The 243793-nt window shown below is 40.6% G+C and overlaps 3 protein-coding genes and 1 non-coding gene across 6 annotated transcripts; 3 read left to right on the plus strand and 1 right to left on the minus strand.

Moving 5' to 3' along the window:
• The first annotated feature begins 5976 nt into the window (after positions 1 to 5976).
• On the plus strand, positions 5977 to 9215 carry SRP14 (signal recognition particle 14). Its single transcript, XM_061157612.1, has 5 exons — positions 5977 to 6080; positions 6230 to 6302; positions 6800 to 6912; positions 8132 to 8164; positions 8665 to 9215. The coding sequence occupies exons 1-5, from the start codon at positions 6057 to 6059 to the stop codon at positions 8752 to 8754; spliced, it is 333 nt and encodes a 110-aa protein (XP_061013595.1). The 5' UTR covers positions 5977 to 6056; the 3' UTR covers positions 8755 to 9215.
• A 291-nt stretch (positions 9216 to 9506) lies between these two features.
• Positions 9507 to 110453, minus strand: EIF2AK4 (eukaryotic translation initiation factor 2 alpha kinase 4). Of its 2 annotated transcripts, XM_061157608.1 has the most exons (39): positions 110240 to 110453; positions 96231 to 96343; positions 93028 to 93130; positions 85705 to 85857; positions 83457 to 83537; positions 81848 to 81996; positions 76074 to 76189; positions 72824 to 72981; positions 71402 to 71937; positions 66391 to 66497; positions 65637 to 65794; positions 61590 to 62020; positions 60980 to 61049; positions 58788 to 58871; positions 56729 to 56851; positions 54782 to 54886; positions 52603 to 52660; positions 51812 to 51891; positions 48010 to 48111; positions 46757 to 46810; positions 43758 to 43994; positions 41832 to 41907; positions 41174 to 41295; positions 37698 to 37747; positions 36598 to 36766; positions 35186 to 35302; positions 33405 to 33470; positions 29608 to 29778; positions 29064 to 29198; positions 25715 to 25822; positions 25018 to 25146; positions 23415 to 23501; positions 17647 to 17759; positions 14649 to 14707; positions 13660 to 13757; positions 12396 to 12464; positions 11669 to 11713; positions 10223 to 10341; positions 9507 to 9745 (listed from the first exon to the last, which is right to left on the minus strand). In XM_061157608.1, the coding sequence occupies exons 1-39, from the start codon at positions 110381 to 110383 to the stop codon at positions 9688 to 9690; spliced, it is 4953 nt and encodes a 1650-aa protein (XP_061013591.1). In that variant the 5' UTR covers positions 110384 to 110453; the 3' UTR covers positions 9507 to 9687. The 2 variants fall into 2 exon arrangements, with proteins under 2 accessions (XP_061013591.1, XP_061013592.1); XM_061157609.1 differs by lacking the exon at positions 85705 to 85857.
• On the plus strand, positions 90295 to 90399 carry LOC133067501 (U6 spliceosomal RNA). The gene has a single exon (XR_009695293.1). It is a non-coding gene; the product is annotated as a U6 spliceosomal RNA (small nuclear RNA).
• GPR176 (G protein-coupled receptor 176) lies at positions 109219 to 233912 on the plus strand. Of its 2 annotated transcripts, none has more exons than XM_061157611.1 (3): positions 109219 to 109937; positions 226113 to 226365; positions 231067 to 233912. In XM_061157611.1, the coding sequence occupies exons 1-3, from the start codon at positions 109877 to 109879 to the stop codon at positions 232187 to 232189; spliced, it is 1437 nt and encodes a 478-aa protein (XP_061013594.1). In that variant the 5' UTR covers positions 109219 to 109876; the 3' UTR covers positions 232190 to 233912. The 2 variants fall into 2 exon arrangements, with proteins under 2 accessions (XP_061013594.1, XP_061013593.1); XM_061157610.1 differs by lacking the exon at positions 109219 to 109937 and adding an exon at positions 120846 to 121393.
• The last annotated feature ends 9881 nt before the right edge of the window (positions 233913 to 243793 follow it).

Raw genomic sequence — 243793 nt, forward strand, 5'->3', positions numbered from 1 at the left:
GACCTTAAGTGGTATAAGCAGGACACTCTTCCAGGCCCTACGGCTGAGGAGCACTGGGTCTTTCCTGCCAGATTTTCTGGTAGTGGCCTTGCCCTTGACCTCAAGGAGATGGTGGAGTTCCAGGCTGATCTGTGTGCAGGCCTTTGCTGAAGACCAGGATGTGGGAGGGGATTTGGGAACAAGTTTTCATTCCCCAGGTCTCCTTGGGTGAGGGAAAAGGGCCAGAAGCTGTCTGGGTTGTACAGCTGGGAGACAGTGACCGAGCTTCCTGCCACATATGCTCCAAAAGCCAAAAGTCATCGACCTGATTGCAAGGTAGGATTTCAGGTGCTTGACAACATTAGAATTTAACCATGCCTTATTGACAGAGACTTTCAATATTTTTGTTCACTGAGCAATCTTTACTCCTAACTGGATCATAAACGATTCCATTTTTTCTCATTGGAGAGTTTATTTTCAGGTGTTTGTTTTTACAAATTGATTCATTTCCTTCTTGTTTTTATTATTTTTACTTTTTGTAAGTTTTAAAATTTAGCCACATTATCTTGTTTCATAGTACTTGCTTTTATCATCTTTTATTTATGGCAAAAATACATGGTTTCCATTTACAATAATGATTTTTTTTTTTAACTTTTCTATTTATTTTTAATTGGAGGATAATTGCTTTACAATATTTTGTTGGTTTCTGCCATACATCAACATGGATCAGCCACAGGTGTACATGTCCCCTCCTTCTTGGACCTCCCTCCCACCTCCCACCCGATCCCACCCCTCTAGGTGGTCACAGAGCACCGAGTTGAGCTTCCTGAGTTGTACATCAAATTCCCACTGGCTATCTACTTTATATATGGTAATATATATGTTTCCCTGCTGCTTTCTCAATTCATCCAACCTTCTCCTTCACCGATTGTGTCCACAAGTCTGTTCTCTATGTCTGCGTCTCCATTGCTCCCCTGAAAATAGGTTCATCGGTATCATCTTTCTAGATTCCATATATATTCATTAATATTCAATTTTGTTTTTCTCTTTCTGACTTACTTAACTCTGTATAATAGGCTCTAGGTTCATCCACCTCTTTAGAACTGACTCAAATGCATTCCTTTTAACGACTGAGTAGTATTCCATCATATGTATATACCACTGTTTTTTAATCCATTCATCTGTTGATGGGCATCTAGGTTGTTTCCATGTCCTAGCTATTGTAAATAGTGCTGCAGTATACACTGTGGTACATGTATCTTTTTCAATTATGGTTCTTTCAGAGTATTTGCCCAGTAGAGGGAGTGTTGGGCCACATGGTAGTTTTATGATAGTGATATTAAATAAACTTTATATATAAAATGAGTCAACTTAAAAGTGTTAACTAATAATGCAGGAGGTAATTGGATAATGGCAGAAATCAAGATGGTGGTATCCAAATGATGGAAGGTGCCTGCGTGTGTGTTCAGTCATGTCTGACTCTTTGTGACCCCATGGACTGTAGCCTGCCAGGCTCCCCTGTCCATGGGATTTTCCAGGCAACAATCCTGGAGTGGGTTGCTATTTCCTCCTCCAGGGGATCTTCCCAACCCAGGGATTGAATCCTAGTCTCCTATATCTCCTGCATCTCCTGCATTGGCAGGCAGATCCTTTACCACTGCCCCACCTATGAAGCCTGGGTAGGAAGGTGGCTGGGCTATAAATTATAGCAGTGCTTATTACTCTTTACTGGGCATTCATTGCATGCCAGCCTCACTGTTATCCACAGCGGCACTGTCCGACAGAATCTGTGCTAATGGAAATGCTAATCTATACCTGCACTATCCAAGCTACATGGGGATATTGAGTCCTTGAAATGTGGCTAGTGAAACGAAAGAACTGAATTTTTTCTTTCAATTTTTTTTGGCTGAACCACATGAGCTTGTGGGATATTAGATCCCTGACCAGGGATTGAACCTGGGCCCACAGCAGTGAAAGCACTGAGTCCTAACCATTGGACTGCCAATGCCTGATATTAATTTAAATGCAAATATCCATGTTTACTATATTAGAGCAAGCTGAAGGGTCAATGGACATGAGTTTGAGTAAACTCTGGGAGTTGGTGATGGACAGGGAGGCCTGGCGTGCTGCGGTCCATGGGGTCGCAAAGAGTCAGACACGACTGAGCAGCTGAAGTGAACTGAACTGAAGGGTCTTAAATATAGTATTTTACAAACTCTTTATAACATCTATGAACTGAGTGTCATTATCACTACTTTGCTGATGAAGAGATTTAGACTTGAGAGGTTGCCTGAGGTCACATAATTAATAAGTAGCAGAGATGGCCATTGAACCCAGACCCATTGAACTACAGAACAGGTGCTGTTAATCACTTCCCACAGAAAAAGCCCAAAGAACATTTTGTTGGTAGTTGAATTGTACTGGGCCACATGTGATGCAAAGCTGGCAGACTATGGTATTTCTTTTACTAAGAGTGGCTTGTCCTGTCACAGGATGGCCTTGGGGTGTCACACAGGATGGCTTGCATGACTGTTGATTCTCGAGTGGAACTGAGGTGTGACTGAGCCCATGGGAAGCAGTGAGATGTGTCTACCTTGATGGCTAATCCTGAGAAGGCCCCAGATGGATCATGGCCTCTAGGCTCTGTGCTCCTTGAGCACAGGGTTCTTTGCTTCACCCTGGTATCCGCAGCACCAAGCCCATACCTCTAAAATACATTTCTCAATGTCCAATGAATAATAGAGGGTCAAAGCACAAGGGTCATCATTTAAGCCAACCTTTGGATCACACAAGTCTGTAACTAGTTTCATGACCATAATTAGATTCATGACCACAAATATCAAGTGAGCCCTCACATTCCCTGGCAGTCTACAGCACAAATATGTTCAGTCTCTGATGATTTCACAGTTTCTTCCAAATATCCAGCACCTTGAAGATCTTGTGTAGCAGATATATGCTGGTTTTCAGGTCTCCAGGATCTGAACCTATTTGTAATCCTCCATTGTGTGGGTCTTGGTGAAAGGCAAGGAAGATAAAAGGGTCAGAGAGTCACTCCCTCATCCACCCGAGAACTAGGGCTCAAGTATTGTTGTTGTTTAGTTGTTAGGTCATGTCCAACTCTCTTGTGACCCCAAGGATTGTAGTGCGCCAAGCTCTTGTGTCCATGGGGTTTCCCATGCAAAAATACTTGAAGTTGCCATTTCCTTCTCTTGGGGACCTTCCAGACACAGAGGTTGAACCCAAGTCCCCTGTATTGGCAGGCGGGTTCTTTACCACTGAGCCAGCAGGGAAGCCTGGGCTCAAGCATACAATCTATAATTGGCCAATCTGGTGCTTACAACCAGGACTCTGATTTCTGAGCTAGTGACAGCAAGGCCCAGGGATCTTTAGAGGCTATTTATAGTGGTGGGCATTGCAGAGTGGTCTTGTGCTGGCAGCTTTATAGGAGGGTTTTTCACCAGACTGTTCTAGTGCCATGGGCCTATGAAGATGCCTTCCCAGTTTTCAGTTATAACTTTTACCTTTTCACTGACTCCAAACTTGTGTATGTAGCTGCTTACTTAATAGTTCCACTTGGATATGTAATAGGAATCTCAGATATTACAAGACTAAAATAACCCCTTTCTTCTTCTCACAAAACTTTTTACCTCTCACACTTTTCCTGTCTTAGTAAATGGCATCACCATCACCTAGTTGCTCAAATCAAAAGCCTACAAGTCATCCTTGATTCCTCTTCTCTTCTTAATGTTCACAGCCAATTGTGTATGAGTCCTATTGACTCTACTTTTGAAGTATACACTAATCTGATTGCAAATGTTGCAAGCACCTAGAGTTTTGTAATAACCTCTAGGGTCACCCCCATCGCTCCCCCAAGTTATTTATGTCCCAATACTGGGAACTTGTGAATATGTTATCTTGCATGTTTAAAGGACTTTGTGATTAAATTAAAGATCTCTTGACATGGGGAGATTATCCTGGATTATCTAGGACAGCCTAATATAACCACAGGGTCTTTATAAAAGGGAGGCAAAAGGATCAAAGTCAGTAGTAGGAGACGTGACAATAGAAATAAGGGGTTATAAAGAAGCGAGGAAGGGATGCCATGAGCCAAGGAATGCAAGTGGCTTCTAGAAAGGCAAGGAAACAGATTTTTCCCCTGAAGCTTCCAGATGGAATGTAGCCCTGCAGACACATTGATTTTAGACTTCTGACCCCCAGACCAGTAAAACACTAAGTTGTGCTCCAACTCCAACCACAGTGCCTGGCACAGGCTAAGAGACCCTCAGTGAAAACCCATTGCATGATTTCATACTTGACTTTATTAAGGGCTTAAGGTTCAACTTGGCAACAGCAGGGCTGGACCTAGACCCCAGGTCTCCTGACTGAACTGAGGCGAAACTAAGACCTGGCTCCGAGCCTTCCTGCTAGAGCTGGGGCCACCAAGCCCCTGGTCAAAGAGGAATAGTTCAGAGGTAATACAATGGCAATTTGATCTCTGGTTCCTCTGCCTTTTCTAAAACCAGCTTGAACATCTGGAAGTTCATGGTTCACGTATTGCTGAAGCCTGGCTTGGAGAATTTTGAGTATTATTTTACTAGTGTGTGAGATGAGTGCAATTGTGCGGTAGTTTGAGCATTCTTTGGAATTGCCTTTCTTTGGGACTGGAATGAAAACTGACCTTTTCCAGTCCTGTGGCCACTGCTGAGTTTTCAAAATTTGCTGGCATATTGAGTGCAGCACTTTCACAGCATCATCTTTTAGGATTTGAAATAGCTCAACTGGAATTCCATCACCTCCATTAGCTTCATTCGTAGTGATGCTTTCTAAGGCCCACTTGACTTCACATTCCAGCCATGAAATTAAAAGATGCTTACTCCTTGGAAGGAAAGTTATGACCAACGTAGACAGCATATTCAAAAGCAGAGACATTACTTTGCCAACAAAGATCCGTCTAATCAAGGCTATGGTTTTTCCAGTGGTCATTTATGGATGTGAGAGTTGGACCGTGAAGAAAGCTGAGTGCTGAGGAATTGATGCTTTTGAACTGTGGTGTTGGAGAAGACTCTTGAGAGTCCCTTGGACTGCAAGGAGATCCAACCAGTCCATCCTAAAGGAGATCAGTTCTGGGTGTTCATTGGAAGGACTGATGTTGAAACTGAAACTTCAATACTTTGGCCACCTCATGCGAAGTGTTGACTCATTGGAAAAGACCCTGATGCTGGGAGGGATTGGGGGCAGGACGAGAAGGGGATGACAGAGGATGAGATGGCTGGATGGCATCACCAACTCGATGGACATGAGTTTGAGTAAACTCTGGGAGTTGGTGATGGACAGGGAGACCTGGCGTGCTGCGACTCATGGGGTAGCAAAGAGTAGGACACGACTGAGCGACTGAACTGAACTGAACTGAATACAATGGCAATGATAAAAACGACAAGAGCTAACGATTATTGAGCAGGCTCTATGAGCCGTGCACTATTGTGTTTAATATTAGCTCATTTACTCTTCAAAGCCACACTGTGAAGTGGAAACTATTATTATAGGTTGAGGAAACTGAAGCACTGAACTGCTAGGTAACTTGCCCAACACACAGCTGAATGTACACAGCTATAAAGGGAAAGTCACTCTATCGTGTCTGACTCCTCGCGACCCCATGGACTTGCCCATGGAATTCTCCATTACTGGAGTGGGTAGCTTTTCCCTTCTCCAGGGGATCTTCCCAACCCAGGGATCGAACCCAGGTCTCACGCATTGCGGGCGGATTCTCTACCAGCTGAGCCACAACTATACGTTTCCATTAAATCCTTCCGCGCTCTCACTCCCTTCCGCTGCTTGGATGAGGAGACTGCTTCTATGTGAAATCTCGCACACTCCAAAGGCCCTCGGGGTCGTTGCTCTCCCGGAACAGATGGGGGCGTCCCTGAGCGCGGGCGCGAGGTGGCGGTGAAACGGTGGAAGCAGGGATTGGGTGAAAGAAATAAGAAACCTAATGGCGGAAGTCCCGCCCAGGCCGGGTGAAACTTCCGGCTCCAACGGCTTGGGGCTTGTGCTGACCGAGCGGAGCCAGCAGCGCCAGGATGGTGCTGCTGGAGAGTGAACAGGTATAGCCAGAGCTGGCCGGCTGAGGGACCGATGCTGTTTGGGGCTTAGGTCGGGACCTCTGTCTCGTTCTTCGGGAGGGACAGGGACTTTGACGAGGCGGGAAGGGGGTTTGTGGTTGCCTAACGGGGCCGGGCTTGTTGTGTTCCAGTTCCTGACGGAGCTGACTAGGCTCTTCCAGAAGTGTCGGTTGTCGGGCAGCGTGTTCATCACCCTGAAGAAGTGTAAGCAGCTGTGGACGCGGCAAGGCCGGAAGGGGGCTGGGAGGCCCAGTGACTGGGAGCCTCAGGCAGAATCTTTCTGCTGCCCATCCTCTGCTTCCCCTACCTTCCTCCACCTTCTACTGGGCCCATTCAGAGCTGAGGGGCCAGAGAGTATTAGGGATTGGGGCTGGTGCGGCCCCCAGCACTTAGCCACCTAAGTCAGTTCCGGTTTCAGTGGGCCCCAGTCATGTCAGGGCTGTCCTTGTCAAGGATTCCAAGCCGCGCCATGATTAGTGAGATTTAATGTGCTTTGGTATTACAATGTGCCCATCGTGGGAGTAGCAGGTAGGTTTCCCAAGGTGTGATCAAGCCATCTATGATAGCAGATAATGTGGTTAACAGAACTAGATCAGTGGAGGTGGATTAGGTATCCTCTTTGTATGCCTTCCCGACTTATTAACTTTTTGTCTACCTGTTAAGCCTGTGACTGTGTTCACCAGGATGTGTTTTTCATGCAGATGATGGCCGAACTAAACCCATTCCAAGGAAGGGTTCTGTGGAGGGCTTTGAGCCCTCAGACAACAAATGTCTCTTAAGAGCTACTGATGGGAAAAAGAAGATCAGCACTGTGGTAAGTTGGATTCCTAATACTCCTGTTTTGGAGTTTAAAGACTTGAACTTAACTGAGGATGGGTTATATTTGTACCCGGTTTTGTGGGGTTGTTTTTTTTTTGTAAGTTACTGAATAAAGCCTAGTGTGTAGTTCCCCAGCTGTTTTGAAATTAAGATCTTCTTTTACTACCTTGGTAATAGAAAGGCCAAGAGCAAAATTAAAATGAAGAAGGTAGAAGTCAAACACTTGTTAGAAAAAAATATTAGCATATCAGTCCTTACTCAGAGTAGCACTGTAAGGAGCAGCTGGCAGTTGATTCCTTATTCTCTTACTGTGCTGGGGCTTCAGTGAACAGTTTCTTGGTACCAGATGCTTTTAAGCTGATTATTCCTTTATGGTTGTGGTTCAGGTGCCAAACATGTATTGTATCAGGTTTTGAATTTGAGTATGTAGCCTGGCATGCTACAGGCCATGGGGTTGCAAAGAGTCAGACACTGCTGAGCATATGGCACATTGAATAAGAGCTCCCTTTCAAAGTGGAAGTTGAATATGGCAAAGCAAGAGGCTCCTTGGATCAAATGAATACTTCTTTATTCTACTGGGACAGAACCAGACTGCCCTCTAATCAGTATAGGATATCCACAAAAATGTGGGCCATAATTAGTTGATTAATGTTCCATTACTAGGTATCTTGAGAAGATTTTTACAATAAAGCAAGCATTTATGTGGCTTAAAAAAAAAAATAAAGTTGGGTGTCATGAAATACGGAAAACTAAGGAATCTTCAGACATAAAATTTCTCTTGTGGTAGCTTGCAGTTTGCTTAAATGGGCCTGAATTAATGGAAGGTAGGTTTAAAATAAGATGGGGAGGGTGTAATTTAAATGTATCTTGCACAAAAGGTTAAGTTCTTTGACATCTCTTAGACTCCTTAGAAAAAATCAGTGCGATGTGTTTAAGAGATTTCAACAGAGGCGAGAAGCATAGCTTCTTAAGCAGCCCATCTTTCCCATCTTGGTACAATTCTAAAAGTGCACAGCTACTTTACTTGTTCCTCAGGCAGAGGAAAGTGGAGTAGAAAAATAGCTTTTAGTAGAAAAATAGCTTTCCCATTCCTGCAGTGGGGAAGAAATATTTTTAAAGATTAGGATGTCTTCATGAGGTTTTTGAGTTTTACTGGGTGAGGCAGATGATTTTTTTGTGGTAACAGGGGTGATCTTTTCCCCCTTATTTTCCAGGTGAGCTCCAAAGAAGTGAATAAGTTTCAGATGGTGAGTTTCTGGTGTTCTCTGTGTCCCATTTCTTGAGTCAAGAGTCAGCCTAATGTTTAACACTGGGTTGGGTTAAGATTGTGATTTAAGTTCACTGCTCTCCTGTGATACTGTATTTTACCAATCGTTTACAAGTAAAAGCTGCCAAGCCACAAATTTTACTTCAACACTGACATTGTCTTTTTAGCTAAATTTTGTTGTCTTAGGCTTCATATATGCCATACTTACAGTACAGTTACGTAAGTTGCCTGCAGTCTTCCATTTTTGCTTAAAAGAAAAGTAAAAAATGTGCAACTCACTAGTTGGTGTTGCAGAAGCTGCTATAATGTGAGGGTGTTTCCCTTACACCATGTTGCTTAGAACACAAGTGTCCCATAGTATTCTACACTTTATGAGTTAGGCTTTCTGATTTTGGCAACCCTAAATCCATTATGGAAGTAGGGCAGATGCTGCACCAATTTGCAACTTTTCCCACTAAGGTCACGTTCTGTGTCTTTTAGGCTTATTCAAACCTATTGCGAGCTAACATGGATGGGCTGAAGAAGAGGGACAAAAAGAGCAAGAGTAAGAAGAGCAAAGCAGCACAGTGAAGGGCACCAGCTTTCCCACTTTCACCAACTAACCACTGAATTGCTATTTTTCCTTTGGTTTTTATTTTTGGCCACAAAGCTGAGTTTCTGACTCCCTTATAATGACTGTTTTCATGTGAGATTAGGGTCATTTTTGGATGGAAGAAGGGCTGCAGTGTTTACAGGGTAGTTACAAGAAGCCAGTTTATCTTAGATCTGGCTAAGTGGTTTGTGTTGGACGGTTGTATATTCCTGGATAATAGTTTACAGACTCTGTAGCCATCTGTAAAGAGCAGTGTATTATTTAACCTGTATTTATCAGCACTGACCAACTTTTATTCTTTTTCCTGCCCCATAAAAAGTTTCTGGCCACAGCTCCTCGTTCTGGAATGATGTGACTATGAATAGGCTTGAGGCCCTGTCTTTTGGTTTACTGGAACTGAAACCTGACACTTTTATTAAAAGTTGTGTTATTTCATGGATTTCCCAGCTGGCTGTGTAATTTTATCATCTTAGTGCCTTTAGCAAATTTGAATGAGTTTCATAGCCAAATAAGAGTTTGCTTAACCAGACTAAGGATAAGCTTATTAGAGAATCATCAAGAATAAAGATTCCAAGTTAATGATGATACTTGATTTCTTTATGCCCTTTACTTTAAAGGACATTTTCATATGCTTGGTATATAGGTCTAAGAGAAGAACAAAGCTGTTTTCTTGTGTTCTAGCTCCATAAACCCTGCAGTGTTAATAGATTTGCAATTAAAAAGCAACACATATATGAAAACATTTATTCAAAAGATAAATTTATAATATATTACACATGAAAAACCTACAAAGCTCAGCTTTGTAGGACAGCTTTTAGAATGTAAAGCTAATTTAAAATTACAATGAATGTACAATATTTTGTAATATAAGCTCCTGTCTGTTTGAACAATGTAATGATAGTTCTTTAGGATTAAAATAAGATTCTGTAGTAGTCATCTCTGTAGCTGTACAGGAAGAGCACAGACACCCTGCAAGAGGAGGGAGAAGACAGGATCAGTGTAACGGGTAGAGAATGGGGCTGATAATTTATTTTTAGAACACTTAACTGTAGGAGTTCTGTGTAATCAAAAACAAGATGGAAGGCTGGTCACTAAAAACATTTTAGTGTTTGAAAACATGAACAACGCATTCTGACAAGGGGACATAAAACATAGGAGTTACCTGGGTGATTAAAATGATAACTGGGATAGCTGCTACTGAGATCACTGTGTTGTTATTGATAAGATCATGACTATGATTCACAGTCCTGACATGTATTTACTGGTCACCAACTGCAGTTCTAACATAGCAACTTCTTAGTCATCTAACCTCAACAAGACAATAACATATTTGTCACTCCAAAACCCCTTCTTGGGGAAAAACTCCTAAAAACAAACAACACCCCCCCAGCCCCAGCTTGAGTTTTAACCTATATTGAAACCTGCAATACCTAAGTGATAACTTACTTTTTTTCTACTTTGATGTTATAAATCTCATCACAGACTAATTTGAGGTATCTCTGCTTTGGCAGGCGTGACAGCAGCTGCTTCACAGTTGTGTTAAATGCCTGTTCATCAGCATCCCACTAGGAAAAAATATAGATAAAACTTAACACAGCAGGTACTAGGGTTTATTAATTGGCTTTTCCTGGGTCACTAATGAGGTGTCAATGCCATGCCCCCTCTATGTACACTGAAGAAATCAGTTACAGGGGGGAGAAAACTAGTGGGGAGACTGCCAGGGTTCTTCCTTTGAAGAACTGAATTTCTTTATAAAACCAGCTTACTAGATCCTGCCTAAGAATGATGCAGCCCCAGTGTGTTAATGTGACTACACCAGTTATTTCTGCCAACTGTTGACTTTAGGTGAGATGGAGATGCCACTTCTGATGTGCACCTGTTTGAGTGGCTCATGAAGCAGTAAATTACCAGTATCATGCTATATGCTTATTTACCAGATGGGAGAATACCAGTGGGGACGGAGGACGGGGTGGGGGGGAGTCAGCTTATAAGAGAAGCTACAAGATATATTGTACAGCACAAGGAATATAACCAATATTTTATATAAATGGAGAATAACCTTGAAATATAGCATGAAATGTCAATTCTGGGGCAGAGTTCATTTTTCATCTAACTTAATCTGACTAAACACTCTGGATAGACAAAAGTATTCTTTGGTTAGATATGCTGCAAAAATCACATGTAGTTATTCTTACAGTTAAATATTCTTATAGCAAAGGTAAGTATTAAATTTTTTTAAAAGTTCAGTTAGGCTATTTGATAATAAAGGTATGTACCTACTAAAAAAAAGCATATAAAAAAGGACCTACATTCAGTTTTTACAGAAAGAGCTTCCATATAGTTTTAGTTCTGCAGATGAGCTTTCCTGGTTGGAATGAAGGTTTGAAGCAGCACAGTATAGTGGGTGAGAGTGTAGATTCCACTAGTTTGCCTAGGTTCAAATCCTGGCTCTGCAACTCCCTAGTTGGGTGACTTTGAGTAAGATGTTTAACCTCTCTGCTTCCATTCTCCATAAAATGGAAAATAAGGATCTGTAAAAAGGTAACAGTATGTATCCCTTGGGGTTGTTATGATTAAACGAGTTAACATTCCTAAAGTGCTTAGAACAAAGCCTGCTAGAGCTCGACACACAGAAAAAACCCTAGGTGTTTGTTAAAAACATCTCTGAAACGTTAAAAAAAACCCCAGAACACTAGAAAAGTGTGATTCCCTCAAAATCTGATTTAGTAATACATGTCACATAAAAGAAACAATGCTCCTAAATTCCTGGGACTGCTAGAAAAATACCTCATATCAAAGAAAATAATGCCACTTTCAACTTTCTTTTAGCAAATCAACAGCAAACTTTGGGATTTTAAAGACTAGTAGTGCAGAGGAGTTCATCTTGCTTACCTCTAATGACAGAAACTGTAAGATTGTTTCTTTGGGTAGATCCACCTGTTGATACACAAAAATGTACATCATGTCAGGGATCCTAAGCAGCACATACTGACTTGTGACTGTGGTGTCACTTTGGATGGAGCAGCATGAATGGGATGCTTCCATGCTGCTTATTGAATTTGGCAGTGATGTGATCTCAGCACTCAGAACTAACACATCACACCACAAAGCTTTGGCAGCACTACCTGCAAAGGCCTGCAAAGTGAAGAGTGAAAGTTGCTCAGTCGTATCTGACTCTTTGCAACCCCATGGAATATACAGTCCATGGAATTCCCCGGGCCAGATGACTGGAGTGGGTAGCCATTCCCTTCTCCAGGGGATCTTCCCAACCCAAGGATCAAACCCAGGTCTCCCACATTGCGGGTGAGTTCTTTACCAGCTGAGCCATGAGGGAACCCCAAGAATACTGGAGTGGGTAGCCTATCCCTTCTTCAGTGGATCTTCCCAACCCAGGAATCGAACCAGGGTCTCCACTGCAGGCAAAGTCTTTACCAACTGAACTATCAGGGAAGCCTGAAACATTTAGAAAAATGATTTTCATTTTCAGTCCCCCTCCTCCCAATCTTTCAGAGGAAGAAACTAGGAGAAACAAGCCAGTATCCCAATTCTGTTGACAATGAGCAAAAATTTGACAGTGTGGACAAAAGCCATCCTCAGAAAGTTAAAGAAAGTGACTTACAGCCAAAATTTCAATTTCGCTGCTTTTCTGATGTAAGTTAGCAAGGGAGGTCTGAAGTCGGGTTTGTACCTAACAAGAAGGAAAGTGTGTTAGAGTTCAGAACCTGTCCCATCAAGCCATCTTTCTTGCCATTTCAGTTCTTATTCTAGGAAACAATCACAGGTGACAAACCAAATATTATATAAGAACTTGCTCTTCATCCACCTCAGTAAGATGAGTGTCTAGTGTATTACAACCTCAGGGAAAATGAGATTTTATAGCCTACCTTGATCATTTGTTTACTAAGCTGCTTATTTCTTTATAATTTTGAACTGACATGTAATAAAAGCTCAGTACTGTAAAACAGTGCATGCGGAAGCAGGGAGATTTTAGTATTAAGCTAAATTTAAGAAGGGGACAGTGACAGCATTGAGAACATGGAACTGAAATATCGTAGATATGAAAAGTGAGTTTCCACCCAACACACTGAGAAACAGCCAGGAAAGCTAACAAAATGAGGTAACTTGATCTTTTGTGTTTCAGTCTAATTACACTCCTAATAATGGCTACCCTCTCATACCCTACTCCCAGATGAGGCCTGTGTCCTAACTCTGCTCATTAGCTTTGTTTACACTGTCCTTCCCTCTGTCCCTTCCATTTGGAACACCCTCATCTTCCCTCTCTGCCTACTGAAATCCTTCAGGGATCACCTCCACGAAGCCTATCTTGATCATCCATACAAACACTGATCTTTCTCTCTCCCCCATGTCTGTAGCATACTCTAACCCTTATTTTAATTCAGCATCCTATTACTGATTTTCTTCTATTCTCCAACTATATATATGCTTCTAAGGTTATAAAGTCTTTGAGGACGGGGCCATGTCACGTGTTTTCCATTTTACCTGGCACTTAGCACAGAACCAGGCAAATAAGATACCAGAAACATGTATGCAGTGAGAAACCTGCTACATGTCTTGTGGTAGATCTCTTCTGCTTTGTTATATACAACAAGACCAAATGGGATCAGAAACTTTTTGCCTGGACTCAGTAATTTTGACAACACTGCTTCTGGGTGCCCACAGTGTACACGGAGGCCTCTTTGGAGGACAAACGGGGCAGAATCTTGGCACCTGTGATGCTTTGTGCTAGTGAGATTTTTAGAAGTCACCAAGTTCAGGAATTGGGAAGAAAAACATTTCCAGGAAACTGTTCCTTCGTTCCCTTTCTTGTTTTCTTCCTCCTTTGTGGCTCATGTTAGAAAGCCGAGAACACTCTGACCATGTACCTGAGTCTCATACCGCCTTCTGGTGCTGGCTGACAGCTTTTCGGGGGCAACCACACTCACAATGGGAACAACCGTTGCTCCATGGATTTCAAACAAACCTGAAACAGAGTTTTTGCAGTTATGGCCTTATCTGGTCCCACTTTCTATCACACACCACAGAGCTGGCAGAGATGATTAGGATCCACTTGGGGGTGATTCTGTGGACTGGATTATGTCTAAGCCTTGTTTTCTGTCTCTGCAACTGTCTGCACTTGACCAGAAACCCAGGACCCCACTTATCCCCTAGTAGTTCTGACACTTCTGTCAGGATCACCAGCCTTCCCTCCTTCAGTGGGAGGTGACAAAGGCACAGGAAGGCAATATGACTCAAACCTCATGAACGTAAGGAAAAAAAAGGCAAGCTTAACATTTCCCAAACTATAATTCTTTAAATTCCTCTAAGTATTTGAAATCTGATGGTGGCAGAAAGCCTGCTAACAGAAATGAACCCAAAAAGCTTAATTCTGTTAAAAGTCAAGTAATGTGTTCTCGTGGACTTCACTGGGACGTTTCTTTTTCACTTGGGTTGACAAATGTAGTAAAACTAAAGGTGTAACTATCACCACTGTTTCCTCTTGGCTTTCATGAAAACAAATGTACAGAATGTCTCCAGGGCACTAAAAAATACTTTTCTTCAATCTTCTATATGGGAAAAATTTATCCACATTTGATCTACATAATAAACTGAATCAAAGGAAGATTAAACCACTTGTAAAAATCAGACAGACATATCAGGACCAGAAGAGTCACCAAACTCCCAGTAGTTTTATCATTTTCTAGAATGTAAGTTTCATAGGGATTAATTCTTTTTGGTATAACTAATTGTACATATGTTACTTTAAGAGGATATTACTGATGCAGTGAGTTAGCCACAGTTCTAAGTATTTAAAGCAAACATGTACACACACACACAAGCATTATTATGTTTAAATTACAATTAGTAATTATACCTGAAGCATTAGAAAATGATCCCTTCAGATTTTGTACTGTAAGATTATCGGAAGCTTCTCTAAAAACAAGCAAACAAAAACAGTTAGAATAAACAGTCGCTAACACAAAAGCAACACATAATTTATAGTGAGCTACACTTAGAGGCTTTCTATTAAATATAAAATACTGATATTTAATAAATATTGATTAGCGGAGGAAAACAAAATTTGCCCTTAATTATGCTTTTGATTAAGAGCAAATAAAAATTATAAAGGATGTCACTTCAAATTAACAGTCTTAGAGACAACATTCTGATTTATTCAGCTGGGTTTGGATTACTGGCTCAACATAAGAAGCTAATTTCAATGAAATACAATGGGTGTTCTTTCTGCTCTCCTCACAATACAAGGAAACATTAGCAATGCCCCACTTTCATTATGGATGCAACCTTGGTGATCACCCACAAGAGAACATTTAGTAAATGAGATTCTTTCAGAAGCTGTGAATGGATGTTCTTTCAAACACTGAATTAATTTATAGCCTTTGAGAGACATAATAGCACTCTATCTTGGGAAAACAGGGAAATAATCATTCACATGGAAGAAAGATTTTAAGCCCTTCCCTGCTTAAACTAAATCCCATCTGGCCTGTTAAGTGTCTTAATAATGTTTGCCTGTACTATTACTAATAGTTGCTATTAATTAGTTAACTACTTTTTGCTTTCTCTTCTAAAGCTCTGCCTTTGATTTGGATTCTTAATCCTAATATCTAGAGACTTCAAGAACATTATATATATATATACACACACATATATACTCTTAGAAAAAGCCTGACAGTGAATTTATTCAAGCTAGGTGGAGATGGGTGGGGCCGGGGGTGGGGCCAGGGAAGGCCATGCAAGCAAGAACATTGATTTTATATAAGTCAGGATTTCTCAGCCTGACATTTGGGCCAGATGATTCTTTGTTGGGGTGGAGGTGGGGAGTCAGTCCTCTTAATTATAGGATGTTTAACAGCAGCCCTGATGATTACTGGGCTTCCCTGGTGGCTCAGGTGGTAAAGAATCCACCTGCAATGCAGGAGACGGGGTTCAATCCCTGCACTGGGAAGAGATCGCCTGGAGAAGAAAATGGCAATTCACTCCAATATTCCTGCCTGGCAAATCCCATGGACAGAGGAGTCTGGCTACAGTCCATGGGGTCACACAAGTCAGACATGACTTAGTGACTAAACCACCACCAGCCTCGTGCTTACTAGATAACAGTAGTAGATAACAACCAAAAATGTCTGCAAATATTGCCAAATGTCCCCTGAAGGGCAAAATTGCTGACTGAGAATTTACTGATGTAAGTAAAAAAAGGTATTTAAAAAAAAAAAATTTATTTATTTATGGCTTTAGATCTTAGTTGCAGGCTCCAGAGCACGTGGGCTCTGTAGTTGTGGCAGATGGACTTAGTTGCCCTGTGGCATGTAGGCTCTTAGTTCCCTGACCAGGGATAGAACCAGTGTCCCCTGCACTGCAAGGATTCTCAACCACTGGACCACCAGGGAAGTCCCCCAGTAGAGTACTTTTTTTCTAAGCATAAATAAAAGGCTTACAAAAATATAGAAAAGCAAGGGAAATGATCCTTTGTAATCCCACTAATCAGAAATAACTGTAATGAAAAATTTGGTTCATCATTCCAGACATTTTTCTGTGTATGAGCTATATATTTTGGTTGCAGCAAAAATGGGATCATATCTTATTTGTGGACATCCTTCCTTATAATAAACTCAGCTTTATTAGAAAAATAATTTTTAAAGGCTGCACAGTATTTCACTGTATTTACTATAATTTGAGCAATCTTCTATCACTGAATTACTGTGAATATTATAAGTGAGGTTCCCAAAAAAAAAAAAGAAAAAAATAGGTGAGGTTCCCAGGGACCCTGGAGGTCCCTGAGATCCTTTCACAGGGTATTTGCAAAGTCAAGAGTATTTTCACAATAATCCTAACATGTTAATTATCCTTTTATTTGTATCCTTTCATTAATGTGTAATGGAATTTTCCAGAGACTACATGATGTATATCATAAGAGACTGAATGCAGAAACAGACAACATAAGACAGTAATAGTAATAAAACAATATAGTTTCTTCTACTTATGATTAGAGATTACAAAAATTAAAACAACAATATCTGCAAAAATTTAAAACAATGCTACCTTTCCTACTAAATTTATTTTGTTTTGGAAAATAGTTATTTCCATTAAAAATGTTATTTAGGTTTGCATGTCATGAGTTTATTATTGTTATTTTAGAATAAGCATTTTTAAAATGTTTACATTTTAGTTTCTAACATAGAAATATTGATAGATATAAGCTACATAAACGAAGCTCTTAGGGGGTCCTCAAATAATTTTTAAGGGTATGAAGTGGTTCTGAGACCAAAATTTTTGAGAACTGCTGTTAGAAATAATGTGTGTTGATAGACATCTTTGTACTATCCCTATGGAATAATTTTACTGTAAATTTCTGAAGTGGAATTACTGGGTCTTTTTTTTTTTTTTAGTTTTAAGGCTTTTAACTGTTAAATTCCTATGCAGACAGTTGAACCAATTTGCATTGATATGATGAGTGAGAACTTTTCCCAGAACATTATTATTTCCCAGAATATTAGATCTTTCAAAACCAGTGACAAAACACTACTGCGGGTCACTGATTAACAGACCAAATGAGATAACGGCAGCTAGACTGTGGTTCCTCAGGCTTTTCAAAATGATAAAATAATCTTTGACGTGTTATGAAGGACGAATGCTGAGAGTAAGTTATGACTAGTTTTACATGGAGTCATAGAATTAAACTACTGAGTTATTCAGAAGCTGTACTATGGTTCATTAAAAGTTACCCTGGGAAAAAAAAAGTTATCCTGACTGGTCTTTATCTCCCCAAAGGATCAAATTGATATTTAAAATAAATGTATGAAAATTCTATGTAGGCAGTTGCAGCTGGTTTTCTGGTCTTTTGTTTACTAAGTTACCTGGTAGTCCTCTCATCACTGACTTTAGTCCTCAGTTTCTGTACAACGTGGTCCACAAGATCAGACTCCAGCACACGTTTCTCTGTTTGCCTGTCCTTCTCAAAAGACTTAACCTTAAAAAGAATGAAACAGATCCATCATTTCTGAAGGCAACAGGCTGAAGGGTACCATAGTAAGACTCCTCAGTCAACAGTTCAGGTTGGTGGCTCTTACCCGGGGGTGATTTTGCTCCCCACAGGGCATCCGGCAATGATCAGAGACATCTGTGGTTGTGACAGCTGTGGGGGGTGATACTGGCATCTGGTGGGTCGACGCTAGGGATGCAGCTCAACATCCTACAACAGCCCCACAAGGGAGCATCTGGCCAACAATGTCAAAATGTGGCTGCTGAGAAACCCTGTCTAGATTTGAACAGCTTATTATAAACAACAGAATTTAAAAACAAAAAAAAGGCCAAGACAAACCAGCTCCTATTTCATTTGATTCTTTCACATGTTTTCCCCTTTAAACATCCTCGGGTCAGTCACCAAGATTTCTACAACTCCTCCCCCTCCTTTCCAAACCCTAGTCCTGTCATCCCACTTTTACGGCGCCCGTCTGTTCATCTTCACTCCCATGGCCAGTGCCCTGCCTTGGCTTGGGATGGTCTGATATTCTGCCTTCAGCCATCCCCAGCTTCAGTTATCCCTCACTCCGTGACATCTCCCTGCAGGTTAACTTTTCTTATATACTCTGATGTTCCCTACTGTCCAAAAACATCCACCGGCTCCCCACTAGCTGCTAAATCAGGTTTGAATTCCCTAGTTGGGCATTTTGGCTTTGTATGATCCAGCTAGAACCATTCTCTCCTGCTCAAGTGCCCCTCTGCACAATTCTGCTTCACTCCAAATGGACTAATTGGGGTAATACTGGAATAGTTTTCTGCTGGCCTGCCTCTATCTTTGGGACCACCTACTGAAAGAACTGCCATTACCGTTGTTATTCCTTTGCTTAAAAAGCCTTTTTGGTATCCTGCCCATCCATGGGGGTCTGGCATTAACTGCACCTCCACTCTGAAGACTTCCCTGCTACCTCTGTAGTAATCTCAGGTTGAGGAATCCTCAAAGAATTTTCTTATAGGACTCTCACGGCATTGAGCATTTTCTAGCTCATAATCATGCATGAATGTCTTCTGTTCCCCACCAGATTATAGGATCCTTGACAGCAGGACCTGTGGCTTATATGTCCCTGCATCTCTCATGGCCCTAAATTCAATCCCTTCCACACTGTGAATGCTTAATATGCACTTGCTGAATGGGTGAACATAGTGATGTCTTGCCCTTCAAATATAAAGATGATGCTATTTTATATTTATAAATATACATATATATATATGCTGCCACTAACAGAGGCAAAAGAGTCAAAAGAGCTGGATGAGCTGGAACAATGTACTGAAGTGAACAAGATCACATTTAACAGAGACAAATACGAGGTCCTGTCGTCAAGCCCTCACTGCAGAAGACCGGTCAGATGTGGTGACAGCTGTGGGAAGGCCAACGGGTTTCAGCTGATGATGAATTCAGGAGGACCAAAAGAACTACGTGGTAGATAAAGTTAGTTTACTTGTAGGCTATATTAGAAGAAATATGTTATCTGGATTGAGGGAGTTTACAGACCCTTCTTGTTTAGTCAGAATATGCTTAGAGCACTTGTAGAATTCCAGTATCTCATTTAAGGACAGACACTGACAAAGTTAAATGTGTCTAGAGGAGGTTAACTAGGAGGGTGAAGGATTTGGAAAATCACTTTATGAGGAATGGCTTAAGTAACTGGAATGATTAAACCAGAAAAGAGGACACTTAAAGTGGTCCACTGCATGGCAGTGGTATCCTAAAATTCATGCGAAGGTAGTTAAGAGAAAGAGGAAGAATTAGACTTGGTATTTTGACCATTCTAGAGGCAGAACTAGGACCAATGAATGTAAATTTGGGGAAGCAGATTTTTATTCAAGATTTTAAAATTTGCTGATCATTATAGCAGTGGGTTATGATGCTGTAATTATCCAGCAGAGGCTAGACAGTCATCTCTTGGTAATATTACAGGAGCAGTCACTGCTCTGGAAGAGGTGTGATCAATAGGACTAGGGTCATTTATGATTTTGTGACTTATCAAGCAGGCTAGCAGTGGAGATTTACAAACATTCCCATAAAGAATTAACTTCTGTAAGAACTACCTTCCTGCCTTAAACGACTAGAAAGCCAGACAAAATATATAAATACTGTTTTTCAGACAATGGACAACAAGCAGTGGAGGACTGTTATCCTGAGAGGAGGGGAATGAAGTGAGCCTTTGAGTGCCCTAGGTAACTGTGCTGAGGAAGTCTGCAGACTGCTGTGCAGAGAGAAGGAACCTAACCAGAGGCCAGGAGTCTTGCTGAGCTGGGGAGACAGACTAGAGCTTAGGTAGGCCAGGATAGCTAGAAACTGTGGCAGAGGACCGAAAAGAAGAGAGTTACAGCCAGAGAAAGAAAGATCTCTAAAGCTCTGCAGAGAAGTCCACTCACATCTTTGGCAGAGAACTGATCTGTGCCTGGGAGAGAGGGAACTATCCAAGGCTGGGGAGACAACCAGCAGAAATGAGTGGGCATAATAATTCCTGAAATCCACAGGGATGGGAATAGTTCTTGTTCTTACAGAGTGGAGAGACCTCATAATACATGGAACTTAAGGCAGAATCCTCCAAAGGGCATTGCCTTAGGAGTGGGGCTAAATTAGATCTAGACTAAAGGCTGCCCTAACAAAACTTAAAGGCTGGAAAGGATGAAGCAAAAGTCAAGGAAATTAAGTACATCCCAGAACAAAGTCCAGCAGTATGTAAAGAACAGAAGGGTAATTCCCTGGCTGTCTAGTGGTTAGGACTGGGAGCTTTCACTGCCGTGGCCCAGGGTTCAATCCCCATTCAGGAACTAAGATCCTGAAAGCTGTGCAGTACAGCCAAAAAAATGGGGACATAATAAAACACAGTACAAAAAAAATGTAAACTTCACAATGTCTAATAACTACTCACAAGTTAACAGGCCTAAAAAGAGGAAGGAAAATATGATTCATAACCAGGGAAAATTCAGACCAAAAATGTCAAGATGACGGAATTAAAAATGACTATTATAAAGAATATAAAGGAAACAAGGACTATGATGAGGGAAGAAATGGAAGGCATTTTTTAAAAAAGACACAAATGTAACTTATACAGATGAAAAAACTTCAGTACCTGAAATAGGAAATGCACTGGATGGGATTAATAGCAGATAAGATATTGCAGAGAAGATCAGTGAATGATCCAGAATAAAGCACATACAGAGAGAAAAAGCAAACAAAACCCACAAAAGAACAGCCTCAATGAGCTGTGCTGCTGCTGCCAAGTCACGTCAGTCGTGTCCGACTCTGTGCAGCCCCATAGACGGCAGCCCACCAGGCTCCCCCGTCCCTGGGATTCTCCAGGCAAGAACAGTGGAGTGGGTTGCCATTTCCTTCTCCAATGCGTGAAAGTGAAGTCGCTTGGTTGTGTCCAACTCTTAGCGACCCCATGGACTGCAGCGCACCAGGCTCCTCCATCCAAGGGATTTTCCAGGCAAGAGTACTGGAGTGGGCTGCCATTGCTGTGGGACAGTATCAAATGATTAACCTTCTGTAATCAGAGTCCCAGAAGAAAAAGGGACAGAAAAATATTTGAGGAAATAATATCTGAATAATTTCCAATTTTATGAAAACTGTAAGTCTACAGTTCAAAGAAGCTCTATGAATACCAACCATTAGAACATACAGCATGACACCAAGGCACATCATATTCAAGTTGCAGAAAACTAGTGACAGAAGAAAATTTTAAAAAGGTGCCAGAAGATAAAAAGGTAAATTACAGAGGATCAAAGCAGACTTTTAAACAGAAACTATCAGATCAGAAGACAATAAAACAAGACAATGTTCAAAGTGCAAAAGGAAAAACATAAATCATGAATCATATATCCAGCAAAAATATCTCTCAAAAACAAAGGTGAAGTGAAGACTTTCTTAGACTAGTAACAGTTGAGAGAATTCATCACTTGCAGACCTGCACTAATCAGAAATAATAAGAAATTCTTCAGGCAGAAGGAAAATAAAATCAGAATGCTATCTGGCTGAACACAAAGGAATAAACAGTTCCAGGAATGGTAAATATATGGGTAAACATAAAGGACGTGCACGCATGCTCAGTCATGTCTGACTCTTTGCGACCTATGAACTGTAGCCTGCCAGGCTCCTTGGTCCATGAATTTTCCAGGCAAGAGTACTGGGGTAGGCTGCTATTTCCTCCTCCAGGGAATCTTCCTGACCCAGGGATTGAACCCACATCTCCTGCATTGCAGGTGAATTTTTTTTTTAACTGCTTAGCTATAGAGGAAGACCTATAAAGGACATTCCCTCTTTATTTCAAAAACCTCTGTAAAAGGTAATTGATTAATTAAAACCAAAATACAATGTATTATGAAGTTAGTAACATATTTAGAAAACAAATTGGCAGCAATAGCACAAAGGATGGTGGGGGAAATGCAAGCATTTGGTTGTAAGGTTCTTAATACTACATGTGAAGGCATATAGTAGTTTTTGAAGGCAGAATGTGAAAGTTGTATACTACAAACCCTAGAGAAGTCACTAAAATATACCAGTAAAAATAAGAGTTATAGTCAGTAAACCAGTGATAGAGATAAATGGAATAAAAACTATTTGATCTAAAAACAAAGCATGAGAAGAGAAAAAAAAATGGGAGAAAAAAGAACAGATGGAACAAACAAAACAAATAGTAAAATGGTAGATTTAAGCCCAACCATTTCAATAACTGCATAACATATCAATTATTTAACCATTTCAATAAAAGGCAGGGACTGTCAAAGAATGGATAAGAAAAGCAAACCTCAACTTAGTGACTGTCTCTAAATCCAAATTTAGTAGAATGAAGAAAAAAAAAGGAAATCAATAAAACAGAACACAATTGAACAAAAAATAGAGAAAAATCAATGACATAAAAAGCTGGTTTTCTATAGACAAAACTGATAAACCTCTAGCTAGGGTGATCAGGAAAAAAAAAGGAGGGGGGGAGATATAAACTACCATATCAGGAATGAAAGGGAATATCACTATAGATAGTAAAGGTCCCAGTGTTTTTACTGGTGAATTTTAGCAAATATTTAAGAATGAAATAATACCAATTCTACAACATTATCCAGAGAACAGAGGATCCAACTCATTTACGAAGCTGAAATCACTCTGCTATCAAAACCAGACAAAGATATTAAAAGGAAAAAACAAAGGGAAATATATTGATTTTTCTCCCTTTAAAAACGGAAATAAAGGTTATGAGGTAATCTATTTATGAACTTTTTTGTTTAAATACAACATAGTAAAATTGGTTAAGAAGTTAACCAGAGATATGTCTGCCAGGAGATATTAGCTATAGTTATTATTTTTATTTCCTTAGATGGAGAAAGGGAACAAGGGGGAAAAAAGTAGAGAAAAAACCTAGTCATAGCTTTTTAATTTTTTTTCTAAGTTCAAAGAAAAGTGTTCAGATTCAGATTCTCTCTTCTTTATTTCATACACTTTCTCCAAAACACAGGCCTAGCAATTCAAAAGGAGAATGAAATAATGGGTTTCCCAGGCCCAAGGCTAGGACCTCAGTGGGAAGGTTGGGCATTCCATGGTTAATACAGTTTGGGAAATCTAATTGTTGAATTGTGAAAGACATCCTCTGGTCTTTACCTTGACATGGCTTCCTTCTTTATCCGAGACCAGGGCCACATAGGTGATTTCATGATGTCTGCAGTACTCTTGTAATTCCTCTTGGGACTGAAACAAATAAACACAAAGCACTTGGAAAAGCTTCAAGTAGTTAAGGAGAATGAAAACACTATGTTCAGTGTGTCCTCAAAGTGAGTAACTAAACATGTTGATCTAATGGTTCATATAAATAAATATTAAGCAAGAAGAGTACAGAATTCAAAGGAAGAATAAGATTTCTTTTGTTTTCTGTGTTTTCACTATTGTTCTAAGGGGCCATATCACTCAGTGTGGTCAGGATATAGTAAGAAGTTTTCAAAAACTTCACATCTTGATTGTTGCTAAATATTCACACACACACAGGGAAAAGGCCTTCGGGGAAAACAAAGGCAACAAAAGAAACAGTAGAAGGTGAAAAGCAGAACTAAAGCATAAAGCAAAGAAGTATCAGAGCAGAGAAGCCTGCAGGGGACACCCCTGTGCTGGGCTGAAGTCACCATTAACTGAGCTTATAATTTTACTTTAAGACAGAACACTGCTCTAACAATTTATGAAACAAGTAAATGGAAGAGGATACTGCTCTGTTCAAGGATTATAATTTATTGCTCAGCATACTTCTAACATGAATTTTTATATAATACACACAGAAATGGACAGCAGCAGCTCCTGGCAGGTGATGTGGCATAAACAGGTGAGAGGGTCGGGTTCTGTTTCCCTGGGCATCTCTTCATGCTCTGGGGCCCTCTGAGTGAGGGTGAATGTGTGTACACCTTGGAGGACCGGCTGGGATTGCAGCCCCTTCTGATCTGCTTGTAGAGAAGTCAGTCATCTGAAGGCCCCCCATCTAAAGGGGAGGCCGGGTGCTCAGTGGTGCCATTCTTCTCATCTCCACACCCAGAGCAGGTGTTAGGCCAGCTGTGAGAGGCCTGAGGATACAGAGCTAAAAACGCGAGACACAGAATGCCTCTGGGAAGTGTGCTGGGCTGGATAGTGGCCCTGCAAAGATGTCCACATCCTCACCCCTGGGAACCTATGACTATGGCATCTTATAAGGTAAAAGGGATTTTGCAGATTGATTAAAGATCTTGAGATGGGGAGATTATCCTGGGTTATCAGGATGGGCCCAGTATAATCACAACGGTCCTGGTAAAAAGGGACAGGAGGGTCAATTAGAGATGGAAGGACAGAAACGTAGTGCAGAGGAAAGAAGATGCTACCCTACTGAGTCTGAAGACAGACGAAAGAGCCACAAGCAGGCATGCAGGAGGCTTCTAGGTGCTGGAAAAGGCAAGGAAGTGGATTCTCCTCCTAAAACCTTCAGAAGGAACCAGCCTTACCAGACACCATGATTTTAGCCCAGTGAAACTGATTTCAGGCTTCTGAATTCCAGAAGTGTAAGATAGTAAATAAGTGTTGTTTTAAACCATTTAGTTTGGTAACTTGTTACTCCAACAATCAGAAACTCCTACAGGAAGCAAATGAAATCATAGAGACAGTTTGGCAGAAACTAAAGCCATAGACGCTGATTTGCTGTTGAAGCCGTGACTAGGCGCCCTCCACTCACAGGTGCTTTTTGTCTCCTTACCTGTGACCAGTCATACATGATTTCTGCTGTGATTCCAGCTGACCAGAGTTTCTGGGTTAGGTTGATGGCCCTGGACATGGACATCTGACCAACACTTACAACCAGGAGGTCACAAGAGCTTACTGTAACCTGGATCAGAAACATTGATTACATTTAGAGGAGGGAGATTCCGGGCATGTATGTGAGACCATGGAGGCAGCACTCATATGAAAACAGGCATCTTAAAATCACATACGGCAACATAAATGCACAAGTCTTTGCTTCAAAATGACATAGTAAAAAAAATGACACAGGAAATTTTTATATTAGTCTTTTAAGATAAAAGACTTGAAATTATTTCTAAGTCATTAGGAAGATATTCTTTTTCTCTGGGAAACTAATCTTGCCTGAAACACAGAGGAAAAAACCATTTCTTTGTAGAATTATGACCAGAGGGCTTTGATATGAGTCTGTTAACAAGTGTAATCTCTCACATTTACATAGCATATTACAGATAAGAAGAGTCAGGCTACTAGACTAAGGTCCCCTAGCTAGAAAGCAGAGGCTAAGTATCGACACCAAGATTTAGGCTTGTCCCTCATAGCAAAGACAGTCTCCCTAAACCTCAGTCTACAGCTACCACATTTGGGGCTCCATGTGAATGACTGCAAAAGGAGAGCCATCTCAGAGCATGCTGGAAAGCAGAGCTAGTACTTACAGGCTCTTCCATGTTGAGGACAGCTGTGGTTATCTTGTCTATGGCTATGCTGACCCCGATGGCAGTAGGAACTGGCCCCAGAGCCTGTGGTCCTCTAAACTGGGGAATCTGTGGAGAGACAGACAGCTCTGGTTATGAAATGGAGAAGAAAGTGTGATGATAGGAAAAGCAATGATTTGGGGGCATGCACTCTAATAGCAACTTATCAAAGGGTTCAACAAAATAAAGTGTGTAAGAGTGTGTGTGTGTGTGTGTAGCACGAGAGAGAAGCAAGCATACCTGCAAATTCAGGAAATGTTAACGAATGCTGCACCGAGCCCTGCACTGTTCAATTTGGCAGCCACTAGCCACACGGGGCTTGAGCATGTGAAATGTCTAATCCAGACTGATGTTTGCTGTATATGTAAAACACACTGGCTGCAAAGACTCAGAATGGAAAAGAATGTAAAATAGCTCCTTAATAATTTTTAGATATTCAATTACATGTTGAAATACTATTTGGGTATACTGGGTTAAACAATGCTAACTGTAAAGACTTAGAAAAAATTAAATAGCTCCTTAATAATTAAAAAAAAATTGATTACATGCTTACATATTATTTTAGATATATTGGGTTAAATAAAATACATTATTAAAATTAATGCCACCTTTTTCTTTTTACTTACTTTATGTTGCTAGATAATTTAAAGTGGCATACATAGGTTCTGGACCAAGATGGGTAGATACACTTCTCCCTGTTCCTCTAAGTATAGCTAAAACCCCTGGACACTAAGGGTAAAACAAACATAAGACGACTCTGAGAGTGGAGAGAAGATGGCAGGGACCATGGGATCCGAGGAACCACATGTGGTGAGTTCCCTGGGTTTGGTTTTTGCCTCTTATACCCAAGGACTGAGTGCTGCAGAAACTGTCATCCCAGAAATGCCAAGGAGAACAAACAAAAAAGCCCCAAGGAAAATCTGATCTCTCTGGTCAAAAAAAATCAAAAAGGGGCAACCCAGCAAGACAAAAAATTTGTAGACAATACTAGCCCCGGTCGGCCAAACGTCTCAGAAGAAGCATAGACACTCCCACTCAGGATGGCTGAGTGGGGTCAAAACACTCCCCCTCACCCAGAGAGGCCCCACCAAGCCCCAGGAGGGTGGTATCTGAGAACACTGGGGGGAGCCGGTACTTTCTATCTGTCTGGGAGTAATGCTTCCCCCAGTGGTGTCCGTGGAGACCAGGAGCCCCAACTTCCACCCCACCCAAGTGGTAACAAGGTGCCCCTCCCCTCCTGGGTGGTGCCAGAGGACGCTGAATGGAAGCTGGAACTTTCACTGCTTTCCGGCAGTAACAAGGCCACCTGCCAACTCCCCAGCCCCCAACCCCTCCACTATACTACCAGTGGAGGCCTGTGGGAAGCAGTAACAAGGCACCCCTCCCACCCTGGGGATGTAGAAGGAGGCCAAGTAAGGAACCTGATCTTCACCCCCAACTGACAGCAGGAAAGTGGTACCCCCCTGCCCGCTCCACCCCACCTCCACTATGCAGTATCAGAGGAGGCCTAAACCGGAAGGTCTAGGTAAGTTCTAGAGTCTAGTCACGTAAGACTCAAAATGTCCAGCATACAACTGAAAATCAGGCATCGTAACAAGATCCAGGATCTCAAAGTGAATGAGAAAAGGCAAATTGACAGACACCAACAAAAATGCTACAACAGGAATCATAAATGGGCTTCAAACAAATAAAAAAAGGTAAAGTCTCAGCAAAGAAGTGGAAGACAAAAAACTCACTGGAAAATTAAAGCACTACAATCCAAAACCTACGGGATTCAGTAAAACCATGCTAAGAGGGAGAGTCATAGCAATACAAAGCTACATCTAGGGACAAGGGAAGCATCAAATAAAAAACCTACGTTTACATCTAAATATAGTTAGGAAAAAAAAACAGAAAAAAAAAAAAAAGATCCCAAAATTAGTTGACGGGAAGAAATCAGCAGAAATAAGTATGCTAGGCCCAACAGCATAAATGGAGATAACAGGAAAAACAATCAGAGAAACTGAAGATAAAATCACCGTAAACAACAGAGAAAGGAGACTGTAAAGAAAGATGTCCCAGGACCATAGAAGTGTAACAAAAGATGTAACATTGTGTTATCAGAGTTCTAGAAAGAGAGAAAAAAGAAAGTAAAGCTGAAAAAATTGTGGAAAAAATAATGCCTCATACTATGCTGGATAGTGGTCAAAGTTCCAGCTTCCCATTCAGCCTCCTCCGGAACACCACAGAGGGGAGGAGGGCCTTGTTACTGCTTCAGTGAGGGTGGAAGTCAGGGGTCCTGGCCTCCACTGACTCTGCTGGTGCGGGGCGCACTACCCCGAGGCAGATATGGAGGTCCTGGCTCCCTACTGAACCCGCTCTGAGGCCTGCTGGTGCCTGGTAGGAGGCTCGTTAGCAAAAGACAAACCTACAGATTCAAGAAGCTGGGAAAAATCAATAACAGGACAAATGCAAAGAAAGTCCTGCCAAGATATATAACTGAACTTCAAACTAAAAACAAACAAACAAAAAATCTTAAAAGTATCGACAGTCATCTTTCCTATAGGGGAAAAATAATTCAAATAACCCAGATTTCTCATCAGAATCCAGAAGTTTTGGGTAAATACAGTAAACTTCCTTCTTTTCTTGAGTTTTTCAGAGTTCAACACTGGACGCAAAGAGCACAACACCGTCTGACGTGGCCTCAATGTGCGCTGAGGAAATGTTTACGACAATCACACACAGGGGATGGGGCAGAGGACATGAGGAGTTAAGACTCTATTAATACATCCCACTGCATCTCAACCGTGGTGGCAATTACAGGAGCCTACACATGATAAAAACGGCCCAGGGTCAGACACACACAGTATGTGGAGGTCCGTGTCCTGGGTTTAGTGTTCTATTACGGTTATACCAGCTTCAACCACTGAAAGAAACTGGGTAAAAAGTACACAAGACCTCTCTGTACTATCTGGGCAATAGTCTGTCAACCTATTAGCTATTTACACAAAAGTTAAAAGTAGTACAAATGCATTTCATAAGACATATCTATTCCCAGTTGAAATATATATAGGTGCTCAATAATACCAGTGATTCAATTTTTCTGTAGTTTCAAACGATTTCTTCCCTGGTGGTCCAGTGGCTGAGATGCAAAGCTCCCAAGGCACAGGGTCTAAGTTCGATCCCTGGTTTGGGAACTAGAGTCCATATGCCACAGCTAAGAGTTTGCATGCCACAACGAAGATCAAAGCTCCTGCGTGTGGCAGCTAAGACCTGGTGCAGCCAAATAAGTAAATATTAAAGTAACAAGCTGAGGAAGAAATGCCCTCACCAGCAGGTCATATCTACCACCAGCTGCAAGGATTTCAGATATAGCCCTTTGCCTCCGTCTGATGAACGCCACAAACTGGAAGATGATTCCGCTGTGCTGCTGCACCTTGTAAACCAAGCCCAAATTGATCAGGACCTGTCAAGGGAAATGCCACACGGGTGTGTCAAGGGCTTGAAATGTAAAGAGTGCGCAATGCTGAAGACCCCATTTTCCATCATGAGCATCAGAACAATCTATTTAGTATAAACAAAATATTCAGTATGATTTGGTACATGATCTGTTGGACTACAGCCCACCAAGAAAGAGGAGCTCTGTTCTCTTCAAGAATAACCACCTCTCTTGAGGTCGACATAGTAAGAATTATCACACAATAGGAATTGTGATGCTCGCAAAGAAATTCTGATACAAGCCAAAATTATTACTAGGTATCAAATGTTCCAAAATGTAGAAAGCAGCATTCTTCTGGAAAAATAAAACCCATTTCCTCCTTGTGCTATTATTAATGCTACAAATTGGTGCTGCCAGAATCAAACAATTGCCAAACCTGTAACTTTATGCCAAGTTTCTTCAACAGTCCAACGACCTCCTCCAGATCTTTTAAGCCGTACTTCACCAACTGGGCGACACCTGTTTTCTGTTTTATTAATGAATTTATGGTTGGGGTTAGATCTTGTAGCTCTCCCTTCTGCTCAATGAATTTGTAGAGTCGACACAGCTGGAAAGCAAGGAGGCACAGTTAGCTTCCAAAATCCATGGCAGCGAAGACTTACTTTGCTGCATGTTTCCTATATACAGGGGGAAGTGGCAGAGCTTTTGCACCTCCAAGAGGGTGGAGTTTGTGGTCAAGGCTAATTTTAGTCCCCACTAAGGATTATTGTTTTCCAACAACTCTAAGGCACCTTGCAGAAGTGCTCCAGGTTCCTACTCACAGTTCATTTTTAGTCCCACACACAGTGAATGCTGACCCCGGCAGAGCAGACCCTGACACTGGCAGCACCTCCATTATATATATTTTCCGGCCAGTATTGTTCCTCTTTGCCTTCCTTATGCTCGTAAATTTCCATGACTCCAGGCACGTCAATGAGGGACAGGAAGGCAAAGTCTGACTTGTTCTAACACTACACTGAGTTAGCCAGGACAGGAGTTCCCTGTCCTCCCTTGAATAATTCCTACTTGTAGCCTTGAGATGCTTTTTGGATACCACCTCCTACAGGCAGCCCCCGCTGCCTTCTCTTCTGGCTCAGACTTTGTGCCAGATCCCAGCTCTCAGCAGCTGTACTCACTGTCTCCGCCAGGAGGGGGCAGCAGCTAACAGTGATCTATCTGTGGACCGGGCACAGGCCCTGGCCCAGTGTGCCTTGAAGAGGAAATAACTATGATCATAAAACCAGGAAAAAAGACTCCAGGGGCCAGAGTGGAAACTAAGAAACAAAACTATAGCTACTTTGAGACTATAGGCAGATACAACCTGGTTCATCTATAAACAGGCATATGGAATTGAAGAGCTGAATGAAGACTTATGAATGAAGCTTAAGGTAGTTTCATAATCATAAATCACTTGTATTTTTAAAAAATCTCAAAGTGTTACTAATTTCTTTAGTATCTTAAAGATAACATTTTAAAATTTTATGTCTTTGATTTTATTTTCTTAATAAAAAAATCTTTTAAACATTATCAGTTCAGTTCAGTCGCTTAGTCGTGTCTGACTCTTTACGACCCCGTGAATCGCAGCACACCAGGTCTCCCTGTCCATCACCAACTCCCCGAGTTTACTCAAACTCATGCCCATCGAGTCGGAGATGCCATCCAGTCATCTCATCCCCTGTCATCCCCTTCTCCTCCTGCCCCCAATCCCTCCCAGCATCAGGGTCTTTTCCAATGAGTCTTTAAACATTATACTACCCCATTAATTGGAGAAGGAAATGGCAACCCACTCCAGTGTTCTTGCCTGGAGAATCCCATGGACAGAGGAGCCTGGCAGGCCCCAGTCCATGGGGTCGCACGAGTCGGACACGACTTAGTGACTAAACCACCACCACCACCCCATTAATAAACTGCCCGAAGCATCAGAGTTTACACCCCCAGATTCTGGTCCTCAACCTATCACCAACTAACTCCATGTAACCTGGGATAAGTCATGCATCTCTTTGGGCTTTAGGTGCCTCATCTGTAAAATATGAACACTGGGCCAGATATTTGAAACTTTCCTGCAGCATTTCTACTCCCTCTTCTAATACTCTTAGGGTTCCCTTTTAAAATAATCAAAGTACTAAATGCCTATGTGTGCTAAGTCAGTTGTGTCCGACTTTTTGAAACCCTATAGCCCATCAGGCTCCTCTGTCCATGAGAATTCTTTAGGTAAGAATACTGGAGTGGGTGACCATGCCCTCCTCCAGGGGATCTTCCCGACCTAGGGACTGAACCCACATCTCTTATGTCTCCTGTGTTGGCAGGTGGGTTCTTTACTACTGAGCCACCTGGAAAGCCCACCAATGCCTATATTAGATACTAATTTTTCCATTTTGAACTAATCAAACACACAACTTTGAATTAATGCTTAATAGCAAATGACTGGGCTTCCCAAGTGGCCCTAGCAGTAAAGAATTTGCCTGCCAATGAAGGGACGTAAGAGATGCAGGTTCGATCCCTGGGTCGGGAATATCCCCTGGAGGAGGGCATGGCAACCCACTCCAGTACTCTTGCCTGGAAAATCCCATGGACAGAGGAGCCTGGTGGGCTAGGGTCCATGGTGTTGTGGAGTCAGACACTTCTGAAGTGACTTGAGCATATACACACATCAAATGACTAATGGATAGAAATTTAGCAAAAAGCAAAGAAGCTGACATTTTAGCAACCAATGTGGCTATCTTCTGCAAGCGTTAAGTATTTTGAAATGTATTAGTTCAGGGAACCTTTTGGGCTTGAACCATTTTAAGGAGTCACTGAACTGGGCAGTTTCTTGGACAGATTCTTTGTGTCTTTAATACACAGGACTATTTCTGCACATGGCTATGTGCTGTGTACATATCTAGGGTATTTCATAAAAAAAACTGTTATTTGTACTAGAATATTATTCCACTGAGTCACTTTATAATTATTAATACCTCCTATAATAGTTAACATTTAAAATGTAATCTGATTTAATTTCCAGAGTTCCTAGCGCTATGTATCTGGTTTACTTTCCCAACCTGCAAACTATTAATATTTGAGTGAGTTCTTTAAACTGTGACGCCCAGTGAAAGTTGTGAGCTGAGGGTAGACACGTACTGGACGGATCCCCTCATGGCTTTTAACGGCCAGTATGAAAGAAGAAGTTGAAAGCAGGCTGTGGACTCTTCCACTGACATCTCTTTACGTCCTGAACGCTGTGCCTGACACATGGTAGGTGTCCTAGAATCTGAATAACTCTGCCTGGCCTGTGTATGATCATATTTTATCCCATAGGTGAATTTTGCTCATCACCATAGGGTTCCCAAGGTTGGCTCAGTGGTAAAGAATCTGCCTGCCAAGCAGGAGACACGGGTTCTATCCCTGGGTGGGACGATCCCCTGGAAGAGGAAATGGCAACCCACTTCAGTATTCTTGCCTGGGAAATCCCATGGACAGAGGAGCCTGGTGGGACATAGTCCATGGGGTTGCAGGAGACTTAGTGGCTAAATGACAAGAGGATTATGTAATTGAGTGTCAGACCAGGTCTAGAAAGGCTCTGGGAAAGTTCAAAAAAAAAAAAATCTTCCCTTAAACTTCTCTTGAATAAATATTCAGGAAAATGTAAGAAATCCCTGTTGTCTTTTGCTTTTCAGGGACTCAGTTAAGTGTGGGTGACTGGTAAAGATCTGGGCCCAACCTGATGCTCAAAGAGAGAACTAACAAACCTATTTACTGTGAGATTTCCTCACTGCCAGTGAGATTTTAGGAGTAGGTAATGCCCCAGAAAAGCCAGAGCTATAATGCAGCTCTCAGGTGCTGGAAGACCATGAGGTGGGGGAGGCCCGTGAGGTGGAGCTCTGGGCCGCAGACGATCCTGCAGAATCTACTTCAGCAGAGGCCAAGCAGCGTGAGGTATGCTCGGCAGGAGGCTCCACCGAGCACAGCCTTGGCAAGGAGTGTGAAGAGAAGGATATGGTGTTAGGAAAATAGCATGGAGACGCATTCTTTGATCATGGCCCTGATTTCTCTTCCGCTAACTCCAGACGTTGCCATGGCACCTATTAACACTTGAGGGAAAAACTGTCTGAGGTGGCGTGAAGCGCCGCTGCCTGACTGCAGTGAGAATTTGGCATCTTCTGGAATTACAGCATTACAGAGAGAGCCATAATCACACCATTGAAAGATACTTACACTATTTGACGACAAGGATAGATTACAAAATTTAGCTTCCACTTCTCTCCTCGTCAGCTTTTCTGTCTAATGGAGAAGAAGAAGGTAACAATGAGAGTCACCACATTTGGCTGTGAACAAGATACAGTTTCCAGGCTAATTCTGACTGGCGGATCCTTCATTTTGGACAAACTGCTCCTCATCATGAAAGATGGATTAACTGATTAAAAGGCTTTTTTTCCCTCCACAATTCACATAAGCTATAACTAACATGGTTTTAAAATGTGGGAAAGATTGAAGGCAAGAGAAGGGGGCAAAGAGGATGAGATAGTTGGATGGCATCACTGACTCAATGGACATGAGTTTGAGCAAACTCTGGGAGATAGTGAAAGACAGGGAAGCCTGGTGTGGTGTAGTCCATGGGGTTGCAAAGAGTTAGACACGACTGAGCGACTGAACAACAATTCCTGACATAAAGGAATTAACCAGGGGAGAGCTGTACTTGCTGAATGGTGAGGTGACCCAAGGCAGAGAGGCTTACCCAGGGGTGCTTATGCTAGAGTCAACTGACCATATCCCCTAATGAAAGCCACATGTGGACAGGCTCCGAGTGCCACCCCATGCTGCCAGGCAGCCGACAGGATATGAACAAAAGTGATGGGAAGCTCTCTGCACCATCCCTGGGCTTTCTGCCAGCCTCTCACTGACACTCTGTTCTATCTGTCCCTGCCAAACAGCAGCAGCACTTTGGGAGGAGAAAAGAAACATGAAGAAGCAAACACTAAAGTTAGGACCCTTGACGTGTCCCTGGCAGATGAAATAAAAGCTAGTTGAGCTTTTTAGTGTACAAAAAACAGTCAACCATTAGGAACTTCCCCAGCTTATCCTGTCTTAATCATAGGCTATCTGGCACAGCTAGTGACTGTATCTTCTTGATGTTCTTATTTATTATAAAAATAATATTTAACATGAAAAGAAATTAGAAAAGATAAGGAAGGATTCACCTCCACCCCAGCACCGTAATATTTAAGATCTTCACTGTCCCCGCTTCAGGCTTTGCACAAATACCAGAGAGTAATAAATCAACTATGTGGCTAAATTCAGAAGGGCAATGGGAGGTGATGCTGCCCCAGTCTTACATAATGAGGTGGTAAATGAGGCCCCAAGAGAAGTCTAAACCAGTCTCCCCCAGTCTGTAAATGACTTCACTGATAAGATCAGACAGGCTGGAAGAATTAAGGGCAGGACGTAAGTCTTTTACTATCAAAACTAATACTCCCTTTCTTGGCCTCTCTAAAGGACAATAACAGTGCTTGGGAGATTAACTTAGGCAAGTTACTCTCCATAAAGGGTTTAGAACAATGCTTGGCACATATATTCTGAGCACAGTGCATGCTTAGTAAAGGCTGACTATTTTTAAACTTATTACAGGCAAGTATCAGGACCAACTACTTAGTGACTTTTTTGCCTTAAGAAGCAAGTGAGTGAAGAAGTTTATTATCTTATAAATTAAATAAGATAATTCAATCTTCAGAAGTTACCCTTGCAAACACACCATGGAGGTCACTAGCAGCACAAGGCTTAGTACAGAATAAAAGCTCAGCCAATACTTGTCAACTATGGATAGAAAAACAAAACCAAAACTGTTGGTGGAATCAAAGCCAATTGGTTCTTTTACCTTAGAGCAATGAGGGGAAGGAGATAAAATTCCCAATTCAGTTTCATGGTTACATCACTAAGAAAATTCTCATCAGCTATTATTATTATCCTTCAATATCAACTCAAAGGAATTAAAGGCTTACCACAGCATCATACAAAATAACATAGACTTGGCTGAGTTTATCTTCTGGGATCCCACAGTGTAAGAGTATTGCTTTCAGTAACATGGTATGGTTCAAGTAAATACTGTAATTTCTTTCCTAGGATAGAGAAATTATTATTTTCATTATAAAAGCAACACAGGCACCTGATGAAATCTAGAATCTTATCCCCAGTTTACCAACCTGACACAATGGAAGAAATGAATTTTAGCACATTGCCTTCTAGTTTACTTTTTCATATACATTCTTCTTACACTGTTGTGGTCAGAGTATAATATATTAATAATTTCATCTTTATTGTACACATCAGAAATACTTTCACCTCCAGCTACATTCAAAAGCCTGAGCAAGGTGACACAGATTTCGAAGAGAGAGAAGACCTGGTTCGATACTGCCTGACCCATAAGCCCAGCTGGTGGAGTATAAGCACACAATCAAGGAGCACTCACAGGCTGGTGAGCTGTGTGCTGAGCCAGGCGCAGTGGGCTGCAGACAGTGCGCCCTGAAAGAGCATGCTCTGCCTGGAGGAAACAGCTGGCCACTAGGATGGGGTTCTCATCTCACGTGCTGTGAGAGCTGAGAAGGAAAGCTGGCTGGCCAATCAGGGAGGCTGCAGGCAGGCTCCCGGGCCCCCACTGCAGCTGGGTAGAGGCCTGTCTGGACAGGGGCGCACGGTGACTGATGGGAGGTCACTGTGGTGAGGTAAGAGGGGCGTGTAGCGGGGATGGGGAGGGAAGGCCGAGGAGAGCAACCAGTGTGCGCACAGGAGCCTCCACTAGATGCAGGGGGTCCCACAGAGATCACACAATGTGAGGCCAGTCATTAAGAGCCTGGGTGGGGACTTCCCTGGCAGTCCAGTGGTTAAGACTCTGGGCTTCTAATGGTGGAGGCATGGGTTTGATCCCTGGTTGGGGAACTAAGATCCCATATGCCATGCAGTGTGGCTAAAAATGTTTTAAATTAAAAACTGTTGCAAATCAACTAAACTTCAATTTAAAAAAAGAGAGAAAATGCATTCCATGTATTCTAAAGCAATAAAATAATTAGTACATATTTTTAAAAAAAGAGCCTGGGTGTAGGAGCGAGCTAAGGGTTCCCAACATGCTCAAAGTATACTAGGATTCTTAGCTGAATTCCTCAAATTTTGGAAGAATGAATGGAGAAACTATAGCTTCCCCGCAACCAAAGAAACAAAAACAAAATTCATTCCTCTCTAGGCAGAGGTAAAGAGCATGAGACCGTCTCAAAGGCTACATCAAACTTTCCTAGGGACTTGAGTAACAACGTGATTCATGGCCAGCACCATCTGAGAAGCAGTTCTGTGGTCCCACGGAATCTGGTGAAGGACTCTGTCTAGCAGGATAACCTTGGGATGTTAGGGTATGGGAAGGAACCTGAAGTGCTGGAAACTCCTGGATGATTTCGTAGATGGTGTAGATGACTTCAGCGGTGGGCAGGGAGCTGTTGGTAGTAGAGGTAACAATATCAAATGCACACTCCAGAAGTTCTTTGGGATGAAATCGGTCCAATTTTCGAGGTCTGAACACACGTTCTATGCAATATCTATGGAGAGAAGCCCGAATTTCTAAGGTCATTGCTTGCTGGAATTACATATGTATAAGAGATTGTTGAATAAAAGAAATAATATGGAAAAATCAATCAGTAGTACGATCAAGAGAACGTAAAGACAGATTTGCCCAGAATAATCATGCCTTGTATCTAGGTTTTAATTCCCAGTGTTGCCACTATTAAGCAATGAGGTTTATTTACTTTTTAAAGTCTGAAATAGACATGAAATAACACAGAAAAATAATTTTATCATAAGTGCTTGCTTTCTACATAGTGATACCCACACTTTATGATTAGGAATTATTTACTTGGAATTGAGAATAAAGTCATGTAAAGAGCTTTGACTTTGTTTAGGAGAGGAGCTGCAAAGTCAGATGCCTTGCTGACAACGACATTGCTCCAATTTATGAAGATCTTGGTGTTTGACCCTGCGGCATTTGAATGAAAACCTTTTCCCAGAGGTAAGTGCCTGGAAGTCCTTGGTATTCAGCACTCCTGCTGGGTTTCCTCCACTTCTCCACAAGCTGTTTTTATTCAGTTACCTGTGCAGGCAGTTTTCACACAGAGACCACTGGCCACTTGTCCTTTCAATTAAATTTTAAAAGGGGCCATCTGTGATCAAGAACAGCCAGATGTTTTTCCAAGCAACCATTTGTGAAAGTAATTAGTCAAGTGGCTTGGGGACATTTAGAAGGCACAGAAAAGACTGGGAGTTTCAGGTTGCTACCCAAATGCAACATTCCTACAAACAGGAGGACGCCAGTCTTGATCATACAAAGGGGTACTAGGGCTGGGCTTTGTGACCATTGTCCAAGCTCAGTACTTTAAACTCCAAATACCTGACTGTGTAACGATCACAGTAGATGAAATGCTCTTTTTGGGTTTCTTTCCCACGTGCACCAAATGAACCCCCATTTTTTCTTACCGCTTTAAATTCAATATATTATTTCTCGCCACATATCTTGCAAAAGGAACCTGAAAAATAAAGTTTCAAAGGTCAGTATCAAGACGTGCCAACCACTACTCCTTTTGTTTTTTTAACCTTTGAGTTGTAAGTCACACACCACAGAGTTCACCTTTTAAAGTTTACAATTCAGAATGTTCACAAAGCTGTGCACTGCTCGCCACTCACACTCCTTGGAATGTTTCTGAGTTGGTCAGTTAGCAGCCGATCTCACTGCTGGATGTAACACCAACCTTATTCGCTGTGGCATTTCTTGGGTTTTTAGGTTTGAGAAAAAAAATCACTTTCGGTGAAATATACTCTGCCAAATTTTATTCTGTGCAAGTTATATGATGACCTGTGAATTTTTTTTAAGTGCCACATAATATTGCAGTCAAAATGGGTATTACCTCTTACGAATTTCCCGACTTTCCCATAGATCTTATAAAACCCACAGCTTATAAAACCATTATCAGATTGCCCCAAGATATCTGATATGGTATCACTAACTAATAGGTCAAATTCCCAAAGGGCAATTATTTTTTATTTGGGGGGATTTAATATATTTGCTCACAGAAAGAAAGCTAATGTTTAACAATCTGCATTTTAGTGTCCTAATGTCTAGACAATAAGGAGCCAGTTTTAAATATAGCTATGTAAATGTTTGCCCTTCTGTACTTTCTCTAACAGAGCCCAAATCTGATATGCTACCTACTCACCTCTCACTCAAAATAATCCCAAACCACCTGACTTACTGCAAAAGAAAAACTAAATCCAAGGGCATAGAAGGAATTTCCTCTTAAACCATAAAAGCAAAACATGTTCTTGCAATACGCTGCAAAACATAGATATGAGAAAAGACAATGTCCTGATTCCAGACCTCCCTCCAGAAAAATACAGTCAAAAGTTCAAGTTTTTGACACTTCAGTCTGGGGATACAAACAAGCTGATATGTGTCATTATTCACACCCATGTGGGAGCACTATATATATCTCAAACATACCAGGTGCATTCAAACACACATCTTTGTGCACATGCTCAGCTGTTTTTTTAAACTTTTTCTTTCTCTGTATAATAAAAATGGAATTGTTCAGTTCAGTTCAGTTCAGTCCCTCAGTCGTGTCTGACTCTTTGCGACCCCATGAACCGCAGCACGCCAGGCCTCCCTGTCCATCACCAACTCCCGGAGTTTATGCAAACCCATGCCCATCGAGTCGGTGATGCCGTCCAGCCATCTCATCCTCTGTTGTCCCCTTCTCCTCCTGCCCTCAATCTTTCCCAGCATCAGGGTCTTTTCTAATGAGTCAGCTCTTCGCATGAGGTGGCCAAAGTATTGGAGTTTCAGCTTCAACATCAGTCCTTCCAATGAACACCCAGGACTGATCTCCTTTAGGATGGACTGGTTGGATCTCCTTGCAGTCCAAGGGACTCTCAAGAGTCTTCTCCAACACCACAGTTCAAAAGCATCAATTCTTCCACCCTCAGCTTTCTTTATAGTCCAACTCTCACATCCATACATGACCACTGGAAAAACCATAGCCTTGACTAGATGGACCTTTGTTGACAAAGTAATGTCTCTGCTTTTTAATATGCTGTCTAGGTTGGTCATAACTTTCCTTCCAAAGAGTAAGCGTCTTCTAATTTCACGGCTGCAATCACCACCTGCAGTGATTTTGGAGCCCAGAAAAATAAAGTCAGCCACTGTTTCCCCATCTATTTGCCATGAAGTGATGGGATCAGATACCATGATCTTAGTTTTCTGAATGGTGAGCTTTAAGCCAACTTTTTCACTCTCCTCTTTCACTTTCATCAAGAGGCTCTTTAGTTCTTCTTCACTTTCTGCCATAAGGAATTGTTAGGTAGTTAGATTAGGAAAAAGGAGTCCAGAATGAAGTGGCTAAAACATAAAGAAGGGAAAAGCCCATGAAAATAGAACAAAGGAAGGTGTGAGGACCGAAGTGAGAATCTCAGGTGAAACAAAGAACCCTCCTGGCTAGCCCAGTTTACATAGGGCAGGCTCAGGGGGAGGAGAAAAAACATATAAAAAGAGGAGCCAAAATTGAGCCTTTGGCTTCTCTTCTCTTTGTGTCTTTTGGGTCAGCCCGCCCTCATGCCATGAGGGTGTATTTTCCTTTCCTTGTCAAATAAAACTGAGTTGTAACACTGAACTATAACACTGATCTGTCCATCACTTCAAAATTTTGCTGCGGTGAGACAGAACTGAGGAAATTACACATTCTCCTGACATAAACTGAGCTGTAACACCAAGCTATGACACTGGTCCATCCATCACTTCAAATTTTTGCTGCAGTGAGACAGAACTGAGGAAATCACAACCTCCCCCGAAAGAATCATATTAGAGTTCCTTTGAAACGTACATTTTTTTCCAGCTAATAGGATACCATGGACATTCCTACAGATGAAATATAGATATGGATCTATGTAAATATATATGCATTTTGATATTTTACCTCTTTAATATTCCATAATAAATTATTCAACCATTTTGCTACTGATAAATATGCAGTTTTCAGTTTTTGACCACCATGATAAATTGGCAATGGATGTCTTTTTAATATTTGTATACCAATGTGTTATTTCTTTAAATAAATCCCTCAAAGTGGGATTGCTAGCTCAAAGGGTGTAGTATATGCATTTACTTTATTAAATACGTTCAGATTACTTTTCAAAAGGTTCAGCAACTTACATTGTCATCAGCAATATATTAAAGTACCTATTTTCCTAAACCCTAGTCATCTGTGGGCATTAAAGATTTTTGCCAGTCTGAGAGGTGAAGTTCGGATACCTTTGCTTAGTGTTTCCTTATTAGTGAGGTTGAGTATCTGTGAGATTATTAGCCCAATGCATCTTCTCTTCAGAGAACTGCCTGGTTACAGCCTTTGCTCTTCTCTCTACTTCTAAGTGCTTTCTGTACAAGAGGAATATTAACCTCTTGTCTGTCACATGCACGTACAGTACAGATGGGCTTGTTAGCAGCCAGCACCATGTGAGTGATCAACCAGTAAGCGTGCTGCTATCAAAGGGAACCCTGGGGATAAGAAAACAAGCATGAGCAGACTTCAGCACACACACTTAGCAGTGACACTTGCTGTTACAAGAATTCAACTGTTCTAGACATTAACGTATGGGAAATGTCTGGGTTGGCCAAGTTGGCCTGCTATGATCACCTGGCGGAGCTCAACACTGATGTGCAGACATGGCACCTGCAATGCAGGGGTCAGGCTTCTACATAAGCACTAAGGTGGATGCACACGTGGTCAAAGGTTTACCATGATGCTCTCACCCTGATAACTCTCTTAACATTATGTTTCCTAGAGGTGACATTAAGAAAATAAGCCTGGGGGGAAGAATGATTGGTGGGGGTATTCCTTTAATATGATACCAGCCCTGGGACCAGGCATGGCACCCACACTGTCAGCAAAGCCTCCCAGCCTCACCCGCAGGTCAAAAGGCAGCATCACCAGCATCCCGCTGTGGTCCATGAATAAAGCAGCTTCGTTGTGCTCATATATTTGTCTGTTTCGGGGAAGCAGCAGTGGGGTACACAACTGGACAGCTCCTACACCAAATGAGAAAAAATAACTAGTCACTGTTTCTCATGCTTTCCAGATACAAATTAAAACAAACACAAATGTGACAGTTAAGAATCTGCCACTGGGACTGCTGAAATCACTTTATCTTCAATCCTCTAAGTTTACTAATGGAAAGCTCACCTAAGGTTAAGTTTGTTAATTTAGTCACATTTCCTTTTTTTGGCTGCACCACACAGCTTCAGGAATCTTAGTTCCCTGACCAGGGATCGAACCCAGGCCCATGGCAGTGAAGGCACTAGGTCCTAATCGCTGGACTGCCAGGAAATTCCCTAGTCATATTTCTGACTCCACAAACCAACTGTATTTTAGCAACAAGGTTATAATACTCAAATCTGTCTCCCCTCCACAAGCTGAATTATGAAAATAAGCTTAAATGTCATGGGTGTCAAGTGAGTGTAACTGAATTTAAAAGCATGGCTGCACCCAAGTCCATTAACATGACTTTCTGAAGAGGAAACAAAATGTCTTTTGAGAAGGCCCATGTTTTTAAAAGAGAACATACCGTGTCTTTTGAAGATGCGGATGATGGTTTCACACACGTGCTGCTGTATCTTGGCTGTGCGGATGGAGAAGCTGCCCTAAAACAAGACCAATTCAACTGTCATTAAAGCCTGATCAAAGGGATTGCCCAAAATATCTTTCTGTGGGTGGTCATATGCATTATATTGCTTATTCCCAAGATCACAAAAGAGATCTCAACCTCTTTTGAACATATTTAGGAAAGGAGAAAGCTACATGTCTTGCAACATGTCCTATTTTGGGAAGGCTTCCTCAGTTCAAAGTCCAAGCTCTCAGCAACAGTGATGTGTGCCTTTCAGAGACAGCTAGTCCTACACACAACTCTCCAAAAGGACTTTCAGAGATACTGTGGCAGTCAAACATCTAACAGCAATCAAACCCCCTCCCACAGACTACAATATTTCATAGTGGGCCTCTTGAAAGCTACATGGCATTTACATATTTTGTAAATAACTTTCTTTTTCATTTTTTCTTGTAATACAAGTAGCACTATTTCACTACAGAAAATTTATTAAAGACAATAGAGAAGCAAAAAACCAACAATTAAAAAGTCAACCACAATCCTGTAGATATCTAATATACCAGTGAAGAAAAACCACTTAGTCCCTGAAATCTATACTGATCTTCCACAAACCTTACCAGGACTTTCTCTGCTACTCTTCAAATTCTATTTTAAGTATATGGAAATGTATAGAGAATATAATAAATATCTATTATTAACTCACCCAACTTTCTAAAATTTTAACATTTTGCTATACTGTTTCAGACTGTTTTTGCTTTTAAGAAAACGTTGAAGTCTCCCAAACCTGCTTGTGCTTCAGAAACTACCTGAAGAGCTTTTAAACTGAGATTCTTTTTGTTTATTTATTTATTTGGCTGCAGTGGGTCTTAGTTGCAGCACTCGGGATCTTAGTTCCCTGACCAGGGACTAAACCTGGAGCCCCTGCCCTGGGAGCATGGAGTCTTAAACACTGACCACCAAGGAAGTCCCTGAAGAGATTCTTAAAGTGCCTCACACTTATACTCCAAGTCTCTGTATTGGATGTAGGGCCTGAGCCTCTGTGTTATCAAAGGGCCTCACAGGTGACTTTAATGTGCAGCCAGTATTGGGAGCTACTGGCTATTTGACCTGGATCTGCACTGGTTTTTCCAGCACTGGGCAGCTGGGCCAGGGCTTGGTCTCTAAAAGCACCCCTTCTTACTCTCTTTGGTTAGGGGGTGGGTCAGGAACTCCTACAAGTAAGTGATTAAAAGTGTGACTCTTCCTAGAATAATGCACATGCACACATTTTGCATATACAGATCTCAAACTAAGAGCTTATGTAGGACCAGGACCTATGGTATAGCACAGGGAACTACAGTCAATATCTTGTAATTATTGTTGATCGGTGGCTAAGTTCTGTCTGACTCTTTGTGACCCCATGGACTGCAGCACACCAGGCTCCTTTGTCCTGTGCCATCTCCTGGAGTTTACTCAAATTCATGTCCATTAAGTCAGTGATGCTATTTAGCTATCTCATCCTCTGCCATCCCCTTCTCCTTTTACTTTCAATCTTTTCCCAGCATCAGGGTCTTTTCCAATAAGTTGGCTGTGCATATCAGGTGGCCAAAGAACTGGAACTTCAGCTTCAGCAACAGTCCTTCCAGTGAATATTCAGGGTTGATTTCCTTTAGGAAAAAACCTATAATAAAACCTATAATAACCTATAATAAAAAAGAATCTGAAAAAGAATAGGTATATATAACTGAATCACTTTGTTGTATACCTGAAACGATTACAATACTGTAAATCAACTATGCTTCAATCAAAAAAAAAAAAAAAAGAGAATTTATGTTGGAGGCATTAAAGGAACCCAGGAAAATTCAGGAATGAGACTCGATCCTTTTGTCAAGCCATGGCTTACCCCACCTTCAGTATGTCACTGTCGTAGGTGTAGTCGATGGCGGGGGAGATGCGCTGGGCGAAGATCTGGCCCATCATGGTGCGGTAGGCCTTCCCGTCCACGTTGGCCAGGGTGTGGTGCAGCACCTCGTGCAGCTCCGACTCCTCCATCTGGGGCGGGGGCAGCAGCTCGCTCTTGAGCAGTTCTGTGGCCGTGGGCCGCTTCGCCGGATCGTGGTTCAACAGCCAGGAGATGACAGATTTCTACAACACAATACTGGGAATGGGATGCGATGGACGGTGCTCAGGAATTCTCCCAGCAAGCTGGTGGTTGGTTCAGGTCCCAAAGGACACACTTCTTCCCCGTAGAGGGTGCATTTTAGTTGGTATTTCTGAAATTTCTGAATTTGTCATTTCCCTGCAATAGTTCATTATGGTCACAGGATTGTGCAACAAGGTAGTATTAATATAATATCTTTCATAAAAGGTAGAGGCCCATTTTGTACTTCACTGTTACAAAGGACCAAAAAAACCTTCAACAACGGCATAGAAGCAAAAGTTAGGCTTTCTAAACACTGTATCTAAAATACAGCTTTTTTGGTACAGTTCTTAAACCAGACAAGATACAAGAACATAAAACAAGCTATTTTTAGGTGCCTAATTTTAGTAGAAAATATAATGCTTAAGAGCTGCTGGAATCCCTAAATCAGTAGAAAACATCTTGTTTTTATGTTATCTGTATCAATACCATCCCCTTGAATTCTCTTCTGTTACTCATTTATTAAACCTTCATAGCTATTACCTGATTAAGCAGGGAACTATTTGAAGATACTATAGTTCCCTGCTTAAATCTTTGAAAGGCCCCAGAATGATTTTGTAATTCTCTTGTTTATAAGGAGTTAGAGGAATATTTGAGATCAGAAAACCTCAATATAGATGAATCTCATTAAGCACCTTTAATTACAAATCTTTAAAATACCCTCCCCCACAATCCTTAATCCTGGTTGAGGCTAGAATTAAAAACACAGGTAATTTATTTTTCATATAAAGAAACGAACTGACATGATATAACTTTATGAATATATATGTTAAACTGGTAAAAATAATACCCTATTCAGCAAAATCAATAGTAATACTTAATTTCTGTATGTGGCAATAACTGTTATACTCAGTCAATAAGCATTTTCTATGCTGCCTTCTTGCAGATAAAAAGCAACAATGTGACATGGGAGGCAGCAGTGGCAGTGGCTGCTGTGGTTAAGTTCATACAGTTTATATAAGGTTAAGTTTATACACGGTTTATACATGGTTATATATGGTTAAGTTTATCCAGCCCCAGTGCAAATGCTCCAGGGTGCCCAGTAAGCCCTTGTGCTAGGAGGATAATCACTGTCTTGAGAAATGGTCTGTATAGCTGAGCTGTGTCTGCAGTTTAACTACAACACCACAGGAGCCACCATGTGGGAATACTGAATAAGACTGACCTCATTACAGGGAAATGCTGTGATTTGAGTATTTACTTATGACACCCTAAAAAACACAGGGAACAGCTCAGTTCAGATCAATGATAATAGCTAGTAAAAGAAGGAGAAACACGACTCAATGTATTTTTTAATGTATGCTCAGTCGCTCAGTCATATCCAACTCTTTGCAACCCCATGGACTGTAGCCTACCAGGCTCCTCTGTCCATGGGATTTACTAGGCAAGAAAACTGGAGTGGGTGGCTGCTTCCTACTCTAGGGGATCTTCTTGATGCAGGAATCAACACTTGTGTCTTCTACATTGGCAGGCAGTTTCTTTACCACTGAGCCACCTGGGAAGCCACTTTCTAATGGTTCTTCACTAATTCAACATTTGAGGCAGAATGGGTCCCTTGAACCATAAACAAATGTCATATGTTAAATGCTACCAAATTATAGGATATTAGTGCTAATATAAAATAAAGGATATTTAATATCTCTATTTTACAGGGGAGGAAAATGAGTCTAAAAAAGTTAAGTGACTTGTCCATCCAGATACAAAACTAATAATCAAAAAATAGCAAGTTAATGCAATATTCTAGCTAGGTTTCTCTTCTCAACATTAAAATTTAAATAAGGGATTCTGCCTTGATTATAATTGTTAAGAAATCAGTTTAAGGAATAAACTTCTGCATGTCAAGAGTATTAACCATGGAAGGTTCCTCTAAGGCAAACAGCCAGCACTAAGAAGAAAGGCACATCAGAAGCACTATAATAAATTCACTAATAATTATTCCTTCATATTAGCCAGATGCTAATAATTTACTATGACATACATATACTACAGGGGTTTCCCAGGTTGTGCTAGTGGTAAATAACCTGACTGCCAATGCAAGAGATCTAAGAGATATAGGTTTGATCCCTGGGTCGGGAAGATTCTTTGGAGGAGGGCATGGCAATCCACTCCAGTGTTCTTGCCTGGAAAACCCACAGAGAAGCCTGGCGGGCTACAGTCTATAACATAGCAAAGAGTCAGACACAGCTGAAGCCAACTTAGCAGGCATGCACGTGTATATACACACACACACACACACACGTATTTATAGTATGGAGAAAAAATTATTTTGTTTAATACTGTACCATCTGACTATCTAGTCTTCCCCTTTACAATATGAGCTACTTTAACCAACATAAGAGAGGACAAAATTACAGTTTCAAAATGTATTTTCTTTTTCTTAAAGTTTCAAGCTTTATCTCAAACAACAAGTTGTAAGAGTGTTCTCTTTCTTCAATAGCTAAGCCAAAGGTCCAAACAGTACTTCAAAAGCATGATGAATCACAAAAAAGAACCCTGTAGTTTGTTAATTTTCTATGCCAGCCCTTGGCATTTTCACAGTGTATTTCAAGTCTAAATACATTTTAAGTACTCCATCTTTTGATATTTTCCCCCCACGTTGTTCCCTCGACACAAGAGAATGAGTGGCAGAAGATTACTAATTGAAGAAGAAAAATAGTAATTAAAACTCCAGAGTGAGAACACAGTAATTAAAATATCAGAAAATTACCTGCTTTGCATGCTCTCCATCATCGAAGTCTTCTGGAAACTTAGGCGAAGTGGGCTAAAAAAAATATTATATTCAAGTCAGCAAGTGCTTGGCAGACTGCCACATTTTCACAATAAAATGTGAAAGCATTTTATTCACCAGAGGTAAGAAAATCAAATAGAGAAATGAAAATTTGCTACCACGGGAAGATGGACAAGAAACTCATCTTGAAACCCAATGTCCATCCTTTCAAGGACATACGTATTATTTTAACACTAACTACACCCAAATAACAGCCTAGGTGACGGAAAGCACCTTGTTTGAGAACAAAGTATTTTAACATCTAATGGCTTCAGAGAAAGACAAGAGTAGCTTTATTAAACAAACAAGGGTAAAAACACAAAATGGTCAACACAGAGTAAGAGAAAACCAACAAGAAAATCTCTACCCACCCCCTCGAATTTCTCACCTTTCTGGTAAGTAAGACCTCAATCATAACATTAACCTGGCAGTTAAACTATCACACTCCTTCCTGAGATACCTCACGGGGTATTCTTAGTCACACTGTGTGTGATTAACACCAACAGACATGCATACTTGGTACTGCTCTGGGAAGGAGGAGGAAGATTCTCCATCTCTTTTACACAGGAATATGTGAATCTAAATCTTCCTCACGCTAACCTTATTCTCCCCTCATCTTAATGCTGATGCCCATGGGCACCCTTGACCTCACACACTCCAACATTAGTCCTTTTTAGTTTGGGAAGAGGCAGGGATCAAACCCAAGAAGACTGAAGGAGATTTCATTGTGAAAAAAATTCAAGTGGCTGATTTTCACCCCAGATCCCATTTACCTTCTGGTCATAGTGGTATTCTTTAGGCATTACTATTCCGGTCCATTCAGCTGGAACCTTTTAATTTCTAGATCTAAATATTTGCTCTCCTTATAACCCCTTCCCACTGCTATAACTGTATTGATATTATGCAAAATTTTAAAATTCCTTTGTTTTAAAATCAAGAGGAAATCTCAAAATATTTTAAAAAAGGATAATCTAGCAATATCTCCAAAAATAAATCAATTTGGGGTAAGTTTCTTATCACAGTAAGTGCATAAGCTGAGATGAATTTCCATTTACTAGAAAATATAGAAAATTACAGCAGGACCACCTCTTTCTACATTATAAATAACAGATAAATACCCGGCACTGAATTCTAATGTCCATACTAAGATTCAGGTTATTGGAAATGGAGGCACTAAAACATCTGATACATACATCTCTGAGTTGGTTGAGAACAAAGATTCTTTCTGAGGCTGTGACCATGGGGTGATAGGACATCTCAAAGAAGATAATCCCCAGGCTGAAGAGATCCACTTTCTGAGGAGGAAAAAGAATTACATTTAGAGCCTGGATATGAAAGCATAATCCAAAAGGAAATTAGAGGATGAGCACTGTTAGATGGGATAATGTTCACCTAAGTGAAAAATAAGCCACATGAGAAAAAATTCACTGTCCTAAAAAAAAACCCTGTAAGTATAAAATAAAGATGAGGTTTTTATATTTAGATGATAAAATATTTGGCATGACTTCAACATTTTTCTTAAAAATTGATTGTAACTGGTTCAGCCCTACCCACAGACATAGATAACCCTTGGCCATACACTTGAGAATAATTATTATAGAGCAAGGACAACTGAGATCTTTCAAAGAGTTAGCTTTGTATCTTTACAGGGCTTCCACAGTGGTTCAGTGATAAAGGATACACCTGCAATGCTGCAGATATGGAGACACAGATGCGATCCTTAGGTCGGAAAGATTCCCTGGAGTAGGAAATGGCAACCCACTCCAGTATTCTTGCCTGTAAAATCCCATGGACAGAGAAGCCTGGTGGGCTACAATCTATGGGGACACAAAGAGTTACAACTGAGCAACTAAACAACACAACAACAAAACTGCATTTTTACTGATCATCTCAAAAGGGAAACACAGCACAATCTGCATCTGACAGCAAATATCAGCTACTGATTGCAAAGCCATACTGATGAGCACAGAAGCACAGCACAACAGAAAGATCATGTGACAAATCCTCACAAAACATGGAAATACAGTAAAGAGGGTAAAAGGCAAGTCAGTGCAGAGTCTCAGGTAGGGAGTTGCCAAGGGGAAGAGGATGTACAGAAGGTCCTGTGCCTGTGGCAGCCGAGCACAACCAGGCCAAGGGTGAGACTGCTCATGGTACACTGCACACAGGCACAGAAGCCGTTTGCAAGGAAAACTTGAATGCATTTGGACTCAAGCATTAGTAGGAGAGCCTCTCTAACCAGTGACCGCCAAAGTCTTAAAAACAAACATTCATCATGTCATTTCCTACACGTTAGCTGTATAAAAATGTGGAATATACAGAAAAGCACCAAGAATAAAATAGCAACCATCTATAACTCCACTGCCTAAAGATATTTACTACTGATGGCCAAGATATGCCCATTTTGTGCCTTTTAAAAAATATCTACACACACACACACAAAAACTAGAATAACAGTGTCATCTGTAACTTTTACTCTCCTAACACAAAAGAATATTTTAATACTATGATGTCATTTTTCTAAACATGATTTTCATGACATATTCAATTACATAGAAGCCCCATAATTTAACCAGTTCCCTACTTTTAAACACTTACTATTCCGCACTGTTATAAACAATGCTATGACAGACCCCTTTCACACCAAACTTTTTGGATGTCCCAGGTTGTTTCCTTAGGATACATTTCAAAAGGTGGAAACTCCATTACCCTCTTGCAAGCTAAACTGGAATGGTGACACTAAAGGTGCCTCCCCTCCCTCAGGGTGGGCATGCCCATCTCTATACCCTCATCCTTGCCTGGTGTTTGGAGGTCTCCTTCAATTCTGTCACTGCTTGGTGCTCCCCTGTCAGAATCAAAACACACACTAGAGTTGCCACCACAAGCTTGAAAATATGCTTTGATGCAGACTGCCTGCCTCATGTATTTTAAAAATTTACCCCTATGGGTCTTGCTCTAAGTGATCTCATCTGGGCTCAAGCTTTTAAACCACCATCTGTGTGCTGGTGACTCTCAAATTTATACCTCTGACTTTGACCTTTCTTCTGAACTTGAGTCTTTAGCAGCAGACTGGACCTCTCCAGTCAGACTTCTCATCTGGCATATCCTTCTTAACATGTCCCAGACAGGGTTTTCTTTGCCATCCTCTCCTCCACCTCCCAGGTCTTTCTTCAGGGTTCCTTGGCTCAGTCAACCACCCTTCCCCTAGCCGCTCCAGGCAGAAAGCTGAGTACTGTCCCATTTCCCTTCCTTTTCCTCACCCAACACCCACTCCATTAGGAAAACTTGTCACTTCCCCTCCAACGTGTATCTCGTATCTGCACACTTCAGAGATATCACTTGGCGACAAAGGTCCAGATAGTCAAAGTTATGGTTTTTCCTATAGTCAGGTACAGATGTGAGAGCTGGACCAGAAAGAAGGCTGAGTGCCAAAGAATTGATGCTTTCGAACTGTGGTGCTCGAATAGACTCTTGAGAGTCCCTTGGACAGCAAGGACATCAAACCAGTCAATCCTAAGGGGAATCAACCCTGAATACTCATTGGAATGACTGATGCTGAAGCTGAAGTTCTAATACTTTGGCCACCTGATGCAAAGAGCTTATTCACTGGAAAAGATACTGATGCTGAGAAAGACTGAGGGGAGGAGGAAAAGTGGGTGACAGAGGATGAGAGGGTTGGATGGCATCATTGACTCAATCGACATGAGTTTGAGCAAGCTCCAGAGATAGTGAAGGACAGTGAAGCCTGGCGTGCTGCAGTCCATGGGGTCCCAAAAAGTCAGACATGACTGAGCGACCAAACAAACCCGGTCTCTATTGCCACCATTCCAGTCCTAGCTCAGCTGCGCCATTTGGATTTCTCCAAGGCGTCCGGCAGCTGGTGGAATGAACTCTCTCACTCAAGATCCTTCAGGGGCTGCCGGTGCTCACTCCTCATCACGGCCACGCTGGCCCTGCATCACTGACCCTGGCATTCCTCCCAGTTTTGCTCCGTGCCTCGTGACCCCATGGCTTACCTCACTGTAGCCAGTCTGACCTTCTTTGTGACTGTCCTAAGTGCACCACACCATGCCAGCTTAAACCCATGCTAACACACTTCTCTCTGAGGTGCTATTTCCTCTGCTTACCCCTCTCCCCTCCCAGCCAAGCTCCAGGCCCCAATTCTTGTGACTTCTCCCTCTTTTCCTCTTTTATCAGGACAGCCGTCCTCTCAGGGAGGCTTTCTATAGTCAGTCAACCTAAAGATGATGCTCTTTATTGTCCTCTGGTCACTGGATCCCACTTCTTTTCTTCTTGGTTCTTACAGTTTGTGATTTAAGAATTTTTACTTGTTTGGTTCATCCATCAGTGGACAAGCCCCCTGAAGGCTAGAATAAGATGTCTTATTAGTTGATTGCCTTGTTCCCTGTGGTCCCAGGGCCATTAGTTCAAATCTTCTTTAGATGGACAGAAGGACTGTAAGCTTCTCGGCAGCAAGAGTGCCAGCTTCCGTCACTGTCTTTGGACATCACGTGTCCTACCTGGAACAGTCACTCAATACACACATGATACAGACTTGGACTTCAAGGAGATCAAATCAGTCCATCCTAAAGGAAATCAGTCCCGAATATTCACCGGAAGGACTGATGTTGAAGCTGTAACTCCAATACTTTGGCCACCCGATATGAAGATCTGACTCACTGGAAAAGACCCTGATGCTGGGAAAGACTGAAGGCAGGAGAAGAAGGGGACAACAGAGGATGAGATGGTTGGATGGCATCACTGACTCAATGGACATGAGTCTGAGCAAGCTCTGGGAGTTGGTGATGGACAGGGAAGGCTGGCGTGCTGCAGTCCATGGGGTCACAAAGAGTCGGACACGACTGAGTGACTGAACTGAACTGACAGACTGCGTAAACGAATGTTTCCCGCTATCTCAGCTGGTAACTGAATCCCGAGTGCTGTGATCTTCATCTCTCGAGATCTTTCCTTTTCCCCCCACAGCTTCTTTTTTACCTGGTTGTAAGCAGATTTGGTGCTTCCTTGGACCTCAGGGCTTACATATAAAGCAGTGCCAACCATCCCAGTCAAATGACCTACATGGAAGAAGGCAGGGAAAAGGTGTCTAATAACAGGACTTAGAGATAAGGCAAATTTTTATTTAAAAAAAAAAAGTTTCTTAAGAGTGAGACACAGTCTGTTGACACTATTCACAGGAAGAAGCAGCATACATTTCACCAAGCTGTCAACCCTAAATCATGGCTGGCTGGCCACATACCTTGGCTCTGCTGTGGTAAGAGCAGATCTCAGGCAGGGAGAGCTCAGACAGGCCAGGTCACGAAGTGACTCCCATTACCACCTGGGGTCACAGCGTAACTGCCTGCCCACAGAACCGAATTATTCTAAGTGAAGATCTAATTTCTTAAGAGTCCTCAAGAATAATCAATATAGTGAAAAGGGGGAAAAAATTAAAAGAATGTTCATAATTTTGTTAACTTAATGAATAATTATAATTTGCTTTAGAATAAAATCTTTACGAATGAAAAACAGGTTTCAAATTGAGAAATTTTATACTGTATTGCATATTTAAAATTGTCCTGTTCTTAAGTAAGAGGGCAGGGAGAAACTTGGAGGTGATGGATATGATTATGGTGATGTTTTCTTAAGTGTGTATGTACCTCGAAAGGCCTCAAGTGGTATACATTACATACGTACAGCTTTTTGTATGTTTAAAAAAAAGATAAAAAAGGAAATTTTGTGGACTGCTTATTAACACACGAATTAAATACACAGTCTTCTGGATTTACCTGAAGGGTCTGATTTAATCAAGTGATCTCCTGATGTATCATCTTGTTTGCCATCAGCCTAAAAATATAAGTAAGCCAAATATCAAATTAAAATATTATTCCACAGGAATGGATTATCACTTCCAAATGAAGACTGAATAAAAAATACTACAAAGAATTCAGGACAACTACAATAATGCTTTTCTGAGCTATAAATTTTTTTAGTTCAGTTAGCCTACTAACGTAGGGTTCACTGGAAACCCAATGAAGTCAAGGAGAGGGGCAATTCACCACAGACCTCCTTCATGGCAGCAACCCCTTAAAGTTTACCAAACTAATTTATTTTCATATTTCAAATCAGAATCTATTTACTGGAAAGAGTAAAAGAAGACTAATAACAACAAACTCACTTAACTTTCCCACTGCTATTATCTGGATCAATTTTCACTCTTCTCTCCCAGAGGCTGGTCACCAAATGTATCCCTCCAGAGCTGCTAATATCTCTTAGGGAGCCTTGCCTCCTCCACACATCTGTGACAGTGCTGTCTTGCATTAACCCGAATCACTATTTTTCTGACATCACTCCATGGATTCCTGTTATAAGCACTGCCACAGATAACAACAGCTGTAACATTCTCAGAGCTGGGCACTGTTCCAGGGCTCACCTAAATTCTTATTTTATTGTGGTGACAACTCTGAATTCGGTACTTATATTAGGCATATGTTTTAGAAAAGAGACTATGAGGTTAAATAACTTACCCAAGGTTTCTGACCCAGGGCAGTGGGCATCCAGAACTTGAGCTCTTATCTACTTCATGCGCATGTGATCAGTCGCTCAGTTGTGTTTGACTCTTTGCAACCCCATGAACTGTAGCCTGGCAGGCTCCTTTGCCCATGGAATTTCCCAGGCAAGACACTGGGGTGAGTTGCCATCTCCTTCTCCAGGGGATCTTCCCGACCCAGGGATCGAACTTGCATCTCCCGCATTTTCTGCATTGGCAGGCAGATTCTTTACCACTGTGCCACCTGGGAAGTCCCCCTTATAGGGGGAGGACCCTATATACTAAAGGCCGACAGACATAGACTGAATGTCTGTTTATAGACTAAAGCCAACAGACATAGACTGTCTATAGACTAAAGCTGACAGACACTGGCTATAGACTAAAGCCAAGACATCAAATTAAATTTGTTCGTTTGGTCTTAGCACTCTTTGAATTCCCCGCCATTCTGGTCAGGATCACGTCCTTACTGTCCCCCTTTCACTCCCTCCCTCTCTGTTCCTTCTAATGTCACCTTCTAATTTAGCTCCTTTGGTGCTTCTCACCATTAATTTCTTCCTCTGACCACCCTTAGAATTAACTGTGTTTACCACAGACTTTGGTGCCTTAAGCTCTGGCTCATGATGTTAAGTAAAATTCTCCCCCTAGTATTTAATCACCTCCAAGAATCCCTAACCTTAAGCCATCTTCTTTCATGGCTCCCCTACACACTCATAGTTTCAACCAACCAGACAACAGGTTGGCCTTCGACAGTCATGTCTGCTTACCCCAGGGCCTTTGCTTATTATATTCTTTCTCTTGGAACCCCTGACTCCGGTGTCACCAGGCCCTGCCCTCGGTCCCAGCCTACTGGACTCCCATCTGTCCTTTCAGGCCCATCTGAAATGCTGTTTTCTCTATACAGTCTATCTTTATCCTCATAACCATATGTAAATCTTCACTGTCTTTTAATCTTATATGACTATTTCTCTCACATTATTTTAGCTTTGTTTATTAAACTACAATGTTGTGAATAACATTAATACTTTCTGACTTATGCTGTCTAGAACTCATTCTCCTGATGTTTCATGGTTTTTGAATCTTATTTCCTTAAGTTAAAAGTCCCTAGAGTGTAAAACATCTTGCCCAGTGTCTGGCATGGTAGACAAAAATACCAAATCATTTCATAAAGTATTATATGCCTTTGCCCTAAACATCACCCACAAACTAATAACTGTATGTCTCTCAAGTGGAATGCACTCACTAAAACATATTCACAATCTTAAAGTCTGCAAGATAATTTGCAGCCACCCGTTCAGACTTGTAAACTTCCTGGGGATCACACAGCAGAGTTCAGGGAACTCATGAGAATGTTAGAAGACAGGATAATCAAGGTACATGTGTCCGTTTTTAGGCACACTTGAATAAAAAAAAATACTCACAGCAAAGGCTAGATGGTCGGTTGCCAAACCAAAATCACCTATTTTGACGTGGTCATCAGAATCCAAAAAAATGTTGACAGGCTTCAAATCTCGGTGAATCATTCCCTGATGGAAGAGAGCAAAGAAATCAACAATATTTTTTCCTAAGAACAGCTTATATTATTCCTGTTTCCTCGTTTAAAAGGACAACCTAGTGATAAACATTGGATGAGGCCATATCCTGCAGACCATGCTAGTCTAGGCTGTCTGGCCTCTGTAATGTCTCCCGACTGCCTTTGCCACCCTCTCCCAGTCGACCTGCTGGTGGTCCTGATCAGGTCTGATCCAAATGGTTCCCTTTGGCATCCTTCTATCAGACTTTCAATGATCTTTCTCTCTACTGCATCATATCTCCCTGTTCTGGTCAGGGAGACAAACACCATTTTCATTTCTTCCTCTATATATAAACTCAGTTCAGTTCAGTTCAGTTGCTCAGTCGTGTCCGACTCTTTGCGAACCCATGAATCACAGCATGCCAGGCCTCCCTGTCCATCACCAACTCCCAGAATCTACTCAAACTCATGTCCATTGAGTTGGTGATGCCATCCAGCCATCTCATCCTCTGTCATCCCCTTCTCCTCCTGCCCCCAATCCCTCCCAGCATAAGGGTCTTTTCTAATGAGTCAAGTCTTTGCATGAGGTGGCCAAAGTATTGGAGTTTCAGCTTCAGCATCAGTCCTTCCAATGAACACCCAGGACTGATCTCCTTTAGGATGGACTGGTTGGATCTCCTTGCAATCCAAAGGACTCTCAAGAGTCTTCTCCAACACCACAGTTCAAAAGCATCAATTTTTCGGCACTCAGCTTTCTTCACAGTCCACCTCTCACATCCATACATGACCACTGGAAAAACCATAGCCTTGACCTGACGGACCTTTGCTGGCAAAGCAATGTCTCTGATTTTTAATATGCTATCTAGGTTGGTCACAACTTTCTAAACTAGACATCTGTAAATTATAGTCCTGGTCTTTTAGTATAAATATAGTACAGTATAAACATTTTAAGGTTAAAGAAACTTGAGGCACAGGGAAAAAAAAAACATATTTATGCTAATGCATTAGACAAGCTCATGTTTAAAATGTAAGCTGCGTCTCATCCTGAAGCTAGGTCCATCAGCATTTACACCATGATGACAATTTCTAGTTTTAAAGTGACATTTGATACACATGGCAAGCTATGTTACTCAGTCTCATCTCTGCTCTTGCTAGATGACTTTCTGGTTTTCCATGTTCCTAGGAAGGGCAGCACTGAGTCAGAATCACATACCTTGGCGTGAATCAATTATACTCTCACTTTACCTAAACCACTCAGGGAATCACCCTCACCTTCCATACTTGTTCAATTATTCCACCTAACCCAGAGGCTGGCAGACCTTTTCTGTAAAGGGTCAGATAGTAAATCTTTGAGGTTTTACGGGCCACACAGGCTCTGTCACAACTACTTAACTATACAGCAGCAGCACAAGCATAGCCACGGGCCACACATAAACTGTCACGGACAACGTGACTGATGGACACACACAAACTGTCAGGACAACGTGACTAATGGACACGCACTTGAATTTCACAGAATTTTCAGGTGTCATGAAATATTACCCTTCTTTCAATTTTTTTTACAACCACTTAAAAATGTAAAAGCCAGCCTTAGCTCACAGGCTGAACAGAAGTGGGCAGGGATCCTGTGGGTGCCATAGTTTACTGACCCCGTCCTATCCTTCAATGTTTTCTTTGAACTGTGAGGTTTTATGCTATTTTCTTATCTTTTGATATGTTCTATTTCCTGTAAAAATAGATTATTTCATAATACCCATAATTTTCCCCTCTATTTCAGTTTTTCTCAAGTCTCACATTTACTTTTGTTATAAATTTTATGTGAAATATCTCAGATGTGAAATGTTGCCAAGCTTACTTTCTCATGGATATAAGCCAATCCATCCAGAATCTCTCGGAAAAGCCTCCAGAGCCTGACAGTGTCTCGATACAGTCCCTGGTCAATGGTGTCTCGTAAAGTGCTCTTCTCACAGTACTCCATCTATAGATAAGAACGAACCAGGCAGGATTTGATGACAGAGTTTCAGTCAAGGAGAACAATGGCAATTACTGTAATTCTGTATTTTAAAACATGTACCACAGATTTTAAGTACTTACAAGAAAGGCTTATCTTTTTTTAATTAAAAAAAGAAAACAATAGTATTAAAAAAAAAAAACTGGGGGGAAGAAGCATAATCTTAGCACTCCAACAAAATCATTCTTATTTTTCATATTATTGTTCATTAAAAAATAAGACTTTAAAAGCCTTGTCACAAGTAATACAAAAACAGAATTAAATAAAATTTTATTTAGTTTTATAAGATCATTTCCAAGCCCACATTTTCAGGAAGGGCTAATTAGTAATTACATGATGTCACTAGCTTCTCTCATCTGTACGTTAAATTAATGACAATGGCCTTCAAGTCTAGAGTGAAAGGCTGTAAATATCAAAATATTCAAGAAAGGGCTCTGTCTCATCCTGTTTGACTGTATTAACCTATCAGAAAACAATGCAATGTCATTTAAGTCTTAGATCAACATATAGCATTTGATTTATGAAACCAGACTGTATGTTTCAAACTAGCATCAAAGTTGAGATTTCTCATGGAGGATTTTTTTGTTATTGCTTTTAAAGAGAGGAACATGTCATTTTAAAAGAGAGAAATACCCTCTCAGGCTCAGAATGACATCTACAAATTCTGACTTGTCTTCCAGAGGGCCTCTGCCTCCCACACCATGCTGGTACCCACACTTCACACACCTCCCTTACGTACTTCCGCCTCACTGTAACTGTTCAGAGAGTCCTGGAATGGAGAAGCTACTCAATAGTTAGCAGTTTGGGGGACAAACACTTTACCATGAGTGTGAGTGGTTTATGTTAGGAAAAACCTAAAACCAGCTGCAGCTTCTGTAAGGTAGCCACCTAACTAACTTCTTTTGAAACATTACACTTGTCTGAGGGTTCCTTCTTTGGCATAGTACTGAATCCCACATTTAAAGATCTGCCTCCTTGCAGATGTGATTGAAAGCACTAATAATGACCCATAGTCCTGTTCTCTTGGGCAAGAGGCACGTTTTCCTCTTTGGTTTGCGGCTGTCCCTCTGCTGACAGGCTCCCAACTGTCCAGAATGTGCCCCTTGGGAGAGGGAGCAGGACAAAGGCTTCCCTTTAGCAATGCCTCATTGGAGCTGCTTCCCCTCTCCCTCAGGGGTTCCAGGACAAGCCACTTTCCTAAAGCCAGGCTGGTGTGTCTTCTGTGCACATGAGGATGCTATATGCCTCGTAACTTACTTGCCCAGATTTAACTTGTTAGACAAAATACAATTTCTGTACATGTACATTCTAGCGCCTGTGGCCTTGGGTATGGTTCTAATTACTTTACACACATTACTGTGTTTATTCCTCACAAGTCATTAAAGTTTAGAAAGTGAAAGTTTAGTCGCTCAGTCGTGTCCGACTCTTTGGGACCCCATGGACTAGCCTACCAGGCTCCTCCATCCACGGGATTTTCTAGGCAAGAATACTGGAGTGGGTTGCCATTGCCTTCTCCAGAGGATCTTGGTACCTGCTATTGTTTAATTTACAGGTGATTAAATTAAATTACAGGTGATTAAATGTCCCAGAACCCTGGCACACAGGATGCTGAAGAACTTTGCCTGAGCTCACATAGCTGTGACTGGTGGATCCAGGAAGTGAACTTCCACAATTCAGGTGAGCTTAGAACTGGAAACCACTGCCTTATGCTGTCTGTTGCTCTGGTACCAGAGAGCTCGGGTTCAAGGCTGAGGGAAAGGGCCTCCATTCTGCAATCCTCTCTGGCCAATTCATCCCTGGCAGTGCTGCTGAGCCCTCTTCTGCTCGCTCTCATCTCTCAAAACCTATTCGGCAGCGACTGCTGGGAGTTGCTGAGTCACTGAGCTGTGTGCCAGGGCCTCACCTGGATGTACAGGTAGTGCACAGCCTCGGTGGTGGCTGGTGGCTCACTTTCATGACAACTGTTCTTTCCATTGCAATCTTCATCCTAACCCAAGAGGAACACAAGAGAGCTCAAAATGAGGCTGAAATGAAACAAGGTCATTACTGTCACCAAGTCGTTTATGCCCGCCCTACCGCATACACAGCCATCATGCTGCCTTGGAGGGTAGGTCTGTGAGCAGAACAACCACTGTCCTTTTTGACGCTCACTGCACTTAAAAGGCAACTTTGCCAATACCAGAATCTAACGCATAGTTTATAGGTCTCTTACTGTATAGAACAATGAAAGGGACAACAGGAAACAGGTATTAAAGGTGCACGATCCACAGAAAGATTCGAAGTCAATTCCTTCTTACCACTGATATCTTCCTACGGGTAAGAAGGGGTAGAATGTATACAGGTTTATATTTTAAGGCTGCAGTTTTACTGGAATGTCACCTTTGATGGTGGGCTTCCTTTGGAAACAGAAGATGAGAAATCCATCTTTAACTAAAACAATTTAAACATGATCATGTTACCAAATGGCACACTGCCCTTGGCTACAGCACTAAAGAACCACCACCCAGTTGCCACTTAGGGTGACCAATCCCCTACATCACTTTTCCACACGGCTGTCCCCTATAGCTATTTTTCTAACTCATGTCCCTTCAAAAAAATTCTTTCTTCTAAAAGACACATTACTCTTTCCTACCCACAAGTATGAAAAAATATTAGGTAGTATTTGACTGTTTCTGATTTGCATTTTTTTGTGCGGAAACATTTTTCAATGTTTTATTTATTAAAGGAAAAATAACTCATTATGGAAACAATCAAGTTCTACTTTTTGTGTGGGGGGGGGGGGGGGGGAGTGGGTAGAGGTGGATCTTAGTTTCCTGACCAGTGATCGAACACTGGGCCCTCAGCAGTGAAAGCTCAGAGTTCTAACCACTGAATCACAAGGGAATTCTCCAAATTCTACTCTTGAATTATTTATTCATTCTAGGGATTATCTGTAGAAAATTGTTAATCTCTTAGAGGCTTCTACCCATCAATGAGAGTGCCCCATAAGATATCTCACTTACTTGAGCAAAGCCAGAATTGTAAATTTGGTGCCCCCTTAATAATTAAATGCATAACTAATGCTAAAACCAAAGCAGCTAGCTTAGACTACTTATGCTATTATTCCTTAAACTTCCTCAGGGGTTTAAGGGAGATTTTAATAGAAAAGAGAAGTACTTACAAAAAATGCTGGCTAATGCATTCAAACCTCATTCAGACCAATTTAACTGCTTATCTAAGAGAGTCTATGTGTAGACTTACCTTTATCTACTGTGAATGCACCCTGCTTGTAACTCTATTTTTGGTAATAAAGTCATGTATCCAGTCCCCAGCTACAGAAGCTTTCTCTAGCAACTACCGACAGCCCTAGAGATCACAAAGCCTCACCCTGAACTCCAAGTCATCAGCACTGAGGGGCTCTGCTGGCCTGGGTGAAGGAAGATACAGAACTGAGTGGGGTCCAAGGCTTAAAGCGGTGCTTTCAAATCTTTCAGACCATGTTATATTTTACAATACCATACTCATAAGAGACAAGTCCTGTGAGCAGTTTACCTTTAGTAGTGTTATGCATTTTGCATTCTATACTTCTCTCTATAGCACTGAAAATAAAATGAAGCTGGTTGTAACCCTTGAAACTGATTTTATAACCTGTTACAGGATCATGACCTACAGTGTTAAAACACTGTTCTAGAGGATGGTTTATGAGAGTAAGTCATCAAGATTATAACTGATGTGAGAGAGACCCACATAACTCCACAATTAGGCTGTTTATCTCCCCAAATAATTTGCATTCAACCTTCATTCCCAACCACATGTTTCCCCAAGTCCTCTAGGAAATGGTTTTCACTAAAAGCAAAGCAAAACAAAAAACCCAGCATGTCAATTTATTCCTTTCTTCTAAAAGCAGGCATGTTTTATTTTGTGGATAAATTAAGACATATAAGTAATCACCTGGCTAGTCTATTTTAAATAATCATGCTTTTTAAATTGACAGTTTCTATATTTGCATATCAGATTAAGGCTTTACTATTTTACCTGAGGTGTATAACATCAAACATTTGCTATGTCCCCATCCCATGAAGAATAAAATGGTATCATTTCCATTTATATATTTACCTGATTCTGGCTTTTACTGTTCTCATCTTCATTGTCAAAGATGATATCACTGTCAGAATCTGAAGCAGGTCTTAAAAAGAGAATTAGAGAAAGACTAAAGAAACCAAATTCCCTGTTATATATATAAATCAATAGCTAGGGGTCATAATAAACTGCATCCAATCAGATACAATGAAATAAAACCATGAATGTAAATAACTAGGATGGATTCTGAGATGAATTAAACTTTATTTTAGGACCATTAATTATTGGTTCTGTAACCCTTTTTAGAACTGCAGTAGGCCCCATGTCAAGACTTTAAATTAGTTCCTTTATTTCCAGAGTTAGAAGCTCTTATCTAAAAAGAATACTCTTTAAAAAGTCCTATTAAATGTATTAACAGGAAGAATTGGAAGAAGTTTCTACTTTTCCTTCCTCCAGGACTTGGATTTTGGAGATCTCTTGAAGATAGCAAGAGGTAAAAAAAAATCTTTGGACTGAATTTGGTTCCTCTCTAAAATAAGTTCCATGTACAGGTATTCCCACTCGGTCTACAGGCCTGGATTTCTAACCTAGTCCCCTTCGCCTGCCCGGGCCTGGCAGGGAGGCAGGATGCGCCCGGGGCTCTTACAGGAAGGACTGTGAGAAGACGCCCTGCTCCTCGTCATCGTCCTCGTCGCTGCTGGAGTCTGGGCCTGCGGCGGGGAAGCGGGTGCTGGCCGAGCGCTCCCCGGACGTGCTCCACTCCACCGAGCTGCTGAGGATGGGCGGCGGCGCGGCCGCCTCCACGCTGCCCGGGCCGTCAGGGTCGCTGTCGCCCGCTGGCTGGGTTAAGGCTTGCCCGTCCTGGGCCTGGGGCCCCGAACAGTTCGGGGGCGGGGTCGCCGGGCCCGCCGGCCGCTCGTGTCTCTCGATCCAGGCATTGTAGTAACGCACGATGTTCTCATGGTGGAGGCGCGACAGCAGCGTCACCTCGCCCTTGATCCTGCGGAAGTGCCTGCTGGCCGGGTTGATGGGGATGCGCTTCACCGCGTAGCAGCAGCCGTCCAGCTTGTTCTGCACCTGCCCCGCGAAAGGGAAGGAAGAGGGGTCCAGCGGGTCAGCCACTCGGAACTGCACAAGGATTGGCATTCCTACTGCGCCAGCCCGCCCCTCCCAGGGGAACCCCTTAGCCGGAATCCACAGCTACAGTCGAGGACCACACATCTGAAGCTCTTAGGCTGAACAAAGTTGTGACTGCCAAAAACTTAGAAAACATCTCACCCCAAGCTAGATACATTTAGCTTGCTAGGAGACTCGGAGGAAAAACATAATATCCATTTTACTATAAGCCTTTTGGAGAGGAGGTGGCACACCATGGCAGGCAGGATTCATGGCACTGGGGATGGAACACAAACCCCCTGCAGCAGAGGCACGGAGTCCTAACCACTGTACCACTAGGGAATTCATAAGCTCCATTTTAATTTACTCACAATTATATCCCTGCCTTTCCAATATCACATCTGCTATCTAAATTTCCAAGTAAGCCTTGTTGCTTTTCCAACTTTGTTTTTAAAAAATTATTTATAAACTCAGTATAAAGTTTTAGAAGGTGATTTTAGTTTCTTTCCAATATTTTTTTTACACTTAAAGTCACTAAACACAAACTGAACTCCAATAGTTTTAACAGACCTGCATGCAAATTCTAAACATCAGCTTATAAAGAATTTGGGCAAATGACAATTGCCTTGAAACTCATTTTTTTAAACTATAAAATGGAACTTATACCACTGTCCTTACCTCAAAGGTGACTGAAGATTAAATGAAGTGATGTGAGTGAAGCACCTGTATCAAGGCCTCACAGAGAAAAGTGCTCAGTAAATGTTAATAAAAGTAACTGGCAATAACACATTTACTGCCCATTGATTTTTATTACTAAGATTGAATATTTACAATCGATGTTATGTAAGGAAACTAGAACAATACAATTAAGAATAAAAGAAAAATACAAGAAAACATTTCAAAGGCAAATCTCCATATATTACATAGAGGCATCCTTACCCTGGGCAGTTTCACTACACAATTGAATTGACTGAAGAATTTTATTTAAAATTTTGTTTTCTGAACATTCCAATCCCAATCATGCAGGTCAACTGAAGTGATAAAAACTAACAACTTGCCCAAAGCAGAGGGAGAAACCAGTTGGTTACAAAAGATAGCATCATTTTCTTGCTTGGCTCATGGGCTTCAATTTGTATACCAAAACTACTTTTAGGAATGAGAAAGGAATACTATAAAAATGAGTTTCAGATTATCTTTTTTGGGGGTATAAAAACAGTGGTACAAAAGATGTTTTTGAGTAAAACAGGTCAGTCTGAATGCTTGTTGATATTTCTTAGTGATGCATGCAACCTCAGGCAAATGAAATAACTTCTCTGAGCCTCAGTTCCCTCATCTGGAAAATGGGATAATACCTATTCTATAAGAATATCACAAGATTAAAAGACAAGGTTTGTGAGCCACCTAGCACAAGCCTCAAATAGGGCATGTGCACTCCAAAAATGACAGCCCTTTAACTGCCCTGTTAATAGAGTGGAGGATGGTGGGAAGTTTTGGCACTGTCTTTCAACCTTACGTCTCCGTATACATCACACATATCACATATATAACCAAGCAGGGCTCCATAGGGCCTTCCCAGGATAAATCAGCCATGAAGTCCCCAGCCTGCCTCTTGTTTGTAGAAAAGCTTGAGTCACAAAAGGCTGCTCAATAAAGAATGTGAACACAGAGTGACCAAAAAATAGTAGTTGGGCCAGGAGAACTGGGATGAAAGTGAATCAGCCAAAGAGCAGTCACAGACTCTTTAGTTCTTTCCTGAAGGACATAGATAACAGTGTCTGAAGCACATTCTTGAATTGTTTTACAGATACTACAGATACCCCCACCAGATGGAAGAAACTAACTGCATGATGAGCACGAGCATGTAGCCCCCCAGACCAGGTGGAGTCCAAGGACTTAAGATGTTAAGTCCTGTGACACCACCCTGTTACCATGTCATCAACCAATCAGAGAACTGTTCATGAACTGATCACTCACCCTGTGGTTCTTTCACCTTGCCATTAGAAAACTGCTTCCCTGGAATTGATTGGGGAGTTTGGGTCTCTTGGGCATTAGCTACCCTTACTCTTTGCTTGGCGCCTGCACTTTCCCTCACTAAATCCTGGTGTCAGTAGATTGGCTCTACTGAGAGTGGGTAAGCTGACCCAAGTTTGGTCTGGAAACAACTGTGAGTCACTGGCTGTGGTGTGGGGCCTGGTACACTGGAACTCTTAGGAATTCATTTATTAAAATGCAAAGGTGCATGAACAGTAACAGTTCCAATTGCTAATGAAATGCCAGACCTCTGAGCAGAAAGCCCTACCTTAATATGAAAATAGAGATGGGGTGTGAGGGCTGTGAACCACAGGAAAAACACAGGGGCTTAAATTACTAAAATGTTTTTGTTATATGAGTTTACTAATCACTCCAGAAGGCAGTGAAGGACAGGAAAGCCTGGCGTGCTACAGTCCATGGGGTTGCAAAAAGTCGGACACAAATTTACCAATTGAACAACAATATTCATCATTTTTAAGTACTTATAAGGAAGTGAAGTTTGATTGTGTTTTGCATTGAAGAATCTAAACATAAAGAAGTTAAAGAAGTAGATCAAAATTATGATGTGAGTTAAAGGGGTAATATATATTTCAATCATCTACTCCTCTTAAAGATAACTGTGATTACCTGATCAGAATATGTCTGCCCAAAGCAGATTTATTTAGTCATCTAATGTCTACACTTTCAAAAAAGTTGAAAATTTTCCATGATATTATGACTTTGTTTTTTGGAAAACTTGCTGAAGTTTGTCTTTCTGTCCCTACTACAGAAAAACTCATTTGCTTCTTTTTTCAGTGTAAAAGGCCTTCCACAGTGAGACAGGCAAAGCTTTTTAATAATACTCTCAGAATCCTAAACAGACATTTGCTCTATTGATGGTGGGCTACCTTCTTATGGGTAAGATGACATATTTCTCATATGGATTTGATAACGGTAATCTGGGCCTGTTAAATTCTAACAAAATAGTTAAATTACACAAAAAAGAACTGAACTCTCTCTCTCAAGGGGAAGATGATAATAAAAGTTGCCCAAATAGCCTGGAATGAGGAAGGCAAGACCTAACAGCAGCATACCTTAATAACGTATCACTAGTTTTCCATCTCGGTAAGAGCTGGAAAATAAAAGCCATTAAGACCATCTGGGCCATTTCCCAGTTTGAATTCCATCTCAGTTCTAACCTTGTAACTCTCTTAGCTACAGCGACTCTAAAAGCAAATGGGAGAAAAAGAGAACAATCTTCTTTCTGAAGCAAAGCACACAAAAACATTCTTCATGCAGAGGTCTTGACTCCACTTGAGGGACTGTTATAATCATGTGGTTATCATGTTAATACACTGCATCAAGCAAGGGAAGAGGAACGATGCATTCTTTATGTGTCTAGTGTAACTTTAAATAAAGCCTTTAACTACATTAAGGGGAAGATGATCATTGTCTCAAATAGTTGTATTCACTTTCCTCCCTACCCTCAAAATATAAATCCCTACCTCTACAGAGATGGAACAGGGAAGGAGCATTAAAAGGGGCTGGGGACAACTCTATATCACACCTTGATGACGGCTCCAAAAGCTCCTTTGCCGAGAAGCTGTAATTCTTCAAACTCAATGAAATAGCGGGAAAACTGTCTCTGGGTCTCACTGAAGAACGCAGCACTGGGTAGCTGGTTGCTAGGAATGACAGTCTCCACGTAATCTTGTCCTCCAGAATCTGAGATAAAACAAGAGAGGCAACTGAATAATTGAAAATAGAGAAGAGCTGCAACATCCAACCACGATACAGGCGTGGGAGAAAGGGGCCCCAACCAAGGAGCTTTAAAAAGTACCTCTTACCTGGCTGACCCTTTAATACTTTCCTCACCTCGTATGCCTTAAAGTAGGTAGAAATATTTAATTAGCCCAAGTCTACAGGGAGGGTAACTGAGGGTAAAGAAATGACTGAGCAACAGAGCCAGGAGCCAGATCCAGGTCTCTTGATCATCCCAGTCTCTACTGAGGCTCCTTCATCTGCTACTTGAGTAACAGCAGGGAAAACTAGTTCCAAGGCAGTGAGGGTGACATGATAAGGGTGAATCCACATGAAGAGGCTGCACCGCCAGACATTCCATCAGAGGAGCTATGAAAAACCAGGATGGCCAAACACCTCCACGTACACAAGACACAATCAATGAATGGATTTATGTATAGCTCAGCATAAGATAGATAAAATAAATGATCCATGCAGTCCTTTGCAGTCTTAGGTTTATGTAGACTTTCAAAATAATTTATGTTAAATAGGCTATCAGAAAAGAATGGTAACAGACTCACCTTCCGGACTTTGTTCCAGTAAAGGTATTTTAGGCTGAGGATTTATAAAGCTGTGTTTTAACAACTGCTGAGGACTCCATCTTTCCTTGTCATCTAAGCAGACACACCTCAGTGAGAGGGAAAAAAGAATCTCAGCAATGCACAAAATAAATGCTAAATAAAGTAATCCAAGGCTTTTAATTATGGGTTTATCTTTCGAAGATACACATTAGAGAAATCAAGTTACTTGCGGACCAAAATGTGCCCCTAGGTGAATTTAATTTAATAAACATTCTTGCAGGATTTATATGCCAAGCACCAGGCTGCATAAGTGGGAGAATAAAAAAAGTATAGTTTCCAGAGGCCAGAAGACTGACTCAGTTTTTAATATTTTTAAAAGCCTAGGATAAGATAGCACAAGTAGGTCATGAATTTTCACTTCCACTAATAGCTTAATGACCTGCCATGCTACCCTAAGCCTTTCTGGGGACCAGTCGTAAGAGTTTCCAAAGGAAAAGCAAATCAGACAGCTAGCTGATGCAGGGCTGGGGCCCAAGGTGACAAACTTTAGATGCAGCCTGTTCATCATAGTTTGAAGTATGCTGGTAACAATTAAGAACAACTTCTCAAAAGTCCCACATTTTATCACCTGCGTATGTGCTCAGTCACTTCAGTTGTGCCTGACTCTTTTCGACCCTACTGACTACAGCCCGCCAGGCTCCCCTGTCCATGGGATTCTCCAGGCAAGAGTGCTGGAGTGAGCTGCCCTCCTCCAGGGGATCTTCCCTACACTGTGTCTCCTACATTGCAGGCAGATTCTTTACCTACTGAGCCGCCTGGGAAGCCCATATTACCACCCAGTTTCTTTTAATTATCATTCCTTGAGCCTTTCTGTTTAATGTTTAATGTTCTAACAAACAATTTGTTTAATAATGAAAACAAGACATACCTTTAAGCTAGTGTTTTTCAAAGTGGGGGCCCTTGAGCAGCAGCATCAGTATCACCTGGGAAATTTGTTAGAACTACCCATTTTCTACCCTAGTCCTAGTAAATCAGCAACTATGGGGAGTTGGGCTGTAATCTGCACTTTAACAAGCTCTCCAGTTGGATTCAATCCAAGAGAAAGTCTGAGAATCACTGTTCTAACTAATCCAATAAGCTGCTTGGCTTTCATAACAATGACCCAAGTAGCACTGCTTGGTAGCACGTGGCCCTAATTATAAAAAGGTATTTAAAACAATCAATCATCATTGTGAATTATGGACTTAAATCTACACCTATAAAGTGGTGACAGCAACTACCATAAAAGGTAATATTTAATTTTCTCATGGCACAGTACTGAAAAGTAAAGCACTCCTAATTTCATACCTTGAGAGGAAAGAAAAGATTGCAATAAAAGCATTTGTAAAAGATATTGTATTGTCCCCTAAATTAAAAATTAACTTTTAATTACATCACTAACATGTGAATACTTTCTCCTTGCAAATATTAAAACATTACTGATAAGGATAAAGTCTTGGACAACCACTCAAGCAAAAGATATAGTTTTAATTTGTGAACAAAGAGTTAAAAAAGACATCATCCTGTACATATTTTTCATCAACTGCTTTCTTCATTTGACTACATAAAAGGTTCTGCACCCAATTTTACTGAGGCGAGGGTGTATCCCCACACCAAGAAGCAATTTCCCAATACCAATTGAGTGTCATACAGCTCAACTCAATTCTGACACTATCTACCTGGAGACAGCATCAGATCCCAGAGGTTAGGGGCTCAGTCCAATGAGACTTCCCTCCCTACCCTGACTAGAGACACCGATAACAAGTCCATGTTGTCACCTGTGCTTCTGACCAATGGGCTACCAATGGAATGGAGATTCCAATGACCTCCTCCTTGGGTTCAATTACCTTGCTAGAGCAGCTCAAAGAACTCAGAAACATTTTACTTACTAGTTTATCAGCTTAATGTAAAAGGCTATATAACTCAGGACCAGTCAGCTGGAAGAGATGCAGAGGGCAAGGTATATGGGAAGGGGCGTGGAACTTCCCTGCCCTCTCTGGGCCACCACCCACCCATCACCTCCATGTGTTCACCAACCTGGAAGCTCTCTGAATCCTGTCTTTTTGGTTTTTAACAAAGGCATCACTACACAGGTGTGAACAATTAAATCACTGGCCATTGGTGATCCATTCAACTTCTAGCCCCTTCCCTCTCCATGGAGGGTGGGGGTAGGACTGAAACTTTCAAACCCTAAATCAAGTGGTTGGTTCTCCTGGCAACCAGTCCCCATCCTTAGGTGCTTTCCATCCTTAGGTGTCTTGTTATGTTATTTGCTATTATCCCTGTCTTTTGGAGGAAAAGACTCAGAGTAGGGAGTTTAAGTCACTCAACCAGTGAGGGATAAAGGTAGAATATGAACTGAGCTGTCTGGCTTTGACTCTGGACTCTATCCTATCACAGAGACTGATGTGAAACCAAACCTTTCTTCAAAGGATGTTCACCAATAAGTAAAAATGTAACTACAAATGAAATGCTACTACACTTGTCTGGGAATGATTTTTTGTTGTTGTTGTTAACTGGGGTTAGACAGCAAAGGTAGTAAAACAATACTATACATCTGCTTCTTAAATAAGCGGTCTATCAAACCACTTTAGGAAGACAGAGAAATATATGACTCAATCTAAAGGACAACCATATTATTAATAGAATAAGAAATGGTGCTGATCTCAAGTTCAAAACTGACAGAGCATAGAGCTGTTCTCTAAGAGGAGAACTAGGAAAGTTTTGGCTATCTTCCTAGTTCCTAAAATAAAGTCCTTCATTTTACTATTAAATATGAAAGATATGTTCTACTTAAACTTCCCAGTGTTTATTTATATTACTAACCTTTACTCAATTATTCTTGACCAAGGAGGAAGGGCAGAAAGCTACAGGTGACATTCTGAAGGAGAAAATGAATCTTTCCATGAGTGGTTCTATCCCCATTTTCCCTCTGATGCCCTTTTAGTCAACTTCATCTCAGGGTGCTTTTATAAATAGTTTAAAAGTTCTACTGCATTAAAGAGAAATCATAAAAGATTTCTTTAGAAATTTTAGATGTTTATATACATTGAGAGAACACAGCATCAAGAATCGTTAGCCACTTTCTACAACTTTGTGTATTGTGTCTCTTCTATTTATTTATTTCTTAATTAAATTACAGGTGATTTACAATGTTGTGCCAATCTCTGCTATATAGCAAAGTAATTCAGTTTTGCATACATATACATCTTTTTAAAAAATATTCTTTTCCACTATGGTTTATCCTCGGAGATTAGATATTGTTCCCTGTGCTATACAGTAGGACCTTGGTTTTATCCACTCTATACATAATAGTTTGCATCTACCAACCCCAAACTCCCACTCCATCCCTGACCCTGGCTATCACAGTCTGATCTCTATGTCTGTGAGGTACATCTACTTCTATTTAATGGTACACACAAACTATCTATCTAAATATAAGTGCAGCTACTTTCACTTCTGTAATGGGTAAGAACAACTGAGTGACAGGAAATAGTAATATTATAGATCAGGCCAAATGGCAGCTGGAATAGATGAGAAGAGAAGAAACGTAAAGGGTAAAAGAAATGTAGGGAATGATCAAGTGAGTAAAAGTGAATGGTTGGGGGAGAAAAAAAGGTGGAAAATATGATAGTGTCAGAAAGGGAAGAAACCAGTCCAGGTTCACTTCTGCAGGACCAGAAGAATGTCTAGAAAAACCCAGACTAAGGGATCTTATTTTATAGAGAAACTGAGAGAACCAAGGTGTAGCTTAGACAGAGGCAGAGCAAAATAAGGAATCACTAAATCGAAGGACCAGGACAAAGACTTTTGGCCAAAGGAAAACCTCAGTAAGGACTATCTCAAAGTAGATAAAACAGACAAATTAGAGGTATGGTTTTAAAGATACAAACTACTATATATAAAACAGATAAGCAACAGATTTGCAACAGATAAACAAAACAGATAAGCAACAAGGTCGTACTATGTACCACAGGGAATTATAGCCATTTTCTTGTAATAACCTACCATGGAGTATAATCTGCAAACATCCTGAATTACTCTGCTGTAGACCTGAAACTGGGCTTCCCTTGTGGCTCAGCTGGTAAAGAATCCACCTCAATGTAGGAGATGTGGGTTGGATTCCTGGGTCGGGAAGATCTGCTAGAGAAGGGATAGGCTACCCACTCCAGTATTCTTGAGCTTCCCTGGTGGCTCAGCTGGAGAAGAATCTACCTGCATACGGGAGACCTGGGTTTGGAAGATCCCTTGGAGAAGGAAAAGGCTACCTGCTCCAGTATTCTGGCCTGGAGAATTCCATGGACTGTATAGTCCATGGGGTCACAGAGAGTCAGACACAACTGAGTGACTTTCACTCACCATACCTGAAACTAACACACTGTAAATCAACTATATCTTAATTAAAAAAAAACAAAAACACTTGGCTCTGTAATTAAATCTGTACCTGTAATTTATGGATGTTGAGACTCCTCTGACTAGGGCAAGGAAGTCATTTGCTTTCTACAACTTGGCTGAATGGGACACTGCTAATGAAGGAGAATGGTTAAGAAAAACTAGGGGCAGAATCATACTCCTAAAGCTGTTTCATAAATGGGAGGTGTTGTCTTTGACCCCTTAGGAGCCAGCAGTAAAGGTGGCCTTTACCATTTGGAATACCTGGGGCATTTCTCCCCCTAGCAGCAGTCCCTACTGACTTCTTAGCGTATACCAGGCAGTCCCCAAAAAGTAGTTTGAAAGTCTATTCTTAAGTCCAACTGAATGTAAAAGAACATAGGAGTTATGAGAACAATAAACCTAAGTGAGAAAATAGAACATATGTGGCTGGGAAAGGACTGGGAGAACAAAGACGTAAGTTGAAACCTGTTCTTCACTTTTCAGATTATACACATGACTTAGATGTTAAGCACATTCAAGCACAATCAAAAGGAAAGGAGTAAAATGCAGTTAAGAGAAAAATCTCAATGACACTCACTTCTTTAGAAAATCTTGAAAATCAGCTGGTAAGTCCCTAGGGATGGTCACAGGATACTCTTCACACTCTTGTCCTTGGCTGAGGGAGAGCAGCAGAAGGCCGAGACGCCAAATATCCCCTTTCTTCCCGGTCTTATAAGGCAGGGCACTGTCACTGAAACGAACCCGGGTCTGCTCAAACACGTCCTCCTTGCAAATGTCTGCCAGGCGCTTAGAAATGCTGTAGTCCGTAATCTTGACGGTGCCCTCTGCATCCACCAGGACATTCGATGCGCTCAGAACCTTGTGCACAACGGAATTACTATGCAAGTAACCGAGGCCTGACAAGAGCTGAGCTGCATACTTGCGAAGCTGGTGTACCGGGATGGGGCCAGAGTGGCCCAGGTGGGCTGCGAGGGAGATCCCGCTCGTGTGCTCCACTAAAATATCCACCACGATGCAATCGTCTTGCTCTTTGAGGTTCATCGCAAAGTAGCGTACTATGTTTGGATGGCTCAGTTTCACCAGGGAGCTGAATTCCGTTTCTGCCCCTTGAATCTGGAATGGATAAAAACAGGAAGATGATGATAGCTGGGTTGGTCAGCATTAACTAGTGTTTCACCACAAAAGTGAAATATCTGAAAAGAATATGTACATTCTGACAGCAAGGAGAAGGAATATGCCCTGAATTGAGTCCTCCCCTAAACCACATGGTCAACTTAATAGTTCTTAAAGATGGACAAGTTTCAAAAGCAGTTTCTTTTGCAATATGGCCACCAGAAAAAAGAAACATTAATTTTAAAATAAGTTTTCCTGATTATAAATATTAACTGTCAAAATTTTAATAGATACTAATACAAAAGAAAAATCCCACAATTTATCTTTATGGTCACCACTCAAAGACAACTGTTATGATTTTGGTGTATTTACTTTCAGTTTTTCTTTTTCTAAGAAATACACATACATTTCCAAACATGATGCTTCACCTATTGTTTTATAACCTCTTTATTTATTATGTAGTAATGCAATATTAAATGTTCTCCTTAAGCTAAGTATCATGAATGAATTATACAATTCTCCAGTCCCCTAAAATGCAGTTGTGAATATTTCAAGAGACTGAGAAAATGCAAATGATTGCAAATAGCACAGTTATGAAGTGCTCTTTAGTCCCTGTTGGAGAGAGCGAGCTATTAATGGAATAATAAGAGCTAAGAAAGGAGGTTGAGAGGCAGCTGCAGGAGTTTGGACCATGCTCTGCAAGTTCTGAAAGAGGCAGCAGGGTCTGGGAACACTTATGATCCTCCACCATCCCCTCTGGCTGAACAGATCTCATCGCATTCTGGGTCTTCTTTGCTGGCCAGTCAAATGCTGAGTTACTTGGTCTTGTCATTGTCTTAAACTCCAGGTTAGTCCTTTTGCTCAGTGAACCATCCTGGATGCCTACCTGCTTTTTGCACTTATCAATCTTCTCTTTTTCTTGATTGGTAAGGAATGGACCCATTTTTTTGTGCCACTGAAGGACCCACTCATACAACAAGACAAAGTTGCCAGTAGCTGTTTCCAAAGCATTGTAAACTAATTTTCCAAGCTGCTCATCACTGCCTGCACATTGAAAGAAAATATAATTAAGTATCATTGGTACATTTTCTGTGGGCATAAAAAAAAAACCAGGGAATAGTCATTTGTTCAACAATGGATACCATGTACTAAGAAAAATGTGATTTCATATAATACATGCTCTTTTGTAACCAATCTTTGGTGTTTTAACAATATACTCTGAACTTTAAAATGTTAAATTTTATAAAGGGACAATATTTGACAGTGAGATCTTAGTATCAGATCAATGTTTTCTTCCACTAGCTGGTATTCATAATGTTATTTTCATAACTACCTCTGACAACTGTGCCTGCTGGTGTGGTAGTGTAACCTTCATATAGCTAAATACCAACTAACATTGACAGAAGGAGTTTGGAACCAGGAATGCTCCATCAATGAAGATCAGCATGCATTGTGAAAACAGGTTTTAGTAACTCAGAAATTTGAATACATCAATGACCTTCTAAACACAAAATCTGAATATGCTCAGTAAATACAGAGTGGCCAATGGCTTTGAGGGAAGGAACAAGTCACAACAGTTTAAATTTGAAGTGCTTGAGAGACACATTTATTTCGTGATAGGCATATGGTGTCCACCTATGCCTGGGAGAGCTAAATTTTTGTAATGCCCCAAAATTTTTTATAAAAATCTAAATTTTTATTAAAGACTGTAATAGAAAATCACCAAAAAATTGGAAGTGGAGAAAAATATCACCCACAATATCACCAATTTGTCTTTTTCTTCTAGAACCCTCTACCTTTTTTCCCTTAATTTACCAAACTGTAGCATATATAACAGGGTTTCTCACCCTCGACACTACTGACATTTGGAACCAGAAAACCCTTTGTTGAAGGGGGCTGTCGTGTGTACTGTAAGATGTTTAGCAGCAGCCCTCTCCTCTATCCATGAGATGCCAGTAGCACCTCCATCCTAGTGTTAATCATCAAAATATCCAAATATCAACTAACGTCCCCTAGGGAACAAAAGCACCCCAAATGAAAACTACTGATCTATTCTTTTTCTCTTACTATGTAAATAATAGTTTTCCATGATGCTACATTATCTTCATAATGAAAAGTAAAGTAACCTGTATACACAAGACAAAGTAGTTTTTGCAAAAACAGTCTAGAGAAATGTGGCTGAACTAACTCACCAAGAGAGGCAGTGATCCTTCATAAATATGGGGACAATTTAAGAGATTTTTAATTTTAATTGAAATGATCTGTTACACTAGTTATAAATAATTCTGGACATTCTTAGCTAAGGGAAAATAAAAATAAAAACCCCTGGTGTTTGAAAATCTGTCAACCAAAGTAAGCAACCTGTGGAATGCAGGATCCATGCAGCACATGTTGGAGATACAGGATAGTAAATATTAACGGGATGGAATGTGATGTGATGTACAGAAAGCCTAATTAAATTTGTGAATTATATGGCACAATGTCTTGCAATATATATATCCCCAGCTGGGATTAAGTGGGTATTTCGTAATTGCTGGCTGCATTTTTTTTTGTATTATATTTCTATTATTGCCACCCACCTTTTGCCACTTCTGTGTTGTGGGGACAATAAAAAGGACAAAAGAACACACTGAAACAAGTCTGAAGGAAAATGCTACCATAAGAGCTCAGATCGATACTCCACTGTGTGATCATTTATATAGAAGTCTTTCCAGTGCTTTAATATTAATATATAGGGAATAATATCTGGGGAAATTCTTGATTCCCTCTAGGTCCAACAGCTTTAAATTGAAAAGCAAATGTTAGTTGATCTTTCACAAAACCATTTCTTAAAAAATTAGGACCCATTTTAGAAACTAAACCCATTGTGAGAAAACAAAATAAATAATTTACTTGGTGGTTTTACATTAAAAAAAGTTCAGATTGCAAATGTGTCTCCTAATGAGAGTATTAACAAAGGTGAATCTGTCTAATGAGTACCAAGGAGACTAGGAGGCCAAGGTAAGGTAATACACAGTTGGATTGATTTGCCTTCCTGATTTCCCCAGACCATTAAAAGTAGTGAGTTTTATGTTGCCAATTCATGAGTCAGAAATGCCTTAGAGTCAAGGACAGCCTCAAGACCAAAGCAAATCATCTCTAGCAAGGTCTTAAACCTTCCCAAACGGTGGCTGTGTCTGAGGAGGACAGGCTCTGCCTATGCGCAGAATCCTGCACAGTCCATGCCGCCTCCATCAGCCCAGGTTACACGTTCAGATCACGGACTCTTCAGATGCTTGGTTTCTTTTCTCTCTACCTGCTGCCCTCTCCCTGGCAACTTCCCTTTCTGTGTACATCTCCTCAAAGAGGAAGAGAAAAAAGATACCTTTAAAAGAAAGCAAACTTGATTTAGGTAATTTAGCTGCCTATTAGCTCTGGTAAGAATACTCATGGGATTGAAAATGAAACTTAACTGTCAAATTCACCATATTCAAGTGATCCCTACACCAATTAGTGGCTGTATCTGTATGACTGATAAAAGATGATGTACATTTAGAGCAAAGGAAGTAGACACGGAAAACTTGATTCTAATATAAACAATTCAAATAAATTTTTAAACAAGACTCACTACAAATAGCCATCTGCTAAATAAGATGGCTAAACTGATAAATAAAACAAATAGAAAATAAAGTGAATTTCCTGGTCTGGTACAGGATGCCAAGCAAGAAAAGCTAAGCAGGTGGACAGCAAATTAAGAAAATGAGACTTAACCCTCAAAGATCACAGGCATTAGAACTCATTTTTCTAGACATATTTCTTCAGTAACAGATGTACATGATGCAAAATTACAGATTCATAATATTTCATTCAACTTGGTTTTGAAAAGTTTGGCTAATTCTAATGAAAAAGTGACAAATTTTGTCTTTCTGCTAACAATATTTCCAACATCCTGGGGTTTTATTTCTATCTTACAGAAATGGAAAGCTGAGTGACTTCTACTTTTGGTCATCAGTAACAGGAGCTAGAATGATTGTCAGCTTACAGAGTTTTTCTGCAACCACGCTGGTCTAGACGACGTAGTGTCTATTCTCCCCTGTTCCTTCATGACTAACTTGCGTAATTAGAATAATTTAAACGAGTTTAGCTAGTTTACTCACCAATACATTTCCCTTTGTGCACCATGAGCTGATCAGGACTACCCACAGAGAAATACAGGATTTCACAAGAGCCAGGAGAATCTTCACTACTACACATAGAATACTGACGTTCTCGCCTTCAAAATAAATTTGGACAATGATTTTTTTTAAGATTAACACAGGAAATTTGTGCCCCTCCATTTTCTCCTGCTTACTAGTCAATTCACTGTCCAACAGCAGTCTCTGCTGGGAATTGAGCTGAAGGTGCTAATGGGAAAGCTGTCCAAGCCCCCACTCGCCAGGGAGCCTTCCCCACGTGAATTCTACAAACCCTGTTCTAGATGGGTGCTGCCCTGTATGGTAGCCACACGTGGCTACTTAAATTCAATCACAACTAAATTAAATTAAAATTCAGTTCTTCAACTTGAGTAGGCATATTTAAGTGCAGGGATTCCTCATTGTATTGTGATATTGTGCTCCACTTTAATGAACTTCACAGATACTATGGCTGCTTTTTTTTTTTTTTAAAACAAATTGAAGGTTTGTGTCAACCTTGTGTTAATAAGCAAGTCTATCAGCACCATTTTTCCAATAGCATTTGCTCACTTCATGTGTCTGTGTCACACTTTTGTAATTCTTGCAATAGTTAAAACTTTTTCATTATTATTATGTATTTGTTGCGGTGATCTGTGCTCAGTTACTACCATGACTCACTGAAGGCTCAGATGTTTAACATTTTTTTAGTAATACTTTTAAATTAAGGTATGTAAACTGTTTTTTTTTTTTTTTTTTTTTTTAAAGATACAGTGCTATCACCAACTTAACAGACTCCAGCATAGTGTAAGCATGACTTTTACATGCACTGGGAATCCAAACATTCAAGTGACTCACTACACAGTGATACTCATTTCATTGTGGTGGTCTGCTCCTCCAACATCTCTGAGGTATGTCGGTACTCAACAGCCCCAAGTGACTAGTGGCTACCACAGCGGGCAGCACTGATCGAGAACATTTCCATCATCACAGAAGTTCTACGGAAGTGATTTAACACAAGTCCATGTTGACCCCACATCCTGTGTACATGCACATCTGGAGAAAGCTGCAAAACTGGGGCTTAAGAGCACTACAGATTCCTAGTCACTCTAACTGGGCCCCATACTACAGAATGCCCAACCCCCACACTGAAAGTCTAACCCTTCTTTTTCTCTTCCCCTTTTTTTCTGAGTGGAAAGCCAGATTACAATGCAAAAATTACAACTAAATTGGGAGAGCTCTGCAGGGACGAGGCAAGGAAGAATGCCCTTCATGGTCAGGATAGGACACTTGTTAGAAATGCTATGATGAGGCACAAATCTCTAGGAAGCAGTCCTCTCATTGTGAGTGTGATTCTGACCTCCACGTTCACTGAGACCATGAAGCAATGAGCAGTGAAACCCACACTTTCTGCGGGTCCACCTAGAAAGTTACTTGGCACCTGAGCCATTTTTTCTTTTTCTCAGACTCAGAGGAAGGACAGCTACCCTGTCCTCAGTTCCACCCCTGAAGTCTCCTCTGGGACCCTGATCCATCAGTTAGTCCCTCTCTTCTTTATGTTCAATCTGTCCCTCTCCATTGGCTCCTTATCTTCAGCCCATAAATCTCTCCCATGTCCATCCTCCTCTCCCTCAATCTCCTGCACCATCTTGTTTTTCATTTTCTAACTTCTACACTTGCTGTCTCCATGACTGTCCCTTCCATTCACTCTTCATGCTACTGCAAAGTCAATGAAACTGCCACGTACCCCTACTCACTCTCAATTGGATGTTTCTCCTGGGCTCTTCTTTTGGTTGGTGGCATAGTCATCCATTCTGTCTCACTAGTCAAAATGTGCACGTCTCCCTGAGCTCCTAGATCTCCTGCAACTAACTGATTCCTAAGTATGAGCTTTCTTCTCCAATTTCCCTGCCTTGTTCAGGTCATCACCAAATTTCTCCCCATTATTAACTAGTCTTGCCACTTTTGATTCCCTCCCCTAAAACCCTCCCACACTGCTGAGAAAACCTATTATGATTTGAGTCTCTTGTACTACATGTGTGTCCACAAATTCTTAAGGCCAGGGAATGATTAAGGACATAGAAAGTGAAGTTGCTCAACAAAGGCAAAAGTGCATCAGTGAAAAGCTGGGCCAAGGGGCCAGGTACTTGAGAATCAAGCCTTTAAGCTCTTTCCACTAGAATAGTCAGGGGTTTTCTGTTCTCTTTCTCTTGTTTTACACAGTGGAGACTTTTCATTACATAAAGACTTACTGGTTTTTGATGTATCCCACACAAAAAAGAAGAGCAGAGCTGCCCTGGTTAAAGAGACTGCAGACCCTACCAGGGCCAAAAAGACAATCTGTCCCTTTCTATCATCCTTCCTGCCTCCCTCCCTCCCTTCATCAGATGTTTACTGAGCACCTACCCTGTCCCTGCCAGGCACTGTGCCAGGCCCTGGAGAAAACACAGAGGCAAGAACCCCATACTTTCACAAAAGGAGAAGACAATTAAAAAGCAAACAAATGAATATGAAGTTTAGCTAGCAGTAACTGCTATGGAGAAATTTAATAAAGCAGGAAATTGGAGAACAAGTAGCTAAGGTGTGGGGTGCTCAGGGAAGGCATCGGAGATCATGTGTGAGGGGAGAACTGAGTGATGAGGAGTCGGCCACGCAAAGTAAACTGAAGGAGAGCATCGCAGGTAGAGAGACTGGCAGAGGCCATGAGATGGGAAGGAGCTTGGTGTGTGTGAAGGACTGGGTGATGAGCGTGGCCACCGTGCAGAGGGTGAGGGAGAGGGAGAGTGGTATGACATGAGACGCATGAGCCATTCCTCTACCGTTCGCCCCCGCTCTCCGTTTCTCCACTAGCAGCCAGGAAGAACTTCACTCAGCATGGATCAGGTGATACTGTATTCCTTTTTAAAACCTCAAACGGCTTTTCAGTACACCTGAACTCCTGATTCTACCAACAAGGACCTCACTTGTGATCTGCTCCTGCTGCCCCCTTGAACCACTGTCTCCATAACTGGTCATTCTAGCCATGCTGCCCTGGTTGATGAGCTCTGGGCAGGACCAGCCTAGGCCAGCCTGCGGTCTTCTATACCGGCTGTTCTTTTCAGCTGAGCAGCTGGCTCCTTCCCTTCATCCAGATCCAGTATATGTGCCCCTCAGTTTAAAGCCACTGTCCTTTAGTCACTCAGGATCCAGTTCTTGGACTCTTTCCTCCAAACACCCAATCTAAAGTAACAATTCAGTCTTTCTTCAAGACAGCCAATTAAATTCTCTGCAGAGCACTAGTCATTATCTGACAACTTCTGGTTTGCTTGTGGACAGTCTCTTCCAACTAGAATACAAGCTCCATAAAACCAGAGTCTATCTTGATCTTATTTACTGAATCCCTAGGACTCAGAACAGTGTCTGGCCTTTAGCAAATAAGTTCTCATCAGGTATCTCATTATAGATTGTATTGCTTTGAGTCATAGCCAATTCAAATACTGACTGCTGACAATGTTCATGACAAGGTCATGTCTACTAACTCTACTGAAAGTATCTTCTAGTTGAAAGAATAAAATGGAACACTGCTCATTTCCTTTGGCTTTCCAACTTAAAGACTAGTGAATGGCAAGGAAGAAAAAGAATAAAGAGTATGTATGAGATACTTCAGTATATCAAGGAATTTTTATTTCTTAACCAAAGAAGCAAAGTAAACTATAAGAAAGATTCATTCTTTTCTAGTCTGTAGGTGACAGAGTGCCAGAGTTCCATACAGGTTTGTACAACAATCTTGGTGAACGATACATGAAAATGATTTCTTGGATTCTCGTGGAAATGTCATTCTATCCAAGACATATTAATGTCCCTTTATAAGTGCTACATAAAATCTGTTCTACCTGTGTCAAGGAAACAGAGAATTTCCCACCCTTCCTTCAATAAACTTGCTAATAATTATTGATCTCAAAAGCAAATCTAATCTTGGACCCACTGTTTACAGTTAGCCATAAAAATGGAAATAATTAGACTAAAAAAAATTGCCTTTTATACAGCCTTATTCACGGCATTGATTTATTTCCACCATTTCTAACACAGTAGGAATTTGTTAGATAGTTCCTAGTGGAATACTCTGACAGCTTCAAACTATGTTGCCTAATGGAAGCCCAGTTGCAAAAAATAATCTAAATTGGTATAAGGAGTTATAATCTTAAAAAGAAATCATTACCAGAAACTGCATTCAAGAAAACATTTCGTTCACCTTAACAGTAAGTGGTTAAATGTTAGTATCAAAACATGATTTCTGAGCTGATTTTTTTTTCAAAGTAGATAATTAGGGAAAGAACTGAAATGACTCCTCCTTATAAACAACCTATAACCCAAAAGATTATATAAGCTTTTAGTTTGGTACCTAAAATGTTGGTTTTAAGTGGTGTTTAGATTATCACAAGAGATAGTTTAAATACATATAGAAGCTGAATGATAATACCTGCTCTATTTAATCACCCACCTAATCACAGAAAGGAATTCTGTACTAAAATTCCTTTCTGGTCTACTGTGGGAGTCACAGCAAACACAGAAAGTCCCCTTCATACAAACAAGTTCCATTCTGATAGAGTGTTCATAAGTCCTACAAAATTAGCCTGGGTATCCAACTAACAAAACTGGCTATATAGTGCCATACTATAGTAGATTTATAATACCTTTTGCACAAGTAATATATAAAAAACAAATAAAAAAACCAACATTTTTAATCTTACAGTACAGTACCTTGAAAAGCAAGTACAGTACAACATCTGGCGTACAGGGGCTGGCACTGAGTGAACAGTTGAGAAGAGTTACCGACTGGAGGAAGGAGTAGAGATGGGAGACGGGAGAGCTAAGGATCGTCAGCGCCAGGAGAGGGAGGGCAAGCTGCAATTTCGCTCATGCCTGACACTGCCGGAGTGCATGTCTGCATCTTTCAAAGTTCGAAACTTGAAGGTTTGTATGTAGGGGACTTACTTCACAGGGAAGCCTCAATTCTTTAGTGGAAAAGGATGTGGAGGAAGAGACAGTATCTTTCATGTGACCTTTGGTGACAGGGACAACCCAGGAGCCCACCTGTCGCGACGGGGAAGCCCAGTGTCCTCAGCAGCAAGGGGAGGGGGGCCCTGGCAGCAAACTGGGGCTCCTGTCCTCACGTAAAGGATCTCCTACACCTGTGCCCACGGTGGCGCCCTCCCCACACCTGTGGTGAGACCTAAGGTGTTACAGACTGAAAACAGTGTGAATCTGACTGGATGATGATTCTGATGGAAGAAAAGCTTTTAAATCACTTACTGAATAACTGGGCTTCCCTGATGTCTCAGACGGTAAAAAATCTGCCTGCAATGCTGGAGACCCAGGTTCAATTCCTGGGTTGGGAAGATCCCCTGGTGAAGAAAATGGCAACCCACTCTAGTATCCTTGCCTGCAGGATTCCATGGACAAAGAAGCCTGGTGGCCTACAGTTCATGGGGTCACAAAGGGTTGGACACAACTGACCAACTAACATTGAATATTTAGATCATCAAAAGTCAGATCAAACTGCACTGGAGGCAAGACTGTTAAGGTTAATAACTGTTATATAAAGGGAAATAAAACTGGCTTCGTGAAAGATACGTGGAAAGTATTAAAGCAAATGAAAAATTTTATATTACTAATATATTAAGATACACAGGCTTTGAAAAAGTTATTAAAATTGTCATGTGACAACTCAACCAAATTTCACTAGAAGTTGTTTTAAGGGACTGGAAATCTCAGGGACTTACCTAGACCTTCCAGAGGAGTTGGTCCGATGTTTACCATTTCCTACAAAGTCAGGAGAGCCTCCATGTAGAATGGCAGCTGTTCTGAGTCCTCCTGGGTCTTTTCTAGAGGTATGATCTTGGTTTGACAAACTAGCTATTTCTAAACGTTCCTTAAAAAAAGAAAAGTAAAACCTACTTTAGACCTAAGTCATAATGGAAGACAATCATGGTAATCATAAATATGTAGAGCGTGCAAATTTCATTTAAGCTGAAGATTTTCAAGTGTAATAAAGTTGAACTCAACTTTTTAAAATTAGTGTCCAAATATATACTGTTTCAAGAACTGAAGGTCAAGGTTACAGTTTTAAGAGAATGTGAATTTTATAAATACTTAGAATTGTGGAATATGCATGAAAAGTTAGGGAGAAGAGCAAGAGATGAACAGAAGGAGGAATTCAAACAGAGCATACTCAATATCCTGTAATAAACCATAATGGAAAAGAAAAGAAATGTTCTAGTACCATTTGCAAAAAGGGCTATCCTTTCTCCAGAATTATCTTTGTACCTTGCTCAAAAAATCAGTTATATATAAATATATGGGGTGGGGGTCTATGCTTAGATTATCTCTTCTATTGATAGAATTAGTATTGTTTTATTATCTATCTTGATTCCAATATTAAACTATTTTGAACACCGTTTAAAAAAAAAAGAAAAAACAGAGAGCAGAGTGGCTGTCAGGAAGGCAGATTAGATGTAAGACAGGTGAACAGTCATATCACCTTAAATTTGTATATAGCTTTGTACATTCACAACGGGTGGGACATTTTTCTGTAGGAATGGTTACATAAGACAGACAGGAAAGCACTATCTGTGCCACATTAAGGGGTGAAGAAAACAAGTTCAGAGTGTCACCTGTCAAGGTCACCAAGCCAAGGCAGTAAAAAGCCTAAGCTTTCAGCCAGGTTCTCTTTACTCGTACATCAGTACCTCCTCCCACTGCACCTCACTGTTTCCCTTAGGGGAAATGCCATTTCTTTAAAGGAGAATGAGCAAAATTCTCTCTGGATTTCTGCAAACATGTGTAACTGGTTTTCTGATTGAGCTGGACTCAGGAAAAATACAGGACAAAGGACTATATCCTTTTTCCACCACTGCTTTTTAAATCTGTTTTCCATCACTCAATGAAATCTCAGGCAGATCCATCTGGTTTCCATTCACTCTTCAGTATGAACAAATAGTTTTGTTTTCCAAGTAATAATTCCAGTCTGGGTTGATTATCAAAGCTTCAATCTCCCCTCTCCTTCAACTCTGTTGATAAACTACTCTAGTTACATAAGCCTAAGTCTTCTACAGATAATATACAACTCAAAGTTTGGTAACTATCTGGAGAATATAAAATACACAATGAATGATATCTGGTAGACTTTTAAGTGCCTCATTTTAAACTTTACTACTGATAGCAACAAAGGAGGGAAAAAGGAATAAAGAAGAATGAAGGACAGAGGTCCTGACTTCTGAGATATTCAAATATTATGAAGATACAGTAATTCGAATACCATCAATGGAAAGAAAAACACTGTATATTTAGCAAAATGTAAACTATTCGACTATGGTAGAAATTCTAGAGTACCTGCTTAGCCATTTCTTTCCTTTTTTTCTCCTCTTTTATCTCTTCTTTCCTTTTCTGAATCTCATGAAGGATTTCACGTTGCTGAAATAAATCATACTGCCATCAAATGCTAATCTCTGAAACCCACACAACACACAAATTCTGAAATCACAAAAAGTCTTTTGAATTTCAGTCCTAAGAGTATGTAAAAGCTTAGTACATACTATAGTTTCAGCAGTTTTATCAGAGTTCTTATGCAGTAGGCTTCCCACTTAAATGGGTGTCAAGACTGTGTGGAGAGGGACACTTCCTCCCCACTTTTATGTGGAGGGACTTGTGGAAGTTCAGAGTCCTAACGATTGGACCACCAGGAGATTCCCAAAGTGGAGGGATTTTCACTGTGGCAACACCACTGGCCTCTCACTTCACCCCACTCTTGACTGAACCCCTCCCTTTTGGTATCTGCCTGTCTGCAGAAAACATACACTTGCACCTACTCTTTGCCCAGGTGGAGGTGGACTGAGCCGGCACCACACCCATAAGTCACAGACCTTCAGCTGCACTCCCCAACCAGCTTTCTCATTATTAAAAGTGGCATTTTGATCTATTCATTTGACCCATGTATCTATTACCCAAATGATTCTGAATTTACATAAAGTAGTGTTTTTATGAGCCTCCTAAAGTTCTAGGTGATAAACCATTGAGAGATTAACCAAAAACAATTACAGCAATAATATAAAATGTAAAAACATACCCAAAACTTACAGGTAGCTCCAGCAGCACACTGAAACAAGACTGTTAATTAAATCTCTTTATCTTCTAATTAAAATGTCTCTGCCTAAGAGGTAAGGAACTTTAAACTTTAAATGATAACTAGGCTACGCAATTAAATAGGAGATAAACAGTAACAAAATGAATGGAACTCACAAAGACAGTGCTAACATAAGCAAAGGATGAACAAAATGAAGTAGGAAAAAAAGAGCAAGGAATATAACATAAGAAAAGTAGGAATAACAAAATCCTAGAAGTGAACTGTAATGTCTAAGGGGAGAAAACTAAAAAGCCTCACTGAGAGATAAAAATATATGGAAAAACTATTCCTGGATCGGAAGTCTGAACATTGCCATGATGTAAATTCTGCCCAAATGGATATATAAGTACAATTTTACTGAAAATTCCAGAGGCGTTGTTTTGATCTTGAGAAAGCAATCCTATAATTTCTCTGTAAGAATAAATGTGTGAGGATAGCTGAGAGAAAAAAAAGAACAATGAAAGATGAAGGGACAGGGGTCCTGACTCCTCAGATAGTCTAATGTTACAAAAGATACAATAATTCAAAGATTGTGGTATAGACCTGAGAAAAAAACAGATGAATTGAACAAAAGAGATAATTCACAAATAGAACTTAGTACAAATAAGTAGGTAAAATACCCTTTAAAGGAAGTATTACAAATCACCTAAGAATGATTATTTAATAAATGTGTTAGGAAAATGTCTGGGGGGGGGCACTCAGACCCTTATTTTCACAACCTACACCAAAATAAGTTCTAGATAAGTAAGTTTATTAAAAGACTAAATAGAAGAAAAAGAACAAAAATCAAGAAGGAAATTTAGATACAAGTATTATGTTTGATGAAAGCATTTTTAAAATAACACAGGAGTGTACATCCTTATGCAGACTAAAGAAAAAATACAAATGGTGAGTGAACAAAAAAAGAAACGTTCGGTCTCTGGCTTTGGCGACTCGTTTGGGCATGAGATGCTTGTCCTACAGAGGGAAGAAGGTAATAGCCTCTGAACACTGCACAGCTTTACAAGCACACAAAGAAGTTTGCTTAAACTGACTTTTTTCTTTCATTTAAAGACCAGGACTAAGGGTTCTAGGGGCAGCACTGATACTTGTTGGGAGGGACGCACTCATAGTATTTATTTCTTGGTTACTCCTAGGGCCTCCTTTCACATGAATTCATGGTTTTTGCACAGCTTCACAAGCACACAAAGAAGTTTGCTTAAACTGACTTTTTTCTTTCATTTAAAGACCAGAACTAAGGGTTCTAGGGGTAGCACTGATACTTGTTGGGAGGGACTCACTCATAGTATTTATTTCTTGGTTACTCCTAGGGCCTCCTTTCACACGAATTCATGGTTCTTGGATCAAATGCTGAGCAAAACTTAATAAATATGGATAAGTATGTAGGCAGAGACAGAGATTAAAAACCTATAGGGGCTCTCAGTCCTCTGGCTGGCCCCGTGGTGACATGGGTCTCACCTCCTCTTCCTCTTTCCGCTTGGCCTCTAACTGCCTCCGCTGCTCCTCCTGAGCTCGCCTTTCCAGCATTTCTTCATGAAAAGACTTGGGAGGGGGCTTGTTGTGTTCGCAGAGAAATGACTGCACATGGTAAGCCAGTTCAAATATCATCACCTAAACACGTGGATGGAAATCAACCACAAATGATCAAGTGATGCGAAGACAGGGTCCAACGGCGAGACTACAGAAAAACATGTAGATCATCCGAGACCATTCACAATGATGATATACATTTTGATGCGACACATTCTAAATTAGTTATAGGAGGTAATCACGGCAGGAAAAAGCTTTTCAGCACTCATCTCATTGTGTTGCTATCAAGACAAATCACTAAATAAATAAAAAGCATCACTTTTCTTTTGTAGTCCTATTCAATTTATTGGCATTTTCTATATAAATAAATCTGATAATATACTTAAGATTTTTAAGATTGCATAGAAGTAAAAAGTTTTTACTTCTTAAGGTTTTCCTTAAAAGGTTTCCCTAACTGGAAAACCTGCCTATATAAGGACAATTGAGCAGAGAATAATCATTGCTAACATGAGTGCTTACACCTATTCATGAAGCCTACTGAAAACATTCTAGTGAAGTACACATGCGAATATTTAACGGCCTCACTCTCTACCTGCTAGCAATGGGCCAGCAGAAGGAGGATCAATACTTGGAAAGCATTTCATTTCCACTTAGGGAAGCATTCACAGTATCAGAAGGAGAAAGCCTCCCCTCTTAGACATCAGATGTGAATGTAGGAAGCCACTCTCCTCAGCCCCATGGAGTCATAAATTGTAGTTTGGTTGGTAAATCAACAGAACACATGTTTCTGGACCCACACTGAACAACTATCCCAACCCCAAAGAGGTCAAGACTGCCAAGCGCCTTCTGCAGACGAAGACCGCCACTCTGAAATTTCTTTTTCTTCAATGACAATGAAGCAGATGGAAAGTTCTTGTTTCTAAAAGGACTTAACAGGGTGGTCGAAAGTAATAGATGTCACTGTACACAAAAATATACAGTTCTCCTGCTGTTCACCTTTCTCTTTTTGAGAGAAATTACAGAGATCGTTGGCAGCACGTATGTACAGCAATGATTGGAGGAAGTTGTATTTTTTCATTGTACTAGAAGCTGTGGCTTTCATTGGATATATTTCTGTTTACAGTTGAGAAACACCAGTCTGGAATCTAAGAGGCAAACTATTGTATGACAAGCTCTCTTACAGAAAGCTGGTGAAAGAAGGCAGTCTCTATTACAAAACCATTTCTACACCAGAAAGAAGCCAGGAGCCAGGTAGTGGAGGACTTTTCTTTTGCTAATCTATATAATTCACTAGCATTTTCTATACAAATCTGACAAATCATATAAGACTGGATGTAAATAAGAGCTACTCACCATACTGACTCTTGTCCTCCTCTTCCCCACATCTATACAGTTCACTGGCTTGCTTCTCTCAGGCCTCTGCTCAAATGTCACCTTATCAGGGGTGCCCCTGACCTCCTTATCTACAGCAGCTACACTGCTTCATGGCATAGTACACATCTCTATTAGTCAGGGTTCTCCAGAGAAACATAACCAAATAGAAGGGGTGCATATGTGTGTGTGTGTGAGTGTTGTGTGTGTATGTGTATATGCACACACAAAGTCGTCCCTTGGTATCCACAGATGCTCAAGTCCCTTATACAAAATGATGCAGTATTTGCATATCCCCTACACCCACCCTCCCATATACTTTAAATCATCTCTACACTACTTACAACACCTTCTAGAATGAAAATACTACGTAAATGCTATGTAAATAGTTGTTGGCATGCAGCAAACTCAAGTTTTGCTTTTTAGAACTTCCTGGATTTTTTTTTTTTCCATGAATATTTTCCATCTGTGGTTGCCTGAATCCAACCGCTGATGGGTGCTGATGGAACACCCACAGATACAGGGAGCTGATTACAAGTTGTAGAGAAAAAAAGAGAAGAGAAAAGGAGAGGAGAAGAGGAGAGGGAGAAGGGAGAGGGAAAAATCGATTGAGATTAATTTTAAGGAATTGGTTCACAAGATTATAGAAGCTGCTAAGTCCAAATTCTGCAGGGTAGGCCAGCAGGCTGGTGACTCAGGGCTGAGCTGATGTTGCAATTCAAGTCCAAAGGCCATCTCCTGGCAATGCCCTCTTCTTCCAAGGAGGCCAGTATTTTTCTTTTAAAGCCCTCAACTGATTGGGTGAGGCCCACCCACATTATGTAAATTGCTTAACTAAAAGTCTGCTGATTTAAATGTTAATTTCATCTAAAAAATACCTTCACAGAAACATACAGAATGTTTGGTCAAATATCTGGGTACCATGGCCTAGCCAACTGACACATAAAATTAACCATCACAACTTCTATCAAAAGAGCTAAAATAAAAAAGTCACCACATTAAATGCTGGCAAGAATGTGGAGAAACTGAATCACCTACATATTGCTGGTAGAAATGGAAAATGGTCAGTCAATCTGGAAAATCTCAGCGGTTTCTTAAAAAACTGAACACAGAGTACCATACACCTACAACTGCACACCTGAGCATTTATTCCAGAGAAATGAAAACATGTTCACACAAAAATCTGACAGAAATGTTTAGAGCAGCTTTATTTTTAACACACCCAAACTGGAAACAATTCAGATGTCTTTCACTGGTGTATCACAAAACAAACATCTTATATAGACATAAGATGGAATACTACTCAGCAATAAAAAGTAACAACTATTGACACATGTGACAATCTGGATGAGCTTCCAGAGAATGATGATGAAAGTGGGGAGCCAATCCCAAAGGTTACGTACTAAGATGCTACTTATATAACATTCTTGAAGTGAGAAAGTTATAGAAATGGAGAACAGATTAATGGTTGCCAGGTATCAAGAAGGGCGTGGGGATATAAGGAAAGAAAGTGAAAGTCGCTCAGTCGTGTCTGACTCTTTGCGCCCACAGACTATATAGTCCATGGAATTCTCCAGGCCAGAATACTGGAGTGGGTAGCCTTTCCCTTCTCCAGGGGATCTTCCCAATCCAGGGAAAGAACTGAGGTCTTCCATATTGCAGGCAGATTCTTTACCAGATGAGGCACAAGAGAAGCCCAAGAATACTGGAGTGGGTAGCCTATCCCTTCTCCAGCAGATCTTCCCAAACCAGGAATCGAACTGGAGTCTCCTGCATTGCAGGCAGATTCTTTACCAACTTAGCTATCAGGGAAGTGGGGATAAAAGGAGGTGGCAACAAAAGGGATCTTGTGGTGATGAAACTATCCTGTATCTTGACTGTATCAATGTCAATATCCTGTTTATGATATTATAATACAGTTTTGCAAAATGTTACCATTGGGGCAACCTGAGTAAAGAGTACATGGCCTCTCTTAGTATTATTTCTTAGAAGTGCATGTGAATCTACAGTTATCTCAATATTAAAAGTATGTTTTAGGAGAAGGAGGCAAAGGGAGGAGAAGGGGACAACAGAGGATGAGATGGTTGGATGGCATCTCCGATTCAAAGGACATGAGTTTGAGTAAACTCTGGGAGTTGGTGATGGACAGGGAGGCCTGGTGTGCTGCAGTCCATGGGGTTGCAAAGAGTTGGACACGACTGAGCGACTGAACTGACTGAAGAAGTATAATTTATTTATTTTTATTGGAGTATCATTTCTTTACAATGCTAAGTTTCTGCTGTGCAGCAAAGTGAATTAGCTCTATGCATACATGTATCCCCTCTTTTTTGGGACTTCCTTCCCATTTAGGTCACTGGAGAACATTGAATAGAGTTCCCCATGCTATACAGTAGGTTCTCATTAGTTATCCATTTATACACAGTAGTGTATATGCCAACTCCAATCTCACAATTCATCCCACCGCTCCCCTTCCCCTCCTGGTATCCATGTTTATTCTCTGCATTTGTGTCTCTATTTTTGCTTTGCAACTGAGTTCATCTGTAACATTTTTCTAGATTTCAAATATATGCGTTCATATACTAGATTTGTTTTTCTCTTTCTGACTTATTTAACTCTGTATGACAGTCCCTAGGTCCATCCACGTCTCTGCAAATGGCACACTTTATTCCTTTTATGGCTGAGTAATGGTCCATTGCATATATGTACCACATCTTCTTTAGCCATTCCTCAGCTTATGGACATTTAGGTTGCTTCCATGTGAAGGCTATTGTAAATAGTTCTACATTGAGCACTGGGATGCATGTACCTTTTGGAATTTTGGTTTTCTCCAGGTATATGCCCACAAGTGGGATTGTTGTGTCATAGGTAGTTCTATTTTTAGTTTTTTAAGGAACTTCCATACTGGTCTCCATCATGGCTGTACCAATTTACATTCCCACCAATAGTATAGGAGGGTTCCCTTTCCTCCACACCTTCTCCCAGAATTTATTGTTCATAGATTTTTTGATGATGGCCCTTCTGACCTGTATGAGGTGATACCTCATTGTAGTTTTGATTTGCACTTCACTAATAATTAGTGATGCTGAGCATCTTTTCGTGTGTTTGTTGGCCATTTGTAAAAAGTATAATCTAAAATAAAACCAATGTGCTCTCTTCAGCAGAACATATGCTAAAACTGGAGAGATACAGAGAAGATTAGTATGGCCCCTGTGCAAGGATGACATGTAAATCTGTGAAGCATTCCATGTTTTTTTGGTTACTAAGGGAGAAAGAGAGGGGGGAAGGAGGGATAGAGAGGCTGAGATTGACAGGTTCACACTATTACATATAACACAGATAACTAGTAAGGACTGACTGTACAGCACAGGGAACTCTTCTTAAAAGGCAGTAATGACCTGTAGGGAAAACGAATCCAACAAATAGTGGATACTATATAAGTAGCTATACACTGGAAATCAGTACAACATTGTAAATCAAATAAACTATACCATAATAAAAATTTGAATAAATAAATAAAATAAAGTCAAAAAAAGGTGGAGCTGGGGTGAGTGGGACAACAAAAGCAGAAATAAACAAGTGGGACTAAATCAAACATTTCTGCACAGCAAAAAAAAAAAAAAAGATTCTGCACAGCAAAGGAAACCATCAAGAAAGTGAAAAGTCAAACTACAGAATGCAAGAAGATATCTACAAATCATATATCTGATAAGGGGTCAATACTTAAATATATAAAGAACTAATACAACTCAGCAGCAAAAATAAAAAAGAAACCCCAAACAATCCAATTAAAAAATGGACAGAGGAACACAACAGACATTTTTCCAAAGAAGACATACAAATGGCCAACAGGCACATGAAAAGATATATAACATCACTGATCATGAGGGAAACACAAATCAAAACCACAATGAGCTATCACATCACACATCAAAAAGACAGCAAACAACAAGTGTTGGTGAGGATGTGAAGAAAAGGGAACCCCGGTACACTTTTGGTGAGAATGTAAATTGTTGCAGCCACTCTGGAAAACAGTATGGAGGTTCCTCAAAAAATTAAAAACAGAACTACATATGATCTAGCAATCCTACTTCTGAGTATATATTCAAGGGAATGAAAACAAAGGATCTTGAAAAGATATCTATACTCCCATGTTATTGCAGCATTATTCACGATAGCCAAGCTAAGTGTCAATGAAAAAGTGAATAAAGATGTGATAGAAGTATACATACACAATCAAATAGTCAACCATGAAAAAGAACATCCTCCTGCTTGCAGGAACACAAATGAAACTTGAGGCATTATATTAAGTGAAATAAATTGAATAAAGATGTGATATAAGTATACATACACAATGAAATATTCAACCAAGAAAAAGAACATCCTCCTGCTTGCAGAACACAAATGGAACTTGAGGCATATATTAAGTGAAATAAATCAAAGACAAATATTGCATGATATCATTTACATGTAGAATCTAAAAAAGCTGAAACAGGGGCTAGAATGGTGGTTACCAAGGGACTGGTGGGTGACAGTAAAACGGAGATATGTAGGTCTGAGTATACATACTTTCAGTTATGAAATAAGTAAGTTCTGGGGATCTAATGTATGGCATGATGATTACATTGCTGTTGTTCAGTCGCTAAGTCATGTCCAACTCTTTACAACCCCATAGACTGTAGCACGCCAGGCTTTCCTGTCCTTCACTATCTCCTGGAGTTTGCATGATGATTATGTAACAGTTGTATTATATAATACTGCACTATAAAAATCAAATCAAACACAGCAAAGAATTTTACAAAAAATGACAAATCATGAATCCAAGAAACCAGAGGATTCTGTAGCTGAATTTTCAATATAACTCTGTATTATTTTTCAGTTAGACATTAGACTATATTAGAAAGAACTTAAAACTAGAAAGAACTCTGGAGTAATTCCCAAGGCCTATTTTTTTGTCCAAGCTGTTCTACAATCACTTTATCTACCACAACAATCACTGAAGTTCTTGGAAACACAACTTAGGTGGGCAAAGGTTTTAGGGGCAAAAAGCACTGCAGAGGGCACACTGTAACTCACTGTGGAATGGGATGCAAGTGAAAAACTACCCAGTCACTTTCCTAGTGACATAGAGGCCTAGGGCTAGTCCTTACTTAACTCTTCTCAGTTTTTATAGGATGGGATAAGTTAAAAGTGATGTACATAAGCAAAAACACTGCATAATCTTACGCAAAAGTGAGAAGACAATTATACCTAGGATACTCAGTGGGCTTAAGGAACAGACCATAATACTTGCCCTAAGAGGTCACCCAGCCTGGCCTTCCAGAGAGAGTTCTTACCCAAGGAGGAGCTCATGCAGACCGTAATGTCATAGGATTAAAAAAGCATCAGTATTGAATTAGGTATAAATGCTCAGGTATAAAAGGGACATTGATGGAGCAGAGTGAGTCCCTAATTATTGAGAAGTAAACAATTAGTTCTTCTGATATGAAAAGGGGAGATGTGGCATAGTTTGGTCAGAAATTACTTGTTTGTAAACATTTCCAACATAAATGTTCAAGTCAAGATGAGGTCATGATGCCAGGCTCAAAGTGTGCAAAAAGTCTGGTCAGTTTCATACGGAGTGTTTCCAGAAGAATTAAGTATCAACAGTACTGTCTATATACACTCTACAATTCATAATTCATAAGTACTGTTAATTAAAGCAATACAAACAGCAATATTCCCCTTTGTAGATACCAACAAAAAACAGAACATTCTGGTGAAAGTTAGATCTGAGATGCAATGGGAAAGCCTTTAAGTCAAAGAAAAGACTGGAAGGCAAACACTAGTGAACATGATGAGATTTTTATCATTCTGTCATAATCCCAGTTTTACAAATCATACCTCGCCACAGTGTTTTTTGGCCATTTCTTCTAGGCGGGACTTTAACAAATTAACACTTTCATTTGACAGACCTTTGGCATTCTTTAATTCTATTTCAGGGACTCTGGAAAAGAAAACAAAAAAGAGTTACTCTAAAAAGTACAGATTGTTTGCATTAATATTTGCTAATTTTCAAGCTTGGAGCCTGGGGTTTCCGTAAGGGCCTCACTTGTGGACTTCTCTGTACCCCAAAAACATTTCCTTTCATCTCAAAAGGATTTCAACTTTACCCCAGCAACTCTGTTGACACAGCACTCAACATGGAGTTGCCGGCAGTCTGTAGGGCAGAAAGGGGCTGGCCAGGCATCAGGATGGGCTTCCGAGTGCCCTGCTCCCCAAGAGGACCAGACTTAAGTGGGGCTCGATCAGGTGTCTCTCCAGCTCCTCTGTCTCTGGTTTCAGCTTTACAACATGATTCAAATTTCTAACATCAACTACTATTTACTGCCTTTTAACAAATGACTCCACCTCTGTGTGTGATTCTAGCCTAGGAACTTCACCATGCACTCCCTTTTATGGTAATGCTCGATCCTGGCTTGCCCCCTAACATCAGCGAACTCTGACAGCTCAGCCACAAGGGTCTAAGCACTCTGTGATCATCTGTCTGCTCCTAGCATAAAGCAGGATAAGAATAACTATGTGTGAGATGGAGGCACAGTGTTCTATCTAGTACTCCTACAACTGGCTGTGTCCCAGGAACTCATTCTGCTATAAATGAGCTCACTCACTCATGTCATGCACACCCTGCAAACTCTGCTATTCCAAGGATGCCTACCACATGCTCTTCTTCATCTCTATAGGGCACAACTAACAGTCAACACCTTCTACCCAAGGAAAATACCATCAGCCCTCCCTTGGGGTTCCTCTTATTTCCAATCACAACACATTCAATAACAACTCTTGAGATTAAGTAGGCTTTATTTAATTTTACAGATAAGAAAATGATTCATCACTTCCCACCAAGCATTTCTGAGTAATTCATGGCATTTTACCTTGATGAAGCCTTTACTATTCACTTATCTATGCATTCTCTCAATGCTTCATTATGACAGATTACTACAGTCATCATCTACCTGGATAGATGGAAATCTTAGAGAAAGTCTACGTAAGGTCCATTTAATCCAGGATTCTCTTTCTCATATAAAGGACTCATTTAAAGGTATAAAGGACTATTTTGCAGAAAAGGAAAGTTTTCCTGCATGATGTTATCTCAAAAGATAGGAATGTTTTCCCAAGACTTACATAATTAAAAAAAAAAAAAATCAAGCAGTCATTATATAGCAATATTAACTATTAAGCAATATTAAGAATAGTGAAAAATTTGTCTGCAACACTAATTAAACACTGTAAAATTTCCAATGTTCTCTTCATGCCCTTGGTACATAATTCATAAGTTTATGTAGCTGATATTACAATGTTTACTTTTTAACTTTTGTAAACACTTGCACGCTGTTTCTTAAATGATATTTTTATCAAGGGGACATGTCAAGATTTACCTGATGAGTTCTCTAACATAGTGGTTCTCAAACAGGGGTAATTATGTCCCTCCTCCAAGGTGACATCAGTCAATGTCAAGAAGGCAAAGAAGCTCTGTGCCCCTCTACATATTTCTTGCCTAAGCATCTCTTCCATCTGGCCAGTCCTGAGTTGTATCTTTGATAACAAACCAGTAGTAGTAAGTGAAGTGCTTTCCTGAGTTCTGTAAACTGTTCTAGCAAATTATCAAACCTGGGGCGGGGGCGGGGGGGGTGTCATAGGAATGTGCAAATTTATAGCCAGTTCATCAGAAGTACTGGGACTTGCAACTGGCATCCACGTCTCGTTATGGGACTGAGCCCCCAACTCAGCTATCAAGAACTATGGACAGTTAGTGTCATAACTGAACTGAATTGTTTAGACACCCAGTTGGTGTCAGAAAAGACACCACCTATTTGGTGTCAGAAAAGACACCACCTATTTGGTGTCAGGAAAAATAAGACCGAGAGAGGCACTGTCTTATTTTTCTTTCATAAAATTAATTACTTTTCAATTAATGCATAAATTAACTTTCTGAATGTCTACTATATTCTACTCTAGGCACAGAGGTTGGGCTGTATTTTCATAAACTCCATCACCTCTTAAGGTAACAAATTCCATATATTTATCACCCCCTGGGTAAGGCAGTACATCCTTTTATTCATCACTTTCCTTCACTGGCTTCCTGCACAACAAGCTCAATTAAAAAAAACATCATGCAGGCCAAATCTGCTTTTCTGCATGGAATGTCTGGGAAAAGATTGCATGGAATATGCACGGTACTTGAAATGAAGAATATTTGAGCCTTGACAGCTAATGCTTTTGTTTTACTAGTGGATCTGAACCCGAGGGGGTGTTACCTTCATGGGGTGTTTAGAAATACACGAGGTTTTTGGCTGTCTCACTGACTGGAAAACTCTTTAGGCATTTAATGGGTGGAGGCCAGCGATGTTACATGATCTTTCATCTTCCTGACCCTGAAAGAGGGCGAGTAAATCCTTCTCTACTTTAGGAAGTCAAGGTCCCACTAGGCTCGGAAGTCTACTCTAAGTCCTAATGTAAACTGTACTTTAAAACTAAGTACACAAGGCTTTTATAATCACTGCACCTTTATCTTTTCTCCCCTAAATTGTTCCTCTTCCTAGTTTGTGAAAAAATTAAACAAAAGTTAACACAACAGAAGAAGCAAACATTAGTCATGGAGCAAACATAACCACCCATAGAGACTATTAACTAGAAGCCAACCTAACAGGAGACAGGCTTCATGAAAACATCTATTGCTGATGTAGTTCTGATGAATTGCAGGTGATAGGAAATAAAATTTTAAATGGAATGGGGGCCAGAAGGAGAAAATACCATTAACTTCAACCTGGTCCTACATTTTCAAAACTGAGAACTGAAATCACATCAAAGCTATTTATAAACAGACTTCCCTGGTGACTCAGACGGTAAAGTCTGCCTGCGGTGCAGGAGACCTGGGTTTGATCCCTGGGTTGGGAAGATACCCTAGAGAAAAGAATGGCTACCCACTCCAGTATTCTTGCCTCGGGAATTCCACGGACAGAAGAGCCTGGTGGGCTACAGTCCATGGGGTTGCAAGAGTTGGACATGACTGAGAGACTAACACACACATTTATAAGTGAACTCACACATCTGGATAGGTGGGTGGGCATTTCACTCTCAAATCCACTTTTACGTACACTTCTTCACCAGTCAGGCCTCGAGGGTACAGAACTAAATTGATTTCAGGAGGCTCTTTGACCTAAAAGAGAAAAAGAAAATCTTTTTTTTCTCTAGACAGCCAGTCATTTACGATTAAGATAATAATTATTTCAGCTCAAAAGTTCTACTTTTTAAATATTACACATAGTTTTACTTTATACAGTTGCTTTGGTCACATTTTCCTAAAGCATGGTTTAAAAATAAAACTTGTGCCAGAGAGAGTACATTTTCCTTTTCAGTTTTCTAAGGAGTGACCTGAAATGTCCCACGCAGCCTCCATTTATTCAAGTAAGCAGGTGTTGCCCTAGAGACTGAGAGTGCAGGAGCAAATCTCCACAGACAGGGAGCCGACTAGCTGACACAAAGCAGAAGACATACAAATATTTTCAAATAGTGACCAGTGTTGTGAAGAAAGCAAAGCTGAGTCATGGAGCAGGCTGGTGGAGGAGGAGAAGGTACTCAGACAGGTGGGTCAGAGAAGGCCTCCTGGACAGGGGCTACTTCAAATACTGAGACAACACGTGAAAATCTTGACAAGCAGAAATCTGATAGCTCTTCTAAAACTGTGTATGCTTTCAACCAACTGTTTTTCCCCGAATAACTACATATTCCATTATCCTTTATTTATATATGCTCTTCCCAAAAAGGATTTGAGGCAGTTTAGATAATTTATAAATATAAACCTACCAACTCTGTGAGGTAGGTGTCATCTCCACTTTATAGACAAGGCGGTTCAGGCTCAAAGTTTCTTCCCCACGAACACAGAGAGGCAAGGCTGGACTTCAAATCCAACTAAGACAACTAAACCTGTGTCTTTCCCATCAGCCCTCCCTTGTTAACACCAATCCTGAGTTGCTGGGTTGCTAGACTAAGGAGCTGAAAGGAGCTGAAGCTTGCCTTTGCCTTGGAATGTCCAGGCAGCCAGAGCAAAAAGAGAAATGTGGCCTTATCAGAAAAGAGAAAGCATAAAAATTCTTCCAAGAGCGACAAAGTATTGAGAAACATTAAATTCTGACAGAACATGAAGCTTACTTGTGGCGCTCTGAAGTATACAGTCAGCTGTGTATATAAAATACATAAGCTCGGTTTTCATTTATAATAATCCTTGATTTTTTTAAAAAAGCTACTGTAAAAACTCAGTCTGTGTTGGTGGCAAAGGAGAGAGAAGAAGGTGGATTTGAGATAAAGCGGACAGAGAGACTGGGCCCTGAGAGAGGAAACCAGAAGGCTAGTGTCTTGTAGATCTCTAGCTCCTTGAAGCAGAGTTGGATGAGGAAAGAGGACATCCACTGAGAGGAAACACGAGGACTGCAGGTGGCCATGCCAAGAGCAGACCCTGGTATGAGAGGAGTGGATGTTGGGTGAGGATGAGACCACAGCAAGTCTATGACAACCCTTTCAAGGAGGTGTCGGTTTGAGTTAAATTAAAGGAGACAGGAAGTGGGGCCATAGACTGGAGGTGCAGGTGAAATCAAGGGATAATTTTATTTTGTTCTGTTTTAAAGAAGAGAGATACTACAGAGTATGAGGATGTTGATGGAAATATTATGGAAGAGCGGGAAGGAGACCAAATTAGGATCTGAAGTTGATGGATCCTGGGCAGAACAGAAACAGGCTAAACTGACTGGAGGAGGGGCTCTCCTAGAATGACAGGAAGATGTGAGGGGAAAAAAAAAGCAGGTAGAGGAGGCTTTCCTCTGAAGATCCCCACAGGAGTGAGAATGAAACTGAACCTGTTAGATTCCCAGTTTCCTGTTTCCTCTTCAATCAAGACAGGCTGGCTGTTATCTGCTTTACATATCAGACAGAATTTAACAGGGCAAGCATTTATTTGCTAAAAGCAGCAAAAATACCAATTCTCACTTGCTAAGAAGGAAAGGACAAACTATTACTTTGACCAGTCTCCTAAACAGCCTCACTTCTGGAAAAGCTTTTCAGTATGGAAATTTTCAAACAAAGCTGATAATGATATAATGAACTCCATGTGCTTACCAGCCAGTTTCAATAATGACCCAATCGCAGCCAGTCTTGTGTATCTATGTGTGTCCTATCCCCACGTGCCATGTTAAGTCATTTTGAAGTAAATCCTATCAACCAGTCTTTGCCTGTGTTATTATTATTCACTTCCCAACATCAATCCAATGAAGTAGAAAAAGGTATATGTCTCCATTTTAGAGATGTAAAAACTAAGAGAAAGGCTAATTAGACAGACTCAAAATTTCCCCAATGCTTTCTCCACCAGGTCAAATCTTTAGAGATTTCTCATCTCATAGGCCTCAAATTTTAGAGAGACACTACAGTCACCAACTTACACTTTTGTCAAGAAAATACTTTTTTGCTCCCTCTCTACTGTAGATATCACTTTAGAAAATAGAGAATATTTTAGTACCAAAAGTAGGAGAAAAGTACAAAAACAGAATAAAGTGTAGTCAATTTAGCTTATATTACTATATCTTCACATATACATTATTCTGCCTTTCGTTTTCTAATTTGGCTGAAGACCAACGAAAACTGTATTTTAGAATGCAGATGGAGATACTGCTATAAGTCCATACTGACCCACATAGCTTAAAAAGTCAAAATAAATATGAAAGTAAGAATACACACACACACACACATATATATATCTGTAACTGAGTCACTTTGCTGTGAGGCAGAAATTAACACAACATTGCTAATCAACTATACTTTAATAAATTAAAAAAAAAAAAAAAACGGGAAATGCCATAGAGATAATGTTCTTGAAGTAAAATATCCAAGACCCTGCAGCCCCAAGGTGAAAGAGGTGGAAGCCAAGGTGTTAAAACACAAGCACAGTATCTAGGAGCAACAGCAGATTTTCTGTTTTGAAGCAACAACACTGCAGTAGTCTTCTATAAATGAAAGGAGCAAGAGTCACTAACTACTAATATATAAGTAAGTTGTGTGAGTAGAAACTACGAATGCAACCAAGGGATGGACTTTCCTGGGCTCGGTATAGAGATAAACTTGTAACAGACAACATATGCCACAGGAAGGGGGTTATCTCCGCACACATAAGATAACAAATTTGGTTTAGCATTCCCTTTTCTCTTTATGCAGGAAGTGCAGTGTGTACCTGAATGTAACTGACCTTCTCAGCAAACAGTACAGGGAGGTCCGCATTTCATGTCTGGAATCACTAGAACAGAAGCCAGCTTCAGAAAAGAGAGGCCCCTGGGAGACTACACATTTTGAAGATATTCTTTACAAAGTGAAAGCAAAAGTCGCTCAGTCGTGTCTGACTCTTTGTGATCCCATGGACCATACAGTATACGGATTCTCCAGGCCAGAATACTAGAGTGGGTAGCCTTTCCCTTCTCCAGGGGATCCTCCCAACCTAGGTCTCCCACACTGCAGGTGGATTCTTTACCAGCTGAGCTACAAGGGAAGCCCAAGAATACTGGAGTGGGAAGCCTATCTCTTTCTAGGAGATCTTCAGGACCCAGGAATTAAACCAGGGTCTCCTGCATTGCAGGCAGATTCTTTACCAACTGAGCTATCAGGGAAGCCCATACCATTCTTTAATAAAGGGGATGCTTAAGGTGATGCTTAAGAAGGAACAATGAATCAAGGTAAAGATTCCTGGAAAGCATCAGGGAAGGAGGTCTCTCTCAGTCACTAGGGGACCACCAGGCAGAACATCAGTATATAAAACAATGGCCTAAAAAAGTGGTTGCTGCTGCTAAGTCACTTCAGTCGTGTCCAACTCTGTGCGACCCCATAGACGGCAGCTCACCAGGCTCCCCCGTCCCTGGGATTCTCCAGGCAAGAACACTGGAGTGGGTTGCCATTTCCTTCTCCAAAAAAAGTGGTTAGGATCCTGCAAACATTCCTGGGCTGACCCAGCCTTAGGACAAATGCAAATCTAGTGTTCTAGTTACTTCTACCGCACAGCAACACTAGCAGGACTGTGGTGATAATAGTGGTGAGCTCAGATAATGCCAAAGCAAACCCTGAGGAAAGAGGAAAAAGTTCGGATACAAAGTGAAGACATTCCTGGACGCCTAAAGGTTTCAGCTTTAGGAAATGCATGAGTCCAGTTATGGTGGTTTGGATGAAGGAACAGACCCAGGGATGCTGATGAATGACCTATGTTGGACAAAAATCTAACAACTTGTCTGGTTCTGAGTGCCAAGTGAGACCAACCCAAAGAGCAGGACATTGAAGCTACCAGGTGACTAGCTACTTCTAAAGCTTTCGTCTTTGGCTGACAGCTTGACTGGGCCAGAATGATATTCCTCCTCATGAAGCACAGACTTTGGAGTACTGTTTCCCCAATATCCACTCTCCTTTTATTTCTTTGTAATAGAATCCTCAATTTTTTTAGCTAAATACATTTCCCCAACTCGTCTGCAGCTCAGTGTAGCTACTGGATTAATTTAAAGACAGTAATATGAAAGACTCATTTGAAAAGACCCTGATGCTGGGAAGGACTGAAGGCAGGAGGAGAAGGGGACGACAGAGGATGAGATGGTTGGATAGCATCATCGACTCAATGGACATGAGTTTGGGTGAACTCTGGGAGTTGGTGATGGACAGGGAGGCCTGGCGTGCTGCAGTCCATGGGATCACAAAGAGTCGGATACGCCTGAGTGACTGAACTGAACTGAATATGAAAGAACGGTAAGATACAATTTCAAGGAAGTGACCTTTATTAAAAGAAAGGCATGAAGCTTTTTCATCCCTCTCTCCTTCCAGCTGGCTGGATTGCAGACATGATGACTGGAAGCTAGACAGCCATTTCAGACCATGTAGGGGGCAGTAAGGTTGGTAGAACAGTAATTCAGAAAAAGCCCTCAGCTCGACTTTTACATATAAAAAAATAGACTTTGTTATTTAAAGTTTTCTGTCATATGTACCTAAACTTAATTTTAACCAGCACAGGCTCACTGGGAAAAAAAAATGACAGTCAGGGAACAGTGCTTTCAGAGGTAAGAACAGAAAATTCAGCAAGCTTTTCTGAAGCAACCTGAGAGGCTCCCCTATATGTAAAGAGGCTCTTATGCAAAACATGTTTAGGATACCAAGCATTAGCTCATATTAGGACATTCAGAGATTCCTGGAACTGAACAGGATTTCATTAAAAAGTTCAACAACCAAGATATATAAAAGATTAAGACTGGGTAGGGCATCTTCCATGCCTTTAGAAGATAAACTGTCATTAGAATTTAATATTGATAAAATCTTTGATCTAACCTGCACAAGGAAATAATGAATTCCTGGAAAAAATATTTGTAGACAGAAAAATACATAGTAAGGGGTAAACAAAACTTTTTGAGAGCATGTAATGAGAGGAAAGCAATGCAGAACATATTGCTACAAAATATACAAAATTCTACATGAGGAAAAAGATTTGTTTTGAAGATTGAAAATATAAGTGACAAGAAGCAGTCATGGAAAGAAGGCCACACTATAATGAAATATGAGTAAAACACTTTTCAATGAGATCATGAAGTTGGATACTCGTCTGAAGTATAATACTGTCTACGGCCATACCACTCTGAACGCGCCCGATCTCGTCTGAAGTATACTACTATACATGTACTCAGTTGCTCAGTTGTGTTTGACTCTTTGCAACTCCTGGTACTGTAGTCCACCAGGTTCTTCTGTTGATGGAATTTTCCAGGCAAGAATACTTGAGTGGGTTGCCATTTCCTTCTCCAGGAGTTCTTCTTGACCCAGGGATCAAACACACATCTCCTGCACTGGCAGGCAGATTCTTTACCACTGGGCTACATGGGAAGCCCTTTAATACTACAAAACAGTGAGGAAAAAAAAAAAAAAAAAACAGTGAGGAAAAAAAAAATCCTCAAGGTATAAAATGTGAATGAGTAATACAAACTCAGTCCTAAAATATCAAAGGTAATACTTTAGACTAATTCCCACTGGAATTAAAAAAAAGACATTAGCTCTTCAAGAAATAAACCCCAAGTACATTACTACACCCACAGGACTAGCAACGCTGACCTGGGAACCCTCTTTTCAGCAGACTACATACCACCTAGAGGAGTGCCGAGCCAACGCCAGCAGAAACACCAGCTTCTCAGTCTCAATACGCTTCTCTTGGGTACCTCCTCACACTCACCCCAAAATAAACTGGTATAAGCATGTGTCTATTTCTGCTAAAAGTACCGAAATGAAGGAAGAGTGTGTGCTCAGTCGTGTCTGACTCTTGGCAACCCCATAGACTATAGCCCAACAGGCTCCTCTGTCCATGGGATTTTTTAAGCAAGAATACTGGAGAGTGTTGCCATTTCTTCCTCTAGGGGATCTTCCTGACCCAGGGATCAAACCCTCGTCTTCTGGGTCTCCTGCATTGCTGGTAGATTCTTTACCTGCTGAGCCATAAGACTGTTAAAAAGAATTTTATCGGCCATTCCACATAGGAGCACAACTTTTGGTTCCAAGGCATGAGGGTTAATGACAGCCTGTGATTAAAAGTCACTGGTTTACAAGATGAGTAGCAGAGTGAAGACAAGGTTTGGGAAATTAATTAAAAATACTAACACAAGAGGGAGAAGGATGGACCGGGAATTTGGGGTTAGTAGATACAAACTATTACGTAAAAAAGACGGTCCTACTGTCTAGCACAATGAACTAGATCCAATTTCCTAGGATAAAGCATAATGGCAAAGAATATTGAAAGAAGAATGTATCTACGTGTAAAACTGAGTCACTCTGGTGCACAGCAGAGACTGGCACAACATTATAAACCAACAATACTTAAAAAAAGAAAACCTAACACAATCTGCAAGTAACCACATAAACACACTAGACTATACACTTAAAAACTAAGTTAGCGTATTTTATGTTATGTATTTTCATCCACAAGCATATAAAACAAGCTACACAATTCAAACCACTTTCAGGTGTTTGGTCTAGAATTGTTATCTAGACTCTGCTAGTCAAATCCCCCTTAAATTTTGATGACAAGACTCCGTTCAGCATGGCCCCATGTTTATTACTTGCTTCTGTTCTCATATCCCATAATGTGGGAAAGAAATTAGTCTGTGTAAAAAAACAACAAATCTAGAAATAAAGTAATATGTGAAAGCTAGATAATCTGGGCAAGTCTTTAGTTTTAAGTCTGTAAAGATGCCCCAAACAAAACAATAATGATAGTAAAAGCTCTCAGTTACTTTCTGTAACTGACCTTATAAAAATCACCAAGCTCATTCATTCATCTTCTGTTCTCAAGCATCTGCCTATTTGTCAAATGGCCAGGAACAAAAAAAAAAAAAACAGCAAACTGCTAGATTCCTTAAAGTTTAATAATTATGACTCCATTTTAAATAAACATTAAAATACTCAAATCTGAGTTCTCCCCAAATTAAATACAAGTAATATAAGCGGAGGTGACGAATAGATTCAAGGGACTAGATCTGGTAGACAGAGTGCCTGAAGAACTACGGACAGAGGTTTGTAAAGTTGTATAGGAGATGATGACCAAAATCATTCCCAAGATAAAGAAATGCAAGAAGGCAAAGTGGTTGTCTGAGAAGGCCTTACAAGTTGCTGAGAAAAGAAGAAAGTGAAAGGCAAAGGAGAAAGGGAAAGATATTCCCAACTGAAGCAGAGTTCGAGAGAACAGCAAAGAGAGAGAGATAAGAAAGCCTTCTTAACTGACTAATGCAAAAAAAGAGAGGAAAACAATAGAATGGGAAAGACTAGAGATCTCTGAGAAAATTGGAGATACCAAGGGAACACTTCACGCAAAGATAGGCACAAGAAAGGACAAAAAGGATAAGAACGTAACAGAAGCAGAAGAGATTAAGAAAAGGTGGCAAGAATACACAGAAGAACTGTACGAAAAAGATCTTCACGACCCAGATAACTATGATGGTGTGTTTACTCACCTAGAGCCAGACATCCTGGAGTGTGAAGTCAAGTGGGCCTTAGGAAGCATTACTACAAACAAAGCTACTGGAAGTGACAGAATTCCAGCTGAGCTATTTCAAATCCTAAAAGATGATGCTGTTAACGTGCCGCATTCATTATGCCAACACACTTGGGAAATTCAGCAGTGGCCACAGGACTGGAAAAGGTCAGTTTTCATTCCAATCCCAAAGAAAGGGACTGCTGAAGAATGTTCAAATTACCATACAACTGCACTCATTTCACATGCCAGCAAGATCATGCTCAAAAATCCTTCTAGCGAGGCTTCAGCAGTACATGAACCGGGAACTTCCAGATGTATAAGTGGATTTGGAAAAGGCAGAAGAATCAGAGATCAAATTGCCAACATATGCTGGACATAGAAGAAGCAAGAGAATTCCAGAAGAAGCAAGAGAATTCCAAATAAACATGTACTTCTGCTTCATTGACTATGCTAAAGCCTTTGACTGTGTGGATCACAACAAACTGTGGAATATTCTTAACGAGATGGGAATATCCCTGAGGAACCTGTCTGTAGGACAAAAAGCAATAGTTAGAACTGGACATGGAACAACAGACTGGTTCAAAATTGGGAAAGAAGAACATCAAGGCTGTATATTGTTACCCTGCTTATTTAACTTGTATGCGGAGTACATCATGCAAAATGCCAGGTTGGAAGAAGCACAAGCTGGAATCAAGACTGCCAGCAGAGGCAGAAATACCAACAACCTCACATATGCAGATGACACCCCTTTAATGGCAGGAAGTGAAGAGGAACTACAGAGCCTCTTGATGAAGGTGAAAAAGGAGACTGAAAAATCTGGCTTAAAACTCAACATCCACAAAACCACGATCATGCCATTTGGTCCTATCTCTTCATGGCAAATAGATGAGGAAAATGTGGAAACAGTGTCAGATTTCATTTTCTTGGGCTCCAAAATCACTGCAGATGGTGACTGCAGCCATGAAATTAAAAGACGCCGGCTCCTTGGAAGAATAGCTATGACAAACCTAGACAGTGTATTAAAAAGCAGAGACATCACTTTGCCAACAAAGTTCCGTCTAGTCAAAACTATGGTTTTTCCAGCAGTCATATATGGATGTGAGTGCTAGACAATAAAAAAGGCTGATCACCTAACAATTGTTGCTTTCTAACTGTGGTGCTGGAGAACTCTTGAGAGTCCCTTGAACCGCAAGGAGATTAAACCAGTCAATCCTTAAGGAAATCAACCCTGAATATTCATTGAAAGGACTGATGCTAAAGCTGAAGCTCCAATACTTTGGCCACCTGATGCAAAGAAGTGACTCACCAGAAAAGACCCTGATGCTGGGAAAGAATGAAGGCGGGAGAAGGGGGCGACAAAGGACGAAATGGTTGGATGACATCACTGACTCAACGGACATGAGTTTGAGCAAACTCAGGGAAACAGTGAAGGACAGAGAAGCCTGGCATGCTGCAGTTCATGGAGTCTCAAAGAGTCGGACAGGACTTAATGACTGCACAACAATAACAACATTATTACAGTAAAAATGCCAGTGTAATTTTTTAACCAGGCAAGTTGACTCTAAAGTTCATAATGAAAAACCAAAGTAAAATTAGTCATGAATACTCTGTAAATGATGACTACATTAAATACTAAAGCTGGTTATAAATCTACAGTAATGAAAGTAATATGGTCACAGAACCTAAACAGATTTCTGGGATAGAGTGTCAAGAAATACACCCAAATACAGTTGGGAATGGAAGTGGGGTCCCCTGCATTGCAGGCAGACTCTTTACCAGCTGAGCAACTAGGGAAGCACATATCAAGCAAACAACCAAACAAAAAGTGAGAGCTGTTTACCAGGCAGTAGGCATGTAGGTGTGAACAACAGTGAAAGACTTTATTTTTTGGGGCTCCAAAATCACTGCAGATGGTGACTGCAGCCATGAAATTAAAAGACGTTTGCTCCTTGGAAGAAAAACTATGACCAAACCAGACAGCATATTAAAAGGCAAAGACATTACTTTGCCAACACAGGTCCGTCTAGTCAAAGCTATGGTATTTCCAGTAGTCATGTATGGATGTGAGAGCTGGACTATAAAGAAAGCTGAGTGCCGAAAAATTGATGCTTTTGAACTATGGTGTTGGAGAAGACTCCTGAGAGTCCCTTGGACTGCAAGGAGATCCAACCAGTCCATCCTAAAGGAAATCAGTCCTGAATATTCACTGGAAGGACTAAATGCTGAAGCTGAAACTCCAATACTGTGGCCAACTGATGCAAAGAACCAACTCATTGGAAAAGACCCTGATGCTGGGAAAGATTGAAAGTGGGAGGAGAAGGGGAGGACAGAGGATGAGATGGCTGGATGGCATCACTAACGTGATGGACATGAATTTGAGTAGGCTCCAGGAGTTGGTGATGGACAGGGAAGCCTGGTGTGCTGCAGTCCACGGGGGTCACAGAGTCGGACACGACTGAGTGACTGAACTGAACTGAATTGATCCTTATGAAGCCAGTCTACTCTTATGCAATGTAAAGGTGGCATTTCACATTAGTGGAAAAGATTCATTCTCAGAGGTAAGAACTTAAAAAAAAAAAAAATTGAAGGAAGCTTTTTAAAAACTTATGAAAGATTTAAAAGAAAGCCTTGAAGAATTCATTTTTGGTAACACTGGAGCAGGGAAAAAACCACCACAGGGACCATGTAACAACAATAAAGAAAAAAAGATCATTTTGACTATATTGACTATAAGTTTTTAAAAACTGCATAAATTACCTAAATATCAAAATGCATAATCGTTAGGGAAAAATATTTTCAATATAATAACCTAAAATGTTAATTTTCTTAACACATAAATTAACATATAAATGGTATGCCTCAAGATATAAATAGCTCTGACAAATGAATGAGAAAATAGACAGCAGAGTGTAAAAATAAACTAAACAACATCAAAAAGTTCACAGAAAAAAACCATGGCTTACAGACAAAGGTGGTCCTAATAACTTATAACTAAAGAAGTAAACATGTTTCATCTAGTTAAAGATGAAAAAGTCAGACACCTACAATGTTGGTGAATATGTAGGTAAAGAAGTACTTATACACCATTGTATAAGTGGGCCCAGAAACGGAAGCAAGGTTTTAGGAGGGAGGTTTGTAATAGCTATCAAATTATAAATGAGCAGGCCTTTGGCTGACAGAAAATTAGCCAAGATAATTAAGTTAACAATACATTGATAACTTCAGAGGATATTCTATTTTAAACTAGCAGTGTCCAAACTTTAGTATGTAAAACAATTTTTAGCATGTATTCCCAAAGTGTTTATTTATTAATGATATATATATATATATATATATATATGCTACTAAACCAAACTCTACATTATAATACATCTCACAAAAAGAAGTTTATAAAACTTCAGATGTTTACAAAATTAAAGTTTACTCAGGTCAATAATCCTGAGGCTGAATTTACTGGCAGCAAATTTGGCCTGAACTGACATGAGGCTATTAATAGTCTTTACACATCCCACTGAGGGTGAACGCTTGAATATTCACACGTTTCACTGCTCTTGATTCTGGATGCTGCTCCAGACATTGAGGGAAAGAAAGTGAAGTTGCTCAGTGGTGTCTGACTCTTTGCAACCCCATGAACTGTAGCCTACCACGCTCCTCCGTCCATGGAATTTTCCAGGAAAGAGTACTGGAGTGGGTTGCCATTTCCTTCCCCAGGGGATCTTCCCAACCCAGGGATCGAACCCAGGTCTTCCGCATTGCAGGCAGACATTTTACCATCTTTACCATCAGGGAAGCCATTGAGGGAGGTACTAGATAAGTATGGAATGTGCACACATGGCCATGAACACAAACACTTCGGAATTCTGAAACCTATCAAGCCTCAGGGTTTGGATAAAGGACTGTGGACTTGAATAATCTTCCTCTAAAGACTGGCAAGTAAAAAGTACCTGTTGAATGATTACATTTTTTTTTTTTTGGAAGGAGGAGGAGCTAAGATGGCGGAGGAATAAAATGGGGAGACCACTTTTTCCCCCACAAATTCATGGAAAGATCATATGAATGCTGAGCAAACTCCACAAAACAACTTCTGATCGCTAGCAGAGGACATCAGGAGCCCAGAAAAGCAGCCCACTGTCTTCGAAAGGAGGTAGGACAAAATATAAAAGATAAAAAGAGAGACAATAGAGTTAGGGACAGAGATCCGTCCAGGGAAGGGAGTCTTAATAGAGGAAGTTTCCAAACACCAGGAAACCCTCTCACTGGCGGGTGTGGGGGAAGTTTTCGAATCTTGGAGGGCAACCTAACTGGGAGGAAAAATTAACTTTTTTTTAAATTGAAGTATAGTTGATTTACAATGTTGTGTTAATTTCTGCTGCACAGCCGAGTGACTCAGTTATACACATATATACACTCTTTATATTCTTTTCCATTATGTTTTATCCCAGGATACTGAATAGAGTTCCCTGTGCTATACAGGAGGATTTTGTTGTTTATCCATTCTATATGTAATAGTTTGCATCTACTAACCCCAGACTCCTAGTTTACCCCTTCCCCATCCCCTCCCTCTTGGCAGCACAAGTCTGTTCTCTATGTTGAATGACTACCTTCTGATTCATCCTTATGATTACCAATTAGCTGCTTGTGGGGCCTAGCAAAGTGTTAAGGATATTTGCCCATGTACCTCAGGGTACAGCTATCTGAATTCTTCTACCTGCCTCTTACAGTCTTGGTTTTTATTTACTATACTATCTTGTTATAAAGGCCACCAGCCATAAATTGAGATTATCAGTATCCCCACAAGCAGTTCCTTGTTCTCTTCTGTTTTCTTGCAGTCTTAGGACCAGATAATTAAGCTGTGTAAACTAAATACACTATCTCTGAATGAAGTCTTAGGAGCTTTGTATTGAGTACCAATGTACACTTTGTAACACATATTTTAGTTACACTTCCTGGTTCTCAAGGGAACTGAGGAGTTACCAGATCACCAGAAAGTTACGTTATTATTTTAAGTATGTATAAGGGGAATATTAGCGTTTCTACTATTTCAGTCTTAAAATAACTCTTGAAATTAAGTACTAGGAAAGTAAGCTCCCTGAAGGATGAGGGTTTGGTTTGGTTTGTGCCAGACTATATTCCAAATACCTAGAACAATAAATAGTTAAGGAAGGAACACATGGGGTGAGAGGGAGAATGTTTGGCCCTGACAGCTCCAGGAGATCCCAGATCTTCAGCAAATCCTGCATGTGCTGAAAAAGTGCATGTGGTAAAATGCCAAGACTTAAAGGCAGATGAAGAAAGGTACTACTTTTTGAAAAATACTGTAGATAACAATAGTTTGGTAGATAATGCTTCAAGGATGAGAGAAAAACTGTATCAGCAGCTTAAAATGTGTCATATTTCCAGACAAAAAGGAAACTATTTTAGCCAAATGCCGTTTTAAAAGGTTTGGACTCAGCACACTCCCTCTTCATTACAGCTAAGAAGAATATATTCCACACTCTTGAAGGAAGGCACAGAGGAAAGTTCCTCCACACCGCAAAACACAGTGAGGATGCCTGAGGAGTACAGGGTAATTACACGGCTAACAGTTCTGAACACATACCGGAGGGTGAGACTTCTGATTAAGGACATCAGTAAGATCTGTGCAAGAGCCCTCAAAGCGTTCCCAAAGTTGCAATGGGTCCCCATGAATGCGCTGTGGTATCAAATCCAAAGAGACAAGCCAGTAAGGAGGCAGGTATGTTATGGAATGTTAGGGGGGATAAGAAGCAAGGCCAGGTAAGACGAGAGCCGATTTAGGGGAAAGGCTGTAAGAGAACTTGTCCCAGGCAGGGGTTCCGGAGACCCGCCGTGCGGCTGCGGGTGCAAGGACACGAAGTGAGAGCGGGTGGGTCGCGAGGGATTAAAGAACTCCAGAATCCGAAGTGGGGGTCGGGTGTTCGCTTCCGGCAAGGCCGGGCGGGCCTAGCCGCGGTAGACCGCGCCAAGGGAGGCTGGGCCGCAGCACGCCAGCCCCGACCAGACACGCCAAGTTCCTACCCGTCCGCGCGCGTCCGGCCGCAGGTCCTGGAAGTCGGCGCCATAGATGGCCTCCAGGGCCTGCAGCTCGTGGTCCTGTCGTTGCGGGTAGCTCTCCGGCGGCTCGTCCCGGCCACGCCCGGGGGCCCCGCGGCCCCCGGCCATAGCAGTGCGCTGAGCCAGGCAGAACGGCCTGGCGGTAGCGGGTGGGCCCCAGGCTCCACTCCGGGGGCGGGATCGCGGGCGGGGCTTCTAGACGGGGCGGGCCTTCTAGCCGGGGCGGGCCTGGGGCGAGGCTCCGAACCGGAGGCGGGGTCAGGGATGAGGTTAGGGGCTCTACGCTAGCGGGAAGGATCCCAGCAGGAGCTCCACGCCCGCAGTGGGCGTGTTGGCGGGGCGCTGAGTCGGGGGCCCGGTCAGAGTTGAGGTGGGTCCCTCCGGCACGAAGACTAATCTAGTACGGCTGTGTGCTCAGTCCTGTCCGACTCTTTGCGACCCCATGGACTGTAGCCCATCAGGTTCCTCTGTCCGTGGGACGTTGCAGACGAGAATACTGGAGTGGGTTGCCATCTCCTTCTCCAAGCTAGTACTGTTAGCGCGCTAACAGCTGTGGTGTGTGAGCGAACCTGCGGGAGTTTGGCCTACATTTTTCCGGGGGAACCTGAGCGGAGGAACTTGCAGAAACAAGAGAGATCAGATTAATCAGAATGGAATGATAATGCCAAAGGGTATGGTTTTCACGAAATAAGTCTCTAACAAGTGGCTGTTGGAACTCCTTTACTCTTGAAAGGGTAAGAGACGAAACAACAGTCAGACTTTGATGGATTTTCCAGCCGCTTTGACTCACCTTAAGCCTTCCCAGAAGACGACCACGAGTAAAAATTGTGACCAATACTCCTTCGTCCCTGTTTTATACCCTCACACTCGTCCCCTTAATCATAGATTCAACATCGTAGTGCATGTTCTTTGTCCCTGTCTGCCCACCCTGTACCACCATGCAGTTTCAAGTGAAAACGTTGTTCTACTCAGACATCTTATGAGCAACATTCCCAGGAAGAGAATTCCATTGCTTGCCCAGTTTGCTTGATGTAAATTTAAGAGGTCTCTCTGCTGTGTCCTGTCTCCAATCATATTTTTTCAAGTTTATATAATAACCTATCTACCTGGACCTTGTCATTGCATTTCATCTTCAGTTGGCTACTAATGCTGCATATTGATTTAGAATAATCATATCGTTACCTCAAGTTAGAGTTAAGTGACATTTCTTTCTGTCTACCTTGCTTACCCATATGTGTGTTGTATTAAGGCGCTTCAGTCCTGTCCGACTCTTTGTGACCCTACGGGCTGTAGCCCACCAGGCTCCTCTGTCCATGGGAATCTCCAGGCAAGAATATTGAAGTGGGTGGCCATTTACTCCTCCAGGGAATCTTCCCTACCCAGGGATTGAACCCACGTCTCTTATGGCTCTTGCATTGGCAGGCGCGTTTTTTAACGGTAGCGCTACCTGGGCTTACCACTATGTTTCTGTTGTTGTTGTCGTGCCCGACCCTTTGCAACCCCATGGACTGAAGCCCACCAGGCTCCTCTGTCTATGGGACTTTCCAAGCAAGGATACCGGAGTGGGTTGCCATTTCCTTCTCCATATACTGTTTGCTAAATAATGATTATTTAATTTTCTTGCTGTCATCTATATACTCAATTTGGGCCAGATAATACAAGGCACTAGTCTGACCGAAGGACCCTTCAACTCTTCCCTCCCTGGGGGACCTGTTTGTTTTTCTTCCAGTGATGCCTTTCTAGGTAAATAGCACCACCGCCTCCCCAACCCAACCCAAGTAAGAGTAATCCTGGATATCGAGAGAGTTGTCATTTCTTTCATTCATCCACTTCACTCTATCCCAATGATACTAACTTGGTTCGGTCATCATAATCTCTTCCCTGGATGACTTCAGCAGTTGGGAAACTAGTCAGTGCTTTCATTCTTGCCCCACTTTAAGCCATTCGTCCTATTGCAGCCAAAGTAATGTCTCTAAGTAAAAAATATGGTCATATCCCTCCAATCCCTAAAATCCTTCCATTTCTCCATTTAAAAAAATTACAGTACTCTAATTATGGAAATTTTCACACATACATTAAAAGCAGAGGAAATATTATCACCTGCCCGTACTCGTCACCCAGTTTCAACAAATTTAGATATCTTGCCAATCTTATTTAATTTCTCCCCTCTTCTCAGCCCCTAACACACACACACACACACACACACACACACACACACATACACCTTCCTAGGAATGAATCTCAAAGAAAATTTCAGATATCATTCTTTCTATAAACACTTAGGTACATATCTCTAACAGATAAGGATATTTTACAAAGACAACATAATACTATCCTTACACCCTAAAAAATAAAAATTGCTTAGCATAATTTAATATCCAATTTATGTTCAAAATTCTCCATCTGTCTAAAATTAGAATCTGTACTGGATGCTGGACCTATAAACATATTTTCAGAACAATCAGCAAAATTTGAAGAGGGTCTTGTGGATTAGACAGCAGTATTATATCAGTGTTAATTTCCTGACTTTAATGGTTGTCCTGTGGTCAAATAGAAAATGTCCTTGTTATTAGGAAATTTCCACTCAAACCTTAAGGGGTTATTACATTTCCAATTATCTCTCAAGTGATAGAAAATAGAGGCATGATAAATCAAGCGTAGCTGTCGACCACTGGGGGATTTAGGTGGAGGATATATGAGAATTCTTCAAATAATTCTTATTTTTTATGTAAGTTTGAAATTATTTCAAAGTCAAAATTTCACAACAACAGCAACAACAAAAAACTTGGCAAGCTGTTTTCCAAAGTGGGCATTCCCACCACTTTATGAGAATTCTTGTTAGTCTACATCTTTGCCAATAATTGTTAAATTTAAAAAATTGTAATTAAAAAAAAATTGTAATTAGTGTGTAGTAATATCTCATTGTGCCTTAATTTACATTTTCCTGATGATAAATAATGTTTGTCAGCTTTTCATGTGCTTATTTATCATTCATATATCTTGCCTGTTCATACCTTTTGCTCATTTTACAAATTAGGTTGTTTGTTTTCTTGTTATTGAGTTTTGAGAATCCTTTATATATTCTGAAGTAAGTCCATTATCAGATATGTAATTTGCAAAGATTTTCTTCCAGTCTGTGGCTTGCCTTTTTATTTTCTCAACAATGTTTTACAAAGAGAATAGTTCTTACTTTTGAGGGAGTTCGGTTTATCAGTTTTTATCTTTCATGAATCGTGTTTTATCATCCTATCCAAGACATTTTTGCCTAACTCGAAGTCACAAATATTTTCCTCCATGTATTCATCTAGAACTTTTGTTGTTTTTGGTTTTTCATTTAGGCCTATCATGAGTTTTAGTTAAAGTGTTAAACATATACCGACCATATGACTAGGGATTTATTTATCAAAGAGAAATGAGAGCACATGTCCATATAAAGACTTGTAATTGAATGTTCATAGCCGTTAATCACCAAACTGAAAACAAAAAGTGATGGACAAATTGAGGTAAAAACAAACTGAGATGTATCAATAAAATCAACAGAACACTATTCAGCAATAAAAAGAAGTATGCTATGTATAGTAATAACATGGATGAATCTCAAATAATTTTGCTGAGAGAATCCAGACAAAAGAGTACATACTGTATGATCCCACTTACACAAAATTCTAAGAACAGATAAACTTAGAGATAGAAAGAAAGTAAGCGATTGCCCGGGGTTAGGATGACAGAGGTGAGCCACAGGAAGGGATTCCAGAAGAATGGAGTAATGGATATATTCATTATCTTAATTATGATGATAATTTCACAGGTGTTTGCATATATCAAAACTGATCAAACTGTACAATATGTGCAATTTATTGTATGTCAGTTTTACCCTTCCCAGGAGTGTTAGTGGTAAAGAACCCACCTCCCAGTTCAGGAGATGCAAGAGACTCGGGTTCCATCCCTGGGTCGGGAAGATCCCCTGGAGACGGCATGGCAACTCACTCCAGTATTCATGCCTGGAGACTCCCATGGACAGAGGAACCTGGTGGGGTACAGTCCAAGGGATCACAAAGAGTCAGACACAACTGAACAACTAAAACTATTGTATGTCAGTTATACCCTAATAGTCTGTTGAAGAGATTTGTTCTGTTTTGTTTTGTTTTACAGTGCTTTGTATTAGATTCCAAACAAGGTCCACACATTGTATTTGGTTGCCTTGCGTGAAATATCAGCAGGCTTTGGAACATTCAAAAGTAAAGACTGGCCCTTTGCCTGGCTTCCAGCAAATAACCTCTAAACTCTTGGAGCATTCAGCCTGCTAAGAGTGGGCTTCACATACAATTTTCAGGACACCCCAAGATTTCCTTATTCTCTAGCCCTTCCTTAAATCCTTAGATCAGTTCTCCAAGGAAGAGTCTGTATTTACCTGTGCCCTCCCTGTTTCTCCAAAGTATCAATACATCTCCTGGACTTGCTGTTTACCCTCAGTTTTCCAAGGGAAAACTCCCAGATTATTGGTCATTGTCCCAAATTTTAAAATTATAATCTCATTCATTCCTAAAGGATATTTTCACTGGATATATATAGAATTTGGGGTCAGTGGTTCTTTCCTTTCAGCACTGTAAAATGTTATGCCACTTCTTTCTGGCCTATGTAGTTTGAATTCAGTTCAGTTCAGTTGCTCAGTTGTGTCCGACTCTTTGTGACCCCATGAACCATAGCACGCCAGGCCTCCCTGTCCATCACCAACTCCCAGAGTCCACCCACGTCCATTGAGTCGGTGATGCCATCCAACCATCTCATCCTCTGTCGTCCCCTTCTCCTCCTGCCCTCAATCTCTCCCAGCATCAGGGTCTTTTCCTATGAGTCAGCTCTTTGCATCAGGTGGCCGAAGTACTGGAGTTTCAGCTTCAACATCAGTCCTTCCAATGAACACCCAGGACTTATCTCCTTTAGGATGGACTGGTTGGATCTCCTTGCGGTCCAAGGGACTCTCAAGAGTCTTCTCCAATACCACAGTTTAAAAGCATCAATTCTTCAGAGCTCAGCTTTCTTTGTAGTCCAATTCTCACATGCATACATGACCACTGGAAAAACCATAGCCTTGACTGGATGGACCTTTGTTGACAAAGTAATGTCTTTGCTTTTTAATATGCTCTCTAGGTTGGTCATAACCTTCCTTCCAAGGAGTAAGCGTCTTTTAATTTCATGGCTGCAATCACCATCTGCAGTGATTTGGGAGCCCAGAAAAATAAAGTCAGCCACTCTACTATCATTCACATTGTTTTTCCCTATAGATAAAGTGGCATTTCACTATGGGTACTTTTAAAGATTTTTTTCTTTGTTTTTGTGTCCAGAAGTTTGATTATAATGTGTCTTGGTATAGATTTCTTTGAGTTTATCCTGCTTAGAGCTCACTTAGCTTCTTGAATCTGTAGGCTTATGATTTTTGCCAAATATGGGAAATCTTCATATTCAAATCACCTCTTTGAATACTTTTTCTGCCCTGTTCTCTTTAGGTTTTCCTTACAGGAAGTAAAAGCATTTACCTGTTCTCATAGCTGTCTCTGGCCTGGCAGGAGTAGGAGAGGCAATGTGGCTCCTGCTGCTCAAGAAAGTGTGAAATAAAAACTGCCCTTTTTTGGCATCACTTTGTGGGTATTTGTATGCAGCTACATATTTATATACCCAAATGAATCCTGTCCTTTAAATTATGGAATAAATTAACTATATATTTTTAATCCAAAACTGTGCCACTGCTTCCCAGTTATACTATTTTATAATCATATCTCCTTTTTTAGCAAAGAAGATACTGTCTTCACCTTTTAATTCACCAGAATCGATCTTTGATAATTTTTGGCTCTTTCAAAAAATTTCAAATTTATTCTTAAAGAGCATATTTGTCACCATCAGTGAAAAAATGTTTCTTTTTATGATACGGGAAAGAATAGTCCAGCTTCTGAAGTTAATTATAAAAGAGAGTCCCCCAAAGTATTGAGAAATCATACTGTTCTTCGACAGTTAAACAGTTTCCCAAGGTGACTTTTTTAAAGGTGATAGATAATATTTATGGATATTTTATTTTTGGCATACTTGCTATTAAAAAATTAGGTTGCTTTATAATCACTAAGTGTATATGTGTGTGTGAAATTACGGAGGCTTTCTGGGGGAAGAGGTATTCAGTCCTTCACTTTCTAGGTATTCTGGATGAATTTAATAGCAATCTATAGGTACAATGACTATTACAGATCGAGAAATTGCATTAGGAATTATAGATGCATATCAGTAGAAAACCATTTCCTAGTCCACATATTGATAATTTGGAATACGAAAAGGACTGTCTTAGGATCTTTTAAACAAATAATTGCTTTGATGATAATTTAACTTACCCCAGACTAAAAACCATAAAGTAAATGTATTTGACCCAATAGTGTAAAAGCTAAATTCTGGACTTCTAAATCTTCAAACAAAATTTCTCTGAAAGCCAATTGTGTCCTTTGTTAGTAACAAAGTAAGTGGTTCTTACATTATTTTAAAATACAAGACTTGTTCAGCAGTATTTTATTCATATCTGCAAAGAGAGAATTGTTTAAAATGTTGACAGATAATGCTTTTTTTCTTTTGATATTTGTCATCTTTAAACATCAACAAACAGGATTCAATCTTATATAGTTATACTTTATTGATTTCCTATGATGTGCAAAGTACTGTTAAGAGATTTTCATTAATTTAGTATTTTATTGTCCTCTAAACAGCCTTGCAAAATAGGCATTTTTTTATCCCTATTTGATAGAGGAGGAAACTGAACTTAGAGAGGTCATGTAACTGCCCAGTGTCACAGGTAGAAATGGGACAATAGGCATTAAAACCCAGGTCCAACTGACACCATTATGTCTCTCCTCCTTGCCCCCTCCCCCATATACTCTTTACCTTGAGGGAGTTGGTGGGTTTGCCTGTGTAAAGAGACTATTTGAGTATGCTAAGCTTAAATACTCCCCAAAGAAGCTATTTAAATGACAAATGTATCAGAGACCAGTAGGTTTTTGGACATGAAAAATCCAATAATTTAATTCAGAGATGCCCAGGGGCTTTATTATGAGCTACCACTTCATCTTACAAGCACCTAGGATATCCTTATTGCCACCAATATACACAGATTTTTTTTTTAAAGCCCTGACTCGCCTTCTATTCTCCAGAAATAAAGTCTATGCTCCCTGAAATATGCAGGCCCCAGTTTTCAGGATTCTATCTGCCAGGATAGCCTGGTTTATGCCCTGATAACGAGCAGCTCCAAAAATCTTGGTTGTTTAGTATAATAAGTGTGAGGCTGCGCCATGACAGGCAGCCTAGATTAGGAGTAGGCCTGGTTTTCCAGGGTAACATGATTATCAGGCCACCTGGAGCCAGCCAATCAATATGCACCCAGTAAGGAAAAGGGATCCTATCAGGGGAAAGCTGAAAAGCCCGCGAACGCCCAAGTTTGAAAAAAGCCCGCGAAGGTTTGAGCCAATAAGATTACTTTGCAAACATGTAACCAATCTGCTTAAGCCAGCTACCAATTGCTTATGCACACCTTATAAATTGGGTAACAGCTTGGGCTCAGCGCTCTTCTGACCCTGCACCACTGCGTTGGTTGCGGCAGTGAGCCCTGACTCGAGTCAGCAATAAACTTCCCTTTTTTTGCGAGTTGCATTGTCTTGGAAGCCTTCTCTCTTCCCGCTCGGGGATTCGGACATCGGGCATAACAATAAGTATTTATTTCTTGCTTATATAAAATTTTATGTTATGTCTGGGTGGATCTTGAGGGCATCTGCAACACCCGCCCTCCCAATATGGTGACTCAGAAGCACAGGCTGCTTCAGTATTTCAGCTCTTCCAGTTCAACACAAATCCCCTTCCACAATCACAATGGAAGGCAGCAGAGAGACTTGAGAATCACAACCAGCTTTTCACTACCGTAGGCAAGAAATGATTTGTCACTTCTGCTTACCTATCATTAGTTATTGTAGTCACATGACCTTGCCCATTTGCAGGGGCAGATGAGAAAAATAGTTTTCTGTGTGACGATAAGGCTTGGACAGTCTAGAATCTGCCTGCAATGCAGGAGACCTGGGTTCTATCCCTGAGTCAGGAAGAGCCCCTGGAGAAGGAAATGGCAACCTGCTCCAGTATTCTTGCCTGGGAAATTCCATGGACAGAGAAACCTGGTGGGCTGCAGTCCATGGGGTCACAAAAGAGTTGGACATGACTTAGTGACTAAACAACAGCTACAAATGCCGAAAAGGAGAATGAGATACCACTGAACACTAGTAATGTTTGCATAATAACCTGCAGTTGTCTATGTCTGTTGTATAGGTATAGAAATAGCCATTTGGAAATAGAACTACTTAGTCCAGATGAGTGGCCAGCAGCCATAAGGATCCCTCTTTCATTAGCACACTGCTGCTTGGGTTTACTGATGCAAAACACTGCCAGCTTTTTTCTTCTCTCCACCTTTAGTGAGAGGCCATGCAGGGACATGTGACAGTGTAGTGTCGGGAACACGAGGGAGGAGGAATAGACAGTCAATGATGAAAGGGAAGAAGGAAGGGGGCAATAAAACTCATAAGCTCCTCACTTCCCCCCCAACCTTCCCCTGGGTCTTTGCAGTTATCTCCAGTCCTATTCCATCTCTTCTTTCCCCTATCCAAGTCCCTTCCTGCTCTTTGATACATAGCCAAGAAAGCTGGAATCCAGGAATTTTTTTGAACATAAATGGATCCTGTATCTTTCTGTAGATATGGAAATACTTATCAGCACCCATATGCTAACACTGGGAAGACTGAAGAAGGTTGGTCTTTGGAGAGCCCTTCCAAGAAAAGTAATTAGGTGCAGAGGGAGGTGGGAGGGAGGTTCAAGAGGAAGGGGACACATGTATGCCTGAGGCTGATTCATGTTGATGTATGGCAAAATCCATCACAATATTGTAACATCCCCGATTTAAATAAGAAAAAAAAGTAATTAGGGTTACCAGGGAAAGAGAAGTAGCCCTATGGTGGCATGATGAGCCTTGAGACAACCAAGAAATAACTGTAATTTTAATCAATTCGTAACTTATTGTCCTGGGACCTAGTCCTACCCATCACTATGTCAAAGCCCTCTACTGTGTCCTTCACTTATTTAAAAAAAAAAAAAAAAAAAAAGGTCAAAATAGGCAAATTTTTAGTTGTCTTTTCATCTCATTTCTCCTTTTCTCTTTCCTCCCCATCCTCTGTTTGGATGCCATACCTGTTTCTTTTACCATTAGGCTTCTTTGTGCCATTTTTTTCTCGTTTACTTGGTCATCCCAGCTTCCCAATTGTTTCCATCAGCGGGCAGAAAGTTGCTCACTCCTCAATCCCAGAATCCACCCTGTCGGGGTTGGGGTGTGTGTGTGTGTGTCCCTATGGACTGTATCATATGTGTGAGTGTGAGTGAGTGTGTGTGTGTGTGTGTGTGTCCCTATGCGTGTGTGACCCATAGACTGTAGACCTCCAGGCTCCTCTGCCCATGGAATTTTCCAGGCAAGAATAACGGAGCAGGTTGCCATTTACAACTACCCAGGATCTTCCCCACCCAGAGATGGAACTCTAGTCTCTTATGCCTCTTGCATTGGCAAACGGATTCTTTACCACTGCACCACGAAATGGGACTAAATGAAAAAGGCCCAGGAAACTAGTGCACTGGATTTCTAAATCCCATCTTTCTTAAATAACTTCAGCTACACCCAAGGCCTGACGGACGAGACTGGGCTCCGTGCCCAGGTGGCAGCGACTACGTGGAATTATCAGTCTCAGGCAGCCCCAGCTGAAGAGATAAGGAGTAGTTAACGACAGCATTAAAAGATGAGAAGCCCCGGAGGAGCACCGGGCTTGTCCACCGGAGACCTCAGTGCTGTCAGGATCGTTGATGGGGAGGGGGGGCAAGATGGCGCCATCCTTCCCCTCTCCCAGGCTGAGCGTAGGGCGGGGCCGCGCGCGTCACGTGACAGCGCTCGCGGGCCGCGCGCTCCCCATTGCCCCAGGCGCACGGCAGGAGTCCGGTGCCATCGCAGACGGTGGCTCTTCACTCCTCCTAGGGATGTCTTCTCGTGTCCCCGCAAAGTCTGAAGGCTCTCTCGCTGCAGCTGAGAGCCGGAGCGGGTCCAGGAAACGGGGCACTGGGCCGCGCAGAAGCAAAGGGGCTGCAGAACAAGATCCTTGCAGCCCGCGCCGAGGCGGGAGGTCCGAGCACTCAGCGAGGGGCTGGGCAGGAGACCTCGCGGGCATTCTGAGGGACAGCGGGGCCGGGCGTTGAGGGCGAGGCTGTTGGGGAGGTTCAGAGCTTTCCACCCCGACCATGAGCGCTGTGAGGGGCTCCAGGGTCCCCTCGGGACGCCAAGCATTTGACTTGGCCATTTTCCGGGTTTCCCATGGCCATCTAGCCTCGAAGCCAGCAGGACTGAAAAAGGGCTTCAGCCAAATGTTTTCTGCCCTCTGAGGAGAGGGCCTGAGTCTGTCAGTCTGAGGAGACTCGAGAGGGCTGTCCTGGCCTTCGGTGGTAGGAGCTGAGGTTGAAGAGGGCGGCGGGAGCGAAGAGCGCCCTCCTTGACTATCAGAAACCTCCTGTGTTTCCGTCTCTGCTAAGTGGGCTTGGCCGAGCTGACCACCCAGGAGGGACGGACGACGCTCGGCGGGCTCTGACCGTGCCGCCTTCATGTGGCTGCTGACGGGGACCCGGGAGGGAGCGGGCATGGGGCGAAGCCTCGCCCTCTCAGCTCCCCGCCTCCTAGGAGCCGGGGCTGGCGATGTGGAGACCTGAGGGGATCCGCGGCTGCCCGGGGTTCTCCAGGACTCCACCAGGCACCCGCGCGTTCCTCCGCGCCCGGGGCTGGAGAAGGTGGCGCCGGGGTCCGAGGCGAGCGCACGGGCGGGCGACGATTGAGCGGGAGCCCCAGCCTCGCCATGGGGCATAACGGTAGCTGGATTTCCCGAAATGCCAGCGAGCCGCGCAACGTGTCCAGCGCCGAGGCGGCGGGCGCCAACCGCAGCGCGCTCGGGGAGTTTGGCGAGGCGCAGCTGTACCGCCAGTTCACCACCACCGTTCAGGTCGTCATCTTCATAGGCTCGCTGCTCGGTAAGCCGGCCGCCGGGGTACCTCCCAGGTGGGCTTCCCCGAGAGCTCAGGCTCGGAGAGCCGGGATCGGGGGTCGCTGGCGCCTCCTTGGGTTTCGGGATGCCTGGAAAAAGTGCAGATAGTTGAAGGAGGTTTAAGAATGCCAGGGTGACTGAAGGGAAGTTAAGCAGGGATGGTCGACCGCAGCGCCCAAGCTGGAAACAGAAGAGTTCCGGTAGGGTTTGGTCCCGAGTGGAGGTCAACCTGGAGCCTTCTGGAGAGGCGGCTCTTTGCGGACCGCTTTGGGATGGGCACGGGGTTGTGCTCATCATACTTAACATCCTGGGTACCATGGCGGGGCGCTGGCCCCGACCTTTTGTTTACAAATACAGAGCCACAAAGCTTCAGTTTTGTTGCCGATGACTGATGTGTTTTGCGCTCCTATCTATTCTTTGTATACATTTCTGGTATTTTCCCCAAGAACCTTATTTTCCGCGCTTTTAAAAAAATGGCTTGCTTCTTCGGAACACCGACCTCCGAGTAAAAAACCTTGTGGAGTTAAGCTCTGTGTTGCCTTAAGATATTTTTAAACCCCGAAACGAAATAAATCCCAATACACTTTTCTCCCCAGCTTTTTTTGTTTGTTTGTTTTTAAAGTACGGGATAAAGGTAGGAGAAAAAACACAAAACACTACACACAACAAATTTAGGAATACTTGTTGGGGGACAAAAAGACCAACGAAATGAAATGAGTGGTTAGTAAAAATGTTAGTGCACTAATGTGAGAATTACCTGAACTTCTGGTAGCTACTCTTTAAATGATAAATGATACAATGAATATTCATTTTTGTTGAGATTTGTTGCATGTTGCATATTATTTGTAAATATGTGGCTTCCTTTCAAATATAAATTCTCTGATAATGACACTTATAAGGTTGTGAAAAGATTGTTTATAATTATGTGTGATATTATGGCCAAGAGCAGTCTTAAAGTTTCAAAGTAGGAATAGATTACTTTTTTGTAGACACTTGTGAATTTCCATGGAAACCAAGATAATTGACATCAAAAAGACCATGAAACATCAACTATACCCTAATTTAAAAGAAAAAGAAAGAATAACACACTGTAGTAAATAAAAAAAGACTATGAAAGAATTGTTTTTAATTTCCTTATGTAACTTCTCTAATTGTCATCATCCTGTCCCATTCTGGCATATTTATCTTTCACTTTTTGTCATGAGGACATTTTCAGGAGCTGACACTAATGGGCTATATGTAGATTTATGTGTGTATGTTATGTGTTTTTATGAGTGGAATATATATGCACAATAACAAAGCAAAAGCTTGTGTCCCAAATATTTTCAATATTCACTTAACAAACAGTAAACACTGAACACCACCTGGGTATCAGGCACAATGCACTAGAGATTTTTGAGAGTTAAATTCTAGTATTGCCACATTTACTTAAAGAGTAGATTATTATTGGGGAGGCAGTAGAGGTGGCTGCATTTTTATTTCTGCATTTATTCTGCATATATCTGCATATACATATATATGAGAGAGAGAAGGAGAGAATGTTTTGTTTTTTTCATTGGTAACTTTAACCCTGAAGAAAGATGGTACCTAGAGAAATTTTCTCATAGGTTGAATCTAAAAACTTTAGTACTATTGAAATAGAAAACAGAGCATGTACATAAAGGACAGAACAAACAATACACAGTTAACTAATGCTTTGCTTCCCATGTACTTTCAGTTCTGGTAACTTGCATTGGATTTAGGAATTCCTAGGTAAATATGCCCTTAATTGAACTTTTTCCACACAGCACTTTAATTGCCACGCAAAAACTGCTTTTATGGATATCTTAAAAGAGAAGACTGATTTTGCTCCTGATCTTTGGTTATACTTGACTTGACCTAGTCAGGATTCCCCCTTACACATGACTTAAGCCATTCTAAGAAAGAATTCCATTTGCTCCTTTTCATTTTTTCTAAGAAGTATAAATATGGTTAAATTTCTAGAAATTAAAAGTCAGAGAACTTGTGCAAACATGAAAGGCATTTCTGGTTTTCATAAAAGCTTAGCTGCATAGCATTGCCCTGTGCACTTGTTACAGGTATTATTGGTTCATTGTTCTCTGAAGATCTGACCCATACAAACATGTCTATGTCATTAAATCCTGGTAAATGCCAGTTGAGGCTCTCAGAGCTTAAGTTCCAGAGCCATGTGTCGTCAGTTGCATGGCAAGTAAACTTGGGAAGCCTGGTTTCGTGAAGCCCCAAAAGAGAGAAAAATTATCCCAGAAGAATCTAGGATAAAAAGTAAACAGAAGAGTGAATAGTATCTGGAGTAGCATATGACACTGATTTAATCTGCTTGTTCCCCTGTCTCTAAACATGGGAGAATGAATTTTTCCCTTTAAGTAAATTCAAATATACTTCCCATATTGTCAACATTGATTTTCGTTGGGATTTCCAGAAACCTGCTATATATATGAAAATTTCTTTGTACTGTTGACATCTTATAGCTTCTTTTGAAAACTGTTTTAGTGCCGTGTATGAGAAAAAATAACATCAAGGAATAGCTATAATATTTCAACACAAGGGAACATTATTTGCTGTGTTGAAAATGAACTCGAGAATTGCATATATTATTCTTCAAATAATGCCTTTTGAAGGTTTGTGTGAGTTAGTGTCTCTCAGCTTTTTTGTGCAACATCTTGGGATATACAGGTAGATGTTGAAAGAGAGTCAAATAGTTCAGAATGCCCTTTGATAAATATATAGCATTAGTAGTGAGCAATGTGAAATCAAAGACTAAAAAAGAATTGAAACCATCGTTTCCAGTAAATGTGTTGGATCTAACTCCTCAGAGTTGAACTTTTTCTTTTCCCTTATTCTCTTTGGATTCACAATCCAAGGACCTGGAGAGTGGGACCCATTCTGGTGCTTTGACTTGAAAAAGGTCAGTGGCTGTGACCTAGTGTATTACCTCTCAGCTGCTTCTGGACAGATTGTCTCTTACCTGTTATTATCATCATTGGAGGCATTTATATTTTTATAAGTGAAATTTCTCTTATTTAAAGAAAATTAGCACTGTAGACAATAGCCAACAAGTGTGTATCCTACCCTGAAATTTATTTTAAAATAGAGAAATCAGCCTGCCGTCCTCTTGCCAAACCATCATGTGTACAGTTCTTAATTTTAACCTATCTCTGTTTTCCTTAGCAATAGTCTACAGTAAACAGACTATACCTATATGAAGTTGATGACCTCAAATAAAGGTTCAAGTTGTCTGTTGCGTGATTTCTTGAGATGGTCATTGAAGTAATAATTTCAAAGGAAAGAGGGAGGGAAATTATATGTTGAATTGATTTGACAGATATGGAGGAACACTATTTTTGTTCATGATTGTCTGTAATCACTCAACAAAATTATATTGAGTATCAGCAGTATTCATGGCACTTGTTTGACAGAGAAATATATTTGTGCTTTTGATACTAGTTGAAATTAACCAGTTAATAGCTGGATAGTTCTTGGAGCTTGTTAATTAAATTTTTGAGAGAAACAATGTTACTGCTAGTTTGTGTTCATAAGGCATACTTACAAGAATGATTTTTTGTAATTATATACAATATAGTATGTTGGCTGTAATTATAGCCAATAACAATGTAATATCAACAGTCTGTATACATACATACATACACATACATATATATATATATGGCTTCCCTGGTGACTCAGTGGTAAAGAATTCGCTTGCCAATGCAGGAGATGCAAGAGATGTGGGTTCAATCCCTAGGTCAGGAAGATCTCTTGGAGTAGGAAATGGCAACCTACTCCAGTATTCTTGCCTGGAAAATTCCCTGGACGGAGGAGCCTGGCGATCCACAGTCCATGAGGCCACCAAGAGTCAGACACAACTTAGCATGCACACACACATACACATGATATATATGATAGTAAATATGATTATATTATACTATAATATAATAAATATATTGTTGTTGTTCAGTTGCTCAGTCATGTCCAACTCTTGGCAACTCCATGAACTGCAGCATGCCAGGCTTCCCTGTCCTTCACCATCTCCAGAGCTTGCTTAAACTCATTTCCATTGAGTCGGTGGTGCCATCCAATCATCTTGTTTTTTGTCATCCCCTTCTCTTCCTGCCTTCAATCTTTGCCAGCATCAGGGTCTTTTCTAATGAGTCAGTTTTTTGCATCAGGTGGCCAAAGTATTGGAGCTTCAGCTTCAGCATCAGTCCTTCCAATGAATATTCAGGACTGATTTCCTTTAGGATTGACTGGTTTGATTTCCTTGAAGTCCAAGGGGCTCTCAAGATCTTGTCTTCTCCAACCCCCACAGTTCAAAAGCATCAATCCTTCAGCGCTTAGCCTCCTTTATGGTCCAACTCTCACATCCATACATGACTGCTGGAAAAGCCATAGCTTTGACTAGATGGACCTTTGTTGGCAAAGTAGTGTCTCTGCTTTTTAATATGCTGTCTAGGTTGGTCATAGCTTTTTTTCCAAGGAGCAAACATATTTTAATTTCATGGTTGCAGTCACTGTTTGAAGTGGTTTTGAAGCCCAAAAAAATAAAGTTTTTCACTGTTTTCGTTGTTTCCCCATCTATTTGTCATGGAGTAATGGGACTGGGTGCCATGGTTATAGTTATTTGAATGTTGATAGTTATTTGAATGTTATTTGAATAGTTATTTGAATGGTAAGCCAACTTTTTCACTCTCTTCTTTCACTTTCATCAAGAGGCTCTTTAGTTACTCTTCATTTTCTGCTATTAAGGTGGTATCATCTGCATATCTGAGGTTATTGATATTTCTCCCAGCAGTCTTGATTCCAGTCTGAGCTTCATCCAGCCCGGCATTTCTCATGATGTACTCAGCATGTAAGTTAAATAGGCAGGGTGACAATATACATCCTTGATGTACGCCTTTCGTGATTTGGAACCAGTCCGTTATTCCATGTCTAGTTCTAATTGTTGCTTCTTGACCTGCATACAGATTTCTCAGGAGGCAGGTAAAGTGGTCTGGAATTCCTATCTCTTTAAGAATTTTCCAGAGTTTGTTGTGGTCCATGCTGTCAAAGTCTTTGGCATAGTCAATAAAGCAGAAGTAGATATTTTTCTGGAACTCTCTTGCTTTTTTGATGATCTAGTGGATGTTGGCAATTTGATCTCTGGTCCTTCTGCTTTTTCTGAATCCATCTTGAACATCTGGAAGTTCTTGGTTCACGTTCTATTGAAGCCTTGCTTGGAAAATTTTAATCATTACTTTGCTCGTACGTGAAATGAGCTCAATTGCCCGGTAGTTTGAACATTCTTTGCCATTGCCTTTCTTTGGGATTGGAATGAAAACTGACCTTTTCCAGTCCTGTGACCACTGCTGAGTTTTCCAGATTTGCTAGCGCATTGAGTGCAGCACTTTGACAGCATCATCTTTTAGGATTTGAAATAGCTCAACTGGAATTCCATCACTTCCACTAGCTTTGTTTGTAGTGAGGCTTCCTAAAGCCCACTTGACTTCCCACTCCAAGATGCCTGACTCTAGGTGAGTGACCACACCATTGTGGTTATCTGAGTCAGTAAGATCTTTTCTGTATAGTTCTGCGTATTCTTGCCACCTCTTCTTAATATCTTCTGCTTCTGTTAGGTCTATACCATTTTTGTCCTTTATTCTGCCCATCTTTGCATAAAATGTTCTTTTCATGGTATAAATATATATATCATGATAAATATCTTTACCGTAATTATAGCCAGTAATAATGTGATATCATCAGCTGCCTTATACCTGCTTTTTTCTGTTTTTGGTATGTCTAGAAACCTAGTAGACTACTTCAAGAATAAGGTGTCCTGAATTGACCTAAGGAGTTTGAAGTGGTGAGGTCAATAGTTATCAGCCTGGGTAGATGAACTCCTAATATACTGACTCAAGCTTCCTCATGTTTCCTTTGATTTCCATATGCTATATGCATTTCACCACCCCATTCTCTTATAATGTTATCTGTAATATGCAGGAAAGCAGTCTGACTTCCATCTGAATGAAATGCTTTTGATAATCCTTTGTTTTTCCTTTCTAGACCTTGAATTTACCAATTCTTCTGGAAATTCTACTGTGAAAAACATAAAAAAAAACTTTATTAAAATTAAAATTCATGTATTACACATTTCACCCAATTTTAGTATACAGTTCAATGGGTTTTAGTATATTCATGGAATTATGCAGCCATCACCACTATTGAGTTTCAGGAAACTTTTTAATACCCACCCCCCAAAGAAATCACACATCCATAGTAGTTGCTTCTCATTTCCTCTATAAATACTCTGAGCCCTAGCTATCCACTGTACTATACAGCCATTCCTATCTGTTCCCTTCCCCTTTCATCTCTGTATTCTCTGAGACACAACAGTATTGAAATTAGGCCAGTTAATAATCCTGCACTGGCCTCTAAGTGTTCAAGTGAAGGGAAGAATTGCATGTATCTCACTTTACATCAAAAGCTACAATGATTAAGGTTAGTGAGGAAGGTATGCTGAAAGCTAAAATAGGGTGAAAGTAAGGCTTCTTGTGCTAAACAGTTAGCCAAGTTGTAAATGCAAAGAAAAATTTTTGAAGGAAATTAAAAATGCTACTCCAGTGAATACATAAATAGTAAGAAAGTGAAACAGCCTAATTGCTGATATGGAGAAAGTTCAGTGATTTGGGTGGAAGATCAAACCAGCCACAACATTCTCTTAAGCCAAAGCCTAATCCAGAGCAAAGCCCTAACTTTATTCAATTTTGTAAAGGCTGAGAGAGGTAAGGTAGCTTCAGAGGAAAAGTTTGAAGTTAGCAGAGGTTGATTCATGAGGTTTAAGGAAAGAAGCCATCTCCGTAACATAAAAGTGCAAGGTGCACCAACAATTGCTGATATAGAAACTGCAGTAAGTTATCCAGAAGATCTAGCTAAGATAATCAGTAAAAGTGGCTACATTTGTAGACAAAACAACTTTGTATTGGAAGAAGATGCCATCTAGGACTTTCATAACTAGAAATAAGTCAGTGCTGGGCTTCAAGCTTCAAACAGGCTGACTCTTATTAGGGTTTAATGCAGCTGGTGACTTGAAGTTGAAGCTGATACTCATCATTCTGAAAATCCTAGAGCCCTTAAGAATTATTCCAGATCTACTCTGCCTGTGCTCTGTAAATGGAACCCAAAGCCTGAATCACTGCACATCTACTTACATGGTTTACTGAATATTTTAAGCTTACTGTTGAGACCTACTGCTCAGAGGAAAAGATTCCTTTTAAAATATTACTGCTCATTGACAATGAGCTCTTGGGCACCTAGTCACCCAAGAGCTCTGATGAAGATGTGCAATGAGATTCATGTTGTTTTCATGCTTGCTAACGCAGTACCCATTCTGCAGCCCGTATATCAAGATGTACTTTATAGACTTTCAGGTCCTATTCTTTAAGAAATATGTTTTTTAAGGTTATAGCTGCCAGGATAATGATTCCTTTGATAGATCTGGGTGAAGTAAATTGAAAACTTTCTGGAAAGGATACACCATTCTAGACGCCATTAAGAACACTTGTGATTCATGAGAAGAGGTCAAAATATCAGCAACAACAGAGGTTTAGAAGGAATTGATTCCAAGCCTCATGGATGACTTTGAAGAGTTCAAGACTTCAGTGGCAGAAGTAATTGCAGATGTGGTAGAAACAGCTAGAGAGCTAAGAATTAGAAATGGAGCCTGAAGATGTGACTAAATTGCTGCAATCTTATGATAAAACTTGAACAGATGAGAACTTACATCTTATGAATGAGCAGGGAAAGTAGTTTTCTTGAGATGAAATCTCCTGGTAAAGATGCTGTGGAGACTGCTGAAATGATAGTAAAGGATTTAGAATATGACATAAATGTAGTTGATAAAGCAGTGACAGGGTTTGAAAGGATTGACTACAACTTCAAAAGAAGTTCTACTGTGGGTAAAATCCTATCAAACCGTATTGTATGCTACAGAGAAGTCATTCGTGAAAGGAGAAGTCAATCAATGAGGCAGACTTCGTTGTCTTATTTTTAGAAATTGCCAAAGCCACCTCAGCCTTAAGCAGCAACCACCCTGATCAGTCAGCAGCCATCAGCATGGAGGCAAGATCCCTCATCAGCAAAAATATTATGGCTTGTTGAAGGTTCAGATAATCATTAGCATTTTTTTAGCAATACGGTTTTTTTTTTTTTTTGGTTTATCTGAACATCTATTAAATAGACTTTCTCTTGTAGACACTTTATTTTATAAATAGCAGTATATATAATTAGTAGTATTAAAGTAGTGTGACCTATGAAGTTTGTAGACATTTTTAAAAAGAGTTTGGAGTAAATTATATAGATTAAAAAATTTGAAATATAGCAATAAAGTATTTTTTAATTGAGGTATGTACATTGTGTTTGTAGACATGCTATTGCACATTTAATAGACTTACAGTATAGTATAAACATAACTTTCATATCCACTAGAAAACTAAAAAATTCATGTGACTCGCTTTACTGCAGTATTCCCTTGTTTGCATTGGTCTAGAATTTTGGGGGTATGCCTGCATATGTTGAGAGTTAAAGTATAGTAGGGCTTCCTAGGTGGTGCTAATTGTAAAAGAACCCACCTGCCAATGCAGGAGACATAAGAGACGTGGGTTTGATCCCTGGGTTTGGAAGATCCCCTGGAGAAGGGCATGACAACCCACACCAGTATTCTTGCCTGGAAAATCCCATGGACAGAGGAGACTGGCAGGCCACAGTTCACAGGGTTGCACAGAGTCAGACACGGCTTAAGTGACTTAGCACAGCAGAGCTAATGCTGGTAGACAAAGCAACTGACTAATTTATTGTCTGCAATTTTCACCTTTAATTATTATTATTTTTGATCCCCGAGTCTCAACTCCAAATATTCATGCTTCTGCAAGAAATATCCTTTTACTTTATCGGAATTTTGTAGAAAGGGAGGAAATTTGTCTCAAAATGAGAACAAACAGATAGGGCTTTGCTTTTCTCTGGGGTGTCCAAGTCTCTGAAATTATCTCTTCCATCGAGTTTGCTCAAGGGTTTCTCTACATGTAATTATTCTGAATAAGTCATTTAGATTGGTTGTGACTGGAAGCTGTTGTGAAAACTGTTTTATTGTCAAGGAACTTCCAGATTGGCTGGGTGGGAAATCTTTGTTAGCAATAAAATCTGAGAGGGGTTTTTGACTAGGCTGAAAGACATGAGTAACTCTAGGTGAAATCTAAGAAGTAAGTATTTACCCTAGGCAAAACTGAAAAGTAAGAAAACTGTCTTTGAAAAATCAACACCCATTTTCAGAGTTTTTATGTTCTCATATTCACTCCATTTCTTTCAGACACCTCTTGTTTTCTTCTTGTCCTTTTGGATGCCCAGTGACCTTGTTCTGAATTGCTTACTTGTCTTCCTTCTTTCAAACTTAAAGGCAACTGAATTCCATTCCCTCATGGTGGCGTGCTAAATAAATAAACCACTTCAGATGTCGATGTTTGCAGATATTATTACATTAATACATTGACCTTAAGAGTACTTTTTAAAAAATTCAGTATCTTAAGCAAAAAGGGTGACTACATTGAGCATTTCATATATTGACAGGAGTTGAGAAGAAATGGATGGAGTGGATCTTTTTGGAACTTCTAGTGACATCATCATGTAGGCAAGACTGTGGTTGCATGTAGGGCATTTAGAAAAGTTGAGGGTATAAGCGCACACCTGGCATGTAGAGGAGCGGGAGGGTATCCGTTTGTACTAGTGTCTTGCTCTCTTTTTCATGGTTTTATTTCCCTCTTGTATAATTTCAGACGTATTGTGTCAGATTGTTATCTTGGGATGTTGATCGTGTCTGCTGATTGTTTCTTGGGGTGTATCATTTCCTTGAATGCTTGTAAGTTTTTAATTGTGAGTCCATCTCCTTTTTCTGAAGGATTCTGTGAGGTCTGGGCTGTACAAGTGACCTTCAGTTTCACATTTGTTTCTGCCAGGTATCATAGGGCCATCACTAGCCCAAGACCTCACCTGCAGGAAAAGGTTCATTTCTTTGTCATCTCTTTGAGGTAGAGGATGCAGTTTTTTACCCTCTCTTTCACTGAGGTGGCCACTCTTGGAGGATTCTGGCTTCATGCAGGGATTTCATTCCAACTACCTGCTTCAAGGAGTGTCCAGCCTCATTCAGTTTGTGTGTAGCTGTAGACACTCAAAGTTAACTGTTAGAGCCTATTTCCTGATCTGAAAATTGCCCCTCAATGCAAGCTCTTTGGTCTCTGTTTTAGGCAATGGGGGATTTCCCTTTTATTTCTTATGAGGTTTGCAATGAATTTAAAGATCTCTTTTGTTTTATCCAACATTTTAGGTGTTTGTAGCAGTGTTCTAAGTTCTGCCATGGAGCCAGAACTGGAAGTTGGAGAATTGTTGTATTGTTCAGTCACTCAAGTCATGTCTGACTCTTTGTGAACCCATGGACTGCAGCACGCCAGGCTTCCCTGTCCTTCACCATCTCCAGAGCTTGCTCAAACTTGTATCCATTGAGTCAGTGATGCCATCCAACTATCTCATCCTCTGTTGTCCCCTTTTCTTCCTGCCTCCAATCTTTCCCAGCATCACGGTCTTTTCCAATGAGTCAACTCTTCAGATGAGGTGGCCAAAATATTGGAGCTTCAGCCTCAGCATCAGTCCCTCCAATGAATGTTCAGGATTGATTTCTTTTCGGATTGACTGGTTTGATCTTACAGTCAAAGGGACTCTCAAAAGTCTTCTCCAACACCATAGTTCAAAAGCATCAATTCTTCAGCAGTCAGCGTTCTTTATGGTCTAACTCTTACATCCATACATGACTGCTGAAAAAACCATAGAGACCTTTGTTGGCAAAGTAATGTCTCGACTTTTTAATATGCTGTCTACATTTGTCATAGAGCTTTTCTTCCAAGGAGCAAGTGTCTTAGTTGGAGAATAAGCAAAACATATTAAAATAGAAGCTGGAATGATTGCTAGATTTGATTTTAGGAGATATGCTACCTTAAAATGGGGTGATGGCATTAGCTCAGAATAGGGAAAATAAAGTGGATGAAGAAAGAGAGCTTAAGAAAGTTGAGGAATCTAATCTAAAGAATATTAAGAGTACATATGTTGTGTGTTTAGTTGCTAAGTCATGTCTGGCTCTTCTGTGACCCCATGGACTATAGTCACCAAGCTCTTCTGTGCGATACTAGTTATAGTATAGTGCTATACCTAGTATAGCTTCCCTGGTTGCTCAGTCAGTAAAGAAACTGCAGTGAAGGAGACCAGGGTTCAGTCCCTGGGTCAGGAAGATCCTCTGGAGAAGGAAATGGCAACCCACTCCAGTATTCTTGCCTGGAGAACCCCTTGGACAGAGGAGCCTGGCGGGTTACAGTCCATGGGGTCACAAAAGTTGGATGTGGCTTAGTGACTAAACCACCACCACCAGTGCTATACCTATTGTATAACTGACTATCTCCTAGCCAACTCCTTTTCCTAGACTCAGGTCAATTAATATATTACAGGACTTAATTATGCGATCTTGATTTGTGTTAGTTTAATTCTCCTAAAATTCTACCATGAAGCTAGGGTATTATAAAGCATTACTGCCAAAAGGAAAATAAGTGTAAATAAAGCTTGCTTTAACACACTGTAAGGCACGGCCAAGATTCAGTAAGCCAAAAGTGTAGCCCTGAACCCTGTCAATTAACATCTCCTTCCCCAGAGTATGTACTCACACTCACACTCACACACACACACACACACACACACACACAAAGGATTTCTTTCAGGAGGCCTCTAGGAACAAAAACACTCAGGAATTTTGTTGTTTTCTTTTGCTTTTGCATTTACAAGCAATTTCCAGGGAAATGCATTCAAATGACCTCAAGCAATATTTCGATTGGTGACCACACTTGATTCTGAAGAATGTTGGCAAACTTCTTTTTTGGCCTGCCCTGCATACTTGCTTCACCAAATCTGAGACACTCTGAAAAACTTCTAGTTTAATCGTAACCACTGATGTCTAGGCACCTTCCCATTTAAAATAAATTTCTAACAATGGTTTAACATCAATTTTAGAATTCAGTTTGTTTTTTTTTTAATTACTATTTTTTCTGATGAAAGTTGCTCCTGAGGAGCAAAATTACAGTGATAGAGGCAAAGCATGAAACGTATATACACTTTCTGTTTCTGGCTGCCTCATTTTTTTGTCTTTTGAGAAGCTTTAAAAATACAGAAAAATATTAACAAATTACAAGCCCACTATTCAGAAAAAAACAAATGGTAACATTTTGTCATACTTGTTTTCTGTACATTAAAATGTTACAGATAACAGGAATCTACCCTTGTGCCTCTTTCTAACCCACTACCCCCTCTTCCCCTTCTCTTCAGTGCTGATGGCTACATTGAATCAGGTGTCCAGAATAATCTTCCTCCCTGTCTGTGTCCTGGTGTTGCTGCTTGATGCTGGCCTGTGATCATGTTTTGTCAGTTGATGCTTAGTTGATACCTATTACATGGATAGTTGACTCCATGTGCAATGTTAATTGCCATAGGATGGTCACATTATCTAGGAAGACAATATACATGGGCAGTTTAGGAACTTCCCAAAGGGTCTTCAAAAGACAAGCAGAGTTTAGTTAATGGGAGATGGATGCTACCCATACAATGTAGGTGCCCTTGACTCACCTGCCAAATGGTAGCTGCCAATCAAGAATACTGCTTTAGCCTTATATGTACACTGGATTTTGTAGTTTACAACAATACCACATTATTCAAATCATAATATGAATTATGAAACATTGTAGGGACAGTTTTCTGTTTTCATTTTCTCAGCTCATCCCATCCCTCTAACAGTACTGCTCTCCCTTAACAACACATGAGCATCCACTGGTGAACTTCCCTTCCAGTATTTATGAGGGCTTTTAACTGCAAATAACAGAGCTTATTGTCAAAAGAAGACACAGCTATAAAAGCATTCTAGAAAGAAAAACATTTTATTTACAAAGGTGGATTGCAAGGGAGTTCAGGTTTTTGAAGGACTGGCTTCCCAAATGAAATACACAACAAACAGTTATTTTTTAAAAACCAACCACAAGATTGGGCTTCCCTGGTGGCTCAGTGGTGAAGAATCTACCCGCCAATGCAGGAGATGCAGGTTCAATCCCTGGGTCGGGGAGGTACCGTGGAGAAGGAAATGGCAACCCACTCCAATATTCTTGCCTGGGAAATCCCATGGAGAGAGGAGCCTGGTGAGGTACAGTCCATGGGATTGCAGGAGAGTCAGACACGACTTAGCGACTAAACAACAAATACAGGATTATGATGTTTACAGTTACTCTGCTCACTGTGGGGAAAAAGGCAGTTATCTCACATGAGTGTTGTAACCTCAGAGATTGTGTCATATCTTCAGATATGTCATATGTGTGTCATGTCTTCCTGGGATCCTATTTCCCTGTCTTCAGTGATTAGTCCAGGAATGGGTCATGGGGTCTACGGTTGGTCAATGCCGTTGGGGTAGAGAACCCCTCTTTTCCAAAGGGATTGCTGAGCAAAGATAAAGGAAGCTGACCCATAGAGAAGGAGGGTAGAGTTGAGGGTGAAAGTAAAAGAGGTGACTGTAAAAGTCAATAAAGTTGCAAAACAATTAAGTTGTCTTTATTCAGTCGGTAATTTACAGGAAAGAGTCACAATTTCAATTGTTTTGGGGACCAGAGCTAGACAGTGTGATCCTGTATCTTTTTATTGTCTTTAGTTTAGGGGTGTGGTGGGACTCAGAGAACAGACATATGTTTGTTTACTCCTGATCAGGTGATATAATATGCACATTTTGGCATAATGCAACAGCGCAAGGTGTGTGTTTTTCTTCTACATCAAACTAGCCTGCTGATAATGAGGAAAGAAATTTCCTTCAGGATATTAAGTTGCTTATAAAATGTATGGGATTCAGGGAACCAAACCTGAATGCTACAGGGCTGAGACCTTGTCAGGAAATATGCACAGCGTACCACTAGTTCTAGCAGAAAGGAAGCTGTTGTGGTGTACCACCAGTGATGTAGAGATTAGACTCTAGAACCCTGCGACGTACCTGGCTGTGAAGGACTAAAGGCATCTGTCATTCTTCTGTACTTACGAGAAAATCTGATGACTGCACCAGCCACCACCTCATGTTAATAATCATGTCTGCTTTTCTTGGGAACATCTGCTGGCCAGAACTTGGATATAAGCCTGTGCTGTAACTGCAAGTCTGTCTGAAAAAGTAGTATTTTTAGCTTTCCAGCCTTTGTTGCAGAGAGTAGCAGATGGTTGGAAGATTATGGAATGAATATTTAGTGAACCAAACTGTAGTATCTACCACTTTCTACTTTGTGCGGTTCCTTACATGATAGCCTCTCACAGTACTCTGCTTGACTCCATGCAATCTGGGAGATAGTGGAGGGCACGTGACCCAGGCCTTGCTGGTCCCGGGATCCTATTTCCCTGTCTTCAGTGATTAGTCCAGGAATGGGTCATGGGATCTAAGCTTGGTCAATGCCATTGGTGTAGAGAACCCCTCTTTTCCAAAGGGACTGCTGAGCAGAGATAAAGCAAGCTGATCAGTCGAGAATGAGGGTAGAGGTAAGGGTGAAAGGAAGGAGAAGGGTGACATAAAAGATATCCTGGTGATACTGTGTGAGTCCCTGGAGGTTCAGAAATTGTGTTCTCCAACTACATGAACCCAAAACACCCAGCATCTCCCTTTTTGCATCAACTTCTGTGGGTTGGCTTTTTGTCATGCATGACAGAAACATCCTGCTTGATATGTATAGTATTGCCTTCACCGTTCATACCCTGCATTTGTGTAAACAAGTTCAGAGGGGGAGTGACATACACCTGAGCGTATTCTCACAACCAGGTAGGGCCTGATGCCATTAACGTCTGATGCCCAGGAAAGAAGAGCAGCTGAGACCCAGGGCCCTGCGTTGAATAAGAGCCAAAGATGGGCTGGCAGCTGGAGAGATGCTCACATACACTGAGGGTGATTCTAAGTCTAGCAGTGCCAGAGGTCAGGAGTGGAAAATAAGCCCAGGAATGTAAAAGAGGCTGAAAGCTGCCTGTGCGTGTACAGGGGCAGAAGCCCAGAGGAGATTCTACTGGACCAGAAAATACAGTGACATTGGTTCTGAATCAGCACAGAACTTCTGTTGCTTTTTCTCTGTCAGTTAAACATTGTTTTAAAAAATCAAGTTACTTACACATAAATAGTTGTTAATAGTTAATTAACATAAAAATTTAATTCCTAATATAAAAATTTAGAAGCTAGGAAAAAAAAAGTCTGTGTTAGAAGAGGGAAAATTTGCCGTTGTTAGATGGAGCCTCCCAGGAGATGATGAGCTCACCAGGTTCTGGGTCATAAACTGGCTTCTGCTTCCTGAGTGTTTACAGAGCTTCTGGGGAGGTCAGAGGGCAAGGCTATGGCTGAGTCCCGGGGAACACCACCCTCACCACAGTTAGCTGTGGCGTGTAGTTAGGGTCCTGGACACTTGACAGGTATATAGTTGGGGAAATGAGCTGCTCCATGTTTTCACTTTAAATTTCACCATGGCCAGTGTCCATCTCTGATGACTCTTGAAGCCGATCAGTTCTGTAAGGGGTGAAATAAATGTGCTCCATTGATCCAAGCCCAGGGCATGGGTGGGACAGTGGGAGGTTTGTCAGCACAAAGTCCAAGCATTCAAGTGCAGGGAGGAACCCGGGCCAGACCCATGTGGGCATTGTCAAGCTAAACAGATAATACATAAGTTCGTTTTCTAAGTCTGTGAGTCTGTTTCTGTTTTGTAAATAAACTCATTTGTATCATTTTTTAAGACTCTGTATATAAGCTATATCATATATTTGTCTTTCTCTGTCTGACTTACTTCACTTCATATGATAATTTCCAAGTCCACCCATGTTGCCACAAATAGCATTATTTCATTCTTTTTAATGGTTGAGTAAAAGAAATGCAAAAAACCAAAATGGCTGTCTGAGGAGGCCTTACAAATAGCTATGAAAAGAAGGGAAGTGAAAAGCAAAGGAGAAAAGGAAAGATATACCCAATTGAATGCAGAGTTCCAAAGAATAGCAAGGAGAGATAAGAAGGCCCTCCTCAGCAATCAATGCAAAGAAATAGAGGAAAACAACAGAATGGGAAAGACTAGAGATCTCTTCAAGAAAATTAGAGATACCAAGGGAATATTTCATGCAAAGATGGGCTCAATAAAGGACAGAAATGGTATGGACCTAACAGAAGCAGAAGATATTAAAAAGAGGTGGCAAGAATACACAGAAGAACTGTACAAAAAAGATCTTCACGACCCAGATAATCACTCTGGTGTGAGTGTGATCACTCACACTCACCTAGTGCCAGACATCCTGGAATGTGAAGTCAAGTGGGCCTTAGGACGCATCACTAGAAAAACAGCTAGTGGAGAAGATGGAATTTCAGTTGAGCTATTTCAAATCCTGAAAGATGATGCTGTGAAAGTGCTGCCCTCAATATGTCAGCAAATTTGAAAACTCAGCAGTGGCCACAGGACTGGAAAAGGTCAGTTTTCATTCCAATCCCAAAGAAAGGCAGTGCCAAAGAATGTTCAAACAACTGCACAATTGCACTCATCTCACATGCTAGTAAAGTAATGCTCAAAATTCTCCAAACCAGGCTTCAGCAATATGTGAACCTTGAACTTCCAGATATTCAAGCTGGTTTTAGAAAGGCAGAGGAACCAGAGATCAAATTGCCAACATCATTGGGTCATCGAAAAAGCAAGAGAGTTCCAGAAAAACATCTATTTCTGCTTTATTGACTATGCCAAAGCCTTTGACTGTGTGGATCACAACAAACTGTGGAAAATTATGAAAGAAATGGGAATACCAGACCACCTGACCTGCGTCTTGAGAAACCTGTGTGCAGGTCAGGAAGCAACAATTAGAACTGGACATGGAACAACAGACTGGTTCCAAATAGGGACAGGAGTACGTCAAGGCTATATATGATCACCCTGCTTATTTAACTTATATGCAGGGTACATCATGAGAAATGCTGGGTTAGAAGAAGCACAAGCTGGGATCAAGATTTCTGGGAGAAATATCAATAACCTCAGATATGCAGATGACACCACCCTTATGGCAGAAAGTGAAGAAGAACTAAAGAGCCTCTTGATGAAAGTGAAAGAAGAGAGTGAAAAAGTTGGCTTAAAGCTCAACATTCAGAAAACTAAGATCATAGCATCCGGTCCCATCACTTCATGGCAAATAGATGGGGAAACAGTGGCTGACTATTTTTCTGGGCTCCAAAATCACTGCAGATGGTGATTGCAGCCATGAAATTAAAAGACGCTTACTCCTTGGAAGGAAAGTTATGACCAACTTAACATATTAAAAAGCAGAGACATTACTTTGTCCACAAAGGTCCATCTAGTCAAAGCTATGGTTTTTCCAGTGGTCATGTATGGATGTGAGAGTTGGACTATAAAGAAAGCTGATGGTGGAAGAATTGATGCTTTTGAACTGTGGTATTGGAGAAGACTCTTGAGAGTCTCTTGGACTGCAAGGAGATCCAACCAGTCCATCCTAAAGGAGATAAGTCCTGGGTGTTCATTGGAAGGACTGATGTTGAAGCTGAAACTCCAGTACTTCGGCCACCTGATGTGAAGAGCTGACTCATTTGAAAAGACCGTGATGCTGGGAGAGATTGAGGGCAGGAGGAGAAGGGGACGACAGAGGATGAGATGGTTGGATGGCATCACCGACTCAATGGACATGGGTTTGGGTGGACTCTGGGAGTTGGTAATGGACAGGGAGTCCTGGTGTGCTGCGGTTCATGGGGTTGCTGAGAGTCGGACACGACTGAGCGACTGAACTGAACTAAATACTCCTTTGCTTATATGTACCACATCTTCTTTATCCATTCATCTGTTGATGGATATTTAGGTTGCTTCTATGTCTTGGCTATTGTAAATAGAGCTACAGTGAACATTGGGATGCATGCCTCCTTTCAAACTATTTTTTCCTCCAGATATATGCCCAGGACTGGGATGACAGTATCACATGGTAGCTCTATTTTCAGTTTTTTAAGGAACTCCATCCTGTTCTCCATAGTAGCTGTACCAATTTACATTCCTGCCAACAGTATAGGAAGGTTTCCTTTTGTCCACACTCTTTCCAGCATTTATTGTTTGTAGATTTTTTTTTGATGGCCATTCTGACAGGTGTGAGGCTATATCACTTTGTAGTTTTGGTTTGCATTTTTCTAATAATCAGTGATGTTGAGTATCTTTTCATAGTTGAGGGGGAGGGATGTGGGAGATATAAATTGGGAATTTGGGATTGACATATACACACTACTATATTTAAAATATATAACTAACAAGGACCTACTGTATATCACAAGGAACTCCGCTCAATATTCTGTAATAAGCTAAATGGGAAAAGAATTTAAAAAAGATGGAGAAGGAAATGGCAACCCACTCCAGTATTCTTGCCTGGAGAATTCCACGGACAGAGGAGCCTGGTGGGTATAGTCCATGGGGTCACAAGAGTTGGACACAACTGAGCAACTATCACTCATCACTCATACGTATTACATTCATATAAAATTTCATATTGATAGTTCCCATCTCCTAAAAAAAAAAAGAAAAGAATATATACATATATATGTATAGCTGAATCATTTTGCTGAAACTAACACAGCATTGTTAATCAACTAAGCTTCAGTATAAAATAAAAATTTTAAAAAAGACAATACAGAGGCAGAAGGTATGCAACAAGTGGCAGAAAGTTGAAAGGAGCAGAGCAGAGATGTCCCACATAAGTTTCTGAACCACCTTTAAATTTAACATTGTTTTTGCTGTTCTCTTTGCTTTGGAATGTTCTTCCCTAGACACATCCTGTGGCTGACTTGTGTTCATCCTTTAAATTGCAGCTCAAATATCCCCTCTCCACTTCTATCACATCATCCTGTTTATTTCCTCTATAGCAGTTACAACCCCTGAAATTGTCTTGTTTGTTCAGCATTCTATCTCTCTCCACTGGGATGCACAACTACAAGGAGAGAGTTTAATGTACCACTGTGTCCCCAGCATCTGAAACAGTGTCTGGTGTATAGTTGATGCTCAGTAAGTATTTATTGAGTGAGATGTTTGGGGGTAACTAAACACAACAATTAATTAAATAGCCACTATCCTGATTTGCATGAGGCTTAGGAGCTTTCTGACCATGAATTTTGCCCACAGCCAGGACTCAAATACAGTCATATCCAGTAGCCTGGAGTGATGCTCATAAAAGCCAGATATCATGAGGGACAGCAGGTCCCTTGATAGGAGGTCCACAAGGACAGAAGTTATAGCCTGATTTAATTTAGAGGGAGCCTGAGAAGTAAGACAGGCAGCATTTTGAACCTAGCAGCATAATGTGTATGAGGATGTCACTATAGCTTTTACAGGCTTTTGGATCCTAGACAAAATAAAAGTGATTGCTGAAACAGCTTAGGGACAGGATGCTCCCTGTGGGAGGGTGGCTAAGAGGCTGTGTTGCCATCATGGAGCTGCAGGTGGCATTTGACTGTCTATACTGAGACAGGTGGCTCCTAGGTATGTGAAATCAGAGTGGTGCCCTGGAGTTTCTGTCAATTGTTAGGGAACCACTGTCTGTTCATCTAGCTCTGTGGTGGGAATGGGGATGTGAATAAAATATGAAAAGAAACAATATTTTTACCCTAGCCAAGTATTATAGGTTGTATACACCTACTCCCCTTGAAAGATATGTAGAAGTCCTGACCCCTAGTACCTTATGTGACAGTAAGGTTATTGTAGATGTAATTACTTTCAGTAAGGTCATACGGGAGTAGGGTGGGCCTTTAATCTAACATTAAAGGAGGTGTCCTTCTCACAAGGACATGTCCTTAAAAGAAGTCTAAGTGAAGTCTAGGTGAAGAACCCAGGGGAACAGAGAAAGAAGTAACCAAGGAACACCAAAGATTTCTGGCAAGCCCCCAGAAGTTAGGAATAGACAAGGAAGGGTTCCCCTACAGGTTTCAGAGGGAACATGGCCCTACCAACACCTTGATATCAGACTTCTAGCTTCCGTAACTGTGAGACAATAAATTTCTGTTGGTTTAAGCCTCTCGTTGCCCCTTTGTAACCACATCCACTTTCCTCTTGCTCCTACCCTTTCTTACTCTGCAACCACTAATTTGACCTCAGTTTCTATAATTTTGTCATTTCAAGATGATTATATAAATAGGATAATATTGTGTGGAACCTTTTGGGATTGGTTTCTTCACTCAATATAATTCCCTGAAGATTCATCCTAATTGTGTGTTTCAGTGTTTTGTTCCTTTTAATTTCGATTCCATTTATATGACTTCTTAAATGAAAGCATGAGAAACTCTGCAACTTTTCTGGTTATTCTTAAGTCTTAAAACACTCCCAATTTAGTACATAGTGTGTGCCTCTGATGAAAGAGGCAAAACACCAAACTTGATTGAAAATGAAAACTTCTCCCTTTCCCACAACCCCCAGTTCATGTCTGTTGCCTGGGAGAAGCTTGAAGTTGGGTAAAGCTGTCTGGTTGGCTTCCTTCCCTATCTTGAGCTCTGGCCAAGGTTTCTTGACTTTTTGGATTGAAGCCAAAGTTGTGCCTGATAGTATAGGGGTGAAGGGGGGAAATGTAGGAGGGACAGAAAAGATCAGAAAGACTCATCCTGTTGTAATTGGCGTCATGCTGTCTGGACTATCCCCTATCCCTTGATGGTGGTGGTGTCTTCCCATATTCTTGTTTGGTAGCCCACTCTGTCCTCAGCTTCTGTGAATGCTGCTGGACCTCCAGCTTCTTTCTGCTGAGGACTGTTTATCCTTGCAGGTGACCCTCTTGGAGAAGTCATGACCTGACCCCATGCCATTGCTTTTAAACCATAGCCCACATCTGAGCCAAGGAAACTCACATGCATCCTTGGCCCCCAAAATTCTGGGAGTGCAGGCTGCCCACTTTAGCCTCTTCTTTAAGCAGCCCATCAACCCATCTCTTGCCCTGTAAGTTTCTCAGATGGGAACCAGTCGCCATTCACTGTGAACTTCAGTTGTAAGGGACACACACCAAGCTGTCTGCATGGGTTTGTTGAAGCTTCTTTCTAGGCTTGAGGGGAGAGATGGGCAGCCCCTCCCTTCTCACCTGGGTGGGTGGGACTCAGTGGTGGGCACAGCTCTCCATCTATTCTTGCAGGTGAGTGAGGAATCAAGTGTTAAAACCATTTGGACATTGAAAAATGTGTTTCTTGATCTGACTTCCTTACTTTGATATACTTTAATGTGTCTTGATGCCTTGGTCAGTCAGTCAGTCAGTTCACTTGTGTCCGACTCTTTGTGACCCCATGGACTGCAGCATGCTAGGCTTCCCTGCCCATCACCAACTCCTGAGCTTGCTCAAATTCATGTCCATCGAGTCGGTGATGCCATCCAACCATCTCCTGCCTTCAATCTTTCCCAGCATCAGGGTCTTTTCAAATGAGTCAGTTTTTTGCGTTAGGTGACCAAAGTATTGGAGCTTCAGCTTCAGCATCAGTCCTTCCGATGAATATCCAGGGTTGATTTCCTTTAGGATTGACTGATTTGATCTCCTTGCAGTCCATGAGACTCTCAACAGTCTTCTCCAGTATCACAGTTCAAAAGCATCAATTCTCTGGCACTCAGCTTTCCTTATGGTCCAGCTCTCTGATCCATACATGACTACTGGAAAAACCATAGCACTCATTAGATGGACCTTTGTCAGTAAAGTAATGTCTCTGCTTTTTAATATACTGTCTAGGTTGGTCATAGCTTTTCTTCCAAGGAGCAAGTGTCTTTTAATTTCATGGCTGCAATCACCATCTGCAGTGATTTTGGAGCCCCCCAAAATAAAGTCTGTCACTGTTTCCATTGTTTCCCCATCAATTTGCCATGAAGTGATGGGGCAGGCAAATTTGGCCTTGGAATACAGAATGAAGCAGTTGGCAAAGGCGAATAGAGTTTTGCCAAGAGAATGCACTGGTCATAGGAAACATCCTCTTCCAACAACACAAGAGATGACTCTACACATGGACATCACCAGATGGTCAATTCAAAAATGAGATTGATTATATTCTTTGCAGCCAAAGATGGAGAAGCTCTATACAATCAGCAAAAACAAGCATGGGAGCGGACTGTGGCTCGGATCATGAACTCCTTATTGCCAAATTCAGACTTAAATTGAAAAAAGTAGGGAAAACCACTAGATCATTCAGATATGACCTAAATCAAACCCCTTACCATTATAAAGTGGAAGTGAGAAATAGATTCAAGGGATTAGATTTGATAGACAGAGTGCCTGAAGAACTATGGATGGAGGTTCATGACATTGCGTAGGAGACAGGGATCAAGACCATCCCAAAGAAAAAGAAATGCAAAAAAGAAAAATGGCTGTCTGAGGATGCCTTACAAATAGCTAAGAAGAGAAGTGAAAAGCAAAGGAGAAAAGGAAAGATATACCCATCTGAATGCAGAGTTCCAAAAATAGCAAGGAGAGATAAGAAAACCTTCCTCAGTGATCAGTGCAAAGAAATAGAGGAAAACAATAGAATGCAAAAGACTAAAGATCTCTTCAAGAAAATTAGAGATACCAAGGGAACATTTCATGCAAACATAGGCACAAGAGAGGACAGAAATGGTATGGACCTAACAGAAGCAGAAGATATTAAAAAGAGGTGGCAAGAATACACAGAAAAACTATATAAACAAAGATCTTCATGACTCAGATAATCATGATGGTATGATCACTCACCTAGTGCCAGACATCCTGGAATGCGAAATCAAGTGGGTCTTAGAAAGCATCATTACGAACAAAGCTAGTGGAGGTGATGGAATTCCAGTTGAGCTATTTCAAGTCCTGAAAGATGATGCTGTGAAAGTGCTGCACTCAATATGTCAGCAAATTTGGAAAACGCAGCAGTGGCACAGGACTGGAAAAGGTCAGTTTTCATTCCAATCCCAAAGAAAGGCAATGTCAAAGAATGCTCAAACTACTGCACAATTGCACTCATCTCACACGCTAGTAAAGTAAGTCTTAAAATCTCCAAGCCAGGCTTCAGCAGTATGTGAACCAAGAACTTCCAGATGTTCAAGCTGAATTTAGAAAAGGCAGAGGAACCAGAGATCAAATTGCCAACATCCGTTGGATCATCGAAAAAGCAAGAGAGTTCTGGAAAAATATCTATTTCTGCTTTATTGACTATGCCAAAGCCTTTGACTGTGTGGATCACAACAAACTGTGGAAAATTCTGAAAGAAATGGGAATACCAGACCATCTGACCTGCCTCTTGTGAAACCTGTATGCAGGTCAAGAAGCAGCAGTTAGGCTGGCCATGGAAAAACAGACTGGTTCCAAATAGGGACAGGAGTATGTCAAGGCTGTATATGGTCACCCTGCTTATTTAACTTATATGCAGAATACATCATGAGAAATGCTGGGCTGGAGGAAGCACAAGCTGGAATCAAGATTGCTGGGAGAAATATCAAATAACCTCAGATATGCAGATGACACCACCCTTATGGCAGAAAGCAAAGAAGAACTAAAGAGCCTCTTGATGAAAGTGAAAGAGGAGACTGAAAAAACTGGCTTAAAGCTCAACATTCATAAACTAAGATTATGGCATCCAGTCCCATCACTTCATGGCAAATAGATGGGGAAACAATGGAAACAGTGACAGACTTTTTTGGGAGGCTCCAAAATCACTGCTGATGGTGACTGTGGCTATGAAATTAAAAGACTCTTACTCCTTGGATGAAAAGTTATGACCAACCTAGACAGCATATTTAAAAGCAGAGACATTACTTTGCTGACAAAGTTCGTCTAGTGAATGCTGTGGTTTTTACAGTAGTCATGTATGGATGTGAGAGTTGGCCTATGAAGAAAGCTGAGTACCGAAGAATTGATGCTTTTGAACTGTGGTGTTGGAGAAGACCAGTCCATCCTAAAGGAAATCAGTCCTGAATATTCATTGGAAGGACTGATGCTGAAGCTGAAGCTCCAATACTTTGGCCACTTGATGTGAAAAACTGACTCATTTGAAAAGACCCTGATGCTGGGAACTATTGAGGGCAGGAGGAGAAGGGGACGACAGAGGATGAGATGGTTGGATGGCATCACCAACTCAATGGACATGAGTTTGAGTAAACCCCAGGAGTTGGGATGGACAGGGAGGCCTGGTGTGCTCCAGTCCATGGGGTTCCAAAGTGTCGGACACGACTGAGTGAGTGAACTGAACTGAACTGATGGGACCAGATGCCATGATCTTTATTTTTTGAAGGTTGAGTTTTAAGCCAGGTTTTTCACTCTCCCCTTTCACTTTCATCAAGAGGCTCTTTAGTTCCTCCCTGCTTTCTGCCATTTGGGTGGTATCATCTGCATATCTGAGGTTATTGATATTTCTCCTAGAAATCTTGATTCCAGCTTGTGCTTCCTCTAATCCAGCATTTCTCATGATGTACTCTGCATGTAAGTTAAATAAGCAGGGTGACCATATACAGCCTTGACATACTCCTCTCTCAATTTGGAACCAGTCTGTTGTTTCATGTCTGATTCTAACTGTTGCTTCTTGATCTGCATACAGATTTTACAGGAGGCAGGTAAAGTGGTCTGGCATTCCCATCTCTTTAAGAGTTTTCCACAGTTTGTTGTGATCCACACAATCAAAGGCTTTGGCATAGTCAATAAAATAGATGTTTTTCTGTAATTCTCTTGCTTTTTTAATGATCCAGTGGATGTTGGCAATTGATCTCTGGTTCTTCTGCCTTTTCTAAATCCAGCTTGAACATCTGGAAGTTCTTGGTTTACATACTGCTGAAGCCTGGCTTGGAGAATTTTGAGCATTACTTTGCTAGCATGTGAGATGAGTGCAATTGTGCGGTAGTTTGAATGTTCTTTGGCATTGCCTTGTGTGCTAAATTGTTTCAGTTGTGTCTGACTCTTTGCAACCCTGTGGACTGTAGTCCACCAGGCTCCTCTGTCCGTGGAGATTCTCCAGGCAAGAATACTGGAGTGGGTTGCTGTACCCTCCTCCAGAGGATCTTCCCGACCCAGGGATTGAATCCGAGTCTCTTCCATCTCCTGCATTGTCAGACAGATTCTTTACCACTAGGGCCACCTGGGGAGCCCTGATGCCTTGGTGAAATTTTCCAGTTCCAATGACAAATAGTAGGTTAATTAATTAATTAATTTTTTGACAAATAGTAGGTTAATTTAGAACTGCCTTTTTTCCTACTTAAAATTGATGAAATGAGTTTTTTCAAATTTTATACATATCTCTTTCATATCAGCAACTGCTTTTGCCAAAAGCATTTTAGAGCCACTTTTATAGAGTTTTTATTTGGTTTCACTGGTGGCTCAGACAGTAAAGAATCTGCCTCCAATGTGGGAGACCCAGGTTCAATCCCTGGGTTAGGAAGATCCTCTGGAGAAGGGAATGGAAATCCACTCCAGTATTCTTGCCTGGAGAAGTCTGTGGATAGAGGGGCCTGGCAGACTACAGTTCATGGTGTTTCAAAGAGTTGGACAAGTTCGGGCGACTACACTTTCATGTTTTATAGTTTTAAGGCCCATCATCACTTCCAAGCTTGGTAAGAGAGACACTGCTTTTATTTTATTTTTTTTAAACTTACACTGAAATTTCAACCTACGCCACAAGTAAGCATTCTGATTCCTTTAGGACATTTTTTGGTCTCCATATTTATCTGGTTGCCATTCACAAACTCTATGACATTATCATGTATGGCTTATTAATGAGAGCTGATAAAACTTGCAGTTGTGAGTTCACATGCCCATGAAACATGAATGATACTGTTGCCTCCTATTAAAATTACTGATATTTCATCAGATAACCTTTATAAGAAGGCTAAAATAATATTGAATATGATAATTTTAGGTCGTTATGCCTTCTGCAGACAAAATTCTAAATTAAGTAATTTATTACTTGTTCCAAATAAAGTAGTTGAGAGTGTCTTGTATTAAGAGTGACTTTGTATTTTCTGAGTAAGAATGTCTGAGGATACCTCTGCCTCATGTTAGAGGGTTTGTGATGTTTATTCCCTGGCTCCCTGAGCATCCCTGTGTATGCTCATTTACACCTTTAATTACAGCTTCTTTTTGTGGGGGCTTCCTGTGCAGTGTCTTAGGACAAAAAGCACTTCCAAATGCTGTTAAATGGAAAAGAAAGAATAACTCTCTGAAGTCAACCTGAGTGTGAATGTAATTTCCAGGAACATAAAGTTCAAGCGCGACTCAAGCTGAGACAAAATAATCAAATTTCGGTTTCTAGACCCTCTCACTGATTGATGAAAATAGCACCTTTTGTATTTGTCCTGTTGTTTCCATGGCCTTCTCCCAAGGCTGTGAATCTTTAGCAGTGGTAATTCTACAAATTATCAGAAGCCCTAAAATGAAGCCTTCTGCCTCTGCCACGTGAAAGGCAGGATTGAGGACTAGATGGCTATTTCTCTGTGGGATGCCATTATTGTTAAGACTGGATGGGACTTTTCTCTGTAGAGCGCCAAATCATTTCTTCTATTTGGTACCAAGTCCTTGGGCTCTAGCTGGTGAAGTTCATACCAGATGCTCAGGAATGGTGGATTCTAGCCTTGGCCCTGCTGTTGAGTGATGGGTTGACATGGTAAATCACTTCGTCTCTTTGTGATTGTCATTGAGAGGTGGAGATTCTTAAAGGTAGTCTGCATAAAAATCACTCGTTAAAAAGTACAGGTTCCTGAGTTCCACCATCAGAAATTCTGTTTCAGTGGGTTTGGCCTGGGGTCTTTTTTTAATATAATTTTATTTATTTATTTTTGACTGTGGTGGGTCTTTGTTGCTTCACATGAGCTTTCTCTAGTTGTGGCAAGCAGGGGCTACTCTTCACTGGGGTGGGTGGGCTTCTCATTGCGGTGGCTTCTCTTGTTGCAGAGCGCAGGCTCTAGAGCCCGCGGGCTTCGGTAGTTGTGGCACAGGCTCAGTAGTTGTGCTGTGTGGGCTTAATTGCCACATGGCTTGTGGGATCTTCCTGGACCAGGGATCTAACCCGTGTCTCCTGCACTGGCAGGCAGATCATTGGCAGGCAGGTTCTTTACTACTGAGCCACCATAGGTTCCAAGACCCCTGGCCTGGGATCTTGCAGCCCATATTTTTAATGAATGCTCTATGTGATTTTGATGCAGGTGCTTCACACTTTAACATTCATCTGAGGGATGCCCAGTCAACTTCTTAGTGTCTTCTTAGGTGGGCATCATGCAGGTTAACTCCCAAGTTATAGCCCCAGGGGCCAAGCAGTGAGGGTAGATGTTAGGGGAGTGAAAGGAAAGACTGGTTATTTAAGTGTCTGGGTCATTAGAAGATGTGTTTTTTTCCTCCTACGGGAGTAGTAGCATTAAGTTAAAGAAAGTGAAGTTGCTCAGTCATGTCTGACTCTTTGAGACCCCATGGACTGTCCTACCAGGCTCCTCCATCCATGGGATGTTCCAGGCAAGAATACTCGAGTGGGTTGCCATTTCCTTCTCCAGGAAATCTTTCCGACCCAGGGATTGAACCCAAGTCTTCTGCATTGTAGGCAGATGCTTTACTGTCTGAGCCACCTGGGAAATAGCTTTTAGTTAACTCATATTTGCAAAGAGCGGTTGGGATGGGGAGAAAGTAGTAATTTAAGTTTGGGGTTATTGGCACCAGTTCTACCCCTCTTTGAATAGCTGCTGCTGCTGCTAAGTCGCTTTAGTCGTGTACGACTCTGTGCGACCCCATAGACGGCAGTCCACCAGGCTCCGCCATCCCTGGGATTCTCCAGGCAAGAACACTGGAGTGGGTTGCCATTTCCTTCTCCAATGCATGAAAGTGAAAAGTGCAAGTGAAGTCGCTCAGTCGTGTCCGACTCTTTGCGACCCCATGGACTGCAGTCTACTAGGCTCCTCTGTCCGTGGCATTTTCCAGGCAAGAGTACTGGAGTGGGCTGCCATTGCCTTCTCCACTGCATGAAAGTGAAAAGTGCAAATGAAGTCGCTCAGTCGTGTCCAACTCTTTGTGACCCCATGGACTGCAGTCTACTAGGCTCCTTTGTCCATGGGATTTTCCAGGCAAGAGTACTGGAGTGGTCTGCCATTGGCTTCTCCATTTGAATAGCTAGTGTTACTTAATATCTGAAGGTAATATGGAAAAGATAGATACTCAAGATTTGAATAAGCAGGGCCCCTTCTCAAATCTGACTTAGATAATGAAACTTACCTCAAAATTTTATGAGTGAGATTAATTTCCTAATTCTGCCTCTGCTAACCATCTCCATCTCAGCCCATATTCTATAAGTAATAACTAAATTATTTATTCAAAAGACAGGAGGTTGGTTGCCTTTTGAGGTATATCCTTTATAAAAGTAGTGGTGGGGTAACTTGAGTACTTCATCTTATTTTCAGGTGCTCCGTCTCTGTCTCACAACCTCTTATCTCCATGTGGAATTTCAACTGGAATAGTTAGCAGTCAGAAACATGATAGAACTGTCTGAAGTTACCTAAATTGGAAAACACTAAATCATCCTTCCATTTGTACTATGCAGAATTTATTTTTTACTGACAAAACTTTGAGAGTGAAATAAAATTTTAGACAGTATGCATCATCTTATGGGTACGTGTCATATGCCATCCCTAGTATTTTGGGCTTCTTTTGCCTTCATTCCTTTCATTCATACTGGGCTCCACCTTCTTGGGGCTTCTTAATACTTCAGTAATTAAGGCCTTGAAGTTCCACCCATCTGTCACTAGTCTGGATTTCCCAGGCCAACAGTATCCCTGAGATGCTTTAAGCCTAAATGTGCCCTCTAAATATCCAATATGTATGCAGTAACGATCCCAGACTGGGAAGTTAAATCTTTATAAAAAAAGCCACAAGCAGTGTAGTTATGGGAACACACATAATATAGTCAAGGGTCATGTTAAGTTTGGCACAAAGGAGAACAGAGAAGCAAGTAGGTGATCAGAAGGACCAATTAAAGGCTATTTGACTTTGGGGAGAATTATGACTGATTTAGCATGCAAATCTCTTGTTAGACTGTGAACAACAAGGGAGTATGTGGGCATCTCTAAAGTACACTTCAATTTGGTCTACTTATTAGGACTTCTTATTGTTAATATCAGGCATCTTTAATTTTTACTATGGGATCTTTGTGTACTATCTCAAGTTACAGAATGCAAAAGGTAATTTAAATTTCTGCTGCCCTCTTTTATTTTTATTATTTATTCATTTTTTTTGCTGCCCTCTTTTAATCTAACATGAGTCTTGTTAGGGAGTTTGGCAGGTAGGTTGAACTGAACTCACATCCTGTTGACTTCATGTTAATGTCTCATATTGAATATTGACTCATATTGAATTTAGCATCTCTCAAATGCCCAAGCCTTTATTTTGCTGCTGTTATGCTTCTTTTTCATCAACCTGTCTTTATTGTTTAGGAGCCCAGGTTAGTTTCATCATTTAAATTCATCTAAATGTAACTAAGATGCTTTAATTCTTTGTATCAACCTGTTAATTTTGTGGGGGAGGGGAGTGGATCTTGATGATGCCAAGTAACATTTTTGCTTTCAGTGATAACCAGCTGTGTATCTTTGGTTGTTGTTGTTGAGTTGCTAAGTTGTGTTCAATTCTTCCTGAGCCCATGGACTGTAGCCTGCCAGGCTCCTCTGTCCTTGGGATTTCCCAGGAAAGAATGCTGGAATGGGTTGCCATTTTCTTCTCCAGGGGATCTTCCTGACCAAGGGATCAAACCTGCATCTCCTGCATTGCAGGTGGATTCTTTACCACTGAGCTACCAGAGAAGTGTATCTTTGGTGTCTCCTAAATTATCAAAATTTTCAAAAGTGTTGAATGATCTAGGGAGAGAAAGTTGGAAGTCTTGTCATTAGAGATCTGGTATATAAATTTTAAAAAGCATCGAATGGTTCGGGAGAGAAGGTTGGAAGTCTTGTCATTAGAGATCTGGTAAAATCCAGTCTACTTTTAATTTGCTAGTTAAAACCCTTTTGAAATAATTAGTAAACCAATTATGAATGGATTGAATAGAACTATTACACAGTCCATACATATCTTACCAAAGTATTTTGAGACATTTTATCAGATGCTTTGTTGAAAACCAGATAGGTCTGTTGTATCTCCTAGGCTTACTGATAGAAAATAAAGAGAATCTGGCATGATTTATTCTTTTTCCAAATTGAAGTATAGTTGATTTATAGTTCTGTGTTAATTTCTGCTTTATAGCAGTGACTCAGTTTTATATATTCTATTTTGGTATTTTTTTCCCACCATGGTAGTTTATCATGGGATATTGAGTATAGTTCCCTGTGATACACAGTAGGACCTTGTTTGTCCATTCCATATATAATAGCTTACATCTGCTAACCCCAACCTCCCACTCTATCACTCCCCCACCCACCCCCCTTTGGCAACCATAAATCTGTTCTCTGGGGCATGACTGATACTTAGTGCATCTGTGCTGGCCCTAGTGATTACTTCTGGTCATCCTGTCACTAGTGTCAGGTTGACCAATATGAATTTTGCTGTATATTTTCTCCTCTTTTTCCTGTCTCTAGTCTTCTGGTTCCTTTCCTATTCTTCATAATTCCTTAAAGGTCTCCAGAGTTAGTCTGTAGTTGTGCTTCTCAAACTTCAGTGTGTAAGTGAATCTGCCAGAGATCTTGTTACAGTAGAGGTTCTGATTCTGGAGGTCTGGGATGGAGCCTGAGATTCTGCATTTCTAACAAGCTTCTAGATGCTGTTGATGCTATTGGTCCTCAGACCACAGTCTGTGTAGCTTGAAACCAGAAGACTTGGCGTTCTGGATGAGAAATCTAGATTTGAATGTTCCTTTAGAACAGGAAGGAGGTCTCTGGTGAGTAAAGCTTTCAAGTTCTTATGTCAATACTTACAAGCTCATTAGTATCCATATCCTCCAACAGTCTTCGGTCTCATTCCTTTACCTTTATTGTCTCTTACTCCACCTGGCTCTTATGCCAGTCCCTTTTGCATTTCTCCCCCTTTAGTGTCTTTCTTCTTCTGTTCACAGTTAGGCTTCTTGGGAGAACGAACATGTTTTATACTTCCATTTTCACCTGTCCTGATTATCCTTCAGTTAACGACTCTGATCATGTCACTCTCCTGTCTGGAACCTTTCCCTGACCTCCTATTCCCTCTGTTTCCTTATAGTGACATTCTGCAGCCTGGCCCCTGTTTCCCTCTCCAGCTCACCTCTTCCACTCCAGGAATTCCAAACCACCCATGGTTCCCAGGGCACATTGTTTTCTTCCCAGTCTCCTCGCCTTATCTTCTATTGTTCCTTTATCCATAAAATCTCTTCCTTGGCTAACTGCTCTCATTCTTCAGATATTCCGTTCACTCTCTGTCTCCTCTTAGAAACATAAGCTCACATCTCTGCTTATAGTTATTGTTTACATAATTCAAGAATGATTGAAAAGAGAGGTACTTGTACCTTTCCATTCTGACTTGCACCTGTAACTGTGGAACTGGTGTAAGGAGGTGTTATCTTGCCATGATGGTGATCATTCTTACTGAAAGATTTTAAGGATAGCAAGTCACTTGGTAAAATCACCATAATCTTTTTAAAAAGGGAAGATTTAACTATAAATGAAGAGGAAGAAGAATATTTTAAATTAGTTTTCATTGTGTGAATTAGTCTACCTGACCTATGTAATATTTATTGACCTTATAACTTCAAATTGTTCACATATTTTATATTCGCTCCACACACATTTACAGAATACCTATTGTGTACAAAGGATTAAGATTTATCTCTGAAACACACACATTAAGACCATTGACGTTAAGACGATTAAGACCATATTGACATTATAACTTTGTAGGAATGAAGCAATAAAATAAAAATATTTTATCAGATTAAAATATTGTCACTAATGTGGCCCACAGAGACAGTGATGAATGATAAGGTTTTCAGATGATAATTCAGAACTTTAACAACATCTTACATTGGCCACCCTTGGGAGCAGAGTGACAGAGTCTCTTGCTGGCTTAGAGTGGCCTCATGCAAATCACGGAATGAATCGGGGTTTCTTGATAGTAACAGGGAATAGAGATGGAAAGCTGCCTGAAAAGATGCAGACACTGAGGATGGATTATTAGCTGATTATTCAAGCTCTAGATGCTCTGAACTTGAAATAAATTAAGTCCAAAAGAAACGAGGCTATGACCAGATAAAATTTTTTAATAAAATTTTAAAATGTTTTCCATAACTATGGCCATGATCTCACAGGCAACAAATGCAATTTGCTATCAGATGCATTATTGCCATGGCACTTGCAGATATGAGAAGGGATGGGGAAAGGTGGAAGTCGAAGAGCTAATAGACTTAAAACTTTATTTGCAAAATGGTCTTAATGTGTGTGTTTCAGAGATAAATCTTAATCCTTTGTACACAATAGGTATTCTGTAAGTGTGTGTGGAGTGAATATAAAATATGTGAACTACTTGAAATTAACTGAAGGGTTTTTATTAGGGAACTGTTCATGGTAGTGTGTTGGGTTTCTCTGGTGGCTCAGATGGTAAAGAATCTGCCTGCAGTGCAGGAGACCAAGGTTCAGTTCCTGGGTTGGGAAGATCCCCTGGAGAAGGAAATGGCAACCCACTCCAGTACTCTTGCCTGGAGAATTCCATGGGCAGAGGAGCCTGACAGGTTGCAGTTGATGGGGTTGCAAAGAGTCAGACACAGCTGAGCGACTAACACACTAACACACTTGGTAGTGTAGTTTTCTGCCTGCTGGATCATGTTCTGTCCTAGAGTCCCAAGGAAACGTAGAGGAAGACATGCAAAAGAGAATAGGGATGGTCAGCTTCATTAAGAATAGAACATCTGCTGGTATAATTTCCTTTTCACTAGGGATATGGAACTGTTGATGAATTACTTTCCAGCCGAAATGCCTGGAGTGGGAGCTCTGGTCTCCATTCTTTGCATTGGTTTCCTGGCCAGTCTATCTCTGGGCAAATGACTCACTTGGTTTATGTTGCCTTTTGGTATAATAACATTTATTCACACTGAACTCTGCCTCTGGTACGTTGCACCAGAAAACTAAGAAAAAAAAAAACAAAAACCAGAACTAGAAGCAATATTTTGAATTATGAAAGCTCAGTCATAATAATCTATTTTGTGAAAAAGTAGGTCATGCCAAACTTACTCCTTTTTTGAGGATAATGTTCTTTGGATAAAAATAGGACTTGTGGCTCAGGTGGTAAAGAATCTGCCTGCAGTGCAGGAGACCTGGGTTCAATTCCTGGGTCAGAAAGATGACCTGGAGAAGGAAATGGCTACCCACTCCAGTATTCTTGCCTGGAGAATTCACTCCATGGACAGAGGAACCTGGTAGGGTACAGTCCATGGGTCTGCAAAGAGTCAGACATGACTGAGCGACTAACACTTTAGATAGGATCAGTGTTGGGTAAATGGGCCAAAGGGCTCTAGAATTAGATAGTTCTGGGTGTTCTGGTTCTGGCACTTGTTAGCATTTTGTCCTTGTTCTAACTGCTATTATTTTTAAGGTAATGTTTGTCTCACTGTAAAATAGTAGAGAATTTAGAAAACACAGAAAGTTGTGAAGAAGAGAAGAGTAAATATTCATGAGCATTTTCTTATATCATTAAACATTTGTTAAAAGCACCATTTCATACATTTGTGTGGAAATATTTAGATATTTAATCATTTAACCATTCTTATATTTTTGGACATGGAAGATGTTTCTTTTTTTAAACCATGAAGAGTAGTGCTGTGATGAGTATCTTTTAATTAAAAAAAAAGTATTTGTTCAAGTTTTTTTCTCAATGGGGTAATTTCCTAGAAAGGGTGTTATGGAGTTTTATTTGTACATTTTTTTTAAAATTAAATTTTTGTTTCTCTCCGACTGCCGGTGACGGCCAGGTATGGGCCCAATGCTCCAGCGCCATCCGTTTTCAGGGCTAGTTGATTCGGCAGGTGAGTTGTTACACACTCCTTAGCAGATTCCGACTTCCATGGCCACCGTCCTGTATTTGTACATTTTTAATATTTGCTTTTGAAGTTCTTGATAACTGAAAGCAGAGTAAAGGATAAATAATTATGCTGAGCACCAGTTTTCTTATTTATCTGTATCATAATCCTGGGAGGCTATACGCTAATATCTGCAGAGCACTAGCACGATGACTGGCAAATACGCAAATATTGTCAGTGTTTCTAGTCTTTGCCTTAATATCGCTATTGTCCATACTGTCAGTCTCTGTAATATAACAGCCAGATATTTTACCAATAAAAGCAAGGTTATTTAAGAACAGCCAGAGGAATTGCAACTTAGGGTATGTGAACTATGGAAGACTATAGGCAAATCCAGAGAACAAGGCAGGGGAACTTGCTATTATCGGGAAGAGGAGGGAAAGGGCAGGGGCTGTAATAACCAAAGAGTCCACTGGAGGAAGCTGTGAGTCCAAAGTATGGAGGTTCTCGCCATACTTAGAAGAGTCAACCAGTTCATTGGTTGGATTACTACAGTCTCTGATCAGAGTGTATGTATGTGTGTGGGAGGTGGGAGGGAGGATTTTCTTCTTCCTGCTGGATAGTAGAGTTGTTGTTTAGACTCTAAGTTGGATTCTTTTCAACCCCATATACTGAAACCCACTTCGCTTCTCTGCCAATGGGATTTCCCAGGCAGGAATACTGGAGTGGGTTGCCAGTTTCTTTCTCCAGGGGATCTTCCTGACCCAGGGATTGAACCTGAACCTGTGTCCCCTGCATTGGCAGACAGGTTTTTTTTTTTTTTTTTTTTTTTTTTTTTTTTTACCACTGAGCCACCTGGGAAGGGCAGTAGGGTAGTAGGTAAGCCTGGATAGTAAAGTAGGCATCACCTTTCTGCTACAGATGTAGGTGTACATCGCCTTTTCGGAGTAATTGACTATCGCCGTGAGGCATGAGAGCTCCCCCTACAGGCCTATCCTCACTCCAATTTTAGTTGAGATTTCTTTAATTCCACCATACCAAATCATTAAGTGCTCAACCACCACAGTCATCTGTTGTTTAAAAGAGAAAATAAACTGTAACTGAATTGTACGTCTTTGTTGTGATAGAGAATTTGTCTGTGTGAAAATCTATCCCAGTGTTCTTTTTTGAAAACTGCCTTTAAAAATGTGTGTGAAGGTGGAAGGTTGAGGGGAAAGACAGTGTTGGGCTTATTTAAAGTATTTCTTTTGAGTTAAAAAACAAACAGAAAATTGTTGCAGTCCATTGAAAGATTGGCACAACTGGCTTCTATATCTATCTTGGTTTTAATATGTCAAAGCTTGTAGTTCACAACTGTGTGAATTTAATGTGCATTTCGGTTATGTGTGTTGGCTAGTGGGAAAAGCAAGAGGGGGGAATCAATGTTCTTGAAACCCCAAGTTGCCAGTGTAAATTAATATAATTTGAGAGCTGTGAGTCACTTCAAAAGATGTCATAAAATGGTAATTATAATAAATGAATCAGGAAATAATGAAACTTCATATCTGATTTCCAAAATTCTAGTTGTTTGAGAATGGGTCCATCTTGATAGCTTAAATTATTCAGGTAGACTATTGTTTTCTCTTTGATTTAAAATTTCTATTTAGAGCATCAGTATTGTATTTTAGTCTCATTCTGGGGTTCTAGCCTATTTAGGCTCAAAAATAGCATAAGCAGATTCTCCTGGCATATCATTTACTGTTTAAGGAGATTTTGTTATTTATTGTCAATACTCTTCTGGGTCTGAGAAATGATTTCATATTGGGGTGTAATATCTGAACAGGTAAATAGAACCAGCTTTAGAGTTTGTTTTGTCTTTATTATCATCATTGTTACATAGCTGGAAAAGATTTAAGAGGCTTCCTAATCTAGTCTTCCACCTTTTCAAAAAGGAGAAGGCCTCTGGCAATGCTGACTGCTTCCTTCTCCTTGGCTTCTGTCTTTTTCCACTAAACTCCACAGCAGACATATACCATGGTGCTAAATTTAGTCTGTGGCCCCTAAAGAGATCTAGTCAAGTCCAGCTCATCCGTGGTCAGGTGGACCTCAGCTTCAGTTTTCTCACCAAGTCCAGAGTCATTAAACGGGTGATAGGCAGATTTGTGTTTCTGCTTTTTTTGTGAGCCAAAGGGTAAAAGTCAAAATGGTTTCTTTAGTTTGGGTAATACTGGACACTTGTATGGAACTTGCAGCTAAAATAATGAGTAAACATTTGTTAGGCAAATTGACTATTGCTTGTCACATAGTAAATGCTGTAAACATGTTTGAAAATACAATAGAAAGTGTAATTTATAGTTAAAATCATTGTCTATGATTCCATACTGCCCAGCTCAGAAGAGCTTTACATTTGGCGGCTCCCTAGGCTTTTAGTGGCCTGGGCCTGAGGCTCATCTCCTCAGGCTTTCCTTCATCCTTGTTATTGTCTTTGCTCAGTTACCTCTCATTAACTGTAACCTTCTGCAGATGGGAAACATCCTCACAGTGGAGCCCATTCAGATTTCTTTGCAGTCTCTTGTATAGAGCTGTGCAGGGAACCCGAATCAGGGACTGGGGTGAATTGATTCTTTTAAAAAATAAATAAGAGATTCTTTTACATAATACTGCATTGTTTTTTTTAGATTGGAGCTGCCAAAAACTGAACTTCATTTTTTCCGGCCTTTGTATTCACTGAAAGGAGATGTTGTAGGTCTTAAGTGCAGTGGTATATTGGCAAATGGTATGTTGGTAAATGTTTAACAACCAGCTCTTTCTTGGAAAAAAGCCTTGAATTGATGTGTTTGCCAATTTTGATGGTGTAGATATTCCCACCACGAATTTCCAGCTACCCATGTGACCTCAGTGAAGTGGAGCTGGGAAGAGATATGTTCGTTCAGCTTTCCTGAGCTGGGAGCAGGTTCCTGCTTGCCACTGTAAATACAGGACTGAGGGGATGTGCCTTAGGTCCAGCCATGGAAGGTCTGTGGAGATGCTGAGTGTGAATCTTCCTAGTGTTATTTGTCCACCTGCTGTATGTCATGCACTGCTCTAGGTACCAGGGGTGTAAGAATGAACAAACTGAAGTCCCTGCCTTTGTGGCATTTATATCCCAGCAAGAGGTTTCAGAAATTTCCAATTTCAACTTTTTGAGATGCTAGCATTCTCATATTTGGGGACAGTTTGAGTCAAGGTCCCATAACACTTTATTCAGTGAGGAAAATAGAATGGGCTCATTTAATTTTTCCTGGGCTTAAAGCAGGGATTGTGAGGGAGAAGGTAGCATTGCTCTCTGAATTGTCCCCACCTTGAAGTGGCAGAGACCCTAAACCTTACAACACCAGGAGCATTAGCAGTATGCCACAAGGGGTGGGAACTAAAATGGCAGAGAAGATAAGGGTCTTGCTTGGAGTTTTAGTTCCCTAACTAATCCAGAGAAGGCAATGGCAACCTTCTCCAGTACTCTTGCCTGGAAAATCCCATGGACAGAGGAGCCTGGTAGGCTGCAGTCCATGGGGTCACGAAGAGTTGGACACGACTTCACTTTCACTTGCACGCATTGGAGAAGGAAATGGCAACCCACTCCAGTGTTCTTGCCTGGAGAATCCCAGGGACAGGGGAGCCTGGTGGGCTGCCGTCTATGGGGTCACACAGAGTCGGGCATGACTGATGCGACTTAGCAGCAACTAATCCAGAGGAGGTGACTTAATTGCAAGCCATTAGTCTTCCTCATTAAAAGTTAATGAACTGGAAGTGTATAAAGTGGACAAGATTCTGGTAACTGAAATCTTATCAAAGAATTGCAAAGGTCTACATCTTCAAGAAGGGTAAGAAAGGCATTGGAGAAGCTACTGGCAGAGCTCAGGGAGAAGGATAACAATACATGCTCCTTTGGAAGAGAAGTTAGGATTCTTTATGAAGAACCTCAAATCAAGTGAAATTTTTGTCTAGGAATGTAGGTCGTTAGGAAACTCAAAAGCTTTAGATAAGCAAAAGCAGAAACAGTTAATTTCCAACAACAAACTTTATTGGAAATTAACTGTTTGATGCTTTGGAAGTCCTGCTTGGGTTGCAGGGCTCTCCAGGACCTCTGCCCTTGCTGCTTTTCACCTGTCAAATGAATGATTCATTCATCAGTTCAGTTCAGTTTAGTTGCTCAGTCGTGTCCGACTTTGCGACCCCATGAATCGCAGCATGCCAGGCCTCGCTGTCCATCACCAACTCCTGGAGATTACTCAAACTCATGTCCATCGAGTTAGTGATGCCATCCAGCCATCTCATCCTCTGTCGTCCCCTTCTCCTCCTGCTCCCAATCCCTCCCAGCATCAGGGTCTTTTCCAATGAGTCAACTCTTCGCATGAGGTGGCCAAAGTATTGGAGTTTCAACTTCATCATCAGTCCTTCCAATGAACACCCAGGACTGGTCTCCTTTAGGATAGACTGGTTGTATCTCCTTCATACATAGTGTCTAATGATACTGCTGCCTTATTCAGTGTCATCATTCCAGCGGATGTAGATTGTAGACCATTCATGTCTCTGTTTATCTGGAATATGCATTGCTCATTCATGCCCAGGCCATCTCCATCTTCCTTAGAAGCAAGGTTCTTCATGCTGGTTTGGAATTTAATTCTTGACTATGCAATTTTTAGCCAAACAAAGGAAACCCAGGCCCTTTTCTAGTACAAGGGCCCCTTTCAACTATTTTGGAATGACCGATGTGTCTTCCTGGATGACTCAGCAGTAAAAGAATCTGCCTGGAAAGCAGGAGACGCAGGAGATGAGGGTTCGATCCCTGGGTCGGGAATATCCCCTGGAGGAGGAAATGGCAACCCATTCCAGTATTCTTACCTAGGAAATCCCATGGACAGAGGAGCCTGGTGGGATACAGTGCATGGGGTTGCAAAGTTGTACTTGACTGAGTACCCATGTAGAGTCTGTGTCTTCAGCTATGGGTTTGGGATTACCTATATCACAGTTGCCTTCTGGTACATCTCTAAAATACCCATTCCTGTGATGATGTGTGCCAAACCTACTGAACCAGAGTCTCTAGAGTGTGGTTTAGTAATTTGCATTTTTAATAAGTTTCTCAGGTGATTCATGGGTACACTAAAGTTTGACAACCCCTGGGTTAGACTCAGACTGTTAGGAATTAGCGTCAGAGTTTCCCTGGGGTCCAACCTGAATCACATTGGAACAAAAGCTGCCTACCTGTCCCTGCAGGTAAGCCTGGGAAAGGGTTGGAGCCTTATTTTTCTGTTTAAATTAGGATACCTGCACCATTTGTTAGGCCAGTAGGGACAAGTCCCCTTCCCAAAGGTCACTATTATGTGACACACTGGTGCTAACAGGCCCAGGTCAATTAACCGTTACAGCTGAAGGTGAACATAATCAATTGTTTTGTTTTTAGCTGCTAAAATGTAATTCTGCTATTATCATGTTATGGACATTTGCATGATGGTTGACAAAAAGGAAATCAGTGTGAGTTAATACATTTTGTGCCCTTTACCTGTTCTCTGACATTCTAGTATTCGTGTACCAAGTGTTGTTTCTTTCAAATCAGTAACACTTTAAAAATCATTCAGTCCCACACTTTGATGCCTCTGACCCTTTGGCCTGCTGCTGAGGCGAAACAGCACAGCTATCTTTAGTGTGTCCAATGCCATCATTTTATAGATGTGAAAATCAAGGTTGGGGGAGAGGAGGCGACTTATCTGGGTGTGTGGGGGTGCAGCAGGCCCCAGGTCTCGCCTCTTCTAGGTGAGTGTTCTTTCCTTCCCTGGGCTGCTTCCCAGCAAGAGGGAAGTGTTCCTGACAAGTTCTTTGATGAGTCTCACAGTTCTTGGCAGACAAATCCAAGATTCCCATTTCTAAAGACACAGTATTTGGCATTCCCCTGTGAAAGCAGGGACATTGTGTTGAATTATAGATTTAGTCTAAGATTTGGAGAAATTGTGTCTTTCTGCGTCTCGTTCCACATCACTGAGCACTGAGTTTCTGGAAGGGAGGAACAGTGCTTCCCTGATTATATGGGCCAGGGGACTGTCTTCAGTGCCTAGGAGGGCAAGTATGTTGTGATTACCAAGTCTGGTGATAGTTGTGCCATTATTAATGTATCCGAAGCCTTGTCTCTAATTTACTTTGGAGACTGATAGGTGATTCGGAAAATGGGCAGGAGAGGCTGCTTGGAGCGAGAAGGTGGGGGAAGCTTTCTTTTGTTTTGCATTTCACATTCCTCCCTCTTTACCTGACTTGCTTTGGAGACCATTCTGGCTTTACAGGGGGGCACAGACACATCTGAAGGTGGAATCAGCAAGAATACACATTCAACAAACAGAGCAAAGCTAGAGAGTTTGGCTCAGTTCCCTCAGGTAGTGCTGATGAGCCAGTGAATCTTGGTTACTAACATGATGTTTTCTAGAGTCTGGTCAATCTTTTTGGGGGAGTAGGGTAACATAAATCAGTCATGCACAGTAAGTTTGATAGAAAATGATCAAGAACTATTTCTTAGGAGAAAAAAACCTCTGTAGTTAGTAAAGGTCTGAATCAATGACTTCTGACCTGTTAAACTTGAGCAAAACCCAGTGTTCTTTATCATGTGGCTGTCACAGCTTGTTCCCCATTCAGTGTCTATCCTCTTATTATTTATTCATTTCTTAAAAGATTCTGATTTTGTTTAGGGTAACAGAGTGCCTAGATAGAAGTACCTTCCAGATTCCTTTGCAGATAGGGGTGCCCAGGTCACCCAGGTCTGGCCAGTTAGTAGTAAGTGGAAGTTTACTGGATAGAGCTCTGGAAATATCTTCCTTTTTTTCTGGTGGTAAGGGACAGGTCAAGCTGGGACATGCCTTTGTCTTTAGCCTAGGCCTTTTCTGCTTTCTGTCTAGCATATCCTTGACCATTAAAAAATGATGAGAAGACCTGAAGAGACATTTTTCCAAAGAGGACATTCAGATGACCAACAGGTACATAACAAAAAAGAAACAGGCTCACAGATTTAAAGAACAAACTACAGGTTGCCAGTGGGGAGAGCAAAGGTAGAAGGGGCAAGGCAGAGTAGGGGATTAAAAAGTACAAACTGTTATGTAGAAAATAGATATGCTATGGAGGTATATTGTACAACACAGGGAATATAAACAATATTTTATAATAGCTATAAAGAGTGTATAATCTTTAAAAATTGTGAATCACTATTTTATACACCTGTAACATATAATATTGTACGTCAACTATATTTCAATTAAAAAAAGAAATCCCTTTCAATTAAAAAAAAGAAAAAAGAGCAACAATAAAAAAAAATCCCATGTTTATCAGCAGTTTGGTAATAAATGTCTATTAAGCTGGCAAAAAAGCTTGAAAAATTAATAGTAAATGCTTCCCTTATATAAGTGAAAGCTATTATTTGCAATTTAATACCTAATGTTTAGCAAGATGATCAATTTCATACCCAGTGATTTTTTCTTTCTCCTTATTTTACTAAAATAGAAAATACTTCATAATTTTTGTCAGGAGTGGCAGCAAGCATATGATAACTCTGTCAGTTTAAGAAATTGGATAATTCAAATTGAACTTGTGTCCAGAAATGATAATGTGACTTTTCACATGAAGAGTAGTCAGTGTTTCATCAGATGATAAATCTGTAAGTCTGCAAGAACATCTCCTTCAAACTTGCCCTTCAGTCTTCTCAAAGAACCTCTATAGTTTATTCTCAATGTTCAAAATAAACATGTTGTATTCCTGAATGAGAAGATCAGGAAAATCAAATGACCAACTGTACTGCTGACATTTGCCACCTGAAACCACGGAGCTGCTTCTTCCTGATGTTATCTGTGTAGAACAGGAATGCTTTAGCCTCATCCCTTGGTTCAAAAGTTGGCATCAGTGCCCTTGACAGTAAGAGCACTTCTGTCGGGAACAACCAATCTAGGACACTCTGTCCATTTTGTTGCAGAGCATGCTGAGAAGACAAATGCACAGTGGCTGTCATTTGATTATACTCATGTTTTAAACTATTTCCTACACCCAGGTTAAGATCAGGAGGCATATAGTTGTGTGTTATCCATTGTAGTGAACAAAGCGGTGGGTGTTTTGCATAAAGATAAAGCTTCTTTTATTTGTGTAGCACTCTTCTCCCTCACTGGAAACATAGCTGATTATTCCATCATTATTAATTCTAAGGCACCTTTTCCAATGAAAAATGTCTTTTGTTGATGAGTTTTTTGGTGACAGACAGAAGCAAGAGTTTTAAAGTACTCCCTCAGATATGTACTATTGTTGTTAAGTGGCCCAGTTGTGTCAGACTCTTTGTGACCCTATGGACTGCAGCACACCAGGCATCCCTGTCCCTCACCATCTCCCAAAGTTTGCCCAAGTTCATGTCCATTGCATCAGTGATGCCATCCAGCCACCTCATCCTCTGATGCCCTCTTCTCCTTTTGCCCTCAGTCTTTCCCAGCATCAGGGACTTTCCCAATGAGTCAGCTTTTCACATCTGTTTACCTAAATACTGATGCTTCAGCTTCAGCATCATCAGTCCTTCCAAATGAATATTCAGGGTTGTTTTCCCTTAAGATTGACTAGTTTGCCACAGCAAGCATTATCCTCAATGGCGAAAAACTGAAAGCATTTCCTCTAAAATCAGGAACAAGACAAGGGTGCCCACTCTCACTACTACTATTCAACATAGTTGTGGAAGTCCTAGTCACGGCAATCGGAGAAGAAAAAGAAAGAAAAGGAATTCATATTGGAAAAGAAGAAGTAAAACTCTCACTGTTTGCAGATGACATGATCCTCTACATAGAAAACCCTAAAGAAATGACCAGAAAATGACTAGAGCTAATCAATGAATATAGTAAAGTTGCAATATATAAAATTAATACACAAAAATCCCTCACATTCGTATACACTAACAATGAAAAAAACAGAGAAATAAAGGAAACAATCCCATTGACCATTGCAACAAAAAGAATAAAATATTTAGGAATAAATTTACCTGAGAACAAAAGACCTGCACATAGAAAACTATAAAACACTGAAGAAAGAAATCAAAGAATACACAAATAGATGGAGAAATATACCATGTTCATGAATTGGAAGTCTCAATATAGTGAAAATGAGTATCCTACCCAAAGCAATCCATAGATTCAATGGAATCGCTATCAAGCTACCAACAGTATTTTTCAGAGACCTAGAACAAATAATTTCACAATTTGTATGGAAACAAAAAAAAACCTCACATAGCCAAAGTAAACTTGAGAAAGAAGAATGGAACTGGAGGAATCAACCTTCCTGACTACAGACTATACTACAATACTACAGTCATCAAGACAGTATGGTACTGGCAAAAAGACAGAAATATAGATGAATAGAACAAAATAGACAGCCCAGAGATAAATCCACGCACCTATGAACACCTTTTCTTTGACAAAGGAGGCAAAAATATACAATGGAGAAAAGACAATATCTTTAACAAGTGATACTGGGAAAACTGATCAACCACCTGTAAAAGAATGAAACTAGAATACTTTCTAACACCATACCCAAAAATAAACTCAAAATAGATTAAAGATCTAAATATAAGACCAGAAACTGTTAAACTGTTAGAGGAAAACATAAGCAGGACTCTCTCTGACATAAATCACAGCAAGATTCTCTATGACCCACCTTCCAGAGCAATGGAAATAAAAGCAAAAATAAACAAGTGGGACCTAATTAAACTTAAAAGCTTTTGCACAACAAAGGATGCTATAAGCAAGGTGAGAAGGCAGCATTCAGAATGGGAGAAAATAATAGCAAATGAAACAACTGACAAAGAATTAGTCTCCAGAATATACAAGCAGCTCATGCAGTTCAATACCAGAAAAATAACCAACACAATCAAAAAGTGGGCCAAAGAACTAAACAGACATTTCTCCAAAGAAGACATACACATGGCTAATAAATACATGAAAAGGTGCTCAACATCACTCATTATCAGAGAAATGCAAATCACATCTCACACCAGTCAGAATGGCTGCCATCAAAAAGTGTACAAACAACAAATGCTGGAGGGGATGTGGAGAAAAGGGAACCCTGTTACACTGTTGGTGGGAATGAAAACTAGTACAGCCACTATGGAGAACAGTGTGGAGATTCCTTAAAAAACTGGAAATAGAACTGCCATATGACCCAGCAATCCCACTGCTGGGCATACACACTGAGGAAACCAGAATTGAAAGAGACACATGTACCCCAGTGTTCATTGCTGCACTGTTTACAATAGCTAGGACATGGAAGCAACCTGGATGTCCATTGGCAGATGAATGGATAAGGAAGTTGTGTTAATATACACAATGAAATATTATCCAGCTATAAAATAGAATGACTTTGAGTCAGTTCCGATAAGGTGGATGAGACTGGAGCCTATTATACAGAGTGAAGTAAATCAGAAAGAGAAACACCAATACAGTATATTAATGCACATGTATGGAATTTAGAAAGACAGTAACAATGACCCTATATGCAAGACAGCAAAAGAGATACTGATGTAAAGAACAGACTTTTGGGCTATGTGGGAGAAGGTGAGGGTGGGATGATGTGATAGAATAGCACTGAAACATGTATATTACCATATGTAAAACAGATGACCAGTGCAAGTTCAATGCGTGAAGCAGGGCACCCAAAGCTGGTGCTCTGGGACAACCCAGAGGGATGGGATGGGGAGGGAGGTGGGAGAGGGGTTCAGGATGAGGGGGCACATGTACACCTATGGCTCATTCATGCTTTGATGTATGGCAAAACCACCACAATATTGTAAAGTAACTAGCCTCCAATTAAAATAATTAATTAAAAATAAGCTTGATTGGTTTGATCTCCTTGCTGTCTAAAGGACTCTCAGAAATCTTCTCCAGCCTCACAGTTCGAAGGCATCAATTCTTTGGCATTCTGTCTTCTTTACAGTCCAGCTCTCACAACCATATATGACCACTAGGAAGACCATAGCATTGACTATACGGACCTTTGTCGGCAGAGTAATGTCTCTGCTTTTCAACACACTGTCCAGGTTTGTCATAGGTTTCCTGCCAAGAAGCAAACATTTTCTGATTTCATGGCAGCAGTCACCATCCGCAGTGATTTTCGAGCCCAGGAAGAGGAAATCTGTCACTACTTCCACATTTTCCCCTTCTATTTGCCATGAAGTGATGGGGCTGGGATTAGATCTGATGGACAGAGTGCCTGAAGAACTGTGGACTGAGGTTCGTGACATTGTACAAGAGGCAGGGATCAAGACCATCCCCAAGAAAAAGAAATGCAAAGAGGCAAAATGGTTGTCTGAGGAGGCCTTACAAACAGTAATGAAAAGAAGAGAAGTGAAAGGCAAAGGAGAAAGGGAAAGATATACCCATTTGAGTACAGAGTTCCAAAGAATATCAAGGAGAGATAAGAAAGCCTTCCTCAGTGATCAGTTCAAAGAAATAGAGGAAAGCAATAGAATGGGAAAGACTAAAGATCTCATCAAGAAAATTAGAGATACCAAAGGAACATTTCATGCAAAGATGGGCACAATAAAGGACAGAATTGGTATGGACCTAACAGAAGCAGAAGATATTAAAAAGAGGTGGCAAGAACACACAGAAGAACTATACAAAAAAGATCTTCATGACCCCAGATAATCATGATGGTGTGATCACTCACACTGACCTAGTGCCAGACATCCTGGAATGTGAAGTCAAGTGGGCCTTAGGAAGCATCACTACAAACAAAGCTAGTGGAGGTGATGGAATTCCAGTTGAGCTATTTCAAGTCCTGAAAGATGATGCTTTGAAAGTGCTGCACTCAATACGCCAGCAAATTTGGAAAACTCAGCAGTGGCCACAGGACTGGAAAAGATCAGCTTTCATTCCAATCCCAAAGAAAGGCAATGCCAAAGAATGCTCAAACAACCGTGCAATTGAACTCATCTCACGTGCTAACAACGTAATGCTCAAAATTCTCCAAGCCAGGCTTCAGCAATATGTGAACCATGAACTGCCAGATGTTCAAGCTGGTTTTAGAAAAGGCAGAGGAACCAGGGATCAAATTGCCAACATCCATTGTATCATTGAAAAAGCAAGAAAGTTCCAGAAAAACATATACTTCTGCTTTTTTTGACAATGCCAAAGTCTTTGACTGTGTGGATCACAACAAACTGTGGAAAATTCTTAAAGAGATGGGAATACCAGACCACCTGACCTGCCTCTTGAGAAATCCGTATGCAGGTCAGGAAGCAACGGTTAGAACTGGACATGGAAGAACAGACTGGTTCCAAATTGGGAAAGGAGTATGTCAAGACTGTATATTGTCACCCTGCTTATTTAACTTGTATGCAGAGTACATCATGCGAAATGCCAGGCTGGATGAAGCACAAACAGGAATCAAGATTTCTGGGAGAAATATCAATAGCTTAAGATATGCAGATAATACCACCCTTATGGCAGAAAGTGAAGAACTAAAAGAGCCTCTTGATGAAAGTGAAACAGGAGAGTGAAAAAGTTGGCTTAAAGCTTAACATTCAGAAACCTAAGATCATGGCAAATAGGTGGGGAAACAGCGGAAACAGTGACAAACTATTTTGGGGGGCTTCAAAATCACTGCAGATGGTGACTGCAGCCATGAAATTAGAAGATGCTTGCTCCTTGGAAGAAAAGTTATGACCAACCTATACAGCATATTAAAAAGCAGAGACATTACTTTGTCAATAAAGATCCGTCTAGTCAAAGCCATGGTTTTTCCAGTAGTCATGTATGAATGTGAGAGTTGGACTATAAAGAAAGCTGAGCACCGAAGAAGAACTGATGCTTTTGAACTGTGGTGTTGGAGAAGACTCTTGAGAGTCCCTTGGACTGCAAAGAGATCCAACCAGTCCATTCTAAAGGAAATCAGTCCTGAATATTCATTGGAAGGACTGATGCTGAAACTGTAATACTTTGGCCACCTGACGTAAAGAACTGATTCATTTCAAAAGACTCTGATGCTGGGAACGATTGAAGGTGGGAGGAAAAGGGGATGACAGAGGATGAGATGGTTGGATGGCATCGCCGACTTAATGGACATGAGTTTGAGTAAACTCTGAGAGTTAGTGATGGACAGGGAGGCCTGGCGTGCTGCAGTCCATGGGGTCGCAAACAGTCAGACATAACTGAGCGACTGAACTGAACTGAACTGAGTAGGGCTTGATGTCATGATCTTAGTTTTTTTTAGTATTCAGTTTTAAGTTGGCTCCTTCACTCTCCTCTTTCACCCTCATCAAGAGATTCTTTAGTTCTCCCCTTTCTGCCATTAAAGTGGTACCATCTGCATATCTGAAGTTGTTGATGTTTCTCTTGCCTATCTTGATTCCAGCTTGTAACTCATCCAGCCTGGCATTTCTCATCATGTGCTCAGCATATAGGTTAAACAAACAGGATGGCAGCAGACAGCCTTGTTATACTCCTTTCTCAATCTTGAACCAATCAGTTGTTCCATTCTAACTGTTGCTTCTTGACCCGCATATAGGTTTCTCAGGAGACAGGTAAGATGGGTTGGTATTCCCATCTCTTTAAGAACTTTCCACAGTTTGTTATGATTCACACAGTGGAAGGCTTTAGCATAGTTGATGAAACAGAGGTAGATGTTTTTCTGGAATTACTTTGATTTATCTATGATCCAGTGAATGTTGGCAGTTTTATATCTGGTTCCTCTTCCTTTTTTAAACCCAACTTGGACATCTGGAAGTTCTTGGTTTGCATAATGTTGAGGCCTAGGATGCAAGATTTTAAGAATGACCTTACTAGCGTGGGAGATGAGTGCATTTGTCTGATGGTTAAAACATTCTTTAGTAGTACCCTTCTTCAGAATTGGGATGAGGATTGACCTGTTTCAGTCCTGTGTCCACTCCTGGGTCTTCTAGATATGCTGATATGTTGAATGGAACACCTCGATGGCATCATCCTTTAGGGTTTTGAATAGCTCTACTGGAATTCCATCACACCCACTAGCTTTGTTAACAGCAGTGCTTCCTAAGGGCCACTTGACTTCACGCTCCAGAATATCTGGCTCTGGGTGACTGACTACACCATCACAGCAATTCAGTTCATTAAGATCTTTTTTTGTATATTTCTTTCATGTTTTGTTTCCATATCCTCTTGATTTCTTCAGTGTCTACTAGGTCTCTACTCTTCAATCATGAGTGAACAGCAACTGGGTCTCACAAGGCTGAACCTGACTGTGAGGAAGCTTGGAAATTATCCTTTGGGTCTCAGGAAGCCCGAGTTCAGTTGCTTAGTCGTGTCCAACTCTTTGCGACCCCATGGACTGTAGCACGCCAGACTTCCCTGTCCATCACCAACTCCCAGAGCTTGCTCAGACTCATGTCCATCGAGTCACTGATGCCATCCAACCATCTCATATTCTATCATCCCCTTCTCCTCCTGCCCTCAATCTTTCCCAGCATCAGGGTGTTTTCCAGGGAGCCACAGTGTGGTCTTAAATAGGTCAGGACAAGTTCAGGTTTATATTTTAGTCATATTATTCTGTTAGCTGTGTTAAGGATAGATTTGATGGCGACAAGTTTAGAAGCAGTAAAACCAATTAGGAGGATGTTGTTGAATTCTAGGTAAGATATGATGAAGACTTAGACCAAGGCGTGGCAATAGGGATGAAGAACTGGTGATTTATTAAGAAACATAGGACACCCTTGTCTTGTTCCTGATCTTAGGGGGAATGCTTTCAGTTTTTCACCAGTGAGAATAATGTTTGTTGTAGGCTTATCATATATGGACTTTACTATGTTGAGGTAGATGCCTTATATGCCCATTTTTTGAAGAGTTTTAATCATAAATGGGTGCTGAATTTTGTCAGGCTTTTCCTGCACCTATTGAGATTATAACATGGTTTTTATCTTTCAATTTGTTAATATGGTGTATCACATTGATTTGCATATATTGAAGAATTCTTGCATCCCTGGAATAAACCCAGCTTGATCATGGTGTCTGAGTTCTTTGATGGGTTGCTGAATTCTGTTGGCTAAAATTTTGTTGAGGATTTTTGCATACATACTCATCAGTGATGTTGGCCTGTAGTTTTCTTTTTTGTGTGTGTTGTCTTTGTCTGGTTTTGGTATCAGGGTGATGGTGGCCTTGTAGAATGAGTTTGGAAGTGTTCCTTCCTCTGCAATTTTTGGAAAGAGTTTTAGAAGGAGAGGCATTAGCTCTTCTCTAAATGTTTGATAGAATTCTCCTGTGAAGCCATCTGGTCCTGGGTTTTTGTTTTCTGGGAGATTTTTGATGACAGATTCAATTTCAGTACTTGTAATTGGGTTATTTGTAATTTCTATTTCTTCCTGGTTCAGTCTTGGAAGATTGAATTTTTCTAAGAATCTGTCCATTTCTTCCAGGTTATCCATTTTATTGCCATGTAGTTGATCATAACAGTCTCTGTATTTCTTCATTATCTGTTGTAACCTATCCTTTTTCATTTCTAATTTTGTTGATTTGATTCTTCTCTCTTTTTTTCTTGATGAGTCTGGCCAAAATCCCCACTATTATTCAACATAATTCTGGAAGTCTTAGCTACAACAATTAGAGAAGAAAAAGAAATAAAAGGAATCCAGATCAGAAAATAAGAAGTAAAGCTGTCACTGTTTGCAGATGACATGATACTGTACATAGAAAACCCTAAAGATAGTATCAGAAAATTGCTAGAGCTAATCAGTGAATTTAGAAAAGTTGCAGGATACAAAATCAATACACAGAAATCACTTCCATTCTATATAGTAACAATGAAAAATAAGAAAGAGAAATTAAGGAATCAATCCAATTCACTATTGCAACAAAACAATTAAACATCTAGGAATAAACTTACCTAAGGAGACAAAAGAACTATACAGAGAAAAGTATAAGACACTAATGAAAGAAATCAAAGATGACATAAACAGATGGAGAGATATTCCATGTTCGTGGGTAGGAAGAATCAATATTGTGAAAATGACTATACTACCAAATGTAATCTACAGGTTCAGTGCAATCCCTATCCAATTACCAATGACATTTTTCACAGAACTAGAACAAAAAATTTCATAATTCATATGAAAATAAAAAAGACCCCAAATAGCAAAAGCAGTCCTGAGAAAGAATGGAGATGGAGGAATCAACCTTTCTGACTTCAGATTATACTACAAAGCTACAGTCATCAAGACAGTATGGTACTGGTACAAAAACAGAAATACAGGCCAATGGAATAAGATAGAAAGCCCAGAAATAAACCCATGCACCTATGGGTACCTTATATTTGACAAAGGAGGCAAGAATATACAATGGGGCAAAGACAGCCTCTTCAATAGATGGTGCTGGGAAAACTGGACAGCTACATGTAAAAGAATGAAACTAGAACACTTCCTAACACCATACACAAAGATAAACTCAAAATAGATTAAAGACCTAACTGTAAGACCAGAAACTATAAAACTCTTAGGGGAAAACATAAGCAGAACATTCAATGACATAAATCAAAGCAAGATCCTATATGACCCACCTCCTAGAGTAATGGAAATAAAAACAAAAGTAAACAAGTGGGACCTGATTAAACTTAAAAGCTTCTGCACAGCAAAGGAAACTATAAGCAAGGTGAAAAGACAACCCTCAGAATGAGAGAAAATAATAGCAAGTGAAACAACTGACAAAGGATTAATTTCCAAAATATACAAGCAGCTCATACAACTCAATACCAAAAAATCAAGCAACCCAATCAAAAAGTGGGAAAAAGACCTAAACAGACATTTCTCCAAAGAAGACCGGCCTATGGCTAACAAACACATGAAAAGCTGCTCAGCATCACTCATTATTAGAGAAATGCAAATCAAAATGACAATGAGATACCACCTCACACTGGTCAGAATGGCCATCATCAAAAAGTCTACAAACAATAAATGCTGGAGAGGGTGTGGAGAAAAGGGAACGCTCTTGCACTGTTGGTGGGAATGTAAATTGATACAGCCACTATGGAAGATGGTATGGAGATTCCTTTAAAAACTAGGAGTAAAACCACCATATGACCTAGAAATCCCACTGATAGGCATATACCCTGAGGAAAATTGAAAAAGACACATGTATCCCTTATTCATTGCAGCACTATTTACAATAGCTAGAACATGGAAGCAACCTAGATGTCCATTGACAGATGAGTGGATAAAGAAGTTGTGGTACATATAAATGATGGAATATTACTCAGCCATAAAAAGGAATGCCTTTGAGTCAGTTCTAATGAGGTGGATGAACCTAGAATCTATTATACAGAGTGAAGTGAATCAGAAAGAGAAAGATAAATATCTTATTCTAACGCATGTATACAGAATCTACAAAACTGGTACTGAAGAATTTACTTCCAGGGCAGCAGTGGAGAAACAGACATAGAGAATAGACTTGTGGACATGGGGAGAGGGGAGGAAAGGGTGAGATATATGGAAAGCGTAACCTGGAAACTTACATTATCATATATAAAATAGATAGCCAATGGGAATTTGCCGTATGACTAAGAAACTCAAACAGGGGCTCTGTATCAACCTAAAGGGATGGGGTGGGGAGGGAACTGGGAGGGAAGTTCAAAAGGGAGGGAATATATGTATACCTATGACTGATTCAGGTTGAGCTTTGATGGAAAACAACAAAATTCTGTAAAGCAATTATCCTTCAATAAAAAAAATATAGGAGATAAGATTGTCAGGGCTTGATGATTGAGCAGATGTGGGGGTTAAGTTTGGGTTAAGGCAGAGTTGAAGGTGTTGATTAGTTTTCTAGATAGGATATTTGTGGTGGTGTCATTAATAAAGAGAGATTGAGTTCAAGGGGAGAAGCAGGTGGGATAAAGTAGGGTGTGAAGGGAAAAGGTTTTAAGTTTGGTACAAGTTGAGTTTGAGGTCCCTGTGGATTACCTAGTGAGTTATAAGAATCTAAACTTGAGGGTAAAAATGTAGAAGTCATCATAGTAGATGATCAAACCACGAGACTGTGGATGAGTTCACCTAATGAGAGGATGTCGAGGAGGCATTTTAAAAAGCAAGTTAAAAGGAATCCTGTGAAGGAGACAATGAAGGGATGGTCACAGAGGTGGGAGGAGGATCATGGTTGTGAAGTGTCCCAGAAACAAAGGGAGCAGAGAATTTCCAGAAGAGAATGACAAATGCCATCAAACCCAGTGGAGAAAGACTAGGTGATGTCCATTTGATTGACAAGGAGGAGCGCATGATGACCTTGAGACAGAATAGTTTCAAAAGAGTGGTGGGGGTAGATTACTGTGGTTCAAGGAATAAGTGGAAGCAGGAAAAGGGGAGGGAGAGTAAGCTTCTCCCTTAAGCCACCTGGGCTCAGATGATAAAGTGTCTGCCTGCAGTGCGGGGACCTGGGTTCGATCCCTGGGTCAGGAAGATCCACTGGAGAAGGAAATGGCAACCCACTCCAGGACTCTGGCCTGGAAAATTCCATGGACGGAGGAGCCTGGTAGGCTACAGTCCATGGGGTCGCAAAGAGTTGGACACGACTGAGCGACTTCACTTTCACTTTAACCTATTGTGGTCAATATTAGTTTTCCTAGCCAGAGAAGTTCAGCAATAACAAGGTTTTGAGGGTATTCACTATGTGAGTAAGTGAAGGAAAGAGAAGGTCAAGTTCACTGAAGTTGACAGGTACAGAAATTGTGGGTCTGGTCACTTACATGGGACTTTGAAATTATTCTAGATAATGGTAAGGCCTGGAGAGGTCAGAAGCTATGAGTTAGGCACTAAAATCTTCAGCAAATAATGAACAACCTAGAACTTTGCAGATTACAGAAATGAAGAGGAAGCAGAAGGAAATATAGTCAGAGGACATGAGCCTTAAAGGACCCATGGTTTACAAGAATATGGAAGGACAGTGTTCTAGGTGTGGAATGGGGAGTGAGGAATCTGATGATCCAATGCCCAGCCCTGAGGTGGAGTGCATAGTAGAGTCAATAGTAGTACCCAGTGGGGAAGCAGGGCTCTTGGATTTCAGTTAAGGTCCAAGGCTACAGGGAATAGTCTGTGAAGCAGGCACTTGATAGTGTCAAGTGTTGGTTTTAATCTTGGAATAAAAGTTCCAGAGGGTACAATGAGAGGTAAGAGAAGAAGGAGAGGAGAGCTAGAGCACAGAGAGGCATCCCTGAGCAATGTGGTGATGAGAGTACAAAACAGTACAATTTTAGATATATGACAAGGATGTCAAGTGTGGTAGAATTCACTGGCCTTAACATTTCAGTAGATCTTTGGGATAAAGTTGCTTTAGGTGTTGCACAGGCATCTAAAAATCAACTGATGACCACTGACTAGTTCTAGTCAGGAATGTGTAGCTCCTGTTACCATAACAGAATGAGGTTAGGTCGGCTTTTCCATGGAGCAACACCATACTTGCTCAACATTCAGCACTGGACAGAAAGATAAATATTGGGTTTTAGTCCAAGCTTTTCCTCTGACCTCGTTTATGGTCTTGGGCAAATTACTTACCCTTTTAGTGTCTTCATATTTAAAATGAAGGGGTAAACCAGATAGTCTGTGAAATGGTATGTTGATCCCATTTGTCCTCTGGTATTCTTCTACTAGATGTGGTGCTTTTGGTACCATTGTGATACCATTATAGCACTCATTAACCTTTCACTGTAATCTCCACCAGGATGGACCATCTTTCAGGCATAGACAGACACACACATGCAAGTCAGGTACTACCTACTCTCATTTTACTTCGCCTGTGACATTCAATAGGAAGGACTATGTCCTCAGAGCCTAAACACATAGGGGTTTCTTGAGTGTTCCATTTGCCTGACTGCAAAGGATAGACCTTCAGCCAGCCAACCCTCCCTCACTGTCATTCTATTCTTTTTTTTTTTTTTGTCTCTTTCTCTTCTTTGGTATAACGATGAGCTTTATTTTCCAAAGAGCTTTAAATTGGTTTCATAACTAATGGCAGGAAATATTTGTAGTGAAGGAAAATGCACATGCATCAGTTTTTAGAACACTCCTATCAGGAAATACTGCATGTGTAGTAAAAAGAACAGGGAGTCAGGAGCCAGGAGACCTGGGTTTAATATACCTGTTACCAAGTTCAGAGGTGGATGCTGTTTTATTTTTGGCTGCACAGCATGTGCAATCTTAGTTCCCCAACCAGGGATCAATTCTGTGACCCCTGCAGTGGAAGCCTGAAGTCTTAACCACTGAGCTGCCAGGGAAGTCCCAGAGGTGGATGCTAGTCGGATAAAGGGCAGTGATATTTAGAATAGCATTTGCTCAAATATGATGGGGGCATCTGTTGTGTTTACAGCCTACATTTGGATATGGGTGGGTCTGAGTGAATGTGATTATAGATGGTTATGTGTTCAGAGATGTTTACTTGAACATATCTGTGTGGATTCTAAGGGGGAAACATGAACCTATTCTGCTCTTAGCTTTTGTTCTCAATTTGTTCTTACGTTTCCTGGCAACAGTAACTTTGTTAAAAGAGATCTCCCCAAGGCTAATGAGACAACAAACCAAAGATTGAAAGAAGAGAGAATATAAAAAGCACTGGGGACCAACATGGATTTTTGTTAGGTGTTTTCAGAGCTGCTAGACTCAGTAATTGGTTGGTTTTTTTTTTTTTTTTTGGTGTGTGTGTGTGAGACTTTTAATTGAATTATTAAGAAAAATAGGATAAAATAAAGCAGCCAGGCTCTGGAAATGGAGAGGTGACACTATTTGTAAGTTGAATAAGCAACCAATTTTTTCCCCTTGATTCCAAGACCACTTTGAAGGAACAAAAGATATTGTAGACCATGTATTCTTGGATCACCTACTTGGCCTTTGCAAAAATTTCCCACCGGAATAAAAGCTAAGAAAAATGTTAGTTTCCATGAGATATTGAATAGGGCACCCCCTAATAACAGCAATAGTAATTAAAGTATAAAAATCTTTAATATAAACAAAAAATTGTTAATGAGCTTCCCTGGTGGCTCAGTGATAAAGAATCCTCCTCCCAATTCAGGAGACATGTGTTCAATCCCTGGGTTGAGAAGCTCCCCTGGAGAAGGAAATGGCAATGCACTCCGGTATTCTTGCCTGGGAGAGCCCATGGACAGAGGAGCCCTGACTGGCTACAGTGCATGGGGTTGCAAAAGAGTTGGACACAACTTAGCAACTAAACAACAACAACAACAAAAACCGTTAATATTATATGTCTTGTATTGGAATATGCAAACTGGTAGGAGACCAGTTTGAGAACTGCAGCCCATACAAATCTATGATTCTAGAGGATGAGAGAGGTGTGGGAAATCCAATCTTATTGGGCCTGAATTCCCTGTGTACATTCAGATGCTAGCAATGAGATTTCCCAAGTGCAAAGGAAAAGAGATTCCTGAAATTTCCCCTTAATGGAGTATTGCATCTGTTAATTATTTTATTTGTTTAACATCAATTTTAAATGCATGTTACTAGGACCTTGAAAGGGGTTACAGGTATATGAATGCTGAAACAGTTTTTAAAATAATACTGCCCAATATTATTATTCTTTTAAAATCAATAAACTTTGGGAGGAATTTAGAATAGATTCATATATCTGCAAAAAGTACACACCAGATAAATCAGTCGATGACAGTTGATGAGTGTATGTGTACATATGAGAAACTTCTTTGAGTTAAGCAAAATGATAATGAGACTATTTTAAATGTTTATCATACTTCGCAGTTTTCAAAACATTTTCACATATTTTATTTCATTTTTTTGACACACCCATGAGGTAAAAAGGATTGGCATTATAATACCCATTTTATATGTGAAGAAAAAGAGAGGATTTGAGCACGCTCCTAAAACCAATCTCATAGATTTGACCAAGCTCTTAGAGTGGCAGGTTGGATGGGTGTCTGGTTCTTGACTCTCAATCTCGTGATCTTTCTAATACTCTGTACTATCTTGGGGCTTCCCTGGTAGTAATGAATCCACCTGCAATGCAGGAGACAGCATGCAATGCCGCGGACCTAGTTTCAATCCCTGTGTCGGGAAGATCCCCTGGAGAAGGAAATGGCAATCCACTCCAGTATCCTTGCCTGGGAAATCCCATGGACAGAGGAGCCTGGCGGGCTATGGTCCATGCAGTCACAAAAGTTGGACACAACTTAGCAACTAAACCATTAGCACCATCTGCAAACATGGCATTGAAAATCTCAGTATTTATGAATGAGTCAACTTTTCTTGTGTCCAAACATATGCATTTATCCAGGAATGCCTTTTAAATGTCACTGTTTGTGCAACAAGTGTGAATTCTGCAAAGACAAATACTCCTCTGAAAACAAATCTTACCAAATTATGATACCTTTGTAGTTAATAAACAAATAGACACTGACATGCTTATTGTCATAATAATCTGTTTTCAGAAATGGTTGCTTTTACCTTTACTGTGCTCAAAAAATAAGATAGCACCTCTTATATTTAGGAATTAAAAAAAAGAAACTTGGACAGTTAGAAAGAAAGCAACCTTCCCTAACAAAAGGGAATCAACTATGCCTGCCACCAACAGATGTGGTATTGCAGTAACTTCCCTTTTCTATTAGTCTTTGCTGGATTCATGTTTGCTGGACTTGTACCTAATTTTGATGGGTTTTATGAACATCATTAAGCTCATATAATGTATATGAAAGTTATGAGGAGTATTCTATTCCTCCAATTCTTACTGGCTCTGAAGAAAGTAAAAATGATCAAAGGTGAAGAGACAATGTTGAATTCTTCAAGTGTGCAAGATGACTCATTTAACATCAGGAAGTTTCCTTTTTAAAAAAAAAATAATTTTATTTATTTATTTTTGGTTGCACTGGGTCTTTGTTGCTGCTTTGGATTTTCTCTGCTTGCAGTGAATGGGGGCTACTCTCTAGCTGTGGTGCACGGGCTTCTTACTTCATGGCTTCTTTGTTGTGGAGCATGGGCTCCAGTGCATGTGGCCTTCAGTAGTTGTGGCACCTGGGCTCTAGAGCACAGGCTCAATAGTTGTGGTGCATGGGCTTAGTTGCTCTGAAGCATGTGGGATCTTCCCAGATCAGGGATCGAACCCCTGTCTCCTGCATTGGCGGGCAGATGTGTAAAAAAGTCCCTCCATGGGACAGAGTTGTCTAATAATAATAAAAAAAAGAGAGAATCAGTCCCCCAGGAAGACTGGCTGGGGTCTCAGTTGCCCAGGGCCCACGACATGCGCCCAGTCTGCTGCTGGATACACTTTCTCCTTCAATTGTGCTTTCTTTTTCAAGTCTTAACGCTGTGGGGTTGTGGCCACTAGAGGGGCTGGGCTCAGTCCCCAGCAGCTAGGAGGCCTGGCTGGCAGTGGGGTTTTTGCCACTAAGCTACCAGGGAAGCCCTGACATCAGGAAGTTTCTAAACTGAGTGACTGAACAGAGTGAGGAAGTCACAAACTGAGTGACTGAACAGCAACAACAATAACAGCAACTTCAGCATGTACTGGGTTCAGTTCAGCTACTCAGTCGTGTCTGACTCTTTGCGATCCCATGAACTGAAGCACACCAGGCCTCCCTGTCCATCACCAACTCCTGGAGTCCACCCAAACCCATGTCCGTTGAGTCGGTGATGCCGTCCAACCATCTCATCCTCTGTTGTCCCCTTCTCCTCTTGCCCTCAATCTTTCCCAGCATCAGGGTCTTTTCCAATGAGTCAGCTCTTCACGTCAGGTGGCCAAAGTATTGGAGTTTCAGCTTCAACATCAGTCCTTCCAATGAACATCCAGGACTGATTTCCTTTAGGATGGACTGGTTGGATCTCCTTGCAGTCCAAGAGACTCTCAAGAAGAGTCTTCTCCAATACCACAGTTCAAAAGCATCAATTCTTCTGCATTCAGCTTTCTTTATAGTCCAACTCTCACATCCATATGTGACCACTGAAAAAACCATAGCCTTGACTAGACGGACCTTTGTTGACAAAGTAATGTCTCTGCTTTTTAATATGTTGTCTAAGTTGGTCATAACTTTCCTTCCAAGGAGTAAGCGTCTTTTGATTTCATGGCTGCAATCACCATCTGCAGTGATTTTGGAGACCAGAAAAATAAAGTCAGCCACTGGGTCCACTGTTTCCCCATCTATTTGCTATGAACTAATGGGACTGGATGCCATGATTTTTAGCTTTCTGAATGTTGAACTTTAAGCCAACTTTTTCACTCTGCTGGGTACTGCTGGGTACTTTAAAGCCCATGAGACCTGCCTTGAGGGAGGGAGGTTATACATTTCTTTCTACAGAAATACTTTGCAATGACATATACTCCTACGTCTCCACTCTCCACTTTCATCTTGTGTGGTAAGAGATGGAAGGATATTAACAAAGAATGGTTTATTAGTCCCTACTTTTTCTTTATAGAATCTCTCTACTCTCTGATACATGCCAGATGGAGATCTCAAAAGAAATACCTCAAAAAAGTATTTTTTGACTGCTCCACTAGACCCCTAATTTAGTGTTCTCCATTTGTATGGGTCACTGGTTTGTTGAGAATCTGATGGAAGTTGTGGATCCATTTTAATGTGATTTCAGATAGTTCGTTGACCTTCCCAAAGCCTATCCATGTAACTCCTGGTTCAAATTTCATATTTGCCAACTGTATTAGTTTTCTATTACTACATAACAGATAGCCACAAACTTAGTGGCTTGTGTGTATGTTCAATCACTCAGTTGTGTCCAGCTCTTTGTGACCCCATGGACTGTAACCCACCAGGTACCTCTGTCCATGGAATTTTCCAGGCAAGAATACTGGGGTGAGTTGCTATTTACTCCTCCAGAGGATCTTCCTGACCCAAGGACTGAACCTGCATCTCATTGGCAGGCAAAATAGTGGCTTAAAACAGCACAGATTTTTTAATCTCAGTTTTTCTGTGAGTCAGGAGTCTGAGCGCAGGTTATTAGGGTCCTCTGCTCAGAGTCTCACCAGGTTGAAATCAAGATGTCAACTGCAGCTGTGATCTCCTCTGAAGTGGGAGTCCTCATCCAAACTCATTCAGGTTGTTGGAAAAATTTATTTTCTTGCAGTTCTAGGACAGTGCTCAGAGCCATTTTCTTGTTGGTATTGCTGGGAGTCACTCTCAGGTCGTAGTGACTTGGCCCTCTCAAAACAGCAAGTTGCTTCTTCAAGGTTGTCAGGAGAATCTCAATCTAGTCAGCTGTGATGAAGTCTCATGTATCATACAATGCAGTCAAGGGACTGACATTTCATCATCCACAGGTTCCACCCATACTCAAGGGCAGAAGATAATATAGGGTGCATATATCAAGGTGGGGAGTGGGGGTCATTTTAGAATTCTACCTACCACACCATTTTATTAGTTTTCTAATGATGGTGTTAGGACACATGATAAGTTGTAAGATGTTACAGATAATACGCTATTGATAAAGTACTAGAATTTACCATTTTCTCCTAAAGAGAGCAGATTCATGGTTATCCCCGAATGAGGTCACTCCCTTTCACTGGCTCACCTGTAAGGAACAAAAATGGATGGAGTTTCTTAAGTCCTCTGTGCTAGGCTGAATAATGACCTCTCAAAATATCCAGCTCCTAATCCTTGGAGCCTATGACTACTGCCTGATATAATAGAAGGGATTTTCCAGATGTGAAATTTTTTTCTTTTAAAATTATTTTTTGGGGGGAGTATAGTTGAAGATCCCCTGGAGGAGTAAATGGCAAGCCACTCCAATACTCTTGCCTGAAAAATCCCGTGGACAGAGCAGCCTGGTGGGCTGTAGTTCACGAGGTTGAAAAGAGTTGGACATTAATGAGCAACTGAGCTTTATAGTGTTGTGTTAGGCAGATGTGATTAAGTTTAGGATTTTAAGATGAGATTATCTGAGATCACCTGAGTGGGATTTAAGTGTATAATCACAATGTAGGAAGGCAGAGGGAGATTTAACTACAGAGGAGATGTGACAAGCAGGAGGTTGGAGGGATCAGAGGTATGGGTCATGAGCCATAGAACACAGGCAGCCTCCAGAAGCTGGAAAGGCAGGGCCCCAGATCCTCCCCTCGAGTTTCTGAAGGACCCAGCCCCGTAACTCTAGCCCATGGAAACTGATTTTGGACTTCTGACCTCCAAACTGTGAGAAAATAATTCATATTGTTGTAAGCCACTCAATTTGTGGTGATTTGTTATAGCAGTCCTAAGATACTAACACACCCCCTATAAACTCCATAAAATTCTAGATAGGTCAACACCCCATGTATTTGTTAACAAGACGGCTATGATGTCTACATTTCTTTTTCACTGAATGTACTGAGATTACTTGGAGACAAAGTGGGAAGAGATGATGGGGGATATCTCTAAGAATAAAGTGTGATTGGGGTGAAGGACTAATATTGTGCTATTGCAAGGAGGCAGTTAGCCTTTGAATAGGAACTCGTCGAGAGAGTAACATGGAAACGTGGATTACCATAGCCAGTGGGAATTTGCTGTATGACCCAGACAGCATGTATGACCCAGAACCCAAACCTGGGTTCTGTAACAACCCAGAGGGGTGGGATGGGGTAGGAGGCGAGAGGGAGGCTCAGAAGGGAGGGGACATATGTATACCTGTGGCTGATTCATGTTGATGTTTGGCAGAAACCAACACAATACTGTAAAGCAATTATCCTTCAATTAAAAATAAATAAATAAAAAAATTTACTTTTTTCCCTAGGTCAGGGAACTAGATCCTACATCTACAACTAAGAGATCCTGCATGCTACAACTAAGACGTGGCACAGCCAAATAAACAAATAAATATTTTTAAAAAAGAAAATGAAAGCAAGGAGGGCTTATAAAGAGAGAAAAAGATTAAAAGAGGAGGATATGAAGATGAGGGGAAGAGAGAAAAGAGGAAAGAAGCGACTGAGAAGTACAGTTTGGCTGTGCAGACTCGCTCTGTAAATAGCTTGTGACAAGTAGCCTCCATCTGGAGGGTTGGTGGCTCAAGGTTGGACCTTGGGGAGCCAAGAGACCTGCCAGAGGTGAGCACAACAGAGCCCTTACTTCTCCACAGGTCAGAGGGGATGTCACAGGAGCAGCTTGCTACAGCCTCCCATGGCTTGTCCTGCTGAGTGTCTGGGGCTCCAGATCTAATAATCTCTACTTCCCTTTAAACAGATTTATAGAGGAAAAGGTATTGAGTACTTTTCTTTAATTTAACCAAGCCTAAGAATTTTTGAAATACCCATAACAGAATCCTAAGTAAATTAAAATTATAGGCCCTAAAAATGCAAAACAGAAAGCTCACCAAAGGGTTCTCTACCCTTTAACTTGCAAAAACAAACAGATGTATGAGGTGAAGGGGAGTGCTGCTACTTGAATGAAATGAAGAGGGGAGTGTATGAACAGTGTTTTTGGAACCTTAGATGTCTCAGAGAACATTCTGTTGGGCTAAGGTGCTGACCTGAGGAACACTTATTTCAGTAGCAAGTCCACTCCTTCTTCTCTGTAGTCAGACCCTGTTATGAAACTGAACCTGCTACCTTGCTGAAGACAGGTCACTCAGGTGAAGGTCAAGTGTCCAAAGAGGGAGAGACTCTGGGCTGGCCCCTTTGCTCCTTCCTGTAAGCACAAACATTGTCCAGGCAGTGAATAATCAAACTGGTTACTGAAATTTTGGTCTAGTCTCACCTTTAATTGTAATCACATGATTAATGGACTCATATTAGTACTTAATTAAAGATATGTGTCCTAATAAAGCCTCTATCTTGAGAGCCCATAAAAGCACAGCAAGCATTTTGGAAAAGTAGTTTTTAAAATTGGCTGTAAGCATAAAGCATTACTCTGTCTTGGGGTGACCTCTTTGACTGCTCTACATAAGATGCTTACTTTGTCAGCTTTTATTTGTAATAACAAAATGCCACATACTGGGTATCTTAAACAACAAATACTTTACAGTTATGGAGGCTGAGAATTCCAAGATCAAGGTGCCTGCCAGCAGTTCTCTGTGAAGACCTTCTTCCTGGCTTGCAGATGGCCAGTTTACTGCTGTGTGCTCACATGGCCTTTCCTCAGTGTGTGCAGATTCCAAGAGACCTCTTTCTCCTCTTCTTCTTAAAAGGGCACTAATCCCATCACGAGGGTCCTACCCTTATGTGTGTGCGTGTGTGTGTGTGTGCTGAGTAGTGTTCAACTTTTTGAGATCCTGTGGACTGTAGCCCTCCAGGCTCCTCTGTCCATGGTATTTTCCTTGGACAATACTACAGTGGGTTGCCATTTCTTTCTTCAGGGGATCTTCCCAATCCAGGGATCAAACCCATGTCTCCTGTGTCTCCTGTATTGGCAGGTGGGTTCTTAAGCACTGCACCACCTGGAAGCCACCCTCATGATCTGATCTAAACCTAATTCCTCCCAAAGGCCCCACCTCTTAATAGCACCACATAGCCATTAGAACTTCAACACATGAATTTAGGGGGGACACAAACATTCAGTCCATGGCACTTTCAGTTCATTCAGTTCAGTCCCTCAGTCAGGTCCAGCTCTTTGTGACCCCATGAACTGCAGCACTCCAGGCTTCCCTGTCCATCACCAACTCCCAAAACTTACTCAAACCCATGTGCATTGAGTCGGTGATGCCATCCAACCATCTCATCCTCTGTTGTCCCCTTCTCTTCCCACCTTCAAATTTTCCCAGCATCAGGGGCTTTTCCAATGAGTCAATTCTTTGCATCAGGTAGCCAAAGTATTGAAGTTTCAGCTTCACCAGCAGTCCTTCCAATGAACACTCTGGACTGATTTCCTTTAGATGGACTGGTTGGATCTCCTTGCAGTCCAGGGAACTCTCAAGAGTCTTCTCCAACACCACAGTTCAAAAGCATCAATTCTTCGGCACTTGGCTTTCTTTATAGTCCAACTGTCACATCCATACATGACTACTGGAAAAACCATAGCTTTGACTAGACAGACGTTTGTCGGCAAAGTAATGTCTCTGCTTTTAATATGCTGTCTGGATTAGTCATAACGTTTCTTCCAAGGAGCAAGCGTCTTTTAATTTCATGGCTGTAGTCACCATCTGCAGTGATTTTGGAGCCCCCCAAAATAAAGTTTCACTGTTTCCATTGTTTCTCCATCTATTTGCCATGAAGAGATGGGACCAGATGCCATGATCTTAGTTTTCTGAATGTTGACTTTTAAGCCAACTTTTTCACTCTCCTCTTTCACTTTCATCAAGAGGCTCTTTAGTTCTTCCTCACTTTCTGCCGTAAGTATGGTGTCATCTGCATATCTAAGGTATTGATATTTCTCCTGGCAATCTTGATTCCAGCTTGTGCTTCATCCTGTCCAGCATTTCTCATGGTGTACTCTGCATATAAGGTAAATAAGCAGGGTGACAATATACAGCCTTGACATACTCCTTTCCTGATTTGGAACCAGTCTGTTGTTCCATGTCCAATTCTGACTGTTGCTTCTTGACCCGCATACAGATTTCTCTGGAGGCAGGTAAGGTGGTCTGGTATTCCCATCTCTTTAAGAATTTTCCACAGTTTGTTGTGATCCACATAGTCAAAGGCTTTGGTATAGTCAATAAAGCAGAAGTTTTTCTGGAACTCTCTTGCTTTTTTGATGATCCAGCAGATGTTGGCAATTTGATCTCTGGTTCCTCTGCCTTTTCTAAATCCAGCTTGAATATCTGGAAGTTGAAGCCTGGCTTGAAGAATTTTGAGCATTACTTTGTTAGCGTGTGAGATGACTGCAATTGCACAGTTGTTTGAGCATTCTTTGGCATTGCCTTTCTTTGGGACTGGCATGAAAACTGATCTTTTCCAGTCCTGTGGCCACTGCTGAGTTTTCCAAATTCGCTGGCATATTGAGTGCAGCACTTTCACAGCATCATCTTTTAGGATTTGAAGTAGCTCAACTGGAGTTCCATCACCTCCTCTAGCTTTGTTCGTAGTGATGCTTCCTAAGGCCCACTTGACTTCGCATTCCAGGATGTCCGGCTCTAGATGAGTGATCACACGATTGTGGTTATCTGGGTCATGAAGATAGTTCTTCTGTGTATTCTTGCCACCTCTTTTTAATATCTTCTGCTTCTGTTAGGACCATACCATTTCTGTCCTTTCTTGTGCCTATCTTTGCATGAAATGTTCCCTTGGTATCTCTAATTTTCTTGAAGAGATTTCTAGCCTTTCGCATTCTATTGTTTTCCTCTATTTCTTTGCACTGATCACTGAGGAAGGCTTTCTTATCTCTCCTTGCTATTCTTTGGAACTCTGCATTCAAATGGGTATATCTTTCCTTTTCTCCTTTGCCTTTCACTTCTCTTCTTTTCACATTTATTTGTAAGGCCTCCTCAGACAACCATTTTGCCTTTTTGCATTTCTTTTTCTTGGGGATAGCCTTGATCCCTGCCTCCTGTACAATGTCATGAATATCTGTCCATAGTTCTTCAGGCACTCTGTCTATCAGATCTGATCCCTTGAATCTATTTGTCACTTCCACTGTATAATCATAAGGGATTTGATTTAGGTGATACTTAAATGTGTATGTCCTGGTGAAAAAGTGCTCAAGTTGTTAGTTCCTATATTGTGTCTTACTGTATGTTTTGCTAAAATCCTCTGACTCTGTCTGCTGCATTGCTTTCATTTAGAAGCTCTCCTAAACCCACAGTTGGCACTGGGGCCTGTTAGCCAGATTTACAGATTGGTTTTGCTGAATAAAGCCTGTGTTTTCCTGCAGACTGTGTTCTGATCACCTCACCAATCACTTACTCTGAACCAACTACCAGGTTTATCAAAAAAGTAATAAGGACTCCAAGAGTCTGAAGAAATCAGTTGGTGGATGGCTGTTCATGCTCCTAGACTTATTTTCTGTTTGTATCTTCCATCTTCTGCTTTCTTCCTGGGCCAGCATAAACCTTAATTCGTTCATTTTTGCTTACCTTCTTGCCTAGCAGTTTCTAGGTGATGGTGAAAGGTCCTTACAGGCCCAACCCACTTTTCTAGTGAGATGTCATTTATTGACTCTGAGGGTGGCATCGTGACCTCCATCTTGGTTGGATCAGCCTAAGCAAATAGCTAGAATCCAGTTAAGACTGGAAGAGACTTCAAAGCTTATATAAAATCTTGTTTCCCAGGTACCCAGGTTGTCTCTTATTCGAGAACTACTTGCGCAAACATGCTTCAGTTCTCATCACTCATTGTAAAGGTTGGTCAGGACACTCCAGGCTCCTCCCTCCGCCTCAACCCTGTTTCTACTCTCTATCCTGACCCTCTGTCTGTCTGACTCATGCTTACTCCTCTATAATCTTATCTCCCTCTGCTGAGAACTATGTTTCTGTGCCTCCCGTCTGTCTTGCTCTCCTCTGGTTGTTCTAAAATCTATATCTGCTTATTTCCCTCAGCTGTATGAAATCCTTCCATGGCCTTCCATAGCCTCAGAGTGAAGTTCAAACTCCTCAGCTCCTTTCACATCTGGCCCACCCCCTTGCCACCCTCATTATCAGCAGTTTCCTGAAAGGTCATGCATTTCCAGACCTCCATGTCTGGGCAACATGCTGTCTTTGAGGCATCTTCCTCTGCCTCATTCTCATCCTCAAAATCTGGAGCCTGAACCCCAGCTTGAGCCTGCTGTCCTGTTTCCTACTTCTAGATTATAAAAGAACTCACTATCTTTTCTTCTAGTACTTGCGTGCTTTCATTTTTTACATTTAAATCTGATTCATTTAGAATTATCCTAGTGTATGTTATGAAGTGTGGAACTAAAACAATTTTTTCTAAATGTTATCTAATTGACACAGCCCTATTATTATAAACTCTTCTTTTTTTTGCTCAGTGAGTTGTGATGCCTTGTTTATCATAATCTAAATTTCCAAGTGTAATTTGTGTATTTTTTCTATTCTGTTCCATTTTTTTCCCCATCTGTTCTGCTTTAATCAAAGAAGCTTCTTGGGTTGTTTTTAATAGCAATAGAACTATTTCCTCCACGTTTCTCTTTTTCAGTTTTCCTAATTTTTTTGGATTGATCATTTTTTTTCATATGAAATTTAAAATTGATGTATCAAATTCCAGAGTAAAATAAACTTACTGGTTTTTATTACTGGATTCATGTTAAAATTATATGTTAACTTGAAAAAGTTGATATCTTTATAATGTTGAACAGTCTTAGGTAAAATCAAGTAGTATCTCTTCATTTGCTCAAGTTTTGGCTTAATTGGAAATTTAAACAGAGTGGCAACATTTCCAATGGTTAAAAATACATTTTGGCAGTTGAGACTTTATTCATATTATTTCAAAAGCAGACATAGGTATCAGAAATCTTATTAAAATATGGCAAGACATCATTTCTCATTTGATGATCACTAAATGATTTCAGAGCCTTCATTTGAACTGAATAAACATAAACAAGTGTGAATGATTTTCTAACATGAGCTGCTACATCTAGTTGAGGACCAGATATGTTATTTATAGAATTGTTGCAGATTTGCGACTTGCAACTAATTGTAGTGAGCCACTGACTTTTGGAAAGAATCTTAGAATGTGTATGAATTTCAGCTCTGTTTTTTTTTTAATTTATTTATATGAACCAGATTACATGCCAGCAAACTCGTAAGTGAGCCTGCTTTTCTTATTTCATCAGGTAGAATATCATGTTTAAAAGTTCTTACCTTTTGTTTCTATAGGAAGGCTTTTTACATTTTAGTGAAATGACTCATAAAGCATGACATTTTGACCATTTCTGAATGTTTTATTTTTATTATTTTGAGCTCTGGTTTTAGATTGTGCTAGTAAAAATTTATGTTCAAATAATATGGAACAAAACTTTCCAACCAAACACAAAAAACAGTATGGAAATTTGGAAATCAGTTTAGTTTCAAATTGTATGCGTGTGTTTGGAGTAGGTTAGCCACTCTACTTCTAAGAATGGGGATGTGTTAGCCAAAGAATTAGGGACAACACATGCTGGAGCCAGGGGACAAGGACAGTGCAAACACTGAAAGTCAAACCAGGAGAAGTAAATTCTCACTCCAAGGGCAGAGGCAGCATCAGAATTGGAGACTAAACCAAAAGGGTCAGAAGTCAAGCAAATAGCCTGTTTTAGTCTATTTGGGCCACTATAACAGAATACCATAGATGTGAAAAAAGTGAAAGTGTTAGTTGCTCAATCGTGTCCGGCTCTTTGTGACCCCATGGACTGTAGCCTGCCAGGCTCCACTAAACATGGAATTCGATAAGGCAAGAATACTGGAGTGGGTTGCCATTCCTTTCTCCAGGGTATCTTCCTGACCCAGGGATCAAAGCCAGGTCTCCTGCATTGCAGGCAGATTCTTTACCACTGAACTTCTAAACAACAGAAATGTATTTCTTACAGTTCTGGAGGCTAGGAAGGACTGGCAGATGTGGCGTCTGCTCAGAGTCCACTTCCTGGTTCACAGATGGGCATTTTCTTCTTGGGCTCACACAGGGTCGAGGGCCCAGGTAAAGGCCCGAGTCTCTTCTATAAGGGCCCTAATCCTGTTCACGTGGGCCTTCCTGGTGACTCAGGTGGTAAAAATCCGCCAGCAGTTCTGGAGACCTGGGTTCGATCCCTGGGTTGGGACGATCCCCTGGCGAAGGGAACGGCTACCCGCTACACACTCCAGTATGCTTGCCTAGAGAATTCCATGGACAGAGGAGCCTGGCAGGCTACAGTCCAAGGCTGCAAAGATTCGGACATGATGGAGCAATTTTCACTTCACTTTATCCTCCTAACCTAGTCATCCTCCAAACCGCCCCACCTTCAGTTACCGTCACAGTAGGGATTAGGTTTCAACAAGTGAATTTTGGTGGGGTCACAAACATTCATTCCATAGAACTGCCACTGGAATGGAAGTTCCTAAAGGGCCCTAAGGGAGAAAAGAGTCCTAAACAATTGCCTGGAACAGAGGGAGCATGCCCAAGGGCCCCATCCCAAACCCCCAAGGGTACTTGAGTAAACACAGTAAAATGCACAGGGTTTGGGTTGATAGTTCAACACTGAGTATGAAGGTCTGGAACAGTCATCTTGTTAAGATTTGACATCAAGTCACTGCTTCTTTTGTGAAACACGACTCAACATTTTTTATGAAAAAAAATTGAATTGAAATACTAAAAGCTCTCCAGCTGACAGCTAACTGATGTTTCTGTGATATGAACTGATGTCAGGTTTCCTGCTGGGGCACGGTTTATCCCACTCATAAAAGGGCATAGAATGTTAAATGGGGATTGTCACAGCTTTAAAAAATGATTTCTTTTTCAAAGCCTTGATAAAGGTACAGTTTCTTAGTCATGTTGATACTAAAATATAGTTTTATAATTAAATTATTCAAACACTTTTCATACTATAGGTAAAATAAATTATACTATATATTAATAATTCCTGAAAATATTTGCTTCCATGACTGTAATATATCAATCCTAAAGGAAATCAACCCTGAATATTCATTGGAAGGACTGCTACTGAAGCTGAAACTCCAGCACTTTGGCCACCTGATGAGAAGTGCTGACTCATTGGAAAAGACCCTGATGCTGGGAAAGATTGAAGGCAGGAGGAGAAGGGGACAACAGAGGATGAGATAGTTGAATGGCATCACTGACTTGATGGACATGAGTTTCAGCAAGCTCCAGGAGACAGTGAAGGACAGGGAAGCCTGCCATCCATGGGGTTGCAATGAGTCAGACATGACTGAACAACAGAACTGAACTACATTACATCATAGTTGATAAGCTTTGCAAGCTCTTACAATTGTGTGAATTTTTTTTCTTACATAAGGAAAATGTTTGGAGGCTTTCCATCTAGAGCTTATTGACTTCATTCTGTCACAGTTCACTGAAACATTGAAATTCTGGGACATTTCAGAGATTTATTGAGGCCGTGATGAACAGAATGTTCACAATCAGGACTATCTCAGAGGTTCTCTTCTTCAGTTAATTAACTGGTGCTAATTCCTTAGTTGGTCCACCTGGTTCCTGCTTTCTAAATGGAGCCAGTTTCTGGATATTCCAAAACATTGTAATAATTAAGAACAGAATTGATGTTTCATTTTCAGGTTGGCCTTTAGCATTGGGTAATGTAAATACATGAGGAGGGCATGGCAACCCACTCCAGGTGTTCTTGCCTGGAGAATCTCATGGACAGAGGAGCCTGGCAGGCCACAGTCCATAGGGTCCCAGAGTTGGCGACGACTGAAGGGACTTAGCACGAATGCATGCAATGTAAATACATACAAAAGAGCAGAGTCAGCAACGGTTCTCCTGATGCAGTGGAGCATCATCCTAAAATCCCTGTGAGCAAGCAAGTTGAAATTGGCTTCTCTCATCCATGCTAGGGCCAGCCTGCATTCTGAGCCCTCAGATCTTTATGATCTTTCTTCTTTATTGCCCAGCTTTAACCAACTACAGGAGGTGTAGCCAATGATTAGAAAATGATGGCAAATTAAGTCATTTCCTAACAGACATTCCAAAATTACAGATCACAAAGAGGATGAAATCTGTAGGAAAACACACCACATTGGGAGTACTTGACACTGTGTGTGTGTTTCAAAGAGGCCATCTAACTCTCCTGTTATGTACTTGTAGCATAGCTATTTAGAGTTAAGGACATAATCTCTGGGCAACAGGAAAAGCTAACAGGCTCTCTGGGATTCCCCTATGACCTTGTTTCCATTAGCTAACACATTTCTAAATAACCCATAGGGCAAAGATGGGAGTCTCAAGGTAAATCAAAGAATATGTTTGATAGTTGATAACTGACTGACTGACTTTGCAAGTGAGTGACCCAGCAAGTAACAGACTAGTTTTAAGCTTGTTTTACAAAATCTTAGGATTAGTTTTTGACTGCTATAGTCAAACAGTGTGCTGTACTTGATTTTTGAAACATTGGCTAAGATTCTAGCCCCAGATAGCAAATAGGTGTCAGTGTTCTTACATCTCTAGTTGATTGGTAGCAGCTGCATGTAGTGCAGTGTTGAGAAAGATTCTGAGGTCTTGTACTGGGCTCCAAGGCAAAGAGAACTGTGGCAGTTTTTCAGCATTTGCTGTGTTGAAATTTGGGGTTGTTTAGTTGCTAAGTCTTATGTGACTCTTTGCAACCGTGTGGAATGTAGCCCCCAGGCTCCTCTGTCCATGGGATTCCCCAGGCAAGAAAACTCGAGTAGGTTGCCATTTCCTTCTCTAGTTGGGAGTGGTAGTATTAGTACATATGCTTTGTGCTCTGGGGCCATTGGGAAACTGTTCTTGAACAAGAAACCATTGCTTTCAGAATTCTTTTCCCTATTTCTCATAATATTAAAGTTGAGCCAGTACATCATTCTTTTTTCTTTTCTGGGCTAGCAGGAAATAATAGACCAGAAGAGTAAGGACAGTATGATATAAAGGAATAAGTAGGTCCTTTCTTTCAGAATATATCAATAGATTATGGTGGCCTGGTGGGCTGAATCTGATTACATGGCCTTATGTTACCCTGGAACCGCAATACCAAAAGGAGATTGTTCAAGGGTAGATAGCAACCAAGGGAGCAATTACAATCAAAAGCCTAATTAAGAGAGAAATCTGGCAATCCTTTTTTGGTCTTAGTCTTCAGTCACTGTGGCATTTTAGAAAAGAAATGAATATATTTGAGATGGAAGAAATGACTGAAAATGGCACTGAATCCTTCATGTGCTAAAATAAAATACATGCTCAAAAAAAAAGTGCTACGCTAAGTCTATGTTCTGAGCAAAACATTTCATGTGTGAAAATTTCAGTTGCTATGACAACCAGAGGCTGCAGCCCACTGACTTGTGTTCCTAAGGAAAATAAGAGTTGATGTTTATGGTTGAGAATCCAACACTGCCTTTGAGGAAGAGTGAACCTGGCATTTGTTAAAGTGCTGGGCCCTCAACTTGTGCCTCAGAGGAGATAAGTTCTCTGATGCTGTATGGTCATCTGTTTTTTGGGTTAGGCCCTCCAATTATCTTTAATTATATGAAACATCAGGAAGAAAACCCCTCAACTAGAACATCAGTTTGAGTGGGAAAATTTTTTTTCAGTAGACAACTCACCTGAAATAGTTGATTTACAAATTCAGAGTAAGGAACAAAGTCCTGCTCTCCCTTACTCTTGATATTCTAATTCTTGAAGAAATGGTGGAAGCAAGGGTTTCTGACTCAGCAGTGCTTCCTTGTTTCTGGTCTTTTCAGGCTTATGTTTTCTTCATTGCTTTTCTTGAAAGCAACGTAACCTGTGTAGAACTTTGGCAGCTCTAAATGTGTAGGGGCAACAACTGACATCCAAATTGTGAATGTTGTCCAAGAAGAGGATAAGCTAACTGAACAATAACCTCAAATTCCAAATATTTGTGGAGAACAGACTGTTCTTCACTTCAGTTAATGGGATCATTATCTAGTTAGTTGTTCAGGTAAGAAACCTTGGAGTCACTTTTTACTTTTCTCTTTCTTTCACTCTCCACAGATAACCCATCAGCAAATACTGTTGCTTATACCTGCATCCCCAATCTACCCACTTCTCTGTTTCACTTCCCACTGGTAATTGTAGGACAGTCATCTCTTACCTGGATGACTTCATGTTCTCCTAACTGGTCTCTCCCTCACTACCCCTGTTTTTTGACCATTCATCCCCGCCCCCCCACCCCCCCCCCGCCCCCAACAGCTGACAGGATGATTTTATATACATATGCATCATCAGTTCAGTTCAGTCACTTGTGTTTGACTCTTTGTGACCCCTTGGACTGCAGCACGCCAGGCCTCCCTGACTATCAAAAACTCCCAGAGCTTGCTCAAACTCATATCCATTGAGTCGGTGATGCCATCTAACCATCTCGTCCTCTCTTGTCCCCTTCTCCTCCTGCCTGCAATCTTTCCCAGCATCAGGGTCTTTTCCAGTGAGTCAGTTTTTCCCATCAGGTGGCCAAAGTATTGAAGTTTCAGCTTCAGTAGCAGTCCTTCCAATGAATATTCAGGACTGATTTCCTTTAGGATTGGTTGGTTTGATCTCCTTGCAGTCCAAGGGACTCTCAAGAGTCTTCTTCAGCACCACAGTTCAAAAGCATCAGTTCTTTTGGCGCTCAGCTTTCTTTATGGTCCAACTCTCACATCCACACATGACTGCTGGAAAAACCATAGTTTTAACTAGACAGACCTTTGTTGGCCAAGTAATGTCTCAGGTTTTTAGTATTGCTGTTTAGGTTGGTCATAGCTTTTCTTCCAAGGAGCAAGCATCTTTTAATTTCATAGCTGCAATCACCATCTGCAGTGATTTTGGAGCCCAAGAAAATAATATATGTATATTAATATATCCTTATATATTATCATATATATATTTGAAGTTAAACATTTTATTTTGAGATTGCTGTTGATTGACATGTAGTTCTAAGAAATAATACAGAGATCCCATGTACCAGTTTCCCCAAATGTTAACATATTGCATGATTATAGTATAATATCACAATTCAGAAATTGACATCTCTACATCAAGGTACAGAACAGAACATTTTCATCACCAGAAGGACTTTTATAATGACAACTACTTCCCTTTCACCACCAGCCTCACCTTAACCCTGAGCAACCACTAATCCAATCTTCATTTCCTTAGTTTTTTGTCTTTTCAGAGATGTTGTATAAGTGGAATCATACTAGTATGCATGTCTAGAACTTTTAGCATTATTTTGAAGAGTGGTGATTGTGAACGTGCCTTAATTGCTTTTGGTCTTAAGAGGAAAGCATTCAGTCTTTCATCATTATCTGTAATGTTAGCTGTAGGTTTTTGGTACGTGTTCTTTATCAAGTTGGGGAAGTTCCTCTCTATTCTTATTTTTCTGAGACTTATTATTTTTAATTGGGTGTTGAAAGATGGAATGCACTAACTTAAGGGAGGAATTAGCCCATTCCATCTAAATTATTTTTAATTGAATTCTTTGCTTCCTGGATTGATATGATCATCTTTCTTCTTTAGTGTGGTAATATAGTGGATTACATTGATTGATTTTCAAATGCTGAAGTGGTCTTGGGAATGATGCATATTTATTTTTATGTATTGCTGAATTCTGTTTATTAGTATTTGTTAAGGATTTTTGTGTATATATTCACAAGGGATATTGTTTTATAATTCTCTCTCTGTCTCTCTCCCCTTTCCTCTCTTTCTTTCTTTTTGTATCTTTTTGGTTTTTTAATATCTAGATAATACTAGCTTCGTGAAATGAAGTGGGAAGTGTTCTTTCCTCTTCTATTGAAAATTCTGTAAGAGATTGTGTAGAATTGATGTTAAATTTTAAACATTTGGCAAAATTCTCCAATGACACTTACTGGGCTTGAAAGTTTCTTTTTGGAGAAATTTTTAAAGTACAAACTAAATCTCTTTATTAGTTATGTCCATGTGTGCAAGCGTGCTAAGCAGCCCTGTGGACCATAGCCCACCAGGCTCCTCAGTTCATGGGATTCTCCATGCAAGAACACTGGAATGGGCCATGCCCTCTTCCAGGGGATCTTCCCAACCCAGGAATCAAACCTGTGTTTATTACATCTACATTGGCAGGCGGGTTCTTTACCACTTGTGCCATCTGGGAAGCCCCTTGTTAGTTATATGATTGTTCAAATGATCTGTTTGAACTACTGTGTTTTTGTTTCTTGAGGAGTTAGCCCATTCCATCTAAGTTGTCAATTTTACATGTGTGGAGCAATTTCCTTATTTATTATGCTTATTATGTGTTTGATGTCTGCACAGTCTGTATTGATAGCGCCTGTATTGATAATTCCTGATATTGGTAATGTGTATCTTCTCTGTTTCCTTTGTTATTTTTGTTAGAGGTTTGTCAATTCTATTGATTTTTTCAAAGAGCCAGCTCTTCATTTCATTGATTTTCTGTGCTGTTTTTCTCTTTTAAATGTCATTGATTTCTACTCATTTTTATTTCCTTTCTTCTTCTTTTGTGTTTATTTTGCTTCTCTTTTTATAGATTCTTGAGTTGGGAGCTAAGATTATTGACCTGAGATCTTTCTTGTTTTCTAATGTAAGCATTTAGTGCTACAAGTTTCTTTCTCAGCACCACTTTAGCTATGTCCTACAACTTTTGTTATGTTGTGTTTTCATTTTTAAACTATGTTGTGTTTTTTGTTTTCACTTAGTTCAACATATCCTTTGATTTACTTTGAGACTCTCTCTTTGACCCAGGGATTATTTAGAAATGTATTATCTAGTTTGCAAGTGTTTGGAGATTTTGATTTTATTTTTCTTATCAATTTCTAGTTTGATTCTATTGTGGTCAGAGAATACATTCTATAATTTGAAATTTTAAATAACTTTTTGAAGGTTTTTTTTAAATGACTATGGCTGTGGTATATATGTGATATATATGCTCCATGTATGCTTGAATATGTATTCAGCTATTGTTGGACAGAGTATTCTGTAAATGTTGATTAGATCCTGTTGGTTGATGGTAGTATTAAGTTTTTCTATATTATCCAAGATTTTTCTGCTAGTTGTTCTGTCAGTTGCTTGAAAGAGAGATGTTGAAGTCTCCAACTATAACTGTGGATTTGTCTATTTCTGTTTTCAGATCTGTAAGTTTTTGATTCACATATTTTGTTCTTTGATTCACATTCATTTAAGGTTACTATGTCTTCCTGTTGGATTTACACTTTCATCCTTATATGGTTGGTGTTCCTCTCTGTCTCTGGTAATTTTTGTTGTTGTAGTTCTGAAGTCTATATGATACCGATATAGCCACTTGCGTTTTCTTTGATGTTTGCATGGTACATATTGTCCCATCCTTTTACTTTCAACCCATGTATATCGTTATATGTGAAATGAATTTCTTGAAGACTGTATATAGCTGGATCATAACTTTTTAATCCTGTTTGCCAGTCTCTATCTTTTAATTGATTTATTTGGACTGTTTGCATTTAATGTAATTACTGATATGTCAGAGCTTAAGTCTGACTTTTTTGTTGTTGTTGTTTTCTTTTTGTTCTCAGTTTTTTGTTTCTTTATTTTTCCTGCTTTTCTGTGGATTTCTTGATCATTTTTTCAAGTTCCTTTTATATTCATCTATAATGTTTTTTACTGTATCTCTTTGAATAGTTTTTTAGTGGTTGCTCTAGGTGTTACATTATATACATATAACTTATTAGTGTCTATTGGTGCCATCATTTTACCCATTCATGCTATGTAAGTTTTATGTCCTTTGTTCTTTCCTATTTATAGTATAATCCTTGTAAATATTTCCTCTATATATGTTTAAAACCACATCAGTGTTATAATTTTTATTTCAACCATCAAACATAATTTAGAAATCTTAAGAGGAGAAGAAAATATGTTGTATTTTCCTGTATTTTTACTGGTTCCATTGTTTTCCTTTCTTCCTGAAAATCCAAGATTCCACTCTATCGTTTCTTTTACACTTAAGAGACATTTATTTAATTATTATTTTGGAGTGGGTCTGCCTGCCCTTTATTCTTTTTAAAAAAGTTAATTAACTTATTTATTTATGACTGTGCTGGGTCTTCATTGCTGTGTGGGCTTTTCTCTCATTGTGGCAAGTGGGAGCTACTCTCTAATTGGGTTCCACAGGCTTCTCATTGTGGTAGCTTCTTTTGTTGCTGAGCATGGACTCTAGGGCCTGTGGGCTTCACTAGTTGTGGCATGTGGGCTAAGTAGTTGCAGCTCTTGGACTCTAGAGCATGGGCTCAGTAGCTGTGGCCTGCAGACTTCGTTGCTCCAAGGCATGTGGGATCTTCCCCAGATCAGAGATACAACCCATGTCTCCTGCATTGGCAAGCGGATTCTTTACCACTGAGCTATCAGGAAAGCCCTGCCCTTCATTCTTGAAGGATATTTTCGCTAGACAAATGATCCTGGTTTGACAATTCTTTTATTTTAGCACTTGGAAGGTGTCGTACCACTTGTTTTGGGCCTCTTTGATTTCTGGTGAAAAAAATCCACTATCATTTAAATTGTTTTTTCACTGTAGGTAATAAAGTTTCATTTTTCTCTTATTTTTTGTTTCTTGATGTGGACTTCCTTGAGATTATCTTCTTTTGGGATTCACTGTACTTGAACCTTTACATTTATGTCTTTTGAAAAATCTGGGAAATTTTTAGCCATTATTTTTTTTAGTTCTTTTTCAGTCTCACCATCTTTCTCAGCCTCAGCATCTTTCTCTTCTGCTTCCAGAATCCCAGTGACATGAATATTAGATCTTTTGTTACACAGATCCCTGAGACTTGGATCATTTTTTTCAATTTACTTTCTCTCTTATGTTCAGATTAAGTAATTTCTATCATTCTATAGTCCAGTTCACTGTTTCTCCCCTCTGTCCCTGCCCTGTTATGCTATTGAGTCTTGAATTCATCGAGTTTTAAAAAAATTTGGTTATTGTATTTTTCAGTTCTAAAATTTCTATTTGGTTCTTCTTTATGTTTTTTTATCTCTTTTCTGATACTTTCTACATTGCTGTTTATTTCAAGAATGTTCACAGTTGCTTACTGGCATTTTTCACGATGTTTGCTTTAAAATACTTGTTAAATAATTGTACCATATGTCATCTTGGTATTAGCATCTGTTGATTATCTTTTTTCATTTAGTTAGAGATTTTTATGGTTCTTGATATGATGATTGATTTTTCAGTTGAAACCTGGGCATTTTTGGAATTATGTTATGAGGCTGAGGATCTTATTTATCCTCTTATTTTAGTTGGTGCTTTCTGATTCCACTATGACAGGGGAAGTGAGAGTACGTTTGTTAGTGTAAAATGAGGATAGAGGCCTAGGTTCCCCATTTTGTCCCATTGATGCACAACAGGGAAGCTGAATAGGATGTTAGTTCTACTCCCTACTAGGCTCCTACTGATTCCTCCCTGGGTGTGAGGGGTAGAAGTATCATGTTACTGTTCTCTTTTTGACCTTCACAGACCTTATTGGCCTCATTGCCACTGGGACAGTCAGTGGTGAAAGTTCTTATTCTCTCCTTTGCCTTCTCTGACACCACTCTAGTGGGGGTGATGGAGTCCCCTTACAACCTGGCCAGGCTGGAAGCCTAGGCTCCTCACTTGGCCTCTCTTGGCACGTGTGGCTGGAGTAACGATGTTTTCTGTGCTATTTGGCTGGAAAGTGAAAGTGTTAGTCACTGAGTCGTGCTGGACTCTCTGCGACCCCATGGACTGGAGCCCACCGGGCTCCTTGGTCCATAGAATTCACCAAGCAGGAATACTGGAGTGGGTTGCCATGCCCTTCTCCAGAGGATCTTCCCAACCTAGGGATTGAACCTTGATCTCCCACGTTGTAGGCAGATTATTTACCTTCTGAGCCACTAGGGTAGTAATTGTCTAAAAGTTTTCCATCTTGTTAAGCTGCTTCTTTTCTAGTCTTTTGCTATAATGGAGCAGGCTTTTTGATTGTTTTGTTTTTATCTTGGCCCATTGGTGTTTCCAGTTTACTGACACATTCAGCTCTGAGAAACTGGAGGTACAATGAAAACGCAGAGAATTCACCACCGTATTGGTTCCTGGGTCCCAAACTTCTGACCTCTCTCCCTTTTCATAGTCTTCTTCTTCTTCTTTTTTTTTTTATATCATGTCCAAGATTTTAAATTGTACTCGGTGGGAAGAATAGAGAAAAGTACATCTGTTTCATCTTCCCAGAAGTCCAGAATGATCTTTAAAAAAAAAGTAATCCACATCACTTTCCTGTTTAAATCCTCCAATGTCTTCCACTGTACACACAATAACGGCTCCCCTATGGCCTTCAGAAGGGCCCAATCCTGCCATGCCTGCTTTTCCTTCCTCCGCCATATGCCTCCCTCCCCTTTGGTCACTTCACTCCAGGCATTTTGGCCTTTTTAAAATTAATTTTCTCAACAAATATACGTGAAGCCTCTTTTATATTCCAGGCACTGGGTGGGCATATTGTCTAGGCACAAAGCCCCTGCCTCCTAGGGCTTACATTGTTTCTGTCATTCCTGCTCAAAAGCTTTGCACTTTCTCAGGTGTTCTTTCCTCAGCTCCCTCCTGTTCATTAAGGTCTCCATTCACAGGTCTCTTTCTCAGAGAGACCCTCCATTTCTACTTTAAGCAGGGGTTTTCTATTTTGGCTGCATGTTGGAAACAGCAGGGTAATGTTAAATAAAATCTCTAAGCCCAGGTGAATTCATCACAGACTGATTAAATCCAGACCTCTGAGAGTGGCCCAGGTATCAGTTTCCAGAGCATTCAGGAGGTTTCTGGTGTTAGCCTAGGTTGAAGTCACTTAAGATTATCTAGTAAGTACCTCCCTTCTTTACTTTATCACTACTAGGTGCTTGTCTGAAATTTATCTTTTGTTAACTTTTTGTTAGTTTTTCTCTAACTTATGTCTTATCTAGTAAGAAAAGGAAATTTAAAGTCTGGTGAATGGGAAACTTTCTTACTTGTAATTACTGGGTTTCTGCTAAAGATTCTGGATGCTGAAACTCCATGCAGATTCTGGCTATGAGAGCAAGGACTAGATGTGACTTGATCTCTCTGAGTTTTCTGGTTAGGCTTCAGAGTTATGAGGTTTCTACTTTTGAACCAGAACTTTTGAGTATTGTTGTTGTTTAGTTGCTCAGTCATATCCAACTCTTTGTGACCCCATGAACTGCAGCACGCCAGACTTTCCTGTCCTACGCTATTTCCTGGAGTTTGCTGAAACTCATATCCATTGAGTCAGTGATGCCATCCAACCATCTCATCTTCTGATGCCCTCTTCTCCTTCTGCCCTCAATTTTTCCCAGCGTCAGGGTCTTTTCCAATGAGTTGGCTCTTTGCATCAGGTGGCCAAATTATTGGAGCATCATCTTCAGCATCAGTCCTTCCAGTGAATATTCAGGGTTGGTTTTCTTTAGGATTGACTGGTTTGATCGCCTTGTTGTCCAAGGGATTCTCAAGAGTCTTCACCAGCTCCATAGTTTGAAAGTACCAGTTCTTTGGTGCTCAGCCTTCTTTATGGTCCAACTCTCACATTTGTACATGACTACTGGAAAAATCATAGGCCTGGTCTAGAAATGGCCTCTCGAGTAGAATTCTAGCTGACCCTGCCTCCCTCTGTCTGAGATCCTGGTGGAGTTGCTCCCTGGTGCTGGTGACTCACACTGTGTGAAGATTAGACCTTGGGGAATGTTTAAAGTAGTTCCAAACCAGGTGAGGATGGAGAGGTTATCTGTGTCTAGTAGGAGCCAGTCAGCATGACTGGTGACAAGTTGTGACCCCTGTTTATACTGAAGTCAGATATCTCATCTCAGTTTGCCCTGAATTCTCTTAGTTTCATCCGTGGAAGTCCTGCATCCCACAAAATCCCTTTGTTCTGAGAAAACTAGGATGGGCAGTCACCTTAGGAGAGTCTGAGAGTTATCTCAGCACGTTTTCTGGTTGGATCTGGGGAGGGAAAAGGTTGAGAGGGCATTGGAGTGGTTTGAGATCATTGCTGGGCTGTCCAATTCGATTTTTCAAAGCCTTGTACAATTAAGGGTTAGCTTTACACCCCCCCCCTAGAACTGAAGGGAAATTAAATGAGGGAAGTGAGTCAAAATCACATAGAAAAGAGTACTTGCTACCCTATGTTCTGAAACTGGGCTAAATTCCCAGATCTTTAAACTATTTTTTGTTGTTGTTGAAGTCAGCATTTTCTTCCTTGTTAACTACATCTGCTGCCATTGGATGTCTGGTATTTTAAAAATCATACATACTCTAGAAAGAGATTTATTGCATTTTAAATCCCGATGACATCTTAGCTGGGAATTTGGCTTTTATCCCTCCTCCAGCAGAGCTATGCTTATATAATAATCTTTTGCACAAGCAGAGTATGCTACTGGTTTGTCAATCAACTGGTAAGTTCAAACACCAGATGTAGGCTAACTTGCAAAATATGTTTCTGAGAGTGGCTGTTTGATTCACTGTCACTGGGGCTGATCTGGAGTTCTGCTTCAGTTGATGGCAACTTTCATGGTGGCAGTGGTATATGGGGTGGGAGTGGCTAGATAGTAAACCTCTTAAAAATTTTTTTTTTGTATTGTGGTAAAAGTCACATAATATAGAACGTACTATTTTAACCATATTTAACTATACAGTTCAGTTGACACTAAATACATTCACATTGTTGTACGACTCTCACTATCATCCATCTCCCCAATTTTTTACCTTCCTAAACTGAAACTCTGTCCTCATTAAACACTAACTCTTTATTCCCCTCCACCACCAACCCTTGGCCCCTGACATCTACCAAGGTACTTTCTGACTGTATGAATTTGACTATTCTAGGTACCTCGTATAAGTGGAATCAAGCAGTATTTGTCTGCACCTAATATATACTGGAATCTGTTTTTAAGGTTAACTTATATATGTCCTACAAACAGATTGTACCTTCTTTTTTCTCCTCCTGTGCTATATAGTAGATCCTTGTTAGTTATCCATCTTATATATAAGTAGTATGTATATGTCGGGGCTTACCTGGTGGCTCAACAGTAAAGAATCTGCCTGCAGGGCAGGAGCCGCAGGAGATGCGAGTTCAATCCTTGGGTTGGGAAGATCTCTTGGAGGAGGGCATGACAATCCACTCCAGTGTTCTTGCTTGGAGAATTCCATGAACAGAGGAGTCTGGCGGGCTATAGTCCAGAGGGTTGTAAAGAGTCAGATATGGTTGAAGCGACCTGGGCACACATGCATGCACATATATATGTCAATTCCAATCTCCCAATTTATCTCAACCCCCTTCCCCTCTTGGTGTCCATACATGTGTTCTCTATGTCTGTGTCTCCGTTTATGCTTTGCAAATAGGTTCATCTCTACCATTTTCTAGATTCTACATATATGTGTTAATATACGAAATTCATTTTTCTCTTTCTGACTTACTTCACTGTGTATGAAAGTCTCCAGGTCCAGGCACAATTTTGTCCATTTTTATGGTTGAGTAATATTTCACCTGGGCTTCCCAGGTGGCGCTAGTGGTAAAGAATCTGCCTGCCAATGCAGGAGACACAGGAGACATGGGTTCAGTTCCTGAGTTGGGAAGATCCCCTGGAGTAGGAAATGGCAATACACTCTAGTGTTCTTGCCTGATAAATACCATGAGCAGAGGAGCCTACTGGGCTATAGTCCATAGGTAGCAAAGAGTCAGACACAACTGAGCAACTGAATACACACAATATCCCTTTGCGTATACGTACCACATCTTCTTTATCCATTCTCTGTCAATGGACATGTAGGTTGTTTCCATGTCCTGGATATTGTAAATAATGCTGAAATGAACATTGGAGTGCATGTATCTTTTGGAATTATGTTTCTCTCTGGGCAAATAGATGGGAAAACAGTGGAAACAGTGGCAGACTTTATTTTTTTGGGCTCCAAAATCGCTGCAGATGGTGTCTGCAGCCATGAAATTAAAAGATGCTTAGTCCTTGGGAGGAAAGTTATGACCAACTTAGACAGCATATTAAAAAGCAGAGACATTAATTTGCCAAAAAAGGTCTGTCTAGTGAAGGCTACGGTTTGACTAGACCATAGTCAAATCCATACAGTAGTCATGTATGGATTTGAGAGCTGGACTATAAAGAAAGCTGAGCACCAAAGAATTGATGGTTTTGAGCTGTGGTGTTGGAGAAGACTCTTGAGAGTCCCTTGGACTGCAAGGAGATCTAACCAGTCCATCCTAAAGGAGATCAGTCCTGAATATTCATTGGAAAGACTGATGTTGAAGCTGAAACTCCAATAGTTTGGCTAACTGATTCGAAAAGCTGACTCATTAGAAAAGCTCCTGATGCTGGGAAAAATTGAAGGCAGGAGGAGAAGGGTACAACAGAGGATGAGATGGTTGGATGGCATCATCTAAAGGAGAAAACAGAACGTGAGAGCAGGACTCCAATTTGGGCCAGACTGTGGACTTTGAGCTATATGCCCAGTATCTATGGAAACGACATACCAACTGGAAAATCAGGCCCCCGGAAGGAACAGCCCCTCCGTTGCCTAAAAGAATACCCTAATTATCTGTGTAACCAAATAGAATCATACATTCTATTATGCTTATTGGGGTATGACCACAGGCCTGTTGATAATTGTCCACTGTTAACTACCTAGGCTTAAGGCATATGAATCACAGGTTAATTTTGATTGTATCTTTCTTTTCCTTTGTTCAGACTAGTTTCAGGGAATTTGGGGAGGTGGGTTTGGGCATGTACACTTAAGGTATATAAGGTTTCAACAAAAACTGGTCAGGGTCCTTGGCTAAGAGGAGACTCTGCCTTGGGCCCGCCAGTGTAATAAACTGTACTCTACTATCTGCATTGTCCTTCTGAGTGAGTTTGTTTCCCGGAATGTGTGGCTGCAACACACCAACTAAACAGACATGAATTTGAGTAAACTCTGGGAGTTGGTGAATGACAGGGAAGCCTGGCGTGCTGCAGTCCATGGGGTCTCAAAGAGTCAGACACGGCTGAGCGACTGAACTGAACTGAACTGGGTAAATGCCCAGGAGTGGGATTGTTGAGTCACATGGTAGTTCTATTTTTAGTTTTTTTAAGGAACCTCCTATTTTTCTCCATTGTGGCTGTATCAATTTACATTCCCACCAACAGTGTAAGAGTGTTCCCTTTTCTCTACACCCTCTCTAGCATTTATTGTTTGTAGATTTTTTGAAGAGGGACTTTCTGGCTGATGTGAAATAGTACCTCACTGTAGTTTTGATTTACATTTAATGCCTAGGTTATTCTAATGATGGACTAAACTAAGGATAATAAAAATAATGATTTAGAAGTATAATATTTTTTGTTTATACATACATACAAGTAAGGCCATTTTGTGCTGGTTTGTGCTACTTGCAGGGCACCAACCCTCTTCAGATTCAAATGGGACATTTCACACATGCTTTTCAAAGTTTGGGTGCTCTGTGACATCAGGGTATCAGTCACACTTATTTCCCTTTCCATTTCAACCATCAGGTTCTGATTCTACATTGTCTTCTTGTGTCTTCTTCATTTAAATTGCATCTTCTCTATATACTTTCTGCTAAGCTGAGACTATCTCTGTCTCCCAAACTCCCAGAAATTTGTCTCTTTTTATCTCCCTGTGTTCAAAGCACTGGCTGAAGTTTCTTGTAAAGTCTCTGAATTTCTCTTTCTTGTACAAAGAGAATTGGGAAAGGGCTATGGGACTAGAGTCTCCTGTTACAGAGTGGTTTAAGATCCTATATTACATGGTGAGTCAGGAATACCACATTTCATTCAGGTGATGAGAGTGCAGATTTACACATAGCAATGGAAGAGATAACATGGAGAGGTTAAAGTGTTGTGGAGGCATTGTAATCTGTGGGGAGCTGATGGCTGTGATTATCACCCTTTCAGCACAGAATGACAGACATGTATACATTGTCATGGGCTTCCCAGGTGGCTCAGTGGGTAAAGGATCCACCTGCAATTCAGGAGACGCAGGCAGACGCCTGCCAGATTGATCCTAGGGTCAGGAAGATAGCCTGGAGGAGGGCATGGCAACCCATTCCAGTATTCTTGCCTGGAGAATCTTATAGACAGAGGAGCCTGGTGGGTCCAATCTATAAGGTTGCAAAGAGTCAGACACGATTGAAGCGGCTGAGTATGCACACATGCATACATTGTCATAATTAGCCTAGGCAATTAGGATAACTTCACAGATATTTGTTTTAATTGACTTTAGTAGGAAACTAAATGACAATCTTCTTATGTAAAAATAATTCCACAATGACTGTCTAGGTATCATGTTATATCATTGTTTAAAGTAATTTTTAAATTACTTTTGTCAACTTAATTGTATACTTTTTGTATACAAAATTGTGTACTTTTGTATACAAAGTTGTATACTTCTGTCAACTTAAAATATGTTGTTGTTATTCAGTTGCTCAGTTGTGTCTGACTCTTTGCAACCCCATAGCCTGCAGCACATCAGATTTCCCTGTCCTTCACCTGTCTTTCACTTAAAAAATAGTCACAACTTGAAAGTTGAGAATTCTGTTTTATTCAGTGGGAATTTTTAGGACTTCAAGGCCTGGAAACAGCATGCCAAGTAACCCCAAGAGAACTGCTGTGAGGAGGTGAGGGGAGGAGCCAGGTAATATAGAAGTTTTGCAATAAGGGCAGGTAGTCTGAACATCAAAAGATTATTGTTAATTAAAGAGAACCAGATATCTCAAGCTAAGGAATTGAGTGCTTTTTTATGTATAGGAAGATGCAATAGTCTGGGCTCACTGAAATCGTTCCTTGCATATGCATCTCAGCTATCCTAAGTTGGCATTCTGTGTTTTTTTACATCCTGAACTCCCTTGGGGCTTATAATAGGGAGTAGCTGCAGTCCTGATGGCTGTTAGATAGCACGTTTTCAACCCCTTCCTAAGTGCCCTTGGGTGCATGCTCAGCCCCTTCAGTAGTGTCTGACTCTTTGTAACCCTCTGGACTATAGCCCTCCAGGCTTCTCTGTCCCTGGGATTCTTCAGACAAGAATACTGGAGTGGGTTGCCATGCCCTCCTCCAGGGGATCTTCCTGACCCGGGATCAAAGCAGCCTCTGCCTGTGTTTCCTGCATTGTGTGCAGATTCTTTACCCTCTGAGCCACCTGGGAAGCCCATTGAGTGCCCTTTGGCTCAGGAACTCACACTGGAGGGCTGGAGTCGTGAATGACTATGTCATCCTTGTTTATTGATGCGGCAAGAAATGTTCCAATTCTCACTTTCTAAAAAGAAAATCTGTATTCATCTCTATGATCAAGTATTTATTACATCCTTATTATGGTTATTAATAATTTTATTAATAAAATCTGAAAATAATTATATATCTGTATTTATGATTATTTATTATATATAAAAAGCACTTTATACATTATTTAAAGCAGCATTATTTAAACCAGAGTTTATTCATCTGAAATCTATGGAGGTCATGAACTGTCCACTGTTCTCCACTGTACTAGAGTCTGATAGTTTGGACTATATGAGTTACTGCAGGTAAAAACATCCTCTCCAAGAGCTGGGTCTACTGTAGGAGTTTAGGCGGAATCCACCAGATTCAGCAGCGTAGCCCATTTAAGTGATTGTTTGATGTCATATGTGGACTGTCTCAAGTGATGCATTAAGTGTAAGAGCTTGACAATAAGGATTTTTTTTTTGTTGCTTTTTTATTTAATTTTATAGTTTTATTTATTATTTATCCTGTACTTGATAATATTCTGGCTATTTTGGGGTTAGGATAATTACATCCTTTCTCAAACCTAAAGCAGAACAAAGGTAAAAATTTGTCCCAAATTGTGGATAATAGGGAGGTACTCAAATATCTCTGAGTACCCAAAGTGTGAAAAATTCCTTTCTCTTTCTCTCTCTGTTTCTGTGCACTTTTTATAAAAAGAAATGCCTTTTGAAGTGTCTGTCCAAGTAAAAGAAATGAGTATTGAAGATAGTGGCAGAGACTGTGGTATGGTCTCCAGTAGCCTTTCCTGCTCTTTCCGTCACAATAGAAACCCTGATTTTTAGATGGGCACATGGCTGCTTAGGGGCTTCCCAGGTGGCTCAGTGGGTGAAGAATTTGCCTATAATACAGGAGAGGTAGGTTCAATCCTGGGGTCGGGAAGATCGCTTGGAGGAGCGCATGGCAACCCACTCCAGCATTCTTGCCTAGAGAAGCCCATGGACAGAGGAGTGTAGTGGGTTATAGCCCATCGGGTCGCAAAGAGTTGGACACGACTGAAGCCAGTGAGCATGGACACATGGCTACTTAGAGTAAAGACAGGCTCCATGGCAACCAGTGTGGTCCTGTAACCAGTGCAAAACATCACATGATAGATTCCTGGAATTTTCCTTAAGGACAGTTGACACATGCTGCCCTTCTCCCAGCTCATCCCTTCTCTCACCCTGCTGCCTGAAATACTGCTGTGTCTCATGGAGCTTTAGTTGTCAGTTGTACTGTGAGGATGGGGGTTCCCTATTTGGGATGATGGAATGGTGAGCTGGAAAGAAGTTGAGAATTTTGTTGGGCAGAGCCACTGTAAGCAGCCCTGAACAGTCGCCAGATTCTTAGATGAGACAAACACTTTTTTTCTTTTGCCTTGCTTGAGCTCCTATTTCATGTTTAGCCAAATCTGATCTCAAGTGATAACAATGATACTACCCTTAAGGGAAGGAGATTTTATAGCCTTTCCAGGAAGTTTATTAAAGGGTTTAATCATCCTTAAGGACAAAATATTCCTTTTTTTATTTTTAAAAAAGTTTCCTTGGTGCAATCAATTCCTGTTTTCTCTTGTTCAAGTCTCTAAAAATGGAGAATGATTGATTGACTTCTTTCTTGTAATAAATCTTTGTGAAATGTAAGATTTTTGTTTTTGCCTTAATTGTATAGCTTTTTGCCCATCAGTGGATTTAGAACTCTTAAGCAGTTATTCTTTAATTTTTTGAAAAATGTTCATAACCAGACTTTTTTTAGTAAGATCATTAGCTAAGCTAGGCTTGTGGTTCTAATTATGTCTGTGATTTATTATTAGTGGGTTGCAACAAACTTGCTCTTGTGAAATGAGTAAGCTGTTTGCTGAACTATGAAAGGAGGAAACAGAGAGACAGAGAAGGTACTGTAACATCAGGGAGAAGTAGTAGAAAATGGGTTTTCGGTGTATGCATGTGAGTGGGTGAGAGAGAAAAAGAGAGAGAATGTCTTCAAAGCAAAACATTGTATGTTTATTTGCTGCCCTGTTCTGTGGCCCCCTGGGGAGCAGGAGGCTCACCCCACTGGGGGAGCAATGCCAAATTCCTCTGATGCATGAAATAGGGGACCCTGTCTGAGATGCTAGACATGCTTCTGTACCAGCTGTCTTTATATTCTCTCTTATTCAGGAGACCAAATTCCCTGCAAAATAGGCACTAAAAGCAACGTCTAAGGGAAATGCAATTAAATACATATTAAGATTTCTCTCTTTTCTGTGCCCCAAACCTTCAGGAACACAATGAAACTTTTTTTTTTTTTTCTTTTTCAATTACAGCCTTATTGAGATAAACTTCACTTAACCAGATAATTCACCTTTTTAGAGTGTATAAGTCAATGGTTCTTTAGCATATTCACAGAGTTGTACGACCAGCACCACAGTTTTAGAACATTTTCTTCACTCCAAAAATGAACCCCACACCCATTAGCAGTCAGTCCCCATTTCTTCCTTATAAAGTGCACATGATGTGTGTAAAGCCTTAGACAGTAAGTGCTTGCTGAAGTTGGTGAGCAATCATTCTTTCCAAAATTTGTGCTTCTGCTTCCCTTCCAGTTACTCCAGCCTGAAGCAACAGGCCTGCAGGCGATGTGGGAGGAGGGCAGTTTTGTCTGTACTTGTCCAGGCTGAAGAGCCTCAGCCCTGCGGTTCACATCAGCATGGAAGCAGTGGTTTGTATTCCCTGTAGGACTTGCCGAAGTCTCCTCAAACTCCTTATTGATTCTTCTGATTCTCATTTTCATTTTATTGGAGCTGAGGAAAATCACACTTTCGTGATTACTTGTCCTATTTCCAAGTTGATTGCAAGAAACCGTGTCTGGCACCTTTGATCACTGCTATTGTCTCAGCCAGTGCTAATCTGTGGCTCCCTTGAAGTCCCTGTGGGCTGCCCTTTTAGCTGACAGAGGGCCAACTCTGTGCTGACGTTCACCCCCAGTGAACCAGCAAGGGAGCCTGAGCAGCATCATACTGGCCTCAAGTAAAGGTGGGAAACATCAGGCTTATCAACCTCTCCATTCAATGTCTCTCCCTCAGGGTCAGCAAGATGCGGGTCTGTCAGCCAGGAGCTGGGGGGCATCTTTGCCCCTTTCTTCCCCACACAGGCTCCTACCTGTCCTAGGTAAGGAAGTTCCCCCAGCCTGCTATCGCTGCTGGAAAGTGAGCAAAACATCATCTTTCCAGGTGTAAGGGCCAACAAACAACTTAAGAAATATCTGTATTTCAACAATAGACTTTTGGAAATAAAAAAATTAACCCCTAAAGCTGACATTTTCGGCATCACACTAAAGCTGGCTAGAAATAAAAGTTGTGTGTGTGTGTTTAAACATATTTCACTTTTTTTTTTTTAGTTTAGAAACAAATTGTTACACATATGTATTATGTGTGCATGCTTGCTAAGTCGCTTCAGTTGTGTCCAACTCTTTGTAATCCCATGGATTGCAGCCTACCAGACTCCTCTTTTCATGGGGTTCTCCAGGCAAAAATACTGGAGTGGGTTGCTATCCCCTTCTCCAGGGGGTCTTCCCAACACAGGGATCAAACTCGTTCTCTTGCATCTCCTGCGTTGGCAGGCAGTTTCTTTACCAGTTTTTTTTTTTTTTTTTACTTTTTTTTTTTTTAAATTAAAAGCTTTTAGACGGTTAGAAAACCCCATTATACAGTTACAGATGTAAGGCAAAATAGTCATTAAACCAAGTTAAAATCAAAATGAAAAGTCACATTATGTCCATAGTTACATCAGTCCATCTTAAGGTTGTTAGATGTCATCAGTTTAAGAAGAGGTATCACATGCGATTGTTGAAGGTATTTGCAGACTTGGAGAAAGTCCTTTCCTTGAAGTGGAGATGTCCACCATGGGACGCCTTCCACTGATGAAGTGGGGAGTGCTCCGCAGACCCTGCAGTTAGATCGATTGTGGAATGCAGCATAGGAGTGAGCCCAGGACAGGAAGGCATTGTTTTGAGGATCAAACGGCAGACTCAGGATTTCTGGAGTCAGCAGAAGTAGGCTCACATAGATTATCAGGCCCATCTTGTCCTGAAGGATCCTGGACGAGCCCCAAGATGAAAGGTTGTTGCTGAATGATGAGACGTGGGATTCTTGGCCTCCGGAGGAGATGAATTCAATCCGGGGCCAGAAATGAGGCTGGATCGCTCAGAGCTTTTGTGTAATAAAGTTTTATTAAAGTATAAAGGAGATAGAGAAAGCTTCTGACATAGGCATCAGACGGGGACAAAAGAGTACCCCCCAGTTTTTTTTTTATTATGTCATCCCCACATCCCACTTTGCTTGAAGTAATAATCACTATTGACAGCCTGAGATGTATCTTTCTATATATTTCTGTATCTTCCTACAGGGACATGCCACAGTGTATCCTAATGATGGACATTCAGATTGTTTTCAATTTTGGGGATCATGGTTAACAATCCTTCAGCAAATATAGCTGAATGAACAGCCTTGAATATTGATTCTTTTGTTTGTAAGATAGTTTCACAAAAGTAGGACTGCTGATGATACATGTACTTATTCGATACTGCTAGGTTACTTTCCATCACTATAGCAATCCACTTGTCCGCCAAAAACATATAAAGATGTTCATATCCCCATACTCTTTTATACTTGCTCTTATAAATCTTTATTTTATTTTTGCTAATTAATGGTGAGAAATGTTTTCTCCTTTTTATTTGAATTCTCACTTTTGCCATTCCCTGAGGATACACTGTATCAGTAATCAAGGTTCTGTCTTGGAGATGAACTTGCTGGCACATTTGCAGCTGCTTTTAGGCCTCCACTGGCTTCAGTTTCTCCAGGCAAGAGCTTTGAAGAAGCAGCTTTGATGAGAATGATGAATTTTGATCATAGATGCTGATGTGTTCTGTATGATTTAAAAACCATTGACAAGATGAATTTTGGAAAGGTTACAGGAACAAGAAGGAAACAGGCCATGTGTATGCACAGATGTTAGAGGTGTTCTGGCTTTGCCCCAGCTCTGCAGTGGTCATGCCTTGCTCTACCCTGCTCTCTGCAGAACCTGGAGGAGCCCCTTGCACAAGGGGAGGACCTTCCAGTGGCTAGCATGTTGGGCTTAGAGAGAGGAGAATATGAAGAGGTAAGGACTCACAGAGCCCATCATCTTCTGAGCCTTTCTCCCATATTCCTTACTGAAACTAGATCCATCTTCCTTTGTGGTCCCCCTTTCCGGAAATTTTTTTTAGCTCTCAAGCATCCCTGGGTTCAGCGGTGGATACTTTTCAGAAGTGTCCGCCCTCTCAATGTCCTTTGCTGAATAGTAAAATTTTCAAGGTTTTTGATCATCTTTACTATCATTATTCTGAATTCTTTTTTAGTTAGTTTGCCTGTTTCCTCTTCATTTATTTGGACTTCTGTGTTTCTAATTTGTTCCTTCATTTGTGTAGTATTTCTCTGCCTTTTCATTATTTTTTTTTAACTTATTGTGTTTGAGGTCTCCTTTTCCCAGGCTTCAAGGTTGAATTCTTTCTTCCTTTTGGTTTCTGCCCTCCTAAGGTTGGTCCATTGGTTTGTGTAAACTTCATACAGGGTGAAATTTGTGCTGAGTTTTTGTTTGTTTGTTTTTCCTCTGATGGGCAAGGCTGAGTGAGGTGGTAATCCTGTCTGCTAATGACTGGATTTGTATTTTTGTTTTGTTTGTTGTTTAGATAAGGTGTCCTGCACAGGATGCTTACTGGTGGTTGGGTGATGCTGGGTCTTGTATTCAAGTGGTTTCCTTTGTGTGAGTTCTCAGTATTTGATACTCTCCAGGGTTAGTTTGAGGTGCCAGGACATCCTGAAAACACTGATTGGCTGGAAGGAAAGCCTTTATGATGGCTACTGAGCTAGCCTCTTGGTCTGCCCACCAAGTCCATCTGGAATGGTGCTCCCGGTGGCTCAGTCATGGGCTCTTCTGCCTCTGGATCAGTCTTCAAGCTCAGAGGGTGCTTGCTGGAGTCTAAGATCCTCAGTTGATCATAAAATGATATAACTCAGGCACAGCCAGATGAAAGGGAAACTGAGGGCAAGGCCTGGGGAATGGAAGCAGGATTTCCATGACTTCTTCAGGCGCACCCCCACCTCTCTCCCTCACCTCCCAGTAAAATTTTGTAGAAGTGATTTTCCATTTCTGCTTCTAGCTGGCACCCTCAATTCCCTCATTTCTCGTCCTACTCTGACTTTCTCAGAATGAATGTTTCTTGGATCAGAGTTATACTACAATTCTAGGGACTGGCTTGTTGTGGATTGTAGCTTTCCTCTGGTGCATACGACTCCTTTCTTTTTTCCTCTCCTGCCACTCTGCCTGCCTCATCTGGCATGCAGTGGAGTAGGCACCCCAGTGTAATGCATGTTAACATTCTTGTGGGTCCTAACCCCCACAGATCAGTGTATATGATCTGGGAGACAGAGCATGATGTAGGAGGGCCTGCTTGACTCAGATAGATCTGTTACTGAGTTTATGGTGGATTAGAGCAATGTTCAATCCCAAACTGGCTGGATGGGTTTCCAAAAATGTTACAGTAATCTATTCTGAAAAGTATATGCCCTACAGGATGCCTCGTCCATGAAGCCTAGGGCACTGCTCTTAGGGACTACCCCTTCTGGGTCTTTATATAACTTCTCAGCCATTGATTAGCAAAGATCAATGAGAAGTGATGGTACCTGCCACAGGCAAAAATTTTGGAGGGAAAGTTTCTATACACATTGCTGGTGGAAATGTGAAATCAAAATCACAGAAATAAAAACACCAGAAAATAGCATATATGTTCAATATTTATTGTAATATTATTTATAATGGCCAAGATCTATAAACCAAGTGAATGCCCATTTGGAGCACGAAGGGTGAATAATAAATTGTGATACAGTCATATATGTCTGTAAATACAGTGTATATATTTATTTATGATTATATAGTGAGAAAATCACTGGTATCCACAAAGAAGGACAGCATGTACAAGTGATATACCATTTACTTAAAACTATGTTTATACACATAAAGAGAGATAGAGATGATGACCAGAATATTAATCATATTTATAAGGTGGTGGGATTCCAGGTAATTTTTCTTTCTTCTTATACTTTTCTGAACCATTTGAATTTGTAATAGTGAACATGTGTTAGTTTAAAAAAAAAAACACTCAGAAATAAACTGAAGATGTTTTCATTGGGAAAAAGCCGAGGGGTAGAGGAAGGAAATGCCAAACTTGTGATGAGTGGCCAGACTCTTCTGGTTTTTCCCAAGGCACATGATTCAAGAGATTAAGACAGGAGTGATGATGTCTTTTATGACCCAACCTTGGGAGTCTTACTGTCATTTTTCTGTACCCCATTATTTACCTATTCAGTTGTAGGAGAAGCCTACAGAGGGCCGTGAAAACCAGGAGGTGGGGATCACTGGCCATCTTGGAAGCTGATTACCATAGGGAGCCTGAAGGTATTGCTTTTTCCAGAAGTCTTAACAGTTAGCAAAAATAGCTTTTCTCTGCATAAGACTTACATAATCTTGTGTGGAAGCAAAGATGACTTTTCCAGGTTCCTTCCATTCATGTGAGTATATAAAGTCAATTTAGTGCTGTGGATTACCTTCTTATTCCTGCTAAAGAACTATAGAGTTTCTAATTGGAAAAATGACAATTTAAAAATGTACAAACTTCCCTGGCAGTCCAGTGGTTAAGACTCTGCACTCCCAGTGCAGGGGGCATGGGTTTGATCCCTGGTAGAGGAACTAAGATCCTGCATGCTATGTGGTGAGGTCAAAAAAATTAAATAAATAAATGTTGTAGCATGTCACTGTTTCCCTGAACATTGTATATATGCTCACTTTTATTTCCTTACTTGGAATAATATTAAATTTTGTTGGTTAACACTTATTAGCCAATATTCTGCCTTCATCTATGGTGTTTACATGCTTAAACCTTTATAAGAAAAATGTTAGGAGCAAGACTAATGGAAACTGAGGCTTATTGAAAGTGAACAGATTTTATATTTTATCTTTTTTTAAAATTTTATCTTATTTACTTCAATCACATTGAATCAGTGACATTGACTGCACGCTGAAAGCCAGTAATTTACTAACCCAGAAAGTAGAAAATCAATATCTCACAAGATAAACAATTCTTCCCCCTTTTGTTTTAGAATGGGAAAATAAGAGTTCATTTCTCTTCATTGATTTTAGTGCTTTAAACAAGGTAATAGTATTTCATGCTGATTTTATTTTGAACCAGCAGGAAAATTACATGGTAAATAACTCAGTATTATTCAAATCAACTAATATTAGAGGAAAAAACAGGAATTGGAAGCTAGCTGATTATTCATGAAATGCTAAAATATTAGGAGAATTCTCCTTCTCTGTTTATCTGTACCACTGTAATTACCATAAACATGAAGCCTGGATTCGGAGAACATGATACAAAGAAAAAAATCCTTTTGCCAGTTTTCAGCAATGAGACTAATGAAGATTCAAGAAGATAAGGCCTAGGTTGCCTTAAATAATTACTGGGAAGCACACATATAAAAATAGGACTTGGCATGGAGATAAATAGAATTGAAATTATTCTCTTTATTATTTTGCTCTCAGTTTTTGTTCTCTTCTTTCTCCGTCCTCTGATACTACTTGAAGGAGACAAAAGAAGAAAAGAGACAAAGAGGTGTTAAGAGTATGCTTTCTGAAAGATTTTATTCCTGCATATTCATTAGAAGTATTTCTAAAATCATATTACACCTGCACTGTACCTAAATACATCTTGTTGGTTCAGTTCTTGTCTCACAAGGAGTCGTATCCAAGTTCAGAGTCCAGACTGAGGCTGTCTCAACTCTTAAGTTCCTCCCTTGTTACCCACATGCCACTTCCCTGCTTCCTACAGAACTCTTGATTCCTAGTATTTTGTCTGACCATTTATCCCATTTTCTCATGTTGGTTGGCTTTGATGGGCTGTGTGCTGTAACTTATCTTTTCATTGTCTCTTGTGTGTGTCCTATTCTCCACCTTGCTCTGACTTTCAGATCCATCACTTCCTTCCAGAACCTTCCCTGCCTTGACCATGTTTCTCTGGCCTTGGACTGGATCTGGCTGCCTCTACCTTTTGTACCATCTGCTGCTCTGGGTCTCCCAGTCCCAGGTCCTCACTCTACAAACACCCCTCTGTTGCTGGCCTCCTCCTTTCCGGCAGGAATTGGAGAAAGTGGTGAAGGAGAGTCTACTCTAGAGTAAATGGAACCTCCTCAGCAGTGAGGAAGTGGTCTGAGATCTGTTATGAGAAATTTTAGAATGTCATTTCTTGTTCCTCATCTTCCAGCCTTTCCCCTTCTCCTGCCTCTCCTTCCAAACTTAGCTAAAGAAAAAGGGATGGAATTTTCAACTCTGAATTAGTGTCTTAGTCAGATTGTGCCAGTTCATGAGGAGTAAGAGACTCATTTCCAGAATCTTACTCCCGTACCTCTTATTAGTCATGCTAGGTCCCCATGGACTAAAGCCGGATTGGGCTCATTTTCCTTTCTTAGCCCTCTAATTATCTTACTCTTGTGTTCTTTGGAAATATTTCCAACATAATTTTCCCTTTCAGACCTCACAATTGTAGTTACTGGAAGAGAGGGAGTAGAAGAATAGAATGCATGAATATTCTGTGTACCTTCGCTAGACTAATTACAGTATTGCGTGATATATCCTTGAATGCGTCTCCTTCAGACTGCTCTGACACTGTGTGCTGCTGTTGGGGAGATAGTAAGCATTCAGTTTGTTGATCAAAGGCAGTTGCCATCAATAGATGTACCTACAAAACTGAGTACACAGAAAATAATTCTGATAAAGACATATAGAACTTCAAGCTTTTATTCATTCATTTATCTGGGTATTTATCTAGGTATTTATACCTAGAGCACCTAGAGCACCATTGTTGGTGCTCATGAGGGTCAATGAAATTTCCAGATAAGGTTCCTCTCAGGCTTTATAATCTTTCAATGTTTTATTGGAGAAATAATCCCTCTAGGCTAATGTTTCCTAAGGCCCACTTGACTTCGCATTCCAGGACATCCGACTCTAGGTTAGTGATCACACATCATGATTATCCGAGTCATGAAGATCTTTTTTGTATAGTTCTTCTGTGTATTCTTACCACCTCTTCTTAATATCTTCTGCTTCTGTTAGGTCCATACCATTTCTGTCCTTTATTGTGCCCATCTTTACTTGAAATGTTCCCTTGGTATCTCTAATTTTCTTGAAGAGGTCTCTAGTCTCTCCCATTCTATTGTTTTCCTCTGTTTCTTTGCACTGATCACTGAGGAAGAATTTATCTCTCCTTGCTATTCTTTGGAACTCTGCATTCAAATGGATAAATCTTTCCTTTTCTCCTTTGCCTTTCACTTCTCTTCTTTTCTCAACTATTTGTAAGGCCTCATCAGAACCATTTTGCCTTTTTGCATTTCTTTTTCTTGGGGATGGCCTTGATCCCTGCCTCCTGTACAGTGTCACAAACCTCTGTCCATAGTTCTTCAGGTACTCTATCAGATCTAATCCCTTGAATCTATTTCTCACTTCCACTGTATAATCATAAGGGATTTGATTTAGGTCATACCTGAATGGTCTAATAGTTTTCCCTACTTTCTTCAATTTAAGTCTGAATTTGGCAATAAGGAGTTCATGATCTGAGCCACAGTCAGGTCCCGGTCTTGTTTTTGCTGACTGTATAGAGCTTCTGGGAAGCATCACTACGAACAAAGCTAGTGGAGGTGATGGAATTCCAGTTGAGCTATTTCAAATCCTAAACGATGATGCTGTAAAAGTGTTGCACTCAATATGCCAGCAAATCTGGAAAACTCAGCAGTGGCCACAGGACTGGAAAACATCAGTTTTCATTCCAATCCCAAAGAAAGGCAATGCCAAAGAATATTCAAACTACTGAACAATTGCACTCTTCTCACGTGCTAGCAAAGTAATGCTCAAAATTCTCTAAGCCGGGCTTCAACAGTACATGAACCATGAACTTCCAGATATTCAAGCTGGATTTAGAAAAGGCAGAGGAACCAGAGATCAAATTGCCAACATCCGCTGGATCATAGAAAAAGCATGAGAGTTCCAGAAAAACATCCAATTCTAATGGACATGAGTTTGTGTAAACTCTGGGAGTTGGTGATATACAGGGAAGCCTGGCATGCTGCAGTCCATGGGGTCACAAAGAGTCAGACATGACTGAGGGACTTAACTGAACTGAACTGAAGAGCCTTTTCATTCAAAGCAATTATTTAAAATTCACCATGAATTTTAATAAACTAATTTCATAGTTACTTCCTGCTAATCCAATTTCTGCTTAATTTGAACCTTCTGTATCATTTCAGAACAACTTGTGGAATCAAATTAATTACGATTAAAGTAACAGTTTTCTCATGCTAATAATGATCAGTTTAAAGGGTTGGGCAGATATCAGAGAGTTTAGTCACAAGTTATAGCAAATTGACACTTCATTAGTGAGGGAGAGGCTCAAACTTTTAAACTCAGGAGAAGAGCAAATTGTATTGAAAACTACCAGGTACAGAGCTCTGGCTACAAGCTGGTTTCCTCCACATTCTTGCTGTGGCCATAATTCTTAAAAATACCAGTAGCTGCTTATCACCTTGCCAGTGCTGGGAAATTTACCCATGTAGGTTAAATGGAGAAATATTTTAAAAAGCAGAATAAATTAGAATCCTTTTTGTGAACTATTTAAGCTTTCCTTTGGAAGTGTGAACTTTGTAACTCAATTTTAATGTTTGTGTTTCCAGGTTCACAGAGCTTAACAGTGTCTTTTTTTTTTTTTTTTTTAAACTTTCCAGGATTTGCCTTCTTTATTCTGAGGAATTCTTTATTCCTATCTTGTCTTACCGTCGCTGTCTCTCACTCTTTCTAATGAAAAGGAGGTCCCTTTGAGGGTTTTGCTTGGGCAGCAGGTTAAAGGATTCAGAGAAAAACATGGATTTGCCCTTTAGATATCTAGGCTAATTTAATTCTATCATGATTGCTGCAACTTTGAATAGTATTTCTGGGAGCAGCCAGGGGTCTTAAAGTTTGCATCCCACCCCCCACCGTGCCCCACATTCTTTTAAAACTAACTCATTGCAAAAATCAGTTTCATAATGAAACTGCATCTGAATCATACCTAAATAAAATGTAGCAATGCCCTTAGATATTCAGAGACACCTTTACTTTCTAATAAAGTGGTAAGAAACTGAATATAGTTGACCCTTGAACAACATGGGTTTGAACTGCATGGGTCCACTTAAATGTGGGTATTTTTCAGTGGTAATTACTGGAGTGCTACATAATCTGCAGTTGGTTGGATCCACGGATGTAGAGGAACTGTGGGTATGGAGGGCTGACTATAAGTTACATGCATATCAACCTCTGCCTTATTCAACAGCCAAGTGTAGTTTTTTTTTTTTTTCAAATAATTTTGAATAAAATTTTTTAAAAATTTAAATTCTGATTAAAATTCTTAATTGCTCAACCTGTGTGTCTAAATGCACAAGAGTAGTGTCTACTTGATTGGGAAGATGGTAGGTAATTATTGTTTTTAAAAGTTTTTAAACAAATAATGAAGTATAGTTATAATCGTCTTATTGCTTGTACCATTATTATTGGCCAGATAGCATTTAAAAAACTTCCCCATAATGATACAAATACTCTCTTGATGGTTTCCCACTGTTTACATAGTTGAATTGAAAGCATGATGAGAAAGTCATCCTTATGTTGAGATTTTTCATTTTTCTTTATGAAACCATGTCAAGATCATTGATTCCGTTTTCAGTTTCCTTGACCATTTATGATTTTTAATTCACTGTGGGGCTTTATTAAGATATATCATGTCTGTGTGCTCCTGCAAGATTTCTGTAGGCTGTTTGAAATGTCTTATAGTAGACTTGATGGATTCTAGGAGCAAGACTGCATCTGGAGAAGAGGTATCTTTGATCTGAGACCTGTCATTTGTGATTCAAATGGAGGCTGGACAGCCTAGGAGGGAGCAGGTCTTGCAGTGGCCCCTGCCTTCCCTGCCAGGGAGACAGGGCCTTAGTGAAGTCACTGAATCCACAAGACGGTAAAGAGGAGAGACAGGTTGTGTGTGTCCCACACACCTGAGAACAGAACTCTAAAGTTGTCAAAAATACCCAAACACATAGTCCCAGGAAGTATGGTGAACCCACGAGATGTCTGCTGTGATTTTGCCAGCACCATCCAAGGATTTTTTTTCCTTGATGGACCCTAGTGTTCCATTTGAAATCTGCAGTCCAGTCAGTCCTATCTTGTCTCCCATTTCTGATTGCTTATTAGTCCCTCCAGGGTGCTGTCCTCTTCTATTGTCTCTATATACTGCTCCAGGTTTCTTTTCCTCTGGCCCAGCCTCTCTTTCTCTCTCTGTCAGACCTATCTTGGGAACCACTGTGCAGCTAAAAGTAACAGTGACATATCTCCTTACATAGCACGTTATTAGGCATAAGAAGCTGTTCTAAGTGCAGTATGTATGTTACTTGCATGGGCTCATTTAATCCTCGTAATGGCTCTGAGACATAGGCATTGTTATCATGTCCACTTTACAGACAGTGAAATTGAGGCACAGGGAAGTTAATTCACCCATGATCACATAGTTAGTAAATGGTAGAACTGGGATGTGAATATGAGAGGAAGTCTTCAGGGTTTATGCTCTTAGTCATTAAAGTATCCTGCATCTCCCTAGGGTAAAAATTCCCCCACACACTAAACTTTTCTCAGAATGGTCCATGACCTGGTTTATAGCCTTCCCCAGAAAAGCAACCCCCATATACTATGAGCTCATAACTGGACATTAAAAACCATGTGAGGAAAACCATAAAAAGAGAGCCAATATAGCAAACAAATGGCAAAATGAACATGTTGAGAACTAAAAACAATAGAATAATCTAAAAGAAAATTATAAGCAGTTTAAAAGCATGATTTTAGATTAAAAAAGGAACAAAGCCATAGTAAGATGACTAGACACTAGAAATAAAGAGTAGGCAGTTTGCAGTAGACCCAGATATAAATTTCAAAAGGTTTAATGCCCAATAAGCTACCAGAAAGAAAGATAGTTTTGCTACTTCTAGATGAATTGAGAATTGATAAAATGGAAGGAAAACCTGAGAAATAGCTTTCAGTTTGCAGAAGACAATAAATTGATGGAAAGTGGAGAACGTGAAAGAGAGGTTAAGAGACTAGAATGAAGTTTAATGTAAGTCTGTTAGGAATTTCAGAAGAAGATAATAGGAAGAAAAAGGGTAGGGCAAAAAGTCAAAGAGGCCATGGATGAAAATTTTCTAGAAGTAAGGAAAACATGAATCTTAGGATTGAGGAAGCATGCAAAATTCCAAATATTTCAGTGAGACCACAGAATTTTTATGAACGTGTGGGGAAAACAATGCTCTCATATGCCTTTTATGGAGGGTCATTTTGCAATATATATATATATATATATAAAACATGCAAATTCTTTGACCCGGAAATTGTTTCTAGAAATTTATCTTCAGTAAATAATCAGTCGAATTCCTCCAAATTTAAATATATAAGGATGTTGAACTCAACATTGTATACTAGAGATGTATTGAAAACAGCTTTAGAAAGCTCATCAATATGCAATAGACAAAATACACTAGTGTATAACCACAGAAGCATTGTTGCTTTTATGGAGTTGTTAAAATGATGATATTGATCTATTTTTATTTATTGTCACAGAAAGATGGTTGATATGGAAAAAGATCTAAAAAACCATGTGAATAGTTGGTCCAACTGGCATAATAAAAACATCTGTATATCTAAACAGGAGTTTGGAAAGATAAATACTTTAAAGTTTATAGATAGTTATCACTGCATCGATAATTTTTACTTTCTTTTTTTGTCATTTTACGCATTGTCTTATATCAAGTTATACTTTGTAAAGGGAAATCTTGATTTATAATTTAGCTGAGGAGGAATGATAGAGTAATAGCAGTCCCAGGGAGAGTAGATTTGAACCAATGCCATCATATTCTACCTCTCATTTCCCTTTCGGTTGTGTGTGTTATGAGTGTGTACTAACTGGTACTGTGCCCACAATCCTGGCACTGGATGTTGTCATGGACTTCAGCATTAGGAAATATAACGTGAATGTGTAGGGAGAAAGAATGGATACAGAAACTTGAATCATCTCTAAAAGGGACTGGGTGATTTAAAACACAAGATGTCTAAGTATCTCAAGGTTGAATACTCTTTTTAAAATATATACTGAATTATCCCTTGGTGTACCTTGTAAAGCTAAGAAGAATCTACAGTGCTCATGAGATTAAATGATCAAATATGTAATTTTCATGCTTTGTTGTTGTGTATGTATTTGTGTGCATGTACGTGTATGTATGTACTCACATGCACACACACACACTTTTTTATAAAACGTGTGGCCGATCAAACTTGAGTATGGGTGCCCTTCACCTGACACTTTCTTCTAATTCAGGTTCTTAGAGCCAAATGCATCAGTTTTTAAGTGAGGAGAGAGAGAAGTAGTTTAGAGAAGAACAGAACATAGAGGCTTAGCTGTAGTTCTTAATAGGAAAAGGGGTTAGGTTTCAGATGCCAGTTTTGTAAATAAGTGGAGATAAAATGTGACTACAGCCATCTCAGATTTTTCAAAAGCAACTCGATGAAAACAAGTTTTGTCATTCATAAGTGTAGACATACTAATAAGATGTGTGATTTAAAAAAACAATAAAAAGTGTGCCCTTCATAATTGGGAGAGAGAAAGATAAGAGAGTTAGAATATGAAGGAAATGATATCTGAGATTAGTTTCAGCTGCAAAACAATTTACTGTGTACATGCAAGACGTTGGCACACACCCTCTCCTGTCCTTTGCAATGAATTTTCTTGTTTGTTACATAGAATATTTTATTCAGTGTAGCCTCAGTTCAGTTCAGTTCAGTCACTCAGTCATGTCCGACTCTTTGCGACCCCATAGACTGCGGTATGCCAGGCTTCCCCTGTCCATCACCAATTCCCAGAGCTTGCTCAAACTCATGTCCATTGAGTCAGTGATGCCATCCAACCATCTCATCATCTGTTGTCCCCTTCTCCTCCTGCCTTCAATCCTTCCCAGCATCAGGGGCTTTTTCAAAGAGTCAATTCTTTGTATCAGGTGGCCAAAGTATTGGAGTTTCAGCTTTAGCATCAGTCCTTCCAATGAACACCCAGGACTAATCTCCTTTAGGAAGGACTGGTTGGATCTCCTTGCATTCCAAGGGACTCTCAAGAGTCTTCTCCAACACCACAGTTCAAAAGCATCAATTCTTCGGCTTTCAGCTTTCCTTATGGTCCAACTTTCACATCCATACATGACTACTGGAAAAACCATAGCTTTGACTAGACAGATGTTTGTTAGCAAAGTAATGTTTCTGCTTTTTAATATGTTGTCTAGGTTAGTCATAGCTTTTCTTCCAAGGAGCAAGCATCTTATAATTTCATGGCTGTAGTTACCATCTGCAGTGATTTTGGAGCCCAAGAAAATGAAGTCTCTCACTGTTACCATTATTTCCCCATCTATTGGCCATGAAGTGATGGGACCAGATGCCATGATGTTAGTTTTCTGAATGTTGAGTTTTAAGCCAATTTTTTCAGTCTCCTCTTTCACTTTCATCAAGAGGCTGTTTAGTTCTTCTACGCTTTCTGCCATAAGGGTGGTGACATCTGCGTATCTGAGGTTATTGGTATTTCTTCCAGCAATCTTGATTTCACCTTGTGCTTCAGCCAGCCCAGCATTTCTCATGATGTACTCTGCATAGAAGTTAAATAAGCAGGGTGACAATATACAGCCTTGATGTACTCCTTTCCCAATTTGGAACCAGTCCATAGTTCCATGTCCCGTTCTAACAGTTGCTTCTTGACCTGCGTACAGATTTCTCAGGAGGCAGGTAAGGTGGTCTGCTATTCCCATCTCTTTAAGAATTTTCCATAGTTTGTTGTGATCCACATAGTCAAAGACTTTGGTGTAGTTAATAAAGCAGAAGTAGATGTTTTTCTGGAACTCTCTGGCTTTTTCTATGATCCAATGGATGTTGGCAATTTGACCTCTGGTTCCTTTGCCTTTTCTAAATCCACCTTGAACATCTGGAAGTTCTTGGTTCACGTACTGTTGAAGCATCACTTGGAGAATTTTGAGCGTTACTTTGCTCGCATGTGAGATGAGTGCAATTGTGCAGTAGTTTGAATATTTTTTGGCATTGCCTTTCTTTGGGATTGGAATGAAAACTGACCTCTTCCTATGAAAAGGCTTTCCAGCGTAACCTATGAGGTGACAAAGATTAATAGTGATAGAGAAAAAGGGAATGCTATGGGTCTTCATTTATGTCTTTATAGAAAGTCCCCTGGTAGACTGGAGACAGCCTCAGTATTAACAACTGATGATATTATGACACTCTTTTCATGGCAGATTTCTTTAAGTGGGCAGTTTTGTTATTAGATGGTTACCAGATTTTAAATCCTGTCTGTAAAACTTAAGTGAGGAAACATGCTTCAGCAAGATCCTATTCTGCGTTTCAGTGGAAAAAGGCCAGGAAAAAAAATCCCCATATAGATGAAGCTTCAAATACATCATTATTGCTCAGCTTATAACCTTGGTGACAGGAGAGCTAGAGGGGCCTGAGGTAGTGGTATTAGTATAAACAGCTTTTGTATTGAACACGTGTGTATATATTCCCACTGCAAATTTCATCTCACTGAGGCAGCATACTTATGTAAGCAAAGTTTGTTAGAGAATTTCCTGGAAGCAGCTGGCCTACTTACCTAAACACAATGCCTTTTTTTTTTTTTTTTTCTGGCAAATAAGAAGTAGCTGTAGAATATTGTGTTTGAAAAGAGACTCTTGACAGAAAGTTATGTCAACATCTGAGGCACTGAGGCAGCTCCTGGGGTGACTTTGGCTGCAGCCCTGAACTCTGCTATCCCCTCCCCTGGCTCCATGGCTCTCCTTCTGTGTGAGGCTGAGCTGCCAGCTCAGTTCATTAGAGGGCATTCTCTGTGCCTGTACTCAAGAGGCAGCAGTATTCTTGGGTCATGACTGATTGGCCGTGTGGACCTGGGTCTCTAACCAGGTGAAAGCCTCCCTAGTAGAATACGCTGCCTGGTATACCTGAGCACTTGGGCCCTGTGAGACCCTGGGGATAAGGGCTATAGTCTCTGTCTAGACATGGCAGTTAATTCTGATACTTCAGTCTGGGGCCAGCTTGTTACAAATGCAAGTTTCCAATTCTATACCTGTAACTGTGAGTCAGGATGTCTGATATAGTAATCCTTATGCATAGTAAGGTTTGGGAACTACTGACTTAGAATAGCCTCTTATGATATTCCAAATACAAAAGGGTAATTTTATTGCAGGGACTTTTAGTTGTTATTTGTCCTTTTACAAATTCATTCATCTAAATATTTGTTGAACGCCTATTCTGTGCTAGATACTGAACTAGGCAATGGAGTTATAATGGTGAACAAGATTGACTTTTTTTTTTTTTTTGTCTTCATGAAATGAAGGGAAAATGAATAAACAAATGAATAATTATGAAAGCTAAGAAGGCCACAGTATTATAACAGAGTATAGTGGGGGGAGGAACAGTAAATGTTTAAAATAAAAATATGGTTAGAGAAGGCCTCTCTGAGGAGGCAGCAATTATACTAAGACCTGGATTAAAAGGAATCAATCAGATATACAAGAACCTTGCTAGGCAGTATAAAAGCTTATACACAGGTACTGAGACTGAATCAGCCTCGATGTGTTTCAAGAACAGAAAAAAAGAGCAGCATGACTATGCCCAGCAAGCCAGGGGCAGCATGGTGTGAGATTAGGCAGGTTGGTCCTGGATTGTGTAGGCTCTGGAGGACAATGGATAGGCAGAACAGACTGAGAGGGAATGGAGATTCCAACATTTAGTGGCAAACAGGAGTCTGGAGTTGGGAGGAGAGGCCTAGTCTGGGGCGTGAATGTGAGGGTTATTAGTGTTTCAAAAGCAAGACATCTCAATGGATAATTCAACCTAGGAAGAGGCTGCAGAGAGAAGATGGGAAAGGGCCTGGTAAAGAAGACTGGGAACCTCTAGGACCTGGGAGAGGTGGGAGGGTGGGAGAAACACCAGGAGACTGTGGGCCTGTGGAAGCCACAGGAGGAGAACGCTTAGAGAGAGACAGGCAAGTGTGTTATAGATGCTAAAGATCTAGAAGAGTGCAGGCCTCTTCAGTGGCCACCAGCTGTATGTGGCTCTGGAGCACTTGAAATGTGACTAATGTGAAATGAAAATATGTTGTAAGTGTAAAATAAAATGTACACCACGCACACCTAAAATGAATATAATGTTATGTATTAATTATATCTCAATTTAAAAAATGCATGCCGAATTTCAAAGATGTGGTAAAAAATAAGAATGGAAATATTTCATTAGTACTTTTTAAAGTAGTAATGATATGTTGAAATGATATTGTTTAGCATAGATTGGGGTCAATAAAATACACTATTAACATTTCACCGGCTTCTTTTTAGTTTTAAAAAATATGGCTAAAAAAAAAATATGGCTATAAAAAAAAAATATGGCTAATAGAAAATTGTAAGCCACATGTGTGTCTTTTGTCCTGTTTCTGTGGCAGAGTTTGGTAACTGGAGGTCATTTGCAAGCTTTAGACTGGCTGAGATTTAGTAATCCCTAGCCAATTGTTTATACTCAGGTGTGACAGGATCATCATGATAATATTTATTATGCCCAAAATTAAATTAAAAAACTCACCAATAAAAATTCTTCTAGACTTTTTGATATGTATGAAAGTGATTTAATAATTTCATATAAATTGATAATATAATATGGCCTTTAAGTTCTTTGAAATAAACTCTCAAATGTGGTTTTTCAGTCTTTTTTTTTAACCTGCATTTTCCTTCTTTCCTTTCTGTCTTCTATCTTCTTATCTAAAAATTCTTTTGTTTTTATTTTTGCCTATCTGGCCAGGAAACTTCATGGTGTTATGGTCGACTTGCCGCACAACCGTGTTCAAATCTGTCACCAACAGGTTCATTAAAAACCTGGCCTGCTCGGGGATTTGTGCCAGCCTGGTCTGCGTGCCCTTCGACATCATCCTCAGCACCAGTCCTCACTGTTGCTGGTGGATCTACACCATGCTCTTCTGCAAGGTCGTCAAGTTTTTGCACAAAGTCTTCTGCTCTGTGACTATCCTCAGCTTCCCTGCCATTGCTTTGGACAGGTAAGATTAAGTAGCCAGGGGCGTAACGTTTTTTAAGTGTACTGAAAAATTATCACTGTGAAGCAAATAGTGAATAGCTGATGTTCCAAATATTGCTTGTGGTCAAGAGAAAGAGAATCAACTGCTGAAACAGATGCCTCACAAAAGCCAGCAGCCCTGGAAAATGGGGCTGTTGAGAAAAGATGTGGTGTTGAGGAGGCTACATCATGAGGATGCCGGGGCAGAGCTGGGGCATGATATAGTTTCAGTCTGGTTGGAATTGGCCATATTTGCTTTGCAATTGCAGTAGATTGCTCATCAGATTGCTAACTCTGCAATTAGGGCCTTTTGATGATGGATGAAAACATTTCTGGAAGAACAAGAGAACAAACAATTCAGTAGTTACTTAACAAGTGATTAGACAGTCCAGTTGGACCTGGCCAGATAGCACCAGAAATTCCTTTGTAGGATTTATTTCCAAGGTTTTATACTGTGATGGTGATTGCTTTCTCTTCCCATAACTTTTTAATGGATGTCCATTTGAAATAAATCTTACATCTTACATCCTAGCTATTGCTATTATACATAATTTGATCAAATTTATCACAGTGAAGTGTAAAGATCTCAGTAACCAACAACTTCCTGCCTTTTTTGTTGTTGTTGTTGCTAGCACTTCAGGAATACAGTTGAGACAATAATACATTTTAGAGAATAGAATTAAATAAGCACACAAGAATTGAAAAATATTTTGTGTCCACAAGAATTTTTGATTTCAAGATTTACAAAAAGGAGAAGTTGCTGATGTGAAATGTGCTGATTCTTCTGACTTTATATCCTGTGGTAAATTTAACTATGTTTTAGGTGTTAGAATTTTAATACTCTTTGTCTATTTAAAACATGCTTAAACCTTAATGACCTATTGAGGGCATAGACTACAAAATCCATCTGTGGAGTCACTTCACCCTATCTGACTTGGAACCCAGATTTCATTAGCTGCCCAGTGTCAGCTGCATGACAGGACACAAAGTCATACAAAGCCTTCTGCATACTAGGAGAAACCATTGACTTTGTACTTAAAAGAGGGATCTTGGAGCCAGAAGTCTGATTTTAAGTCCCACCTGTGCTGTTTCCTTGCTGGTGGCTTTGGGCAGACCTCTCTGAGCCTCAGTTTCCTCAGGAGTAAAAAGAACTAAATGAACTATTTGTGGCCTGTGTTTAGATAGACTGCACTGATACATATATATATATATATATATATATATATATATATATTTTTTTTTTTTTTCCTAGTCTTCTCCTCTGTTTGGCACATTCTTTCTCAGATAAATTGTCTGCCATCCTTTTACCACTAGAGATCCACTGCAGCTCTTTGACAGTTTCTCCTTAGAAACTCACCATCCACAGGAGCAGACAAGGCAGGTGACAAAACCAAGTGACATGGACCAGTTTGGAGTTGTGTCTGCCTTCTTTTACATGGGGGTCATCACTCAACAGGCCCTTTACTACAGCATTGTATAAATTTAAGGCATAATGGATTTTCTTACACATATTGTGAAGGACTCACTAGAAATTTAGCCAAAGACTTCTCTGGCAGTCAAGTGGCTAAGATTTCACCTTCCAATGCAGGGGGTGTGGGTTCTGATCCCTAATCAGGGAGCTAAGATCCCACATGCCTCATGGCTGAAAAGTCAAAACATAAAACAGAGGTGATACTGCAACAAATTCAATAAAGACTTTAAAAATGGTCCACATGAAAAAAATTCTAAAAAAATGAGATAACATCCATCATCTCCTATAGAAACATATCATTTTACTTATGATGAGAACTGCTACAATCTACTCTTTTATCTTTTAAAAATAATTTTGTTTACTTTGGGCTCTGTTGGGTCTTCATTGCTGTGCAGGCTCTTCTCCAGGTGCAGAGAGCAGGGGCTACTCTCCAAATGCAGCGTGTGGGCTTCTCACAGCTGTGGCTTCTCTTGTTGCAGTTCCTGGTCTCTAGAGCATAGACTCAATAGTTGTGGCACACAAGCTTAGTTGCTCCACGGCATGTGGGGTCTTTCCGGATCAGGGATTGAACCCATGCCTTCTGCATTGGCAGGCAGATTTTTACTACTGAGCAACGAGGGAAGCCCCCTGACCTACTCTTTTAACAACTTACTTCATTCCTTTTTATTGCTGAATAATTTTCCATTGGATGCATATACCACAGTTTATTTATCTGTTTACTAGTTATGGGACATTTGGGTTGTCACCACATTTTGGATGTTGTGAATAATGCTGCTATGAATCCTGAAGTTTTTTTAAGGATAGGATGCAACAAGAGTGGAAACACGTCATTCAGGACACATTGCTATTCCACCTAGAACAGTGCAGTAATCCCTGTGGGTTATTTTTGAGCCTCTGGTTTTAGGCAAGAAAATACATAAATAATAAGAAATATGTATTATCTTTCCAGCAGAAAATCTACTGTATTTTTGCCATCATTTAAAAGTTTTTTCCAGTGTATCTTTTACTTTATTTTTTTTATTGAAGTATAGTTGATTTACAATGTTTCAGGTGTACAACAAAGTGATTCAGTTATATATATATATATATATATATATATATATATATATATATATATATAAAATCTTGCCAGATCCTTTTCCATTATAGGTTATTACAAGATATTGAATATAGTTCCCTGTGCTGTATAGTAGGTCTTTATTTGTATTGCTTATCTATTTTATATATAGTATTGTGCATCTATTAATGGGCTTCCCAGGTGGTGTTAGTAATAAAGAACCTGCCTGCCAATGCAGGGGACATAAGAGATTTGGGTTTGATCCCTGGGGCAGGAAGATCTCCCGAAATGGCTACCAACTCTAGTATTCTTGCCTGGAGAATCCCATGGACAGAGGAGCCTGGCAGGCTATAGTCCATAGCGTCGCAAAGAATTAGACATGACTGAAACGGCTTAGCACATCTGTTAATATCAAATTCCTATTTTTTAAAAAAAATGTAAGCAAGTTCTTTTAGTAGAAAAGCAAGGTTGGTAGATCCCTATTTCATTATTTAGTGATTACTCAAAAGGGTAAGTGTGGTGTACTTGAAGACAAAGGGAGAATAGTCCTTTCTCTCACTTCCCTCTCAGATATTTGTTTCATGGCACCAAGTCAGCAAGTTAATTGGGAGGCCACGTGCACTTCTGCATCATTCCCTAGACACGTACACTCCAACAAAATGATGTATAGTGAACCTGTGCACTCGTGTTGCATCTATTTCCCAACATATAATGGAATCAGAAATTATGGGAAACTGGGGTTCATTACATGTCTTTTAGCAAATGGGAATCAGAGATAGTGGACATGTATTCATGTGTGGGTGTGGGTCCATCACATTGGATTTGTTAAATGATGATTAGAAAAGTTTATCTATATTCAGAGAGAAAAAATTGGGAGTGTGCATAATTTATACATTTCTTTCTCTTTTCTTCCCCTCCCAGAAAGCGATCTAGAATACATTTTACCGTGCTGCATCCATCTCTGGTCATCCATGGTCATGTGTGTTTGCATCATCTCTCCCCCAGCCTGTCCCCTGACAGACTCCACCACAGCACCACTTTCTCTTGACATTTTCCCAGGTGCTTCCTTTCCCCTACCTCCTCTATGCATGCCTCCAGCAGAGTCATCTTCTCTTCAGTTATAATTGTTTGCTTACATGCCATTTTTTCCCCATGTAGTTTAGAAACATTCTTGTGTATCCTTTCATCTTTGCAGCCCAGTGCCTGGCACAATATGTGGCACACGGGTGGTACTTAGAAATTCTTGTGACAGGAAATCACACATGCTCAGGTGGCCCCGTGAGGGAATACATATTAGTAGGGCTGGAAGGTCGACTCCAGCATTAGCTGACTGCGCAGACGTGGGGTGAGCTAAGGGTGAAGAAACTTGCTGTATCTCTGAGGGCTACTGACTGCCCATTCAAGACAGATGTGGTTCTAGGGGTTTAACAAATTACTCAGTTTCCCCAAATCATAGGTGATATTGAAACAAGGTGCTTTGGGAATTCTGATTAGGTGGTTATAGAATAATCAAGTCAAGCTTGAAGGGAAAAAAAATCTCTGATTTTAACAAAGATATAACTCTGCGGGTATTTTAGACCTACTGATTGCTCTTAGGGGTCCTGAGCGATTATCATGGAAAATGGCTCCTGAGCCCACACAATTCTTTCAGTGGAATTGATTTTGAAAGACTATGTCAGAGTCTATCCCTCACACTGGGTTCTTCTGCCCCAGCAGCTGTAAATGTTAATGATACCCATGTATATATACTACAGCCTGAGTTTTCTTTGGATTTGTGTGCAAATTTCTCTCTCTTCATAGCTTTGAAAATTGCCCTTAAGCTCCTCTAGCCCATGTAAAATTTTTTTACAAATTACCCTTTACCCTTAAATTGAAAAAGAATGTCTTCACAGCAGATGGAGATATCCTTTATATCGAGGGCACTCTTTGGGATTTAGTGCTGGTGGCAATAATTATAAAGTTCACAATGAATTGTATGGCAAAGTCCTCAAAACTTAAGGTCTAGCTTCCAAACTCCTCTAGTGATCTCCTCTGTCTGAGGCAGAATGAAAGAACTCGACCCTTTCTTTCCTCTCTCCTACTTTTAGTAATGTGAATTCCTCTAAGTTAAAGTGTATCTTCTTCTGTGAAGTGAATTTTGCTTGTGCCTTTGGCAGGTACTACTCAGTCCTCTATCCGCTGGAGAGAAAAATATCTGATGCCAAGTCCCGAGAACTTGTGATATACATCTGGGCTCATGCAGTGGTGGCCAGTGTCCCTGGGTTTGCAGTGACCAATGTGGCCGACATCTACGCCATGTCAACCTGCACAGAAGTCTGGAGCCACTCTCTGGGCCACCTGGTATACGTTCTGGTCTACAACATCACCACGGTCATCGTGCCTGTGGCTGTGGCATTCTTCTTCTTAATACTGATACGCCGGGCCCTGAGCGCAAGCCAGAAGAAGAAGGTTATCATAGCAGCACTGCGGACCCCACAGAACACCATCTCTATCCCCTACGCTTCCCAGCGGGAGGCTGAGCTGCATGCCACGCTGCTGTCCATGGTGATGGTCTTCATCTTATGCAGTGTGCCCTATGCCACGCTGGTCGTCTACCAGACAGTGCTCAACGTCCCCGACACGTCCGTCTTCTTGCTGCTCACGGCCATCTGGCTGCCCAAAGTCTCTCTGCTGGCGAACCCTGTGCTTTTTCTTACTGTGAACAAATCTGTCCGCAAGTGCTTGGTAGGGACCTTGGTCCAACTGCACCACCGCTACAGCCGCCGAAACGTGGTGGGCACAGGGAGTGGGATGGCTGACGCCAGCCTGGAGCCCAGCATGCGCTCAGGCAGCCAACTCCTGGAGATGTTCCACATTGGGCAGCAGCAGATCTTCAAGCCCACAGAAGACGAGGAAGAGAGCGAAGCCAAGTACCCAGGTTCAGGGGCTCTCCAGGCCAAGGAGCTACTTCCCACTTGCCTGGAGGCAGAGCTGGGACCACAGTTTGCAACTCCCGCACCACCCCCGGGCACCGTGGACTCTATCTCCCAGGTAGCACCAGCAGTGTCTATGGAATCTGAGACATTTCCCGACAAGTATTCCCTGCAGTTTGGCTTTGGGCCTTTTGAGTTGCCTCCCCAGTGGCTCTCAGAGACCCGAAACAGCAAGAAGAGGCTGCTTCCTCCCTTGGGTAACACCCCAGAAGAGCTGATCCAGACAAAGATACCCAAGGTGGGCAGGGTGGAGCGAAAGATGAGCAGAAACAATAAAGTGAGCATCTTCCCAAAGGTGGATTCCTAGCAAGGCTTGTGAATCCTTGGAAGCCACAGGCCTTTCCACATTCCTGCTCTTCTTTCACTGGGCCTGTGATTTGTATGATCTCATTGCAACTCAGCATGGGTTGACTCCACCTCTGTGGGCCAAGTGCTTATGAATGAGAGGGAAATCTATATATAAAATCAAATGTCCTCTTTTTTGAGGATATGTATATCTATATATATATGTTTATCTCAGTGATCCAAGTCCTTAGTAAAGTCCATGTTCCTCACAGTGTAGACAAAAGCTGGGTAGTGGGGAACGGGTCTTGGGAGGGAACTTCATGTGCATTTTCTGAGGATATCTCAGTTCTGGGGCCCTGCAGAAAGTACACATAGAGGAGAGTGTCTATGGAGTGCCAAAGGGAGCAGGTACTCTAAGAGAAGCCCAAGGTAATTATGGAGCCATGTGACCATAAAGAAAATGCCTATTAGATTGATTTTAAAATGTGAAAGAAGTGGAGAAGAAAGACTGAGAAATACCCACACTCTGTAGTCTTTAATCTTCCCAGATGATCTCATGAGAAAGATTCTATGCAGCAATCAGCAGGGGTAAAGGATATTGAAAATGATGATCTTGTGCCAACTTCTGGAATTAAAAATCATTTAAAAAGGCAAAGTTAGTATACATGGGGGCCTCTGGAAATGTCAAGCTAAACATACTTGATTAGGAGAGGTGATTCTGCCCAAAAGAGTGGGAAAAGTTTGCTTCTCTTCCAAGGAAGACTCCAGACCCCAGGTGTTGCCAGTTTCATTTTCAGTCTCTTTGTATGACTCCCTTCATTTTGGGCATAAAGGAGGAACAAAACAGAGAAGGAATTCATCATTGTAAAATGCCAAGGCAACACCTAGCCCAGGTAAGCGCTTGGCTTCCTGTTTCCCAATGAAGTTATAGCAGGAACCAGACAGGATAGGAGAGGGAGGACAATGTCCTCAACTGATCAGTCACCTGGAGGCTCTCACAAGTGATTCGAGACCACTTTGAGGTGGGTTTCACCAGGCTGAATTCAAAGTACAGATGACACTTCACTCTTAATGAGAGCAAATCAAGCACCAGCTCTGCTCTTTTCTGATGGGTGTTTTGTTCTTGTTTATTGTCCCTAAGGGAGCCAATCCCGTGCCTTGAGCAAGCTTGAAGGGAGGGGGGGCATATGCAGTGGCAAGCAGCACATCCCAAAGGCAGTGGTCCTCGCAGATCTCCTTGAACCACACTGGCCCTTGTCCCTTGGAGGAAGGTCAGACTGTGTGCAGGGAATTTCATTTTCCTGTCCTTTCCTGGGTGTGCTGTCTTGTGATTCCTGACTATGAACCCAAAGACCCTTCTCCCCAGGAGGGAGTGCCTTCCTCTTCGTGTTTGTCTCTTCTGTACATTGTGTGCTCACAGTGGAAACAGGGGCCTGCCTGCCACCCCCTCTCTCAGGGCCCTGCATGCCCTCTGTATGCTTCACCCCATGGCCCTTCAAGTTTATCTTTCAGACATTCACAGCTGTCACAGCTTTCATCATGAAGGAACGTAATCTGTCAGAAAATTGTGTCCACTTTAGAAGAATCTGTCAAATGTAGCCACGTTGATGTTCCAATAATGTATATGTACAACTTAATAAGTTCTGGTGAGCCAGAATTTGGTAGATATTTCTTATGTATGTTTGAAGCGGTTGGTTGACATCTAACAGATCATGGCCAGGTGTATTTATATACTCTTTGAAGAATTATGTTTTAATAAAAAAAAAATCAAAAAACAGTTTCTAAACTCAAAAAAAGTTGTGTGAGTGATTTTTTTTTTTCCCCTTACAAGTGGTATACTATCTGAACCTCTCTCTTCCTGCATGATCTCAAGTGAAAGGTATTTATTTTCTTCCCAAAATGTAGATACAGCATTCTAGTAGCATTTTCTTATGTTGTTGCAACTTGAAAAATGAATTACCAAAGAAGAAAGTGCGGTGTTTGAATAAATGTCCCCAACCTGGTTTCCAAATAGATTCGGTGGGTGGACTACCAAACATGTAGGTGGAGCTACACTGGGAAGAGTATAGTGCAGCAGTCATTACCCCTTATGGTTGGGACCATGGCCTTGAAGTCTGATGGTCAGTGTTTGAATCCTGACTCTACCACTAACCCACCTTGTGATCTTGAGCAGGTGAAGTAATCTCCATGTATCTTGGTTTCCCCTCTGTAAAATGGGGAGATAATAACTGTGTCAGGAGCTGCTGTTGCCCTGACTCGCATATTTCACCTCTAGTTTTAGCCGTGTCTGCTGTGGGCCATTGTTGGCTGCATCCATTTACCTCCCTGAGAGCCATCAAGGCCTTGCTTTTCTCCTTTCTGCCCTGGGAGAGCTCCCTAGCTCTGGGGATTAACGCTTGACCAGTGGGGCATGGGCATCAGTGGATAAATGCCCCTGCTTCCTGTCTTTCTGCTGGACAACTATGGGAGGCATCTTTCTACTTCTCAGGAGGTCAAGCAGCTTGAGTCCCTATTGTCCACCATGGTGTCTGATTAATGCAGCCTTTTATTGACTCCTCTTCCTTCTCTGTGGGCTTTCTCTATCCTCATTCATGCCCTCAAGGATTACCTCCCCCAAACCAACCACACAAAGCCCTTATCTCAAGCTCTGTTTTCAGGGCTATCCAATAGTATACCTCATGGGGTAGTCATGAGGATTAAATGACATGGTCTGTTCAACACAGAGCCTGAAACAGAGTAAAACTGTATCAATATTAGTGCTTACCTGCTACGTTAAAAACAGTGGTTGAGGTTTTTTTGCAGTGTTACTCAGAAAATAATACTAAACTGATGTTTTCACCAGTTACCCCAACAATTATTTGTATTCATAGTGATGATAACTTTGAGGCAGTTGTGCATAGTCACTCAACCATGTCCGACTCTTTGCAGCCCCCTGAACTGTAGCCTGCATGAGGTTTTAGAAGCTAAAATATCTTCCCTGTTAGCTTCTGGCTTAACCAGTGTTTATCCCCATTTATGGCAAGGCAATAAGTTAGTTAATAGGCAGAATAAAGGCCTAGTGACCTTCATAGAACTCAAACTGTAATCTCCAACATGGTGTTATATGAATCTGTAATGGCTAATTATCTCCTGGGTTTGTAGGAGCCACTTAATTCCAAACTTAAATGAGTGAATGATATAATAAATGAATAAATAAGAGATACAGCACTTGGAGAAGTAGCTAAATCTCTCTGGGCAATGAGCTGAAGTAAGATTTTCTGTCAGAGTTATTGCTGGTTCTCATCGATTTCCTTGAAATGACTCATACAAGGGTTAAAGGCATTGAATGCAAGGTTTTTGATCTACCTGTCTCTTCAACACCTAAGACTCTCTGTATATTCACTAGAGTGAGTGTAAATTCTAAATTTGGAAGGTAGTTCAATACTGAGAAATACAGCTCTAGGCATGTGTGTTGGGCATAAACAGTAATCCTTTTGTCCTCTGTATTGATCAGAACTTAGTGGTTAAACCCCTTTTTGCTCCCTTTAAAATTTCTTTCTATATGTGTATTCACTGCAGCCCACATACAGAAGGAAGGTAATATCCACAGATATCTGTACCTTCTGGATAAAGGGGTCCTTTTGCTGCCTCCTGGACAACGCCCCAAGAATATAGCGAAACAAAGAAAGACTTGCACAATTGCAAAGGGACCTGTGTGTGCCTTGCTGTCCAGGTCCTGCATCCCTGTGGAGAGTTTGGTAGTGAGTCCAGGAGCCAGGGCTTCACTCAGGTATTTACGTACAAGTCTGAAAGAGAAAGCTGGAAGCCCAAAGGTGCAGAGGGATGGAAGGGATGGACTGCTGCCTCAAATGGGGCAAGGAATGAGCACGTAGGCAATGGTGCAGGGGACAGAGGGTGTCTCCACTTGCGTGCTCCACAGCACCCACGGTGTCATGTGAGAGGGAAGGAAACCTTGCAGGTTCTATTATCCCAGGGTCTCAAGAGGAAAAGTAAGCTGTAGCAAAATACTAAAGAAAACTATATATTTTCTCACACTTTGGGGGCCGGGGTGGGGGACTAAAGCAATTACTTTGTATTTAAACCCTGAAGGGAGAATGAGGTTTTAAGTTTCTTTTCAACTCTGAGATTTTATGCTTCTGTAGTATATTATTTGACATAGAAATACATGGTTATAAAAATCTTTTCTAGTTTATTTTGACTTCCCTCTAACAAAATTCTCATTCTTGTTTGCATTTTCTTCCTTGTGGATTTTATGGAAGAAATTTGGTGTAAACAGGTTTTATTTATATACTACTACCCTAAAGTCCATGAAGAATTAGACTCCAACCTTCTGCCTCTGGGCTCTTTCTCTATGAGAAACATTTAATCTAAGTGCATGATCATTTAAAAGGCAAATGATGCAAGGGATAATTTTCTTCTCAAACCGAACTTTTGAAAGATAATACTAGGACTTTACCTGATTTTAAACATAGATGAAATAATGACTACAGGTCTAGAGAAATGAGAAAATTGGAATTGCATTGAAAAAGAAAATGTACCTAAAACTTTGTTCAAGTATTTCAGTGGTTAACTGGAAGTTGACTTTGAGAAAGACTAATACCTTCTTAGTCTGTGAAGACTGTGAAGACTGTTTGAACATATAAGAGTGCATTTACTGCTGGAGAGGGTGTGGAGAAAAGGGAACCCTCTTACACTGTTGGTGGGAATGCAAACTAGTACAGCTGCTATGGAGAACAGTGTGGAGATTTCTTAAAAAACTGGAATTAGAACTACCATATGACCCAGCAATTCCACTTCTGGGCATACACACCGAGGAAACCAGATCTGAAAGAGACACATGCACCCCAATGTTCATCGCAGCACTGTTTATAATAGCCAGGACATGGAAGCAACCTAGATGTCCATCAGCAGACAAATGGATAAGGAAGCTGTGGTACATATACACCATGGAATATTACTCAGCCGTTAAAAAGAATTCATTTAAATCAGATCTAATGAGATGGATGAACCTGGTGCCCATTATACAGAGTGAAGTAAGCCAGAAAGATAAAGATCAATACAGTATACTAATGCATATATATGGAATTTAGAAAGATGGTAACGATAACCCTATATGCAAAACAGAAAAAGAGACACAGAAGTACAGAACAGACTTTTGGGCTTTGTGGGAGAAGGCGAGGGTGGGATGTTTAGAGAGAACAGCATCGAAACATGTATATTATCAAGGGTGAAACAGGTCACCAGCCCAGGTTGGATGCATGAGACAAGTGCTCGGGGCTGGTGCACTGGGAAGACCCAGAGGGATCGGGTGGAGAGGGATGTGGGAGGGGGGATCAGGATGGGGAATATGTGTAAATCCATGGCTGATTCATGTCAATGTATGGCAAAACCACTACAATATTGTAAAGTATTAGCCCCCAACTAATAAAAATAAATGAAAAAAAAAGATTATAAAGAAACATATTTGGGAAAGAAGTTTTGCTAATAAAGAAAACAACTGGTTCAAAACGTAAAAAAAAAAAAAAAAAAAGAGTGCATTTACGTGAACACATCATAAGTTGGAACAGATGCCTTCATTCATTTCCTAAACATCCACTTTCCTTCCTTCTTCACAATGTCTACTCAATCCCATCTCCAGGGGAGATCATGATTAGAGGAGACTTCTTGCTATATTTAAGACTAATCCATGTGTAAATATAAAAATACAAATTAACTTTAAAAAGTGAGACCTAAAAGAAAAAAAAAAAAAGTGAGACCTACAAAAGTCTATTTAAAAAGCTTCTGAATTTTGCAATGCACCATCAGACTGAACAAAACAAAGAAACAAGAAATCATATGTATCCTTAAGGAGAATTGAGAAAATAAGGAGATTTAAGCTTTCAGGGTAAGAGTGACTGATGGCTTTTTGCTGATATGTCAAATGATGTCAATTTACTCAGATAATTCCCCTGGTTTGGCTGTATGAGCTAGGCATTGTAGGCTGTTCTGAATTATATTTCCCCCCCATATCTTCTCAATAACAAAGAAGAAATATTTCTTTTTCAGAACAGTTTTTATTGGAAGATGGTTGATTTACAATGTTGTGTTAGGTTCTGCTGTACATCAAAGAGAATTACTTATACATATATCCACTCTTTCTAAGACTCTTTTCCTGTATGGGTCATTACAGAGTACTGAGAAGAGTTCCCTGGCTTTCAGGGGTTTCCCTGGTGGCTCAGACAGTAAAGAATCCGCCTGCAGTGCAGAAGACACCAGTTTGATCCCTGGGTTGGGAAGATCCCCTGGAGTAGGAAATGGCAACCCACTCCAGCATTCTTGCAGGGAAAATCCCATGGACAGAGGAGCCTGGTGGGCTATGGTCCATAGGATTGCAAAGAGCTGGACATGACTAAGCGACACTTTCACTTTCCCTAGGTTTTAGTTTTTATTGGTGTATAGTTGAAGGTGTATTTCTTAAAGCACTTTTAAGAATTACTGCTTTTTAAGAGTAAGTTTGCTTCAGAATAATGCTAGTTTGCCTCAGAAATTAATTTAAAACCCCATCATATTATAGATAAATATGTATAAAATATAGAATGTAATACATTAAACTATTCTAGAATTGTATTTATTTATCATTAACCATATACTTTAAAAAGCTAAAGTGAAGGTAATATAAATTCCTTTGCAATAACTACTTCAGATCATTAGAAGATTAGAAGATCTTAATTAATTTTAATTTATAATTCTCTCTGCCTCAAAGTTTATTCCTGTGGTAGCATTTGGCTTCTCTTTGCCTGCTTTGTATTTATATATGATTCACAGTAGGATATTAAAGCACAGTCCACAAACTTCTGTAGGAAATGATATGATCTCTATTTTGCAGATGGGAAAACTAGACACACAGATGGCCCTAAGAGATGAAGCAAATTAGAAACAGAGCTAAAAACAGTACAGAAGGTATTAAGAACCAGCTCCTCCAAAGCACGGATGATCGTTATCATCTCTCATTATTATGACTATTTTTTGAATACCCACTTGGCACATATTATTAAACTATGCTGGAGACTGTATTAAAAGTCTTAATGCCTGACAGCTGTTTTTCTCAATGTTATTTCCCAAGTTTCTTCTGCTTCATGATTTCCTGTTTCGTGATAGAGTCATTCAGTTCAAATAAATGTTAAGAAACTTACTGGAATGCCAAAACTGAGATCACTCAGCTGAGAGTACTCAGAGTCGTCATCTTCTGCCTCAGGTCCTCCTTGTTAATTCAGAGTCTGAAAGAAGTGAAAGTGAAAGTCACTCAGTCGTGTCTGACTCTTTGAGACCCCCACGGACTATACAGTCCATGGAATTCTCCAGGCCAGAATACTGGAGTGGGTAGCTGTTCCCTTCTCTAGGGGCTCTTCCCAACCCAGGCATTGAACAGGGGTCTTCTGCATTGCAGGCAGATTCTTTACCAACTGAGTTATCAGGGAAGCTCTGAGTCTACCCTTAGTTTAATTTGAGAGTCATTGCCTTCACATCACTCTCACCCAATGCTCAACCATACTCTTCCATGCAGGCATACAAAATGTTAACAAGATTCCTTCATTCATAACAGTAAGTATTATTGCATTTAACACACATTATTGTAATGGAATATGTGTTTAAGACATGGTCCCTGCCCTCTGGAAAGTTTAAGGGAGAAAAAAACCCCACAAGAGACAGAGAGCAGTAAATGATCAAATGCTGACAAAAGTGCTGAGGAAAATGAAAATTATCCTTCACCGAGAGTGTGCATCTTCCCCAGGGATCTTGTTTTCATGGATGGCAAATTTTTCTTAAATCCAGGAAATTTCTTCCTCCATAAAATGCCCATTTGCTTCATATATTCATAGCACTTAGAATTTGGAAGATCTTAGCCTAGTTATATACCACCTCTGTAATTTAATATGAAGAAATGGATGCCCAGGAGATTAAGAGATTTTTTCAAGGCCGTGGACTAGAACTTGTGAGTTTAAAAAATGCCTAATCCATAAGCAAGATATGTGAAGGGAAAACCAGTGCTTTAAAATGTCTTTTCCATGACACTGAGAAGATGAAATATTTCTCTAACTAATGCCTTCCATTTTCTTCCTGCTCTTATCATAAATAGATAGGTAACTACTACATATTGGCACTCAGAAATCCCCCTTGCTTCTGATGCTTGCTGTCTAAAATGAGTGGTGGTGAGGAGTTGGAGGGGATTAATACGACCATCTAGTACCTGCCTCTGATAGGCTCTCCAAGCAACTAGGTATGACTGGAGAAAGGCTGAAAAGCTCACTTGCTCAGAAATAGCTTGCTAGAGGATTTGACTCAGGGTAAGTGACCAATATAAAGGTAGACAAATGAATGCAGGAATGCAAGTGTGCCACCGGAATACAAAATGCCCACAAATTTGGGCCAAGGTAGTGATCTCTAGATACATAACAAAAAATAGTTTGCAGTTTCCACAAAAATACCAAATTATCTGTATCAAAACATACAAGATAAGTGAGCATTTCATGGATGACAGGTATGAACTGAACCTGATAATTCACCTTTTTTCATTCTTCCACCTAGATTAGAAGTTTGCCTTTATTTGAAGCAGAAGTACTCATTTTATTAACAGTTACAAGAAAACATTCAATACAGAATCTCAAGAACATTTTAATTTCTCTATTTCTACAAAGTAAGGAAAAGTATTCAGAAATTGCCTTCCCATTATTTAATAGATGGTTGTAAATTGGAGCCTGGAAGAGTGAAGAGGCTTGTCCTTTTAGAATCAACAATAGAGGGAGATGTAAACCTAAATCTCATAAAACCTAAACCATTTTTCAATTCATTCTATTGCATTGTGCTGTAAAAATAGGGCACGCTGATTGTGGTTTTGCTTTGTTTAATTCTTTGTAGATCACAGAGGAAAAGACCGGTGGCTGTTACCACTGCCCAGATGTTTCTAAACAGGCAATTCTTGCTTCTCTGCTTGTTGAACATTTTTTTTTTTTTTAAAAATACTGGTATGAATACTGTGGAAATTCAGACTGGAATACATGAGCAGGTGGTTTCCAAAGTTCATTTTCTGTGAGTCTCTATTTTGTAAGTAAGTTCATTAGTATCATTTCTTTTTAGATTTCACATATAAGGGATTACATATGATATTTTTCCTTCTCTGTCTGACTTACTTCACTCAGTATGACACTCTCTAGTTCCATCCATGTTGCTGTAAATGGCAAAAATCAACATTTTAAATAACACCTGAAATGATCCATATGAACAAGAAAATCTGAGAACCCATTTTTAGCAGATTTATTTCATAGCATTTAAGTACTTAAAAAAGAACTAAACACATACTAAATGCATTTTTACTGTGAATAAAAATGGGATTACTTGTTCCAGAACTTCCTTTTTGCTGTTTAAGCCTTGATTGACTCCCCTGGTCTTGCCTCTTGATTACATGGGTGGTGGTGTGGCCAAGCAGGACCAGGAGGAACAAGAGAGAGTGGAGTTTGGGTAAAAGGGTATATGAAATAAAACATGGACTTTTTTAGAAAGTCTGCAGGTTTTATAGGAATACAAATAGGTGAGAACTTTAGTCTCTCAAAATTACCAATGGTTATTTGATATTAGATATCAAATAATAAGAGCCTGGCATGCTGTAGTTCATGGGGTCCCAAAGAGTCGGACATGACTTGGTGACTGAACAATACCAATTTTATGATACGGAGAGCTTCCCAGGTAACTCAGCAGTAAAGAATCCGCCTGCAATACAGGAGATGCAGGAGATGCTAGTTCCATCATTGGGTGGGGAAGATCCCTTGGAGGCAGAAATTGCAGCCCGCTCCAGTAATCTTGTCTGGGAGATCCGTTAAGGCTCTCATCAGGCTCCAGTCCATGGGGTTGCAAAGAGTGGACACAACTGAGCACATACATATATTTATAATATGTACTTTAAAAAAGAAATCGGCTCTGATTTTTTGGGGATCTAATTCACTCTTATTTGGATGGCAATTATAGATGTGCATGCTCAGTCACTAAGTCATGTCAGACTCTGCGACCCCATGGACTATAGCCCACCAGGCTCCTCTGTCCATGGGATTTCCCAGGCAAGAATACTGGAGTGGGTTGCCATTTCCTTCTGCAGGGGATCTTCCCAACCCAGGGATGGAACCCATGTCTCCTGCACTGCAGGTAGGTTCTTTACCACTGAGCCACTTGAGAAGCCCCACTTAAAGATGTACCCAAGCACAGTTCAAGCAAACAGATTATTTCAGTTCAGATCACACTTGAAATCCAAGGAAAGTGAGTTTCTGAAAGCGGATTTGGAGTTTTGTTTTTAAAGGAAGGCAATCAGCACCATCTAGTGGATACAAGTAACCTTTCTTCTTGAATTCAGTCCAGTGAGAAGGTGAAGAGAACAAACAGGCTTTGGAACTGGGTTGGAATCCAAGTATCATTTAGCTACCAAATGAACTTGGCAAAATCACTTAACCGCCATGCTCTGCTTCTCAAGTACCAACCTGGGTAATAACAGTGCTGTTGCGTAGGTGTTATGAAGTGACATGGAATGACATATCTGAGGCTTGTCCTAAACACTCAGTAAATTTTACTTTTTAATAACTAAGCCATAGATTCACACGCCATGGGAACTGTCCAGTAGCACACATTTTTAATTGCCCTTCAAAAGAAATGACTGTTAAATCTAGTTTGTAGAATCTATGATACAAGTCTTAGTAAGGTTTCTCTCCTAGTACCGTGTTATATTTGGCTGAAGCTCATGGTGAGAAAAAGGAAATCGGGACAACAAGGCTGGAATGATAGTTGGAGCCCAGATGGAATACAATGTGGGCTCATTCATTCATTCAAATCTGACTCCACTCAGAAGGAGAATGTCAGGAGCAGAGAGAGATTGAAAACAAAAACAAAAACCAGCTTTGAAACCAACGCTGCCATATGTCACCAACCTGGAATGAGACCAGGGAAATTTTAGCTTAAAATATCTTGACTCTAGATGAAATCTTTATGAATTATTTTGAAAGGCATAATTCTTTCTAGAATATTTTGGGGGTGGGGTATGAACACAGCAGAGAAAAATATGGTGCTCTAACATATCTGAATGTGAATTGTTTTGAGGGTATAATTGCAATAGTTGGCATAGAAGCTATTTCAGGAAATTAAAAACAAAGAATTTATTGTGTCCTAATACATAACCAATACAATTTATTAAAAGTTTGCCCTCAAGGCACATACTGTCTCTCAACAACCTATAAAAGGGAAGCAGCAGAAGGTAAATAAACTAATTGAGAATGACAGAAAGCAATTCAAGATGAGGTGAGTATTATGCAAACTATAATCAATGGGGACTTAGTTTGAAAGGTTACAAACAGTAAATGGACACTACATTTCTATTGAACTTGAACTTTCTAGTCACTTGCTTTATATGTATTTTATGCTGTGTAAGCAAGTTTTAAAAAAATGAAAACAGTTAATCATGAGCACTGGACACAACCCTGATTTTCTTAGTTGTTTTTTCCCCTCACATGCCCAAGAAATCTGAAATGTGTTGTTTTCTTAGCAAGCACCATTGGTCACCAAAAATAAAAATGGAAAGAATAGCCTTTATTCATGAAATACCAGCATTGTG

Source organism: Dama dama, chromosome 12 (genome assembly GCF_033118175.1).
Source record: "Dama dama isolate Ldn47 chromosome 12, ASM3311817v1, whole genome shotgun sequence".
In the NCBI taxonomy this organism is placed as follows: domain Eukaryota; kingdom Metazoa; phylum Chordata; class Mammalia; order Artiodactyla; family Cervidae; genus Dama; species Dama dama.

Bases quoted from the DNA above. Each gene is read 5' to 3' on its own strand.
- SRP14 (XM_061157612.1), top strand. From the start codon at position 6,057: ATGGTGCTGCTGGAGAGTGAACAG. The intron at 6,081-6,229 runs GTATAGCCAGAG...GTTGTGTTCCAG, and splicing joins TGCTGCTGGAGAGTGAACAG to TTCCTGACGGAGCTGACTAG. The intron at 6,913-8,131 runs GTAAGTTGGATT...CTTATTTTCCAG, and splicing joins AAAAGAAGATCAGCACTGTG to GTGAGCTCCAAAGAAGTGAA.
- EIF2AK4 (XM_061157608.1), bottom strand. From the start codon at position 110,383: ATGGCCGGGGGCCGCGGGGCCCCCGGGCGTGGCCGGGACGAGCCGCCG. The intron at 61,050-61,589 runs GTAAGAGCCCCG...TCTCTTTTTAAG, and splicing joins GTCTTCTCACAGTCCTTCCT to ACCTGCTTCAGATTCTGACA. The intron at 25,823-29,063 runs GTGAGGGCATTT...GTCTCTCCACAG, and splicing joins GTGGTAGATATGACCTGCTG to ATTCCCCAGTTTAGAGGACC.
- GPR176 (XM_061157610.1), top strand. From the start codon at position 121,222: ATGGGGCATAACGGTAGCTGGATTTCCCGAAATGCCAGCGAGCCGCGC. The intron at 121,394-226,112 runs GTAAGCCGGCCG...CTATCTGGCCAG, and splicing joins CTTCATAGGCTCGCTGCTCG to GAAACTTCATGGTGTTATGG. The intron at 226,366-231,066 runs GTAAGATTAAGT...TGCCTTTGGCAG, and splicing joins CCTGCCATTGCTTTGGACAG to GTACTACTCAGTCCTCTATC.